General features: G+C 35.2%; 1 protein-coding gene across 1 annotated transcript; it reads right to left on the reverse strand.

Annotated features, from left to right (window-relative positions):
- Positions 1-4,062: 4,062 nt before the first annotated feature.
- On the reverse strand, positions 4,063-164,037 carry Mei4 (meiotic double-stranded break formation protein 4). The gene is made up of 4 exons (XM_047557166.1): positions 163,806-164,037; positions 128,077-128,612; positions 60,095-60,226; positions 4,063-4,329 (listed from the first exon to the last, which is right to left on the reverse strand). Exons 1-4 carry the CDS (start codon positions 164,035-164,037, stop codon positions 4,063-4,065), a joined length of 1,167 nt encoding a protein of 388 aa, XP_047413122.1.
- Between the last annotated feature and the right edge of the window lie 124,321 nt (positions 164,038-288,358).

The raw sequence follows: 288,358 nt of genomic DNA on the forward strand, positions 1-288,358 counted from the left end.
ATGGTTAGTATAATTACCAGTTAATATTGTTGCCCCCGTGGGCTGGCTATGGAATATTTACAAATACTAACTGAAATAGAAGAAAAGTTCACAAATCAATTAAGCAGATAGTACAAATTTATATTATATTATCAGAAGAAAATTTTACAAATTCATTGCATGTACCTATGAATTATAAAATTGAGTTATTTCAATGTCCTAAATGTTAGAATATTTTCTTTTCACAAACTTTGCTTCTTATTAGTAATACATCCTTAAAACTCCTTTTATATAGTAAATGAAAAGTGGGCTGATGCCATTTTCTTTGGCAATTTTCTGTGTCAATCTTACTCTTTAGTATTCAAAATGTTCTTAAAAGACCAGCCTATTCACTACCCAGATAAATTTAGTATTGTGTAATTCTACAAACAACTGAAAAGAATTAATTCAATTTCAATAATAATAAAAATTTTCTACCTTTTCCTTCATTACTAGTTAAACATCATAAATATCTCATTTAGCAAATATGGATGAAGTTTGCTTTGTATACTGACAAACTAAAACAATTTTAGGAATCTGACAGAAGATAAAGCATATCATTTTTAAAAATTTGTGGAAATAATTGGTTTGCACAAAAAAATTGGTGCCTAATATTTGAGGAATAAATGAAACTAGTTATTATAAGCCACAGCCAACAATATTTTCACCCCACAAAGTAGCCTTCATAGAATCTATACATATACATTAAAATTTAGAAATGAGAATGGCTTTTTTTCCTGCCTTTATAGGAATATCCTTTTGCTATACAACACCAACAAATATCACTTAAATTGTAATGGTTTGTGAAATAATTACATCTATTTATAGACTCAAGAAGAAAACAATCATTATTTGTTTTCTTTCCCTGTTTCACTGAGCATTGAGGCTAGGTCCTACACTTACTGATCCCCTTTAGAAAGGGCTTTGTACTTTTTAGAACATTGTTGTTTGGAGACTATCTATTACTTAGCTAGAATCTTGATTAACAAGAAACTGCAACTCAGAAAAAGTCATAAATGTTGTTCCTCCAAATGGTGGGGATAGCTGGTCTATAGGGTTTGAAGATACTAAAATAAGATAATAATAAGCTAGTACTTTCAACTGTTGTGCCATAAGATTCACATTTGAGGGCATATAAAAATTATGAGCATAACTGCAAAGAAATGGCATTTGTGAAAATCTCATGAAGTGCAAGGACTGTTTGCACTAAACCAGCAGTGTAACGTAATAGGATTTTGGACTAGGAAGACGGAATTCCTGAGGATGAAACTTAACTCTCCTATTTCCTGGTTGTGTGGACTTGAGCAAGTTGTTTAACATTCTTTTGTCTGAATTCCTCATATCTTAAATGAAAATAATAATATCTATCTCATATTTTTGTTGGGAGGACCAAATGAGTTAATATATATAAAATGATATGAGAATGCTAACACACAATAATTGGGGGAACAGAAACTCATTGGATTAGACAAAGGGGAATGAATGGAAGGGAGGGGGTATACAAATAGGAGACAGTAGAATGAATCAGGTATAACTTTCCTATGTTCACAATGAATACACAAGCAGTGAAACTCTACATCATGTTCAACCACAAGAATGGGATCCTAATTAGAATAAGTTACACCCAATGTATGTATAATATGTCAAAGAACACTCTATGTATATCTAAAAGGAACAAATAAAATAAAAATAAAATGAAATAAAATGCTTAGCTCAGCACCTGGCTATTATTATTATATATATATATATATATATCATTTATTATTATTCATTTACTTAAATTTTATTCCATTATATATTTCATGTAACTATCTTATAATTTTATTAATAATAAAATTCATTTATCATATATAATAGAAGCCATGAGGGTTAGCAATTATTATCATTTTTTATCATTTCTTCCATTTTTAGTATTATTTTATGGTCCTCTTTATTTCCCATCTATAACCAGTTTTAATCCTGCCTAATTCCTACTGCCTCATTCTTCATACCCCGCAACTCTTAATGATAAAATTAGATATCTAAATTACTATAATATTCTTAACTATTATAATTCTAGATTGACTCTTTTCTTCTCCCTCTCCCTCCTTTCTTTCACTTTTTTCTCTTTTATTGAAACATACAGAAACAAATATCTCATTTTATTTTCTTTTTCAATACAGATTTAGACCTCAGTGCTAAATTTACTACACATTTAACTCTGAAATGGATTGAAGCAGAAGATAATGAAAGGTTAGCTATCATATTTTTGCCTGAAGTTAAATGCTTACCTAAAAAGAAAACAAGATATAAAATATCACTTGATTTTATATTAATAATGATCCCAACATCTTGCATCTTCTATAATAAATAAGATTTGCAGTTTAACTTTCAGACCTTGAAACCTTGAATACTACTAGAATTAAAAATTTTTTCTAGTTACAAAAGCTTCAAAGCTGATCATTATGTTGGCTGGGTGCAGTAGGAAAAGGGCCACTGTGCAGCACAGTTACTTAGGAATCTTGTTAAATAATTATGGAAGAGAGAAGATGGAGATGTCATGGGCAGTGGGTTCTGTGTATTCTTACCAACTGAAGTGACTCATAGAAACCTTAAGAGGTGTCTGTAGAATCCAAACATCGAAAGACCTCCCAATCCGGGATCTAGAATTTTTGTGTTTAACTGGTACTTGTGGTGGAGTAAATTATTGGCCTTGAGTCTCTACCCTGTCCTGTATTCATGACTTTTGTCATACAGCTTTCCTAGTTCTCCCACTCCAAGTGGAGTGTACTTCCCTGCCCTTTTTCTTTGGGCTTGGTTAGTTGATGTACTTTGGTTGTTGTGTGTGGGTGTAAGCGACAATGTGACATTTCTCAGCCCAGCCCTTTTCATCTTGTTCGACTGTCATTGTCATAAGAACGTCACCTAAATGGCTGCTTCTCTGGTAACCTGGATCTGAGAATAAGCACATGTAGAAGAGACCAAAGTTTTACTTGTAGCAAGAAATCTAACACAGTGTGTTAGGGCTTTGTGCATGCTAGACAAGTGCACTACCACTAAGCTACAGCCTCAGTCTAAGACTTCATTTTTTTTTTTAAGGCAGCTACAAATAACCCCCCAAATAACTCTGACAGATGATATAATTTTATATACATTGTAGAAGGAATTAGAAAGCTTTTCTAAGTACCTATGGCATTTAGAAATGATAATTAACAAAAATCACACATAATTAATAAAGCAAATTTATATTTGGTGTACTTAAATTACACAACAGGAAAGTATATAATGTGTGCTCATTAAGCCTGTTGGCTGTAATTTTAATAATTGAAATGAAGTCAATGAAATTGCATAACTGGAAAATTCAACTAACACTTCTAATAAGTATAAAGTATATTTTCTGGGTAGATGTTGGAATTATGACTTAATTATACACAACTTAACTACATTTAAACAATCATACAAATTTTGTAACATATTTAATCAAAAATCAAAGCACCTATTTGTTGAGAAGAAACACTGAACATTTTAAAGAACTAAATAATACTTTAAAAGACTTGATGAGTATGTTGATTTTATAAAATTAAATGCAAATATTAAAAAAATTTTCTCCTGTATAAGTAGCCTCTAAGATGACACACAATGATATAAGTGCAGTTATGTAAGAAAATGTTTTTAAAATTGCATTTGTAACTAATTATTTTAAACACTTTGTATTGATGAAGCCACAAAAATTCTAAGATCTCCTTCATTACCTTTTAGCATCTATTACATGAAAATCTTTCAAAATTTACATGTTTGTTATGAGAAAGACAATGGTCCACTTTAGACAACAGGGCCAGATGATGTTGAGTGACATAGATACAATTACATGGGAATGAGGTGAGCATTCTCAACTGAAGCAGACTGCTTTATATATAGAAAGATGATTCATAATCCTTTTATACACAATTTATGACTAATCTTTAAGTTGAATTAATGATTACATTTAGAGATCAATTTAAAAACACTCATTTAAAATGTTCTTGAATATATTTAAGCACAAGATCTTCTGATATTTGTAAATTGTTAAGGAAGTGAGTTATTTTCAACAGTGTCTATCTTTGCTGAGTTCAAGAGAATGCCCAGTCTCCATAAGTAAAAAGTAAACAGAGGAAATGCATCTGAGAGTTGGAAGATAGTTTCATCATGATTCTGAAGAAATCTCTTGACTTCCTGGTCATCATGCCTTATACCGGCAGTGTGGTCTTTGGTTTCCATCTGAAGAAGCTGCTCTAGAACCCAGAACAAGGAGAAAATATTTTCATAGCGTGTCACATCGTAACTGGCTTGCACCTACAATAAATAACAAAATACATTTAAAAATAGGGATTGATGGGGTGGGAAAAGGGATGATAAAAAAGAGGAAGGGTGGAATGAAATGGACTAAATTATGCTATGCACAATATAAATATACCACAGTGAATTCCACATTGATTTTTATCTATGAATCACTAATAAAAAAATATATATATATAAATAGAAGGAAGACCAGTAGAATAGAAGAAGGGAAACTGGGGAAGGGAGGAGGAGAGATTAAAGGAAAGCACTAGGGACTGATAGCGAATTATATTTCATGCTTGCATGACTATTTCAAAATGTACCCCAATACTATGTATAAATAACTAATGAAAGAAAAAATCACTAATTCGAGTCCAGTTAATAGTCTTATCACCTATGTAATTTTCATAACTGTTATTTTGAAATAGTCTGGCTTAATTAAAGTCATTATTGCCCACAATAAATGTTAGTGTAGATTAGTTCAGAAAAATGCAAAGTAAAAATATTAAATTTGCAGAAAAAGTACAAATATCTGATTTATTTAACATTTTCTGCCTTCTCCCTTTCATTGGTGGAGGAAAATGAAGAAGAAAATTTCCTATTTTTTTCAAAGACTTTACAATCACAATGAATGACTTATTTTGACCATTTGTAAAGTTTCAAGTTTTTTCTCTGAACTGCTATACACATTGAGCATTCCTAAAACCCAAAATACCCAATCCAAAATGTATCAAAATCCAAAATTTTGAGTGTCCACTACTGTACGTAGAAAATTCCACACCTGATCTTCTGTTTCAGGTGCACATAGGTGCACTAAAACACAGGCTCACTAAAAGTACTGTGTAAAATTACTTTTATAATTGCACAGGGTACATATGAATCACAAATGAATTTTGTGTTTAGAATTGGGTTCTATCCTCAACATATCTCACTGAGTATATGCAAATACCTGAAAAATCTGAAAACATCTGAAATAGGAAATACTTCTGATCCCAAGCATTTTGGATAAGAAATACTCAACTTGTAATTCATTACTCAGATGTATCTGAGAATACTTGGCGTAGAGTTTTACATATAACAATTTTGAACGTTGAAATCAGTATTTTACCAAAGATTGCCAACATATGACACTTCTGCCAACGATAATATAAGGATCTTTGGGAGTAGGATTTTAGGGACATGTGTGGATGAAAAACTCAGTCCTAGAGCAGGGGTTATGATTGTTAAGTGACCAGATGTGGTCTCATGCTAAGTCTACACAAGGCCAAGAGCAGCAGCATTATACCACATCAGGTACATGGACATGAAAAGAAACATAGCTGTACCTTATAAAATTTATGTGGCCTAAATATAAGGAAAATAAAAGGAAGGCCTAAAAAGTGGACAATGGTAAGCCTAACACGAAACAATAGCAGTATCAGTGCAAAAGCAGAAGGTGGCTTTATTATTTGCTTACTAATTAAGAAATATGCCAGAAGCCCTATGAGGTAAACAGAATGCTTATCAACATTTTACAGGCAAGAAAACTGGGCTTCTGAGAAGTAGACTAATTAGAACATCGAGTCTACTGATCATAACCAGGGACGTTTTTTCTTATACATTTTGTTTGTTCATTAAAAATCCATTACCATTGGGATAAAAAAGAAAGAAAAGTGTTGGAAACATTTACAAAATAAATTCACCGTCATAATACATAAATGAAGGAATATTCTTTTTAGATTCAGAGGAATTTACACTTCAAAAAGGTGGCCTGATAAACAAACATATCTAGACCATTGAAAATAAATACTTTCTTTAAAGCTTATAACAAGACCTAACTCCTCTCTGCACACACATCTCCCCTCAAGAAGTAGTTACTATTATGCCCCCTTCAGGAACTGAGCCAATCCCCAAAGGGAAGACTACCTGTTATTGCCAATACTCTAGATGTGGTCTCTGTGGCTATAATGCACCCTCCCACATCTTCAACAAACTCCTTGCTATAGCAAGATAGTTTGCACTCTGGGTTCCAGAGTCATGGTCTTTGAATGTGTCTATGCTTTGGACATTAACTCAGATACCATACAGAACTAGGCTCTTCTCTGATCCTGGAGCCACAGTACCTGAGCATGTCTGTGCTCTGATTCTTAGTTTCTAGTTTCACAAGTACCCATGCCTTGCATACTGTTACCAAAACAGCCATGGGTGTACCAAGAACCAGAACCATCACTGTCTCAGATACCAGAGCAACGGTCCCTCAATATGTCCCTATGTTTCAAGGCTCAGGTCCATGGATGTTCTACTCATCAGACTCTCATGCTTTGACCATGAGAAAAGCTCAGCAACTCTCTCCTGGTGGAAGAAAAGAGTTTGGAAGTACCATAGTAGACATCACTATGAAAGATGCATGCCACTCAATAAGGATCTCAGAATACTCATCAAGACTTATCTTGATGGCAAAGCTGCATGACTACAAAGTTGTGCTGTCACTGATGCTGGGACCACTGCCCCACCCAGCAAGTGTCCTCCTACTCCCTGCCACAAGGGGGAAGGCCTTTCCACACCAAGTTGGCCTATAAAGTTGAAAAGAGATGACTGTTCTATCCAATGCACAGATATCAATGTAAGGCAACAAGAAATGCGAAAAAAATCAGGGAGATATATCCCTACAAAAAACATAATAATGTCCAGTAGCTAATCCCAAAGAAGTGAAGATTTATAAAATGCCTGATGAAGAATTCAAAATAATAACTTTAAGGAAGCTCAGAGTTCAAGAAAATTCTGAGAAAAAAATCAATGAAATCAAGAAAACAATGAATGACCAAAATGAAAAATTAAGCAGATAAACTGTAATTTTAAAAAAGTAAAGAAAAATTGTGAAGTTGAAAAATAAAATGAATGAAATGAAAAATGCAGTTGATAGCATCAACAGAAGAACTCATCAGACAAAAGAAAAATTTACTTAAAATATAAAAGAACAATGAAGATGAACAAAGAAACAGTATATGATAGCTTCAACAGAGCAAATTTTCTAATTGAGTCAAAGGAGTTATAAAAGAGAAGAGAATGACAAAGAAACAGAAAGCACATTTAAATAATTAATAGCTAAAAATCTCTCCAAATTTAGTTAAGCATATAAACATCCAGGTACAGGAAGGACACAGTCTGCATTCTCATTCATTCCAAACAAAAGTGCACGAAGATGAACTTTTGATCAATCAAATGGCCAAAAGTAAACACAAAAAGAAGAATTTGAAAGCAGCAAAAGAAGCATATCACATATATGCAGAACCAATATAAGTCAGGAGTATATTCAATGTACTGAAGGAAAAAAACAAATGCAGATTCATGGTATATCTTTTTCCATCCCTTTACCTTTAGCCTGTGGATATCTTTGCGTGTAAGGTAAGTCTCTTGCAAACATCAAATGGTTGGGTCTTGTTTTTTCATCCATTCTGCCAACCTATGTCTTTTGATTGAAGAGTTTAGCCCATTCACATTCATTATTATAGAGAGATGATTACTTGCTGCCATTCTGATATATTTCTAATGCTTAATTCATTTGAAATAATCCAGCACCCATTTATGCTAAAAATGTTGGGGAAACTAGGGATAGAAGTTACTTACCTCAACACTGTAAAGGATGTATAAGAATATAAGCTAGAATAAAACAAGGTAATCCTTGTACATTGTTGGTGGAGAAGCAGATTAGTGCAGCCATTATGGGAAAGTTTCTCAAAAATTTAAATATAGACCCAAAGTATAAACCAGAAATGCCATCATTGGGTATACATCCAAAGGAAATGCAATCAGTATGTTGAAGAGACACCTGTACTTTCATATTCATTGCAGCACTATTTACTATAACCAACTTATGTGTCCCATGATGGATGAGTTGATGAAGAAAATGTGAAATGTATATTAGGGACCACTAGTCAGTCCCAAAACAGAAGGAAATCCTGTCATTTGTGACAACATGAATGAACCTGAGGGATAGCATGTTAACTGATATGTCATGTCATGTACATAAAGACAGTTATTGAAAGTTCTCATTGACATGTATAGTACAAAAAAATACAAAATAAAAAGCTAAACTCAGAAATAGAGTAAAACATTGATTTCCAGAGGTTGGTGGATGGGAAGGTTGGGGATATGTTGGTCTACAGGACACAATTTCAGTTAGATAAAAAGAATAAATTAAAGACATCTATTACACATTGTGGTAACCACAGTTAATAGCTATATATTACATACCTGAAATTTGTTAGAGCCTTAAGTTAGAGCAGAGTTTTGTGAATCAAATTATCACTTTTTTTTCAAAGTTATTTAGGTTATTTCTAGTTGACTGTGATTCTCATGTGTAACACAAATAGTAAAGAACTACCAAATTATACCAATCAAAAAACAAGAACTGATTTCCATTCTGATAAAGCACAGAGTATCCCAGTTCATTTCAGGACAAGGTGTAAAACAGGTAGAGTGTGTCTTAGCACCTTGCCATCTACTTTGAAGATCCATTTGAGCATGTGTAGTTCTACTTGCAGGAGGACTGGGGTTCCAGCTGCAGTGTCCTATTTCTCTTCTCTTTCATACTTTTTTCATTTACCAGAATTAATCTGTATTGGGTTCCAAATATATCTTAAAATACCTATTATCATAAATAAGTTGATTAACTTTTTGGCTTCAAAATATCAACAGCTTACAGAATACTAATTTGAAACTAACTCCATTCCTAACTCCATTCTTTAGGGACAAGACAGGAAGCACTTAACTTACATGTCTTAGCAGTCCTCTCTCTCAACAGGACTGAAATGGTATGTCTGTGGGGGAGATCTTTCCTCTAGTTCCCAAATTTCTTCATGCTGGCAGCTGCCTGTTCTGTTTAATCATATGCTCATACATTTGCTAAACAGTGACAAGCAGAATGAAAACTAGAATAAATGGTTTAAGGAAGATGGCTGACACTCAACTGAATTTTGTTATAACTTACATAATTAAATCTTTAGTGTCAAAATGGAGTTAATCATACGTGTGTCGCAAAATACCCAAAACATGTGGAACACACTTTCCTGTAAAACACCCAGGTGTTCTGCCTGAATGCTCTGCCAGAGAACTGAATGAACCTTGATAAACACACAGGTTGGTTTATCTGACACAATGATGTCTGTACATCTTCCATCTAAGTCTTCATTATGAATGAGTCTTGAGATGAAACTTCTATAGTCTCATGACTATATAGTCTCATTATCTGATCTCATTTTACATAATGGGAATCTTCAGAAGAGGAAATGCTTTTGTGGTAAAAAAAATCACTTGATTTTTTTTGAAGAACATTTTAAAAATCAAAACATTTATTTATTTTGTTGTTGTTGTTCTTCAGCCATGCTTGAGAAAGTCAAAATGCCTGAATATTTTTAAATGGTGTAGAATATTAATTTTTCTTTATATGCTGCTAAGTTACACTTCAAAATGTAAATTCTTAAGTTTAGTTATAGATACTACATGATACTAATTCCTCATTATTATTCTAATTGGAATTCAGTGGAAGTTAACCTGACATTTTTGTGAAGACTTACTCTCCTTGGAGGAGATAGTGCTAATTGCTAAGGCCATATCCAATTTTTCTTCTTTATCAACACAACCCCAGTTTTGTTCAAGATAAGAAGAATAGATCAAGCAAAAATTTTACATTCTCCCATCACCTTTTGGGCTACGGATAAGTCACTGGGTAGGGCTCCTGGAAAACTTAATCAGTGGCAGTTCAAAATGTTGAAATGAACCTTTTGCTCTCTCCATCACTGTTCTTAGTTGGAAATGCAGACGCAATACCTGGAGGTAGAACAGCCATCAGATAAGCCATCTGGGTTACCCATAGACAGATATAAAGGGTCATATTTTGGAGGGCACTATGGAGCTCAACATACCCAAGAGGGATGTCTGCACCTTCCTATATATCAGTGTTCCCCTCTTCCATTTTGTTCTTCTGAAATTGGAACCTTGAGAGTTCATCCAGGCATGAAGAAATGTTTAAGGTTCTTTAGTCCTGAAAAGGTGCTGCCTTAGGCTATCTCTGACATAAAAAAGATAGAGATATCTAAGGGACAAAAAAGAATGTCACATTCTTTGTCAGCAGAAAATGTAACAATAAAGGTACTATATATTTGAGGTTTAGGTTTTAATTTAGATGTTTATATTTCATGCTGTAAGATATGGAAATTTATTAATCCAACAATTTAATAATTTATGCATTTGAGCCAAGGGCATGCAGAGGTTCAGTCTGGCCTGTTCAGAAATAAGCATGCTGCTGTGGAAGGCATAAAAATACAATACGGCATTTTCCTTTTTGTTACAAAAGCAGAAGGCAAAAATTAGAATGTTACAGAGCAGAAAATTAAGTCAAAGAGTATAGCCACATAACCTAAATGTTAAATTAAATGTTCACTGACTATAATATACCATTAGCTCAGTTTCCTATGTGCCAGATTTTTCTGGACAAAAGCATTAAGTAAGATCCCACCAAAATTAGTTGTCTTCTGAAAGAATGAATTTAACACAATTCTTTAAGGAAAAGGTCAGTTGTCACCATAATAATTAAGTGGGAAACTTATTCCTGACTTTTAATAAATTATCCTTTTTTATTTAGTTGAAGGCAAAAAAGGTAGTAGATTTCAGTTCAGGATTCTAAGGGGATGATTCTAGGCGTTTTAACTCTGTCTGAGTCATTCACTAAGCAGCTGGCAGCTTCAGAAGCACAGAAAAAAGCTCAAAAGAACTGACAAGCAGGGGCTCACCAGGGTCTAGCACAATATAGCATCTGACCATGCATGCAACAGTGCTCAAGGACAGTGTAGAGAATCACACACAGATTTCTATACATACAAAATCAATGAGCTTATGTTTATAATAGAGACACACATTGATTTATACTTTGTCTCTACCAAAGGTTGTATTATATCCTTTCTCTCTCCCCACAACCTGGGTGCTGGGCCCATACTGAGGAAGTATAAAGCCCAGGTCAGAGCACAGTGCAGTTAATTAAGGGAGATTTCCTAGTGATGAATTGTGAGCCAGAGTACAAAGGGTGTGAGGGGTATAGATTGGTGAATCATCTTTTGATCAAAGTGTTAGAAAAAAGAAGAATAAGAAGGACTCCATGGACATTAATCTGTTTTGCTTTATATGGATAAAAAGCAAGGTTACCTGCTTAAAAAGTAGGCTCCTAGAAATTAGTTCTAAGGGGCTTTTGTTTAATTTGTGGGGTAACAAATTAAAAAATCTAAACTATTTCAACTAATATTTTGATTCTTATTTTTGTCTTGTTCCTATGGGAAAGTAAGTTCAACAAGTAGGCAAGGCTGTGTACATTAAATTATTCATGAAAGGAATATATATAAGAAAGTTTTACAAAATCTATTTTTCATTAGGAGACTTGTTTAAAAATAATGATCTTATGATTAACCAGTTTTACCTGCTTTTCTTAAATCTGTTTCTTGGGGTTGAGTTTATATGACAAGATGAGAGCAAAATGAGCAGACTGAATGAGGTGGCCTGCAGTCAAGAGGAGTTTCGGCAAGAGTTACAGAAGGGAGAGGATGATCTGCATTTATGGACAAAAATATGGACTAAGACTCTCAATGGGGATATAAGTGGCTGAGATCCTTACTGAATGACATCTTTGAGAAAATAAAATCTTACTAAGCAAGGTTCTTTGTAAAGGAAGATTGTCAATTTAAAAAAAAATTATTTGTTCTTTAGTTATACTGGACAGTAGAATCTATTTTGACATATTTACACAAACATGGAATACATCTTATTCTAATTAGGATCCCAGTGGTGGATATACATGATGTTGAGGTTCACTGTGGTGTATACATGTATGTACATATTCTAGGTTAGAATATTTTCAATTTAACACAAACTTATTGCTTATTAAATCCCAGCTCAGTCACTGACTAGCTATGTCTTCTGGGAAAGTTATTTTAGTTCTCTAAACTTCATTTTCCTACTCTAAAATTTGGAAATAACAACAGCAACTTCTTTGGTGGGTGACTGAGAGGATTAGATTACATGTTTAAAACAGCATAGGAGCACATTCATTCAAATAAACATTATTTATTATCTGCTATTACCATCTTCATTATCATGTTTTAACCTAAAGTTAAAAAAAAAATAGTTCCCACTCTCAAGGTACTCTGCTACCATATTACTGAGGTCAATTATTGAAAATATTTCAAGCTTACTCTCAAAATTATTCATCTAGAGATGTGTAAAAATCAGAGAATATCCAATTATGTACTTTTTCTTATAAAGAAAGCCTTTCATAAACTGAGATAGCAGAGAATTCCTTTTGTATATAGAAGTGTAATGCCAAGGAATCTAAATATGAGATGATTATTTTAAAGCCTTTCTGATATCAGAAGGCCCTGACCTTCCTGTAACTGGATTAAACAACCGTCTTATGGGATATAACAATAGCAAAGTGTCCTTTTAGCCTAGTGCCTATCTCCAATCCTCTTAAAAAAAAGCATGGTATTTTACTTAAATGCTAGCTTGATTTATTAAAAAAAAATTCTCTAGTTTCTGATTAAAGTGAGATGAACAGACTTGTTCAAATCTCTTCTAGAGGTGAGTTGGTAAAAAATGAGCTCTGCATCTTAAGTAATGTGACCTTTTAGTGCCTAACCCAATAACATCATACATTCAATTTCAAGTACTTTAAAATTTTGTATTTGCACATTTCTCTGGAGAAATATCCTCTGGTTTGACTCCAATTTATCACTCTTTTGGTTACTAGATTAAGCAGATTGGTGGATATGATGTTAAGAACTATAACACATCAATTTTAATTCTGATATCTGCATATGAAGAATAGGGAATTTCTAATATAGGAACATTGCATTTCTCTGTTCTCACAGATCTCCTGGGTCAACTTTAAAATAGCTCTACCTTGCATTACCACTGCTTTCTCAGTATCTGTACTTTTAATTATGGGACCACAAACCTGATCCATGAATATGTTTCCCTATTTTATACTATAGTAGTCTAATACTCTAAGACTAGAAATTCCTTTCAGGTATGTTTAAGAAGCAAAAGGATCATTTAAATCTGAACTTGCCTCATGAAAATTCATGACAAACCAAACCAAACCAAAAAAGTTATTAATAAAAGAGACTATTAAATGAAGAATAGGGATCAGGGGTGGGGACTAACTCAGATGTGGGTCCTTAGCGCTTTAAAAGTTATAAATCTGTGTACCTTGTTCTTTTCCCTCTCTCTCTTCTGTCCTTTCACAAACATTCACTGGGTACCCTCATGTGCCTATCTCAATAGCTTCTGGGGATACAATGTAGATGAATAGGATGGAATCCCTGTCTGTCAGTACTTCAAGTACAAGCTGAGTGTCCCTTATATAAAATGCATGGACAAGTTATTTCAGAATTCAGTTTTTCTTCAGATTTTAGAATATTTGCATACACCTAATGAGAGATCTTCAGGACAGGCCCCAAATTTGAATGCAAAATTCATTTAAGTCCCACATATTCGTCATACACAGTCTGAAAGTAATTCAATAACAATATTTTTAATGTGCCTGTGTTTTGAATGTAACCAGTCATATAAAGTCAGGTGTGGAGTTTTCCCTGGTGGTATTAGGTCAATGCTCAAAATATTTTGGATTTGGAGCATTCTGGATTTTGGATTTTCAGATTAAGGATTCTCATATTGAGACAAGGAAGTTATAGGGGTTATAAATGAACTCAGAAGGGTCACATGGTGGGAAATATGCCAAAGGGCAGAAAATGAGGCCAGCCATGAAAGGTGATCCTGCAGGTCTGATTCCTCCTAGAGGAGGCAGGAGAAGTGACTAACACTTTTTGTCAGCGCAGATAAAACCTCTGTTTGACTACTACCATGGAAGGGTCTGTCTGTTTGGCAAGGGAGAGGCAGACAGCTTGAAGAGGGAAAGAGGAGTCATCAATCTCTAAAACAACTCACTTAGCATAAACCTTACGCCTGAATCTTTTCTAGAGCGAGGGAAGTAGATGAGAATAATTTGTGTGTGCAAGAAAAGGATCAACTCAGTTTTATGTGTTAGTGAATTCTTAAAGAGTGTTATCAGGTTCCATGAGAACTACGGCCACTTCAATTTTCAATTCTTATTTATGTGAAGTAAGACACAGACAGACAAGGGGAAGCATGACGGCAGTATTTGTGGGAGAAAATGCACCATTTAAACATATTAAGCCATTTCTACCATGTAAATGAGGCAGAGCATAAGAAAGATAAATCTAAGTGGGTGAAATATCTACTAAAGGTTAGAGACAGGTATCCCCTTAGAGGATTATTAATAGAAAAAAAGGTATAAATAGCCAGTGGGGGTAAAATCCACAAGAAGCATTCTTTTTTTGGACTGTAAATGAAGATTACTTGGCTGGGGATATAGCTCAGTTGGTAGAGTGATTGCCTTACAAGCACAAGGCTCTGGGTTCAATCCCCAGCACTGCAAAAAATAAATAAATAAATAAATAAACAAATAAATAAATAAAAAATGAAGATTACTGAAGACAGTATCAAAACCTGAAGAGCCAGGTATAAGGCAGGCACCAGATTTGTTGGAGTACCATTGATGACGGTCCAACCAAAAAGTCATAGGCTAAAATCCTTTCCTAAACGCTGCTCAGTAAAGCTTTGAAAAATTTGCCAAAGCAGGAAATGTACATTTTTTTTAAGAGCCCTGGATACAAAGCCCATAATTAATGATAAGTGGATAGGCCCATATGTGACTGGATCTTTTCCAAAAATTTTGTTTGGAAACTGCACATAAAATTTAACTGGTTTCAAATAAGGTATTAACTACTTTCTAAAGTCCAACTGAACAAGGCTGAATTCACAGAAATTAAAAGATAACACATTTGTCCATTTTCCTTCCTATTTTCAGTATGTATCACCACAATTTTAATGACATCAGTTTATGGGAACTTGATGTCAAAGGCTAAGTGAAATTGCTTAACACCTGGAAAGGGTGGGAAAAGTGAAGAAGAGACAGTGTGTGTTCTTAGGAACATTTATGCTTTGTTTTTACTCTTCTTTTTTAAATACGATGACCACCATACCCTTCTTTAAAAAAAAAAAAAAATCAGGTTCTTTTTTTCAGTATAATTGAAAAATAGTGAAACACACTTTTAGCAGTTTAATTTTGATAAATTACTTATAAGGACAGGAACATATAATATTAACATAATCTATTCCTATAGAAAATGCATTAACATTTCAATCACTTGATATTAATAACACTTCAAACAATTCTATCTAGATTTTTATTAAAAAATAAATTCATCATTTATTAAGTCTGCTTTCACTACATTCCATGGAATGCTTCTTTACACTTAACTATAATCTGCTTGTCTGAAGATATACTAGAGAATTTTTTAAAGAAGTCCATTTGGAATACAAAAAGCTTAGAAGAAGGAACTGAACTTCAACTTAAGAAATAAATTTTGCTGGTTTAACTATTTTCACTATCTTCGTACTGAGAAACTGTTGGGAAGAGGTTAATGTGAAGTATGGTTCTGGGTAGAAATGACAAAATAATGAACAAGAAGCATATCTTCATATGCTGCAAGTCTCACAGCTGAAGGTAGAATTTCATATGTGAATAATCACAAACTCTGAACTTAACAATCAATGGCTAGATACAAAAGGTTACTATGCTAGCATTACTGCTCACTGAGATAGTCAAAAAACATGAAGAAATGTGCTCACAAAAAAATACAAGGGAGAATTCTAAATGCAACCATTTTGGAAAATTAAACTAGCAAAAGCTTACAAGCAAAACAAAAACATTTTAGGAAATTTAGATATTCAATGTACTGAAAATAAAGCAAATGGGAGAATAATTTAAAATGCACGTATTAATACACAAGTTAAAAAGTGGGTCTCATCTTTTTCAGATATAAATTGCAGAACAGGCACTTCACAAGAGAACAAATATGAATATTCAAAAATACATTAAATGGGATTGGGTTGAATCCACATGTTATCTGGGGCAGAAAGGATATATTAAGAATAATAAATATAACGTATATGAAAAAAAAATTGCAGAACTAAAACCATGTATTCTGAGAAGATGCCCACATCTATGTAACACAGATCAATTAATTTACTTACCAATACTGTATGAATTTGGACATATGCTTTATAAGCAATTATTTTCAGAAAAAAGGAATGATTCAGTAAATTGGTTATTATTAGTACTAAAGAAATATTTAACTACTGACCACATTTTAATTGTATTTGTTTCTTAATTTTAGTCTGAAATTCCAATAAACTTTACCTTTCTCAGAAACTAAATTACTGTACTAACATTAGAAAGTGATGTATTATTGAAATTCAAATCCAAATATATTGCCTGGGTCTAAAATAACAAATTATAAGCTTTAAGTAAGATGATATACTTAATAGTAAAATAAAAACCCTCCAAATATTCCAAGAAAGTGGTCTCAGAAGGAAAAACATGAATATTTTATTCAAAAAATAATCTCATTCATTGTGTTTCATATGTAAGGAATTGTTCTCTTTAAATGTTCCACTTATTGTGAATAAAACTGTTTATTTGGATGTCTAGCTCCCGAAGATTAAGCATCTGGGAATCTGCAGATCCTTAGACAGTGAATTGGCTCTTACAAAACCATTCCTGGCAGACTTCACCTGGGCCTCTGCAGAGAAGGTCACTGGATCCTTACTCAAATCCTCTCAACTCACATAGGAAGCTAATTCTTAGGATAAGAAGGGAAGTGAAGAAAACGTTGTTAGAGGAAATTAACAGAATTGAGAGCAAATGAGAAGGTAGGGGAAAAATAATAAAACTCAGATGTGAGAATTTCTGTGTCTTTTAGAATGGAAAAGGAGCTCCATATGCTTGAGTGTGCCTCTAAGGACAGAATTCTAATACAACACAATATGATGATTCTGGAAAATGAACTTGGACATATGTTTTAAAAGCAATTATTTTCAGAAAAAAAAACTACGTTTCAGTAACTTGGCTATTACTAGTTAACATTAAAGAAAAGTTTCACATAAATACTGACCACGGTTTAAATGTAACTCTTTTTAAATTTTACTTTGAAATTCCAATAAATTCTACTTTCTTAGTAAAGGAGAATAAGTTTAATCATGTGTTCAATGATCCAATCACTCATGTCTACATAATAAAGCCTTAAAAACTCTGGATAACCGAGGTTGGCAGAACTTCCTGGTTGATGACTACATGGATACATGGAGGGCAGATGCAACCTGGTTCCACAGGGAGTAGGCACACGGCATCTTGCTCAGAACCCTTCCAAACCCCACCCTATTATCAGTCCCGTAATTTGGCTTATAACTATTTATATCATTTATAATAAAATAAGTGCAGTACTTTCATTAGTTCTATGTCATTCTAGCAAATTACCGAAATTGGGGGAAATACTGGGAGCTTCCTCCCTTTTGTCCCCTTGGTCAGAAGTACAGGTGCCCTGAAGACTGCTGAACTTTCAAATGGCATCTGAAGCAAGGGCAGTCTTGCTGGGAACTGCCTTTGATATGTGATACCTGTGCTAACTCCAGGTGGTTAGCATTGCAATTTAATAGAACAGGAGTATGCTTTCGTGTCTGAAAGTTCAGGCAAATTAAGTGAAGGTATGCAAATGACCTAAGGAAGTCACAGTACATAAATTTCTGAAGATTTTCCCCTCATATTAAATACATTAATGACCTCATGTAATGTTGCTTAATTGGGTGCCCCTTGATGTTTAAAACCTTTTCACTTCTAGGTCAAAATCTTTCAATTAGAACAAAGGATGGCATAGGCAGTCCGAAAAGTAAATACTTAAAACTAACAAAAGTTTGAGGAATGGAGAAACACGACCAGTAATCAGGACCACTCAAACCAAAATGCATCAGGCAGGGGCTAATATTTCTCCATATGGAAAAATCCAACTTGCTTTGTGACTGAATTCATGGTTTTCTACAAATCTGATCTAGGTGGTCATTAAAAATATTACATAAGTCAGAAGTCATTAGAAAAACTTCAAATTTCTTTTGCGATGGTTTTGCATAAAACATTTTAAAATAATAGTGCATTTGATTGATAATGCTTTTTGCTAAATATTACACCAAGGAGGTTCTTCCAGAAAAAGGGCTATATTGTTGGAGAAGGTGAAAAACAGTGGATATTATAATTTCTATTTGTATTCAGAATTCAAACAGAAACTTTGAGATGCTTGCAGCAAATCAGATGGTTCAACAAAACATTTTGAGCATAGAATTTTTTTAATTTTTTGCTTATTTATGGAGAATTAGTGTTCTCCAGAACACGTTGTTAGAATTATTATGTGATAAAAATGACCAACATAAAAAATGTTACTTTTGAATGTTAAAAACAAGTGTGTGTCATAGTTATCTGTTATCAGTAAACATATTTATTCCAGGAAAATAATAAATTACTACTGTGGCTGCATTTTAATTAAAAGCCATGTAACATCTACCCGATTTGACATATAAGTAGTGTCACCCAGGAGTTCAAGAGTGCTTTGCTGAGTTCTTTGCAGATTCTTTCAGAGTAAGCAGAAAAAGTTACTTTCTGTTCTTTCTGTTAATACTTCTATGCGTAAGTCTTTGGGAAAGCTGGAATATTTTTATTCATTTTCCCCAAAATTTGTAATTAAAAATAACATTCTTTATTCAAAATGGCATAAATATTAAGTTGTATAAGTGATGTTTAAAATACCTACAAGAATATCACCATGAGAGAAAAACACAGTTCTTGCCATCATAGGGCCTATCCTCTAGCAACACAGACATTAAATGAGTAATTGTGTAAATAATATACAATTCCAACTGTGCTAAGTGGTAGAATGGATAAATGCAGAGTTCTTTGAGAGATCTCACTTATTCTCACAGTTATTTCTGACTGCTTTTCAGTAACTTCTGATTTTCATTAATAATAAAATCTATTTCATTCTAAAGCACAGCTGCCCAACCAGAATAGCTTTTTCTGGGATAACATCCTTAAATTTACTAACAGTCTATATTTATTCCATTTGCTATGGGTTTGCTTCAGACATGTGGGGGACCAAGTATGAATTCTGAGGATAGAATGTGAAGCCTCAAGGATTCAGGAAGGGCATTGTTGAAAACAGTACCTGCACAGCCCTGGTTCTTGTGGACACTGACCAGTCTAGTATGGCGTGTTCTCATTGTACAGATACCACCTCAGTCAACCTCTAAAGCAGCAGCAGAAGTCTGTACTGCAGATGGACAAAGAACCTTGATATTAGGGAGGGTTTACCTCTTCAACAAGTAATGGGCCATGCGGTAGGAGAGGGGAGGGATTTCTCAAACTTTACATTGAGAAAAATGTGCTATTTGCTATATCACAGTTGTAAAATTAAAGATGAGTAAGTGTGGTCTAAAAGGTTTTTTTAAATTTATCTTTTAATTTTTTACAGACTGCATTTTGATTCACTGTACACAAATGGGGTACATCATTTTGTTTCTGTGGTTGTACACGATGTAGATTCATACCATTCATATAATCATACATGTACATAGGGTAATGATATGTCTCATTCCACCATTTTTTACACCCCCCTCCCTCTCATTTCCTTCTACATAATCTAAAGTTCCCCCTATCTTCTCTCCCTCCCCACCTCCCACCCCCATTATATATCATTCTCCACTTATCAGGGAAAACATTCGGCCTTTGCTTTTCAGGATTGGCTTATTTCACTTAGCATGATATTCTCCAATTCCATCCATTTATTTGCAAATGTCATATTCTTCTTCTTCTTTATGGTTGAATAATATTCCATTGTGTATATATACCACAGTTTCTTTATCCATTCATCTGCTGAAGGGCATCTAGGTTGGCTCCACGATCTAGCTATTGTGAACTGAGCTGCTATAAACATTGATGTGGTTGTGTTACTGTAGTATGCTGATTTTAAGTCCTTTGGGTATAAACCAAGGAGTGGGATAACTGGGTCAAAAGATAGGTCCATTCCAAGTTTTCTGAGGAATTTCCACACTGCTTTCCAGAGTGGCTGCACCAATTTGCAAGTCCACCAGCAATGAAATAGTGTGCCTTTTTCCCCACATCCACACCAACATCCATTATTGTTTGTGTTCTTGATAATAGCCATTCTAATTGGATTAAGATGAAATCTTACAGTTGTTTTAATTTGCATTTCTCTAATTCCTAGAGATGTTGAACACTTTTTCATACATTTATTAATTGCTTGTATGTCTTCTTCTGTAAAGTGTCCAGTTCCTTGGCCCATTTATTGATTGGCTTCTTTGTATTTTTGGTATAAAGTTTTGTAAGTTCTTTATAAATTTTGGAGATAAGTGTGCTATCTGAAGTGCGTGCGGAAAAGATTTTCTCCCACTCTGTAGGCTCTCTCTTCACATTCTTAATTATATCCTTTGCTGAGAAAAAGCTTTTTAGTTTGAGTCTATCCCATTTATTGATTCTTGCTTTGATTTCTTGTGTAAAATTCAGCCTAAATTCAGCTTTTCGCATGGTCTCATAGAATATCTAAAAGCTGGAGGTGGAGAAGGGAATAAATCACTTTTAATTAATGCCTACCTTTGTTGAATGTAAGTCCTGGGATTTATTGTTTTAAGTTTAGTGGATATGCCTATATATAATACAAGAATTCCAAAGTGTGTGTATGTCATGTCAGCATTTTATAATTCTAAAGGATTCAGTTTTAGAAACTATAAAATAAGAAGTTGATACTCAGATTTTAAAATGTTCATAGCAGTGGATCCTACTTATGTACACCTGTAATCCCAGAGACTTGGGAGGCTAAGGTAGGAGGATCCAGCCTCAGCAACTTACTGAGGTCTTTAGCAACTTAGTGTCAGATCCTGTCTCAAAATAAAAAGTAAAAAGGACTGGGGATGAAGCTCAATGATTAAGTGACCCTGGGTTCAATCCCCAGTACCGAATTAAAAAAAAAAAATGTGGAGACCACATAAAAAATACTGTTGTATTTTGTCTAATGTATTTAACTACTGTAAGGAAATACCATTTATATACTTTTTACTTTAAGTTCAAAGAAAACTAAAATTAATTTTTGTTAATTTGTTTTTCCATGTTACTCAAGCTTTGGGGGATGTTATACCTTTGTCACACCAAAGGAATATTTGGTCTCCTTAACAATTCTATTTTTCAGTTTCACTGAATAGATATGAATTCTGATTTTTTTAAAAACAAACATCAATTTAGTGCATACTGTTAGGTCACTAAGTATGCAATTCTCATGAGATTTTAAAAGCTTTCTTATTTTAGTGACTCTATTTGTTGCTATATCATACACATTTTCACAGAAACCTGGAGAATAAGCTAAATTTAAAGATGTCTAGACCAAGACCTGTATCCTTGTCACATTGTTAAACCATATCATACTTTCTGATTTGACAGTTTTGACTCATTAAAACAAGTTCATATGGTTTAACCTGATACTATATATACCTTTATACCAGTAAATAAAATTCACTCTTTTAATGCCTTGTTTGATTGAAAACAAAATGAAAATGAAACAGAAAAAAAGAATTCTGAATAAATATCTATAAGTCATTTGAAATTAAAATCTCTTGCATAAAGTGGCTAGTTTTGATTTAGGATTTTAACATTCGTCAAACCTAAATTGCTAATAGTCATCTAATAATTCCATGAAATTAACTTTTAAAATGATTGCTACCTAAGTTTTAGTGTATTATAATTTTTGAATTATTATGCTTAGTTTTATAAATACTTATAAACTCACCTTTTAGCTACTGATTGTGTATTTTAGCTTAAAGTTTATTTCAAAATATTTGTAGTACACATCTGGAAAAGTCCCATGATTTATTGTGTAATACTTCACATTTGGAATATTGGCAATCAACGATGTTTAATTTATAGATTAACATTTATTTGCCAGTTTATAGTAGTTAAGTCTTCAAATCACAAGGCTATTTATTTATTTACATTAATTATCTTTTTCTGATCCAAAGGCAAAATGCATTCAGAATCCCAAGGGGATCAACCATTTCCCAGAGACACAATGATGCTACCCCTGATGACCACTCAGTGCCAGTCATTGTAAATTAATTATTTGATGCATTTTGTTAAATTACATTTTTATTATTAAAGACCAAGTACCATTACATATTCTTTTTCCATTTATTTTCCTCAGATTGCACCTATTGTGAGTTGATTGTCTCTATCTCATGGTGAAAAGCAATCATGCAGTTTTCAGAAGACTAATAATACCACAGTTTATCTTTTACAAGGAATATTTTTGTTCTCACTTAAATCTTTTACTTTATTTTATTGTGCCTCAATAAGAAAACATTATTTTTGAGATGAGGGAGACTCATTCTCACATCTTTTTTGGGTGGGGATACTGGGGATTGAAGTCAGGGGCACTCAACCATTGAACCATGTTCCCAGCCCTATGTCTGTATTTTATTTAGAAACAGGGTCTCACTGATTCACTTAGCACATGGTTTTTGTGAGGCTAGCTTTGAATTCATGATCCTCCTGCCTCAGCCTTCTGAGCCACTGGGATTACAGGCTTGTGCCACCGTGACCGGCTCATTTTCACATCTTCCAGGTGTCTTTTCTATAGCTCCTTACCCAGTAAGTTTTCAAAAAATTATGTTTGATGGTTTGATTTCAGGAGCACAACTATTTTCAACCCTTTCAAAACACTACTACAGCTTGTATATTGTGCATTGAGCTGCTATAAACATTGATGTGGCTTCATCACTGCAGCATGCTGAATTTAAGTCCTTTGGGTATAAACCCAGGAGTGGGATGAGTGGGCCGATTGTGGTTCCATTCCAAGCTTTCTAAGGAATTGCCATACTGCTTTTCAGAGTGGTTGCACCAACAACTAGTATAACTCCACATCATGTAACACCACAAGAAGGGGACCTAAATTGGAATGGGTCGCACCCCATGTATGCATAATATGTCAAACTACACCCTACTGTCATGTATATTTAACAACAACAACAATAAAACAAAATCAAAACCAACAAAAACAACCCATCTACTAGGGGGCAGACTGCATTGATGTTTCTTCCATCAGCCATAGCAACTAATCATTTCAAGATACTCATTTTGCAAATGGCCAGAGTTGACACTTCTGAATATTTGTGCTTAAAATGTTATTTAAGTTTGAACAAACAGCCATCTACTTGGATATGTACATTAACTTAAAAAGTTGCCAAATCTCTGTGTGTGAGTAAATCCTTTCTGGTCAACTGGATGACACATAGGTAAAATGGCATAATTTTCCTTACTGCTGAAAGCTGGCAGTTCAACTGTCAAAAGATTATCTTCTGAAGTATTTGGCCATAAAAATATGAGCAATGCCATCTGTCAATGTGCTCATGTCACTACAACTTGCAAGCCTCGTAAGAGATCAAGAAAATATGAAAAAATGCACACACACACACACACACACGCACACACACATTCGTCCTATTTGCAGTTAGTAACACTTAAGAATTGTGACTATATTTATTTATTTCAGATAAAAATAAAGCTTATGTCTATGAAATAGTTCAATTCAAAATGGGCATTTCTAGAATTATTATCAGTGTAGATTTTTTAAACTCCTTTATAAACTTATTGCTCATATTCTAGTCATAGCCTTAAATTAGTGTTTGCTTTACAAAGAGCATCCATTTTACATGAGATTAAGAGATCTGGTGCAACACCATGAACCTGACATTTCAAATTTTCACTCTGCATTTTTTTCTCCTTTCTTTTTCTTCCTTCTTTCTCTCCTATTCCTCCCCCTCTTTCACACCATTTCCCCCTATTTCTCTTCCTAATTTAAGAGGCACTTCTTGAGAAATTTTGCATTGAAATTGTTTTTTTTTAGTATTTTGCCTAATATTTTTAAAATCATGATGGTTTATTATTTCAACAACTTTAACTGATCAGTAAACGTTGTTTTGGCACAACATGGTAGGGTTCCTATTTCTGAACATTACATCGGAGAGGTGATGCTTAAGGAATGGCAGAAAAACACTAATATTTATTGTATGCCAGTTGTGGTTAAGCACTGCGCTAGGTATTTGACATACAAATTCTTATTTAAACCAAAAAGGGTCAGCTAGTATAATCATCACTATGTTACTGAGAAAGAATCAGTGAAGCTGACCTTGGATTTTTACCAAGTTTCTAGAAGAGATTCCAAAGTCTGTGTTTTTTCTTATCCTAAAATCCATTATCTGGTGATAAGATCTTGGAAAAGTCAATTATGTACTGACTTATATCATTCCAGAAAAGGATTTGAAAAAAATGAATCACCTAATCTTTTTTTTTCCAGTACCAGATATTGAACCCAGGAGCACTTCACCACTGAGCCACAACCCCAGTCCAACAAATTACCAACAATTCCATCTTGTTCACATTCCCTTTTCAAGGCTTGTTTCACAATTTTTCAGACTTAAAATCTTTATGGGTTTGACATCTTTTAGTCATGTAAGTCAAATGAAGCAAAAAGCTTAAGCCATTGTTAAACTACACTTTGATCACAAATAATTCCTTCATACTTACCCACAGTCTATTCACACAGCCATATATCCATTAACTTCCTAAAGGCCTACTACATGCTACATAAAATGCAAAACCTCTATGGTAGTAAGTCCAAAAACATGAAGAATGTGTTTTATAGTAGTTTACATCGTAGTGAAAGAGATAGGAAGTAAACAATAAAACATACATACAGAGCAATGAGTATTATTAGAAAATAAATGAAATGTTGAGAAGGCCAAAAGAAGAGAGGGGGATCTCCCTCTGGTGGAGCCATTAGGGGTGCTGAGGGCCTAGGGAGTAGCCACTTTTGTGAAGGGAAGCAGGTAGAGAACTCCAGGCAGACATCCTAACATAGGGTGGGCTATGTAGTTAAATCCATGTGCACATGCAGACAGGCTGAATCCCTGTCAGGACCCATAAGCTTTGAAAGCAAGTACATCAAAACCAGGCAAGGACTTTCACCTGCCTGCCTTCTTCAAACCTTACAAAAGATGAATTTTGCTTTCATATATAGACATTTTTCCAGAAAGCAACTTTCTACAGTACATTGGGACATCTGTATTTAAATCTACAAAATAAAACCAAACTTAAAATGAGTTCATTCTATAGCATGACTATAATTTCTTAAGGGTCTTAAAAAAACATATTCACTTACTTATTTATTTAAGACAGAAAGAAACAGCATGAGAAGTCAAAAGATTCCCATCCTTTCCTAGATTTTCCCTCTGGTCTGCAGTCCTGAAAAAGTTCTGGCTTTCCCTGAGTTCTTACTCATTTTTTAAAGGTGGGATTGACTGTGAAGTACCTCTTGAGAGATCTCCTGATGTAAAATGCTATGATTATCAAAATGAAGGTGATACTCTCCCTGAATGTTAAAGAATTCAACCCATGGCACTATGTATTAAAAAAAAGGAAAAAATGTTAGTGTATCACTGTTACTATAGAAGTCTTCCAAAGACTTAACTCATGAACATTTGCCAAAAATGCAAAATTTACTTATGAAGTCTGCTTCAAACCATACATACATCGGTATTTAAGAGTTGTATTGTAAAAGTTACATTAAAAGGAAGATGTAGTTTCAATAATTTATTATCAGAATGCAATATTATGAGCAGACATTCATTACAAATTCAAGATACAAGCTTCCTTTTGAAACTACATTTCTTTGCTGTAAAAAAAAATTTAAGAGTGCAACTACCTAATGAAAACCAGTATATCATGCCTTCACTCAGAGTATAATTATAGTTTTGCTAGCTCTGTAACATTCGTGTTTGTAAACAGCCTGAATGGCATGTAATTATCTGTTCTCTCCTAATACTGCCCCTAAACCTTTCTATTAAGTGTCTTTAAAAAGTTGTTTCACAAAGAAAGTCAAATGAAAGACTTATTTATTTAAGTTCACAGTTTGGACATATGGCTTTAGAAGTAAAGTGACATTTAGCACGGCTGCCTAACTTAATCAAAGTGAAGTGATGGTTAGTTTGTTCGTTCTCCTTGGCATTCTAAATGTGGACTCAACACATCATTAAATGTTTATATTTGAAGGTCACAAGTTCACCCATGTCCTTTATGTCTTCCTCTTCTACCTGCCCTGTAGGTACACATCGCAGCACTTGCCCCTTTCCTCTCTTAGAGTGGAGGAGAGCCCTTTGAGTCCTCCCAATAAAGCAGTACCCAGTCTGTCAGCCAGAGCTCTGACAAGGAACGTCCAGGAGTGGTGGAAAGTTGACAAGCACTTAGTTTATCCCACATCTCCCAATTCAACAGAAAAGTACTGAGTATCCACTGTGCCCATCCAATCGGCCACTCTTGCATGTATGTTTAGTCCAAGCATACTACAGACTAATTGCTTCAAGACTTCTGTTTGTTGCCATTTCTTCTTGATATTCTCTTCACCAAATATTCAGTCCATTCCTTTGCTTCGTTCAGGCTAGAGTTCAAAGGTCACCTCTGAGGAGAGGCCTATCTTTTTTTGTGTGTGTGTGTGGTGCTGGGGATTGACCCCAGGGCTGTGTGCTTGCCAGGCAAGCACTCTACCAACTGAGCTATCTCCCAGCCCGAGAGGCCTATCTTGACTGCATTAGTTTGCTGGGCTTCTATAAGTAATCCACAGGCTGGGTAGATTCAACAACATATATTTATTTTCTCTTAGTTCTAAAGGCTGCAAGTTCATGATCCAGGTGCCAGTGGCATTACTTTCCTGCGGTCTCTCTTCTTGGCCTGCAGAGGGCTGCCCTCTTGCTGCTTCTTCACATGGACATGCACGTCTTGGTCTCTTCTGTATTCAAATTACAAGGACACCAGTAAGTCTGTATTAATGCCTAACCTAATGGATTCATTTAACTTAGTTACATCTTTAAAGGTCCTGTGTCCAAAAACAGTCACACTCTGTGGTACTGGGAGTTACCGCTTCGACATATGAATTTGGGGGAACACAGTTCAGCCTATAATAGATCATCCCAAATAATGATACAGTCTTTGATATTCTGTCTCCTCACTTATTTTTCTTGGCACTATTCTTTGACATAATTTATAAGATCTGCTTTTTTCTGTGGCTCCCTCTACTGGAATAGAAAGTCCAGGAAATACTCTTTTTTGCTTGCTACAGCATTTCCACCATGTAAATCAATCTCTGCACAGAGTTAATATTCAGTATATAAATACTAAATAAATAACTTTTCTGAGGACCTGCTCTGCATCAGACACCTTTGGGTCAAGTGAGAGATGCATCAAAGAGGAAGACATGTCCCAAAAGCGAGGACACAAATCTCATACAAAGACACGAACAGCAAAAACTCAAGGTAATGTTCTTCTAGATTCCAATCCCTTCTTGCCCACCATAGTGCTCATGTTGTGCTTCATCTAGGTACTGCTAGTTGGAACTTAAGAGATGATAACAGGTCAAGGGTAAATGTGTATGAATACCTACTCCTTATACAGACTACCCAGGCCTAGATTCATTTCTGGAGAGTTTTGCTCAATAGTTTTGTCTTTGGGCTCAAAGACAATAGCATTAGAGGCTTACCTTCCTTTCTTTTTCATAACCCTCAACACATATAATTCTTTCACTTTCAAAATGCAGTGGTTACATGACACATTTGGAGAAAGAAAGATGAATCAAAGGAGAATGTATTACTTAGTGTTCTATGTTCTTTTATATTTAATAGCTTATTTAATTTTACAAAATAAAAATAAAATACCTTTGGTATGTATGTATTTTTTAATGGAAGACTTATTTTATTTACATGTACCTAACTGTTAATATATAATGGCTTAACATAACCAACATTTTCCTTTCATTATTAAGTAGCTGCACTGCTGCTATTCACAGAAGCCCTAGAGTCTAGTTATCAAAAGCACATAACATCAGTGTCTGAACACTGGGGAAGGAAGTCAAACTGATAAACATTGTGTATCCTGAATTTTATTATATAACGTAAGACATTAAAGCTACCATATTTACCTGTATAAATTATCATTGAGTAAAATTATAGTCAGTACAAAGTTTGCAACCAGAAAAATATTACCTTTATATATTAAATGCTTCTTTTCATTAGCATTGGCATTTTACTTTTGTCTATTTTTCCCTATGTATCTACTGAGATTTCTGATACTCACTAGGCACTAAACAGGCCCTAGAGTGATGTTTCCCAAACCATGTTTACTTGTAAAGATGTCTCATCTAGACTTGCATTTTACTCTAGGCCTTTTTGAGGTGTACCATAATAATGATGACATAATATCATATGGTTTAACTATTAAAAGTCATCAGCAATACCACTTCTAGTAAGAGCAGTCACGTAGTATTTTCTATATGGTAAATATTACGCTAAGTACTTTATGTGTACTACATCATTTTATCCTCACAATAAGTCTTATGATAAGTACTCTAATAATGCCCACTTGATAGATAACCAAACTCAGTCTTAGAAGTTAACTATAATTTCACTAAATTACTAAGTTCTTGCATCAGGCTTTGAAATCATGTCTGCTTGACTTCAGATCCCAAACTTGTCTGATTATACATGCAGTTTCTCAGAAAACACACATATATAAGATCTAGAATTAGAAAGCACATATAAGAATAGAAATGAATATTAAAAAGAATAACAATTTTTGTGACACAGAGGTTAAAATATCTGCTAAATGCTTGATTTTTTCAGGAAAATATAATTGACCCAGTTTAACACAAAAGGTAGTTTCAGTCCCAAAACCTAAAATGCCTTTCTTTTTTTTTTTTTTTCTAAAAACAAAACAAAAATCAAACCTTTCACTGAAAGAACTAGACCTAGAGATTTTTATAGTCAAATTTAATCAGGCTTCAGGATGTAGATAATTGCCTTACCATATAAACCTTTACAGTCCATCAAAAGGGCATTGTAGAACAAGACAAGTGGAGATTACCTCAGATAGGGGAAAGGCAGGCAATGAGGTGACATTATCATATACAAAAAATGACTTCAGATACATTCTGTGGGAGTGATGTTGGGAGGAATTCTACACCAAATACCACAAGTCAGGATTATTCTCTCTGAGAAGGTAATATTGTTCCCTGAGCAATGATGTGAGAGAAAGAAATAGGTGGACTTACGATTTGAGGAAACAGCATTTAAGAAATAACCGGATATAAGATTCGAGGAAATAGCATTCAAGGAACAAAGACTAAGGGAAAACACCCTGTGGCAGAAATGTGAGGAACATGCTCAAGAAATATAAGTGGTTTCATATAATGCTCTGAAATGTAATTAAGGAACTATCAGAAGCTCTAAGCTTGGGATGAGAGATGTGCTTTATTAATAATGAAAATACGCTTCTTAATTAAATAAAATCATTTTATAGCATCTCAATCCATCTTTATGATCCCTGTTAACATTTATCTGAGTGTGAACAGATGGTTTTCTAATAAAGTGTACTGACCAGAATGCTTGCTGAATCTTTCTAAACTACATTATGGCTCCATTTTCCATTCGAATCATAAACCAGCTGAGTAACAATCTGAGGTACGCACAGCAGCTGCTATCAATTCTCCCCTCTGACTTTGTTCAAATTTCATTTCAGATTTTTCACAATTGCTTATGGAAAAGCATGTATGATAGTAGAAAAGGGAGTAGAACAGAGTCAGAAAATTCATATTCACATCCTTCTGCTAATTATAAAATGATGCTGAGTCTCAGTTTCTTCATCTGCAAAATAAGAATGCCCAATGTCTGTTCTGCTTATTATAGCATTATGTGAGAAGCAAATTAGTTCAGTGATATGAAAGGAATTTTGGAAATTGTAAGATGTAAGAGTTGGCTAATCTGTAATGATTTATAATTCTTTAAAGTACATGAGTTCAATAACGCTCTAAAATCCAATGGGACAATAGAAAATAGGGTCAGTACTGAATGTTTATAGGATTTGCATTTGGCTTTTGATCAACAGTAGGCTTAGGATACAATGATCAACATGAATCAAAAACACACTATTGATGCCTACGTGAGTTCAAGAGCATCATCTCTAAAATGTGGGTGTGGGGATATAAGTTTTGCAGTTCAAATGGGCCATTAAATACATGAGATCAGTAACTCAACAAAAATCGAGACAAAGCTTTTTTCATGATTTAATTTGTGTGGGTAGCCATAATAAAAACTATTTCCTCACAAAGTTCACTTATTTCTCATTCAGAGGTATTTAAAATTCAAAACACCAGATTAAAGGGAATTACAAGAAACATAAAATTCATCCTTCTTAAACTGAATAGAAATTCAGTGAAATTGACTTGCAATGGAAACATACAGAAAGTTATTAAAAGGAGAAAACTATTCTATAGACCAAATCCTATTAGATGGCCAAAGATGTTACTTTTTTATAAGGTCTAAATACGTTATATATCTAGATATATTTGCCTACAAATATTAATGAGGATTTTCTTCCCTTTATTTAATCATCATATTTCATGATCCTTCCAGATATTTCTTTGAACTTTTACCCACTTACAGTGTTCAAAACATCAGTTGCTTTTTAAAGAAATTTAAGGTGTTCTTTCAATTACTGCAGTTAGGAAGGTATATTAACTAGATATAAGAATCTTTTAAAAAGAATTAAGTATGATGGATTTCACCAGAAAAATGACTCGGGTGATTGGGTTGCAAGATGAACTTTGTTTTATGTTAAACACCATTTTTTTTCTGAAACAATAGCTAACAGACAACTATGAATGAAACAAGATTGTCTTTTCAAAGAAAACCCATTACTGCATTTGCTGCTGATGATAAATTCAATCTTTCAAGCAGAAAAGAGAAGTATAAAAAACCTATATGGACTTGATAGTTTCCTAATACACAAAGAGTTCTCTCAGGAGGTTAATGGTAATATTAACAAATGTATTTCTGTATTATATAATGAAATGTGTCAACAGTTGGAAAGTTTACATAAGTTATTGAACAAATATTTTCCAAATTACCAATGGATGTGTAAAAGATTCATTCAAAATGTCAGTGAATCCGCTAGATTTTAAGATATCAGGGTATGAAAAGTTCATTGTTATGACTTCAGATCATTTGGCCCCAAGAACAAACTTATCTAGTGTTTCTCATCTTTTTGCTCATGTGCTTCCCTAATTCTGTAATTCTCTCCCATTTGCTCTGTGTCTCCATATGCTAATTCTTTCAGGTCTTTCAGATCTATCAAACAGGAGGCACTAAAAATATGTATTGATTATGTTAAAATATAAAATAAATAAGTTATAAGCCAAATCTTTCAAATATCATATTACTCAAGACAAAAACAAATATTTATAGTTGATTTCCCATAAAGTATTGAGGATTCAGAGGTATATGAGATACACCTTCCTACCTGAGGACAGAGATGCTTCCTGCATACTACCCACCGAGAAACTGCCCAGGATAATCTATTCCCCTGTGATGGCTTAAACTGCAGGCAGCACTTACTTGAAGCCAGTCAGTGCTATGCTCCAGTACCATACTTTTCACTTTTAAGGAAAACTGCAAATCACTGAAGTCTGATTGATAGGTGTTTAAGCCTGTTCAGACTTCTACAACAAAATACCTGAGTAGGTTACAAACAACAGAAATATTCTTCTCATAGTACTGGAGGCTGAGAAGTATAAGATAAAGGCACCAGCAGAGTCACTCACTATCTAGTAAGGATACTGTTCTCATACATAGTGCCTTCCACCAGTCTTCACATGGAGAGGGAAAACAAACTTTTTTGAGTCTTCTTTATAAGGAAGTAATCCCATTCCTGAGGAACCCCCCTATATGGCTGAGTCACCTTCCCAAGGGCAGTACCTCTTAATACTATCACATGTAATATGGGATTAGGTTTCAACAAATGAATTTTGGGGAGGCACAAATATTCATACCAGTTAGCAATAGCACAGGGTAGAATTTACATCTCTTCTGTTTATTGTTTAAAATGAACATTTTAAAATTACTTGGTTATTTTACTTTTTATAAAAGTGTTGGCATTTGGCTCCCATCTTGATTAAAAAAGGAATCAAAGCATACAAAATTGTCAGGGCAATATATATGTTATACATTAGATATTGCTTATGAATGAATTGGTTGACTCATTCTATGAGTAATGTTTGCTCTTTCAATATATAAAAAAATGAAAGGAATTTAGATAATTCAAAAGCATCTTCAAAACACACAAATGCTACCTATTAATAATGCAAATAGTTATGAACTTTTTGACCCCATAACCACAATGAGTGGGTCTTTCTCTGCTTTGTGAATGTCAAACACCTAATATAGAATATTGCCTATGGTAGACAATAAAAAAATGCTTGTCAGTTTGGGTTAAAATTTAAGATCTATATATTACAAGACTAAACTGGTCTCTAAATGAACCTATTAATATTAGTTCATTATGAAAAAGCAGAAGTACTTTGATATTTTTTAATCAAACTATCATTAAAGCTTTCTTTTTTGTTTTATAGGATGAATACCTTTTGTAATAGTTTTCATCATTGTTTTTCTTTTTTGTGCATTTTATCAGTTTGTTTTAGTTATACATGAACACTTTAGGTACTATAGCGGTCCTTAGGATAATACATTGTATTGTTGTTATTTTTAACATTTGTCGTGCCCCATGAACTTATGAGGATGAGGTTTTCTGATACAGGGCGGTTGACACTCAGCTTTCTAATAGAGAAAAAATTTATTTCATAGAGCAAAGCTATTATGCTCAAAAGGCATAATTTTTATTTCTATAGAAAGGGGAAAACAGAATAATATTCAACTTAAAGGAGAAAACTTGATTAAAATTCAAATGAAACTTTATTACATATTTGAATCCCTGGAGCATTTACATAGAGACTTTTGATGTTCAATCCATTTTAAAAATGATTTCCTAGACCCATTTTCAAATAAGCCAGTTGGGTTGCACTTGAATTGCACTGCTCGTCTATGCCATTGAAGGACTAACCAGACCTATGACAATGGAAATAAAATTGATATTTTTTTCAAATTCTGCCATTGCCTTTATACTTTCATGGTAGATGTGTTTATCAATATGGTTCAAAATCAATCTGCCACATTAGATGGATTTTCATGGAAACACTGCCTCAAATGTTAACATAATATTGTATAAAGTAGCAATTCCACTAAAAAGTGTCATATTCTCAGGAATAAACTTCCACTGACTAAATCAAAGAGGTTTTCCTGTACAGTTACAGAGGATCACATGAAATGATCACTTTAGTACTTCAAGCACCACTAAATAGCAGGTCTGCTCTACAGCATGCACTACAGCTCTATAATCAACAAGGCTGTGTAAGGCGGTAGACATTCTTCATAAATTTCTTTGAAGTTTGCATTTTTCCCTATTGCATTCGTCGAGCATCTATGCACTTTCAATAAAGTTTAACAAAGAAGAGAGTAATGCCTAAATAGCCATAAAACATAAACTGTAATCTCCAAGGAAAGTACTGGCAAAAATATGGAGTGTGCTTTCCCCAGAGTGAACAGGACCCTTCTCATACACCCAGGCCCTGTGCTGTGGCATCAGTACACTTACCTGACTTGGAGTGCCTTCCTTGAGTACCATCCTTACTCCCATGAGGTTTAAATCCTTTCCTTTCTATGAGATTGCCTGGGGGAATGCCAGGCACCAGAAGACCTTTCTTTTCCCCTAAGTTCTTTAAAACTTGTTCTCTGCATTGAAATACTAACAGTCACTTTACATATAAATCTGAATATATTAAATATTGTACAGTCCCATGTCTTCCATAATTATTTTAGGTGTGTGTTCATTCAGAATAATTACTGATGATCCATATTGGTTTGGATGCTGCAGTATTACTCTTCACAATTAAACAGTAAGTGTCCCACACGTTATTCTAGAACATTTGGTAACATACTTGTTTCACAGTACGTGCTCAATACATGTCATTAATTTCCCTAATACAGTGCCCCATTGTCTCACTGAAGAAACTGTAAAGGGAAAAGAAGCTCTAAGCTAGTGGTTGATTAAGTTGAATGGAGAAATACAATCCATGGTCTAAAATGAAAAACTCTCCTATACTTGCTGAATACTGGGATGGGGGGTTGAGGGACACTGATGCTGTATATACTGAAGATAGAGCAAAGACCTTAAACTGTTTACTCTAAGAACACTAGTTTTATTGCATTCCATAAATTCATCAAAGTACTATGGCCAATGGAACAGGATTCCATGAGAGGGTCAATTGAAAAGCCTTGAACTCAAGTACCACTATCTGTTCTCCAGCAAAGAAGTATAGAGAGGTTTTTACTGGCTTCTAAGTACACAACCACTAGGGCCAGAAATAATCCATGCAGCATCTATAGAAAAACCAGTCAGTTATAATGGTAATTTCTTCATTAGAGTTTAGGTGGAAGGAAGGAAGGAAGGAAGGGAGGGAGGGAGGAAGGGAGGGAAAAGAAAGGAAAGAAAAGAAAGGAAGGAAAGAAGGAAGAAAGGAAGAAGAAAAAGAAAGAAAAGGAAGGAAAACTTGATCCTATGAGAAATGTTGAGTGACACAACAAAAAGAAGAGAAAGAATCTGAAAATCACTTATTAAATAAACTAAAATAAATGGAGAGAAGGTAGTTTGCATATCCATTATAAAAAGTTGATAAAAAGGACAATAATCATCAAATTGTAAAGAGCAGGAGAAATAAAAGTAGAAATGTGGTGAAATGAGAAAGAATTATGAGATCTAAAATTCCATTAGGAAAATTGAAATGCACCTTGAAGATTAAAAAAAAAAAACCTCAATAATTAATATTGTAAAAAATTGAGTCAATGATGAAGGAATGAACTGAAAAGTTCATTTGATATACAATGGGGAAGGACAAAGAAATGAAAATGATGAGAAAAGTTGATAAATATAAATAATAGGAGCTACAAAACATAGACTTTTTATTGCAAATACATAATTTAAAAAATGTTTTCTCAAATGGAAAAAGAAACAATAATGCTGCATTTAACAAAAATTCTTAATTGAAATCTGGGCAGTTTTGCTTCTGAATTTGAAAACAATAATACTCTCAAGACCATTTAGAAATAAAAACAGAAATATCACCTATTAAAAGTTATAAAATAATTAGGTATTAAAATATACAACATAGCTAATGTAACTAAATGAGTGTAGAACTGTTTAAGAACTGATAGAAAGATCGAGGAACAAATACTATATGTGAAAAATAAATATATCACAAATTAAAGGAAAGGAGTTAGTATTATTAAACAAATAATGGAAATTGAATTATCTCCCACTTAAGAATCTCACCTCACACCATACTCCAATACACTTTCCAAACAGATACTAAAAAACAACATGCAGAAAAAGTACAAAACAATATAGATTTCCTGTAATATAAAGAACTTGTTGAACAAATCAATTCCCTGCTAGAGACTACCTAATGTATTAAGTAAATACAGTCTCTCTGTAGACTCCTAAGACACAGACACAAATTATCAAGAAAAAGGGAACTGTATGAGAAAAGATCATCTTTGGGAGTCAGAAATAATATGAGACTAAGTACAAAAGGATGATCTGTCTGGCAGTGTTGAAGTCAGGAGAATCTGTTAATCCCTACTGACCAACATCTTGCATTTTACCTGACCACATGTACAATGTAGAAATCAAAGACTGACTACATAAGATGGAATTAAGCTCAGACACCCACTTAAGGATGAAGTCATCTGAAGACACAATTGATATGTGAACTAAGGTTAAAAAAAGAAGACCTAGGTTGGAATTGCTAAGTGGCAGAGTACTTAGCATACATGAGAACCTGAGTGCAATCACCAGCACAGCTGAAGACAAAAACAAACAAAAAGATCCCAAAACTCAAAAAACAAACATGTGATTTCTTCCGGTTTCCAGTCGATAGGAAAAAATGAAAAAGCCATGAACCAATCCTTAACACAGGCTGGGAATGTAGTTCCAATTAGTTTAGAATTCATAGAGACTGTCTTATTTTCAGAAGGCTAATTAGTCATAGTTCCTAAAGCCATCAGTACTTGATGCTTTCTTCAACAGGTGAGGGGAAGAATGTGAAGATCTGGAATACCACTTTCATTTTCTAATATTATCAGTACGGTACTGGCTTTAACTTCTTTCCTTGACACATGGCAAGGAGGTACATCAGGGGATGGAAGGGGATGCATCAAGGTATTGTCACTGTTATAACAAAAAAATACTCTGATTCATTCACTGTATAATTTAAATTTTAGAATAAATAGTACCAAATTGTTGATTTCTTTGTATTTTTTTAGTGTTTTATATTAATTGCATCATTCAACATGAAAATTTTAATTTGCAACATAAACTGAACTGAAAAATTTGTGAGCTGAAAATTTTACTCATTAAAAAACCTATTCTATACCTTCAAAAGATGTTTAAAATTAACCACAATACATTCATGTACTCCTGGAAAGTTTCTTTTATGTATTCAAGGCTCTGAAAGATATTTTGTGATCCTTCAAAGTAGACAAAAAAGCTTTTGTTTGTAGAAATGACAATAATCCATCAAGAACTCAAAATCTAAATTTCAGAACATCCTTTGAGATCATGAACTCTAAAAAAATATCGACATGATTCCATAAATCATATGTATAGTGATTGTGCTGACAGAAAGAAAAGACAGATCATATGCTATTCAAACAAGCATTAGTAATTTTGCTATTGTACATCAGCATCTATTCTACATAACCCTTGAGATGCCCTCCAAACTAGAAGTGGTAAAACAGTCACAGAAGTGATCATGATGCAATCTGTTTGAGAAGTATCCATAAAATTCACCTTAGACTGGCTGTCATTCTAAGGTTTGAATCAACTACCTGGGAATCAAATTATTTATACATATGTATTAAGCAACTCCATTTGTTTCTAGAACTAGGCTCTGAGGAGTGGATTTTCCAAAGCTACTAACCTCGTTGGCAACAGAACTAGAATTAGAACCCAGAGTTCCCAATTGGCACTCTGTTCTTTCCACATATTTATCAATTCTATTACATCTTTTTCTTCATTCATGGTAAATTAAATTTAAAACCTTGAGTAAATTACTTAAAAATGTAAACATTATTTTATTAAAGGATAACTTTTTTATATTTTAAGTTGCCTTGTCATAGCCTCTTCAAAAATGGCTTCTGAAATTATAAATCAGAGGGTGTTATATCATTATATATGATTTATGGTGACAATCATCCTGGTCTTACTCTGATATACTGATCATACTCTCTAGCATGATCTGGCTGGATGGAGATTCAATGGTTGTTTTGAACCACTTGCTTTAAAAAACAGGTTTTTAAAAAGCATGTTTGCCTACATTTTGATGGCTTTGTGCTCAGTTTTTCTCAACAGGTTAATGGATTTGAACTGAAACAGAAAAATGACAATTAAGTTACCAAGAAATTAATGAGGATATTATGACAACAGAGAAAATTTCAGCAAATAAAGCATCTTTAACTGACTTAAAGAATTTTTACTTTAGGACAAAAATTAGGAAAAAAAATTGGTTATTTATCCCATGTTAACTTCTCAGCAAAATCATCTTAAAAGGAAGCTGTACTCTACAGAAACACTGTGATGGGGTTTTATTTTAAATAGTCACCACCTACATGTTATTCATCTACATAGCATTTTATTAGAAGTAAACAGTGTCCAAACATTCAACAGGTTTCTAAAAGGCTTAGCAATTCTTAAAATTGAATATTCCACTATTTCACAACATATGATAGTCAATTATGTCAAATTTAGATTTGGGAACAGAAAAAATATGTCTACTGTCTACCAAAAATAATCAGTTTGTTTTATTTTTTCCTTGTTACTTCCTTGTTACTAGAAGACTTTCTGCCAAACTGTTCGTTTAGCTTTGAATTCTTTGAATCTAAGATTGATTCAGCATAATTTCAGCTTCTCTGACAAAGAAAAGTTAGTCTAAAAAATATTCAACAATAAATTCAAGTGGAAAACAAGTGCAGGATGTGTCTGGCTCTAAACTATTCCATGAACTATTTTCCTAAATGGAGTCTTTTCCAGGAGTTTCCCAGAGGATGCAGTAATAGTAGAGTTTGGAGATACTTCTGGATTCAAACCACTGTTTCAGTCCTTTAAAATTTTGATACATCAGTGCCATGCCTTAGACTTTTTTATATCAGAGTAATGCTGGTCTCATAAAATGAGTTGCCGTGTGTTCCCTCGTCTAGTGTTTGGAAGAGACTGTTTGGAAGTGTAACATTTCTTTACATCAGATGCTATAAATTTTCCTTATAATTATTGATTTAGGTGCATTTCACATTTTGATGTATTATATTTTAAATCAGCTCTAAATTTTTTCTAATTTCCTGTTAGACTTTATCTTTGACTAGTGGGTTATATAGAAGCATATTGATCTATTTCCAAACAGGGGGTTTTATAGATAACTTTCTGTTATTAATTACTCACTAAATTCTATGACAATTACTGAACATCTAACACAATTTCAAATTTTTCAATCTTGTTAAGGTCTGTATTGTGATTCAGAGTAAGATTTATCTCAGTGCCTATTAAATGTGCACTGGAAAATATTATAGATTCTCTTGTTTCGAGGTGGATGGTTCTAGAAACACTTGGGCCAAACTGGTTATAGCTTTGTTCCATTTTTCTACAATAATTGCTGATTTTTTGATTTAGTTTTGCTATCAACTACTGAGGGGGCCTTAACATTTTCAGGAACAACTGCAGATTTACTCAACCCTCTCTGAAATTTTATCAACTTTGTTTCATGTTTTGAAAGTTCATGCATTTCTTAGTTGTACACATATTTAGGACTACATCTTCCTGGTGAATAACATGCTTGTCATTATGTGATATCCTTGTTTATCCCTACAGATATTCCTTCTTTTGAGATATATTTTTACTAAAAATAACATAGTCAACCCAACTTTCTTTGGATTAGTATTTGCATAATATAAATATACCCTCTTTTGGATTAAATACTTCTTAGCTTCTATTTTAATTTTCTTGTTTAAAGTGTTTTTGGTAGGTCATTCTAGGACTTAAAAATTAAATTTCTAATTTTTCTTAGTGTATTTAGAGTTAATATTTTCCACTTCAACTAGAAGCCTTACAACTTTACAGATCCCTGATATCCTAAGTCCCTTATATTTTAGTTGTTATAACACATTACACACACAAACATCAGATAATGATATAACCTTCGTTTCATCAGTCATATAGATGTAAAAGAATGTAATAAAAGCAACATGTTCTATTATATTTACTCATATAGTAAGCTTTTCTTTTGCTCTTCCTGCATTCCTGAAGTGACAATTTTCTTTGTACATATCAATTTTTCTTAGTATGAAGTACTACATGTAGTATTTCTTTCACAGAAGTTTCACTGATTAGAAATTCTTTTAGTTTTCCTTCATCTGAAGGAGGTAAAAGAGGAGAAAAATGGAGAACATAATCCCTCTGGTGTTGTTTGCTCATATTTTTTTACATTTTAAAGTCCTCAAGTAGTCGATTTTTATTTTGATTGTCTTTCTAAAATTTAAAAATTTTATTCAGTGGAAAAGATAGAATGGAGTGTTTTACATCTCATCCTTAACTTTAATTATATTTGTATTTTGAATTTTAAGAACTTAAAATTTTATTAATTATGCAAAGATAAAAGAATAAATCAAACAAAATGTATTTTCTGTCCTCCCATGGCAAATCTTTGAATTCTTTAAGATGCTCAATGCCATGAACACAAAAAGAAATTCAGACATGAAATTTAAACTAATTTGTTAACTCTGCAATGTTTCTTAAATGTTTGTCCAATACCATAGACTAAACACCTAGAGTAAGAATAAAATCTGGTTACCCAGACCTGTCTTACACGGAAGATGGTTCAGAAACCATGTGTTTTCAAAATAATACCTGAGAACTTTTTCCTGAAGATGATGCTAATATAATTCTCTCTCTTCCCTCCCTTCACCTATCTCTGCTTATTTTTGTGATAGTGGGGATTAAACCTAGGGTCTTATACTTGCTAGACAAGTGTTCTACCACTGAGGAATATCCACAGTCCTCTTTTAGATGTTATTTCTAGACAGGGTCTTGCTAAATTGCTTAGGATAACCTTGAACTTGCAATCCTCCTGCCTCAGCTTCTCTTGTAGCTGGGTTTATAGGCATGTGCCACCACATTCAGCTATCATCATTCATTTTTATACATGTGATTAGTATCAGTACAGTTTTGCCTTTAAAGCTTTATATCTTGTCAAATAGTAATTATAATATCAGTTAATAGCAATTGGGCACTTATGTCAAATTTGCTAACCAGAAATGTTTTAACTTCATGAAACCCACAACATTGTCCTCAATGGATAGAATTTTAGGTCAATCATGTATTTTAAAGCATGTTAAGTCTTGTTCATCCACACTTAAGGGCTGGGGAGATAGCTCAGCTGGTAGAGTGCTTGCCTTGCAAGCACCAGGCCCTGAGTTCGATCCCCAGTACTGCAAAAAAAAAACAACAAAAAAAACAAAACAACAACAAAAAAAACAAACCCATCCACACTTAAGAAGAAAAAAATTAAGGTTTGTACCAATTATTATTTTTATTTAATCCTTTAATACTTAAATATGTATTTCTAAAAGGCAAAAAATAATACATTACTGTAATGATATAATCAGGTATTTTAAAAATAAGATTTCTGTAATATCTTAATATACAGTGGTCAGATTTTCCCAATTGTCATATCATATTTTATTATGCTTTTTGGTTTGTTCAAATCAAGATACAAATAAGATTCATATATAACAAGAATTGACAAATCTCTTATGTAAAGAGCCAGATAGTATTTGATGCTTTGCAAGCCATATGGTCTCTGTTGAGACTCTGTTGTTTTAGTGTAAAAGTAGCTTAGTCAAGGCATAAATGAATAGACACGGCTGAGTTCCAATAAAATTTTATTTACAAAAGCAGGTGGCAGGCTAGATTTAGCTCACGGACCACAGCTGATCCATCCCAGACATATAGTTGTCACTTAATATGTTTCTTTAGTCACTCTAAAAATGTAGACCTATTCTTCTGTTTAGACTCCCTCCCTTCTCTTCTCACTATAATGCAATCTATTTGCTGAAGAAAATGAATTGTTTTCCTGTATAATCTGGGTTTTGTCAATTGCCTCCTTTTGGACAATTTAACATGTTCCTCTGTTTCTGTATTGCCTTTAAATATGCAATTCAATCTAGAGTCTTTAGGCTTAATTTGTTGACCAGACTATTTCAGAGGTTACAATATATTTAGGCATTGGATTCCAAAGCTCATGTTCTTAGCCACATGATTTAGTTTATCCATGGAGACAGCTCTTTAAAAGATTTAGTCTATTAAATGATAAATGAATGCCCTAACTTTCATCTTTATTGACACAGATGAAAGTTTTTCTTAACAGGAGTTTCACAAAGGCATTCAGTAAAGTGGAAATTTTTAGGTCAATTATGTATTTTGAAGAGTTTTAAACCTTGTTTCATCCATACCTAGTGATTAATATTATTAAAAACACCAGTAAGGAAGAAAACTGCATAAATATGATAAACTATAGTTTATTATTAGGAATTTCTCTTAAGTTCTTGTTAAACAAACCAAATTTAAAAATTAAAAAGAAAAAACCCATGACAAGGACCTCTAAAATCTTTTGCTTTCTTGTGCAGTTTGATATAAATTCTAATTTTCCTGATGGATTGGGTGCTGACCTAGCCAAGCTTCCTAGATCTTAAGATATAATTAAAATATGCATAATTTCAGAAAAAGGGATAGTTACTGTTTCTTGCTCAGAACTATGATTATTTTTCTTTTTATCTTATTTAAAATGCTTTTTTGTTGCTAAATTTTGCCCTGACACAGAAAATTAGTTTACTTTAAAATATAATTATGGGTACACTTGTTCCAGATTCAGAATTTTTATCTGTATGTTCTACTTTTATTAATGAATTGCTTAGTTTTTATTTTATTTAAGCAAAGTAGACAACTGAAAGGAAAATGCTTTCTGATAAAAGCAGCAGTGCTTTTGAATTTCTTTCTGCTCTTATTTTTTATTCAATTTTTAAAATCTACATGCATGTAGAAATTTCATCTACTTTGTAAACATTAGGTCTCTGAGATATTTAATGTGAGTATGCATATAATACTCTAAATTCAGATTTCAGCCTATCAATATTCCCAAAGCACTATTCATTTTTAATAGCTTGGATACTATATTCAAAAATATGCTGATGAGATAGATGAACTGCATCTAAGGAGAAAAACATTTCTATGAAAAAGCAATTAAGATTGGAATTTCATTTAAAATCAATATACTTCTAGCACTTTGGAGACTTTTTCAGTAGAAAACTACTTTATACTGCGAAAAGCATAGATCTTAAGTACACACATTATATAAATTCAAATACATTGCTATTTCCTTATCTGTTTCTTCAGATTGTATACTTCTGAAAAAATGTTTAATGTATGGATACACTGGAAGAGTGTCATGTGTGTAATAATTATTTTGTTTACACAATTTCTAAAGGTAATATATTTGAATATTTTTCCTTCTTAGATATTTCATTCTTCCTTTCAACTTAACATGCTTTCAAAATCTATCAATATTAATATATGAAGACCTAATTTATTTACTCTAACTGCTTTACAGTGATTATTTTTCCAGCACTGCATGTAGCCATATTTTATGAGACTTCAAATTTCAAGCTATTAAAAAAAGAGGCCAAAATGACCATTCTTGTACAGTATTCCTTTGTATGGCAGACTTGCTATTTCTTTTTTTGTTTTCAATTATTTTTTTATTTCTTTTTTAATTTTTTACAGACTGCATTTTGATTCATTGTACACAAATGGGATACATCATTTCGTTTCTATGGTTGTACATGATGTAGATTCATACCATTCATGTAATCATACAGGTACATAGGGTAATGATGTCTGTCTCATTCCACCATTTTTCATACCCCCTCCCTCTCATTTCCTTCTACATAATCTACATAATCTAAAGTTCCCCCATTCTTCTCTCACTCCCCACCACCCAACACCCATTATATATCATTCTCCACTTATTAGGGAAAACATTAGGCCTTTGGTTTTTTGGGCTTGGCTTATTTCACTTGCTATTTCTTAAAGGAAGTGCATCTTTAATTTTGTCCAGTGAAGAATTTCATTTTTCCATATCATCTCTAGCATCTCTGATGCCATCAAGTTAATATTTTAAAGATCTATGTCATTATTAGCAGTACGAAACATTTTATTGTTTCTGTAATTGGCATTTTCTAGTACCCCTGAGGCAGACAATGTTCATGTTAGTTTATTTGCCTTTTATGTTTTCTATCAAACTACGTTTTCATATCTTTAAATTCATTTTTGTATTAGACTGTTAATCACTTTTTTATTGGTGTGTAGTTCATAATAATATATATGTACTATTAATCTTTGATATACTCTACTTTTTACAGAATGTTTTGAAGAAAATATCTTACAACTATTTACCATGTAAATAACACAAATAAACCTTTATAAATAACTTTTCTTTGTAAATTGACTCAGTTCCATAAACAATTCTAGCACACTGAGAACACAAGCACTTGACAGCAAATTGAGGGGAAAGAAGATCAATGACCCCACCTACAGCCTTGTTAAGTGGACTTCCTGGTAGTGTGGGTAAGTGCTAGGAGGAAATCTTAACTATTAAAAGAAAGCTCTTGGCTACAAAATTACTTATACTCACAGAACCTATGAGGTGTGGATTCTTGAAAATGGTTCCACAGGCTGCATAATTTCTCTGGATTATAAAACTGAAGATGCATAAAAACTTAAGATACCCTTGTGTGAAAAACCCTACAAAATCTTAATTGGAGACCTTGTCTTATTCCAGGCCAGAAACACATCTCATTTGAAAAACAAATTTGGGGGGCCATATAGGATGCCTGTATCTCTTCCTGTTTAATCTGTGCCTTTGGATTCCTAATATCTTTGAAATTTTAATAAGCTGACACTGAGATTTCCAATTCATTGGATTTGACAATCTGATCATGAACATTTATTCACATGCAACTATTTTGCCAGAGCTAAGCCTGAACCCCCAACTGAACCTCTATATTGTCTATAGTGTCTGCCTTGCTTCTAGATTCTCTCTCTCTCTTTACCTATCTGATTTAACCTGACGTATCATAAAACCACCTGTCTTTCTAATGATTCCAATTTCTTTACAAAAATGCTACTTCTGCCCATTCCTGCTTACCCTTTTCTCAAAGTAATTGGTAAATTATACCTGAGTTTCCTACCAAGTGATTCAGGGAGTCTCCATATAGCCAGAGCCATGAAAAGAAATTAGATTCTACCTAGAAAAAGAGCACATAACTGATGAATGAGGTAGAGTTACATTTTTTTTTTTTTTAATTTATTTATTTATTTTTTTTTACGTTTACATAGAGTAATGTTTATTATATTTTTCCCCTCCCCCCCACCCCTCCCACCCCTCCCATCCCTCCCACCCCTCTTTTCCCTCTACACAGTCCTTCTTTCCTTCATTCTTACTGCTCTCCTTAGCCTAACTCTAAACCTAACCCTAAACCTAATGCTAGCCCGTCCCACCCCCCATTATATGTCCTCATCCGCTTATCAGCGAGATCATTCGTCCTTTAGTTTTTTGAGATTGGCTTATCTCACTTAGCATGATATTCTCCAATTTCGACCATTTGCCTACAAATGCCATAATTTTATCATTCTTCATTGCGGAGTAATATTTTTTGTTTTAATGGGGCCCAGACTGAAGCTAAGAAAAGACTCCTTAACATTTACATAAAATGAAAACTAAACATACACACCTCTTTCCCCATCACATTTCTGGAGTAAATAAAACATTACTTTGATAAAAACTTTAAAACAACATATATTGACAAACTATCTTTTAGCAGTACAAATTCAGTACTAGTCGATGAAGGCTGATTCTTTGAAAATCGCATTCTGTCCAGTTAAGTAGAGACACCTATGTACCTATTAATAAAATTCTTATGGAAAAGGGGAGTTTCTTCCTGTTCAAAGTTTTGGAATAATTTATTAATAAGAAGAATTGCAATTATTTCCTCTTGAAATATTTTTTTAATTGTAATTGTAAAGCTATTAGGTACTAGACTTTTTTGTTTTGTTTTGTTTGGGAGACTTAATTACTGCTTCAATCTCATTATTAGTCTGTTTAGATTTTCTATTTCTTCTTGATTCAATCTTGGTAGACTCGACGTGTCTAGAGATTTATCCTTTTCTTTTTGACTTTATAATTTATTGGTATAGAATTGTTTATAGTAGTTGTTTATGATCTTTGTATTTCTGTGATATCAGTTGTAATGTCTCTTTTTCATCTCTGATTTTACTTACAAAAAGTCTTCTCTTATTTTTTTAGTCTAGCTAAAGGCATGTCAATTTGGTTTATCTTTTAAAAAGTCAACATCTTGCTGCACTGCTATCTTCTGTCTTATTTTAGTTTTGATTTCACTTATTTCTTCTCTGATCTTTATTATTCTTTTTTTTATTTGTTCTTACTAGTTATACATGACAAAAGAGTATATTTTGACATATTTATACAAACATGGAGTACATCTTATTTTAATTAGGATTTCAGTCTCATGGTTGTATATGATGTGGAGATTTACCACAGTGTATTCACATATGTACACAGGACACTTATGCCAGAATCATTCCACTGTCTTTCCTATTCCTGTCCCCTTCTTATCCCTTCAGTCCCTTTTGACTAATTCTATGAACTTTTATTCTTTTCTCCCCTCCCTGCTTATTGTGTGTTAGCTTCCCCATAACAGAGAGAACATTCAGCCTTATGTTTTTTGGGTTTGGCTTATTTCACTTACCATAATAGTCTCCAGCTGTATTCATTTACTGACAAATGCCATAATTTCATTTTTCTTTATGCTAAGTAATATATTATGTACATAAACTATATTTTCTTTCTCTCTTTTTTTTTTTTTTTTTTTTTGAGGTTCTGGGGATTGAACTCAGGGCCTTGTGCATGCAAGGCAATTACTCTACCAACTGAGCTATCTCCCCAGCCCTAAAACTACATTTTCTTTATCCATTCATCTGTTGAAGTGCATCAAGCTTGATTCCATAGTTTAGTTATTGTGAAATGAGCTGCTATAAACATTGACTTGGCTGCATCACTGTAGTATGCTGATTTTAAGTCCTTGGGTATAGATGAGGAGTGGGATAGCTAGGTTAAAGGGTGTTTCCATTCCAAATTTTCTGAGGAATCTCCATACTGCTTTCCGGAATGGTTGCACCAATTTGCGTCCTACCAGCAATGTATGAGTGTACCTTTTCCCCCACATCCTCACCAACAACTTACCTTTGCTTATATTCTTGAAAATTGCCATTCTTACTAGAGTGAGATTAAATCTCAGTGTAGTTTTGCATTTCTTTAATTGCTAGGGATATTGAAAATTTTTTCATGTATTTGTTGACCATTTATATTTTTTCTTCTGTGTAGTGTCTGTATAGTTCCATTGCCCATTTATTGATTGGGTTTTTTTGTGTGTGTGTTAAGTTTTTTGAGTTCTTTATATATCCTGGAGATTAAATGCTCTATTTGAGATACAGGTGGCAAAGATTTTCTCCCATTCTGTAGCCTAAATCTTAAAGCTCTTGATTGTTTTATTTTTTTTCCTGTGAAGAAGCTTTTTAGTTTAATATCAACTCATTTATTGATTCCTGATTTTACTTCTGGTGCTTTAGGAGTCTTGTTGAGGAACTCAGTTCCTAAGCTGACAGAGTGGAGTTTTGGGCCTACATTTTTTTTTCTAGTAGGAGCAGTGTTTCCGTTCTAATTCCTAGGTATTTAATCCACTTTGAGTTGAGTTTGGGAAGTGTGAAAGATAGGGGTTAAATTTCATTCTGCTACATATGGATTTCCAGTTTTCCCAGCACCATTTGTTAAAGAGGCTATCTTTTCTCTAATGTACATTTTTGGCACTTTTGTCTAGTATGAGACAACTGTATTCATGTGGGTTTATCTCTGAGACTTCTGTACTATTGTTCCTCATGTCTGTTTTGGTGCCAATACCACACTGCTTTTGTTACTCAAGCTCTGTAGTAATCTTTAAGGACTGGTATTGTGATGCTTTCTGCTTCACTTTTCTCATTGAGGATTGCTCTGGCTTTTCTGGGCCTCTTATTTTTCCAAAAGAATTTAAAGATTGCTTTTTCTATTTCTATAAAGAATGTCATTGGATTTTTAATTAGAATTGCATTAAATCTGTATGGTGCTTTTGGTATATGGCCATTTTGGTAATATTAATTCTGCTTTTCCAAGAACATGGGAGATCTTTCCATCTTAAGGTCTTCAATTTCTTTCTTTACTGTTATGTAGTTTTCATTGTAGAGGTCCTTCATCTCTTTTGCTAGATTCCCAGGATTTTTTTTTTTTTTTTTTGAGGCTGCTGTTGAGACTACTGTGAATGAGATAGTTTTCCTAATTTCTCTTCCAGCTGATTCGTCAATGGTGTATGTGAACACAATTGTTAGAGGTATAAATATTTATGATCCTTATTTCTTGTTGTTTAATTCCCTTTAGCAGTACGAAATGACCCTCTTTGTCCCTTCTGACTAACTTCGGCTTGAAGTCCACTTTTTCTGATATGAGGATAGAAACCACTGCTTGTTTACAAGATCCATGTGAATGATATGTTTTGTCACATCATTCACATCAGTCTGTGGATGCCTTTGCCTATTATTTTTTTCCTACGAATTTGGGGGTTGGTTTATTCTTTCTCTAAAAGGTCTTGTGGGATATCCTTACATTGTTTATTTGAAGTCTTTTTTCTCCCTTCACAAATCCTTTATTTCTTATACAAACAGGTCCTACTTAAGAGAGACTTCCCATAAAATCATAAACTGCATGTCTTGAAACATGCCAAGCTTATTAAAGCAATTGTTATTAATGGAAGCCACTGACAACTTATTTCTTACTAATTTGAGCTCTCCGAAGTTCCTACACCCTATCACCTTGCTAACCCTGAAGCTGAATCCTAATTTGAAATCTTTTTTGAAGTACGCTTTTATTGCTATAACTGTCCCTCTTGATACTGCTTTTGCTGTATCCCACAGATTTTGATATACTGTGCTTTCATTTTGATTTGTTTCTGAAATTTTAAAAAATTTATTTAGTTACCCATTAATCATTGAGGTGCTTGTTGTTCAATTTCTATGTATTTGTCTATTTTCCAATGTTGTTCTTAATTTATAGTTTTATTCCAGGTAGTCTGGGAGGATAGATGTTATGACTAACTTTTTAAAATTTATTGATACTTGGTTTGTGACCCCACATATCATGCAACCATAAGACAATGGGAGAATGTGTATACTGCATATACTGCTGCTGCTGAATACAATGTTCTCAAAGTGTCCATAAGGTCCATCTGCTTTATAGTATGGTTCAACTCTGATTTGTTGATTTTATATCTGAATGATTTCTCCATTTGAGGAAAGTGGGATGCTCAATTTCCCCATGTTACTATTTTGTAGTCTATCTCTCCTTTTAGATTTAATTATATTTGCTTTATATATGTGCATGGTTCAGTGTGGGTCAAAGTGATCTATGGATTCAATGTAATCCCTATCAAAATACAAATGACATTTTTCACAGAAACAGAAAAAGTTTTAAAATTCATATGGAATGACAGAAGACCCAAAGTAGCAAAGTAGAGGCATCACAATACAAACATACTACAAAGCTTTACATGGCACTCACATAAAAATCAACATTTAGATCAAAGAAACGAAACAAAGAAATCCCAAAATAAATCCATGTATATATATCCATCCATTTTGAGAAAAGTGCCAAGAACATATACTAGAAAAGGGAGAGTTTGTTCAAGAATTGGTCCTGGCAAAACTGGACATACATACTCAAGAGAATTAAATTAGATTTTTTTTTCAACTATAGACAAAAAAATCAGTTCAAAAATGGATCAAAGACCTAAACATAAGACTGGGGAACTATGAACTTACTAAAGGAAAACACAGATGAACCATTTAAGAAATTCGTATAGGTAACAGTTTTTTGGATAGGATCCCAAAAGCACAGGTAATGAAAGTAAAAATAGTCAGAATAGGATTACATTAAGCTGAGACTTTTGTACAGGGAAGAAACAATTAACACAGTTATGAAGCAACCCACATAAAGAATGAAATTATGGCATTTTTGTCAGTAAAATGGATGGAGCTGGAGAGTATCATGCCAAGCAAAATAAGTCAATCTCCTGAAACTAAACACCAAATGTTTTCTCTGATAAGCATATGCTAATTCACAATGGCGCAGCGGGGTGGTGCTAGGGAAGAATAAAGTTACTTTAGATTAGGTAGAGGGGAGTGAGAGAAGGGGAGAGGGTGTGGGGCTAGGAAGGATAGTAGAATGAATCAGACATTATTACCCTATGTACATATATAACCATGCAATTGGTGGTATTCTACATCATGTACAACCAGAAGAATGAGAAATTATCTATATATGATGCATATATAGTTATACTGTCAAGTATAACTAATTAGAACATATAAACAAATTGTTAAAAAAGAAAAGAAGCAAACTACAGAGTTGGAGAAAATATTTGTAAACTATTCTCCTGACAAGGGGTTAACATTAAGAATATGTAAGGAACTCCAAGAATTTAACACCAAAAAAATTAATAAACCAGTTAAAAATTGGTTAAAGATCTGAACAACATTTTTAAAAGGAAGACATTTAAGTGGCCAACAAGTATATGGAAAAATGCTCAGTATCACGAATCAACACAGAAAAGGAACTCAAACCCACAATGAAATATTGTCTCACAAGGATATGGAGAAAGGGGAACTCTGATGTAGTGTTGGTGGGAATGTAAATGAGTACATCCATGTGGAAAATAGTACCAAAAACTAAACACAGAACTACTGTATGATCCACCACTACTGGGTGCACATTCAAAGGAAATGCAATTATTGTATCAGAAGAGGTACCAGAACTCCCATGTTTATTGCAGCAGCACTATACATAACAACCAAGGTATGGAATCAAAGTATCCATCAGTGGACAAATAAGGAAAATGTGGTAAATATACACCATAAAATATTATTTAGCCATAAACACAGTGAAATACTGTCATTTGCAGCAACACAGGTAGAACTGGAGATCATTATGTGAAGTGATATAAGTTAGACATAGAAAGATAAATATTGTATATTCTCAATCATCAGTGGAAACTGAAGAGTCAATCTCATAGAACAGTGGAACAGTGGTCTCTCAAAACCATGAAGGGCAGGAAAGAAATTAGATAAGGAATCCAAAATCACAATTAGATAGAAGGAATCAGTTCTGTTTTCTACAGCATAGTGTAGTAATTAGTGTTTACAACCCTCTAGAACACATTTCAACATAACTAGAAGAGGGTTAAAGTTGAAAGTCTCCAACATATAGAAACGATTAATGTTTGAGTAGGCACAAGTACTTATTATTTTGATTTGATCATTACATATACATGTATAGAATTATCATATACCCCATAAAGATGTATAAATTATCTCAATAAATAAAATAAAACAAAATAAAATAAAATGGGAATATAGAAAAATCACTAAAAATTATGGCTATTGCTTTTTCCAGAAATAATCACCCTGTCTTGTTCTCTATTTGTTTACTGTCCCAGATGTCAACTGCTTGGATGTTATTTGAAAAGAGTGAAAAACCATTCAAAACAGGAGTTACTCACACAATTTTTGAACATAAGGTTCCACTGATATAATGACTGAGATAGTCAAGTTAATATGTTGATTTCATTCTGTTTTGAACTGCCAAACAAGGGGACCCATAGAAAATCAGTATGTCAGTAGTGTTCAGAATCCCTAAGAGATCCTTTTTCAGTTATTTTCAATAGAAAACTAAGGTGATTATTTCCTAAGATGGTAAATATGCTACAATCATGATGAGACTGTGAAAAGAATGATAGATGCAGTTTTTAATTTTGATTAATTGTTAAGAAACCCCTAACAAGGTAAGAAAAAATGTTTGTCAACATATTAGGAAATTCTACCCTTAACCAATATACAAACGATTTTTTCAAGATCCCCTGCAAGACTGCATTCAGCTGAAAACAGTTAAAGAGTTCCCAGGATAACATAAGAAAAACTCACCTTTCAAAAATCTGGTTCATGGTCACAGCAGAATTTATATGAATATATTAAATTTGACACCAATATATTATCTGCTATAATTTTCAACACTATAAAGTAAGATAGTATATGTACCACTTGCAGAAGACAAATGAATATAGAATAGTGTCAGTGAAAGACAACTGAGATGGATAGTCAGTAACATTATAACTGCATAGTTTATCTTCCAGATGTTAGAGCTGGACTTCTGGGTTCAGTGACCTGATGCTGTCCTTACTGGGACTACGGATAGGCTACTTAAAGTCTCTGATCCTAATTGCCTTCTTTAGGAAAAAATAATGATAATAAGTAATAGTGTAGGTGGGAAAATTAAATGACATAAAATGAAATTAATGGCTATTTTAAACAACGAATATCTGTGGAAGACTTGAGATAAGTATTTACGAAATGTTTGGAATAGACTTTGATACATAAGTCTGTTCAATAATATCCATGAGAATAATTATCACTGAATTTCCCATTAATCTTTATTAAATAGGACCTCTCCTTGGTCTGATACAAATATACATTATAGTGTACATATATGTGCAAATATGCATACACTATTATTTTTTTAATTAATAACTGCTTAGGAAACTTTGCATCATTAAAACTAAAACTATTCTTCAGAGAGTTCTTTGTGATATCTTAGCATTCATTAAGAAATAAACTTTTTTTTCATTTTTTTTAATTTGTTCTAGTTATACATGACAGTGTAATGCATTTTGACACATTGAACACAAATGGAATACAACTTCTCCTTACTTGAGCTGTACATGGTGCAGAGACACACCAGTATTGTAATCATACATTGTATATAGGGTAATAACGTCCATCTCATTCCACCATTCACCCCACCTACAACCCTACCCCTCCCCTCACCACCCTCTGCCCAACCCAAAGTTCCTTCATTCTTCCCTACAACTCCAACCTCACATCATGGATCTGTATAGCAAACATTCAAGTTTTGGTTTTTTTTTGGGTGTTGCTTATTTAGCTTAGTATATTTTCCAGTTCCACACATTTACCTGCAAATGCCATAATTTCATTGTTCTTTCAGACTGAGTAATATTCCATGTGTATCTGTACCACATCTTCTTTATCCATTTATCAGCTGAAGGGCATCTAGGTTGGTTCCATAGTTTAGCTATTGTGAATTCATTGAGTATTCTGATTTTAAGTCCCTTGGGTATAAAATGAAGAGTGGGATAGCTGGGTCAAATGGACGTTCCATTTCAAGTCTTCTGAGGCATCTCCATACTGCTTTCCAGAGTGGCTGCACCAATTTGCAGTACCACCAGCAATGTATGAATGTACTCTTTTCCCCACATCCTTGCCAACACTTGCTCTTGCTTGCATTCTTGATAATTGCCATTCTAACTGGAGTGAGAGAGAATCTCAGTGTGGTTTTAATTTGCATTTCTCTAATTGCTAGAGATGTCAAGAATTTTTTCATATAATTTTTCTTTTTTTATTGTAAAAAAATGGGGTACAACTTGTTTCTCTGATTGTACATGAAGTAGAGGAGTACCATTTGTGTAATCATACATTTACATAGGGTAATGTTGTTTGATTCATTCTGTTATTTTTTCCTCCCCCCCACCCCCCACCCCTCTTTTCCCTCTATACAGTCCCTCCTTTCTCCATTCTTGCTTCCCTCCCACACCCCATTATGTATCATCATCCACTTATCAGCAAGATCATTCATCCTTTGATTTTTTGAGATTGGCTTATCTCACTTAGCATGATATTCACCAATTTCATCCATTTGCCTGCAAATGCCATAATTTTATTATTCTTTATGGCTGAGTAATATTCCATTGTATATATATACCACGGTTCCTTTATCCATTCATCAAATGAAGGGCATCTAGGTTGGTTCCACAATCTGGCTATTGTGAATTGAGCAGTTGTGAACATTGATGTGGCTGCATCACTGTAGTATGCTGATTTTAAGTCCTTTGAGTATAGGCCAAGGAGTGGGATAGCTGGGGCAAATGGTGGTTCCATTCCAAATTTTATAAGGAATCTCTACACTGCTTTCGACAGTGGTTGCACTAATTTGCAGCCCCACCAGCAATGTATGAGTGTACCTTTCTCCCCACATCCTCACCAACACCTATTGTTGCTTGTATTCTTGATAATCGCCATTCTAATTGGGGTGAGATGGAATCAGGGTAGTTTTGATTTGCATTTCTCTTATTACTAAAGATGGTGAACATTTTTCATTTATCTGTTGATTGCTTGTACATCTTCTTCTGTGAAGTGTCTGTTCATTTCCTTAGCCCATTTGTTGATTGGGTTATTTGTATTCTTTATGTAGAATTTTTTGAGTTCTTTATATATTCTGGAAATTAGCGCTCTATCTGAAGTATGAGTGGCAAAGATTTTCTCCCACTCTCTTCACATGGATGACAGTTTCCTTTGCTGAAAGAAAGTTTTTTAGTTTGAATCTATTCCAGTTACTGATTCTTGCTTTTATTTCTTGTGCTATGGGAGTCATATTAAGGAAGGCTGATCCTAAGCCGACATGTTGAAGATTTGGACCTACTTTTTCTTCTATAAGATGCAGGGTCTCTGGTGTGATTCCAAGGTCCTTGATCCATTTTGAGTTGATACTTGTGCAGGGTGAGAGATAGGGGTTTAGTTTCATTCTGTTGCATATGGATTTCCAGTTTTCCCAGCACCATTTGTTGAAGAGGCTGTCTTTTCTCCATTGTATGTTTTTGGCCCCTTTGTCTAATATGAGAAAATTGTATTTATTAGGGTTTGTGTCTGTGTCCTCTAATCTGTACCATTGATCTACCTGTCTATTTTGGTGCCAATACCATGTGCCGTTTTTGTTACTATTGCTTTGTAGTACAGTTGAAGTTCTGGAATTGTGATACCCCCTGCTTCACGCTTCCTGCTAAGGATTGCTTTAGCTACTCTGGGTTTCTTATTCTTCCAGATGAATTTCATGATTGCTTGCTCTATTTCTGTGAGGTACGTCATTGGGATTTTAATTGGAATTGCATTTGAATCTGTATAGCACTTTTGGTAGTATGGCCATTTTGACAATATTAATTCTGCCTATCCAAGAACATGGGAGACCTTTCCATCTTCTAAGATTTTCTTTAATTTCTTTCTTTAGTGTTCTGTAGTTCTCATTGTAGAGCTCTTTCACCTGTTTTGTTAGATTGATTCCCAAGTATTTATTTTTTTATATTTCTTCTTCTGTGAACTGTCTGCTCAGTTCCTTAGCTCATTTAATGATTGGGTTGCTTGGTTTTGTTTTTTTTTCCCCTTGGTATTATGTTTTTTGAGTTCTTTTATATCTTGGAGTTTAGTGCTCTATCTGAGGTTTATGTAGTAAAGATTTTCTCCCATTCTGTAGGCTCTCTCTTCATTGTTGACTGTTTCCTTTGCTGAGAAGAAGCTTTTTAGTTTGAATCTGTTTCACATTTTTTTGTTGTTGTTGTTTTTGTTTTGCTGGGGACTGAACCTAGGACGTGTGAATGCAAGGCAAGCACTCTATCAACTGAGCTATATCCCCAGCCCCCATTTATTGAATTTTGATTTTACTTCTTGTGTTTAGAAGTCTTGTTAAGGAAGCCAGGTCCTAAGGCAACATGATGAAGACTTAGGCCTACTTTTTCCTTATTTCAAGGTCTCTGTTCTAGCGCCTAAATCTTTGATCCATTCTCAGTTGCTTTTTGTGCACAGTGAGAGATAGTGGTTTAATTTCATCTTGCTACATATGGAATTCCAGTTTTCCCAGCACCAATTGTTGAAGAGGCTGTCTTTTCTCCACTGTATTTCTGGTTTCTTTGCCTAGAATGAGATAACCATATTTATATGGGTTTGTCTCTGTGTCTTTTATTCTGTACCACTGGTCTGAATGTCTATTTTGGTTCCAATATCATGCCGTTTTTGTTACTATTCCTCTGTAGTATAGTTTAAGGTCTGGTATTATGATGGTTCCTACTTCACTCTTGTTGCTAAGGATTGCTTTGGCTATTCTGGGTCTCTTATTTTTCCAAATGAACTTCACAATTGCTTTTTCTAGTTCTATAAAGAATGTCACTAGAATTTTAGTAAGAATCACATTAAATCTGTATAACACTTTTGGTAGTAAGGCCATTTTGGTAATAATTCTGCCTATCCAAGAATATGGGAGATGTTCCCATTTTCTAAGGTCTTCTTCAATTTCTCTCTTTAGTGTTCCATAGTTTTCACTGTAGAGGTCTTTTACCTCTTTTGTTAGATTGATTCCCAATTATTTTTTTTTTGAGGTTACTATGAATGGAGATTTCCTAATTTCTCTTGCAGTGGATTCATCACTGATGTATAGAAATGCATTTGATTTATGGGTATTGATTTTAGATCCTGCTACTTTGTTGAATTATTTTAGTAGTTTTGGAAGTTTTCTGGTAGAATTTTTGATTTTCTAAATATAGCATCATGTTGTCAGCAAATAGTGGTAGTTTGAGTTCTTCTTTTCTTATTTGTATTCCTTTAATTTTTTTCATCTGTCTGATTGCTCTGGATATAGTTTCAAAGACTATGTTGAATAGAGGTGGTGAAAGAGGGCATCCCTGTCTTGTTCTAGTTTTTAGAGGGAATGTTTTCAATTTTTCTCCATTTAGAGTGATGGTGGCCTTCAGTTTAGCATACATAGCTTTTATGATGTTCAGGTATGTTCCTACCATCCCTAGTTTTTCAAGTGTTTGAACATGAAAAGGTGCTCTATTTTGTCAAATGCTTTTTCTGCATCTATTGAGATGATCATATGATTTTTTACTTTAAGTCTATTGATATGACGAATTATGTTTATTGATTTCTGTATGTTGTTCCCTGGGATGAACCCCACTTGATCATGGTGTACTATCTTAAGTATGTTTTTGTATGTGATTTGCCAGAATATTATTGAGAATTTTTGCATTCATGTTCATCAGGGATATTAGTCTGAAATTTTATTTTCTTGATGTGTCTTTGTTTGGTTTTGGTATCAGGGTGATAATAGCCTCATAGAATGAGTTTGAAAGGGTTCCCTCCTGTTCTATTTCATGGAATACTTTGAGGAGTACTGGTTTAATTCTTCTTTGAAGGTCTTTGTAGAACTCAGCTGAGAATCCATCTGGTTCTGGGCTTTTCCTGGTTGGTAGGCTTTTGATGACTTCTTATATTTCATTCCTTGAGACTGATGTGTTTAAATTGTGTATGTTCTCCTGATTCAGTTTGGATACATCATATGTCTCTAAAAATTTGTCAATGTCTTTGAGTTTTTATATTTTATTGGAGTATAAGTTTTCAAAATAGTTTCTAATTATCTTATTTATTTCAGTAGTGTCCACTGTGATACTTTCTTTTTCATCACATAGTTTAGTAATTTGAGTTTTCTCTCTTTCTCTTTGTTAGCATAGATAAGGGCTTATCAATTTTATTTACTTTTTCAAAGAACCAAGTTTTTGTTTTGTCAATTTTTTGAATTGTTTCTTTTGTTTCAATTTCATTGATTGCAGCTCTGATTTTAATTAAAGACGTAAACGTTTTAAAGTGATGTGAAGAACCAAGTATATGAGCACTTAAAAAAATAATTTTTAGTTTCAAAAATTCATTAGTTTTAAAAATACCTTTTTAATTCAATGACACACAGTGGAATGCCCAGATTTTAAGCACACATTTTGATGAGATCTGACAACTGCATACAGCCATGCAACCAAACACCAACCCCTCATTCTCCCCATTGTCCTCTCTCAGCCAATCACTGTTCTAATGTCTTTCACCATACCTTAGTTTTGCCTGTTTGAGGACTTAATAGAAGTGGAATCACATCACCCATATTCTTTGTGTCTGGCTCATTTTGCTTAATACAGTGGTATTTTTTAGATTAATCTATGATAATTATATCATTGGTTCCATACATTTTATGGTTGAGTAGTATTCCACTGCATATATTTATGAAACCTTGTTCATTGATTCACCCATCAGTGGAAATATGTTTCCACTACATTTTAAGACTGATACTCTTAAAATTAAAGATACTATGAACATTCATGTATGACTCTTCATGTAAACCCATCTACTGAATTGTGTGGCCACATGGTAAGTTTATGATTAACTTATGGAGAAACTGCCAGACTAAAGTTATTTATGAATCCTTTTCATCTTAAAATTGGCTACGGTACATTCTGCTCTCTACTACTAAAAATGCTAATAGTTTCCTTGTTTTTAATCAATACAAATCTCTAAGGGCTGTTAAAAGAATTGATTGGAACAATTCATGTGAAGCATTTAATACATGCAACCTGCCAAAAACTAGTTGTTGTTGTTTTATTACTTTTGCTCTTATTATTATTTTAAATTGACAACAGACACAATGTCTGAGTTTGAAATCCAGCTTTAGTATATATTCTTTCTGTAATCTCAATCAAGTTGCTTAAGTAAGTTTTGGTTTCCTTGCCTATAAACCAGTTAAAAAGTATAAATTTTTCATGCTGCTGTAAAATTAAATGAAAATATGTAAATGAAACTTTCTTACTGGGCACAGCGGCACACACCTGTAATCCCAGCGACTCAAGAGGTTGAGGTGGAAGGATGGTGAGTTCAAAGATGGCCTCAGCAACTTAGTGAGACCCAGTCTTAAAAAAAAAAAAAAAACAAAAAAAAAAAAACGAAGTCTCATGCAGGGATGTTGGGCTGGACCTGGGTCTCTGGGCTGGCCTCCCCAGAGTGGAAGTCTCTCCCAACAGCACTTTGTGGTATATATACACAATGGAATATTACTCAGCCATAAAGAAGAATAAAATTATGGCATTTGCAGGTAAATGGATGCAGCAGGAGAATATGCTACATGAGATAATCCAATCCCAAAAAACCAAAGGCCGAATGATCTCTCTGATAAGCGGATAATGATACGTAACGGGTGGGAGGGATGCAAGAATGGAGGAACGATGGATTGTAGAGGGGTGGGAAGAGGGTGGGGAGAAGGAAAAATAATAGAATGAGACAAACATTATTACCCTATGTACATGTATGATTACACAAAGGGTATGACTCTACATCGTGTACAACCAGAGAAAAAACAGTTGTACCCCACTTGTGTACAATGAATCAAAATAAATAAATAAAATATAAACAAAAAGGAAAACAAAAACAAACAAACATTTAAAAAAAAAGGGGGGGGCTGGGGACGTGGCTCAGTGGATAAGTGCCCCTGGGTTCAACCCCTGTACCAAAAAATAAAACAAAATGAAACAAAACAATACTTTCTTTTCTGTACTTATTGCTATTTTCCAAATAATTCAATTCAATTAAACTTATTTACTACATTACTTCCTGTTGTTAAATAACAAGACCTCCTCTTGTTTCTTCAGAATCCTTGGCACAAGTCTTGCTATATAGCATTTCGATGCCTTCACATTCTCTTATCCTTTGCTTATTTAATTCAAATTCACTTTTCACGTTGCTCCTTTTACATGAAGTCTTTTCAAGGGATTTGCAACCTACCTTGCTCTTGGAACTCCTACAAAGCATCATGCGTTTATTTCAACACTGTGCTCTTTTTCAATTAGTCAGTGTGCCTTATCTATTTCTCTTTGATATCTGTAACTGTGAATTTCCACAAAATATCTATCAGAGCTCTTCAGAGAGTTAAGTAATTAGTAATCTCTTGAACAATTGCTGATTAGATGATATATCATGTTGTACACTGAATTCAATTAGATTATATAATAGTTACAGATAATGTTATTAAATGTAGAGAACTAGATGTAAGTACTTGATTAAAAGCTATTTGAATGTTAAAAGCTATTTAAATGTTCATATATTTTTTTCTTATTAAATTTCTCTTTACCAAAACATTTCTACTTGTTTCTGATTTCTTTTAATTGTGCCTTTTAATTCGACCAGTAAGACTGTAAGGATTAAATGAGCTAAAAAGTGAACACATGTAATAAACCAGTCTCACTATCAAAATTTTAATGACTTATGTTCTTTCTACACATTTGTCAAAGTGACAAATTTTGTACAGGTAAAGGGCCTGGACCACTGGCATTCAAACTAGGCTGCATATTGGCATTAGTTGGAGGGTTTGAATAATTCCAACGACTGCTACCCTACACCACAGACCTCCATTTAGCTGGACTGGTACATGGTCAGGGTATTTAAAGGTTAGTCAAGTAATTCTCTTGGGCAATTGGGGATGCCAATGGTTAGAGGCTATTCTTTACTTAGGACCCTCTCTAGTTCATTTTCCTCTCACTTTTTTTGCTTTGTGAACATGCAGCCTGCCTGGAAAGATTTAAGGACATGCATCTGAACATTCCTTTGTCATCAATGAAACCTGTGCTACATGTATATACAGGTAGGGATGACAAGATGGCTTTATTTTGAAAACTATCTTTCAGTAATTTCCATAGATAGAAATATTAGTCATATACATTAGAAATAGGGTAATAACTAAAATATCAGCCTGGCAAGAAGATAAGAGAGAAAGAGAGCCTGTAGTTACATTAACTATGAATGAGAGATATAGTTCCAAGTTATACATACCTCACTGATGGACCCCAGATCATCAGCAAAGCTGTTTACTTCTGATAGAAGTAGAGATATAATAGATTTTCTCAACAAGCTGCAACTTCCTAGGGTTACCAGACTCTGAGAGACATAATGCTGCACCTGAAACTAAAAATAAGAATGACTAAATTTCTACTTTATATCAAGTCAAGTCAACATGTATTTAAAGGGCATTTTCTAACACTTTCTACTAAGCTAAATGCTATGGATAGTGCAAAAAATGTCAACATAATTCTAGGTAGTCTCAAGCAAAATTGTAAAATAGACAAATTATAACAATCTAGGCACTATGACTTTATATAGCAGTTAAATTTTGAAAGGTGTGACAGGGTACTAAAATGAAAATTTTGCTCAAATACCAAAAGGTAATATAATAGTTTAGATGATAGACCATAAGCAGAATGAATAAAGGTGATAAGACACTTAGACCTTATCTGAGGGATGGCAGATAGATACAAAATGGTGAGAGAAGTTTGAAGATGTCTTCAGGAAGAGCTCTGGGTACTCTTAAGTTCCATTTTCATACTGGAGAGGTACAGAAGGGAGGGACTTCCTTACTTGACACAGGTAAAAAAAAAAAAAAAAAAAAAGCAGGGGGACTTAACAGTGATTAAGGAAAAAATGTGGGTCACTCAATTTTTATATACAGGTTAAAAAAAACTTTATTCACCATTAAATAAATTTAAAAGGGCAGTGGTAAAAATAGACATCACATAATTATTAAGAGTAAGATCATTTGATTATTAATCACAACAAGGTCTATAAAATATACCTGAATGAGGTATGTAAAACATACTGGAATTTAATTTAATCTATCCTTTAACAAACTGATGAGGAAAGGGGTTTCAAGTAGTATCTCAAAAAACAGAAATGGCCATATACTTTGTCACTGCTTTACATGAGCTTAGAATCATATTGAAGATACACTGTTTTCAATGAAAATAAAATCACGCAAAACTTGGAAATGTCACTTTTGTATCCTTTAAGATGAACACTTACATGTAGATATTTTTCAAATTGATATTTTAATAGTAATCATTAATTTTAAAAGTTAACCAATGACAATAACAAAATGAATATAGAGTTCAAGAGAAATATCTATTATAAATCTGGACACGCACAACTAGCTCTTAACAGTATTCTAAATAAACTTAATGCTGAAAACACATTAAGTTATTACCATAGGAAATCATAGATATTTATTTATCATTATTTCCTTAATAATGTTATTGACTAAAATCCACACGCTTCATAACTCTCCAGCACCATTAGATATGAGATTTCAGATTTTCACATTTTCCTGTTTGTAATGAAGAAAAATTTTCTCTTATCTAAACTCTAAAGGACTTATGATGAATATTTCATTGATGCTTTAATTGTATACTTAACTCCTTTCTTAATATTTCATTCTTTAGGCAACAACTTAAGGTGAAAAAAAAGTTCAGAAAAATAAAAGATGCTTTAGAGAATAGTAATTAAATGATGATGGTAGTGAAGGGGGTCGTAGAACCTAGCATTATCTGATTCAAATCCCAGCTTCACTACTCAGGAACTTGTACTAGCAACTTACTTATCAACCTTCTCTGTTTCAGCTTCCACAACTGCAAAATAGCGATTTGGATAGTAACTGTTCAGTGGAATGGTTGTGCACACTAAGCAGTAAAAATCCTTTATGTAGTGCCAGACACCTAGTAAGTGCTCAGTAATGAAACGCAACTGAGGATAATAAAAAAGCACTGAAGTTTATATAATAAAAATTTAATTAATTGACCTTTGTAAAGTTAAATACTACAAGTAAAATCTACTTTTCTAAAGTTGATAAAATCCTGTTAGAGAACATTGCTAAGGAGAAAAGAAAATTTCATTATAAAGAATTCTTCCATAGCTATGAACTACTATGTCTCCCCAACATGACTGAAGTACATGTAGAGCAAAGACTATGTAATCCTTAATGTGGTTTAAAATTCTGTGACTATTATTATAAAGATGGCCTCTATGCTTCCTTGAAGTACAATTGCTTCTTGCCTTTTCTTAAATGCAGTGATTGGAACTTTTTAGGAAGGCTGGTGTGGAGGACAGGACTGAGGACAATATCGTGGAAGGCTAGTGGAAACACTGGAAGGACTTACTCAATGACCATGTCCATCTTTTCCTATCACCTCTTTCTGTTTTTCAGAGACTAGATAACTAGAATTAACTTCTTCCAGAATCCTCTGGAGATAGGATTTTAGATATGAGTTGAGTTTTGCCAATCAGAGGTCCTCATTTGAGTCCGTAATTTAGAAGTGAGTTATAGAGGAAGAGAAGTAGGTATAGGGTGTACATTTTGTTGGTCCAGATTATGGAAGAGGTGACATGGTTCTGATTTATTTAGTGCTAGTTCAGAGGTTACCTAAGTATGAAGGTTCTTAATCACAGCAGAAGCAGCAGCCACCTTCTGGCACTATGGCTTAGGGCATTATTCCTGAAAACTTAACCTTCCCAAAGGTGCTTTGATTTATATGTTCAGCTGGAGGATTACAGAGCTCAGTGCCATACTAAATTCTTGAAATATGCAAGGGTGGAAATTCCTACCACATGCTTGATTAATTTGCTTGTATAAACTGTGCAGAATAGAAGCGTCTTGGAGAATGACTGTGAATTATCAAAAACTAAATCAGGTGGTGTTTCCAATCTTGTACTGCTGTTGTTCCAGATGCAGCTCTCTTCTGGGAAAGATCAACATTATCCCTGATGTTTGATAGGTAAGTTTTGATCTTGGAATTTTTCATTATCCTAATTAAGAGACAAATATACCAGTTTGTATTCACCCAGTAGACAGCAGCATACTTTTTCTGTCCTCTTTAAGGTTATGTCAACTTGCTGCCTCTTTGCCATTATTCACAAGGATTCTAATCATCAATACATTCCACAGGACACCATGCTGGAGTAGTATATTGATACTGTTATGATGATATAGCAGGATCTGTGCATACCAGAAAGTAAAATATAAATTCCAGAATACGGGGGCCTGATACACTTGAAAAGCTTCTGGGTAAGATGCACAATTTAATGCTACTTCCAAGTGAAAAACAAGTAGATTTAGCATATGTTTCTTATCATTAAGACAAAGATATATAATGTGTGAAAGGCCTTTGTGAATATTTAAGGCAGCATACATCCATTTGTTTTACCACTTGGATGCACATATTGAGTAAATCACAAGGCTTTAAACTCTGAAGATGGCCAAGAGTATTATAGGAAAAACTCCAGCTCTTCTAAGTTGAGGAACAAGAAACTTTGACACTTGGATCTCACAAGCAGTCCGATATGCTTGGAGCTAATCAATATATGGAGACTGCAGCCCATCTCTGATAAGAAAATTATAAAGGAGGGACCTTGGGATTGTAATAATGCCATACTTTTAATTACATCTAAATATTATTATTTTATAAGAAAACAAAACAAATCTCTTTGCTTATACTATTTGCCCCTACCAGAGACTTAATGTACACCTGATTACAGAACATCAAATGGTTGTACACCAAGAGTTACTAATTTGAACTGGGTACTATCTAAAATCAGGTATGTACGACAATACAAGTAGTCATCAAGTAGTTGTACTATACACATAAATTTGGATAAAGCAAGAACAAAAAGCAGAAAGAAGTGTTGCTTAATTATCTGATACTTAAAATTCCTACTCCTACTAGGAGACCACTCCCAATAAGGCTGAGTTACTGCTCAACAGCAGGAAATTTATGTTGCAAACCAGAGACCAATATAAAATGCTTTTCCTTCCACTTAAGTTACAGGCTGGTAAACTACACTAAAACATACAGATTATAACTGTGTTGTCGGAGGCGGGGTTGCTCTAAAAGTTAAGAGCACTTAGTCTCATCATATTTTAAATAAATACTCGGAACAAAAACTTGCAACCCAAAATTCAGACTATGCCGTATTAAGAGACAGTACTGCAGTTATCAGCATCAAGATACAAATGAACTTTCTAAGCTATTATAATAAGTAAGCTAAAATCAATGAATATAACATCTAAAGTTATGTCTATTTAGTTTCCTATAGCCTGGTACAGAAAAGAAATAAAATTATAGATATTTAAGATTCTGCTACCTGCTAAGCACCTATTCAGATTTTAGCTAATGACAAGGGATATCCAAAAGAGTCCCAGATCAGTGGCACCTTCATAAAGGTCCTCATATTTCCTAGCAGACGTCTCATGTGGGCTTGGGCATGGGGAAACAGTTATTTCTGTTAGACTTCGTCATTTTAGTAATGACTTTTTCAAACCAGTGTGATTCTGAGTGTCTGGAAAGCTCTAGGGCCCTATCTAGTAAGTTTTACAACAGCCATCTGTCAATATGCAGAGTGGATTGTGCTTATTTATGACCAACTTCTCTAAGACAACAGATTAATAAAATTTCATTTCCTTATCACTGTAAACTATGCAATATTTGAATAGAAGTCAAAAGTAAATAATAATAAAAGCACAGTATTTTATGTGCTCAAAAGGATGGAAGGAGTTATAAAATCATAAACCTTCATCAAAACAGTTTATGTTCTTGAGCCACTGCCATTTTTCTAAAGATGCATATGCATTGCTAATATCAGATACATCAAATCACACATCACTATGAATAACAAGAAAGACCTGAAGGATGGCAAGTTCACAAGTGAATTCAGCAAAGTAAATTTTAAAAATCAGTTTGGGACCAAAGGGTCATATCACCAAATAAATGAACAAAGCAGTAGAGGTTGGTTATATGGAAAACTTGTCTATGTATATGTGTTAGGATGCTGAACCATTCCTTCTATTTCTATGATATCTATTGGTATACTTCTATTAATAAAGGAAACCAGGTTAAACAAACTAAGATTTTTATTGGAGCAACAGGAACTGTGCTGGCTTCTTTCGTTTAAGAATTTAGGCAAAATAGTCAGTATACTCCATCCTAACAACACGATAATGACATCCCCCCTGCCATTGTATGCCTGAGGCATCATATTACAAACTTTTCTGAAGGCATAAAATTTTGAAAGCCCACAGAAAGATCCACAGAAAATGTTGAGCAATTTGCTAGAGACATTGAAGAGAATTTCCACTAATTACCACACTGAAGTAAAAAAACAACTGCTAGACTACACCATCAGTTTCTATAACAGACCAGCACCACAAGCAAGCTGTACAGTAAGGAAAATGGGCATACAGCATAAGGACAGAGGTCATCAACAATAAATGTGCATGACTGATGTACCATGTGAGTTTCCTACTTTCTGAAGCATGAAGATTTCTTTATTTTCCTATTATTTGGTAATAAATGTACATTAATTTTAAAAACAAGAACAATAAAAAAGAACAAATTAAACTTGGCTTAGAACAAGAAAATAAATTAATAAACCAAGCCTGGGAGATGTTGCTTCTTGGAATCTGGGAAAATAAGAAGGTATGAAAAATATTTTCTAACAATTCTCCACGTATGCTTATAAAACATTTGAAATAACCAAACGACTGATCATAATTATTAATAAAAATCTGTGTTGTCACAGTGCAGCTGGGTAACAGGCAAGAAATTAGCAGGCTGAAATATCCAGAGGACTGACCATGAGAACTAACCCAGACTTTTAGCAAACCATCACGAGTGATGATCCCTGTCACTCCACTGGCTCTCTAGGATCATGTCAATCTGTGCTGCAGAACAGAAGTTTTTTTACAAAGAACTTAAAATGTCACTGCAACAAAGTGAAGGTAAATGTTTCAAATTCAGCTGAAAGTAAGTCATAAGAAACAATGATCAAAGGCTCTCAACTCATATAAAAATACATATACTGCAAAAGTAAATATTTTTAGTTTACTAAAAGTCAAAATGTTAATGTACTGTGAAAGTTTCTACTGCAATTAATTACATAAATTAACATTTACATAAGGTATTGTGATTATTCATGACAATGTCATGCTTCTAAAGAACAGGATAAGATAAAATTAAAGCTTAACTTCTATTTCTATGATAACTATCATAGAAAAGAGTTGCATAGTCATTCATTCATGCTTAACAGCAAATATTGACTGAATGGAGTCTATGCCAGTGACTGAGCTAGACCCCATTACCACTTAGAATTCAATGAGGAAGAAAATAATATTACTTGTGCTTCAGTAGTTACTTCTGCTTATGGTGGGCAAGATAACTTTAAAAAGCTATCTAAATATAATCCAGTTTGAGCTTGATCAGAAAGGATACTTTTCAAAAAGTTAAAAACAGCACGAATTTAGAATGAACACATACATGATAAATTTATATCATTATGGAGGATAAAGAACATTAGAGCACTAAATATGGCTTTGACAAAATAATGAACTTAGATTGCTAGTTTAGATATGAGAATGGTTGCTGTCTTAAAAGGTCAACCCCTCTTGTATCCTCAGGACTACACAGAAACCACTTACATCTGTGTCAGAGAGACTCATAGGTTAATATCTAACTTCACAGACTCAGGAGCTTGACAAAGTACATTACCTTAACCATTTAAATAACCACTGGATTGGACTGTTACAAGATGTCCCAGTATATTCTGTGAGAAAAAACTTTGAAAAGGTATCATAACACCAAATAAAAGAATAAACCTGGGCTGGGGAGATAGCTCAGTCGGTAGAGTGCTTGCCTTGCAAGAACAAAGCCCTGGGTTCAATCCCCAGCACTGCAAAAAAAAAAAAAAAAAAAAAAAAAAGAATAAACCTTAATGTATTTGCTGAATTTATAAGAAAGAATACAAGATCTTCAAATGTTAGGGAAAAAAATTAAAAATAAAATAGATGGAATAAGGCAAAAAATTTTTAGAAATTAGGAAGCAGAGGTTGCCTTGATGGAAAACAGTACCATCAACACAAATATTCACCTAAGGCTTTGGCCTTAATAAAGTCAGTGATAGAGCTTGGAATTTTTTTAAACTAAGCCTAAAGGGTCCTAGTATAAGTAAGAAGGGGTCTGGTAAATGAGGAAAACAAAAACTGACAAATGAAGCTAATTCTTCTAACAACTGGAAGATAAAAATACAAAACTACTATTGAGGAAAACAATTTTGATTTTTGGAATTCCCATAAATTCAGACAAACCTAAACTTATATAAGATAACCAGATTTTAAAATAAACTATCTTCTACTAAACATTAAAAAATATAGATTACCAAAAACATCAGACATTAGACTTATCAAATATAGAAGAGAAAAATAACTATAAATAAAAAAAGGATTATCAAAAATAATAAAAAAATAACTAAAAATGAGAAATAAAAACATTAAAGCTTAAAATTCAGTGAAAGAGATAAAAGGCAGATAATCTATAAAAAGAAAGACTATAAATTAGAAAATAGATATAAGGAATCATCCAGACTGAGAAAGAGAAAGAACTAGTAGAACATGAAGAGAGGCTAAGAGACAGAAGAAAGAATAAGAAGGTCTATATTTTAAAAGAGTTAAAAAAAGAAAGAAAATAAAAACAGATTAGAGAAGAAGCAACTAGAAAGGATAGAGGAAGAAAGTTTTCTAGGAATAAGGAATAATAAAAATGCACAGGACTAAACAGTATGATGTTTGTTTTAAAAAATACAATTAAACTGACAATATAATTAATAGCAACAATGAAAGCTATCTCTTCTCTGAAAATACTATAACAAAATATGTATTAACATATAATTGTTACTCAGCAGAACTATTCTTAAAAAACAGAGAAAACCAAGGTATTTTTAATGTGTACAATATGAATCAATTTAACAGAACATTTAGAGGGGCAAATAATCAGGCCCAGGAGTCTCTTTTTATCTCATGTTATAAACAGGCATGTGTCCCTTTTCTTAGGTCTACTTATTTCAAAGAAGTTTTATATGTAATTTTATATTTCAGTTTAGTATACACCAAAGAAATTATATCCTAATATTGACATTTGTTGGATATGTCAGCAAAATTATAGGGTACAGGTAGAAAAAAATAATAAAATGTAGGTTCTCTGAAAGATGATAATTAAAAGTAAACTCAAATTTGTTTAGGACATGAAGAAATAAGTGAAAGAAAATAAAGTAAGAAAACACAAAAGTTGAATATTGTGAAAACTGAAAATTCTTCAAGAAGAAAATAGAACAACTGGACCAGAACCAATCCTCCAAGTTTTAAATAAGGGAATCTTCTCATAAGCAACAAAAGATCAGACAGAAGAAATGGAAGGGCTTCTTCAGGTACCAAACAAAACTGATACACTAAATCCAAGATACATCTAAGAAATAGTTAATTCCCAAATAAGAAAGTTCTTACTACTTCCAAAGGCATTAAATGTTGGGTCTCTCTAAGAATGGAATGGTACTGTCCACGTTCCAGTTGTATAACATCATTGAACTCGAGGATGCTCCTCGACATTCAGACCTACCTTAATATAGGTCTATGTCTTTCAAAACAATCAAGAAACAGTTCTATCAAGTTTCTACTTTCCAAGGGCTTGAACCAAATTCAGAGAAGAGGGAAAATGATTCTCTTATTGCCTATATTCTTTTTGTGCATTTACACCACCAAGGATAACATGTAAGAACAGAAATGGGGAAAAGAGTGAATGCTTGTAGCAATAAAAATGAACACATAACAATAAATACAGGACCCCAGAATCATACAACAATGAATATAAGAAGAATTACAGCTTGCCTAAGTAATATATTGGATCTTGGCATTTATATGGATGTATAAATATACATAGGTACACATATACATATAAATATACATATATACATGCTATATATAGGATAGATACAACACTGAGTAAAGCAAAGCAAGTTACTAGAAAATATTTATGGCACAATTCAATTTACAGAAAGTTTAGAAACAGCTAAACTACATTCTTTTAGAAATACAAATAGAGGTGATGTAACTATTATTAAAAAGAAATTTGTAGTATAAAAGTATAAAAGTATTTAATCTTCAGAGTGAGAGAGAGGTGACATGGGGAGTGGTAGTGGCTGTTTTATTCTTACTGTGGGGGTGATGGTTACATAGATGTCCATTTTCTAACCATTTGTTAAAATATGGATGTGCATGAATTATATTTGCAATTCTAAGATCTAAAAATTAATAATAAAGCCATCACAATCTGGTCAAAATAAGAGGACATAACAAATTGAACCTAGGAATGAATCAGTGTCAAGAGAGCAATCTAACAAGGAGCTTGGTAGAAGATTCAAGTCTTCAACATGTTCAACAATGAGTTTTCCTGTAAGGAGATCCTATTTAAATTAGTGAAATCCTAACAGGAATCCTGTCTATGAATATGATAAAGTAGGACACCATAAGGAAAATTCATGTAAGGAAATAAGAAAAGATTGAAGTTTAGGGAAATATTCTTTTAGATATATCTAATAAATTTTTCCTGTGCTTTGAATACAGAATTTCAGCAGGCACCATGTTATTTCCTTAAGGACTCCATTGAGGCTTCCTTCCCTGCCCTAAAGAGAAAGGTAAAAATTGGGAATATGCTTAGCTCAAAGTCTAGTTACTTTTAAGAATCCATATATCTTTTATTTTTATTTACTTATTTATTTTTTGTGGTCCTGGGAATCGAAACTAGGGTCTTATGCACACCAGCAAGCTCTCTACCACTGAGCATATCTCCAGTCTCCATCAGTCTTTTAATCAGCACTCCCTGCACAGCATCCCTTGAGGAAATAAAAAAATGATAGTAATTGTAGGAAAAGAAAGTAAGACTTGCTCATCTAAAATGTCAATAACTTCTTTTATGTATCAAGGATGCAGCAGTCAGAGTTTGAAGGCAGGGGCCTGCACAATGTGCAATGAGAACTGCAGAAGAGTGGACTGGGGATGCTGTGCCAGGAGGATGGCAGGGGAATGCCTAGAGATTATTTCCTCTGACTCCCAGGGCTCGATTTCATTTTCTTTCACCTCATCTGAGTCTTCACTGTCCTTTGGTCTGTGGGTTGACTTCTATTGAGCCAAGGCAGATTTATTGTCCACCAGAGTCCAAAACTAATTTCTGAGTGTGCCCTCACTATATAAGCACTGGCACAGAGCCCTTTAGGGCATCTCCCTAATACCTCTGATGTCACTTCTGTTGAACACTTGAAGTATGGGGCTAGTATTTTTATGGCCAAGACATTTTTATTAACACAAAAGGTTACTGTTTCTTTTCTTATTGACATTATAGACTAAGCAGTTCTTTCTTTTCTGTAATTGTAAAAGTTTGCTTTGTTTTGTCCTTGATTTCTACATGTTCTAGAGTAATAAGATCACTTATGCTTTTTCATCTTAAAAATGTCTGTTAGCAATGCTGCAGTTGTCATTCCAGTTACTTCATCTTTTTCTTCCTCACCTGTACATAGCAATGTGTGCTGTTATTACCTTTTCTATAGGCACATAACTGTAAATACAAAATAATTTCCAAATAATATAAGCAGCTGAATTAGGCTAAAATACTACCTTTCCTAGATGTATTAATACATTGTCAGTTCAATTTGAGCTTTGTGCTTTCTCCTGTGAATAGATATTTTAAATCATTATTAGTAGTAGATATTTAAACTATTATTGATAAATTCTGAACTTCAACTTTTTCATTTCAGTATTCTTGGACCCATATCCAATCCAAAATTTAATGTGATTCTGCTATCAAGAACACTAAGTCAAACTTTTAGAATGAGAGCCAAAATAGGTATATACTCACTAAATATGCTTTGGGCTGTACACACAATCATTATTAACATCACTGTTTAGAATGACCCATTGTTTAATGTTCAATTTCAACTTATTTTGATGAAATTCCTGCCATCATTTGAATGTGTTTTGTTTTATAGACTATATTTGCTTATTTATTCAGATTATATTTCATATCATTGTCCTTTTTCACAAAAACTGTTACTACTTGGGTGACTCCACCTGTTATTACATGGGTGAGAATATAAATATTACCTTTTATTTTATGTGGATACTCAGGCACCACTATAATTCCATGCACTATTATATCAATACAAAATGAATTTACAGTAATCATGTCTTTGGAATTTTTTTTTGAGAAAGAAAACATGGTTTTATACCTTCAGTTGCATTAGCAAAGACAGAAACACGTATCTTGTAATCAGTAACTTCCAAAATATTAGGGCATTATAGTTACTCATAATAGTGCATGTAAGGAATATAATTTGCTCCATTTCAGTCCCCCGTATTTCCACTTTTCTTCCTCTACTCCCTCCCCGATTCCCCTTCCACTACTCTGTTGGTCTTCCTTCTATTTATTTATTTTTAATTGGTGCTTTGGAATGTTTTAGTTCATTAGCATATAAGCTCTGAAAAAGACAACTGAAGAACTGTGTGGCAGAGGTTGCCTCTCTGCTCAGCATAGCCCCTTCCTTTCCTATAAGCACAGCGCCATACCGTATTTGACAGCTCCCCATGCAGTCAGGGGTAGCCTGTGATCACTGTCCAAGTTCTGGATAATGGACATTCTTGCATTTATAACTGTTGTCTACATCAGGTTTTCTTTAAATCCAGGATGCTAGATGGGGAATGGTGTCCATGCCAGGCACTGACAAATTTACAGCAAGGTGACTTCTGAGCATGACAGATGTGAGTGGCCATCCCTGAACTGTGGACTGCATGATGGGAAGTGAAATAATGGATGTCACTGGGCTCCAGAACTGCATGAAACTCCTTGTGGTGTCTACTCACCCCCACCCAGCTCTTAGTGGGTTCCATGGGGTCAGGAAGAGATCTTCCTCAGGGTTTTTCCCTCTTCCCCCTCAGCAAAGAAACTGAAGTAAAGGACATTAAATGCAGTGCAGTCAGTGTGAGCACTACAATTATTTCCAGGATCAATGGTGGTGGTAAACTATCTCCATGTTTCTAATATTTTTAATAGTAAGTTGATTTTTTTTAATCTCATCACAAAAATGCAATGTCTTTGGGGAAGGGACCCAGCCTCTTGGTCTGCCACTTTACAGGTGTCCTTTATCACTTTGACAGGACTCTTGGGTCTGCAGAAATGCTATGTGTTGGCATGTTTCTAGATTGTATGATTTGGGTTGCTTTGTTTTGTATTTTGTTTATGTTTACATGCATCTTGCATTTCCCTGAAAACTAAATCAAGTTTTTGGCCTTTTTAACTTTTTATTTATTTAAAGAATAAATAAAACCTTATCAATGTTTTAATGGATACTACTTTTTCTCATAAAGTGAGTAGTTGAGCAAAGAAACTAAAACAGACACTAAACCATCAAACGCTTTTAGAATCATATCATGTGGGAGAACAATATACAAGATTTGTAATCAACCACAACTACTCAAAAGTATAAAGAGATATGCTGACCTACTACACTGTCATTAAATAAGTTAACAGTTAAACTAAGTGAGAGGATAAGGGAAAAAGTAATGCAATAGCCAACCAGTGAATGTTGTTAAATTCACTTTATTCTTTTCATACATGTGTAGTTGGGGAGACTCTAAGTATAAATCTTTCCCATTTCCTAAGTAACTAATCCACAAATTTCCCTTAACAACCACTCCATGAAACTATGGTGTTTTAAAATTTATGGACCCCAATTCACTGACATTCCTTCTAATGATTGGGAAAATCTGTAATCATTCTTCTTGAAGCTGGGTAGCATGGTGGGAGTGATGCTACGTAAATCTCAAGAACAGGTCATATGAGGCTTGCTGCTTCTACCTTGCCTACTGGGATACTCACTCTTGAAAATATTAGCTACCTCATAAGCATTTTGACTAATGAAGACGCCACCATGCTAGGAGGAAGCCAAATTAGACCACATGTGATAAGTCTGCTGAGAATCTTTGATTTTCATACTGTTTAAAACATATTAATTGCAGAATCTCCATCCAATACTTTTTATAAAATACCAGTTAGTTTCAAACATAACTTCTCTACTCATTAATGATAACTAAATAGGGTTTCATCTCAAAATGAAAAGAAATTTAAAAAAAAGTATGTTTGAAATGACCAGTGACATATTCCCCTTGGCTCCACCTGAAGGGGTTATGTAAGGATCAAGGTGATGACATCATAACAGTCAACTAATCCAGGCAACTAATATTAAAATAAATTGACGAAGTTTATTTAAAAATAAAGCTAAATTTTCAAATGGTTTAAAAGAGTTAAATCCTAGTCTTCTTTCTAATTTGTACTGATTAACTTTTAGAAGATCTGGATACAATATATCCAAGTTAAATTAATAAAAGAGCAACATTTGTACTGATGACATATTTTGACAAGTGGCTTAAAAAACTAAAATGAAATTATGATATTTTCTGGTAAGTGGATGGAATGGAGAACATTATGCTAAAATGTAATAAATCAGACTCAGAAAGTCAAGGGTTGAATGTTTTCTTTCATAGGCAGAACGTAAAGCAAAATAAGGGGGTTGGGGGAAAGCAACCTCCATGAAAATGGAAGGGAGATCAGGTGAGTGGAGGAAGGCGTTGAGGAACAGAAAAGGGGAGGAAGAGTGGAATGATGTTGATCAAATTATGTCAAGTGCATGTGTGAACATACCATGGTGAATTCCAGCTTTATGTATACCTATAAAGTACCAATTATAGAAACAATATAGAAGAGACTGGGGAAAGGCCAATGAAGCAGAGGAGAAGGAACAGGGAGGAAGGGAAAGGAAGGTGGAGACCTGGGGACTGAAATGGAACAAATTATATTCCATACATGTGTGATTATGTCAAAATGAACCTCACTATTATGTATAGCTATAATACTCTAATTAAAACATATAAAATTAAAGCTATTGGTTAGTTGTGCCGTGAAAAGCAAATTAGGATTAACTATGCTAAATTAAAGTTGTGAATTGACCAGACACTATCTAGAATACAAATAGATTATCATCAATTACTTTAGGAAGAAGACAGCTAATTCAAAAAGCCAGAGGTACATTTTATGGTATTTTTCTCCCAAAGGATTCATAATGATAGATGTTTCTTCTAAATGTTCAACAGGGACTAACTACATAACAGCTTTTTATGGATGCATAGGTGCCTGTTCTGAAAATTTTCTAAGAAAGCAATTTATTTTCTTTTGAGAAAAAAACTAGCTGTGCTTCATAAACACTTATGTTACTTACCATCATCTATGCTGAAAATGTAAGATGATTGGGGGAGGGGTTGGAATTCTGAAGATTCAAGACATTTCTTAATTCCTCGAAGGTGAGTGTCAGTTTTTCTGCTTAGTTGCCAGGTGGTCAAAGTGTGTGAAGTTCAGCTAAAACTACATAATATCAATACCTCAGATATTCACCAGAGGGGTCAGTGTTACCTAAAGTCGCAGATCAACAGTTACTAGTTCTCTTGACATTCCAGTGCATGCCTTTATTTCAGTACTGCTCAGACTTCACTGAGCCAGTTTTCTGCACTGTTAATCCTTCAACACTGATCAGTGTGTCTGGGTCCTTAAGTCCTCATACTTAGCAAGTCAGATACATAGTATGTGGTAAATAGCAAGTGAATGAGAAATTTAACACCTTATCAAAAACTAGGCTGAGCCAATCAATATTTAACAAAACAAGTCAACAAATCATTCTACTGACATGTCTAATTTCAGCTAACTATCACCTTAGATCACTTCTAAGCAATATATCTGACCTATACTAGTCAGTTTTTCTTCAGAAATGTTTTCACTGAGTTATGATTTAATGCTATGCCCTTAACTGACCAGGAACCAATAAAACAGATTAACAGTTGAAGAACATCACTAATGTTCACAAAGCTAGAGACATTATCCTTTTGTAAGATATGGATCTAGAATACTGGTCATAATTTGCCTATGTGTTTTACTTGTAACTTCTGGTTCCTCATAGTGATCAGCAGTGGGACCCTTAGAATATGGAAAATATTCCTATGTGACTGCCTTGGTTGTGGGTGGAGGGTGTAACTTTGCAGACAGTATACCCCACTTTTCGGTCTGTGTTGTTGGGGTTACAGGACATGGTGCAGGTTTGTTACAGAGTTAAAAAAGTAATACCAAGGGGCGAGGCTAGGTCTAAGCAGCAGTCATGGGGGACTTAAAAGGAAGAAATGAATTCATGCTATTTGATACAGTGGGCCCAGGACATAATCCTTATAATATATTAAAACGTAGGCAGGATTCCATTTTGAGAAAGTAAAAATAAACCCAGCTTCCAAACAGACGTGATGTTCCTAAGAGAGTACAAATAATTTTTGAACAGGATAAAGCCAGGTCATAGCATAGCTATAAATATGACTAACAATTCCTTCTTTTGCATGATTGTAGCTTTCTTACCAACTAATATTGAGCCCTGCTTTGTTCCTCCCATCTTTGAGAGGATTACTGAGGAAACTTGTCCCTGCTTCTTCACAGCAACCAAATCTAAAGCAAATACTAACTTCCTAATCTTTGAGTTATGCAATACAAGGTCAAACCCCATATAAAAAACTCCTCCCAACTCCCCTTCCTGAGATGGTCCTATAATTCCTCTGGGTTCATGCACTAAGTATACTAGCTTTGATTGGAGGTCTATTCTGTTGGCTTTTAGTTAGTGGGTTTCTACAACTTAAATTGAAAGTCTTGTGAAAAATCTTCCCATATTTAAAAATATCTAAGAAAGGAGATTTTCTAGTCCTACTTTTTAATCCACTCAAAAATATTATAAAAAATTATCACCTTGATGCACATAAAAAACATAGAAGTAGATACAATAGCATTTTAAAATTAAATAGTCAGGCATGATGGCATATGCCTTTAATCCCATCAACTTGGAAGGCTGAGGCAGAAGGATTACAAGTTCAAGACTAACCTCAGTAACATAGCCATATGCTCAGCAACTTAAGAGACCCTGTCTCAAAATTAATAATATAAAGGATTGAGATGTTATTCAGTGGTAAAGCACCCCTTGGTTCAATACCCAGTACCAAAACAAACAAACAAACAAAACAGACAGCAAATAGAAAAGGGTCTGTAAAAGTTTTTGCCAGAATAATTGTGAAAAAGTCTAATAAACTAATGGTGGTAGTTAAAAAGAAATGACAGAAAGATACTGACATTACTATCTTATATACAGAAAATCGCAGCCTCTACCAAACTGTGAAAACTGATAAAAGTCATTCAATAAAGTTGTAGGATATGAAAACCCTTTATAAAACTCAATAGTTTTCTATATGTTAACAATCCATTTGAAAACAAACTAATAAAATAACCCTAGTCCTAATAGCATAAAAATAAAATATAGGAGTAAATTTAACAAAGAAATGAAAGACCCACATACTAAAAACTATAAAAGACTGATGAAAGATATTGAAAAATGACACAAATAGAAAAATATCCCCAATGCATTGATTGAAATAATTAATTAAAAAATTTTTTTTTAATTGTAGATGGACATAAAGCCTTTATTTTGTTTAGTTATTTATTTCCATGTGGTGCTGAAGACCTAACCCAGTGCCTCACACGTACTAGGCAAGTGCTCTACCACTGAGCCACAACCCCAGCCTGAAATAATTAATATTGTTAAAATATTCATTTAATATGAGTTCAAATAGTCAAACTGGGACTACTGGGATATCCCATATTATTAAAAGTAATTTGCAGATTCAGTGTAATACCTATCAAAATTCCAATGTTTTTCTTTACCAAAATGGAAAAGTCAATCCTAAAATTCTTATGAAACCACAGAAGACCCCAAAGAGCCAAAGAAATTTTAATCAAAAGGAACATAGCAGGAGACATGAAGTCATCTGATTTTAAAATACAGTACAAAGGTATGGTAATCAAAACAACATGGTTCCAGTATTAAAAATGGATACACTGGCAAAAGAACAGTACAGCCAAGAAATAAACCCACATTTATGGCCAATTAATTTTCCACAAAGGTGTTAGAACATACAATGGAAAAAGGACAGTATCTTCAATACATGGTACTGTGAAAACTATATATCCACAGAAAGAAGAATGAACAGACCCTAATCTCATCCCTTACTTTAGAATGAACTCTAAATGGGTTAAAGACTTAAAGATAAGACTTGAAACTATAAATCTACTACAACAAAACTCAGAAGAAAATTCCATTACATTGTTCTGGGTAGAGATTTCTTGAATACAACACCAAGTCAGAGGCAAGAAAAGCAAAAATAGACAAATGTAATGTCAACAAACTGAGAAGTTTCTACACAGCAAAGGAAACAAAAAAATGAAGAGACAATTCACAGATTGAGATAAAATGTCTGTAAATCACACATGAGATAAAATATCTGTAAACTGCACATTCAATAAGGATCTAATAATCAAAACATACAAAGAGCTGGATTCTTCAACAGTAAGAAACAAATCTCTATTAAAATTGGGCAAAAGACTTGAAAAGACATTTCTGAAAAGAAGTCACACAAATGACCAACAGCTAATATGAAAAAAATGTTCAACATTTCCAATTATGAGAGAAACTCAAATTAAAACCACAATTAGAAATCATCTCACACTTGTTAGATTGGCTGTCATTCTTTCAATGTAGTTTTATTGGATCAGTATGATGAAATGATCTGCAATACTCAGAATCAACCATTATGTCTAGTCTTAAAGAAGGACAAAGGTTACCCTGATCACCAAAGCATCTGAGCATTATCATGACATGATGGTAGAAAGATTCAAGATTCAAGGGCCCATATGGTTCTACAGTAGGAGGCATCATAAGAACATATTGATCAAGGTCCTCCCCAGAATTTGGGGAAAGTCAAGAGACAGAAGAAAGGAAAGAGGGAATAAGTAGTCTGTTCCTTTTACTGGGATTGAGTTCACATATATGTTACTCTAAGCTTGCATACTGCAAACCTTCTGGGGTACTGTAGAACTGTCGCCTCTGCCACTGACACCGCTCAAGCAAATTTAAGAGAACTCATTCACAGCTGTAGACTCCAGAACTGAATACAACAACTAAGTAATTCTGCAAAACTGGGACCAGATATAATTTACTGACCCTATGTTAAAAAATACTGGCATGAAGATTTATTTTCTGTTCATATACTCAAGAACTACTAGGACCAGGCATTAAAAAAAAAAAAAAAAACTTAGCTACTTGTTTCAGTATATATTTATGCCTGGAAGATATGGTTAATATCTGACGAAAACAACTTGCTCATCAAAACTTGCTTCAGGGTCCTTCACTGGTTAGGCTCATCAACTTAAAGCTATAATGTTACAAATTCTTCCCATCCCCAACCATGCCTTTGTTTCACAAGACCTACCTTAAAATTATCCAGCTCGGGCTTTAAAATTTGTAAATACTTCTTCCTTATTTTCCAATTTACAGATAGATTCTCATAGTCTTATAACTCTGTCAAGGGTGTGTTCTATAACCTTAGCTTTAACTTGACCAAAAATTTTGTTTTGTTTTGCTCTGGTGATCTTTTGGAGAGTTGAGAATCCACAGCCCACACTACAATCTGCTCTAAACATGAATAGAGGTCACAAAATGGAAATACCATTGGACACAAAGGCTCACTAAATGGGGGCTTAATGAAATGACTGGAGATCTGATCAGTCTGAGCATCCTGATGTTTACCTTACTTTCCAACCCTCCACCTTCAGGGAATCAAACTTTATATCTAGAGCACCTATCTCATGAGAAAGACCATTTCCTTCTCCAACTACAGGTGATATAAAGGATGGAGAACTAGACACAATTCGCTATGAATAATCAATGCATATAGTCTATCCTTTTATTTTCTCTTTCAAAATGTCTACCTTCTTAATCTTTTTTCTTACTCCAAATGAATACACTGATAATATATAAGCAATGTCAGCTAAATAATCAAGATAAATATTTGAAGTTTGATAATTAAATAAAAGAATATGTTTCTTTGTAGAGTCTCCAAGGAATAATTATCAATGAGTTTACAACAGTTGTTAGTATACATTCTAATGTTTAACTTTGCAAGAATCATTCACCGATATTAATCCCACACTGAACAGTAACTGCTCAGGATAAAAACACAAATCTGAAGAAATGCTATAAACCATGTATGTTTTATCTGTAACTTGAGAAAAAATGGTTGTTCATTATCATTCTGTAAGTACCGACTTTTGAACAGGTATAAGAGGTATTTCCACAAAGACCTCATAGGATCACAAAAATTCATGATTTCATATAAGAGTTTTATCATTTACCTGAACAAAGGTCTTAGAAATCAAGTGCACATGTCAAATATTGCTGTTGCAAATGACTAAAATTAGCAAAAAACAGTTCATTGTAGGATGCCATTAACTGCTGGCATATACACACTACTTTGGGAAAACTACAAAATCCTTCTGCCAGATAAAACTTCCTATTATCTATCAAAATGTTAAAATATTTTAAGATTTACTTCTCAGGTAGCTCATTTCAAATGTTCTTTTATGGAGTATTTTGAAATTATCTTATTCTCCAGAGAAGCTATAAACCTTATCATAAAATTTTTTATGAATAATGCCAAAACATACTATATAGAATACATTATGCTAGATGGCATTCTAAGCATTCTTTCTAGATTAACCTTTTTAATTATTACAACTACTTTATGAAGTAGGGATGATTGTCCCTCTTTTATAAGATTAGAGAATTTAAGAGCAGAGAGGTGAAGGACTTTCTCAAGGTCAACAGCAAATAAATGCTGAGGCCACGAGTCAAATCCACACTGCTTGACAATCTGATACTAGAGTCTGTGTTAACTATATGCCAAACTACTAAATACACATGTGCCCTTAAACAAAATTGTTTTCCAATACTGGAGATGCATCTATAAACAATGGAATGATGTACACAGTAACTATTTACATAGTCTTAATCAATTGTTAAAAGAAAATTAGAGTACAACTAAGTTTTAATTAAATACTCTTGAATATCCAATCATGCAATCAATTTTAATAAAAGCACCTCTGATTTTAAATAGATAAGATTTTTTTTTCCTTTTCTTTCAGTTCACAGCAACAGATCTAATCAAGAAGATATATTCAAAGCACTAATTTGGAGACAGGCCATGGATTCTTATAACAGAAAAAGGAATCACAACAACATACGAAATACAAAGATAGATACACTTGCTTATACACATGAAAAAATGTGCTTTATTTTTGGACAATTCCTACTGTATTTTATAATCTATTTATGTAATAATACTTGATTATTAAGAATTCAGGGTGTCCACCACATGTTTTCCCTTTAATCGGAACACTCTAGCCAAATAGTAAAATGTCCCCTAAAATCTGAGTTTTAATTACTGTTTATGTTATGAAAATAATAGCCTATGGCTTTGGTGTAAATTTAAGATTAATATTGATGTTTAAAAAAATGCTTATGAAATCTGTTGACTAAATTGCCTGTAATTTTTATTCTCTGGCAACAGGTAAATGTATTGTTCATCTCTTGTGAGCTCATGAACAGTTTTACTTCTATGAGAATACTCTTAAAAGTGCCTTCTCTGGCTAGCAGTTGGCCTAGAGATCAGTGTCTAATGATGGGAAACTGGGACAAATTGCTCCTATTCCCTTTTTTTCCAGAACATTTGCCATTCTGAAGCCATAGTCAGGTTTCCAGAGTCCCCAACAGGTGGCCTAGAGGAAGATTTGAGATCCACTGAAGTGTTAACTACAAATTTTTGCTGGCTGGCACCAGAAAATGTTGAACCATCTGCCAGGTATAGCTCTACACTCATTAAAACTATCTTGTCATATCTCTTCTCACCTGGGAAGACTAGGTGGACATTAATGAGATTCCACATCTGATACTGGACAATATATACAAGCCAGACTTGCTCAGCAGGCATGATTTAACTCACTTTAACTTACTTTCACCTAGTTATACATAATCATCTACGTAAGTCTTACGTTTGGCAGGTCTTACATTCCCAATTTTGCCACTTCACATGCTATTAGGGGATTCCTTTTTATCTTTCATTTTTTAGATACAATTTTTGTAAAGGAAACTGAAAACCTTATTGGATCATACAGCTAGAACTGCTAAACTCAACAATGTTACTAAATATGGAAAATGTAATTAATTTTACAATTTTTTTAGTATAAACAGGTCTCAAATACTATATTGCACTGGGTAATTCCACATGCAATATTATGACTCCTTGAATTTGACAAATAGTATTTATGCTTTCCATAATATTAGTCAGATAGTAGGTGAGACTTACTATCTCAGCCTTTTGACTTTCTATCAGATCCTGTGACACAGGTATGTATCCTATCCTTTATTATTACTTATAAAATGAAAATAATAATATTCTTCCAGGAGACTATACAGGGTTGAATTAGCTAAATTAACAGAAGTGACGTGATCCTAAAAACTGGATAAGACAACCCTATCTATGGGTTATTAATTAATTATCAGGTTTTTAATAAAGGAATTTATCTTTTCACACAGAAACAAATCACAACCTATATGTTTGAAATAAAACTACTGCATTCACTGCCCAAACTACTCCCATCTGTTTCTATCTAAACCACTGCACTATTATTCTAAAGTTCACAATGACTTCCCAAGTAAACCAGGTATATTCCAAACCTTGTAATCCCCATAACTTAACTGCTCGTTGGTTCACTACACTTATTACAATGTATGATAGATGTCTTACATATTTTTCTACCAGTGCTCAGTTTACTGCCTGGCACAATGTAGATGCTCAACAGTATGTTGAGTTAAGATAGAAAGGTCACTTACCTATTCTTATCTAACTTGTGCTCTGTGGTAGACACCATAATGTACCACCCAGATCTCTATTCAATGGGTCATTTGTCACCTCAGTTGAAAGATGTGCTGCCAGCAGATAGTCTGCAGCTGCCAGCTCCTTCAGATATTGCCTCAGCAAATTTATACCCCTTCCCCAGATGGACCAACTTCCAGCACTGACCCACGTAGGAGTATAATGACCTGAATTTCTGGCACAATCCAGGAAAGCTCTGAAGCACTACTATAGCTCCAATGTTCCCCAGAGGGTCAGGAGTGTTGCTGGATCTATCAGGGTCCACTTCTCCTTTTACAAACCCTCTTTCTATTCCCTCTCTTCCACAGGTGTTGATTCCAAAGTTCTTCTGAATAAGTATCCTTCACATTGCACTTCTTCCCAGGGTATTCAACTGGTGACATCCTTAAAACAGTATTTAATATAGATGAAGTATATTATTTGAAATAACCTCCTCTAAAGTGTCAAACTGATCCAGGATGTCTAGTCTGTTTCTTTTATTTTGCATTCTCTCTTAATTGATCTCAGTCATTTCTATATTCTTACGTTGAGAGGTCCCACACTGATCTCCAGTTCATACTCCTCTTCTTAACTTCACATTCATATAGCCAACACTTCATGTGAATGACATCTCCATTTGGTACCATGATCTGGGATCAGAAATACCCTTGCTGTCCTTCAATTCATTCAAAACAACTATGTTTTCAAACTTTCCAAAGCCACAGAATGGTTGTATAAAGTTTTAATGTCCTAGTGTCCACAGTCTTAGTATTGATTTAGATATTAAAATGATGTAATGATGAAAACTTAGTATCTATGTTTTGTGCATGAAACCCATAAAGATGTCTCATGAAGTCACAGCATTAAACTTGGTGCTTTGCAGCCATTGGTGAATAATGGAATCACTGCTGGGTTATTTTCAAACTGCATCATCACAAAACTTTTCTATAACCACAAAATCAGAATTCTCTGGGGGTAGGCACTTGTATGTGCATTTTGGAAAACCTTCCTGGTGTAACAACCATTATACCTTTCTAAAACAAGCACTGTTCCGTCCACTTCTTAAATTTCAACCAGCAAATTGATTGTATGTCCTTATCTACACAGAGAATTTTAGCAGGCTTAGCAGTATTGATTACCATTAGACTAGTTCCTGGTTTTGCTTTAGAATATTCTACCAACAGTATCCTTTTATAAAAGATAAAACAAGTAAGGTGTGGCAGCACATGCCTATAAACCCAGTAAATTGGGAATTGCAAATTCAAGGCCAGCCACAGCATCTTAGAGAGATTCTGTTCCAAAATAAAAAATAAAAAGGGCTGGGGATGTAGCTCAGTTGTAGAAAAGTTCTACATTCAATCCCCAGTACCATGCAAAATTGAAAAAAAGATAAAAACATATCTGAAAACTATTTATTGTTGAAAATAGCTGTTCAATATCTAGTTTCATATGTATTGTTCATCCCTACTGCCATGCATATTTAAAAATTTCAAAAACTTCCACAAATATAAGCTTTAAAATAAGAGTCACTGGAAAAAAAAAACAAAAAAAAACAAATAAATGATTAAATGAGAAAGTGAAGTCCAGCTAATTCCACTTCTCAAATAACTTAATTTAAAACATCTATTTGCAAAGAACTAGGATAGATCATGAAACTGGTATCCTCTCAGTGCTGCTGAAGATAATTTCCTATATCATAAATCTGATCAGGCCATTTCCCAGGGAAATAAAAACAAATTAAAATTATTATTATGATAGTGGTTGGCAAACTTTATCAAGGGTCAGATAATAAACACAGCAGACTTTGCAGGCAATACTTTCCTTTCAACTGCTTGACTCTACCACTGTTGTGCAAGAGCAGACATAGGCAACTGGTAAGCTAAAGGGTATGGGAGTGTTCCAATAAAACCTAATTGAGACAGAGACAAACCCACATAAATACTGTTATTTCATACTAGACAAAGGTGCCAAAAACATACATTGGAGAAAAGATAGCCTCTTCAACAAGTGGTACTGGGAAAACTGGAATTCCATATGCAACAAAATGAAATTAAACCTCTATCTCTCACCCTGCACAAAAATCAACTCAAAGTGGATCAAAGACTTAGACACTAGAACAGAGAACCTGTGTCCAACAGAAGGAAAAGTAGGCCCAAATATTCATCATGCTGGCTTAGGACCTGACTTCCTTAACAAGACTTCTAAAGTGCAAGACATAAAATCAAGAATCAATGTGATGGATTCAAACTAAAAAGCTTCTTCTCAGCAAAGAAAACAATCAGTAACGTGAAGAGAGAGCCTACAGAATGGGAGAAAATCTTTACTACACGCACTTCAGATAGAGTACTAATCTCCAAGATATACAAAGAACTCAAAAAACTTAACACCAAAGAAACCAAATAACCCAATCAATAAATGGGCTAAGGAACTGAACAGATACTTCAAAGAAGAAGAAATACAACTGATCAACAAACACATGAAAAATGTTCAACATCTCTAGCAATTAGAGAAATACAAATCGAAACTAAGATCTCATCTCACTCCAGTCAGAATGGCAATAATCAAGTATACACGCAAGAATAAGTGTTGGCAAGGATGTGGGGAAAAAAGTACGTTCATACATTGCTTGTGGGACTGCAAATTGGCGCAACCACTCTGGAAAGCAGTATGGAGATACCTCAGAAGACTTGGAATGGAACGACCATTTGACCAAGTATCCCATTCCTCAGTTTATACCCAAGGAATTTAAAATCAGCATACTATAGTGATACAGTCACACCAATGTTTATAGTAGCTCAATTCACAATAGCCAAACTATGGAACCAACCTAGATTCCCTTAAATTGATGAATGGATAAAGAAGATATGGTACATATACATAATGAAATATTACTCAGCCTTAAAGAAGAATGCAATTCTGGCATTTGCAGGAAAATGGATGGAGCTGAAGAATATCATTCTAAGCAAGATAAGCCAAACCAAAAAACCAAAGGTTGAATGTTTTGTCTGATAAGAGGGTGCTGATCCATAATGGGCAGGGGGTAGGGAAGAATGAAGGCACTTTGGATTGGGAACAGGGTAGTGAGGGGGAAGGAGGGGTTTGTGGATGAAAGGATGGTGGAATGAGATAGACATTTTTGCCCTTATATACATGTATGATTACACTACAGGTGTGACTGCACCATGTACAGCCAGAGGAATAAGAAGTTGTGTTCCATTTGTGCATAATGTGTCAAAATGCATTCTACTATCAAGTATAACTGATTAGAACAATTTAAAAAAAAAAAAAAAAAAACCTAATTGGGGGTGATCCAAGATGGTGGACTAGAGGGTGACTGCATCTCCTGTCGCTCCAGAACCCAGGATTCAAGAAGGGGAGGCATTGAGAGACTCGGACTAAAATAGAGCCACGGGGAGAGTCTCCCCCAAGGGTGAAGCTCGGCCTGGGCGACAGGCCTGGATAGGGGCGGCTTCTCAGAGCAGGGAAGGGCAGCGAGAGTCTTCCCCAGGTAACCCTCTCCCTCCGGCTGTGGGCTCCTCCGAAACGGCCAGTTTCTTGGAGCAGGCCCCCCAGAGAGAGCCTTTCCACACAGAGCCAGCTCCAAGCACTGGAACCAGTAGCTGGCTAGGGGCAGCTTTCTTTGGAAGCACTGCATTATCAAGTTCCTCCAAGACTTCAGGCTACTGAAGGCTGGGAGGTGATACACTGGAAATCTACAGGGACACTATAAGCCAATAGAGGAAATCTGCCATATCTCAGAGTCCCACTGATATCTGACCAATACGAGAAAAAAAGGGAAGAAAATGTCCCAAACAAACCTAGATACTATATCAATAAAACCCAATGACAGCACAGCAGAAGAAATGTCAGAAAGGGAGTTCAGAATGCACATAATTAAAACAATCAGAGGAGCAAACGAGGAGATGAAAGAGCAAATGCAGGCATTGAAGGAGGAGATGAAAGAACAAATGCAGGCATTAAATGATCGTACCAATCAAGAGTTAAAAGACCAAATATGGGAAGCAAGAGATCATTTCAATAAAGAGTTAGAGATACTGAAAAAAAAAAAAAAAAACAGAAATCCTTCAAATGAAGGAAACAATAAACCAAGTTAAAAACTCCAAAGAAAGCATAACCAATGGAATAGAACACCTGGAAGACAGAACCTCAGACAATGAAGAAAAAATATTTAATCTTGAAAACAAAGTTGACCAAACAAAGAAGATGGTAAGAAATCATGAACAGAATCTACAAGAATTATGGGATATCATGAAAAGGCCAAATTTAAGAATTATTGGGATTGAGGAAGGATTAGAGAAACAAACCAAAGGAATGTACAATCTATTCAATGAAATGATATCAGAAAATTTCCCAAATGTGAAGAATGAAATGGAAAACCAAGTACAGGAGGCTTATAGGACTCCAAATATACAAAATTACAACAGACCCACACCAAGGCACATTATTATGAAAATACCTAACATACAAAATAAAGACAGAATTTTAAAGGCCGCGAGAGAAAAGAATCAATTTACATTCAGGAGGAAACAAATACGGATATCAGCAGATTTTCAATCCAGACCCTAAAAGCTAGAAGGGCCTGGAACAACATTTACCAAGTCCTGAAAGAAAACGGATGCCAACCAAGAATCTTATACCCAGCAAAACTTACTTTCAGATTTGATGACGAAATAAGATCCTTCCATGATAAGTAAAAGCTAAAGGAATTTACAAAAAGAAAGCCGGCATTACAGAACATTCTCAGCAAAATATTCCATGAGGAAGAGATGAAAAACAACGATGCAAATCACCAACAGGAGCAACTAGCCTAAAGGAATAGCCAAATAAAGGAGAAACCAAATCATGTCAAAAACAAAAATGAGTCAAATGACTGGGAATACAAATCATATCACAATAATAACCCTGAATGTTAATGGCCTGAACTCATCAATCAAAAGACAGAGACTGGCAGATAGGATTAAAAAGAAAAATCCAACAATATGCTGCTTGCAAGAGACTCATCTCATAGAAAGAGATTCCCATAGACTAAAGGTGAAAGGATGGGAAAAAATATACCATGCACATGGATACAGCAAAAAGGCAGGAGTATCCATTCTCATTTCAGATAATGTGAACTTCAAGCCAAAGTTCGTCAGAAGGGATAAAGAAGGACATTACACACTGCTTAAGGAAAGAATAAATCAGCAAGACATAACAATCATAAATATCTATGCCCCAAACACGGGCTCATCCATGTACGTCAAACAAATCCTTCTCAATTCCAGAAATCAAATAGACCACAACACAATAATACTAGGCGATTTTAACACACCTCTCTCACCACTGGACAGATCTTCCAAACAAAAATTGAATAAAGAAACCACAGATCTCAATAACACAATCAACAATTTAGACTTAACCAACATATATAGAATATACCATCCAACAAAGAACGAATACACTTTCTTCTCAGCAGCACATGGATCCTTCTCTAAAACAGACCATATTTTATGCCACAAAGCTACTGTTAGCAAATACAAGAAGATATAGTACCTTGTATTCTATCAGATCATAATGGATTGAAATTAGAAATAAATGACAGAATAAAAAACAAACTTCTCCAATACCTGGAGATTAAATAATACATTATTATATGATGAATGGATAACAGAAGACATCAGGAGGGAAATATAAAAAATTCTTAGAAGTAAACAAGAACAAAGACACATCATATCAAAATCTCTGGAACAGTATGAAAGCAGTACTTAGAGGAAGATCTATTTCATGGGGCGTATTCAACAAAAGAGGTAGAAATCAACAAATAAACGACTTAACACTATAGCTCAAAGCCCTAGAAAAAGAAGAGCAGACCAACACCAAAAGTAGTAGAAGACAGGAAATAGTTAAAATCAGAGCCGAAATCAACGAAATTGAAACAAAAGAAACAATCGGAAAAATTAACAAAATAAATAGTTGGTTCTTTGAAAGAATAAACAAAATTGATAAACCCTTAGCCACAATAACAAAGAGAAAGAGGGAGAAAATTCAAATTACTAAAATTCAGAATGAACAAGGAAATATCACAACAGACACGATTGAAATACAAAACATAATTAGAAGCTATTCTGAAAATCTATACTCCAACAAAAAGGAAACCTTGAAGATATCAACAAGTTTCTAGAGACATATGAATTACCTAAACTGAACCAGGAGGATATACACAACTTACATAAATCAATCTCAAGCAATGAAATAGAAGAGGTCATCAAAAGCCTACCAACAAAGAAAAGTCCAGGACCAGATGGGTTCTCAGCCGAGTTCTACAAAACCTTTAAAGAAGAGCTCATTCCAATACTGCTCAAAGTATTCCATGAAATAGAAGAGGAGGGAACCCTCCCAAACTCATTCTATGAAGCCAATATCACCGTGATACCTAAACCAGACAGAGATACATCGAGGAAAGAAAATTTCAGACCAATATCCTTAATGAACATCGACACAAAAATTCTCAACAAAATTTTATCAAATTGCATACAAAAATATATTAAAAAGATAGTGCACCACAATCAAGTGGGTTTTATCCCAGGGATGCAAGGTTGATTCAACATCCGGAAATCAATAAATGTCATTCACCATATCAACAGACTTAAGTTAAGAATCACATGATTATTTCAATAGATGGAGAAAAGCATTAGATAAAATACAACATTCCTTCATGCTCAAAACACTAGAAAAAATTGGGGTAGTGGGAACATTCCTTAACATTGTAAAAGCCATCTACACTAAGCCCATGGCCAATATCATTCTAAATGGTGAAAAACTGAAAGCATTCCCCCTAAAAACTGGAACAAGGCAGGGATGCCCTCTTTCACCACTTCTATTCAACATCATCCTTGAAACTCTAGCCAGAGCAATTAGACAAACCAAAGAAATTCAAGGGATACGAATTGGAAAAGAAGAACTCAAACTATCCCTGTTCACTGATGACATGGTTATATATTTAGAGGAATTGGGAAATTCAACCAGAAAACTTTTAGAACTCATAAGTGAATTCAGTAAAGCAGCAGGTTATAAGATCAATGCTCATAAATCCAATGCATTTTTATACATAAGTGATGAATCTTCAGAAAGAGAAATTAGGAAAACTACCCCATTCACAATAGCAACAAAATAAATAAAATACTTGGGAATCAATCTCACAAAAGAGGTGAAAGACCTCTACAATGAGAACTACAGAACACTAAAGAAAGAAATTAAAGAAAACCTTAGAAGATGGAAAGATCTCCCATGTTCTTGGATAGGCAGAATTAATATTGTCAAAATGGCCATACTACCTAAAGTGCTATAAGATTCAATGTAATTCCAATTAAAATCCCAATGATGTACCTTACAGAAATAGAGCAAGCAATTATGAAATTCATCTGGAAGAATAAAAAAACCCAGAATAGCTAAAGCAATCCTCAGTAGAAAGAGCGAAGACGCAGCGGGTATCGCAATACCAGATCTTCAACTCTATTACAAAGCAACGGTAAGAAAAACAGCATGGTATTGGTACCAAAATAGACAGGTAGATCAATGATGCAGAATAGAGGACATGGACACAAACCCAAATAAAAACAATTTTCTCATATTAGACAAAGGGGCCAAAAATATGCAATGGAGAAAAGATAGCCTCTTCAACAAATGGTGCTGGCAAAACTGGAAATCCATATGCAACAGAATGAAATTAAACTCATATCTCTCACCCTGCACAAAACTCAACTCAAAATGGATCAAGGACCTCGGAATCAGACCAGAGACCCTGTATCTTACAGAAGAAAATGTAGGTCCAAATCTTCAACTTGTTGGCTTAGGATCAGACTTCCTTAACAGGACTCCCATAGCACAAGAAATAAAAGCAAGAATCAACAACTGGAATAGATTCAAACTAAAAAGCTTTCTCTCAGCATTGGAAACGTTTATCAATAAAGTGAAGAGAGAGCCTACAGAGTGGGAGAATATCTTTGCCACTCATACTTCAGATAGAGTGCTAATTTCCAAAATCTATAAAGAACTCAAAAAACTCTACACCAAGAATACAAATAATCCAATCAACAAATGGGTTAAGGAAATGAACAGACACTTCACAGAAGAAGATGTACAAGCAATCAACAGATATATGAAAAAATATTCAACATCTTAGTAATAAGAGAAATGCAAATCAAAACTACCCTAAGATTCCCTCTCACCCCAAGTAGAATGGTGATTATCAAGAACACAAGTAACAATAGGTGTTGGCGATGATGTGGGGAAAAAGGTACACTCAAACATTGCTGGTGGGGTTGCAAATTAGTGCAGCCACTCTGGAAAGCAGTATGGAGATTCCTCAGAAAGCTTGGAATGGAACCACTGTTTGACCCAGCTATCCCACTCCTTGGCCTATACCCAAAGGACTTAAAATCAGCATAGTACAGAGATACAGCCACATCAATGTTCATTGCTGCTCAATTCACCATACCCAGATTGTGGAACCAACCTAGATGTCCTTCAATTGACGAATGGATAAAGAAACTGTGGCATAGATATACAATGGAATATTACTCCGCCATGAAGAATGATAAAATTATGGTATTTGCAGGCAAATGGATGAAATTGGAGAATATCATGCTAAATGAGAGAAGACAATCTCAAAAAACTAAAGGATGAATGATTTCACTGATAAGCGGATGAGGACATATAATGGGGGGTGGGTGGGGTTAGTGTTAAGGTTAGGGTTAGGTTTAGGGTTAGGGTTAAGGAGGGTGGTAAGAATGGAAGAAGGAAGGACTGTATAGAGGAAAAGATGGGTGGGAGGGTTGGCGGGGAAGGGGGAGAAAAATAACAGAATGAATCAAACAACATTACCCTATGTAAATTTATGATTGCACAAATGGTATGCCTTGACTCCATGTACCAATGGAGAAACAACATGTATCCCATTTGTTCACGATAAAAAAAAAAACCTAATTGACAAAAGTACGTAGGTGACAGGCTGACCTTGACATACTAGCATAGTTTGCCAACTCATGATCTATGTTAACAATCAAATTCTTAAAACAATAATCTAAGGTCCTTAAAAACCAAATCCCTTTAAAATGTCAATCCAAGGTACTTAATGAATATTACCATAAAGCTCTCATACCTGTATTTCTGGTATAACTCCTTGCTCTGGAAGCTATTCCATATTTATTTTTCCATTGCCACAGTCTTGTCATTTGGTTGAGCACCTACTAATACTTCAGTATTCAGAACTAATATACTTTCTAGGTGAATCCTTTCCTGTATTCTGCACTTACCCTGAAACTTGGCAGAGTTAATACAATCATATACTTAGGAAAGCACTTACTGCATACTGCAGATTCTCTAAGTTATATATGACCACTATCTCTGCTCCTGATGACCTGTAATCTATTCCATGGCATTCCAGGTGATCCAAAATACCAGTATATGTAGCATCATGGACACTGAACACTGACTACAGTCTCTCAAATTAGATAGTCTACTTATTCTAGTAAAAGACAACTGAAAAGTATGGATAAATTTGAATCATTTCTTTTTCTTAAAGTCCAAAGCAATAAACATAAAAATAAGTCTTCAGCGAAATTAACGGCACACTTCATATGCACTTTATGTATATGCTTTGTTCTAAAGCAGTTCCTCTGGTCCTCATTTTACTTTCCTGAGCAAGAGTATAGTGAGGTTTTGGCCATACTTTCTTCTCACACACAGTGACCTGAAAAAGGCCAGATGAAAGGGATAGAAAGACGCTGGGTTATTTTCATCCCTCTTCTCTTAGGAAGACATGTTCTTCTCATGCCAAGAAATGGAGAAATGATTCTACTTTTAGGGACTTCAGGAAAATGAGATTTTATAATATCCTATGGCAATCTGTTAAAATATTTTACAAATTTTGCTGTCATAAAAAAAACCTTTGTAAAAGTCCCTATACTAAAGAATAAAATATTTTCCTTTACCTGTTCTCATAAGAGATGTAAACAGCACATTACCTTATAAAATTTGCATATGCTTAAAAATTTTATGAAATTATTCCCAACCTATCTGTCTCTGTCCTTTCAGGATTTTCAATTATCCTAGTTTTCAAACTGCAGGGATTTGAAAGTCAGTCCCAAACATTTATTTTTCTGGTCCAAGTCTCTGGTACTAACGACCTGCTTTTACTGGCTTTCTTCCCCTACTTTTCCTAAAAATATAAAATTCTAATTATTGTTCAAATGAAATTAAACAATAAGATTTAAATATTAAAGTTCTATTCTTTTGTTTAGCCTCTGAGCAATAATGTTCTCCCAACAAAGTTTAATTTTTAACCTGATCTTATGTAGAAGATTCTTCAAACATATATTTTTATATAAACAGTAATATTTAAATGAAAATAAATGAGCACAGCACTTTCTAAAGTGGGAGGCTGGAAATCTCGTGAAATTTTAATGAGTTACCTTGAATAAGAAAAACATATGGTAAGGAATAGTGATAGCTCACAGAATACTATTTCATTCATATTCAAAGCACTATTGCAAAATTTAATCAGAAGTTAGGAAGGGTGACAAGGAGAGAGGAAATTCTTTTTTATAACTAGGTTTTATCATTCTTACTTATTTTTTACCTTTCCCATATAAAGTCATCTTCTCTTCAATGAAATTATCTTATCTTTATCATCCAAGATAAAAATCTCTTATTTTATTGTGTCATTCCAAAAGTTACAGATAACACACTGCTCATATGATCTCTAAATACTATATAGTTAAAATGGCATATGTTTAAAATACAGATAAAACCTGCTGATCAAAATCCAACAACCCATCAAAAAGGTTTGATTCATAATCCTGAAAGACACAATCCCAAATACTATAATCCCAAATGTTGAAAACCCAAAATATCAAAACCCCTTTAATTCAAAATCCCTAAATTCTGAAATCTCTAAAGTCTAAAATCCTAAAAGGTCAAAATCCCAAAAAGATAATTCTGGGAAAAGTAACTATTAGATTTTTAAAAATACATTGGTTTACATTTTAAAAGAGGATTTATTTGAAAAATGTGGAAAAAGTAAAATCAAATAGCTGGGCATGATGGAATGAAACTCATCAGAGTGACTCAGAAGGCTGAGGAAGGAGGATCTCAAGTTTGAGGTCAGCCTCAGCAACCTAACAAGATTTTGTCTCAAAATAAAATATAAAAAGGGCTGGGGATATAGCTCAGTAGTAAAGCATACCTGGGTTCAATCCTCAGTACCAAAAAAAAAAAAAGAAAGAAAGATTAAAAAGAAAAAGATAAAGATAAGGGCAAACAGGCACCCCAAAATAATAGGCTGAGAAGACAGGAGAGACCAGGTTTCAGTCACATCTAACCTCAAAGTAAACTTTGATTCTGTGCAACTTGTTACTTCTATGGCATATATATAAGAACCAAAGTTTTCAATAGGGTGGAACATTCCAAATCTATAGGTAGCCACCAGTATCATCTTGCTCCTATCTCCCTTCCTTTTCAAATAATTTCTTTGTTATTATCGTTTCCCTCTTCTCTTTCTGAAAACTGCTTTATGTATATTCTTCAACTAACCAATCCTTTTCTTACAGGGCAGCTTCCTACCTTGCCTGTAGCAATCTAAATTTTTGACAAACTGATGTGATCCTTCCACACTGTGGTTTTTTGCCTTCAGAGCTCTGAAATCTGTAAAGTCCCAGAGCTCATTTCAGCCTGCATAATGTCTGGTCCTCTGAGTTGCATCTCTGACTGGTGGGAATACATTTTCTTTGTTTTGAGTTGCATCTGTGATTGGTGGGAATACATTTTCTTTGTTTTTTAATTAACTTGTACCTCAGTTTCTCTTAAAGGTCAACAGAAACATATTAAAAATAACAAAAAACTTCACAGGCCACTTTACACAACAAAATAGGCAATAATAACACACTTTTGTAAACATAAAAGGTTCTCAGGTATACTAATGACAGTCACATCGGTTATAACAGGAGCAATCGAAGTATACTCATAATTTAAAAAAAGGTCAAAATGTGAAATGCATGCTGCTATAGTCGATAATCATGTACAGTCAGCTTTATGTCTGCAGTCAACTGAAACACTTTGACAGAAGACCTGTCATCTGATAAGATTGACCAAAAACCACGGTAGTGGCCAAGAAGTCTCACAACAGTCCTGTAAGCTGGAGATCCTGAAAGACTGGTAGCAAGGCTCAGCCCAAGTCTAAAGGCATCAGAATCAGGAAAGATGACAGTGCAACCCTGAGACCTAAGTCAAAAACCTGAGGACCCAGAGGGTCATTGGTGTAAATCCTAGGATCCAAAGGCTCCTGAGATTGAAGTTCCAGTGCCCACAGTAGCAACAGAAAACTCTCTCTGCTCTAAGGTGACTAATTCACCTTCTGTCTTTGCTCTCTCTGGGCCCTGGCTGAATGGTGCCTGAGGGTGATGTTCCCCACTTAGTCCACTGAGACTTACACACGAATTTCTTCTAGAATCACCTTAACAGACAAAAACAAAATAAGGCTTTAAATAGGTTTCTAGCTAGTTGTTCCAATTAACATACTGCAAGGATCTTGTATATAACTGAAAACACTAAAGTCCATAATTTGGCTATTTCTCTTATATAGAACTTTTTTCTTTATTTTAGTACAATTTTGGGGCATTTAAAGTTCTAACAGCTGAAATTTTTATCTTTCAGGAATGTGATTTTGGGGATTTCAGATGTTTTGAGATCTTGATTTGGAGGGATTTCAGCTTGAGATTGTGTTTGAGATCATGTCTTTGAAGGTTATGATCAGCGCTGCCCATAAAATATATTTGATTAGAATACTACACCCAGGGCTGGTAGAGTGCTTGCCTCGCAAGCACAAGGCCCTGAGTTCGATCCCCAGTACCGCATTAAAAAAAAAAAAAAAAAAAAAAGAATACTACACCCAACTCATGACATTTCTAAGCATATATGATTAGAATGCTACACCAAAATCATAAAACTCTATTAAATAAAAATGACAGATGGTTTCTGTTTCAGAAGACTAGATAATATGTATAGATCAGTGCCTCACAAACAAGGGAAGACTTTAGATCACCTGGGAAACTGTGGTATTGATACCTGAACCCTGGTATCAATTAATTTTTCTGGGATGAGTCCTAGACATCATTACATTTAAAGGCTGGCTAAATTATTATAGTAACAGCAAGAGAGGCAAACCACTAATGAAACAAAAAGGAAGAAGTAAGTAGTTTTAATAATCAGTATACGCCAGGACTGGTATATTCTTCCTGCCTTGGCAAGTTCAGGGTGAAGAATGATAAATTCAATTAACTAGCTCAGGTAAAAATGGAATCTTATTGGGGGAAATGGGCAAATGTGTGCAAAGGGAGAAAATGTTCAGAAAGAATAGATAAGATGAGAACTGAAAAGTTGTCAATGGCTAGTTTTACTGTTTCTTCAGCTAGTTTCTCTCTTGAAAACTACAGAATTAATTGGTTCTATTCTTCTGTTCACTCCATTCTTCTCTCTAAAAGTTGAATTCTATCTTTTATCATAAAACATTTTATTCAGCTCTTGAACTTCAATACACAAAAACTCTATGGTCATCAACAGCTGACTCAGGTCAACAGTCAACAGCTTAGTTCTTTGGCTTTTTTGTTTTTTCAACTCATGTTCTCAGTTTCTACACTCCTAATAAATACATAAAAACTAGTAAAAGAGAGCTGAAATGAAACTGGTTTGGCTGTAAGGTTGGTACACAGTTGCATTAGTGGTCAGTAGATGCACTGACATTACAGATAGAAAACATTTCATCATCAAAGGAAGTTCTACTAGACTGTAAGAAACCTGTTCTATTGACCAGGCATGGTATTCTATCGTACTGCAGGTTTCCAAAATGAACATGGGTGGCCTCACTTATTTTCTTCACTTTTAACTTTGGATACTTTACCAGAGCATAGTATAATGGGAAAATGTTTCAAATATCTGATCCAAATATAATAAATACTCAATTTTGGTGAGGATGTCCTGAGAGTTATGCCAATGACTATCCAGTTCATCAGCTATTTCTGACAGAATATGTGAAAAAACTGACAATTCCATAACTTAAAATTTTTTCCTAAAAAAATATAAAGTACCTTCCTGGAATAAAACACCAATATCAACATTGAAAATAATAGAAAGAAAATAAGCAGTTGTTTTATTTAGCAGTTGTTTCAATTTAACAATATATTCTTCCCATATATCACAGGGTAGAACTTGTTCTCTCAAATCCGCAGTAAAAAATCAGACATTTTTGTTTTTATAATTTTCTGAAAATATGACAAAGATGAATGTCCTACTTTCATGTTGTTTGGTAGCTAAATACATAGTCATAATTCTTTATAAATAAAACATGGAATTTTTAACACCTCTATATTTCTTATATCCAGGGTATGTAGAGACTCAGGAGAAAAGTTTGGATGTGTTTAGAAACTTGGCTTCAACTTTATGTCAACTGATGTCATTAAAAACAAGTAAGTAGACTCACTCTCAATAATCAAAGTTGAGATTAAAAATCAAGCTAAGGTACACTTAATTTGTTTTTAATTTGGGTCAGTTAGGGTCTAATGATGCTTTGAAAATGTAGAAGCAAATATTTTCATGGTCTAGCATGTGATATTTTCATGAATTCTCATGTATACTTAAAAATATAGACCACTGCTATTGTTGGCTGGATACTTCTTATAAATTAGGTTGATTTGGTTGATAGTGTTTGATTTTTCTACCTACTTTTTCCAGTTATTCATTGCAAGAGGAATATTAAATTATCTGCTACTACTTTTAATTCTGTCATTCATATGGCTGTTGTTAAATGTATACACATTATAAATGTTATATCTTCCTGATGTATCGATACTTTTATCATTATGAAAAGTCCCTTTCTTACTATCCCTTTCTTAAAGTCTATGTTACCTAGTATTAATATGCTTATTTCAGGACTCTTAGGTTTACTGTTTGCATGTTGTACCTTCTCAACCTTTTACTTTTAAGATTATTTTTGATTTTAAGTGCCTTACTTAAATATGGCATATTGTTGGAACCTGATTTTTTATCCAATCAAAAGATATGACTTTTAATCAGAAATTAATTATTCCTTCACATTTAAAATATTTTAATCATTAATTGGCACTTAGTAATTTTTATTTATTAAATAAACAGCTAATATTTGATAAATATTAAATTAATTATTATTTAACTGACTATTGACATGTTGGAATTTATGTCTGACACTTTGGTCTTTGATTTAAATTTTTCCTCATCTCTTTTTTGTTCCACTATTCCTCTACACTATTGTCTGTGTCAAACAAATGCATGATTTTTATACTTACCTGCTGTCTTTTAGTTATATTTAAGTTAGCTTTTAGTGGTTTTTTGCACCGGTTGTTATAATATGAAACTTGAATGTTTCATAAATTCCTAGAAGTTGGTACTGAATAAACCAACTTATTGTGAAGAAAATAAAGCAAATTTATTCTAATTTAGCTCCATCCTTCCCATTTGGTGCTATTATTTTATATGTACTTTTTATGTTGTAAACCCAATATTAAAGTATTTTTAAATATTTGTGTGATTCTTACTTTACTAAGTAATCTTTTTTTAAAATTAAGACAATAAAAGGAAACATATATATTTCCTCAAACATTTTCTTATTCCAAGACTTCTCCATTGCATCCAAATTACAATCTCTAGCCATTTCATTTCAGTCTGAAGAATTACCTTTCATGTTTCTTCAAGAGTAGGACTGCTAACAAATTTGCTCCCTTTTTCTTATCTGGAAATGACTCTACATTATTATCATTATTAAATGTTTATCTGCTGCATATAGAATTTTGGGTTGTCAGTTTCCTTTTTCTTTCAACACATTCAATGTATCATTCTAGTGCATTCTTATCTCAACTGTTTTTGATGAGAAGTCAGCTGTTCACCTTATCATGCTACTCTTCTTTCCCTTGTTGTGTTAAAGACTTTTCTCTTTGATGTTGCTCTCAGTAATTTTAGTAGCTTGTGTCCACATATGTTTCTACTTCTGTTTAATCTTACTTTGGATTCACTAATTGTCTTGAAGGTAAAAGCTAATGTTTCTTCATCAAATTTAGATTGATTTTTGCACAAAATAGTCATCTGACCTCCTTGAGCTAACAAATTTACTCCCTTTTTCTTATCTGGAAATGACTCTACATTTCCAGATAATGAGCTGCCATTACCAGGAGTAGTTTTGGCTCCCAACTTTTTTACTGATATAATTTATGAACTTACTAATCCAGCTCCTAGAAAACAAAATTTTACCGATGAAAAAATTCTCTACAAGTAGTCAGAGTGATAGCTGCAAAAGGTGTTAATCCATTCAAATGGATCAGCACAGTGGATTAATGCTCTTTATAACCCAATCATTTCAACTCTGAATGTTCTTATATTGTCTCACATATTAGCTTTTGGGGACACTCATATCTAAACCATAAATCCTTGTATTTTTTTCTATGTATTTTAAAGAGAAAATTCCTTTTCTATTCTTCCTCAGACTGGTGTTTGCCAGTAAAGTCCTTCTCCTTTTGGGTCCCTGGATTGATAAAAATGCCTCTAGGATTGTGATTAAATGGAGTTGAAACCAGGTCCCATGGCTATTTCTGGGCCCACAGTAGGTTCCATGGTTGGTCAGCCTATTACCAGGGAATTAACCAGACATGAATACTCTCTGGTCCCCAGAGGTAGACAGGACTGCCTCCTGGATGTTGTGCTGGTAATAAGATTAGGATACACTCCTTGACCTGCAAATGGCAGGTCTGTTACCAGGTACACACAGGTGTCTATCCACAGCTCAGATCAAGGTCTACAACTCTGCTTTTGGCAACACAGACATGCAGACCTTCCTCCATATTTCTGGGTGAGTGGGACTGTTCTCAGTCCCCAGCTGTAAATGTCTGGGGCTAGATGAGAAGTGCTAGAGCAGAGCTACAGGGTTATTTTAGGACCTATAGTGGGGCAAAGGTTGATTAGCCTACCTGCAAGGGTACAGACGCATGTGTCTAAGGATTCTCAGGCAGGCATGTTTGTTCTTAGATCACAACTGAGAGAACTGGAGCTAAGTTACAAGGTCATTTCAGGATCTATTATGGTTGAAGTTGGCAAGCCTGCCCTAGCAGCATAAATGGTCATGTTACTCAAGATGTCCCTGTGCAAGCAGGACTCCTCACATATTATTGTAGCTTTATTTATCAACATAGTATAGTTGTCTATTTAATTCTTTTACATCCTTTGTTAATGTTCTCTATTTTTTCCACAGAGCCCTTAATTAAAATTTCTAGATTTTGTCTCATATGTTGTTTCTTGCTGTTGCCAATGGAATATTTTCCTATCTAGTTTCCTAATTGGTCATTAGTGGTATAAAAAGCCTTGAGTTTTAATACAGAAGACAGTTAAATTCTATTATTTTTAATCATTTGTAGATTCTTTTGGATTTACTATAAATAATCATATCAACTATAAACATGAATATTTTTAACTCTTTTCTTCTAAGTGTTATTTTTCATTTCTTTTTCTTGTCTTATTACTTTACCTAGCACCTTCAATAAAATAATGTATATAAGGATTAAGTCTTGGCATCACTGTACTATTTCTTACTTTAAAATTGTAATGACCGCAATTAATTATACATTACCTCTACTTGTAGCAATATTGAAATTATTAACATAGAAGATCCTCACTGGATTCTTCAAAGAAAGTTATTAATGATTTATCATATACATGTTACTCTGAATATTCTATATTGATGGTTATTATGCTTACAATTACCTCTTACTGAGAATCTATTCATAATTATCATGCATGACCACTCTATGATTCAGTAGTCACCATGACATTCACTCAGAATTTGGTTAATTTTGGTATAAAAAAATTCTTCACAACATTACATGTTTTTTTCTTAGTAAAATTCCCATCACAAGTCAAACAATTAAAAATAAATAAATAAGGAAATAGTTTAAGTAAGTAAATTGCATATCAGAATTTTTATTCTACTTAAAATAGTGTGTATCTGAAGAATATTTAGCCATGTTCAGTTAGACTGTCAGAGGCCTAAAATCATTAAGTATACTGTGCTTCAAATGTTTCTGTGACATTCACTCAAAGCTGAATATGCCACAAATACCATCCAAAATTTAACACTGAGAATCTGATAAGAACTATGTAGGTCATTCTACCATCCAGTGAGTTTTGGGGACTTGAAGCAAAACAACAATCTTGAAGACTATTTAAATACAACTGAAGTAGGGAAAATGGCAGCTCCTTGATTAATTTCCTGTTATCTAACTGCTTCTTTCTCCACTTTTTCTTAATCCATTTCTTCTAAACTATTCTTTCAAGGTGAGTCTTCTCCTGGGGCCAAAGTCTTCCTTATAAAGAAAATTAAATTGAAAGATCTACTTCCCTTACCACCCCTAAATTCAATGCTAGTAATTTCTCCTACTATCTCACAAAAATAAATGCCCAGCGGCACATATATAAGCAAACTCCATCAAATCTTGTTTTTTTTTTTATTTTATTTAACTTCTTAATAGAATCTTATATTAGAGTAAAAGTGACATGAAGGCATGGATAAAATGAGAAATGTCTAGTTGTGTCCTACCACTGCTCTTCTTCAATGCTCTCCTGATTATTATTATTTCTTTATTCCTAAGAGTTTGTAACTGCAAGGTACAAAAAATATGTACCCCTAGATACCAAATCATGTATCTCAGATACATGCTTTGTGAATTGCTTTGGAACAAATCTTCACATGAATTCTAATGATGAATTTGACCTTTATGTATCATTTCTTACTCCCGAGAGAGTTGCACTTAACAATAATAGTATTTGCATAAAAATTCACAGATTTACAAAGTACTTCCACAAACACCATTTTATCTTCCTCTACTGATTTTCAAATAATAAAATGCAGTCTTGGAGAGGTTATGTGACTTTCTAATCAGTGAAAAACTTTCTCATTTCCTAATCCATATCTATAGTGATTTTGCTAACTGTATACTATCTTGGCCCAAATATTTACCTGATAGAGAAATTTTATTACAGTGTGTTACATGTCATAAAAATAAGTGGGATAAGAGTAGTAGATACGAGCAGCTTCTAATAAACCTCAATGCTTGTAAAAGCTATTTACTTTGCAACTGATTTCTTGAGAACTCTGAAAAGTTACTCTTTAGAAAGAAAAAGAAATAGAAAAATTAATAGAAGTTGCCTACAATGGCAAATGAACAGGACCCAGATGGTTGATATATTTTTTCTTCCATTTATCAAGGGGGTATAAAAAGAGAAATTATGCCAATTAATACAGTACTATGAAAAACCAACCTGGGGCAAGTCGATTTAATTTGACATTTACATTTAACAATGCTCAGCATACAATCATTTGCTGTTACTTACCAGACTGCACATTTTGAAAGAGCTTCTTAATAACTCCTGTGATTGAATTGTTTTTCTGCCAGCCTTAATTGACACTCTTGCACCTATGAATGTACAGTATTTCTTCAGTATTTATTCCCTTGGCATTTAATTAATTCATGGAAAATGAAAGCTCATATCCTTTGATTTGAAATGCACCAAGGAGATACATTAGTTTACTTTTACATAACATTTTTACATAAACAGAATGTTTGTCTTGTTGCTGAGTCAGGTTATGTCTAATAGTTCCAAGAGACAGCATGTGATGGTCACTCAGCTTACAGTTTCTCCTCAGTAACAGCCTAAACTAGAGAAAACACAGTATCATATTGAGAGATTTGTGTTCATTTCAACACTTGAAAATTTCTGTAGTGCTCACAACAAACCATCTAAATAAAAAATGAAAATAAAGTTTATCTTTTCAGTTAATTAAGTGGTGTGTGTGTGTGTGTGTGTGTGTGTGTGTGTGTGTTGATTTTAAATATACTGCCTCACCAGCATAGTGGGTTGCAATCAGTATTGAGCATTAGAATTGTCTGTGAAACTTCTGGAAATCTCAGAGGCCCAGAATTCAATGGGTCTGACAGGGATTCATGCAGCATTTAAAACAAACAGGTTAAAAATCACTTCTTATTCCATGTCAGTTAGCAGAAATAATTTCAAGCATTCCTGGTAAGTCTGTCTAACTTGATTTTTCATAATTCAATTATTTTAGATTATTTGCTATGAAAAGAAATTCTGATATTATTCTCTAGGGAACACATCTCCTGGTATGAAATCAAAACTATGCACTAGTAAACATGCATTTGTAAGTAAAGGATTGAAGGTTGCATGTATTTGTGCTCAAATGTTCTGATTTAATTTTATTTGATTTTACCTGGAAATAATTAAAAAATCAAACTGGCAACATTTAATTCCTACTATTAATTCCTGATGTTCTGATGAAAAACTGCTTATAACACACACAAGAAAACAAATAGTCATGAAAATGACTAAATAAAAAACAACTTTCTTTGGATAAAAAATTTATTTCAGAATAACTCACTTTCAAAATACAGAGTAAAACTCTTGATAAAGGAAATTAAAAGTCCTTTCTGAGTCTCTTCTGGCTTCACCAAGAATGGAAATACCTGTTATTGTTCTATTCCTATAGAGACTACCATGCAAAATTAATATAGTCAAGTAGAAAGGCTGGCTTCATTAGAGTTTTCATGGTTTTTATAAAGACTCATGAAAACAAAAATGAACACATCTGTAAAGTAAACCAAGCTATATTTCATGAAACACATTCTTTCAATTATTTTGCAATTAGAAACTTCTATATTCTGATGTTTGAGCCTATCCCAGGAAAACCATATATTACTATCGTAATATAGATATTATATATATTATTATACATATTCACCAATTTTGATTTTTGGGCCAGCTTCCTTCTCTTAGATGAGGCTAAAGTCCTTGGATTTGTGACTGTCAGGAAATAAGGAGGAGGAAAGGCACCATTTTTCAAATAATGATCATTGAGATATGTAGGGAAAAAAAATAATTCTTGTTTCCCAGACAAAAGTCCACCATGATTTCCCTCAAGAGTGCACAGTGTTGACACCGAGGTTGGATGCCATCTCTGAGCGAACCAGCTGCCCACCCCCACACCGAGGTCAGACGCAATCGCCGAGCCTGCCTGCCTGCACCCCTACTGCCTAGGGACACTGCACTTGCCTCTGTGCTGACTCAGCTCACCCTCACTGGGGCTCCCCAGTTTCTTTGGAGGCTGGTGCAGGCATTTTGAATTATGCCTGAGGGCATGGCCATCATCATCAGAAGGGCAGCTCCCTTCCTGAAACACCTACAGGAGACTCGAGACCCTTTGACAGGACTCAGGATTTAAGAAGAGGAGGTATTGAGAGACTCGGGACCAACTAAGAGCTGCCTGGTGAGTCTCTCCCACTGGGCGAGGCTCTCTGGACGGGTCAGTAGTCCCAGAATGCAGGGAACTTCATGGATAGAGTTGCCCAGTGAGACTCCCCCGCTGGAGCCATGAACCCGGACAACCAGAAGTACTGTAGAGGAGGACTGCCCAGCAAGAGGCTTTGGTGCAGAGCGAGGGTCCCAGGCACAGGCAGTAGGTCCAGTCCCCAGGGAATGTCCGAGATGAGGGCCGCTCACAGAGACAGTCCCTCACAGGGTCAGGCTCCTGAGCCCGGGCGGTAGTTCTGGACCCCAGGGAACTTCACAGAGGAGGGCTGCCCAGCCCAGGTGGTAGTTCTGCACCGAAGGAAACTTCTTGGAGGACAGTTGCCCAGCGAGACTTCCCTGCCAGGTGAGGCTTTCCCACCAGGGCTGTAGAACCAGAGACACAGGCCCAGAACAGCCATGCCCCAGCCCGCAGTCTAGGCACCCTTTTGACTGATCATTGGTCAAAAAGTGGAGGCTCCTCTGCCGACTAGCAGGGAATACACCACACCTGAAGGTCACCATACCTAGAGGGACAGCTTCCTTGTGGAGCACTGCATTATCAAGTTCCTCCAAGATTTCAGGCAACTGAAAGCTAGGAAGTCAGTTATTGGAAATCTACATGGACACTAGAAGTCAAAAGAGGAAATCTGCAATATCTCAGAGTTTCACTATACAGGGGTAGATACCTGAGCAATATGAGAAAACAAGGGAAGAAAATGTCCCAAACAAACCTAGATGCTACATCAATAAAATCCAATGACAGCCTGGCAGAAGAAATGTCAGAAAGGAAATTCAGAATGTACATAATTAAAATGATCAGGGAAGCAAACGAGGAGATGAAAGAGCAAATGCAGGCAATGAATGACTGCACCAATCAACAGTTAAAAGAGCAAATATGGGAAGCAAAAGATCATTTCAATAGAGTTAGAGATACTGAAAAAAAAAAAAAAAACAAACAGAATACTTGAAATGAAGGAAACAATAAACCAAATTAAAAACTCCACAGAAAGCATAACCAATAGGATAGAACTGGAAGACAGAACCTCAGGCATTGAAGAAAAAATACTTAATCTTGAAAACAAAGTTGACCAAATAGAGAAGATGGTAAGAAATCATGAACACAATCTACAAGAATTATGGAATAACATGAAAAGGCCAAATTTAAGAATTATTGGGATTGAGGAAGGCTCAGAGAACAAACCAAAGGAATGAACAATCTCTTCAATGAAATAATATCAGAAAATTTCCCAGATCTGAAGAATGAAATGGAAAATCAAGAACAAGAGGCGTATAAAACTCCAAATATACAAAATAACAAAAGACCCACACCAAAGCACATTATTATGAAAATACCTAACATACAAAATAAAGACAGAATTCTAAAGGCTACGAGAGAAAAAAATCACATTACATTCAGGGGGAAAAAAATACGGATATCAGCAGATTTTTCAACCCAGACCCTAAAAGCTACGAGGGCCTGGAACAACATTTTTCAAGCTCTGAAAGAAAACAGATGCCAACCAAGAATCTTATACCCAGCAAAACTTACCTTCAGATTTGATGATGAAATAAAATCCTTCTATGATAAACAAAAGCTAAAAGAATTTACAAAAGGAAAGTTGGCACTACAGAACAATCTCAGCAAAATATTCCATGGAAGAGATGAAAACCAATGATGTAAATCAGCAAAGGGAGGAACTACCTTAAAGGAATAGACAAATAAAGGAGAAACCAAGTCCTGTCAAAAACAAAAATGAGCCAAATGACTGGGAATACAAATCATATCACAATAATAACCCTGAATGTTAATGGCCTGAATTCATCAATCAAAAGACACAGACTGGCCGATTGGATTAAAAAGAAATATCCAAAATGTGCTGCCTCCACGAGACTAATCTCATAGAGATAACCACAAACTAAAGGTGAAAAGATGGGAAAAAACATACCATCCACATGGAATCAGCAAAAAAGCCGGAATATCCATGCTCATATCACATAATGTGGACTTCAAGCCAAAGTTAGAAGCGATAAAGAAGGACATTGCATACTGCTTAAGGGAAGCATAAATCAGCAAGACATAACAATCATAAATATCTATGCCCCAAACAGTGGCTCATCCATGTACATCAAACAAATCCTTCTCGATTCCAGGAATCAAATAGACCACAACACACTAATACTACATGACTTTAACACACCTCTCTCACCACTGGACAGATCTTCCAAACAAAACTTGAACAAAGAAACCACAGATCTTAATAACACAATCACTAATTTAGACTTAATGGGCATTTATAGAATATACCATCCAACGAAGAGTGAATACACTTTCTTCTCAGCAGCACATGGATCCTTCTCTAAAATAGACCATATATTATGCCACAAAGCTACTGTTAGCAAACATAAGAAGACAGAGATACTACCTTGCATTCTATCAGATCATAATGGATTGAAATTAGAAATAAATGACAGAATAAAAAATAGAAACTACTACAAGACCCGGAGATTCAATAATATGCTATTGAATGATGAATGATTAACAGAAGATATCAGAGGAGAAATGAAAAAACTCTTAGAGGTAAATGAGAACAAAGATACATCATATCAAAATCTCTGGGACACTATGAAAGCAGTACTTATTTATTTCATGGAGCGCATTTAATAAAAGAAGTAAAACTCAACAAATAAACAACCTAACACTACAGCTCAAAGCCCTAGAAAAAGAAGAACAGACCAACACCAAAAGTAGTAGAAGACAGTAAATAGTTAAATCATAGCTGAAACCAATGAAATTGAAACAAAGAAACAATACCAAAAATTGACAAAATGAAAGTTGGTTCATTGAAAAAATAAACAAAATTGATAAATCCTTAGCCACACTAACAACGAGAAGGAGAGAGGAAAACTCAAATTACTAAAATTTGGGATGAAAAAGGAAATATCAGACACGATTGAAATACAAAACATAATTAGAAGCTATTTTGAAAATCTGTATTCCAACAAAATAGAAAATCTCGAAGACATCAACAGATTTCCAGAGACATATAAATTACCTAAACTGAACCAGGAGTACATACACAATTTAAATAGATCAATTTCAAGTCATGAATAGAAGAGGTCATCAAAAGCCTACCAACAAAGAAAAGTCCAGGACCAGATGGGTTCTCAGCTGAGTTCTACAAAACCTTTAAAGAAGAGCTCATTCCAATACTTCTCAAAGTATTCCATGAAATAGAAGAAGAGGGAACCCTCCAAAATTCATTCTATGAAGCCAATATCACCTTGATACCTAAACCAGACAAAGATAATCGAGGAAAGAAAATTTCAGACCAATATCCTTAATGAACATTAATGCAAAAATTCTCAACAAAACTTTAGCAAATCGCATACAAAACATATTAAACGAGTGCACTGTGGGTTTTATCCCAGGGATGCAAAGTTGGTTCAACATCCAGAAATCAATAAATGTAATTCACCATATCAACAGACTTAAAGTCAAGAATCACATGATTATTTCAATAGATGCAGAAAAAGCATTTGATAAAATACAGCACCCCTTCATGCTCAAAACACTGGAAAAATAAGTACAGTCGGAACATTCCTTAACATTGTAAAGGCTATCTACGCTAAGCCCATGGCCAATATCAGTCTGAATGGTGAAAAACTGAAAGTATTCCCCCTAAAAACTGGAACAAGGCAGGAATGCCCTCTTTCACCACTTCTATTCAACATCATCCTTGAAACTCTAGCCAGAGCAATTAGACCAAAGAAATTAAAGGGATACAAATATGAAAAGAAGAACTCAAACTATCCCTATTTGCTGATGACATGATTATATATTTAGAGGAACCGGGAAACTTTTAGAACTCATAAGTGAATACAGTAAAGTAGCAGGATATAAAATCAATGCTCATAAATCTAATGAATTTTTATACGTAAGTGATGAATCTTCAGAAAGAGAAGTTAGGAAAACTACCCCATTTACAATAGCCTCAAAAAAAAAAATACTTGGGAATCAATCTAACATAAGAGGTGAAAGACCTCTACAATGATAACTACAGAACACTTACATTACTTAATTTCATTACAGAAAGAAATTAAAGAAAACCTTAGATGGAAAGATCTCCTGTGTTCTTGGATAGGAAGAATTAATATTGTCAAAATGGCCATACTACCTAAAGTGCTATAGAGATTCAATGCAATTCCAATTAAAATCCCAATGACATAACTCACAGAAATAGAACAAGCAATCATGAAATTCATCCGGAAGAATAAGAAACCCAGAATAGCTAAAGCAGTCCTTAGCAGGAAGAGTGAAGCAGGGGGTATTGCAATACCAGATCTTCAACTCTACTATAAAGCAATAGTAACAAAAACGGCATGGTATTGGTACGAAATAGACAGGTAGATCAATGGTACAGAATAGAGGACATGGACACAAATCCAAATAAATACAGTTTTCTCATACTAGACAAAGGGGCCAAAAATCTGCAATGGAGAAAAGATAGCCTCTTCAACAAATGGTGCTGGGAAAACTGGAAATCCATATGCAGCAGAATGAAACTAAACCCCTATCTCTCACCCCGCACAAAATTCAACTCAAAGTGGATCAAGGACCTTGGAAACAGACCAGAGACCCTGCAGATTATAGAAGAAAATGTAGGTCCAAATCTTCAACTTGTTGGCTTCAGATCAGACTTCCTTGACAGGACTCCCATAGCACAAGAAATAAAAGCAAGATTCAATAACAGGGATAGAGCCAAACTGAAAAGCTTTCTCTCAGCAAAGGAAACTATCAGCAATGTGAAGAGAGAGCCCACAAAGTGGAAGAAAATCTTTGCCACTCATACTTCTGATAGAGCACTAATTTCCAGAATATATATAGAACTCAAAGAACTTTACACCAAGAATATAAATAACCCAATCAACAAATGGGCTAAGGAAATGAACAGAAACTTCACAGAAGAAGATCTACAAGCAATCAACGGATATATGAAAAATGTTCAACATCTCTAGTAGTAAGAGAAATGCAAATCAAAACTACCCTAAGACTCCATCTCACCCCAATTAGAATGGCATTTATAAAGAATACAAGCAACAACAGGTGTTGGCAAGGATGTGGGGAAAAAGGTACACTCATACATTGCTGGTGGGGTTGCAAATTAGTGGAGCCACTGTGGAAAGCAGTGTGGAGATTCCTTATAAAACTTGAAATGGAACCACCATTTGACCCAGCTATCCCACTCCTTGGCCTATACCTAAAGGACTTAAACTCAGCATACTACAGTGATGTAGCCACATCAATGTTCATTGCTGCTCAATTCACCATAGCCAGATGCCCTTCATTTGAGGAATGGATAAAGAAACTGTGGTAAATATATACAATGGAATATTACTCAGCCATAAAGAAGAATAAAATTATGGCATTTGCAGGCAAATGGATGACAATTGGAGAATATCATGCTAAGTGAGATAAAGCTATCTCAAAAACCCAAACGACGAATGATCTCACTGATAAGCAGATGATGACACATAATGGGAGGTGGGAAAGGGGCAAGAATGGGTGAAGGAGGGACTGTATAGAAGGAAAAGGAGTGGGACGGGTGGGGGAAGGAAAAAATAACAGAATGAATCAAACACCATTACCCTATGTAAAAGTATGATTACACAAATGGTATGCTCTACTTCATGTACAGAGAGACAAGATGTATCCCATTTGTTATAATAAAATAATTTTAAAAAAATAAATATTGAAAAAGGAAAAAAACAAGTTAATAAGAAATAAAAATTTAAGAGATAAAAAAAAGAGTGCATAGTGTTAAACTAAGTTCAGTTGATTACAAACATGGAGAAATTTACAATGGAATTACAAAGACATATAATGATCTCTTCTGAATTTTAAGTAGAAGCTTTGTGGAAAAGTAGAGTTGATTTAAATGGTAGCCCATTACTATATGTCTCATACTTACTCAGTGATAGACTGCTGTGTATTTGAAATTTGTAAGCCCTTGATTAAAAATCAAGCAATTTACATATGTTCAATAAGTTATTCATTCAAAACTCACAATGTGTTACTTTTATGTACAAGCAATGGTTATGCTTACAGTTCATAGTTACATACAACAATATTTTTATATGTAGGTGACAACAGATTATACTGTAAAGTTAGAGAAATGAACCTAATCCTCTTATTTTGATATCACCTGTATGTCCACTTCTCACTGAAGTAACCTTTGACTTTCCATCTTCCCTTATCCAAAATAGAGAAAGACTGAATATCATTTGGCTAAAATCTTATTTATATTGAGTAAAACTCCCAAATACTTTCATTTTTCTATTTTGTGGTAGAAGAGTGCCTCCTGCAAAAAGCATTTCAGACAAAACTAAACAGATGAAAACTGATGAAAATTATGAATTTTGACATGTGTGATTTATTATGTAACTCAATGAAGTTTAAAATCTCTGAGTAGATGAAGATATTTTTCAGAGACAGAGAGGTCTTTGTCCTTACAACTAAATCACAAGAAGACTTAGATCAACAGGAAGATTCACCTACTTTCCTATTTTAGAGTACCTTTCCTAAAAGGACTCAGTTTCCTTTCCCTTTTCTAACCCTCAATCCTAACAACACTTTGATTTTTATTTCCTACAGGTATTCTAAGTGCAAGAATCCAGTTTGCATTTCATAACATTCCCTCCCTCCTTCCCTCCCTCCCTCCATCCCTCCATTCTGAGTCCCAATGGCCTGTGTCTTTTCACAGCTGTCACACAACACACATGCAATCCATGAATGAACCTACACCAGTAGCTACAGCAAAGATGGAGGCAGAGAGGTGGTGAATATTCTCCCCAAAGACTTCTTGGTTATGTTAGGGGAAGAGAGAATAAATACTGAGCTTAGAGGACAGATATCAGTTGAGATAAAGGTGTCTGGGCTACTTGGGGTTTAAAATAAAGAAACCACAGATTTGGAAAGGCAGCAACCATCTTATTTAAGAAAAGAGCATACTCAGTACTCCTACTTGGTTTAGATCAAAGGTCTGCTTGGCTGCTCTTACGGGATAATTATTTCAAACCCTTTGTACTTCAGTTTTCCCATCTGTAAAACAGGAAATAATAAGCTTTACTGGGTTGTTATAAAGATTACATGAAATGATCCATACAAAGAACTTGGCAAGACCTCAGTAAATGTAGAATCCAGTGATCAAGGAGTTTCAATCAAAACCTATCTTTTAATATAATGTTTTAAAAATTTAATGTTTATATGAATTCCTGGTAATTTTATTATGCAGAACTGAATTCCATAATCTGGGAAGGGGCTCTGAGAGTCTGCATTTCTAAAGAGCTCCCAGGTTGATGTCAGTATGACTGTTTGAGGTTTAATGTGTATTATAGGAGGAGCAGTCATTCAAATACTGTGGAAGAGAAAGGCATATAACATTAGGGAAATCTAACTGCATTGATATGGATGGATCATAGGCATTAGAAAAATAAAGGGAAGAAATGTCCATTTAGCTATATAAAAAAATCCCTAATTATCACATAAAATATCAGAATATACATTAGGTCATTAATTTTAATCATGTTTTCTTTCTTATTAATCATTTAGTATTTTCAAAGCAAATTCTCTTTATAAATATTGATCTTCATCTTTGTGGCTCACTGGAGAATATTTAGTGATCTTGGCATGATGATCATGATACACACTTTGTGTGTATGTGTGTGTGTGTGTGTGTGTGTGTGGTGTGGTGTGGGGAACTAAACCTAGGACCTTTGAACTGTATCCCCAGTCCTTGATGTACACTTTTAACAGAAGGGACACTAGTTATTTGCACATCATTTTAACTACTCAATTCAATAAGGCAATATCAGAATTACAATTATTTAACTCAAGTAGGCTATATGTTAAGGAGTGTGCTTTACTCTTAATTTAGTGGTATGTGGGCAATGAAAGGTCACAATATAGATGAGGAATAAACAGTAGATTTTCAGTTGATTAACACCTAGATCTTGATAAAGGGAAATAAAAGTGGTCAAATAAAGTAGGCTGTCCCCACAGCTGCCTGTGGCCAACCTGCCAATCAGTTTGCATTCACCACTTAATAGCTTGGTTTTCTTAAGATGCTCTGAGGGAGTCTCTATTCTTCCCAACTTTTCTAGAATACCAATTCTTTTCCAGTATACATTCCCATTGGTGACTACTGACAAAAATCCTGACTTCAGACATTTCCAAGAATTTCAAATAGTTTGACATTTCAGACAATCACAGGTGTTTTTTTTTTTTTTTAATCAAATAAAAGTGTTTATTTTAGAGATAGAGTATGAAGAATTCTCCATATGAACGTGAAGGATAATCATTTCACCATGTTCTGCTATTTCCAGAACACTAAATAACAATAAAGCAGAATTACTAAGAGGGGATGAAATAACATTTGACAGAAATAATTGATAGGAACCTAAAACAAGGGAAAATTCTTAACAACAAAAGCTGTGGCAAAAATGCCATAACATATTTCCATATTTCACTAGTAATGGAACAATCAAAAGCTAATGAGTCTTAAGTATAATAAAAATCATATTGAAATTTGATAAGGAAATATTTTTAAATATATAATTTTAATTACTATTTTGATTATTTATAAAAATGTTTTCCCCAGCATTAACTCAGAAAATTAACTTGCTTTTGTGCAAGTAATACTATGTCTACCAACACATTAAGATTTGAGACACTCTTTGGCAAATTTCTGACCATAGTACTAAAATTATCTAGTACCATAGTTATATATTAATGATATGAAAAGCTTGTGACTTGGAACACCTTTCAGTTCCCACCTTATTAAACTTCTGAGTGAATGGAACAAGATTCACTATTTCCTTCTTTTAGAAATAAACTTTTCTGTTGGCTTCTTTGTTGGTAAACTGTGGGTTGCTGGGAGTAAAATACCTGACATAAACAATTTAGGAGAGGAGATATTTAGTTTTGCTTATGATTTCCAGAGGTCTCAGTAGGGGGTCAGTTGGTTCTACTATTGCTCAGTTCATGGTAGCGAGGAAACAGAGTGAGAAAGAAAGGATAAGGGATAAGATGCAGTCCCCAAGGGCATGACCCCAGTGATCTACTTCCTACAAACAAGTCCCACACACTATAGCTCCCAATAAGGCCTTCAAATTATTAATGTACTAATGAGGTCAGAATCTTCATAATCTAATCACTTCCTAGAAGTCCTTCCTCTGCACAATGCTATTTGGGACCAAACCTTCAACACATGAGTCTTCATATCCAAATCATAACATCTTCTAGGACAATACTTTCCTATTTTTTCTCCTACCACTCATTTTCTACTTTGTTAAACTTGCAGGCTCCTTCATCTCTACCTGACCACTTTAATGTTGGGCTCCTCAGGGCTCAGTCTAGGTCTCCTCTCTGTTTGTGATTGTTTTCCCACAGATTTAAAACAAAACCAAAAGCCTCTATATGAGCCGAAAATAGAATTTATCTCCAGGTGTCTTTTAAGAGTACCTTCTGATTTATCTTGAGCTCTTCTTGAAGCTCAAGATTGATAATGCCAGCTGCCTTGCTTTGCTATCTGTCTTACAGTCATCTTATCAGTCATCATAAAATCTCTTCCTTCCCTCAATGCTCCTTCTATCTATAAAAGCCACCTATATTCATTTGGTCTATAATGATCAGATGTAGGAAAGTCTTGAAGTCTACTTCTCCCTCACCCTCATATCAAATCAATAGTCAAATCCTGTAGATTGTCCCTCTAACACACATTTTTTATTTTATTTGTAAAAAGTTGTTCAGACATATAGTGCCTTAAAGTTGTGGAACACTTATTAAAAAAGTATTGATACTTTATAACCATCTCCATCATTATTCCCATTTGAAGCTCTCCTAGATGATTGATTTTTTGACATTTACCTGAATTATTCTAAATAACATACTTTTAAAAATATTTATTTTCCACTGTGGATGCTTACAATTTTATATTCTTAGGTCTGTATTCATCTCCCTTCCTTTCTTCTACCTACACATCCTTAAATTTTCACTAGATCACTGCTCGGTATTACTTATATAAACACCTAAATACTACACAGCCAAGTCTCACAGAATATTTTTTCCTTTTCTGCATAATTTTTGTGTAGTTAAAATTATTTTATGTATTGGCTTAAGTCTGTATGCATTTACTAAAAACCCACAAAAAACACTTTATTTTAATCTGCTCTCAAGAGGTTCATATATGTGTGTGTTTGATAATTTAATTTTCTTAGTTTCTGAAATATGATTTATTGCAATCCAGAATGGTTGCCTTCTAAGCCTAGTTTGCATCAGCTACTGTGAAATCTCTTCCAGCCTCACTCCCTCATAAGTTGCTCCTTCAGTTTCCTGTATCTCATGCTTTTTTCTTAGTTATTAGCTCATTTTATTGAATAGTTCATTTTATTGTTCAGTAGCATCCTAAGAAAGGGTGCAGAGAATTCAAATTGCCCTTAAACTAAACTAATAGTTTGACCAGGGACAAAATTGGGTTGAAAGTAAATTTCTTGAAAAGTATTTTGGAATTTTGTTGTCCTCAATTCTTCTACTATAGCTTCTAAAAAATCTGAATTATTTATAATCCTGACATTTTGCTTGAGAACTGTACTTTTGTGGTTGGTGTTGTTGGTTGGTTGATTGGTTTTTGTTTCCTCTTCTCTCTAAAATCATATGGTATCTTTCATTTGTCCTACTCTTTTGAAATTTCACAGTAATAGCCTTAACATAATTCTACATTCATGTAGGTACTGGGCACTTGGTAAGACTTCAACTGAGAATTCAGGTTTTTCATTTTTAGGAAGTTTCTGAAATGATCTCTTCAATGTTTTTACTCCTGCCTTCTAAGTTCTTTCCTCTGAAATTCTTTTTATTCAAAAGATGTACTCCACTATTGGAACTCTTAATTTCCTCTCTTTACTCATACTTTGAATTTTCCTTTTATTATTCTTTTAGGAGATTTTCCTTAGCCATTCAAACTTTATATGTTTTCTTTACCATATTCTTAATTTTACAGAGGTCATTTTTATTCCCTGAGAATTTTAAATTCCTATTTTTTTCAATACAGTTATAAAACATGCTTTTCCCTTTCTGAGACTTAAAACACACACACACACACACACACACACACAATTTATATATTTTAAATTTAACTTTTACATCTCAGTCTGTTCTTGGTTCCCTCATTTTATTTTCAAGATCTGATTCTCATTATTAGATTCTTTCCTCAGAAATCTGTTGATTTTGGATATATGTTTGTATTTAAGAACAAGGACTAAAAGATTATTAGAAACTCATGATTTGTGACAGGGTCTAATTAACTGTAAGTTTTAGTGTAGGGTGATCTGACAGTTCTGTTTCCTCTAAGGAATCTTTCCTCTTGAGATGGTCAGTTTTTCCAGAAATGCCTTCCTGTTTGAAGTCTGGAAGTTAAAAGTCTTGTTGCCAATATTCTAGAGCCAAATGGGGAAAAACAGTTGGGAAAGTATCAGCAACTATACCTATATTTACTTAATCACCACTTTAAATATATGGTATCTTCAGGACTGGGGATGTAGCTCAGTGGTACAGTGCTTGCTTACCATGCAGAGGGCCCTGAGTTTAATGATTCACAGTACTGAAAAGCAAAATGGTTATCGTCAAGATCATTTCTAGGTTGCCCAATAGTATCCCCCCACATATTCATTTCCATAGGATGAGTGTCCATCCTTTTCTGGTTGTGGGAGTGGGAGTTACATTGGCATAGGAGGTAGGAGAGAGGCTCCAGGGTTCTAAGTACTTTCAAAGCACACTCTGACCTAGCTTCTATTCTTTGATCTATAGGTAGCAAGAAGCTAATTTTTGAGTCTTTGGCAGATATTACTGTGTAAATTAAAGTGGTTAATAGCATTTTGAAAATCTCCTTTATGATTCTGTTTTCATGGTTCTGCTAAGGCATTAACAAATTACCCAAGTCCTTTCTAACTTCTAATATTTTATCACTGTTGTGTAATAACTTGTTTTTCCCATATGTTCATGTGTTTTTTTTAATTACTATTGTTTTAATCAGGACAGGAGGCAAGTCAGATATATATCCTCTATTTACTGACTTCAATGATAAGTCTTTCAGTATTTTAGATATACATCATACTACACTACAAAGCCATGACTACATAGCCTACAAGGTTTGTCTATGTTTTAGTCACTTTTTTTTTTTTTGTAACTGTGATTAAAAGTCCTGACCCCCCACAAAAAAAAAAAAAATCACAGGAGGAAATCTTTATTTTGTGGCTCATGGTTTCAAGGTCTCAGTCCACAGACTGCCAGATCCATTCCTCTGGCTCCAAGATGAGGCAGAACTTCATGGAAGAAGGGTATGATGGAGGAAAACAGCTCAAGATGTGGTACTAGGAATTAGAGAAAGAGAGCTCTGTTCACCAGGGACAAAATACAAACCCCAAAGGCACACCCCCAGAGACCTATCTGCTCCAGCCACCCACTACCTGCCTATAGTTACCACTCATAATTCAATCAAACCAACTGATTAGATTATGGCCCTCATAATCAGATCATTCCACCTCAGACTGTTCTTGTATTGTCTCACACATTTGGGGGTGACACTTCATATCTAAATCAAAACACTTTTCCCTCTCTAATCCTGTATTCTGATGTTATATAAGGTAGGGTTTTGAAGTCTAAAAATCAGTGATTTCCCATCACATACCAAATTAAACCCAAACTCCTTGATATGATGTATCCAGTTAAGATGTGTTGCATATGAAATTGAAGACAACCCAACTCAAACCACCTTAAATAACAAAATGCACTGACTCATATGAGTAGAAATCCAGAAATTGAGTAGGCTTCAGGGTTGACTGCACTTGGTTCTGATTTGGATCTACTCATTCTCTGGGCTTTATCCTCCTTTATATGGTTGTTTATCCCTTAAGATATAGCAAGATGACTATAAGAGTTCCAGTTTCACATCATCACAAGACAGTAGCCAGCGGAGGCAATGCAGAATTATTTCTCAGAATCTCTCAGAGAATGAGAAGAAACTTTCCCAGAAGCCTAGAGGACACCTCTCCTGAGGTCTCTCTGGCCTAAAAGTCACTGTTTTTCTAATCCTGGTAGGGAAATAAGACACAGATTATATAAGGATCAAGGAGTTACGGGGATAGGTATGTGGCTCTATGGAAAAATGGACATTTTAATAAGTCAAAAGGTGAGAATGAAAATAAATACTGGGTAGGGTAAAAGGCAGGAATAAATGGCCTCTGAAAGATATCTACATAAATTCTCTGAAATTTGTGATTTATACTACTTTTTGGGGGGGAATGGATCTTTGCAGAGGTGACTAAATGATCTTTAGAGAAGACATAATCATGAATTACACAGGTGGTCCCTAAATGCCACTGCAAATATTTTTATAAGAGTGAGATATGACCTAGGAGAGAGCACAATGTGAAGAAAAAAGCAGGAGAGATATAACCACAAGCCAAGTCACCAAAAGCTATAAGAGGCAAGGAAAGATCTCATCCTGCCTCTGAAGGCAGGTTGGTCTTGTCCTGCCTTTATTTCAGAATTTTGGCTTCAGAACTTTGAAAGAATACTCTTCAGATGTTTTAAGCCACTGATTTGCAGTAGTTTGTTACAGCAGCCATAGGAAACTATGTAGTGGGTAACCCACCAACCTATTACAGTCCATATTTTTCCAAAATCATTATGCAGCTCTGTGCCTTCTCCTCTTTTTCAACATGAGCACACTGCTGCCTTTCACGTTTCCAAATACATGTTGTCTTGGGAATACATGCCACGGCCACTATCTCAAGAGTTCTCTACTCTCAACTCTTTACCTAACTCCCTCGCATTCTGCTTAACAGTCACTTCCTGCATCAGATCCCTCCAAGTCCCAATAATCCAAACTAGGTCTTCCCTTTTATTTACTCTCATTGCATCCTATGCACTTTTTGAAATGTCATTTTATGTTTATTTGTTCATTTACTCAGTGACTATCTAGATTAATAATGCCTCTCTCATTATCCAATTACAGTATATCCAATCTCTGTGAAAGTACCCAGCATGTAAGAGAAGTCCCATGTTCATGTTAGAGAATGGAAAAGTACCATGGGAAAAACTAAATGGTTAATGGTTGATCACTATATACTTGAAGCAATGTGTTCAGTTTTACAAATAAATAAGAAGCAATTTCATGTTCATAGAAATGTTTGATTTTTCCAAGTCCCACATTTGATAAATATGATTTGTTTCCTCAACATTTACAAATATTATCAGAAGGGGGAGTGTTCTTTAAGCAGATTCTGAACTCTATGGAAAAATTCATCTAAAAATGATAGCTTCAAAATTTCATTGATAAAACTTCAAAAAATTTTAAATGTATTTCACAAAACTTTTTAAAGCAGGGAAGAATAATACACTTTTTAAAACAGGCAGGAGGATATTTTTATGTAGACACAAGCAAAATCACATAATTTATATTCAATTAGAAACTAGGGTTACAAGGCTCTACATGCAATTATAAGGTTTCCAACAGATGGTTATTTATAGCCAATAAAGAAAACAAGGTGATTCTATATTATACCACAGAACAGGTCTTTTTTTTTTCTTTTTGCTATCTATAAACATAAATCTTTGCACACAATAAAATCCAACAACTTACCCAAGCAAACTGTAAATATTATCCTTACAAAATTGAGAGGAAATATTACTAAGGTCTTTGATTGCCAATGAATATTTTTTAACAAATAAACAGAGGTCAGTTTCTTTCTTTTGCTCTAGGAAAAAACCATATATATAATTTTTTAAATTAATGATGTAATATAAATGATTAGAATTTTGAAATGCTATATAGTAGACTAAATAAAGAATGTGTGACCATACATGTAAGTTTGAGATCCAGTCTGCTCATTAATGGTTAATCAAGTACTTCAAATGAATTCTTTAACCTTCCTGGCCTTAATTCTTTTCATATATAAACTGAACACAGTAATAACAATCATTACACAGTTGTCAGAATAGATCATAAATTTCATGAGAAAGTGCTTTACAAATTAAAATGTAAAATATGAAAGAAGACTGCTATTAACATCTTAGGAAGAGGCACAGAAACTTATATTATACTGTGAAAGTAAACTGAACAAAGTTCTGGTCTTGTCTGTTCCTCCTCCCTCTGCACGAGTACTGAAAGTTAAACACTGCTTTGAAAATCTAAGAAATGTTTGATTTATGTACTGAAGTGATGATCAAAAGGATTATTAAGATCTTAGCTTATGACACAAGTGTTTCAAATTATCAAATTAAACTAAAACTACAAGAATATTAGCCCAGATTTTGCTTTTTCAATTTAGCTTTACAGAACAATAAAAAGGGATCTTTGAGCCTTAACCTTAGACTGCACTTATATTTACTCAGGGATATTCTAAAACAAAATGGAGAGTAACTTTAAAAAAATCCTTGCAGCAATCTTAGAGAAACAAATGAACATCTTTTGACAAAAACAAAAAAATATAGAGGGTAAGGCATTTTGGAAAGTTCATAAAGGAATAAATGCTTGTGCTGTTACTAAATGATGTCCTAACTCACAAAAGAGAAACCTATTACAAACTCTGCTATCTGGACAAAATTAAATTAAAAAGTCAATATGTTTTATTGATCAATACAATTATGGCATGAATGAATTTCAAGATTTGATTAAGCGATATCTCACACATTGGTGAAGAGATATCAGATTTCATGAACCATATTTTCAGATTTATTCATAAACTGACTGAAAGTGGTCTAAGCAAAAATCATTTGTGATTCAAGTAAAAATGATAGTCATTTTGACAAAATAAAGAAATCACCGTTTCTCTTTCCTACTCACTTTTCCACTCTCTCTAGTGCACGTCCTTTCTCTTTTCCTCTCATTTTCTCTCTTACCCTGAAGGGAAACACTCTGTTTGCTTAATAAACTCCCTTATTTGAAAAAAAAAAAAAAGAAATCACCAACTATAAAATCCTAGATCAAAGATGCAACCTAACACAGCTGTATGGGAAGTGAAACTGTGATACTCAAATATTTAATTTACTATTTCCATAATTAAAACAGAAAGAAAAAAAAAAAACACGAAGTCCTAATAAGCCTCACTGGTCACTGGGAAGCTGTGGCCGTGGAACTATAGTTAGTGACACCAAGAAATGATATCCTAGTACCTGACAGACACATGAAAGTATGTCAGGAATGCTCTGATGATCTCCGCAGGAGTTCCTGCCAAGGAAGCCAGCTGATGGCACTTAAAAGTGTATGTGTATTGCTGATAGTTTCCTTTGCTGAGAGAAAGCTTTTTAGTTTGAATCTATCCCAGTTATTGATTCTTGCTTTTATTTCTTGTGCTATGGGAGTCCTGTTAAGGAAGTCTGATCCGAAGCCAACATATTGAAGATTTGGACCTACTTTTTCTTCTCTAAGATGAAGGGTCTTTGGCCTGATTCCAAGGTCCTTGATCCATTTTGAGTTGAGTTTTGTGCAGGGTGAAAGATAGGGCTTTAGTTTCATTCTGCTGCATATGGATTTCCGGTTTTCCCAGCACCATTTGTTGAAGAGGCTATCTTTTCTCCATTGCATATTTTTGGCACCTTTGTCTAGTATGAGAAAATTGTATTTATTGGGGTTTGTGTCCATGTCCTCTATTCTGTACCATTTATCTACCTGTCTGTTTTGGTACCAATACCATGCTGTTTTTGTTACTACTGCTTTGTAATATAGTTGAAATTCTGGTATTGTGATACCTCCTGCTTCCTCTTCCTGCTAAGGACTGCTTTAGCTATTCTGGGTTTCTTATTCTTCCAGATGAATTTCATGATTGCTTGCTCTATTTCTGTAAGGTAGTCATTGGGATTTTAATTGGAATTGCATTGAATCTGTATAGCACTCTCAAAAAAACCAAAGGACGAATGATCTCGCTGATAAGCGGATGATGACACATAATGAAGGGTGGGAGGGAGAAAAGAATGGAGGAAGGAGGGACTGTATAGAGGGAAAAGAGGGGGGGGGGGGTGGGGGGAAGAAAAAAATAACAGAATGAATCAAACACCATTACCCTATGTAAATGTATGATTATACAAATGGTATGCCTTTACTTCATGTACAACCAGAGAAACAACACGTATCCCATTTGTTTACAATAAAAAAAAGTGTATGTGTTTATGGGTATGGGAAATAAAACTTGCCGCTTATTTCACTGTCTCATATTTAATTAAAAGACTTCACTGTGCTGCTACTGTGAGGTGAATATTGTGTCGAGCATATTGGAGAAATCAGAACATGGTTACTTTCTGAAGAAAAGCAACAAGAAGAAGTATTTATTAAGTGCTTATATAATGTTAGATACTACACTGAGCACATCATTTTCATTTTCTTAATGAAAATTCCCAAATGCTCAATGAGATTGTCATATTTCTTAATTCCATTTTACAGATGTGGAACTTGAATTTAATTAACTTGTCCAGTATCATATCCAGTATATAAAACTTTTCAAGTTAGAAATCTGTGTTTAAAACACCTGAAAAGATTTTTTTTGAGATTTTTCTTCTATTTAAAATGTAGGCACCTATCTCCATAAACTTACTTTTTTTATTGCTTTTTGCTGCAATCCAAAGGTTTCTGTAAATTCTTTTCATTTGTCTTGAGATACTTTTCAAATTCCATTTTGATTTTCTTTTTGACTCAACAGTTGATAAAGAGTGTGTTGTTTACTTTCCACATACTGTAAAACCATCTCATTTATTGTGATTTAATTCTAGTTTCATTCCATTGAGGTTATAAAAGGCACTTTGAATGATTTCAGTCTTCCAAAATTATTAAGATTTGTTTTGTAACTTAAAACATGATCTATTCTGGAGAATATTCTGTGTTTGCTTTAGAAAAATGTGTACTCTTCAGTTTTTATATGGAAAATTCCATATATGCCAGCTAAAATAATTTGGTCTACACCATTGTTCAAGTTGACCATTTATTGATTTTCTGTCTGGATATTCTACCCATTATTGTGAGGTATTGGAGTCTACCAAAAAGGACAAATTAAGTTCAGTATTAGAAGAAGAATAAAGTAATAAAAATTAGGGCAGAAATAAAGGAATAGAGAACAAAAGAAGCAAAAATCAACAAATATATTGAGTTTATTATTTTTAAAGAAAAAATATTGATAAACCCTTAGCTAGACTAAGAGAGAAGGAATAAATAAAACAAAATTAGAAAAAAAAGATGGCACATTACAATGACAACTCAGATACAAAATGAATCTTAAGAAACTATTTTGAATAATTATATGACAACTAACTGAATACCCTAGAAGAAATGGAAAAAATTCCTAGAAACATAAAACTTCCCCAAACTGAATCACAAATAAACAGAAAGCTTGAATAGACCAATAACAAATAAGGAGATTGAATCTGTAATTTAAAAAATCTCCCAACAAAGAACCTGATGGCTTCACTGTAAATTCTACCAACATTCAAAGACTAATCAATACCAATCCTTCTTAAATTACTTCTAAAAACAAAAGAGGGAACACTTTCAAACACATTCTATAAGGCCAGCATCATCCTGAAAACAGGGAAAAGTATAAGAAAAGAAAAACACAGGACGATATTTGAAGAGCTGAGATGCAAAAATCCTTGATAAAATACAAACAAATAGCTTCAACAACACATTAAAAGGATCAAAAGCCATGATAATGCATAATTTACCTCAAGGATGCCAGAATGTTTCAATTCATAAAAATCAAACATACAAATGACACAATGTGCTAACAAAAGTAAAGAAAAAAAAAAAAACATAATCGCTTGAGTAGGTACAGAAAATTCATTTGAAAAACTTCAATACCTGGTTTATGATTAAAACTCCAAACGAAATAGAACATAGAAGTGTCTTATATGAGAAAGGCCATATGTGAAAATCCCACGATTAACATCACAATCCACAAGGAAAACCTGAAAGCTTTCCCTCCAGATCCTGTAAAAGGAAGACAAGGACACCCACCCCTACTCCCACTTCTTTCAATACAGTTCTAGAAGTCCTAGTTAAGGCAAAATAGAAAGTAATAGAAATGAAATGAGAATAAAAAAGAAAAGAAAAAAGAAATAAAGGACCTTCAAATTAAAGAAAAGGTATAATAATTTGTTTGCGGATGATATTGTCATATACATATAAAACCCAAAGGACTCAATAAGAAAACTGTTAGAAATAATTTAAAAAATGCATTCGGTAAAGTTGTAGGATACAAAAATCAATCATGTTTCTAAACAGAATTACTAGCTAAAAGGAAAGTTAAGAAAACAATCTTATTCACAAATAACAAGAAAAATAATAAAATAGGAATAAACTTAACCAAACATGTGAAAGACTGAAAATTATAACAAGAAAAAAAAAAAAGTAGAAATAAGCTTAACCAAATAGGTGAAATCCTGAAAATTATAAAACATACATGAATTATATTTTAAAAAGATAGAGACAAAAGGAAAGTCATTCCATTTTCACAGTCTGTTAAAATGCCCGTAATATCCAAAGTGATTTACAGAGTCAATGAAATACCAATCAAAAACTCAATAGTATTCTTCACAGAAATAGAAAAATAATCCTAAAATTCACATGAAACTGCAGAAAGCCCCAGTCAAAGCCATCTTGAGCAAGAACCAAGCCAGAGGCATAACACGTCCTGATTTCAAAATATATTATAATGACACAGTATAAAATATAGTATGGTACTGGCACAAAAACAGACATACACATCAATAGCATAAAATGGAAAGCCCAGAAATCAATTCAATTATCTATGGTCAACTCATCTCTGACAAGGGTGCCAAGAACACAAAATAGGGAAAGGACAGACATAAAACCTTAAGGACACAACAAGGAAACTGTAAGAACTAATTTAAAAAATGAATTCAGTAAAGCTGCAGGAGACAAAATCCAGATATCCACATGTGAAAGAATATATTGAACCCCTGGGACACAAAAATCAATACAAATTCTTGATACACAAAAATTAACATAAGACAGATCAAAGACTTACTGAACTCCTGAAAGGAAATACAGAAAATATTGTCCTGATGTTAGTCTGTGAAATGATTTTTTTGGATAAGACACTAAAAGTACAAGCCACAAATGCAAAAATAGATAAACAGGACTATATCAAATTAAAAAGTTTCTACACAACAAAGAAAACTATCAACAAAATGAAAAGGAAATCTATGAAATTGGAAGAATATTTGTAAACCATATATCTGGTAAAAGTTAATGTCCAAAACACATTTTTTGGAAAGTCTAACAACTCAGCAGCAAAGCCTGTGTTCCTTCTGGAGGTTCTTAGGAGATGTGTCCTTACCTTTTCTAGCCTGCATGCTTTGGCTCATGGCCCCGTCTTCAAAACCAGCATGGTAGCATCTTCAAATTTCTCTCTGAATTGGAGATAAACTCTTCTGAATCCTTCTTTCACTTATAAGGATCCTTTTGAGTACATGGGTCCAAAAGTACAAGACAACCTCCGCAACCCAAGTTCAGTTAATCAGCAATGTTAAGCCCCTCCCACCCCTGTAAAGTAACATAACATTTTAATTTAATGTCCACTCAGCAATAAGGTTTTTTAGTTCCACAACTAATACATCCTAGAGTTGTTTTATGGCTTTAGAAATCAGACAAGACAAGGAAATTTTCTAAATAACTCATTATTATATGTCTAGGATTAGACAACACATAATGAACACCTAAAAGCTAAATAATAACTACAGATTTCAATATTTAATTTAATGTAAACATTCCCACCTCTTAAAGACAAATGAAAACTTAAAACAAATATGCTCTTAAAAAATCTAAAAAGAATCATAATCATTCTGGTGTTGAACTTCTAAAACAGTGTCATGGTAGTACCACAGTATCGTATCATGGACCGTGAAACAAAAAATAGGTGGTAGTACAATGCTAGGACTAGCTCATATTGTTTATATCATGGAAACGAACACATTTTGAAGTCTGAAAATATAGGAAAGGTCAGAAACTCATGTGTGTGTATGCACATGTATGTATGAAAGGTGCAAGGTCAGAATGTCAATCAAATAAAGAGTATTAAAGACCTAAAAAGTAAACACTTCTGACTGGATGCAAGTACACAGGCTAGCTATGAAGGTGCCATCCTGGGATCTTGCAAGAAGGAGACAGCACAACCTCAGGTTAAATGAAGACAGTTTCCTAGAACTTCAAGAGGAGGACTTGTGCAGATTCCTCTTAGTTGTATGATTTCAAGATACATGTCTTTAAAATATGGCATTATAGATTAAGTCTTCCAGTCCCAAACTAATGGTTATCCTCAGACTAAAACACAGATATAGGATTGAGATAACAATTTCTAAAATATTTATTGTTTAAGAAATATAGTACTAATGATATTAAGTACTAATATTTTTAAAAAAGGATCTATCTAAAAGTGAGAAAGCACAAATCACATATTTTCTCTGAAGCATATTAATCATTTCAACCAAGCTAATATTATGGAATTATTCAAACCATTCCCAGGACATTTCATTCCAACCCCCTACCCCTTCAACATGCAGCCCCAACAACTGATATTTACAATGACAGTCTCGAATTTTGAAAGGTACCAAATGGTTCTTCATCATTTAAAAATAATAAGTCATGGTCAGAATAATTTTACTACTCAACTTACTGAGAATATGTTTTTGAAGACTTATTATATTTAAAACCTTATATATTAAATATAAATAAATGAAATCCCTGTCAGAATATTCAAGTATTCATAACATCCTTTTCCTATCACATTGCTCAAACATATTTATTTCAATAGAAATCGACAGTATGTTTCAAGTTTTTAAGCAATATAATTTATTTAAACCCTTCTAAAGTATGAAAACAAGGTTTTTACAAGTCCATTGTTTTCTAAACACTGGAGTTTTGTTTCAATCTATCAAATATAATCTCAATTAAAATGCAATAATAGAAGCCATACTATATTTCATCAGAATATATTATTTCTTGAAGATTTGCTTTTGGTTGAGAAAAGCTAAAAAAGACAAAAATATTTATAAAGGGAAGGCATTAGTCAATTTTCCAATAAATAATTAAGATGTCTGAACATCTCTGGATAATAATGATGATGATAATGATGATGGTAGTCATGACAATGACAAATATTTGAATAATTTAGCCTAAGATGCTTTTACCGAGGAAGGAAAAAATGGGGAAAATACTACTAAAATTAATTTATTAATCATCATCCTAATTGTAAATGTAGAGAAAAATTTTACTTTCTCTGAGTGCAATAGTTACCTCTCCCAGAAAGCCATTCATTCCCTTGTTGATATACGCTGACCAGTATTCAGCAGTGGCTGTCTCAATGGCAAATGATATGGAAAACACATACTTCAAAACCATCTGTATCATCACAAGTTTCTTCTGCACATCTTGTTTTAAGTCACATCAAGCTCCAAACCTTTTAGGAAAGGAAGCCTAGACTGAAAAAGCATCATCCAGTGACTCTGACAAGGAATATAAACATATCAGCAATCACACCAAAACCAGTGTAAGGTAGTCTTAAGAAAGCAAAAATACATACTAAAGTAATTAAGGGAGATTAATATACTAAAACAAGGAATATTATTTGATACCTTACTGATGGCTAAAACATTGTATATCTGCTGATTTGAATGTGTTTCTTAAAACTTCATGTGTTAGAAACTTAATTACCAAATTAAATTTCTTAATGGTATTTGGTGGGGCCCTTGGAAGTAATAAGATTAGATAGGGTTGGGGGTGGGGACCCTATGATGGTGTTAGTGGCCTTACAAGAAGAGGAAGAGCTCAGAACTAAGACCTCTTGCTCTACCTTACCACATGATGCCCTCTCCACCAAATTATGATGCAGCAAGTAGGTCCTCACCAGATGACAAGCAGAGGCTGGGGCCATGCTCATGGACCTCTTAGCCTTTAAAACTATGAGCTAAAGTAAACTATTTTTTTATAAATTACCTTCTCTGTGGTATTATGCTACAGCAACAGAAAACAGAATAAGACAATACCTTGATACAACTATAAAAAATATGATATTTAATTCTTGATTGATTATGGTCCAGAAGAAAAAGATTTTAGTTTCCCAGACAGAAAATTCAATATCTTTCACAAATGCCAAAAGCATAATCAAACATTTTTCTAAAATATTGATCAAATCATACTTTAATAGAGAGAACAGATGTGCAACAAATTAGTTTATCAGAGTTCTAAAAATTCAGATAGAGTTCACACTGTACAAAACTTGAGCATTAAATCATGACACTGAGGACAAGCAATAATGATATATCAAAGAAACAAAGTACTATAAGTTTTTTTCCTACAGTGAAATGTGGTGAATAGATTAGATATTCTAGGCTTTGTTTTGATATTTTCAGTAGTCAATTAAAGTGTTAAAATGTGAAGGCATTTGGAATTTTCCAATCAAAGGATCACATAGAAAAAGAAGATAGAAAGTAGTATGAAAAAGAAACTCTCCACTATGTCTCAAGAGTCAAATAACAAAACAATTTCAGACTACCTCAGTGTCTCTTATTGAAAGCATCCCTGAGTCAACCTTTTATGTCAAATAAAGAAAAAAACCTAACTAAAACATAATAAAGGCTTATGTTCTGCATTCCCAGTTAATTTATTCAATTATTCCACATTTACAGAGGGTCCATGAAGCATTATGCCACTTACAATTTTATGGTTTAGTTATGCATATGTTAAAGGCCCATATGTTAAAGGCTTGGTCACCAGACTGTGGCACTACCGGGAGGTGATGGGACATTTAGCAGGTGGGCCTAGTGGAAGGAAGTTATGTTTCTAGAGACATGTCTCCACTGCATGTAGAAATGTAAACTGGTATAGCCACTGTGAAAATCAGTATAATTTCTTCAAAAGATGAGAAATGGAATTACCATATGATCCAGTTATATGACTCCTCAGTATTTATCCAAAAGAATTAAAGTCAGCATACTTTAGAGATACATGCAATCCATGTTTACTGCAGCACAATTACAATACCCAAGTTACAAATCAGCCTATGTGTCCATCAACCAACGAATGTAATAAAAAATTTATACACACACACGACACTATATTTGAGCCATAAAGAAAATGAAATCATGTTATTTTAGGAAATGGATGAAAGTGAAGAAAATCATACTAAATGAAATAAGCCAGACTCAGAAAATCAAGGGTCTTATGTTCCCTCATATGTGGAATGTTAGAGACAAAAAAAAATTTTTTTAAAGGCACCTCATGAAAATGGAAGGGAGAACACTAGGGAAGAGAAAGGGAACCAATGGGAGGGAGGAGGTGAGTGTAAAGGGAGGTATTGGGCAATGAAACTGATTAAATTATATACACACACACACACACACATATATGTATGAATATGCCACAATGATACCAACTACTCTGAATAAATACTATACTTACTATAATTACTATGAGTCAATAAAAATATAGAAAAATAATATATTACTTTAAAATATTTTTCAAAAGTAGAGAAGCTTGAAGCAAAAGCAACTATAAAGAGAACTATACTATAACAATTAGAAGTCAGAGATAGAAACAAGACAACCAAAGAGTGGAAGACAGATGCAGCATACCGAACTTGAGACTCTTTGACCACAAGGTTACAGGACAACAGTGCACATTAGCCAAAGGGAATGTTCACGAAAGTTATTAATATCTTATATCATAAATAGGAGAGATGTATTACTTACCCGGTTTATATGGTTGTTCCCTAAAATAACTTGTAGTAGTGTTTTCTCAAATTCTTCCAACTTCTTATAACACTTTTTAAGAATATGATTAGATAAGTTATAATCACTGGTCAGTTTAGCTAAAGTACCAACAGCTTCCGTCCAAAAGCTTGAAAAAGGAAGTTTGGGATTACGATAAAAAGTGATCAGGCCATCCAGCAACTGACAAACAGAATTGGAGACCGTAGAAGAGTCTTTTTCAAAGTGGGTTAAGTCTGTTTTCAGACCACCTGATTCTGTCAAGTTCTTTAGTTCAAGCAGATGCTGCAAGAACTGCATGTGAGAAAACAAAGGATTTTCTGGAGCTGTACAAGGTCTTTTCATAAGAGGTAGGAGAGGAAAAAGTGGAGGTGTGCTGCTCTCCACGAAATGTGGGGATAGCTCCAGAGATTCAGTTCTCTGCTCACTTGATAAGTCACACCCAGAATCTTCCACTGGAGTTAATGTATTTTCAGAACTCCCAGGTTCCTGAGCCAGCAACTGGGAAGATAAGTTTCCTAAAACAGAAAGGAATAGGAGAGTTATCCCATTATATCTAAAATTTCTTCATATAAAACTAGACACTGATTTTCTAACTTAAAATACTAAATGATACATGTAAAGACATACTGAACATTTAACAAATAGTAGTGTAAAAAAAATAGTAGAGGAACACCTGTAACAGAAATTGCTCAGGCTGATTGCAGGAAAGGTCTCTTCTTCACAACTGAAAAGCAATGGTGATGTGCCCCATGCTCTCCAGGCACTACCTCTCATTTAACTACATGCCATGGAGAAAAAAAAAAAAAGGCTGCAAGAACCAAAGGAGGTCACAGTGTGGTACAGATTCCAACTGGTGATCGATCACAAAGCAATGGGGGTCAGAGACAGAAATTTGCTTAGTATATTAAGAAGTGAGGATCATTAGAAAGTCCTTCCTGGTTAGATCTGTGCATCTTGGAAGAAGTGATGCTAGAACTATGTATAAAGCAGACTATAAATTCAAAATAATAGTAAGAGAAATAGAAAAAGCAAAAGAATTCCATAACCAAAGGGTTAGGTGCAAAAACACAGATTTAACAAAGGAAAACACCATACTGTATATATCAGTACTCCCACATACTAGGATGTTGCTTCCACACAAAGTACAAGACATTAAGATCTAGAAATATGTAGAGGCCAGATAACATAAGATCATTTATGATATATTAAGAACCTTAGAATTTATCACGTAGGGTACAGAATGAATTTCAAACTTGAATAGTGTAAGATTCCTTTGGAAAATTTATACACATACACACATATCCAAATTACAAAAAAAAATACCAATAATATCTATATCTACATAGATCTGCGTGTATATGCAGTTAAAGCTAAGCACAGGAACTCAGATCATTCTTGGAGAGACAAACCATCAGAAACACAAATTAGGTAAAAAGGTACTGGTTACATTTTTAAGTGATTATCAGTAAAATGTGCATACCAAACTGAAACCAACTGAAAATTCTCATTGAACATTCTAAAGCACACACATATACCCAGGAGACTGAGCATGAGAAATAGTTCTGTCAGCATTATAAGGAGGATCAGAAATGAAGTGTGAAAGGTATAAGCTAGGAAAGTGAAATGGCCTAATTTTCATTTGATGGAGCACTCTGCTGGCTATAGGAAGGGTGCATTTGAGGAGAAAATGATGACACCTTGAGAAATTTATTAAACAGCATCTCTGTAGTCCTAATATCAAATAATGAGAGAAATGAGCCTAAAGGCTGTGTGAGAGAAAAAGGAAAATATTGAACAAGGAAATAAACATAAAATATCAAAATAAATCTGGAAGCCATTGACAGTTTCAGACAATAAGTAGAAGTTAAATGTAACCCCTGGTTCTGACATAAAGTACTGGTAGGTGATGGTGCTACCAGCTGACACGGTAAAAACCCAGAAGAGTTGGCCTAAGAGAAACTGGAGGAAGTTCAAATTTGTTATGTAAACTGCAAAGTAGCTACAAAAAATCTAGGCAGAGATGTTCACCTAGAAATTAGACATAAGAGCCTGAAGATGGAGAAAAAGTCTAGACTGAAATATATTTTAGGAGTCCTTGGTATGTAGGTAGTATCTGAAACTACAAAAATGGTTATGATCACTCAGGGAGAGTATGGACAGTTAGGAAAACAGGATCAAAGAAGGATGCTAAAGAGTATCAATATTTGAGGACTCTGAAGAAAGAAGAGTCATTCAGGAGACAGAGAATGAACAGTTAAAAGGTACAAGAGGAGCTGGGGAGAAAGCTCAGTCGGTAGAGTGCTTGCCTTGTAAGCACAAGGCCCTGGGTTAGATCCCCAGCACCCAAAAAAAAAGGTACAAGAATACAAAAGAACATGTCATAAAGTCAATAAAACAGTTTTAAAGGGAATCACAAGTAGAGAAGTCCAACTACAAAGTGTTAAAAAAAATCTGTTGGAATTACCAAGTAGAAAACCACCAATCCACCAATGATCTTATCCATAGCCTTATCTATAGTAAACTTTGGTCAGTCAGTCAGGGTGGCAAACAGAGGATGGAGAGCAGTGAACTGAAGAGAGAAAGTGGAAAGAATGTAGGTCCAGACCAGTCAATTCTTCTGAGGATTTGTATCAGGAGAGTATAAAATAGATAGTAACTGCAAATAAGCATTGCTCAAGTGGGAAGAAACATTAACAACCATAGATGAAAAAGAAAAAAATAATGGAGAATCAGAGGTTGGAGATATGAGGGAAAATAACTATGTCAGGTGGGACATGGGCAGGAGAAGGTAGAAGACAAGTCAAGGGCCCAGTGAATGGGATGGGCTCAGTAATTTGGAAGTACACTTTTTCCTCTAAGGCTGAAGAAGAAGGGTGAGAATGTATGTGGATTGGAAAGCTACCAGTGGCACACAGGAAGTTAAAGGAGATCTTACCTAGCAGCCATAGTTCCTTGAAGTAGGAGACAGGGAGACAATAGTTTAGCAGGGGAGAAGAAGAATAAAATGACCTCACCTAACTTCTATTTAAAATTGTTGTTTTTTGTCCTTCAATAAATTAGCAGGAGATGAGGTAAAAACAGAGTTCATTTACTTAATAGGTACCTACTATAATCACTACAAATGTACAGATATGTGCTTGCTGATCATTACAAGAATATCTGTATTTCAAGCTTAGGGAGATAATACAGAAAGTTCAAACATGATTGATGATATCCAGAACAATGATTTACAGGAATGTTGAAATCCATGTGCATATACCAAAAGAGCCAATCTGATCATTTTAAGTAAACAGGATAAACATTTGAAATGACTTCTCAAGATGTGCATTAAAAATAAAGGGGCAGTGAGGCTATACTAATTATTAAGGTGAATTATACCTCTTTCATGAGAGTCAAACAGCTCTCCAAAGAGAAAGTGAACAATTTCATTAACCTATTCTATTTCCATCAAGATAAGCTGAACTTCAAGGGTGATGATTTCAAGGTAGACTCGTAAAATTAATGCTATCAATTAATAGGCAAGAAGTTGTTTTGTGGTTTCTGCTTTTCACTCCTCACTGGTAGGCCACAACCACTCCATTTCATCTCCTTCATGTAAGACAGATACAAATTTGAAGAGAGAAGTTCAGCTCATGTGTACACTATAGGGAGAGGAATACATCAAACTGATCATTCTTCTTCTTGACTGCTTGACCATTACTACAATCTCAAAAAAAGTATCATGAGGGCATATGGTGGAAATGCCAATGTGGAAAAACACACAGAGAGCAATCTTCTCTCAAGTGCCCTAAACAAATGCATCAATTCAACAAAAGATGATTAAACTAAAGTTTTACATAATACATATTAAAGTCAAATATTAAGTTGAATTAAAGAATCTTATGTTCATTATTTAATTTTAAAAAGCAGTTTCGACGGGGCGTTCCAAGATGGCGGCCTAGAGGGAGACTGCACCCCCGGTCGCTCCAGAACCCAGGAGTTAAGAAGGGGAGGCATTGAGAGACTCGGACTGAAGTGGAGCCACGGGTGAGTCTGCCCACTGGGTAAAGCTCGGCCCGGGTGGCAGGCCCAGATAGAGGTGGCTTATCGGAGCCGGGCAGGGCAGCTAGAGTCATCCACAGGCAGTCCTGCGCACTCCGGCGGTGGGCCCCGCCCACACAGCCAGCTTCTCCAGGTTCTCCGAACGGAACTGGCCCGCTAGTGAGAGCCTGTCTGAACAGAGCAGGCTCCGAGTCCCGGAGCCGATGCAGTGCAGTGTACTCCTGCAAAGAACCAGCGGAGAGCCTCGATCTGCAATCAGCCTCAGGGATAAGGGCACGGCAGCTGGAGACCTCTTCAGGCGGCTCTGCCCACTCCGGCTGCGGCTCTCTTCACGGGGAGATCCAAGATGGCGGCCTAGAGGGAGACTGCACCCCCGGTCGCTCCAGAACCCAGGAGCTAAGAGGGGGAGGCACAGAGAGACTCGGACTGAAATAGAGCCACGGGTGAGTCTGCCCACTGGGTAAAGCTCAGCCCGGGTGGCAGGCCCAGATAGAGGTGGCTTAGCAGAGCCGGGCAGGGCAGCTTGAGTCTTCCCAAGGTAGTCTTCCACACTCCGGCAGTGGGCTCTTCCCACACGGCCAGCTGCACGGTGCAGGCCCACAGTGAGAGCATTTCCGCACAGAGCCAGTTCCAAAACGTGGAACCAGTAGGGGGCTAGGGGCAGTATTCTTCGAATGAGCTGCTTTATCAGATTCCTCCAAGACATCAGGCTACTGAAGGCTGGGAGGTGATACACTGGAAATCTACTGGGACACTATAAGCCAATAGTGGAAAACTGCAATATCTCAGGGTCCCACTGACAACTGACCATTATGAGAAAACAAGGGAAGAAAATGTCCCAAACAAATCTAGATACTATATCAATAAAACCGAATGACAGCACAGCAGAAGAAATGTCAGAAAGGGAGTTCAGAATGTACGTAATTAAAATGATCAGGGAAGCTAATGAGGAGATGAAAGAGCAAATGCAGGCATTGAAGGAGGAGATGAAAGAGCAAATGCAGGCATTAAGTGATCGCACCAATCAACAGTTAAAAGACCAAATACGGGAAGCAAGAGATCATTTCAATAAAGAGTTAGAGATACTGAAAAAAAACCAAACTGAAATCCTTGAAATGAAGGAAACAATAAACCAAGTTAAAAACTCCATAGAAAGCATAACCAATAGGATAGAACACCTGGAAGACAGAACCTCAGACATTGAAGACAAAATATTTAACCTTGAAAACAAAGTTGAACAAACAGAGAAGATGGTAAGAAATCATGAACAGAATCTCCAAGAACTATGGGATATCATGAAAAGGCCAAATTTGAGAATTATTGGGATTGAGGAAGGCTTAGAGAAACAAACCAAAGGAATGAACAATCTATTCAATGAAATAATAACAGAAAATTTCCCAAATCTGAAGAACGAAATGGAAAACCAAGTACAAGAGGCTTATAGAACTCCAAACATACAAAATTACAACAGACCCACACCAAGGCACATTATTATGAAAATACCTAACATACAAAATAAAGACAGAATTTTAAGGCCCGCGAGAGAAAAGAATCAAATTACATTCAGAGGGAAACCAATAAGAATATCAGCAGATTTTTCAATCCAGACCCTAAAAGCTAGAAGGGCCTGGAACAACATATACCAAGCCCTGAAAGAAAATGGATGCCAACCAAGAATCTTATACCCAGCAAAACTTACCTTCAAATTTGACGATATGAAATAAGATCCTTCCTGATAAACAAAAGCTAAAGGAATTTACAAAAAGAAAGCCAGCATTACAGAACATTTCTCAGCAAAATATTCCATGAGGAAGAGATGAAAAACAACGATGCAAATCACCAACAGGAGGCGCTAGCCTAAAGGAATAGCCAAATAAAGGAGAAACCAAATCATGTCAAAAACAAATATGAGTCAATTGACTGGGAATACAAATCATATCACAATAATAACCCTGAATGTTAAGGCCTGAATTCATCAATCAAAAGACACAGACTGGCAGATTGATTAAAAGAAAAATCCAACAATATGCTGCCTGCAAGGAGACTCACCTCATAGAAAGAGACACCCATAGACTAAAGGTGAAAGGATTGGGAAAAACATACCATGCACACGGACACAGCAAAAAAGCTGGAGTATCCATCCTCATCTCAGATAATGTGGACTTCAAAACCAAAACTAGTCAGAAGGTATAAAGAAGGACATTACATGCTGCTTAAGGGAAGCATAAATCAGCAAGGACATAACAATCATAAATATCTATGCCCCGAACATTGGCTCATCCACGTACGTCAAACAATCCTTCTCATTACAGAAATCGAATAGACCACAACACAATAATACTAGGCGTTTTAACACACCTCTCTCACCACTGGATAGATCGTCCAAACAAAAATTGAATAAAGAAAACTATAGATCTCAACACACAATCAGCAATTTAGACTTAACGGACATATATAGAATATACCATCCAACCAAAGAATGAATACACTTTCTTCTCAGCAGCACATGATCCTTCTCTAAAATAGACCATATTTTATGCCACAAGCTACTGTTAGCAAATACAAGAAGATAGAGATACTACCTTGTACTCTATCAGATCATAATGGATTGGAAATTAGAAATAAATGACAGAATAAAAAACAGAAACTTCTTCCAATACCTGGAGACTAAATAATACACTATTATATGAGAATGGATAACAGAAGACATCAGGAGGGAAATAAAAAATTCTTAGAAGTAAACGAGAACAAAGAACATCATATCAAAATCTCTGGGACACTATGAAAGCAAGTACTTAGAGGAAGATTTATTTCATTGGGTGCATTCAAAAAAAGAAGTAGAAATCAACAAATCAACGACTTAACACTACAGCTCAAAGCACTAGAAAAAGAAGAGCAGACCAAACACCAAAAGTAGTAGAAGACAGGAAATAGTTAAAATCAGAGCCGAAATCAACGAAATCGAAACAAAAAGAAACAATCGAAAAAATTAATAAAATAAATAGTTGGTTCTTTGAAAAAATAAATAAAATTGATAAACCCTTAGCCACACTAACAAAGAGAAAGAGGAGAAAACTCAAATTACTAAAATTCGGGAATGAACAAGGAAACATCACAACAGACACGAATGAAATACAAAACATAATTAGAAGCTATTTCGAAAAATCTATACTCCAACAAAACAGAAAACCTGGAAGACATCAACAAATTTCTAGAGACATATGAACTACCTAAACTGAACGAGAGGACATACACAACTTAAAATAAACCATTTCAAGCAATGAATAGAAGAGGTACATCAAAAGCCTACAACAAAGAAAAGTCCAGGACCAGATGGGTTCTCAGCCGAGTTCTACAAAACCTTTAAAGAAGAGCTCATTGCCAATACTCCTCAACTATTCCATGAAATAGAAGAGAGGGGAACCCTACCAAACTCGTTCTACGAAGCCATATCACCCTGATACCTAAACCAGACAGAGACACATCAAGGAAAGAAAATTTCAGACCAATATCCCTTAATGAACATCGATGCCAAAAATTCTCAACAAAATTGTAGCAAATCGCATACAAATATATATTAAAAGATAGTGCACCACGATCAAGTGGGTTTTATCCCAGGGATGCAAGGTTGGTTCAACATTCGGAAATCAATAAATGTCATTCACCATATCAACAGACTTAAAGTTAAGAATCACATGATTATTTCAATAGATGCAGAAAAAGCATTTGATAAAATACAGCATCCCTTCATGCTCAAAACACTAGAAAAAATTGGGGTAATGGGAACATTCCTAAACATTATAAAGGCCATCTACGCTAAACCCATGGCCTAATATCATTCTAAATGGTGAAAAACTGAAAGCGTTCCCCCTAAAAACTGGAACCAAGGCAGGGATGCCCTCTTTCACCGCTTCTATTTCAACATCGTCCTTGAGACTCTAGCCAGAGCAATCAGACAAACCAAAGAAATTAAAGGGATACGAATAGGAAAAGAAGAACTCAAACTATCCCTGTTCGCTGATGACATGATTATATATTTAGAGGAACCTGGAAATTCCACCAGAAAACTTTTAGAACTCATAAGTGAATTCAGTAAAGTAGCAGGTTACAAGATCAATGCTCATAAATCCAATGCATTTTTATACATAAGTGATGAATCTTCAGAAAGGAAATTAGGAAAACTACCCCATTCACAATAGCATCGAAAAAAATAAAATACTTGGGAATCAATCTCACAAAAGAGGTGAAAGACCTCTACAATGAGAACTACAGAACACTAAAGAAAGAAACTTCAAGAAAACCTTAGAAGACTGGAAAGATCTCCCATTGTTCCTGATAGGCAGAATTAATATCGTCAAAATGGCTATACTACCTAAGTTCTATACAGATTCAATGCAATTCCAATTAAAATCCCAATGATGTACCTCGCAGAAATAGAACAAGCAATATGAAATTCATCTGGAAGAATAAAAAACCTAGAATAGCTAAGCAATCCTCAGTAGCAAGAGCGAAGCAGGGGGTATTGCAATACCAGATCTTCAACTCTACTACAAAGCAATAGTAACAAAAACGGCATGGTATTGGTACCAAAATAGACAGGTAGATCAATGGTACAGAATAGAGGACATGGACACAAACCCAAATAAATACAATTTCTCATACTAGACAAAGGTTCCAACAATATGCAATGGAGGAAAAGATAGCCTCTTCAACAAATGGTGCTGGGAAAACTGGAAACTATATGCAATAGAATGAAACTAAACCCCTATCTCTCACCCTACCCAAAACTCAACTCAAAATGGATCAAGGACCTCGGAATCAGACCAGAGACCCTGCATCTTATAGAAGAAAAAAAGTAGGTCCAAATCTTCAACTTGTTGGCTCAGGATCAGATTTCCTTAACAGGACTCCCATATGCACAAGAAATAAAAGCAAGAATAAACAACTGGGATAGATTCAAACTAAAAAGCTTTCTCTCAGCAAAGGAAACTATCAGAATGTGAAGAGAGAGCCTACAGAGTGGGAGAATATCTTTGCCAACCATACCTCAGATAGAGCGCTAATTTCCAGACTCTATAAAGAACTCAAAAACACTCTACACCAAGAATACAAATAATCCAATCAACAAATGGGCTAAGGAAATGAACAGACACTTCACAGAAGAAGATGTACAAGTAATCACCAGATATATGAAAAAATGTTCAACATCCCTAGTAATAAGGGAAATGCAATCAAAACCTACCCTAAGATTTCATCTCACCCCAATTAGAATGGCGATTATCAAGAATACAAGCAACAATAGGTGTTGGCGGGATGTGGTGAAAACGGAACACTCATACATTGCTGGTGGGGTTGCAAATTAGTGCAGCCACTCTGGAAAGCAGTGTGGAGATTCCTCAGAAAGCTCGGAATTGGAACACCCATTTGACCCAGCTATCCCACTCCTTGGGCCTATACCCAAAGGACTTAAAATCAGCATACTACAGAGATACAGCCACATCAATGTTCATTGCTGCTCAATTCACCATAGCCAGATTGTGGAACCAACCTAGATGCCCTTCAGTTGATGAATGGATAAAGAAACTGTGGCATATTTATACAATGGAATATTACTCCGCAATGAAGAATGATAAAATTATGGCATTTGTAGGCAAATGGTCGAAATTGGAGAATATCATGCTAAGTGAGATAAGCCAATCTCAAAAAACTAAAGGACGAATGATCTCGCTGATAAGCGGATGAGGACATATAATGGGGGTGGGGACGGGCTAGCATTAGGTTTAGGGTTAGGTTTAGAGTTAGGCTAAGGAGAGCTAGTAAGAATGAAGGAAGAAGGACTGTGTAGAGGGAAAAGAGGGTGGGAGGGGTGGGAGGGGTGGGAGGGGTGGGGGGGAGGGGAAAAATATAATAAACATCATTACCCTATGTAAACGTAAAAAAAAAAAATAAAAAAAATAAAAAAAAGCAGTTTCATCAAATAGTTCAACTGATGGTCACAACAAAGCTGGAAGATGTTTTTACAATTTCTAACAAACTGAAAAGTAAATGCAGGTTAAGGACCTGAGAAAACCAACACAGTGAGCAAGTGAAACTAATATCTTCAGTTTCTTCATACTCAAGGACAGAAAGAAAATGAAGCCATGTGTTAATCTTTAATTCTTATTTTTTCTAAGAGCAACTCAGGTGAAATGGAAGTCAAATGAGACTTCTCTCTTATTATTGGGCTGAAGTGCTTGAGAGATACAGTACCTTTTTCACTTAATGTATATGACTTACCTGTTTGTCATTAGGTTTAACAGACACACAGACACACACACACACACACACACACACACACACACACATAGATCAAGCATTCTGACACACACTAATTCTAAATAAACATCATCTGTTACTAAATAATTATAGGGACCAGAAATCCATTCTCATAACCCAATCATTTCACCTTTAAACCTTTCTGCATTGTTTCAAACATGAGACTTTGGGGTCACCTAATATCTAAACCACACAGAACCCAACTCTTAATTTGTTGAGTATACTTAAGATCTACTCTGAAATGGTAAATGGGTTTAGTAGAGAGAATTTTTAAAACTGAACGAAAATGAGAGAGTTAAAGATTCGGGAAAATGAAATAGAAAGTCTAGGTATCCAGTATGTGAGAGGGACACAGTTGTAGACAGAATCTGCAAGTTTGTTTGTTACAGCTTTTAAATAACATCTTATTGCCTATATTTATATGAGATTTCATACTTTATGAGAGTCTTAACCAATCAGTGAATTAATCCCCAGACAGGTATTAACTGAGTGGTAACTGAAGGCTGGTAGGATGTGGCTGGAAGAGGTGGGACAACTGGTGCATGCCTTTGGGGATTTTATTTGATATCTGGTGAGTGGATTCTCTCTCTGTCTGTCATTCTCTCTGCTTCATGGGGTCATGCCCAAAGTTGCTTTCCTCTACCACACTCTTCCTCCATGATGTTCTGCCTCACATTAGGCCCCAAGGAATGGAGTAGGCTAAGACCTCTGAAACTATGATTGTACAAATAAACTTTTCTCCCTGGTATTGTTCTTTTCAGGTCTTTAGGTTGCAGTATTGAAAAAGCTGACTAAATAGCACCCTCCTATTACACATCCTACCCTAAAAATGCCACCCTTGGATTAAGAGCAAATATATTTTCTGCTGCCCTCAAAAATAATTGCAGCCTCATCAATTCTTGATGTCGTTTCACACTTACTTCTATAATGCCTCTCTCACCCATAAAACTAACTTATAGAGCTAAGTGTTTAAAGGGAATATTTTTCTGTAGTCCCTGCAAATCCTATTAACTTTATGAAAGTGAGCAAATCATCTTCATGCACCGCACACACAAAAACACAATTCATGTTTGCCCCACATATTGTCTATTCAGCTATTATAACTATCCCTTCTGTCAGTAGGCCCAGGGTGGTGGATCATCTTTGTCTTCTTTGTCCCTTCTATCCTCCACATGCAGTGAAACATCATGTTATGATGATTACACATTCTACACATGTATTAGTCTTTGATTATCTCCCAAAGCAGAAAGGGACACACAGCAATTATATAGGCCTGAGAAAGTCCCAAGATCTGCAGAGGGCCAGATGGAAATCCAGGAATACAGTACTGTAAATCCCAGTCCAAAAACCAGTAGGCTAAGAACAAAGAAGAACCCATATTTCTACTGAGTATCAAGGCAGGACAAGGCCCATGTCTCTCCTCAAGGAAGGAAGGAGCAGTTACCCCATATCTGAGGAAGGCTAGCCTTTTTGCTCTATTCAGTCCTTATAATTGGATGAGATCAACTCACATTAGGGAGGCCAACCCAATACACTCAGTTTGGTCTATCAAACAATCCCATTCAAAAACACACAGCAAGCCAGGTGCGGTGGCACAAGTCTATATCCCAGAGGCCTGAGGAGACGGAGGTAGGGGGATTGTGAATTCAAAGGCAGTCCAGCATAAGTGAGGTGCTAAACAACTCAGCAAGACCCTGTCTGTCTAAATAAAATACAAAAAGGGCTGGGGATTGTGGCTCAGTGGTCGAGTGACCCTGAGTTCAATCCTTGGTACCCTTCCCCTGCAAAAAAAAACCCCACACAGAACACAGAATGATGTCTTACCAATATTTGGACATCCCATGGCCCTGTCAAGTCGACACACAAAATCAATCATCATAATCTGTACTTCCCTAGCCCCTTCCCCACTTTAGTTGCCATCATCATCTCTTAAACTGCTTAATACAGTACCCTTTCTTTTCTTATCTACCTGCCTCTAGTTGTGTCCTACTATAAGCTACATTCTGCTAAAATACTATTTTGATCACAGGACTTATATCCTTAAAATCTCCAGAGGCTTCCCTTACTTTATAGAAAAGGGCCCTCCAAGTAACTCAGTTTGGCTACACAGTTTTTCACTATGTGGCCCCCCCTACTTCTCCAGCCTTACCTCTGTCCTCACCCTTATTTATGTGCAACAATGTTATAGGTCACAAAAATGCTGCATTACTTCACACAACCATGCATTTACCACAATTTCTTCCCCATTGGTGGATACGTAGTCTATAACCCAGACATGTACTGATCTTCAAGTCCTGCCTTAAATCTGTGAAAACTTCCTGCTCTGTCCAAGCAAAGAAAATCACGCTCCATCTAGCTATCTGGTACCTCACTCATACTTCAATTGCTACACCCATTAGCCTGTTCTGGATGTATTAGTGATTTCTCATTGAAAAGGAGAGATTCTTGAAGGCAGAGTTTATTTATGTGGGTGTTTCTATTGCCTAATGTCTGCCTTCCTATATACTTGGTGATCTGAACACATGTTAAAAAAACTACATATATTCTTCAAATGCACTCAAATGTCATCACAGGCAATATATAACTTCTCACTTCCAACTATGAACTCCTAGCTTTAATAATCACTCACATGTACTGACACATTAAACAATTTAAAAGTAATGTTTCCGCCACTGGTGGTCGAACAGGAAATACTATTTTAACTGCATAATTCATCTTTTGATATGACAGTGTTTCACTTGAAAGAAACCGTTTGGCTTCTCCTCTAGAAGGATATATTTCAGAATAATGGAAAGCATGTTTGAAGAATTCTAACAAAGAAAGGCTTCAACATGTTTAATTCCACTCTAGTAATCTACATCATCCCTATAATATCCCAAAAGAGGTGATATAAAATGCATGAAATATAACCTAATGGAATGATTTTTCTTCACTGAATTGTCTTCATTGAATGAAGTTCACAAAGTCATAGGGTATTTGTGGGCCAACTTGGTTCTAGATTACTTGACAACACATAGCTTCTGCCTTCAGAAGTTCAACAGGACTTTCTAGTTCTTTCTTTCTCTCCAAGTCATCTTACAGCCCCAACATAAGCCTTCCTCAATGTTACACCTGTAGCTTTCTTCTCATCCCAGTTTCCTGAATATCCCCATCTTTTTCAGAGTCTTCAAAAATTCCTTTTTGACCAATAACTCAAATCAGTATCTCCAGTCCCAACCTACTCTCAATCTCAAATCACTAGGTTTCTTCTTTACAGGCTTGTATATCAACAAGCTTGATCTCAGCACTTAAAACTTCTTATGTCCAAACAGTTAACTATCTTCACTTAGACTGATACAATTTCCTAAAAAAAAAATGATACTACCCTCTAGTCTCCAAGGTTTCAAACTTGAAAATCATCTTTCTCTTTGCCCTTTACCTTCATATACTGAAAAACCATACTGATCCTGCCTTACCCTTCTGCTCCTTGGAATCACTAAGGTGATTCCCATTTCAGGGCCTTCCTCTGCATGAAACCTTCTCTCTGTTTGCAATGTTCTCTCTACCCTCATTCACAATTTTCTCAAGGCTGGTTCTTCTTGTCATTCAAGCATGTTTTTAAATGTCCCTTCTTTAGAAATGCCTTCTCTGACCACCCCATCTAAAGAAGACACCAGCTTAGTCTTTGACACATCACCTGTTTTAAATAAGTATCACTCATCTCCTACTGGTATACTCTGTCCTTGCTCTCAAGAGTGTGTGCTCCAGGAGACTTGCTGGTTTACTGGCATATTCCAGAGCATGCAATGTTGAGTAAGAGTGTAATGATACTTACCGAACAAATTCAAACCTTTTAATATCATAATCTCATTTATTCAAAACCAAAGTAATTACATGTAAAGACCTGGGATATGACAGTGACGTTACTGTCTGACATTCAATCACTGTTTACATAAGCTTACCTCAGATAATATAAAACAGACTGCCTGGTACATGTATAGTACACACTCAATGAACGTCAAGTGGCCGTTCTATTTTCTATTGAAAATCTCAAAAGATGGTTAACTGTCAACAGAATAAAACTTGTTTACATTGGCTCTCATATCTCTTCTAATAAACTCCACCCTAATTATTCTTATTATTTTCCAGAAAACACTCATTCCCTGTATGCTAGTCAGATCATTTTCAGTATACTTCTGTATCTATGCCTCACACTGTTCCCTCTTGTCTTAAATACCCTCATATCCATTATTCTCTAAATAGTAACCATCCTTCAAGATAAGCAACTTGCTCCAAAAAGACTCTTATAGTCTTGTTTTATAAGGGAAAATAATCAATCTCCTCTCCTCTACACACTATTATCTTTCTCTCAACCATAAAGTCTAATTGTTGTAATTAACAATGTGATTTTGCTAACACTAGATTGTGTGATCCTATGGTGCCCACCCCAATACTGTGAATGCCAAACTACGCAGCACTCTCCAATCTAGCACTCACCTTTTCTGATGAGATTCCACAGATCTCTAATCTGTCCTTGACCAAATTTCTTTCCAACAGAATGTGTCTGACTTTTTTTTCCACCAAACACTGAAGCTACTGCTTTGACCTCAGTTTTGACCATAGGATTCCAATTCCTCATATCTATACTCCTGGAATGTTACCTTTAGGGTGACTTGGTCCCCTGAGCTTCCTGTGTTAGGTAATAAGTTCACACTCCTTCCTACCACATGTGTCCTCTTCATTCTCTTTATCAAAATGATATTCACTGAGATTGTTCACCCAATGCAGTGTTTCCTTTAACTTAGTTAAGAATCCTATGCATGGACTTTCAGTATTTTTAAGGGAGGGTTCCAGGAACTTGCATTTTACACAACATTTCAGGGTATTCTCTTATTTCTCCATATTCTCTACACGGTTTGTACCCCTTACAGATACCAATTAAAAATTAGGTAGATAACTGAGAAAGTCTCAAAAGCACTGGTTGTTTTACTCCAATGTCATGCACTCAGCCTGTTTCATCTGTGTCTTGCTAGACTTGAGAACTCTAAGTTATAAGAACTTATATTGACATGCATTACTTCTCTAATTTTCAAGCTTACTTGCATATTAGAGTGCCTTTAGGTTTTAAAAAATCCAATACAAAGCACATTCTATGCCAAATACATCAGAATTTCTAAGCATGGCAACCAGATGTCAGTGTTTTTAAAGCTCCCAGGTGATTCCAGCATGAGAACACTTGCTTATATTAATTATGTTTACTTTGCAATTCTTTGGACAGCAGAGAAATAGGTTGTGCCCTATTTGGTGTCATCTCAACTCTTGCCTCCGTGACTCTTGGAATGTCCTCCTTCTTCTTCTACATGTGTTCATACTAATTGCTGTTTAATCTTTCAAGGTTAAGCTGCAGCTCACTCCCTTTTCAGGGATAACTTTGCACTTATTTTCTATTTTGCAAGAGAAGAGCCTTATATGTTTTTGCTATCCTATCCCACCTTAGCCTGAGTCATTATCATTTCCTGTTATTACTTAGATATGAGGTGTTACCCAAAAGTTAACATGTGGAAACAATGTAAGAATGTTCAGAGGTGAAATTACATTGATATATGTAACCTATCAGTGGATTGATCCACGGACAGAGATTAACTGGATGGTAACTATAGGGAAGTAGGGTATGGCTGAAGGGAGTAGGTGACTGGGGGTATACCTTTGGGGTTTATATTTTGCCCCTGGTGAGTGGTACACTCTCTCTGCTTCCTGAAGACATGTCCTGAGCTGCTTTCCTCTGACACACCCTTTCACCACAGTGTTCTGTCTCACTTTGGGCCCAGAGCAATGAAGTTGGCACTCTATGGACTGAGATCTGTGAATTCTTGAGTCCCAAATAAACTTTATCTCCTCTAAAATTGTTCTTGACAGGTCTTTTGGTCATAGGGATGAAAAAGCTGACTAAAACACTTCCCTTATAAACCACATCCTCAGAATCCTACAATCCTGTTTCCACTCCCACTAGCAACCCGTTCCACAGAGAATCGGGAGCAAGAAGTTTAAAATTCCTAGTAAATGCTCACCAGAAGGCTCCCATCGCACCAAAAGTTCTACCCACCAGATCAAGCCCTACATAACCTGTGCTCTGGCCTCTTCCCTGGCCTCACTCCTAACCCCACTATTCTTAACTCTTTCTGCTCCACAGCCATGCTGGTCTGTTTCTGTTCACTGAGCTTTCTGACCTATCCCACCAGGAGGACTGTAGACTCACTGACCAAACGGTCTCTTTGTATCCCTGTCCCATTCACAGGTATTCTACCACTTCAACCTGGTTATTGTCGTCACAGCTTTTAACATACTTGGAATATCAGTTTACTCGATATTGTGTATCTCCTTCAGGGAAATATAAATTCTATTACATCTGTCTTATTCACCACTGGACTTTCAGAGTCAAAGAATTCTTGTTGAATAAGGAATCAATTAATCAATTAATGGATAAAAAGGGATAAATATAGCAAGGCGAACTATGCAGCCTGTCTATTTTTATATATGACTATTTTAGGAGCTCTTGTCTTTCTAACCAAGCCATAGCTCCTAATGGACTTAAGCAGATTTGTTGTTTTCCAGTCTTGAAAGTCAAGCACTACTAAACAAATATGATGTACTTAAGTACTTGTTGATTTGGGCTATTTTAGAAGATCCTCAATATTGTACTCAGTATTCATAAATATTGAAAAACGTTTTAATTGCCCTTCAGTTGCCCAAAATCTTTCAATCTATAAACATTCACCTAAATTGTTTATTATATCACAATTGAAAAAGTACAGGAAGTCTCCAGTTTTAATTCACCTTCTAATTCCTTCACCTTTCAATTCCACCCTTTAAATTACATCCATCTTATTAGGTAAAATGTAACTTTTAAATCAAAAATCGTAGTCTTTTGCCTCCATAAGGTCATTGATTCACCTCATGTGAAGCCAAACACATTTTGTCTAAATGATGTCATCTGTTTGTATCAAACAGATGGAGATGTCAGTTAAGAAACTTAGTTAGGATGCCCCAAATATGAACTGATTCCTTAGAAATAAACCCTTACTTGGATCACATTTTTTATAGCCTGCCATACAGGCTTGTGGTTTATGAATTCGGGTTTCAAGATTTTATTTTATTTTTTTTACATCTGACATATTAAAACTATGTCATGAAATGCAGGCCTTCTTTAAAAGCTATCAAAAATTTCACTGTGCAGGACAACAATCAAGTAATTTTTTTTTCTAAAACCATACTGACAATCACAGATATCAATTAAATTGCTTTCTATTAAATAGAGGGAGAAAATCCCACAAAATTTCAGACAAGAGTAATTATCACTACATTTTGCCAATATTGCTTAAAATATGAGCATAATGGATAATACTACATTCCTATGCCCCCTACTTATTTATTTTGGAATCAGTAACTGTCCAGACTGTCCCCAGGTAACTGCTAAGTATACATCTTCAAATAACTTAGGCTTCTCCAAGGAAATAATCTTGCAATCCTAAAACATACCAAACATCCATAAAATCCTCTTAATCTTCCATTCTGGTGACTAATGACAGTGTTTCTCCCAAGTGCTGAAGATTATAATCAAAGCTATAATGCACACCATTAACCCTATAAGTGCCTTTCAGAGTCTTGATATGCTTACCTACTGTTTGCATAGGGTGCTGGGAGTCCCAGTAAGTTCTGTTAACTTGGGTGAGGCTCTGTCCTCACTCCCACTGTTCCTGGAGGGCTCAAAATCACCACTTAGAGATCTTTTTTTATATGAAGATATCACTCACTGCAAGAAAAGTCTGACAATAGATCTTGCAGGTATCAAAAAGAAATTATAAAAATGTTGACTCATTTAATAATATATCCTATTTGTCTCTCAAAATGTGGAATATTTTTAAACCTTTTAAACAATGGACTATTTAAATAGCACACACACACACATATCTATGTATCACTGTTAGATAAAATGTTCTTTCTCTTTAAGCCACCTATTTTCAAAATGTTGTGTTCCCTTTGAGCAGTCCCTTTTCTTATGTCCCTATAGTTAGTCAATAAACTGCATTATTTTTATTTGGTTCAAAATGCACCTCTTTGGAACCAAAATTCCCCTTGATGGCATCTGAGTCCATGTTCTCATTGTGCTCAGAATGCTGGTGCCCTTCTCCTACAGGCTACAGGCTTTCCTGCCTGTAGTATTTTTTCCCTCTCCTAAATCTGTTTCTCCTATATGCTGGATTTATACACACCCCTTGCCCATAATCCTTACTAGAGTAAGAAAGCATAAACTTCATAAAGGTAATCCTATCTTCCATCCTGGACACACCACACCCTAACCTCTGAATATTTTCCCTTTCCTAGGCTGTGACAACCACTGCCTATGGAAGTTCTTGGCTTCCTTCAGGCCTCACTCACCCTTCTTTTCTGAACCACATGTCCACAGTTACATTTCCAGTGATATTTTTATCAAACTAACTTTCTATCTCAGGTATTTGGAGATGGACACACACAAACACACACAAACACACACACACATTTTTTTCTACTTCCCTCAGTAAAGTTGCCAGGGAGTAAGTGATAACCAGTCACTTGAATTAATGTTTCATTTCTACCTTGCTTGACATTTCATGTTTCATCTCATGCATTTCCTCAAACTCAGAACAGTAGTTTATGTAATACTACTTTCCTAGGACTCCCTCCTACTTAATTAGCCTTTTCTCTTTTCCTTTTGCCAGCTTTTATTCTTCCTATCACTCCCCATCCCAGTTGACACCGCTCTTACCCAAGCTATTCACTGCAATGGCTTTCAACTGGGCTATGCACACGCACTCAGGCTCACCTGTGCCAGTCTGTCTCAGGCTGGAGCCCAGTGATCTTCTCAATCTCAAATTTTATTGTATCACCCATCTGTTTAATTGTGGTTTTCCAAGTACAGAGTTTCTCTCAGCATGGGATCTAAGCACCTGTCTTTTCCTTAATCTCTTCAGATAACTAATATGCAGTGAAGTTTGAAAGACATTTCTCTATCCATGTTTGCCTCATGCCTTGTGTTCTTCCTTCTGTCTAGAGCACATTCCCATCCCTTATTCCCATCACTTGCCCTAAGTGTTTAATATTCATCTTTAACTTAAATGTTGCTCTCCCTAAAGGCCTTTTCTGAACTTCTAGATCACATCAGATTCCCATTCAATGTGCTCCCAAAGAACCTGTTATTACATATAACCATTTCTTTTCTGCCTTTGACCATAAAATCCAAAGACAAAGTAGTATATCTGACTTACTAGTGCATTCTAAGCACTGAGTATGATGCCAGGCATAAAGTGGATGCTCAGCAATTTCTGCTAAATGACTATTATGACATTACAAAAACAATGTTTTATGAAAGCTCATAGTTGAAAAGATTATTTAATTGTGGAATCATATAAATTAAATTACTCTTTTCTCTAAAAACTCACAGAACTATTTGGAAATATTGATAAGATCCTTAGACTACCAGACAATTCAGAAATAGAAAACTACTATAATTGGCCAAATTTAAATCCAGGTAATAGATGTCTTTCATTTCACCATGTAAGTCCATACCTACTAGGTGCCATTGCTTTGGGCCTGTGGCAAGGCATAACATGATGACAATGAACACACGGTGGAGCAAAGCTGCTTACTTCAAGTCAACCAGGAGGCAAAATAAAGAAAGGAAGTAATCAGGATCCCAATATCCCATTCAAGGGCATACCCTGCAATGTCCTAATTTCATTCCACTAGGTCCTACCTCTTAAAGCTTCCACCATCTCCCAATAGTGCCACTTTCTGGTAACCAAGCCTTCAACACACAGTCTTTGGGAGACATTTATGATATAAACCATAACACAGGACAGAGGTATATGAACTAACTACAGGCTTGTTCTGAAGACCAGAATCATCCACACACTGCAGTCTGGAGATACACACATTTCCATAGCTAACATTCTTTTGAAGTATAGTCTATCTACCCATAAAGTCACAAATGACAACTCTGTAAGAATATTAGGTTTGAGGCTGCAGTCTTTGTTTAGGGAACAAAATAAAAAGAGTCTTAATTCTGAAAAGGAGGCAAAGCCAAAGAGAGCTCAATAGTCAATAATTACACTGTTAATTATGATTAAAATGTTTTCTTGTGAAGAGTAAAAGTCAGAGCTCAGAGTTGATTTTCTGCAGACACATTATTGCTAACCAAGCAGAATTCATTTTCAGTGATTTTTACTATTGTGATGGTCCCCAAAATTAAGTTAATTCTCAGGGGTTTTGGTTTTCCTAACTTACAAGGATAAGCTTTAAAACTAGTATGGCAAAGTTTTAGTATTATGGTTCAGTCATCTATCACTCATTGTAAAAATCACTGGTCTAGGAAATCAAATAAAGTTGACCAAAAAACAATATACTCTCCTACCATTAACAAATAAAATTAACATATATTTTTCATGGAGAAGATAAAAAAATATTTTTCTGCCTTATCAGAATAGAGGAATTAGTTCAAACTAGGGACAAGCCAGAAATTCAGAATATTATGTGAATGTGAGGGATCACAGAGCTTTCTCAGGGAGGTCTTTCATACCAGGAAGAAGCACAAACAAGGGTACAGGGGCAAAAACACAGATTACGGCTCTGAAAAGGCAGAGCTGGAACAGAAGGAATATAGAGGCTAACAAGAGATTCTGGTCACAGTGAATCCTTGAATGACATCTGCTCTTAGACAATGGAAATCTATTCATTGTTTAATACTTGATCTTAACTGTGTCTTAGGAAAAATTACAGAAGCAAAAAAGGGAGGTACACAACCTAGTACTGAGGGATCCTAAGATAGTAAAGGAGAAATGATGCTTTAGAGACAAGAAAAATCGTAAGATTTATTTCTGAAGGAGAAGAGCACTGAACATCACATGATTGAGAAATCTGAGCAAAATAATAAAATCAGATTAGAACTTTTTATAACAAACAAAAACATAATAGAGAATGAAAATCAAGTGTGATTAATGTAACTCCCAAAATAACTGAGCAGGATAATAGCTGAATTTCTATAAAATTGTCTGACAACTGACTTGTAAGAGAAGCAGATCACCAGGCTGATAACAATATATCTTCCATCTTTGGCTACTAGACTAGAATTTAAGATATGACAATCAATGATGGTTATTTTTCAATTTTACCACTAGAAGAAGAAAACGCATAACATCTTAAATGTTTGTTTTTTGTTGCCTACTGACAGAATCTGCTACATCAGTTAGCTACAAGTCTTTGCAGGATAGAATGAAACAGTAAAATTCTTAATTCCTCAAGTAACTCTTAGGTTCTTCTGATGCTAAGGGATCAATGGCAATTCCCACAAGACTGTCAAAGCTAGGAGGAAACTATTGCTTGTTTTTGCCTACGTGGAAGAAGCATCATGGCAAGCAGTCCCAATCAAACTTCCCCACTCCCTTCATTATCCTCACTGCTAGCATCCTTATTTTACAGAGGAGAAGAGTGAATATCATAAGTAACAAAGTGCCCCAAAGACTTTGGTTAATACTGGTACAGCTGAGTTTCAAACAAAATTTACCTAACTCCAAAACCCATGCTCCTTCCAATTAACACCCCGCCTCCAGAATTTGTCTTCAGTAACCTTTCTTCTCCGATAGTACCTCCTCCTGCTCTTCCTTCACTGGTTTTCTTTGCATTTATTTATGTATATTCATTATAGAATTAATCAAGCACATACTGGGTGCTAAACTTCAATAAAGATCCCTCATTAGCATATTAAAATGTTATTTAACAAGCATGGTGTTCTAGGTATTGCTCTTTTTTTAAAAATCCATACCAGTTGTCAGAATGGATGCTCTAATCATATCACTTCCCTTGACTTCTCAGACACTTTCTAGTAAACACCTAAATCTATGATATTAATGCCATAAAAATGAGGGTCTATTACATCTTCCAGGAACATAAAACTATTTCATTAGTTGGGGAAAAAAGCATGTACTACAAAACTATAATATCCTAATTATTTAAACAAATTAACAGCTGAAAATTCTTAGGAAATTTGTTTATTAAGAATTTGTGAATTAAGACAATGCTATCATAAATTTTTGTGCAATTTTAACTAAAAACTATGTAACTGTGTCTATTTATAGATATAAACTAAGTACTCTCTTAATTGTCCACTCATAAATTGTGTTAAAGAAAGAATATCCGTATCAACTGATATAGGGTCTTTTGGAAAGTTCTAATGTTTTGCCAATAAGAATGATACCTGGCCCCTTTCTGAAGAGGCATTTTAACTCACCATTTGCTGCTGAATATTACTACAAATTGAACAACACAGAAATCATGGCAGAAACATTAAATGTTCCATTTCAAAAGTATAGCACAACTTGTTCAATAAGTTATATAATAAAAGAAACAATGCAGAGGGAAGAGCTGAAATACAACTGTTTTCTAATTTGAAAAAGATTTGTTTTATAAAATGGCTTTTGAAGATGGAGGAAACTATCTACTACTATTTACCTTAATAAAAGATAAAGTGCAATTGAAATGAATGCTAGTTTTCATTTTATGATTGTTCACTATTCACCCTAGGGAGTTTGAAATCCCCACCAAGAGCCCAATTCCAAACCTAGCCATGCTACCAGCTTGTCTAAACACACACACAATTTCAACTGCCAGAGATCCAACCTCCCTGCTCACCAATGTCACTCATGCTTTCAAATCTCACAATTAGAGTTGAATAGTATACAAAAATCTAAAGTCAGCTGAATCCCCCAAAGGGCCATGTTGGTGTCTTTAATTCTTTCAACTCTGTTAGGGTATAATTGGTATGGCTATCACTTCACATATTTAGCATTTTTATGTGGGAAAAACAATTAAGACATGCTCTCTTAGCAGTTTTTACAGATATAATATTATTAGCTATAGTCATTACACTATAGAATAGATCTCAGGACTCATCCTAATAAAACTCGGTGCCCTTTGAGTAGAATTTCCCCATTCTTTCTCCACTCTCAGTCCCTGAAAGACTAATATTGCATGATCTAACTTATGTGTAGTATAGAAAAGCACTGAACTTGTAGAAGCAGAGAGTAGAATGATGGTTCCATTCTTCCTAAAAAAGAACTGCTGAGAACTCCAGTAAAATAAAGGGACTAAAATTAGATGAGATTAATACTGAAAACTGGCAATAAGGGCCTTTGGGTTAAATATAGAATATGGAAGTGTTATGTGGGAGTTCAGGGACACCAAAATGGCAGAAGCAGGTATGTAAAACGCCACTGGAAGACAAGGCAAGGAGATGAGTCATCATGTCCCAGTTTACAATAAGACCCATTACTATGAAAACTCCCACCACCTAGGACTTATGACCCGTAACTCCCATCACAGGTTTGGTATTCTAAAATTACCAATGGAGGTGAAGTGGACAGTATTTTAATTAGATTTTCTAAAGTAACCAATGGGGGAAAATTGGACACTATTCTAATCAGGTATTATTATAAGGTAATCAATGGAAGCCAATGGGGTAAAGTCTTCAGTCTAGGGTATATAGGGAAGAGAACACCTCACAGTTTTGAGCATAAGACACTGATTTCCAGATGTCAGCACCTTCAACCTCTCTTACTTGGCCCACTCCACTCTTCCTTATGAAAGGCTACCTTCACCTTCATCTGCAATAAATCTGTACTCTGCCTGCTACTTCTATGTGTCTTGCTCAATTCTTTGTTCAGGACACCAAGGACCTGGACCCCAACTGGATACCTTAACAATAATAAAAGTTCACCTTAAACCAGTGGTCTCAATCTTGGTTATATTTTAGAATAAACTAAAGACTGAAAAAGCATTGATGACTGGGTCCAAATCTCAGAAATTCTGACATAATTAGTCAGGAGTAGGACTTCACTGTCACGTAACTCTAACATATCATTAGGGTTGAGAATCAATGCCTAGAATAGCCTTAGGTCTACCAAATACTAAAAAGGCAAACACTTTCAGAAAATCTTTTTAAGAAGTAAAAATAAATTTTAAAAATTAAAGTTGCAAATCTTATTATGGCACTTTTTTCATACTTATGGGAACTCCTCGCCACTGACATAGACCTGCAGATACAAAAGGCTTGGACTGATGTGGTATTTACTGTAAAAAGCTAAATGAGCACCTCAGTTTGTCATCACTGTGCTCACCATCACAGCTAACTGTGCACTTCTTTAAAGAGAAGTTTCAGAGGGACTGGAAAAGTACAGATCACAGAGGCACACAGTTCTCTGGGTCCAGCTCCTGCTGTATCTCCTGACATCAGAGAGCTGTGCAGCCACACAAAGCAGCCCACCAGCACGGAGTTGGCCTACTTTAGACTGACTCCTGCTTGGAAATTATAGATATGATGAGATGCCTTGTGGTTCACAGAATATAAGCTAATCAGATGAGGATAAACATGTCATAAAAATACACAGGTAGAAATAACTTCAGAGTTATTAAAAGCATGATCAATTATTCACAAAATTAGGTATTTAAATACGTAAACTGCCATCTAACTTGTATGAACTGGGTCAAAGCATAGGTAATTTTCTTAAAACTATCATTTTACAGAAATAAATGGACATATTATACTAAATTCCAGAGGGAAAGGTATTTATTAGAATAACAATAGATAAGACAAAGATTACTAAATTCTGTATATTCTGTTCTATTGATAAATTAGAACATTCTAAATATTGGAAAAAATGTAGAAGAATCAGAAGCATTTAAGTTTTTGCCAGTTATTTTTCACCAAGTAATATGTGTCAAGTTATTATGTAAAATATCAACATTTTGCACATATTGCAATTTATTTAGAAAAACATACTGTACTTCATGAAAATTATTTCTGATGTTTCATATTTACAGGCTTCATCAGAGATAATAATTAAAATTAATTCCAGAAACATCTCTGAGAAATCATGTACAAGAACTCACTGAATCTAGCACCACAGGAAGACACAAAACAACTTAGTCTTTATTCTTCATGTGACTTATTAATTTAAAAAAGTAATGAGGAATTTTTAGGGCTATACTTTTGAAAACGTAAAAATCAGCTCTCTCTGGATGCAATCTTTCTCTTGTGAATTTTAAAGCACAAAATTGGCCGACACACTCTGAATGTATTAAAGATACATAGGCAATATTTCTCTCCAACTCTGAGAAAAATTGAAGAGACTGAAAACATGAAAAACTATAACATATTTACTACAAAATAATTAATATGAAACAATGGATCTGTTTGGGGCTGGGAACAGCTCACAAAATCTCCAAGTCTCTTTCACTCACATAGAACCCAAAGCAGAGGCATTCTCCAATGTAGTTAATTATCATACTAATGCTAGGAAACGTTCAGAAGCAATTTACATTTGAAAATTCATATAAACAATGTTTCTCAAAACTGGAAATTCAAGGGAAAAGATCATTTACCTGCAGTATCAGAAAAATTTAATAACTTCCCTCTTTGTGACTACCACATAAAGCATAAGAGTTGACATAAATCACATGCACACTGGCCCCACCTTACTTCAACAGAGATTAAGCAATATTCTTTTTTTTTTTTTTGGTAGTACTGGGGATCAAACTCAGCCTCATGCATGCTAGGAAAGCATCCTCTGTTTGCATATTCTATTTAGGAATTCACTCAAATTCATTTTATTTCCAGGTTAGCTATTTTACCTCTCAGTATGACCCAGAACCTAATGCAGATACATGTGCTCACAGCTGCACATGTGTGACAAGTTACTTAACTCTGCTTTCCTCATTTCTTTGTCTATGATCAAGATAACTGATAGACAAGAATTGGAGCTGCAGAGAAAGAAATGCCAAGAATGAAAATCCAAAGGCAGTTGAAAAAAGAAACAATAGGATGAGGAGATAGATTATAAATAAGAACCACTAGAGGAATAACAGAGGAAGAAAGTGGACCTTAAAGGATAACCCCTGTAGAGCTGCCAGAAAAGAACTCAGCAAAACTGCAAATAGACACCTACTCCTACCCTCACAAGTCTCAGAAAAAGAGATATGTGCCCCTTTCTGAGGTGCAGACTATCCCCTTATCCTCTGTATTTCTTTTAGGTTTAAGGCCCTAGGCCACCTATGATTCCTTTGTTATCCTCTTCTTTATAGTCCCCTTTCTCTCTTTTCCAATTTTTTCTCATCAACCTACCAGGATGCTATCCCTCTACTTACACCCTCTTACACAAACCTATCTTTTTTTCTTCATTCCTTTCACAGTCAAGCCTCTTAAAAAGAAAAAAACAATAGCCCTCACTAGTCAGAAGTAGTGGTCAGACCAACAGTACTGACATCACCTGGAAGCTTATCAAATATGGAACCTCTGGCCCATCCCATTTTCACTCTTTCTCCTTTCCTTCTTGCTTTGATACGGGATTAATATTATGCTATACATTTTTCCAACCTGATGTCCAGAACTATCTATCTGAACTTTACTCAATAAACATTAAATTTATTCTAACAAAATAAAATTCAGGGTATCTGCGACCCAAATAATAAATCCAAAATTTTCATAGTATATTTAGCTTTCTAACACCATCTTAAAATTTAAAAAAAAAAAAAAAACTACAGATAAACAGCAGGATATTTTTAAAAGAGATGAAACATGCCAAACATTAAATACAATCCTAAATATAAGAAGAATATTAACTTTTGCTACAGGGCTTGGGATATGATATAACTCAGAGGTAGAGCATGCACTAAGCATGGATGAGTCCTGATTTTAATCCCAAGCACCAAAAAACCCAAAAACACAAAAATCAAAATTTTTGTTACAGATTAAACTATCAATAACAACAACAAAACGACACCAATAAGAAAAGCCACAAGAAAAATCGCATTGAGCAAATGCTTAGGAATCCAACTTATTTGAATGGTTTTAAGCTTTTATTTCACAGATACGAAGTTAACATTGTCATTCTTCACTTGTTCTGTTCTGATTAAATTATTGTGTGTGTACATGGTCCCGGCAAAGGTAGATCCCCTCAGGCTCACCCTACTTACTTAGTGGGTCTCCTTCTCTGAGATGCCAGATCTTACTCTTTGTATCCTAATTCCATTGCTGCAGAGGCTTGGCAAATCTCATAACTGGAAATAGCAAATATTCTTGCTAAGAATATTTTGTTCCAAGCATTAACACTCATACCACCTCTACTTTTACTTATTCAACAAACATTCAAAACCACCCCCTCCACGAAAGGCACTGTGCTAACCACAGGAATACAGTGATGAAAACAGACATGATTCCTACAAGCATGGAATTTAGGTCCCACAGGGATGACAGAATGCTTAAACAATTATAATTTAGCTCACGTATGCTGTGAAAAGTACAGAATATTATGCATGCCCACAGCAGGAGAATATAATCTAGGCTACTGAAGTAGTCAGAGAAGGCAGAGGGATATTAAAACTACATCAGAAAAATGAAGAGTACACAGCCAGACAAAACAGAGGAGAAGAATATATCCCACGGAGAGAAACAATATGTGTACAGAATTGAGTATAAGACAGTAGCGTGAGTGAAAGAAATTCAGTATGTTGTAGTGCAGATCATGAAGGGACATGTGGGGAAGAGACTGGGCTACAGAGGTAAGCAAGCACAAAATTCTGAAAATATTTGTATTCCAGATAAAGATTTTTGGCTTTTATCCTCAAGTAAATTAGAGGATTTGAGAATGGCCTGCAATCTAGATTGAAAATGGCAAGGCTACAACTAATGACATACAGTTTAGTAAAGATTAATTACACAGAAGAGCTTGGAAAATGAAAACATAAGCATGTGTGTGTGTATGACCTATTAGATGTAATATATATATGTATATTAGTCTAACTGGGATAAAGTAGGCAAAATTATTCCCATCAGGAATGGAGTGAAGTAAGGATTCCAGATATACACAGAAAGTAGAGTCCGCAAATCTTGGGGATTTCCTGGACATCCAACAAGCCTTCCTAGACCCAGCTTTAGCAGAGATGGTGGCTCTATCATGTGCACAGATTTAGAATCCTGTACCAGGAAGAGACTTGGAATGAATGACTTCTATTTGAAAAACTCCGTATTGTGGAATTCCTGTACATAAGCTCAACATCTGAACCTCAATTGCTTCTTTTAGATACTGTTCTTGTCCTAGTACCTGTTGGTTTGGACCTTCTAATTCCTTATCTCTTTATACCATTCCTACCAGAGACAGATCATGTTATAATAATTAAGATTTTACATTTCTAAATCATTGCCTTAACATAATTATAACCATTTGGTATTATGAGCCTTTTGAACCATAATTTTAATTTCTTTATATGCTGATGTCTCTTAATATCAGAAAATTAATCCAATTTTTATGTAATGATTAAACATGTCTAATATATAACTATAAATTTAAACCATTGTAGAGTCTTTCATTAGAATCTCTATTAAATTAAGGATACAGTTTCTGATGTTTATGTATATTATCCATGTGTGTTTTAAAGCAGCCACAATTTTAGGCAAATTTCCATCATTATTATATTTGATGATTTCTATTATGAGAGCTTATGTGAAAACTGAGAAGGAAATGCTTATGGTTTCATTTTCCAAGCTCTTTTGGCATCTATAAAACAGCAAATATCCCAATTTATAAATGCTGAGCTCCACAGTTGTGTCTATTAGGCAGTTATTTGCAATGTTATTTGCAATAAATCTCAGTATGTGGTCTGGCAAAGAGTGAAAAGGAGAAAAAGAGATGGGACTGAAGCTGAGTGGGCTGTGACCAGGAAAATGGCAGTCAGGAGACTAAGGCAAGCTGCACCCTGGTCTGGTCAGGTACATATGGGCTGTGATGATATCCAGCTCCTATTCTGTCTCTGGTTGCTACCAGTTAAGAACCTTTTCCTAATCTCAGACTTACACAAATTCAGAAAAAGGAATGGGGAGGCAATGGAACTCTTGAGGATTTAATCCTCAGGGAATAAGCAAGTGAAAGGGTATGAGGAGACAAACTTAAGAAATGTCAGCTAGAAGGACTGGGAAACTCCCAAAGCCATCTGGCTGGGAAACAACTGAGTTTCCCAAGACCCAAAACCTAGAAGACCTAAGTTCAACCATAACTAATTGTACTACCTGGCAATCTATACCCCACAATCACAACCCCAAGTTCTCTATACAAGTGCCCTGTACTCAATAACAATTACTAAATAAATGTGTAAATTAACAAATTGATTTGGTTTGGTTTTCTCTTACCTTCTTTTCACTCTAGCCAATTGCTTGTTCATCCAATAGTCTAGCTATCATTTATGAGATATCAAGATATTAATAATGCTGGGGAGTGATACTGGCAAAATTATATTGTTATACTGTAGGCATGTATGATATTCAACAACAAACCCCATCATTATGTACAACTACAATGCACTAATAACAAACGTGGGAAAATAAATAAAATTTTTTAAAAACTTAAAATTGTAGGAGAAAACATCTGATACTTCATCTATCTACTTCCTCCCCATGAATGCCAAATACTGTGTAAGTACAATAGCAACTTTCCAGCTTGCTCCCTGGCCCCAGCATCCACACACACAAGTGCATTCACATTTTAATCCTAACTCTGCTCACTGAAGCAGTTTTTCCAACTAATGAAGCCATGCTCCTGTCATCCCAGCCCTTTCAATTCTTAGTTTACATTTAGGGTGAGGACAGCCAGTGATTCCTTCCTGGCTAGTCTGTGTTTGGAGTCTCCCTCATCTACCTGCTCAGTCCTAAACTAAATCCTTGCCCACACCATGAAGTCATCTTAAACAGACAGCTGTTCTAGATTGAAGAATATGTTTTTCTCTCATTTTCTCCCTGAAGATCAGGAATACTAACTGGGAGAGAAAAACAGCACTCCCATTCATTCATTCTTTCTTTTTTAAATTCATTTTTATTGTAAACAAATGGGATACATCTTGTTCCTCAGTTTGTACATGAAGTAGAGGCATACCGTTTTTGTAATCATACATTTACTTAGGGTAATAGTTTTTGATTCATTCTGTTATTTTTTTCCTCCCCCCCACCCCTCCCACCCCTCTTATCCCTCTATACAGTCCCTCCTTCCTCCATTCTCGACTCCCTCCCACCCCCCATTATGTGTCAGCATCCGCTTATCAGCGAGATCATTCGTCCTTTAGTTTTCTGAGATAGGCTTATCTCACTTAGCATGATATTCTCAAATTTCATCCATTTGCCTGCAAATGCCATAATTTTATTATTCTTTATGGCTGAGTAATATTCCATTGTATATATATACACCACGGTTTCTTTATCCATTCATCAATTGAAGGACATCTAGGTTGGTTCCACAATCTGGCTATTGTGAATTGAACTGCTATGAACATGGTTGTGGCTGTATCTCTGTAGTATGCTGATTTTAAGTCCTTTGAGCACAGGCCACAGAGTGGGATAGCTGGGTCAAATGGTGGTTCCATTCCAAGTTTTCTAAGGAATCTCCACACTGCTTTCCAGAGTGGCTGCACTAATTTGCAGCCCCACCAGCAATTTTTGAGTGTACCTTTTTCCCCACATCCTCTCCAACACCTACTGTTGCTTGTATTCTTGATAATCACCATTCTAATTGGGGTGAGATGGAATCTTAGGGTAGTTTTGATTTGCATTTCTTTTATTACTAAAGATGTTGAACAGTTTTTCATGTATCTGTTGATTGCTTGTAGATCTTCTGTGAAGTGTCTGTTCATTTCCTTAGCCCATTGGTTGACTGGGTTATTGTATTCTTGGTGCAGTTTTTTTTGAGTTCTTTATAGATTCTGGAAATTAGTACTCTCATTCTTGATCCTCCCTGCTTCCCTACTAGTTTGTTAGATGTGCTCAGATACTAGGGACAAAATAACAGTAACAAAGTTTTTAAACCACTGCCTACCTTTCTAAAAAGTCTTAACAAGATAATTCTAGAGCTTCTGTGTCTACTAAATTATGTCATCAACAAGCACTGACCCTTCTCATTCTCTTGGTGCATCATTCTTAGCATATCAGCATTAATTTTTTTAATATGGTCATATTACAGTTGCAAATGCTATCAGAGTTCTGGTATCATTTCTTCATGTAGCAGTGTTCCTAATAGGAAATAAGAAGCTAAGGTAAAAAATTTTTAGAACTGCTCTCCTTCTTGGCCTTTATTTCTTCTAAATGGGCAAATGTTGATCAAAAGCTCAGATTACTTTTTATCCTTCATTGGCCAGAATCAGGCCAAATTTAGATCAAAACTGGCAAAACAAGTTAAGTATTAATTTAATGGGCATAAGCACAGTTATGCACAAGTAAAATTGGAGTGCATTAGAAACAAAGAAGGGAGTTGCCTCATTCAGTAGATAATCATATCTGCCACCCATCATCAAAATGGTTTTCTGAAAACCTGGGATTCTTGTCCTTCCTTCCTTCCTTCCTCCTTCTCTCCCTATCTCCTTTGTCTTCTGTCCTTCCTTCCTTCCTTTTCTTCCTCCTTTCTTTCTTTGAAAGTGCCAGTAAGTATTTAAGTAAAATGAAAACGTGGCATAATTCCAAAATCAAGTTCTATTTAGCTTTTCTCTGTACAGTCTAGTCCCTTAATAAATAAAGAAGTATGTTTCTCATTGAAAAGCTATAGAAAAATAATTTAGAATAGAGAAGTAGCTGAATGCCAGAAATGCTATATAAATCATATCATAGTTCCTTATTTGTTTATTTTGCCATTTCAGCTCTGCTTTATTTAATTCTGCATTGCTCAGTTGCTTCAGTGGATACTTGATGCTGTAAATTAAGTTCCCCAGCCTCTCAATCTGTCAAGAAGTATTCAATTCAACAAGTATTGAGAGCCTTCTGTCTTCTTAAACACTCAAGAACATTTGCACATGTAAAGTAACCCCAAAAATTTCAAAAAGAAATTTTAATAACTACACATATAAAATAGTTTTGATTTTCAGGAATGGAATGTTCTTAGAACAACCTTTTGAATTATACATCTTTAAATAACTACTATGTTCTTTATTTTCCTATTGATAATAACCCCTCTTCTATAATTTTATCTCCCCTTTACCAGTTACTTCATTTATCTGAATCTATGTGCTTAGTTCTTACTTTTGAAGTCTAAGCTAACAGATGGAGAGACAGATTACCTCTAAACATCTGCACTAAAACACTTAACCTGAAACTCCTGCTGCGAGTAAAAGGGATTTTACTTATATGATTTTTGAAAATTTCTCTCACAAGTACTATAAGTGAAAAGTGTTTAGTGTAAAAACAGGTTATTACGCAGGCTCCTATTGTTTTGTGAGACATACTCACCTTGCAAACAAGTAAAATGCACTATATCAGTGTTATAAATAGAACTTTGATGGAAAACAACCTCGTGATGTCATCAATGTTTATGACAATCATACTTTAGGGCTACTGGAAATTTCTGTGTTTGTTCCATCATATTAACTCTACAACAGCACGGAAAAAATGAGGAAAAATTGATGATGTTTGCCACTCATTCACTAAATATACTAAAAAAATTATTAATAAGAAGGACTCTTAGGAAGACTAAAATGTGCCTATAAATCATATAAAATTATTTTGGCTTAGACAATAATGAGATTTTAGTAACACATGAGTATTAGAACCTTAGTTTTTCTGATTTATTCCCCAAAGTAAGGTTAGCGAGTCCCCATTTTCCCAGAGCGTGTAGGTGTGTAAACTACACTTGCATACTCATTCTGAGATACTGCCTCCTCCTTCTGTGTTCACCCCTGGAGTTAGAATCTGCAAGCCTCTGCCGTCTCCCTCATAGCTCAACTCTTGAGTCTCATCTACAGTTGTAACGTCAACTGTTACATAAGTGCTAAAATATCCTAAATTTGTTTCTATAGTTCCAGCCTGCTCATCCCCCTTCTGAGTTTTCAAATCATACTTCTGCCTTCCTTCTAGGTAACCACTTTAAATTCCACACATTCCGACAAGTCTGGACTCAGTCTTTTATCATATGAGCTTATTTCTGTGTTCACCATCTACAGTTGAAGTATTAAGGCATTTAATAGTCCAAGATGGAAACCTCAGTTATCCTCTATACCTGTATCTCCTTAACTGCTCTCTGAATCCATTCACAAATGTCTGAAGTGTCTACCCTAAAACTATTCATTAAGTCTGCCCTTTGAGTCCTATCATAGATCTAGTTCAACTCATCATTTTTCACAAAGGCTTTGCTCATTTTCTGCTGCCCTAATCCAATACCACAGACTATGTAATTTACAAAGAATAAAGATTTATTCAGCTTACTGTTCTTAGAGGCCCAAAGTCAAGGGGCCAAATCTGGTGAGGGCCTTCTGGCTAGTAGGGGTACTCTACAGAGATCAGAGTCACAGAGCACCATGTGGCAAGAGGGTACGTACTTCAGATACAAAATGGCTTTTATAATGGATCCACTCTCAAGATAACCCACTAACCATTCATTGATTAATCCATTCTAATAATCTCTTAAAGGTCCCACCAGGTCCCACCTGTCACTACCTCGCAATAAGGACTAAATTTTAACGTAAGGTCTGGTGGAAACATTCAAACCATAGCATGGGCTTTGGTAAAAATCTTTGAAAACTGATCCCCTGTTCTCTAATCACTGTTACAGTCAAAACACCCTCTGTGACCTACATCCATTCAATAACTATTTATCGAGCACATTCTTATGCATCAGGCTTTAGGCTGGGCATTTAGTAAAAAGTGCAAGGAAAATCAGAGAACTCTCCTCATGAATTTATACTACAGTTCAGAAGATATACTGTAACCAGGGAAGACCTCAATGAGGTAGTGTAATTTAGAATAAAACCTGCAGAAAAAGAAGACACCTCCCACAAAAAAGTCAAAGAGGATAACTGAGTCGATGGTGAGAAAGAGGCTTCAAGGGCTGGAGGTTAAGGCCACAGTGGTTGAACCCCCATTTACAATGAGGAGAATATGTTCCAAGAGGTGGAAAAGGTAAATACAGGTGACATCATCTACAGCTGTATGGTCCACTCTTATTAAAAGTCTGAATCTTCCATGAAGCAAAATTAGAAGCTAGGAAAGATTTTTATGCAAGGAAGTAATATCATCTGATTTATATTTTTTAAAAATTCCAGAATTATGTTTCCCAATCACAAAGCGATCGTCGATCCTCTGCTTCAAAAATGTTTCTTGGTGAATGAGATGACACATTTTAGTTTACTCAAGTGAGTCCTGGTTTTCCCCTGTTGTCCAGCATAATTATTAATATAGCCCCCTTTCACTCTCACAAGGGTCATAGTGGAGACCATAATTATATGGTCAACTTACTGATATATAATGCAGTGAAATAAGGTTGATACTAAAGGGCCTTCTAAACTTGTTCTCAATTCACTTCTTCCTTTCTTCCCCATCACATTTCTCTTACAGTTGTTCTGGTCACTCTGAAATGTAATGCTGACAATTTCTGAATGGGATATGTATTTCCCACTCCTATGTCTTTGCTTATTATGTTTCTGCCTCTTTTAGAAAATCCTCCAACTATTTCACTGACACAATCCTGGGGAAGAGTCCTCAGAAACCTTCCCAGAAACCAGTCAGAATGGATGACTTCCTCTTCAGCATTGTGTCAATCTCTCCATTATAACATTTAATACAAACAGGTTTATTATTTGTAGGTCTCTCTCCTGCTAGAACATCGGTACCTAATGGTAAGAAAAGCACCTCCTCTTACATGGTTTTGGGTCTTCATTAACCACTAAATGTCTCCATTAGAGCTGGTACTTGATATATGATTTCTAAGTGAATGATTTCATATAAAAGCAAAATAAAATACATTGTAAGATAATAAAGTTGAGCCAGGTGCTGTAATCTCAGCAGCTCAGGAGACTGGGGCAGGAGAAACACAAGTTCAAAGTCAGGTCTCAGCAACATAGGGAGGCCTTAAGCAAGTTAGCTAGACCCTGTCTCTAAATTTAAAAAAAAAGTATTTTAAAAGGGCTTGAGTACCCTTGGGCTTAATCCTCAATACCAAAGAAATAAAGATAGTTGAACAATCAGATTTTAAAAGAAATTTATCCAGTAAGCTTCAAACATTATTACTGTTGTATCTAGGTTACTTTCTTTCTCTTCACCTTATTTCAAGTCTAATGTAAACCCATTCATTAAAAAGTGGTAATAAACTTTAAATGAATAACTGGAAGTAAAAATATATTTGTAAGACAAGAAGAAGATGTCTAATTTTCAAGGAAACTCAGCTATTTCATGTTTGGGTAGTAAATTTCTAAACAATTCAACAGCTGAAATAAAATAGGTTAACACATTTTGATTTCATATATGATGAAATATGATTTCATACACTCACCACTCTTAATTGATCCTGAACAAATCCTACTCAGAAGAAGTTTTTGACGTAACTGCAGAACTTCAGCTTCCAAGGCCTCAACTTTTGATCTCCATTTCGATTCCTGCTTAGACACCAGCGCTGCTAGGTGCTCTGTGTATTCTCTGCTGCTTTTGTCTGCTGGTTTTGATCGAATAATTGCCAAGGCCAGAGCCAGTTTTGAAGTTCTCAAATACCATGCTTGAATATCCATCCTGGCTTTTGTCCCTACCATTTAATAAGAAAAAAATGTTACAGAAATTCATTTCAACATTTTCGGTATATTTCATTTGCTCAAAATTGATTTTGTACAGTAACACTAATTAATAAGTTTATAATAAACTTGGTATCAGTAACAAAAAAAATTTCAGGAACTGAAAACAGTATGAGAAAGATACACAGAAGAGAAATGCAGACACATCCATATTAAGTATATTAAGATTCAAAATTGTAGTTTTAGACAACTTGACAACTTCTTGGGGTGAAAAAAACACATTAATTCAGGTGTGTTTCGAACCAGGTAAACACATTAGAATCACTAAGGAAGCTTTTTAAATATATGAGTGCTGGTCCCATTTGCCCAAAATTCCAATTCAGCAAATCTGGGATAGCACCAAGATTTTTATATTTTGAAGAGAGTTCACTGGATAATCAGAAACACTAAATTAAATCTTTCACTTAAATTTAAGCCCTTCCTCTTTTCCTCAATGGTTCTTTCCCTGCCCCTCCAATCTGTATGAAGAACAATCTTTTAATCTTTTTGCTTCATATAAAATTGTGACTGTACTCTGATTTTGCACTTCCAGAGATTTCCAACTGCCATCCTGAGTATACTTTTCCAAACAAAAACATGTTACAGTCTTGTGATATGAATGTACTTAAAGGGACATTATTTATCACTGAATTCATTGGCTTACTTGTAATTATCTCTACTGAAGTAGAAGCCATTGGGACCTCTACCACACTTTGTGTAATAACCATGGGGATTTTGCACATAAAATGTACTAAACAAAAAATATTAATAAATATTATAACATTTAACATAAACAGGTTAATTATTTGTAGGCCTCCCACTTGTTAGAATCTAAGCACTTAATGGTGAGAAGAACACCTTCCTCTTACATGTTTTAGGGTCTTCATCACCCACTAAATGCCTGCATCAGAGCTGGTACTTTAGATATAATTGCTAAGTAAATGATTTCATATAAATGCAAAATAAGATAAATGGGTTTATATTTGACTTGAAATAAAGTTAAGAGAAAAGAAACAGGCCTAAATACAAGGGCAATAATGTTTGAAACTCACTGGAGAAATTCATTTTAAATTTTGACTGTTCAACTTTATTTATTTATTTATTTACTTATTTATTTATTTATTTATACCAAGGATTAAACTCAGGGGTGCTCAACCGTTGAACCATATTCCCAGCCTTTTTAAGATATTATTTTAAAACTTAGGGATGGTCTCTCAAAGTACATGTGCATATGTACTTCAACCAACTTCACATCAAACCATTTGAAGAAAAAAATGCATCGGTACTAAACAAGTAGAGACTTTTTCCTTATCATTATTTCCTAAACAACACGGTGCAGCAACTATTTACCACAGCATTTACATTGTATTAGGTATTTATAAGTAATCTAGAGATGATTTAAAGTACATGGAAGAATGTGCATAGATCATATGAAAATACTACACCATTTTACACAAATGACTTCAGTATCCACAGATTATCATATCCATAGGGGTCCTGGAATCAATTCTCCCAGGACACAGAGAGACAAATGTGCAATGTTCCAGAAAATTCAGGCCTTTGGGTTTGGAGGGCAAGAAGAAGAAGAAGATGTCTAATTTTCAAGGAAACAGAAAATTTATATTTGGGTAATATCTATTATATCTATTCTATTAACACAATTTCAAATTCACTCTACATTTCATATTTATTTCCTTCAATTTCTCAAGCCTGTCCTTCCACTACAGTTGGATTCCATGTATTTTTCAAACAACAACTCAAATAATACTATATGCTTTTTCAGATTTTTTCCCACCTACCACCATATGGACCTATCTGATATCCTCTCATTTAGCACTGAAAATACACCATCTAACAGGTAACTGAATATTATTTTATTATAACCATGATTAAACAGAAAGTTCGGGGTTTACCATAGAATGTTTTTTATAATATTGAAAACTGAGACTGATAAATAGTTAGTAAATGTAAAAATGATAATCATTAAAATTACATTTTCAGAGATGTTTTATTAGAATTGGAAAGTTATAGTGATATGCTGAGTATATGAACAATAGGATCCCAAATATAAGAATATAGGAAATATAAAATAATTGATAAAGGATTTATCTCCAACTATAGAATTATTGGTGATTTTATCTTCATTTTCTTCATGTCTCTATATTTTCTAATTCTGCAATGAACATGTGTCAGAGTAAAAAAATTTTGAAAGAAAATGGATTTCCACAATTAAAGTACACCTGCCATTTTGTTTTTAACCTTCCACAACTGTTAAATACGCCAAGGACGATATACTGTTAAGACATATATACTAATTGGAGTTATAGCTCCACTTATTTTAGCTTTTGCTGCAACAACTTCATAGGCTGGTTTAGCCTCCATCTGTCATATCAGGGACAGGAGCAATACTCTAACACACCTTACTTTCAGAGAAGCACCCTGTGGGCAGGGCACAGACACTCGGATGACTGTCCCTCAAGAAGCAAGCCTGCTAGTGTATGTAACAGTATAACCTCCTGCCAAAACTGTTAACCTACTTAAACATGTTTCCATTAGAAAAGAATCTCACATTCAATTAGGAATAGTGGGACTCTAGGCTAAAAAGGAAAACTAGAAAAACAGCTTATTAGCACAAGAGGACAGAGTTCACTGGGTAATAAAAACAGCAAACTCCCTGTCATCTTGCAGAGATATTTAATTAACTGATTTAAGCATGTTGATTAAATATTCTGATTTTTAAGTCATTACCTGCAATTTGCTAATAATCTTAAAACCATGCTGAATATCAGTCATCAGAAAAGAAAGATCAAATTATATAGTCCTTCTGGATTGTAACTATCTCAGGGTCACTCATCTGAATTAATTAGAATTGTATCATAAATGAACAGAAACAATTGCTAATGAAAATGTTTGGCATAGGACTGTTGGGTATAAATCACATTGAAAACACATACAGCTACAACCTAAACCAAATAGAACTGGGCTTTTAAAACTGTTTCCTGACATGTGTATGTGTGTGTGTGTGTGTTTATAAATATTTACTTTTAAATTTTAGGACAGGGTTTCTATCCACCAAGTGCCATTTGCAAGATGAAGTAATTCTATTTCCCCAAAAACATCATGGAAGAAAATATGGGCATCCATGGCATAATAAGAAATATATATTTGGCCTTTGTCCCCAGTTTCTGACACAAAATTCCTAAATTCCTTGGAATTTCTCGAGTTGTGGGAGATGCATTTGTTATAATGGGGTAAATCCTGTTAGCCTCCAACACATCTTGAGGATGGGGGTTGGTTTCCAGAAATACCAAACCATAATTGTTAGAAGCCTGGAACTTTTATCATCACCTACCCTCTCCATCCCCAACCTCTCAGGATGCAAGAGAAACTAGAGATTGAGTTAATAATGGATCATGCCTACATGATGAAACCTCTATAAAAGACCCTTAAACAATGGAGTTCTGAGACCTTCCAGGTTGGTAAATACAAGATGCTAGGAGGGTTGTACACCCCGAGAGGGTCAGGAAGCTCTGTGCTGGCTTTCCCCCAGGGGTGGCCCATAAAGTCTTCCACCTAGCTATTGCTGAGTTACATCCTTTATGGTGAACTGGTATCAAGCAGAGTTCTTTTCTGAGTTTCATAAGTTTTCCTAGCAAAACTCATGAAACCTGACTACTGAGAGGTTGTGGATCTCTGACTTTGCAGTCAATTAGAACTAAGTGTAGTAACCTGAGGACCCTGTATTTGCCATAGGCATCTGAACTGAGAGTAGTCTTATGGAACTGATTCCTTATACTTGTGGAATCTGATACTAATTTCAGGTAGTTAGTGTCAGAATTAAATTGAATTATTAGACACTCAGTTTGTGTCTAGAGAATTAAGAGAATTTTTGTTGCTGGAAAATACTCCAGCTTCCTAAACATATTCTCTGTTTAAGTTGAAGAGAGATCAGTAGTAACTTTCAGAAAGCCTTTAAAACTTCAATTTATGCTCAAATAATTTCAATAAATAATTAAAATGAACATTTAATGTTCCCCAAGAAGGCATTTAGTGTCTCTAAAAATTCTTAGTAGTTTAAAAGATGAAATTTTTACAGTCTTTTAAAAACAGAGCATTAGTTCAAATTGGGTCTTCTTTGTCTTTGGATTTGGAAACAGTCCTTGCCATAGCAAAGTCCTCCAAAAGGCTGTGGAAAAAAAATCTAATCAGATTCCCTATGACCCCTGATTTTCCTTCAGGCAATGCATGCTGCTCTACAAATATTATTTCTGCAATTTTTATATGCCCTATTTCTTTTACCCTCACTTTACCCAAGAGAACTTTAATTTGAGACCAACTAAGCAATCCTGTGTACTACCAAAACTGTTGGGAATTATAATCCTAGATTCTAATTTTGGTTCAACTCTAAGATCAATGTTGAAAATTCTCCAATAAAAAAAGCCCAAGATCACTCTTATGATAGACTAGTGAGAGTTTAAATTAGAACCACACAGGGAATTAAGTTCTAAGATTTTATCTTAAAGAAATGATGAGAACCACATCTAAAATGTTACTCCCACAAATGATCCATAAAACTGTTCGATTACCCAAATCACAAAAACAAAAAAACAAACTACTGTGACCAGACAGAACATATAATAGTAGAGATTAAATTGTACCATATCACACAATTAAATTGAAAATGTTTTTGAGAATATTTAAATTATGGGAAAAGAACCACATGAAACTAAATATACAGTGAAATAGAGCTGTTAAATAGTAAACTTGAAAAATTCATATGAACAGATAACATATATTGAGATTTAGAGATAAAAGGGGGAAGGAAGGAGACAGAAAGGGAAAAGGAAAAGAAGGAAGGAGGAGGGGGGAATAAAATAATACCATGGATTCTGAGTTGAGGAAGTCTGAATGATAGTATTTTCTTGTTTTTACATTTCTTTAGTTTCTACATGTCCACCATACACATCATAAAATGCATATGTCAGGAAAATGTCTTAGTACTAATCCTACAGAAATATTCCCTGTTCTACAATTTTTGAAGTAGAAATTATAGGGCATGCAGAAGAATGAAACTGGACTCTTATCTTACCAAATATACAAAAATCAACTCAAAATGTATTAAAGGTTTAAATATAAAACCTGAGACTGTAAAGCTACTAGAAGAAAACATAAGGAATAAGGTGTTTGATATTACTCTCGTAAGATTTTTTCAACATGATCCTAGAACATGCACAGGCAATGACAACAATGACAAAGACAAAAGGGATTGCATCACACCAAAAAACTTCACAGTCACAGAAACAAGGAACACAGTAAAGAGTGTATGAGTTGGGAGAAAATAGTCACAAACCCAAATTAGATAATGGGTTAAAAACCCTAAATATATAAAGAATTCAATTCAACAGCAAGAAAACAAATAACTAAAAATGGTGGAGTCTGAATACATATTCATCAAAAGAAGACATGCAAATAGACAAGAGGTATGTGAAAAAATTATCTTCATTACTAATCATCAGTAAGTGCGGATTAAAACCACAATGCAATATCACTTCACACTTAGTAGAATGACTATTACCAAAAAGACAAAAGATAACAGGTGTTGGTGAGGATGTGAAGGAAAGAGGACACTTACTGTTGGTGGAAAAAAAGAAATTAATACAGCCATTATGGAAAACAGTATAGAGGTTCTTTAATATATTAAAAATAGAACTACCTTATAATCCAGCAGTCCTATTTCTGAGTGTGGATTCAGAGAAAATGAACCAGTGTGTCAAAGGGATATCTGCACTACAATGTTCACTGCAGCATCATTCTCAAAAGACAATACATGGACTCAACCTAAGTGCTAGATGCTCAGTGACAGATGCATAGATAACACTGGGAAAGATGTGGTATGGAACACTATTAAGTTTTAAATTTAAGAAAGAAATTCTGTCATTTGAGACAAATGGATGAACCTGGAAGATATGCTAAGTGAAATAAATTGGGACAGAAAGATAAAATAGTGATGACCCCACTTATATGTAGGATCTTTAAAGTCAAACACATAGGAGAGAGTAGAATAGGGAGGATGGGGAGATGTTAGTTAAAAGGAACCAAATTTTGCTGTAATCCTATAATCCCTGGGGCTAAGGAGGCTGAGGCAGGAGGATGGAGAGTTCAAAGACAGCCTCAGCAAAAGTGAGGCACTAAGCAACTCAGTGAGACCCTGTCTCTAACTAAAATACAAAATAGGGCTAGGGATGTGGTTCAGAGGTTGAGTGCCCCTGAGTTCAATCCCTGGTACCCACCCCCCCAAAAAAGGAACTAAGTTTCACTGAGGATAAGTAAGTTCTAGACACCTATGGTACATCATGGTGATTACAGTTAATAACTATGTACTATATATTTGAAAATTGCTAAGACAGTAAATCTTAAATGTTCTCACCACACACACAAAAATACTTCTGTGAGGTGAAGTCTATGTTATGTTAACTGGCTTGATATTATAACTTCACTCTATAAATAAAAAATATAAATATGTATATCTATAAAAATACCATGCTCTATACTACAAATAAATACAATTTTTACTTTTTCAATTATATTTTAGTAAGATTTTTATATATTTAGATGCTGATCCATTATCAGATGTAGGAAAAATAGGTAAGCAAATAGAAATGAGTTTTAGCTGAAAAATAAAAAAGAAAAATGAAAATGGGCTTGAATGAAGCCTACAGCACTACACAATAATTTTCATATTGTGATAAGAGACCAGCCAGCAGAACGTACTTCCTCAATTCTGAGACCTCTTCAACTGTAAAATATACCATTAATTCAGCACCTTTGGAGGGAAGGAGGAGAATACAACAAGAGAGAGCACACTAAACATACTCATATATTCTAAACTGCCAAATGCTTTCCGAATTGAGGAAACAGAATCAATGGAATGAGAATTCAACCTCCTAGTTTTGTTAATCTACCTTCCTTTCCCCAAATTCCATAAAATCCAGAGACTTCAGACAGTTCCACAGTCAACAAATGGGTATGCCCCTTAACCTGGGTGTGTTTAGTGTCCCTTCCACTAATTCAAAACACACAGTGGATTTTGGAGGTGTGACAGAAAAACTTTTCAGTATGACTAAGTTGTAGACCAGTATTCACTGTAGCCTCAATGACATAAACAATGACTGGTTCATAGTGGGCACTCTAATAAATCTTTGCATGAGTAAATGAGTAAAGGAATACATGAATGTTTCAGTATAGGTCATACAGTCACAGGACTGCTTAGAAAGCTCTTAACCTTTGCACTAATAAGCCTGTGTGAATTACATACCAGACAAAATGGGTTGGAGGTGGGATTTAATTAATTAACCTATATGACCCATCTGTCTCTTTTCACTCAGTGATACATCCTATCTGGATTACTCACAATGAGTGTATTTCCCCAAAACTTATGTATTTCTATGATGAACCCTTAAACATGTACCAAAATAATTCCTGAACAAAGAAAATAAGAGATAACATCCAGCTCATACATAGTTTTAGGTCAAAGGTAAAGCTATAAAGGAGAAAGATATCATATTGTGGGAACCCCACAACAAATACTTGCCTTGTCAGGAAAGCAATGAACTGAAGGACATTGGCTGAGCTCTCCTTAAGTCACTGAGATGAGTATGATTAGATGAAGTGGGTGTAGGAGGAAGCACCCGTGTACAAGGATAGTGAAATACACATTTATCCAAAATCAGTCTGGAGGGCAGCAGAGTACTGGCAATGCTAGAACAGTAAGTTATTACAAGATTTTTGAGATAATTAGTTTTAGTAAAGTTTGGACATGGTCTAACATGTAATTTTTGGATTAGATCCAGCTGACAAATTTTCTAATTATTGTTATAGTTTTAGCATATATCGTACTGTGAAGTACTCAGTAGATTGACATCATGTGAAATTTTACATAAAAGAATCAAGAGTTACTCAAGATTTCAAAATTCTCTACTTTAATTATTAAGGGGGTTTTAAAAGCCTTTCCAGCAAAGCGAGTTTGTGCATGACAGGAGCTTGTAAAGATGAAAGGTTTTTCTTTCGTTCTGTTCCATTCCCATTAGAACAGACCATCTATCATTTTCTTCCTGTTAAAAAAGAGTTAACTAATAATAGATTTTAAGTACCTAGTTTCTTACCAGTTTTTTAAGCCCCCAGCCCTAACTTTTGATTCCTTCTTTGTTCTGTCATAGGAAATATTTTCTCAGGATTCTGGCAGAATTTCACATGGGAAAAGTGCATCACACACATGCTATAGGTTAGCAAAAAGTACACCAATTGGGATGAAAAGTCATGTGTATAGAGCAAAATCATCAATCATCTTACACCATGCATCTTTAAAAGGGACAGGGAGCACATAGTTACTATTAACATGATTAAAAATATTTTCAAAGAACTATAAATGTTCCCTTGTTAACACAGGTATTCCACATACTGATCTGGACAAATCCTTATCACAAAAACAACAAACATTACTTACCAGGCATATACAAATGTGTGATGAACTACGTAACTCAAAACCATAAACTTCGTGATTTTGTACTCTTTAAGAGGCTACATTCTAGACACAGAGAAAGTTATGTGTCATAAGATGAAGAGGACTATGGGATGAAACCACAAACCAAAGAAACAACCAGAAGAAACAACTGAGAGAGTCTCCACCAACAGCAGAGGACACAGGCAGCTGGCTCTGAAGACCAGCTAGGCCAGGGCCTGAGCTTTAAAGGAAATGAGAATAAAGAGGGGAGATCAGGAGGCAGAGTCTCCTAGGAAAAACAAATAGCCCTATCCAAAGAAGTTCCATTTTGCAAATAACACAACAGGAAAAATATTTTTTTTTCTAACTACAATTATGTAACACTACTTAAGACTCACTTCACTTCTGCATATACTTAAAGATAGGAACTCAAGGAAGCATAAGCCACCTCACAGAAAAATTTTCTTTAAGGCTCATTTTTAGTTCTGAAAAATGCGATGTATTTCTCCTCTGTCTCACTCATTTAGATCTCACCAAGGAGACTACAAATTGCAAAGAGCAACTGACAACGCTTCCTGGCTTCTTCCAGGGCTTCATTTTACAAGTAAATGGAATATTTCTTTTATCTTCTACTTGGGTCTGCATATTAAAAAACAAATAGAGTTCTACTTTCATTCACCTAAAATACCCTACTAAGAAAGAAGGATTATTTCCAAAAAATCAAGCATCTCTTGTCTACGAGCATTCTCACATGTGAGTTCCTTCACATATTTGGCCCTTTAAACACAGCATCACTACTTGCTCAAGACAATAAACACACAGAAACAATATAGCTCTTTTGTGAGTTAACCATCACTCAGAACTGGTCCTCATACTTCCCTCTGCAACTGTCAGCTCCTGCCTGCTCTTGAACATACTCTTGGACTGGGTCTGTAATTGCTGTCTTCTCTTAAATCAGATAACGACAATCTCAACCTACTTTCCCACTGCAGAAGTTTCTCTTCTCCAAAAAGAATCCATCAATTTACAAGATCCATGCTACCTACCCACTTTGCCCCACTGATTACCATTCAAACCCCTAATTAGTTAAGGAATACCAAATAAAGCTGCAGGTCACTCCAAAAACATGGCAACCTCCAGGGCAACAAAGGGTATCATAAGGTTCATGGGTACCAGAAGATGGCATCTAGAGCAGGAAGTGTCCTAGCTCTTCTCTCCCAAATGGAACAAGTACCTATCTTCCCATTGTACTAGGGGTTATTGAACATAAAAAGAATCAGCAATGCTACAGCCTAAGAACTGTTTTTTCTCTTTCTAGCAAGTGTATGGAACTTTGCAAGGTCTATGTTTCACTACTCATCGTATTTTGCTTTCTTTCCTAAAATTTCGATCTGCCCAACCTGAGATTAACAACTCAAATAAATTCATGGCAGTCAAGAAGTGGTCTCATAGTGACACTGTAACCAGGTCTAAGCCCTGATTCTCATGAAAGGTATAGGCAGAACAGAAATGGCATAGGCATCTTATTTTGGTAATGCCATTTGTATTATGGATTCTTAGAGGTTGTTAATTGATAACAGTATCAATCTATTGCATATAATAAGAATACTCAAATGACAGGAACTAGCCTTAACTACAGTGATTCCATTCAACTTGAACAGAGTAAATTAAAGTCATTTGTTTAAGACCAAAGGAATTTCTCAAAGTAGCTCATGTTGTAGAAGAAATTCAGATCTTCAAGTCAGCATGGTTTCTATATCTAAAATCTATTAGTCAATTTAATTAATACAAAAAAGTTGTACAAGGTGGGTTTCATCCTATTACAAATCTTACTAAAACAGAGGAAATAAAGGGGAGTTATTAATTTATAAATGTAAGTGGCAAATTATCAATAGAAACCTTTTCCCAGATGTTCTACTTGAATTATTTGATTTGTATCCATAGGGCTAAAATGCAAACATGTAGACTAAGGTGATTAAATCTGGACAAAGATGAGTGAAAAATAACTGAAAATATAAGTAGTAAACATAAATCAGGAATGACTATATTAATATTATGCATATAGAAAACCCTTTTATAACAAGGAACATTTCATAATGATAAAAAAAATCAAATCATCAGTAAGATAAACAATCCTAAATATGTATGTACATTATAGTAATAACAGCATAAACACGTGAAGCAAAAAGTGAAAAAAAAAAAAAAAAAGTAAGAGAGAGATAGAGACAAACCCAAACTCATGCGGCTGTTTTCATATATACTTTCAGTAATTGATAGATGAAGTAGACCTCAAATGATGATGATGAGGACGATGATCATGATGATACAGAAGATTTTAAAAACACAGCCAACCACCTTTCTTTGATTGGCATTTCTAAAACACTACAGCTTACAAATACAGAATGCATGCATACATATTTTTTTAAAGTTTTCATGGGAAATTCAAAATGACAAATCATATGCTGAGACATAATAATTCTCAATCAATTTCAGAACACTGAAATGTTACACACTGTATTCTTTAACACAGTGTATTCTTATTCTTTAATGAATAAGATCAGTTATACCTGTGAAATTCCTGAAGTATTTAAAGTAACCAACCCATTTTGAAATATAATAGGTAATAAAAAATCAGAAGTATTATAAGAAGATATTTCAAAAAGAAAACACTAGTTTGTCAGAAAGGGCGATGGTGAGAGGGCTGCAAACAGCACATGGAGGTGCCAAAAAGAGAAGACTCGGAAGTCTTAGCATTTGCAAGACTGCCAGGTAAAAGATGGAAGAAAACTGTTCAGTATTTCTCCAGAAAGTAGAAATAGAATCAATGCATGAAAATTACAGGGAGAAAAATGTCCAATAAACAGAAAAATAAAATATCTTGTGAAAGAAGCTACCCAATAATGGAATATGCTATCTTATAAAGTTATAAAATTCCATTTACTACTGCTACTCAAGCAGAAGCTGAGTGATCATCTGTCTGAGATCATTAATAGGGACATGAGTAGCTACCCCAATGTCAAATGGGGTCAAATAAAATGGTGCTTAGGAAAGGGGTGTACAATGTATCCCCTAGCAGATGCCTCAGGTCTTTCAAGTTCCCTCTCCTTGCTCTGTGTTTTAATGTTCTTCCACCTCAGCATAGCTTCCCTCTGCTGCTGCTTTGCTAAAAAGTTACTGGCTAATTGAGGACTTTTCTGACCACCAAAAAAACTGGGAACAATTCTTTTCCTTCTATGTTCATGTTACTTGAATTTGTTTTCTCAACTGTGTTTATCCCAATCTGAAATGTAGACATTTTTCTTATTTACTTTGGATTAAAACAATTTGAGTGCAATAATTCTTCTCATCACTGCTATGTTCTCAGGACACAGCAATTGATTAATAAATACTTGTTAATTAAATGAGCAAATTACTATCATATTTACGTTATAACATGGTCTGGTCACCAAAAAGTACGAGATGCTTCCCATTTTTTTGACAGAAAAAAAATGTGCAGCTGGCAAATTTACAAATTGCTCTTTTAATATTTCAATTTCATATATTTACTGGTCAGTTCACTTCCTTCAGTTTCAAGAGTTTTCTGACAAAATAATCATTTGCATTTGACTCCCTGGAGTAAAACAGTATTATTCTAAATTATATAAAGTTAAGATGAAAAATTGAAGTTTATCATTGATTCATTTTCTAATGACTCAAGGTTACAGTTTGGTGAGTATTTAAAAAAATTTTAAAATAACAAGAAATCATTGAATTTCCTGTTTATGGTCTCATTGTGGCCCTTAATCATCTTGATTAACAGTGTTACCTCAGAGTTCTACCTTTATCTGAGTTCGTAGTCCTAGATGATTGGTTGTTTTCATGTTAATATGTTTTTTAGTGCTGTTAGACAAAGGGGAATGAACAGTGCAGAGGAGGCAGATTTTATGTATTTAGGATTTAGCAGTAGGAAGATGGGTAGGACCAGAAGAGTGCTAGAATCTCCACTTGTCTCTCAGAATAAGCTTGGTCCAAGAAATCTGCTATCTGCCTAGGTAGAATTCTCAGGAAAACCTCATTCATCTACCTAAAGGGGAATGTGAGATTATGATTACTAGGGGTGTAGGTTGTGTGGAATTACCAGACTGATAACCATTTTGTGGTTTAGTGAAATGCACATTGATACAGCTAGCTGCCTGGTCTTAATAGAAGGAAACAAGTGAAGTCAGCAGAACATCTGATTGTAACAGGTGATCCGTCTACTGGCAGGCTGAACAGGAAAGAATTTCCTCACAGCAAAGTGTCGTGAGATAAAGAAAAATGAAAAGATACACTTTCTTACCCAGGAGAGTTGACTCTAGACCTATGAATTATTGACACATGCTTTTTTGTTGTTTAATATTTGCATGTCTACCCAGATCCAATAATGCTGTTAGCAGTTAATGCTGTGTCAAACTGTTCTGAATTTAAATCTGCAGAATCATGTTTGGTCAGGATGCCTAAAAAATCCCACAGCTGCTTATTTAAACTTATTTTTAATTTGCTCTAAAATGTATTTTAATCACAAGGGGACTTTCAGCAAAGTGCTACAAATCCAACATTGCTAAATATCAAAGCATTGCAAATAGACTTAGCATGCTAGAAAATGACCAATTAAATGCTTCTTTACATTCTGGGAAGAGAGGACACATGTTTTAAAATAATCTGTATTTACGGTGGTTAAATAAATTTATTTTAGAAAATATAGTTTATGAAATATATTGGAATTAAAACTATTTCACCAAGAGTATCAGGGGTATAAAATCAGTACAAATTTCATCAGTAATATCAAACATGAAAACAAAAGCTGTTGTTTAGTAAACAAATACCATTGTTCAGAAAATTAATATTCAGGTACAGACTTGACCAACTGTTTTTCTAGTTACACAAGAACTGCATTTGGGAGTTAAGCTTACTGATTGGTGTAAAAAAAGACATTGGTAAATATAAAGGTTAAATGAGGAATTATATGGTCCAATGAAGTTCCAAGACTCATTTCTTTCCTCCAAATAAAAGGTAATGTAATGGCATAGCTCTATTAGTGTAATACTACTAGTACTAGTAGTGATACTGATAATTCCTAAGCACTCTGTGCCAAGTAGTATCATAAGTACTTTTCAACCATGATTCACTTCAGTCTTTAAAGATAATCTTATAAGATTTTTACCAGCATATTTTTTATTTTATGCACAAAGTGAGATGCAGAGATCGCTTTGAGTCATTCACCTGCTCAAGGGCAGAGCTGGATTCAGCTTGCAGCACATCTTCCTTGAATTCTGTGGCTTAGCCCCTTCCCCAATCCAGTTGAGAATATATCTATTTTTTCAGATCCTCTTGGGAATGTTCGTGAAGGAATGAAGAAAGATGAGATAATCTTTACTACCAAGCAACTTAATTCTACTGGAAAGAAAAGATAAAAAGGTGTCGACAATCAATTAAGAGCCCAAACCAGTGATGAGTACCAAAACAGAGTTGAGAGAAGGGAAAATCACTGTGGGTTAAATGACTAGGGAAGGTTAGGGGTAGTTACTGATGCCCTTATTAAAGAAAAGGGTCTGAGGTTCAGCTATGTTGCCACCTACCTGATGTCACACAGTAGACAGTAATGATGAGATCTTAACCTAAGTGTTATGGCTCATTCCAGAATCTTCCTGCTGCCTCTCCTGCCTCAATGCATACTCAATTAAATATACTGCAGCTTGTCAGAATCAAGCAAGTAAATTAGACTGTCAGAAAGGGTAATGGTAATGGTGAGACGGCTGCAAACTGCATGTGGAGATGCCTAAAAGAGAAGACTTAGAGGTCTGAACATTTGCAAGGATGCCAGATAAAAGATGAAAAAAAGTTGTTCGATATTTCTTCAGAAAGTAGAACTAGAACCAATATGTGGAAATTACAGGGAGACAAATGCTCAATAAACAAATAAATAAGATATCTTGTGATAGGAGCTGTCCAACAATGGAATGTACTCTTATAAAGTTATGAAATTCCAATTACTACGGCTACTCAAGCAGAAGTCGAATGGCCATCTGTCTGAGATGATGACAGATTTCAATACTGATGTGAAAGCTACACAGATAGACCAATGTCTTCTGCAATTCTGAACCAGTGATTACACAAGTACCCAGGCAGTGCTGTGTTGCAATTAAAAGTTATAGCTGTAAAGTCAGAGAGTTTGGTTAAAATCCAAACTCCATCACTCACACATTTCATTTATTTAGCTTCTGTAAGACTGTTTGCTTATCTGAAAAATGAGGCAAATAACAGAAGCTACCTCGTACGGTTATGGTGAGGAGTAAATGAGATAATCCATAGAGAGGATTTAACATAGTGTCTGGCACAGAGTTAAGAGCCTGCAAAGATTGTGAACACAAGATCACTGTAGCACTGAATAAAGTGCATACATGTAGTGCTAATTCATTCCCCTCCCCTGTCTCTGTTTTACTTTTACTCAGCAGCAGGAAGAATTCAATGTCCAAAGTTGAGCTTTGGATACATGCAATTAACACCTAGTTAATTACAACATGAGGATTTAAACAATAACAGTAACAACAAACACCTGAACAGTCAGCTTTTTAGCCTAATCATTTCTTCATTACCAGGAATACCCAAAACCAAATATCATTTGTTAAATGTTTGAGGCATCATTTTAAAATTTATTAAAGAAAAATCAACTCTTTCTTAATCGAAACAACTATTAAAAATTCAGGATATTTCATTATGAGAAAGAATACCTAACAGTCTGCACCCATGTGTCTTCAGTGTGTGTGTGTGTGTGTGTGTGTGTGTGTGTGTACACAAGGTCTCAAGTGCCTGTGCATATGGATACATACAGATGCACAAACTGTCTTTCAAAATAAGGGCAGCTAAACTAGAAAGCCAGTGGCTACTTTTAAATTCATTCTTATTAAGTAATATGATTCAACATATTTCTTTTCTGGGGAAAGTATTTTCTGCATGTGTTTTTATTAACATAAAATGAAGGATAAATAAATATAGAAAGAAACTGTACCTGTATGTTGCATGTTAGAGAATGGTCAAGAATTTCAGATTAACTTACCATCACTCTTATCATTCTGAATAAACTGACACTTATTCATAGAGAAAACACTTATAAATGGATTAAATAAGTTTAAAAACTTGTTCTTCGGAAGAAAAAACAGACAATACCACTGCGTGTATTCAATGTTTTTAAAAAGTTATGATAGATTAAAGAAAAAAAATCAGAGCTGAGGGTATAACTCAGTGTTAGAGTGCTTACTTAGCATGTGTGAGGCTCTGTGTTCTGTGTTCAATACCTAGCATCACACACACATACATACACAGAAAAAAAACCTTTCAAAAGACAGTTTTTGCATGATACAACAGTTTATGTATGGATTTATGTTATGGTTTGAATCCAGAATGTCACCCAAAATCTCATGGGTACCGAGGTTGAACTTTGGGGAAGTGAATGGATCATGAGGGTTCTTACCTCATCAGTGGATTTGTCCACTGAGGGATGAATGGATTACTGGAGACCTGGTTGGAGGAAGCAGGTCAGAGGGGCAGGAGATTGCCTGGACAGGTTGATCTTCTCTCTGATTCCTTTCTCTTTCTGCTTCCCAGCTGCCATGGGCTGGGCTGCTTTCTTCCACCATGCCCTTCCACTATGATATTCTCCCTCACCTCAGGTCCAAAGAACCATCTGACTATGAACTCAGGGTCAAATAAACTTTTCCTCTTCTATAATGTTCTTATTAGTTATTTTAGTCACAGCAACATAAAGCCAACTAACATAATTCATATTCATCAACATACATGATTGTCCCAGTAACCCTCTGATATAACTATTATTATCTATCTTGTTCTATTGATATGAAAATAAGAAGTAACTTGCCCCAAGTCATACAGTAGGAAATGAAGCTATAACTCCAAAGTCTCTAATTTTTCTATATTGTCTATCAAATGAACACAGTAAATTAGTACTTTAGGACACAGATAAGCTATGTGAATATATTTCAAGTATAATAAAATTCATTTAACACTAAAACTATGTTGGATACACGTTATAGATTTCTAAGAGTTTGACATCAGAAGAAATGATCCATTCTGTCACACAAAGACATAACCAGAAGTCCAGCCCAGGCTGCACAGACTTGAACAATATTAAAAATTTGATTACCTAATAGTCAACTCTTAGAAATTCCCTGTAGACACTGTCTAACTTCCCAAATCTATTAATCCCAATTCTAACTTTGAAAGCAAAACAATATAAAGTTTATTTTCCCAAATCATTCTCCAAGGATTTGAAGTAAGCAATCAAGCTTTCCCTCTTCAAAACCCATATCCATTTTAGAAATATGGTAATATGAAGACACCTTTTCATTGTGTCAGCCTCCTCTGGTGAATATCTAATTTGGTTAAAATCATCTCCAGTGATCACCAGCATCAAGCCTCTAATTAAGTGAAGGCCTGGCTAGGTCATGTGAGCATCAGAACGACATCTGCGGGCATGAGAAAAGTTGTGAGTCTCCCTGGAGTAGTAAGCATGGTGAGCACTAAGGGAGCATTTATTGGACATCTCTGAACATAAGACACATTATTTCATTGGATATTCATTCTTTCATTTAATAATTCTGTGATGTAAAAAGCACTACAAGCATTTATTGGACATCTCTGAACATAAGACTCATTATTTCATTGGATATTCATTCCTTCATTTAATAATTCTGTGATGTAAAATTCAGTATCCCTGTTTAGAGCTAAGGAAAATGAAGTTCAGCAAGAAGTACTTTCCTAGAAATATACCTTTAACAAGTGGTAGTACTGTGTTTTTAATATTCATCTTTTGCATATATTCTTCCCACATTATAGTTCCCAGGCTTGAAAACAGAAAATGAGTGTAGCCTGAATAGGACTGGGCCTCCCTTAAGTACCCTGTGATTATCTTGCACCTGCCTTGATGAACTTCTCAGTCTTCTATTACAAAATACATGCATGCACAGAAGTGCACACACGCACACATACATGCATGCAGACATCAAGGCATGTTAACTCCAAAAGCACTTACAAAGGATGTTTCCCCTCTTAAAACTCTCCAAAGAGACAGAAGAGAATAGTATTGCAATATGAACTGACCCTAAAAATCCCATCAAAAATCATTATGTATTAAAAAGGCAAGATGAGCCTAAGGACTAAGGGAATAGTTCAGGATCCAGGCTTCCTAGCTTTGCCCCTCATTGTTTATGTGATACTGGACAGATATTATTTAACCTCTGTGTTTCAGTTTGCTCATCTATAAATGGAAATCAAAATAATTCCTCATTTATAAAGTTGCGGAGGAGACAAAATTAGCTGACATGCGATACCTGTGAACTCTAAGAAGCACACAGTAATCACTCATTGCAATGCTGGATTCACCTGGGACTAGGACATGGTCATAATTCAGTCCTAGGCCTAAGGTCTCCAAAGTCTCTGCTTGCACACTGGCCTGACTACACATCTATTTGGAAAAAAGACCAATGTGGATTGGTGCAAATAAGGAAGAACTTCTGGAGTGGACACGAAGTTCCAAAAGAAGAGAACTCAGAGATATAGAGAGGACAAAAACAGAACTTCAAACCAGATTGATAAGAGTCAACAGTGGGATAGAACCATACATATTTACAGGAATATAAATGATCTCATCGACCAAAGAAAATGGTATTTTAGAGAATCAAGGGAATAGACTAGGAACGTTGAGGTCTTAAATGTCAGTCAGAGAGAGAAGTTTGAACTTCCTGCAGTAATCAGCTGGAAGTCAGTGTGACCTTCAGAGTGGATGAGTGAAATAATACAAATGGCTGCAGGTCTTGCCTATAATCCTAGCTACTTTGGAAGCTAAGGAAGCAAGATGACAAGTATGAGATCAGATTGGATAGATTAACAAGACTTATCTCAAAAGATAAAAAGGACTGCTAGGGACATAAGTCAGTGGTAGAGTGCCTTTGGCTTCAATCCCCAGTTTCCATCCCTCCCACCCAAAAAAGAAGTATTATGCTGAGTAGGAAGGAGTTAGGGGACTATTGACATCAGATAGTAAAGAAGGACTGGAAGAAGAACCAAACATTAAAAGCATGCACAAATAATACAGGAAGATATAAATACTGTCTGTAAAGTGACAGGGCTTATAGTCAGATAGAGCAAGAGACAGAGCAAGTAAGGGAAGGCTCAAACATGATTGTAATATAAGGTCAATGAAGTAATGGACCCCTGTCAGAAACACATACTAAAATTACTGGAAAGTACAAACTAATGCTTGATAAAATATTTACTCAGACCACTTGAACCATTCTTTGAAGTTGTTTCCTTAATTCTTTACTGAACCCTAGCTTTATATCAATGAATGATAAAATGAAGTTAGGCACATTAATAATTAAAGAATTTGGCTCCTAATCAAGTAGCTTAAATCAGTACCATGCTTAGTGATTTTACACAGTAGCCATCTTTTTGGAAAAAGTTAAGGAACTGGAAAGTTGTTAATGATTTACCACTAAAGATATTTATGGCAGAAATCTAGTTTTATACTACTCCCACAGTCTTTGAGCTAAAACAGATGCTTCATTTGCTATTTACAATTGTGCTGTAGTTAGTTGTATTTATAAAGCATTTTTGAAAAAAAATATTGTGGTTTTAAGAAACTGGTTTTGATGAAGATAGTTTACTGGAAATATATGTAACTTAAATCTGTTTATTACATAATTAAAATAATGCTTAGTTGTCATCAAATAAACAGATGGACTAAGAATAGATGGCAATTTTTTAAAAAGTTAAATTTTTAAGACAAAAACTCTCTTTATAATAGTGGATTATTTAGGAAGAATAAATAAGATTTTAGGAAGTGGAAACCTCCTAAGAACTAGGTATAGGTATTTTTTTTGCACTGTTATAAAAAGGCAGAAGAAACATTCTCTTAGTAAATGTTTAGTACCACTGATTGGTTATACCAGGCACTAGAGATAAGGATGCTTCTTGGGGGAGAATGGAAAAGAAAACAAGTAAAATATAAACTAATGCTTGAATAATAAAACAGTGACACTTTAAATAAGTATGCAAAAAATTCAGAGGAGAAAAAAAGTTAAAAAAAAAAAGGAAGGGATCATAACCAGTCAGCTATTAGAAAGCCCATTTGGGGGAATTTTTAAAGAATTTTAAGTATGTTTTGTTTTACTTTGTTTTTTACTCTTACAAGAGACAGATATTCACAAAAATGGAAGATACAGGAAAAAAAGCAATCTATAAGCAGTCTCTGAAATGCATTTTCTAACAATAAGATTAAATATTTAAAAAGACACATCTCTCTCTCTCCAACAATCAAAATTAATGGGCTATTTTTATTCTTCTATTCATTCAGATTAAACTAAAGCACACATTAAATACAAGAGGATTTATTTTCCAGAGTTCTGCCCTGGCAAAAGTAATCTAATCAAAATAACATGGGGGAATGAGCTCACTGATTAAATCAAAAGGAAGAATTAAAGAACCTGACAGATATTTGGGAGTCGTGTTAAAAAATAAATTGGACATGTTAAAAGATAAATTGAACTTTCATTATAAAAATTGACTTAAATGAATGGTATACTTAAGAGTCTACTTCCCAGAACATTTCCTTAAAGACAATTTGATTATCAACCGAAAAAAAAAAAAAACCAATCTGCATTTCAATATATTTTGTTATAATCTGGAATAATGTCAAGAAAAAATAAAAACATACCAAGATACTAAAATTCTAGGAATTTCTCTGTCTTTTATTTATATTTGAAACCTAAATAAAGTTCAGCAAAATATTTTAAGTAGTGTTCCCTATAGTAATAAAAGGATGATTAGTGTACTATTGATATTTTGAGGAAAAACAAAAATGAGACTGTAGTCTTATCTCTTTAAAGAGGATTTGCAATTTGTAAGCTATTTCACCCCCTTGATAGAAAGTCTTTAAATATAGGTAAATCCAGTAAAAGAAAGAAAAATCATGTGGTCATCAAAGGCAACTCTTCCCATATATGATGCTTAAACACCCAGATGTGTGAATAGAAAAGGACCAGGACCACATTCTCCTTACATTTGGGAAGGAGGAAAGACATGGTTTCTTCTCATGTTCATCCTTCCAGATAGAATTACCATGCCCAAGCTCAATCCAGCATAATCAGAAAAGACATGGAATGAGACTGTGCTCTAGGCATCCCACTTTTAAACAGACAGAGATGGTAAGGAAACTAAAAGGCTTGCTGCCTGAAGAATAGATGAAACAGAAATTAAACTTGTCCCATGACACCCCAACGGACAGGACAAAAACTGTGGATAGAAATAGTGTATATATTATGCTGTTATCAGTCAGATGTGTCTAAAGATGTGAGATAGATCTTTATCAGTAATGAGTTCCCTATTATAGAAGGTGTTCAAGTATAGTGGGTTGTGATAAGGATGAGGCAGAATGTCCTCAATTTCTGATTACGAAGTTAAATGACTCACCTTCCAGGACCACTTTCACCCTGAGATCCTATGATTGAAAAAAAAAGAAGCCACAGACCCTGACTGATGAAATTAAAAGTTACTTGGTGATACACAATAGACATCTTTGAAAAAGTATTAAGAATACTATGACCATCAGGGTCCAATCAAAAAGCTGATGGTACCCCAATTTGAGTGAGTTTATTGAAGAGACTATTTTTAAAAGTGTGGGCAATCTAAGGGGGTAACAAAATGATGCAGAATCTTTTAATAGCAGCAATGGGGATGGGGCATCCTTTACTTCTCTTAAGCCTAAAGACAGGAAAAGAGGGATCAGTTATCAGATGCAGGAGAGAGAATACAGTGAGGGGAGGTCACCAACAGGAGTTGTGAATATTATCCTAAGAATTGTAGAAGGGAAGAGGGAAATTCAGGATGGACAGGACTCGGGAGAATATATAGAGGGACAAGAGGAAAATGTATAGCACAAATGCTAACAAAGCTCACAAAACTGAGGGCAAACAATGAAAGCTGCAAACTGAGAGACTGAGATTAATTCTCTCTCAGTAACCTTCCAAGTGATGCAATATGAATTTTTATTGGTGGGGAATCACAGATCTATTGCTTCTCACTATCATTTCAGAGTATCAACTCTTCTACATTCTTTAGGCATAGTGCCTGGATGTGTTCTTTGAACTAGTTCTCAAATGCAGTATCTGCTCTAACCACAGAGTACATGTCACAGAATCTAAATTCAAATACAGAACCATCTACCCCGAGATAATTTTCCCATATATCCTTGCTACTCTTTCCTTTATTCAACAGAGGTGCTCAGTTAACTTCTGTCAGGCACTGTGTTAGAAGATATAAAAGTCAACAAGGTAAGTCCAACTCTGCTTTCCTACAGCTTTTAGCTATCAATCATTCCAATCTGTAAACACTTCCTGTTCACTAAGGTGCTATAAATCAGAAGTTGGCAAGTTATGGCCCACAGGTCAATTCTGGGTGCCCTGCTTCTATTAACTATGCTTTATTGAAATAGCCATGCCCATTCATTTATGTATCACGGTTTCTGATTGTTGAATAGCTGCAACAGAAGAGTATGACCTGCAAAGCCTGAAATATTTACTCTCTGGCACTGTATGGGAAAAAAATTGCCAACCCTTGCTCTAAATAAAATCTAGTTCTTTAAGGATGATGTTTTAAAAGACAGAACATCCCTGGGTGCCCTAGTTACAAACCATATCATGAGGAGAGTTGGCTTCCTGCATGGTTCTATCTCTAGTGTTATTTTGTTTTAGTATTTTCTTTTATTGTTAAAGTAGGTAACAAAAAAATCTCACATGGCTAATATCTTCTATTAACAGCATATATTCTTCTGATATCGTTTTGTCTTATATCTAGTCCTGATTAATCAGAGTTCTTCTGTATCACAGAAGACCCATTTTTAAGAAAAGATCCTTTTCTCTGAAACAAAGCAAACAAATTTTGACAGAGGTGAAATGCTACCTTTTAAACTGAACAATAAAATTGATTGTAAAGCACTTAGCCAATACTCAAGTGCTATATAAATGCAAAATCACAGCAACAATAGAACCTTTCCTTCCCTGCAAATACATGAGTGGATACTTATTCCCCAAACACTTGACCCAGAGAGCATTAAAATTTAAACTGAAAGAAAAAAGAAAGACCAGCTTTCATTAGGTGGTACCAAAAATTCCTAATAAGAAGTGACAGGTCTTTTGCTTGTTGTGATTCCTCCAAAAGATATTAAGAGCCTAAGTCTGAGGTGGCTGTGGCTGACCATCGATTTGCCATTCCCAAAACCCTTTTCTTCCCCTAAAAGGAATCAACGTAGCATGAATAAAAATTAAATGGCCACTTAGTTCACATTTAGTCACCTTACTGCAGCAATAAGACTTGAGAAAGATCCTGAAAAACGTTGGTTCCTGACAGTTTTCCCACACTACCCCACAATCCACTGGCAAAATACATTCCAAATGCTCGGATGAGAGACTTAATCCAACACTGAATAGAGAATCAGGAATGAGATGATGATATCAAAGGAGATGGTGGCATGAGGGAGATACAGCTGACTTGGTAACAAGAGAAAACTCTTTTGGATATCAGCTATGTACATGCTACCCTTGCAAACACTACCCTGTATACACTCAGGTAATGTCAGTTCCTTCTGATACAGGTTCCCTTAGCATTCCATATTCTCTCATATCAGTTAACACAAAAAAAGCTGGATAATTCCTTATTTAAGTAGTTGTTTAATAGTTACATCACTCAGTGGTAAATGAACTTCACTGACCCCATTACACCTGTTTCAAGCAGAAATCCCTATGGTCAGCACATGATGAGAACTGAAAAAGTGTTGGGTGATTGTCATAAAAAAATCCATGGACAGACGAGAAGGCTAGATCCTTCACACTCTGCTGGCACATAAGAAAGCTACTAGTTATTTTGAGATATGCCCAAAAATAATAGCCAACGTCTTCCTGTTCTTATATACCGTTTAAGTACTATTCTAATATGAACTAACTGCAAACCAAACCCTTGCATCTTCTCTATCAATGATCTCCCTCTGTTCTTTCAACTTCCTCTTCTGTACTGACTTCTACCTTTCAACAGATAATCATGCTTCATGATGTTCCCAGTTTCAAGAAAGAAAAAAGAAAACTCTCCATGCCCCCACCTGACCTAGCTGTTCTTACCAAGGTCACAAGTGACTTCACAACTGCCAAGACCCCATTCTTCTCTCTGCAGCATCTCACCTGACAACTACTCCTTATTCTTAAAACACTTTACTCTGACTTTAGTGCCATTATTCCTGATTATCTCTCTACATCTAAAAATGTATCCATGTTTTCCTCAAACCATTTGCACCTCTAGTTCTTATGATTATTCACCCTTCTAACTGATCTCTCAGCTCCCTTCAGTCCATTCTCCACAATACAGTCATCAATAATGCTTCAAAGTGACCTGACTTAATTTATCTAACTCTGTTAAATAGTGACTCTGACCTTCAGCTTTAGGCACCTTTATACAGAATTTAATATATATGTAATGTACATATGGCCTATTAAAGAGATAAAATATTCCCTCTGATTTTACCACAATATAAATTGGACTGCTAACTTCCTATACATACTAAAACATGCATAAGGTAATTCTAAGTTATTTTGTTTTATTGCTGGAGACAGAACATAAGGGTGTTTTACCACTAAGCCAAACACTCAGCCCTTTTCATTTTTTTTCACTACATGGTTTGCTAAGTTGCACAGGATGGCCTCAAATTTAAAATCCTTTTGGCTCAGCTCCCAAGTCACTGGATTACATGTGTGCACCACCATGTCCAGCTAATTTTCTAAGTTTTAACAAGACCTCTGAAATACTGTTTTTGAAAAGCTGACTCCAAATATTGGTATTCTGACTGTCATTCATGAAAAAAGAAGAAAAAACAGAATCATCAATTTGTGCTTCTCACCTTCATTCCCAAATTGTACATCTGAATTATGTCATATGTAGTCCATTGGCCCACACTGAATGTTATCTAGATGAAAGTCATCCAAATTACACATGGTTTAAATTGTGTTTGATCTAAAACTCTTTTGAGGTAATAATTTTCTCAAATAAAAATAAGTAGAAGAGTGGCTAACAACTCACAAATCTGTCAACTCTCCCTGTATACATTATAAATCTCCTGATTTTAAGTGGGAAAAAGTAATCAAACAAGGTCAAGAAAGTGATCAACAAATGTTTAATTACCTTGATAAAAATGCTGGTACTGAAAAATATATCCTGTGCACAATGAGTCCACATTACTATTTTTATTTTTTTTCCCTACCTCAAGCATTTTTTTTAAAAAAAATTTTTTCTATTGTTTCTAGTGGAATTCAAGTGCAAAATATGCCTCTGCAATTCCAGACTATGAAGTTACTATTCAAAGCCTTGACTAACTGAGCCCAAGCTACTACTTCTCAGACACTTCCTGATACTTTGGACAACTCTAGACACACTAAAAATTAATACATGGCTTTACTCTATTTACCCCTTAGTTTGTAATTACCCTACTTCTGCCCCCATTTCTCAAGTACTGGTACTTATCCTTCCTTAAAGTACCATCGCCTCCAGGAACTGCCTCTGTGCCCCTCCGCGTCCCATACCATTTTATCTGATCCTTCTTATGATATTTCACCCTTTCTTTACCTTGAAAGTTTCTTGCGTATCTAGCTATATACATATTCATCGACACACTCCTGTAAGGTCCTGATGGAAGAGACCCTGTGGGCCCCACCTTTGGCATGCACAGGGCTTGGCAGAGTTCCTCCAGTTCTCCAGAAGAGCTGATCAATAAACGATTTGCCAGCCCCAGCAATGGCCTCTCCTTCCCGGGGAAGCCTCAGGAACCATTTTGGTGGTCAAGTGAGGCCTGCACATGTTCAGAGGATGGTACTTACCTAAGAAAACCACACACCTGTGGGCTGATGATTCCGGGGATCCAGCGCAGATGCAAGCGCCTTAATTCAGTCAATACAAGTGCCTAACCACGTGCAGGGCTTCACCCCTGCGAAGGTCCCGCCCCCGGGCACGGCACGTGAGAGGCAGGCTCCGCCCAGAGGACAGGAACGAGCGGGGCAGGCGCCCTGTCTCAGGGTCCTCCCGCCCGCCCTCCTACTTTGGGCTCCCAGGGGCAGGTCGCCCTCTGGCGACAAGGAACTGTTGGAGCAGACCCTCAGTGCCAGTGCCCTGGGGCGGGCTGGCAGGCGGGCGGGAATCAGTGCTGCCCACAGGTGGGCGCAAGAACTGTGTAGTGACAACCGCGGGCCAGCGCCCACCACTCGCTCTGGGAGAGGGGCACGGGAGACCCTGAGACCACAAGTCCCAGAAGCCTCTGCGGCGATTAGCCATGGCGGGGCGACTGCATCCCAATACTAGCCAGGGAGCCCGGAGAGGGAGCCTCCAAGTCCCGGCACCTGACACTCCAAACGAAGTGGTGCGCCCCCATGAGCTTGCTGTCTTGGAGGTGAGATTGAGCCCTGGAAATGAAAGCACCTCACAGAAAGACTCCCCTTGGCGTCTAGATTCTAGAAAGAGGTGGGGCAGAAGAGGAGGCACTTGGGAGACTGATGAGAACAATTGTAAAACAATTTTTTTTTCCAAAAGTGAAATTAAGTTTTTGATTCTTGGAAGAAAGTGATTATTACAAGGTGATGTTTCTCATAATTTTACCTTTTATGTTATAATTTAATCTATATTCTTAGTCAATTTTTGCCTTACATCATTCCAAAATTTCTTTATATATTAGAATCCCAACTAGATTCTAAACATCCTGAAAACGGTCTTTGAAGTCTTTATTACAGTGCTTAGTTACTATTGTAGAGAAGTCTTAACACATACTTACAAAATAAAACACTGTGTATTTCTAAATAGAGATCTGTTCAGCTTATTTTCCTAAATGGATAAATCTTTATTAGACATCCACTTATATCCAACTGGTCATTGTAAATTTCTTGAAAATATTAAGTATCATTGCTCTAACCATCTGACTATTATAAAAAGTCAATTTTTAAGTCTATTGTAATTCATTTAATGTAGCATTCTTCATTAATCCTGCAGAAGTAAATTTCAGGTTATTCGATTATCTTGAATTCCAAATTAATGGACATTAAATTAATGGTTTACCATATTTGATGTTCTCATTTGAGAAATGTAAAGTCCAATCATCATAATTCATCTCTTACAGAGATAATCAAGAGTCAAGTAGTGGAAATGTTGCAGTTACCTTGTGTTGCTGCGTATGTGAAATTCCATATTAACTCCTATTCGTTAATAAAATGAATTGAAATCCTGTTCTGTGGCAGGCACTGGGTGAGGCATGATGTTGCCTGTACAAATACACAGTCTGGCAATTAAAACAAAGGAGTGAAAAAAACATTGAAATACAGTGCAATCATTGACATCCATTGTGAAAACTGCAGGCTCAGTTTTAACAAAATCTTATTCTTTCTCATCAAGACTTAGGTATCTTTTAAGTTAAGTAACAATAACAGTTTTGTTTGAACTTCTAAAAATGAAGTGAATGGGAAATGTTCCCCAAAGGCTCACATGTTGAAGGATTGGTCCCAGTTTGTGATGCTGTGGGAGTTAGTGGAAATTTTAGGAGATAGGGCCTAATGGTAATAGGTGGGTCATTGGGGGCATAATTTTGAAGATACATTTTGTTGGTGGCCTCTCAATATGGCTATCTTTCTTTTTGTCTCCAGTCATCCTCCATGGTAATGTTCTGCCTCAACCAAGGTCCAAAGCAATGAGACCAAGTAGCCATGGAGTAAATCTTCTGAAACCGTGAACCAAATAAGCCTTTAAGTTGATTTTCTCAGATAGATTGTCATAGTGACCAAAGGCTGATTAACACAAGTGGTTATGGATTTTACAAAATATATATTAGAAAATAACTCAAGAAAATTTTTAGTTTTTGTCTCACTCATTCCTAGTAAAATACATAATAAGTAATCAATATGTTTGTTGAATAAAATATAGATACCAGATACCTTAAAATATTTAAAAATTACTTTTCTAAAAAATATTATAATTCTCCTGTATGAGCTGTGGCACAAACCACTTTTCTAAAGGAGTTTATTAAGAACAGGAAGGTGAAAATGTACAGATATACCTAACAACTTTTCCACTTCTTGTTGTTCATCACATTTCAATGCAGAGAATTTGAATGGGGCTTGTATAAGTACACAGAATTCAATTCTTAGAATATCATGTTTCAACAGTTTCAGAAAAACAGACTCATTAAGTGGCAGTTTGTAATAATTAGAGAAAATTTAATGATACTACGTATGAATTTTCAGGGTTCATATAAAAAGAGGAAAATAATTTAACTCTGTGCAAAATCTAAAACCTTAGAAAAGAGAACACTAATTTATTATTAGCCAGCTTAATATAAACCAAAATTAAGTGAATTGATAAAATGAGTTAAAAACATAACCAAGAAAAAATATCAATTCTAAAATGGCTAATTTAAACATGAAGACCAGAATAACTGGTAAAATGTCAAATAGAGGTATGAATTTTTTAATGTTTAAAAATAACATGTTAAAAACCCAATTTGTATTATTTTATAATACAGAATCTTGAAAATAATAGCAAGATATTCTGTAAAAAACCAAGATATGTCATCAGTAATACCTAGGCACACAAAGGAGAAAATTACTGACTCTATGTTTAATTCAGCAACTCACAAAATATTTATTATGTTAGGTACTACACATAAATGATAAAGCCTCTGACCTCAGTAATCTAACAACTTAGGAAGAAAGCCAAATTTCACCACCAAATGTCATAATAAATAAAAACTAGAAGTAACCAAATGCACTTACTATGTCAGGTAATCATGGACTGTTTAATCCTCACAAAATACTTAAGGGGCAAGTATTATGTTAATCTTTATTTGACACTGAGAAACTGAGTCAAGTCTATTCATCCAATAACACAAAACCTGTTAATGGTTGAGCTAGGACTTCCACCCTACACTGCCTTTCTCAGTGTACCCAAACTTAATTCCTAGCACATCCAGGAAGCCAGCTGTTTCTTTAGCTATTGGCCTTTAATTCAGTGTCACAAGCTCTCTACTTAGGGCGCTCTATTCACTAATGTCTGAACATCCTTGATATCTGAGATACCTAGCTCTACAACTCTTCTACCTGATAACTTTTGCATCTGCTTTTGTTTCATATTCACATTAGCCATCACTATTTTATTGGCCATATTTTCTTCAAATTGCTCTAATTAACATAATTTTCAACAATTTAAAAATTCATAACCATTAGAATTCACATTATTCTACAGAAAACTGAATATCATCAATAATTCAATTGCTATTAACACAAAAAATTTGATTTATACTGTCATTTATATGATTGTTAGCATAGTCTGTGTAATACTTCTGCAACCTTTTTTCAATGTTGTCAATAATACTAGTATCTTTGCTTTAAAAAGAGAAAAATCCATAAAAGTTTACAAGTGTTTAAGTCTATTAAACTGTATAAAATGTATGAAAAAAACCATGAAGTGTATGTTTTTTTTTTCCATTTTTAGCTTTTTTTTTTTATTGTAAACAAATGGGATACATGTTGTTTCTCTGTTTGTACATAGAGTAAAGGCATACCATTTGTGCAATCATAAATTTACATAGGGTGATGTTGGTTGATTCATTCTGTTATTTTTTCCCTTCCCCCCACCCTCCCATCCCTCTTTTCCCTCTATACAGTCCTTCCTTCCCCCATTCTTGCCCCCCTCCCTAACCCTCACTCTAACCCTAAAACTAACCCCTCCCACGCCCCATTATGTATCATCATCCACTTGTCAGCGAGATCATTCTTCCTTTGGTTTTTTGAGATTGGCTTATCTCACTTAGCATGATATTCTCCAATTATGGCCTGCAAATGCCATAATTTTATCATTCTTTATGGCTGAGTAATATTCCATTGTATATATATGCCACAGTTTCTTTATTCATTCATCAACTGAAGGGCATCTAGGTTGGTTCCACAATCTGGCTATGGTGAATTGTGCAGCAATGAACATTGATGTGGCTGTATCTCTGTAGTATGCTGATTTTAAGTCCTTTGGGTATAGGCCAAGGAGTGGGATAGCTGGGTCAAATGGTAGTTCCATTCCAAGTTTTCTAAGGAATCTCCATACTGCCTTCCAGAGTGGCTGCACTAATTTGCAACCCCACCAGCAATGTATGAGTGTACCTTTTTCCCCACATCCTCGCCAACACCTGTTGTTGCTTGTACTCTTGATAATCGCCATTCTGATTGGGGTGAGATGGAATCTTAGGGTGGTTTTGATTTGCATTTCTCTTATTACTAGAGATGTTGAACATTTTTCCATATGTTTGTTGATTGTTTGTACGTCTTCTTCTGTGAAGTGTCTGTTCATTTCCTTAGACCATTTGTCGATTGGGTTATTTGTAGTCTTGGTGTTGAGTTTTTTGAGTTCTTTATAGATTCTGGAGATTAGTGCTCTATCTGAAGTATGATTGGCAAAGATTTTCTCCCACTCTGTAGGCTCTTTCTTCACATTGCTGATAGTTTCCTTTGCTGAGAGAAAGCTTTTTAGTTTGAATCTATCCCAGTTGTTGATTCTTGCTTTTATTTCTTGTGCTATGGGAGTCCTGTTGAGAAAGTCTGGTCCTAAGCCAACATGTTGAAGATCTGGACCTACTTTTTCTTCTATAAGATGCAGAGTCTCTGGTCTGATTCCGAGGTCCTTAATCCATTTTGAGTTTAGTTTTGTGCACGGTGAGAGATATGGGTTTAGTTTCATTTTGTTGCATATGGATTTCCAATTCTCCCAGCACCATTTGTTGAAGAGGCTATCTTTTCTCCATTGCATATTTTTGGCCCCTTTGTCTAGTATGAGGAAATTATATTTATTTGGGTTTGTGTCCGTGTCCTCTATTCTGTACCATTGATCTACCTGTCGAAGTGTATGTTTTTAAAGTTCTTAATTTTTAAACTTAATATTTAGAATTGTAGAGTAGTGGAAAGATACAATGACATGTGCGTGTAGTTCCAGCCTCTTGGGAGACTAAGGATTTTGCATTTGTAGTCATCCTGGGTACTTAGCAAGATCCTGTCTCAACAAACAAACAAAAACACCAAGAAAAACAACCAAAACAAAACAAAACCCAATATGATCAACAAAGAATTCAAGAATTACTCACTTTATGAATAAACTTTTGGTTTCCGTGGTATCTATCTTATAAAAATTATAATTATCTGTACATTTAAAATATAAGATTAATAAAATACTTTTAAAAATTCTTCACAAATATAAGTATTCAGGTAAACTAATGTTGAATTTGGGGATTATTTCTTTCACAAAGAAAGGTAGGGCAAAGTATTGTGAAAAAATGTACTTGTCGACCATATAATTTAAGTGAAAGAAACATGAGAACTGGACAGAAATAAAAAGAAATATTCAGAACCCAATGCTGGTAAGATCAATATTAAGAGAAATGCAAACAAAGTTGATTTAACGATAAAAAATATTGAAGTGCCAATGTTTTCTGTACTATTTAATGATGTAGGTATTAATCAGTATAAAACATCCAGTGTGAAATATTATGATAAAAAAGGAGCATTATGATAATTTAGGTAAAAATAAAAATTCAACAATCATTTTCAGAGGAGAAAAAAAGCAAAGTATTGGAAAATCTATTAGTGGAAAAATATGGTCCTAACTGGGTAGGTGCAACAGTCTAGTGATGATTAGGATATGTAAACTGTCTAAAATGGTTACAAAAGTTGCTACTAAAACTACTGATGAGTAGAGAAAAACTAAGCTCTTATTTCATCTAACAATATATCTGTTTAATCTTCAGTTGAGATGAATTTGTCTATTTTTAACATTAATAGGCGTTTGTCATATAACTATGAGTATGGGTTCTGACTAGACTCCCAGTTTTGAATCATACTAGCAAGAGAACCAAGATAAATTGCTTGGCTTTTATAAATTCAATTTTCTAATGTGTAAAAAGGGGCTGTAATGTTTGTACTTGTATTAAATGATATAATTTGTACATAATTCCTCATTGTCTGATAAATACTATTTTAAAAAAATATTAGCAATTATTATTGTTTGAGTTCCTATCTCCCTTGAATAGTAGTGTTTTTTAAGCAACCCCAAATATAAAGGTAAAGAGATTATTATAGTACATGTTGCTATGATTTCTCTGTTCATAGCAAATAAGCTTGATCAACTATTTTCCATAACAAACCCTCAATTCCATTTATCTTCAGTAATGTTATGAGTGAATGTGGATTTTGGGAAGGAACACAACTTCTCCTATAAACCTTTCCTGATGCTTTTCTCATGCATTGCATTCCAGAAATCACATTGAAAACCTGCCTTTGAACACAACTGTTTCCAAGTACAATTTATTTTAGAAAGATACAGTATAGACAGAAAAGATATCATATGCATCCAAAATAACCATTTTACTCCATTGAATCCTCAAAATATAAATTTTAAAGAGCAGTTTAAGATTATCTAAAATATAATTTTTAATCAAAGAGAAGTTTGAGAAGTTTGGGTAACTAATAATATATATATTATCAGTTTTTGATAGAGAATCTAGAGGAAAGAAAAAGAATTCACAGTTGTGATGTGTTGAAATGAGTTCTACACATTTTTTCTGCTTCATCTTTTTTTGTTATTATTTAGGAACAAACATCAGTCAAAATACTATTTAAATTATAAGCCTGGTAGGTGAAGACAAAAACAAGTAACAATATCTATTGTTATTGATGCCTTATTTTTTGCTAAGGATTTTACAATTCTCATCTCCTATAAACCTCACAACTTTATGAAGTAAACATTCCTTGCCTAGCATATATGATACCCTGTGTTCAATCTTCAGCAATACAAAATATTTAAAAAGCATTATTATTTTATTTTCCCTCCATTAACAAATCATGCCCAAAGTCACTCAGCTATTTAAAGTAGCAAAGTTGAGCTTTTACTACATTTCTGACACCCTTATATCCTGATTAGTCACTTTCTGGTCTCAATTTTATTTCTTCCAGTTGAAGCAAAATCCCTCCACCCCTATTACCACAAGCACTGAAATTACAGGATTATGTTCTGGGTGAGAAGACCTAAAATCAGGCCCAACTTTCTGATGATCCTCTTCTTCAGAGCCAATTGAAACACAGTTGTGTATCATGGCAAAATTAACTACACCCTAAAACTATATGCCAATGTACTCTAGTTAACCAACTTTCAGTTATATATGAAGAATTATCTGATCCCAGTGGAAAAAATTTGCACAAATGGCAACAGTTTGTTCTGCATTTACATTATATGAAGCAATAAATATACTTTGCTCTTCATGCTAATTTAGAACTAGAAACATGTCATTTTTACTTTCACTTTAAAGAGGCTGTGATAGTCTGGAAAAGATAATGAATTTAGAGTTAGAGTACCTGGGGTTTAATCTGTATTCTGCCATTTATTGCACTGTAACCCTGAGAAAAATCACTTTACTTCTCTGTAAAATAAAAAAAAGAAAGTTTTGGGCAAATTAACCTTGAAAATTCCTCACATTTCTGAAATTCTAATTATACCCCAGACTATATCACTAATTTTTGACTGTATCCAATTACTAGCATCATATCTGGATCCTTCTCTGTAATCTGCGCGTTTCCTGCTATATTTTTTTTGTCTTAAAGCATGACATATATGGCCATTCTAAGAAAAAAAATCGATAATTATATAAGGCAGATTATGTGTGGGATTTAAATGCATCCAATTTTTTTTTATTAATCTTTAAGAATATTGGTTTGTCAAAAATGAGGCTGCCTTAGTTGCTTTAGTATTACATCAAAATGTTGTGCCATAAGGAACATGGAGAAAACTGAAAACCCTCTATTCATTTCTTGGTAGCCCATACTGGAATACTTGTTGACCACCTATAAGGTGCCATTCAAAACACTAAGCAAACAATGAAGAAATTGCTCATACAGAACTCAAGAGTTTCGTTGGGAACACAGATGAGTTAACAACTATTAAACTGTAGCTTGTGTTCTAATGAGGGCCAATACTGGGTGCCATAGAATACATGGGAGAGGATACCAGACTCAGTTATGAAGAAGTATTTAGGAGTGTTTGTTTTATTGTTTTGTTTTGTTTTGTTTTGTTTTTAAGAAGAAATGCTAATGCTGGATTCTGACAAGACAGGTCAAAAGAGGTGTTTGGAGAAGTGTCCAGCCTCAAATCCCAGGTCTAAAAGATCCTGGTATGCCTGGATTTGCATCAAAGTGTATCTAGTGGTAAATTTAAATTGCTCTTTCTTTAGAACAGAAATGTTTTCTAATTCCTATCCCTCTGGTGTATTATCAAAATAAAGTGATCTGTGCTAGTAGATCAATGATATCTGAATCTTCATTTTCTTACCTGCTGGACATATTATCTCCAATTATTTATTGTGAAAGGATTTGGGGGCCTTGTATGCTTGTATCAGAAATTATAATATTCTTATATTTTAATTCTCATGCATCCTTTCTCTTTACTCTCCTTAGGTTGAAAATCAGTAGCTTTTGTTTATGAATAATAATTCATTTTAAGAGTTAAAACTGTCTGATACTGTATCTTGAGATAACTAAAGCTCTATGACCTCAATGATTTTAGTATTTGATTATCTTTTAGAACTGTTACTCTGTTGAGGACTGCTTTATACACTATCTAAAGCCTCCTCCAGATAAACAAATTTTAAAGTCCCAGCTGGAGGTGAATGTTTGCTTTCATGGTAGCTCATCAGAATCTATTGTCTTCATCTTTTTTCTTGCTTTTGCTTGCAAATTTGTCCTTAAGCAAATCCCTTCCTTTTGTTTGTTGGTTTGATAGGGCATGTTAATGTAACAGGTGCAGCAACAGTCTGAAAATGTATTTGGACAAACCAAAACTTCATTAATACATTTTTTTCTGACCTAAAACTTCATAGAGTTGCCATGTCTCCAAGTATCATTAAATGAAGTCTCTGAGATCCATGGCCATCTTCACCAGTTTTTCATGGGCTCTGTTCCCTGTCACACAGCTTTGCTTCAGCATCTCTGTAGGTGAGAGGAATGAAAAACAGGAAAATGTTAATTGAATTGTTTAAGAATGTATCTTATAATTAAGAAGGAGTAAGAATATTTAGGAAACCAAGTTTTTAATCAAATCATGGAAATATTAGTACATGAATGTGTTGCTCCAAATAGGCATTCTTTTTAAAAATAATTACCATTTGAAAATTTTGTTGAAACAAATGAAATTATTCCTCCTATAAGGTTAAGAAAATCACTCACAGTTTCTATGAAAAAATAAGAAGTAGCAGTGGAGGTTGAAGAAGCTAGTATAAAAAAGTTGTGATATTAAGAACTCATTTATTCTTTTATTAATTATATTAATTCTTGTCCCAATACCTTTAGAACATGAGTGACAAGACAGAAATGCTCTGTGGGAACAGCAAACCTTTCTTAAAATTCAATCTTATTTGAAGCTTGAGGCACACATATATTCTATCCAATTAACTATTCATTCCTCTACATGAGAAATTTAAGAGTTACAAAGGTCCTGCAGCCTTATACTAAATAGCTCAGCCCTGTGGTTAAAACTGAAAATTCTAGAATCAGATGACTTCCATTTGAATGCAAGATTTGCCCCTCACTGACTGTGTCACCTTGGAAAAGTGACTTAACCTCTGCATGTCTCAGTTTTCATGTCTATAAAATGAAGATTAGAATAGGGTTTTTGCAAAAATTAAATGAGAAAATTCCCCTAAAGCACCAGCATGTTTAGCACATGATTAGCACATGGAAAATATCAAATATGTTAATTATTATTAAAGGATAAATAAAAAACATTCATTTCCCTACTATGCTCAAGACTTCCAGCCAAATGACTATGCTGCTTATACATTCAAGCCATCAGCAATGTCTGAGGGTGAGTGTGTTTGTGTGTGTTAGAGGAGAAAGATGACAGACTCATTTTTACTTGCAGACCATCTATGGTTCTATATTCAACTTTTTTTTTTCTGAGAAATACATTTGGTTATATTTTTTGTTTATTATGTTCACAAGCAAAAGTCTATGTTAGAATTTCAACTTGATTATTTCTAAATTTAGAATAGAACAACAGAAAAGAAAATTAGGTATAAATGTTCCATACTTCAAAATTTATTGCCAGAAGCATATTACAACTGAACATAAAAATTGTTATATTAAAAATTCATAACACATTAAAGTTTTATATTGCCTAACTAATTAATTTACTGAATCAATCTAAAAATATAAAAATTATGAAATATGAGCAGTCATACTTATTATTGAATTTGATGTTATAATTCTCTCATTTGTTTTGAGCTATACATTAAGACAAAACGTAGTCAAAGAAAAATGTTTCCATTAAGATATTTTTAAAAAACATAATAAGCCTAAGTCTTAGAGTTGTGCCTTTCATATTTTAGGTAGTTTGCAAGTATCTACTACATAGAACTGAAATATATAAAATAAGTTTCCCCTTAAATAGAGTTGACTGAAGGACAAAGCAAAAAATAAAGATACAGTGTTCATTTAGAGATGAGAGACTGGGAACTTTAAAACTGAACCTATATTAATACCTTCCTTATGAACAGCTTTGAATTTTTAATTAAATTTCTAATGTTGCTGCATGCAGCATGCCTAGTTGAGCTTTTAAACTGTCAGGCGTGGTACTTTCTCCTGGTTCCACATTGCCTCATCCATAAAAGATGATAATAATAACTGTCCTGCACTGTCGGAAACCCCCTGAATACTTGATGGGGCTTATCAAAAAAGCACATACCAGGTCCCATTTTTGGCTTCCTGAATAAAAATTTCAGAGTCTGTATCTAGGATGCTACATTTAAAGAAGGCCCTATATAGTTCTTATGCTACTAACCATTGAAAACCACGGGTCCCCAGAATCCCCATTAATGACAGACTGAAGGAAGTGAGTTGCAGGGTTAGCATCTATCAATGTGAGTGGAGGTAAGATATTCTTTCCTCTGGAAACAGAATTTTGAGATCAAATTATTTTCTAAAAATTAAAAAATAAAGTAAGTTTTAAAACCTAGTTATATAAAAATAAAAGTTAAAATATGGCATAATAAATTGTTTAGTATCTCCAGAATCGAGTAAAAAGGAATGAAAAATTTTATTTTCACCTATAATTAATATACCACAGACTCAAATATCTATAGTTATCTCTTAGAATTAAGGCCTCTCATTACCACACATCCATAACTAGATACTATGTGTATTTTTATTTTTTCAAAACCATGCAAAACACAAACTATGTGATCAAGTATTGTTAGAAGTACTGTACACATTCTAATAAGTCTAATAATCGTGCAGATAAGCTACTTGTTTACTATTCTATGAGTTTCCCTTCCTGGCACGAGTTCATAGTGGCTTATCAAAAGAAGTGATAAGAAATGTACTTTCTTCACACAGCATACCCTCTTCGAAATTGGAATGTGAGAAAAAGAGTGCAATTCTGTTTGAATTGATTCTATTTGGCTATTTGTCTGCCTTTTAGAGTAAAATTGAAAGGCTCATACAAAATTTATCCATTATATGTAGAAAAGGAAGCCAAGAACATAAGGGAAAAATAATTCAGAAAGTATTCATTTCAGAAAGCAGTTTCTAACAGAAAATTTTTAAAAAAGAAGCTAAGACAATTTAATGTTCCTGAATTTTTGATAATAGATGATTTGAATAATGACTCTATCCAGATGTTTTTGAAATCTCTCTCTTTGCTGAATACATTATTAGCATGAGCATAGTTCCAAGAAAGGTAAGGAAACATCATCTCCGATCCACACAGCAAAGGCCTTGAACAGTCATCAAAAGCGCTGCACAATTTGCAGAGTCTGAGTACCGTTGAGCAAAGCATGTAAAGAAAACCTTGAGAGTGAAAAAATTACATTAAAGTTTTGAACCAGGTCACATGATTTTGTCATTGGTGGGTGTTTCCTGACTCCTCATAATATGTGACTTTTCAGAACTTCAGTGCATGTGTCTAGTTTTCAGACATGGTAGGTAATAACAGCTCATAATGTTAGGGTACCTGTGGCATTAAATTGAAGTCTGAAAAACAGCTCCTTTTTTGTTGTTTTTTGACAGTTCTACTGCCTCATAAGTAAATTGGCCCTTTTGATCCTCACTTTATAATTAATATACTTTGTTCATTGATTCAACAATTGGTTTTAGGCTTAATATATGACACAATGTAGACATTGTAGTTGAAAGAAGAAGAAAAAGAGGAGGAGGAAGAAGAAGAAGAAAAGACACAGAGCTGAATCCTCAATACCTCAAACTTCCCAGACTTTGTTTTATCTAAAGGAAAGTCCCAATCAAGTTCAAGACAGATGTGTCAAATTATAGTCCCTGTTGCTTTTATTCCTAGCACCCAGTGTGATATATAACTGTGTCCTGTATTTTCATATCTCATATCCATGTGCAATTAAATTTATTGCTTTTATTCAATGATCCTTATTTGGGGGGAGGAGGAATGTCAATCAAAAGCATTCAATACTTACTTGCAGTCTCTGAAAACTAGCAAAGTGACTACATCCTGATGATAGTTCTTGGGAGTTTTTTATATGTAATTAATATAATCAAATGTTTTTAGCTATTTGTGGCACATAACTATGAACACTTATTATTTATGTTATAAGTCTGTTGCTTAAGCTGATTTTTCATCAATAAAATATACTATTTTTCAATTAAGAATTAAAGATTAATTACAGCAATTTGAACTTTTGACCATTTGGAGACCACTATGGTTGAAAGATGAAGGAAAGGTTTCCTTTTCCTGACTTCAGCAGTTTATGACCAACATAAAATATCAAATGCTCAGACGCAAGTCTGAGAGCAAGTCCTCAGGTTCAGGGTAAAGTTCAGAAGCTTGACAGGTCAATTGCCAAAAGTAGGAGTAAGTCACAACAAGGAGGCATAGCAGAGATTGGCAACCAGAAGAAGCTACAGAAGAAAAAAAACAAAACCAAACCAAACAGAGTGGCTCAGAATGAAAGTTGGGCTAGGATCCATAATCATCATCCAGGTCTTTTCTTTCTTTTTCTTTTCTTTTTCTTTTTTTTTTTTTTAGTACTAGGGATTAAACCCAGAGAAGCTTACCACTGAACCACATCCCAAGCACCACCACCCCTTTTTATTATTTGAGATAGGGTCTGACTAAGTTGCTTAGGGCCTTGTTAAATTGCTGAGGCTGGCTTTGTATTTGTTATCCTCCTGCCTCAGCCTCCCAAACTGCTGGGATTACAGACATGCCCTATCGCACCTAGCGTAGGTCCTTCCTTGATTGAACATTAGATGGGAATATTGTCTGAAAGGTAAGGCACCAAGATAAACAATTTGGAATCATAACTTTATGACAAGAGAGTAAATACAGGTCCTGTTACTAAAGGCCATGATATCACAGTAACAACTTGGTATCAATAATAAAGGTAGAGGTGACACATGCCTGTAATCCCAGTGACTCAGGTAGTTGAGGCAGAAGGATTGCAAGTTCAAGGACAGCCTCAGAAATTTAGCAAGACCCTGTCCCTAAATAAATAAATAAATGAATGGGTAAAAAGGGAGGTACTGAAGATGTAGTTCAGTGGTACAGTACCCCTAGGTTCAATCCCTAGTACAGCCAAATAATAATAACAACAACAACATGAGAATACTCTTGTAAAATCTACATAATTGTTTGCTTTCAACTTCACAAGGATAAAAAATCATCCATTTTTAAGTGGTAAAAAAAAAATAACCAGTTTTCTAGGCATTTTTCAGGATAATCAACCCTTTTTATCCATGCCGCCAATATTCATTAAATTCAAAACACATTCTTCAAATCAAAAAGGTTTTAAAATTTACCAGGCTCCAAAGGACACAAACCTTCAAGCCAGCAGATGATGATAGAAGTATGACTTTTCCATCTATGTTCTCTGAATGCTATATTACTTAACTGACATTGTAAAGGCCTACATATTTTTTCACTGCTGAGAATTGAGTATGGAGTTTGCACGTGCTAGGTACCACTGAGCTGAATCCCCAGTCCAAGGTCTACAGATTTTAAGCAGTGCATATTTAAAATTTTTTTATTTTGTTAATTAAAAAATTGCCAAAATTCTGTTCAAGAATTAGCTTCCCATTCCCTAGCATAAAGACTAATATGCACTTATTTTAAAACTAAGAAACATTTATTCTTTGAAGGTGGTGTTTCTTTTCTCTATGAGTCGATAAAACCTTAAATGCAGAGCTTCATGCTCTAAAGTTATAACAATGATTCACTCTTGCCATATGTATCCCAAATCTATTCTGTCTATTCATAATTCTAGAGAGAAAGTTTTCTCATTTGTAAGAACAAGGAGAAACCATTCCCCCAGACACTTCCCCAGTTTCAGCAACAGCTTTCAGAACCATAGAGTGTATTAGGTTTAAACTTGAGAAGCTGAAGTTCTCTGAGGAAATCTATAATCAAAGTTCCTGCACACTGTTAGAACTTGGTTGACTAGAACAACATGAGTTTAAAGAGAGGAAATGTTGCTGGTATGGAATAAAAATTATCTTGGGCTATCTTAGTGTCTTTACTAACCATTCACTTTCAACCTCTGAATCTGACTTATCATCTGCATGACTATTATGTAAAACTTCAACTAGATCACTAACATTTGCAGACCACTAGCCTCCCACCGACCCTAAAGCTAGCAATACTTACCACATAACATCTGAAACCTACAGATCAGATTTCCTTGCTTCTCTATAGCCTGCTTACCTAATGCCCTCACTGATGTTTCTGGTGCACGTATTGATTCATGACCTTATTTATTCTGTTGCTATAAAAGTTCATGTAACCTCTTCAATGGTGGAGCATGTCATTCAGGGTAACTTGAATCCAAATTCCTGGGTCATGGTCACTCATATTTGGCTCACGTTCAACTATTTTCTTTCTTTCTTGTTATTTTTACATGAACAGACTATGTTTAGTAAAATAATATAATCTTATCTTACAGCTTTCCTGATTTTTTTTTCTAAGCATTTCACTGTATCCCAAAGACTTACAGAGCCCACACCCAGGAAGCCAGGGTGGCTGTACCGGCTTTTTGGGGTTCCCAGATGTGACAGTAGTACAACATAAAAGAAGTTCATATTTGACTTGAACTTCCTTTGACGGTGTATCTTCAGTCCATGGCACTTCTACTCCATGCAAATTCTATACCTCACCAAATTCTCTTAGTCAAGGTGTGTGCATTTGAATCAACGGAAACCTCAACTCAAAGCGAGAAAATATGTACATTTACATAATACAATATTCTCAACTAGACAGGATTTCTGGATTGATTCAGCAATTGAACATGTCTTCAGAGAACCAGGTTCTTCCCATCTTTCCATCTCCTTTCCCAGTGCTGGATTCAACCAGAGTTTGTGGTGAGAGGACAGCTATTAGAAGTAAGGGTTGTATACTTTGTTGTTAAAGGTCCAGCATGATTGAGGAAGTAGTTGAATCCTACTTAAGAATAGGAAAGAACTTCCCTCAGCATCTTCAGAAAACTTCTTTCACCTGTGATTCTCACTCTAAATGAATTCATTCATTTAATTTTCACAACAATCTTATTAAATAAGTAATAGTCTTAATCTCCATTTTGCAAATGAGGATACAGATGGGTAGGCAGGGTTAACTACCTTATTGAAAAGTCACTCAGCCAGTATTGGGACAGGAGATAACCAAAAACATGACAAGTGGAGCTGGCTTCTTTCATCAGATTGAAACTAAAGAAAGTGCTTTCTCTAAAGAATAATACTATATAATTCGATTCGATAGTAATGTTACTACCATTACTTAGCAGTATTACACATTTAAAAAAATGACTTTTAGGTTCATATTTGGGAACCTAAACATTCTTTCTGAAATCATTTCTTTGGAGAAGTATATTCTGTGTTAAAAAATGTGGTAAAGTAGTTTAATTAAAAAATTTAAGATGCAACTCAGTAAATGATCAAAAGAATCTAATTTGCTTAAAGACTACTAAGATACTTGGACTTTAAAAAGTTATCTGGTGCACTGTTGGTCATATTTAAATGAATTATTATCTATAATTATTCATTGGGAAAAATTTATTCATCTTCTTGAATTTATAATGCACTTCAATAGAAATAAGCAAACATGAAGAGAGTAAATGGGATACACATGACTAAAATGAACTAGGAAAAAATGTCATTCGGGAGTACACTTTAAAAGAATTTAAGAATGAAAAAATGCAATACTTATGTAATTTTATGGACTGACTAAGGGGATGAATTAAATGATTAATGAGAAAAAAAAATGCATGTTCTGATATTTGGTCTCCACTAAAGTTTGATAGGACATGTAACATGAAGGAGACATTTGCGAGAAACAAAATGGCAATATTAAATTATGTGTGCAGTTTCCCAGCAATAATGTCATAGAGAAAGGGATAAATTTCAGAAGTTTCCTGAAGGGAAAAATAAATTCAGTCAAGTGAGATGAAAAGAAAATGATCAAAGATTATTCCTGATTTGCTTGCTTGAAGACAGTAACAATGGTTCCTCCGTTCCCTTTCTTGACTTTCCCCCTCTCAAAGATGAGAAGTGGAAGTGAGGATCCATTTTTTTCCATTTTTTTTTCTTTTTTCATTTGTGGACAGTCAGAAAAGATACGGTAGTGGAGGGAAGAACAGGTCAAATCTTTAAGGATGGACTTAATGTGGGCCATGTGCAATTATGATTAAAGTCAATCAAATAATAGAAAATTATGAGCTTTGGATTAAAAGATTTAGTTTTTAAAACTTCAATTTAAAAGACCCACTGTCAGAAATATGCATCCAGATTAGAGAATGTCAGAGAATTGGAGAAGAGTAGAGGTGACAAAAATTACAAATGTTTTTAAAGAAAGAAAAAGAAAGATCAAGATACTAAGAAAGAGCATTAAAATTGTGTCACAATTTAAGTCGATAATTTAAATCAGAATAGTTGGGTTACTATTTATTAAATTTATCTCTAAACACAGTTTTTAATAAGGAAACCAAAACAGAGTAGAAGACTTAAAATAATTACCATTTAAAACACTTCTTTGTCATTCAGTAGAATTTTTCTTTGAAGAAATAAAAGACATTTTCCTTGCTTGCTAGTGTATAGACTGTCTTGTAGTCATATCTCATTGATTTGCATCATTTATCAAAATTTCTATGGAAGACATTTTTTAACTTATGGATTTTAGTTTGTATTAAATCTTGTCATCTTAAATAAAAATTTCAAAGATCAGATAAATATTTTATCATTTCACATTGGAAGCAAACTACTAAAATTGTTTTAAAAGTATTTTTATAGAGGACTGCAGTGTAAGTTCTATGATATTTCATGAATTTATTCTTTTATGGTCAACTTTATTAGATTGATGGAGGAAAACACTCTGACAATCCCTCTGGCAGCGATTATGGATTTGATATGCTATATTTGTCAAATATTCCAATATTCCACACAAGTTATTAACAGTCACTCAGAATGTAATATCCCTGCAGTACCGCTTCAGTGACTTTTTTCACATAAAGATTTTATGAACTTCAAAGTAAAACTGATATATTATTGGCACTTTCTCCACATTAATGTAAGAACTTTGAGGAAAAGATCATAAAGCAATTTAGAATGTCATATTACAGTAGATAGAATTTGCAAGAACTGACAACCCTAAATATTAAAATTATTATTATCAGTGTTTGTTTACAAGAATAGTAATTAAAACTTCTAAAATGTCTCTATACTTTCACATTTTCATCCCCCCATCATTATTCTACTTGTTTTATATCTAGGAAACTAAAATGCTGAGTGATTTGCCCAAGGTCTTTCACTCTTGTTCAAATTGAATAACTGATGTAGTTTACAAAGCAAATCGCTCAAGGAAAGTAATTAAAAATACACCTTGGTGAACACACAAGTCCATGGTTGAAATATATATACCTATCAATACTTCCTCTTGCACAAACGATTTAACCATCTCATCAGAGGGGCTTACTCTGGCAAAAAGAAAAGTGAGAGCTGATCTCAGTTATAATTTTAATGTCATTCTCCTGAGAAATTCTATTTGTAATGGCCTTTCCTAAAGTAATGGAAAGTCATAGTATCTCAACAATTGTACATGTGGATTTTAGGATTTCCCACCTTGCCATTCTAGGTGGGTGTAAGAGAGTCTTAGTTCCTTGTACAAAAAATTTAATTAGAGCTAATGGTCAACATCAATTCTTATAAAACTTTAGAATACCTGCATTTACTTTGTTAATCAAATGCTAATTAATCATTCTTTTTTAAATTTACTTTTTATTGGTACCTATTAATTATATGGAATAGTTGATTTCATTGTGGGATATTCATACATGCATATAACATAATTTGATCAGTATCACTCCTCCTCTTACCTTCCCTTCTCCCCTCTCCATCCCTTTCTTCTATACTATCTCTCTTTCACATTTAAGACATTCTTATTATTTTTCTTCCCTCTAGTTTCCACGTGAGAAAAAGCATATGATACTTATCTTTTTGAGTCTGGCTTATTTCACTTAACATAATGTTCTTCAGTTCTATCTGTTTCCCTGCAAATGACATAATTTTGTTCTTTTTTCTGACTGAATAACACTCCATTTTGTGTGTGTGTGTGTGTGTTTATACATATATACATACATATACATATATATATATATAATATGATATTTTCTTTATCCATCCATCTGTTGACAGACACCTAGGTATTCCATAACTTGGTTATTGTAAATTGTACTGTGTTGAACATTGGGATGCATGTATTCCTAAAGTGTGCTGACTTTAATTTTTTTGGATTTTTGCTTTTCATTTTCAAGGTCAAAACACTTGTCTTTCAACTATAATAATTATTATTATCAATGTAATAATTCCACATCAAAGTAATAATCAAATATATGGACACTGAAATATCTACAAATGCTCATCACAGCATTTAAAATAATACCAAAAAAAAAAAAAAAAGTGGCTATGGTGGCATATGCCTGTAATCTCAGCAACTTGAAAAGCTGAGGCAGGATGATTATAAATTCAGGGCCAGCCCTAGAAGCTTAGTGAGGCCCTAAACAACTTAGCAAGACCCTGTTTCAAGAAAAAAAATAGAAAGTGCTGGTGATACAGTTCAGTGCTAAAGCATCCTCAGTACAAAAGAAAAACACTAAACTGTTAAAATATAGATTGGTTAAATAAATTATGAAAGCCCTAATCCATACCATTTTATTGTACAATTAAAAATGATTTAGAAATCTTTATATTACATGGAAAAATTCTTAGACTGCCGTATTATAGGTGAAAAACAGGGCCTCAAACTGAATATACAACCTGACTTAAACCATGTTAAAATTTATGTGTATAGGTTCAATTCTAGGAACACATTCCAATGTTAATAGTTGTCTACTTTGAGTGGTAGAAATTGTGACCAATCATCATTTTCTTCTCTGCACTTGTCTAGTTGTCCAAATTGCATATAATGGACTTGCATTTCATTTACAATCAGAAACACTACTACTTTTTGAAAATGACTATTGCCCTTGGTGTAAACTTATAAAAAGTAAGTCTGACTTTTTTTGTTAGTATTCATATTCAGAATCATTTCTGTGACTATACATAATTTCAGTTCCTCCTGAATGTGGAAATTGAGAGAAGATATCAAAGAAAGTCATAATTATTGTTATTTTCTACAAATTGTTTCATACTTTATTGCTTCTTGGGCACTTTCAAAAAGCATGGGTCTTCATAAAGTCTATGAACCATGGCATGAATAATGTGCAAAAGGAAAATAAAATGTGTTCAGTACCTAGAAAATGCACAAAGAATTCATGCTCTCATTCCTCGGAGTTACTTACATAGTTTACTTTGAAATATGAGTCTTGTTTCAAGGACACCAGGCAGGAATTTCTACTTCAAAATTCATACAAAATGTAAGAGATTTTGAAGTCTTTGGGAACAAAGTCAATGACTAGACAACATAGGATCCTGGTTGTGCACAAGAATCTGAGTAAAGCCTTAAATTCTTCCCCGCAAAGAGAGAGAGAGATTTTATATTAATGTGTTCCACTGAAAATGTCAACTTGAGAATCTTTTAATTATACATCAAGATTCCTCCACCCCTGTATTAGTTTCCTAATGCTGACATAACAAATTACCACAAACTTTCTGGCTTAAGAGAACCAAAATGCCTTCTCTCATAGTTCTAGAAGCTGGAGGTTGGAATGCAGCCGTCAGCAAAGTCGAGCCCCTTCTGAAAACTCTGGGGAAGAATTCTGCCTTGTCTCTACCTAGTTTCTGATGGTCACTAAGTTTCTGAAGTTTCTGGGCTTATCCCTTCATCACACGAATTTTTCTTCCTTCCCCACGTGGCTGTCTTTCCTCTGTGTCTGTCTGTCCCAACCATCCTCTATTATAAAGGTCTCTTCTTAATACGGATATTGTTGGATTAGGACCTGCTCTACCAGGGACTTCAACATGTCTTTTTGGGAGACAGATCAAACCAGCACCCTCACTCTTTCCCTTCTGTGCTTTCGCCCTTTTTTCCCTCTTTGCTTCCTTCAACAACAACAAAAGCAAACAGATGAAACACTTCCTTCTCTTTTGCTTGAAGATACTCATTGGCCACTTCTTCTGTCTCCTTCCTGCAACCTCTACTTCTATTCTGTCCTTAAAACTTACTGGGTTCAGGCTTGATTCTGGGCCTCTTCAACTTTAGAATCTTTACATATTTCCTAGGTGAACCTATCCTTTGGCAGGCTCTACACATCAATACACAACCTTGTGTTCTGGAAAATCTCAGGCCATCTTACTGTGCATTACTGTGCACTGTGCATCTATTTACTCTGTACTGATGTATGGGTTATACCATCAACTTCAGACTTTCAACACTATACCAAACAAAATTTTTACATAAGGTATCTCTGATCTGTATTTTGAATTCCCATCTTTTTCCATATACCTAGTAATCCTGTCTACTTGGTGTCTCACTAGCATTTCAAAATGACCATGCACAATGTTCTCTGTAAAACATTCTTCCTCCTACTTCTGAAAGGATTCTCCCTTCAATATTTTGCACCTCAGGAGACCCTAACCTCCAGTCTGTTGCTGGTGCTAGGAATTGGTCTCTGTTAATTCTTACTTTAACTCTCATCTCCCCTAGTTTCCTTCTAAGTGTTAGTAGAGAAAAAAAAAAAAAAATGAAAACAGGATTATAGTTTAGATGTGAGATATCCCCCAAAAGTTCATGTGTGGGACAATTCAAGAGAGCTTAGAGGTGAAATAATTGGGTCATGAGAGCCTTAACCAATCAGTGCATTAATCCCCAACAGGGATTAACTGAGTGGTAACTGTAGGCTGGTAGGGTGTGATGGAGGAAGTGGGTTATTGAGGGCATGCCTTTGGGGTGTATGTTTGGTGAGCTGAGCTTGTTCTCTGTCTGCTTCCTGGTAATGTCCTGAGTCACTCTCCTCTCCCCCACACTATTCTGCCATGATGTTTAGTCTCACCTTGAACCCTGAAAATGTACTCGGCCTCCTGTGGACTAAGACCTCTGAAACCATGAGCCCCAAAATAAACTTTTCCACCTCTAAAATTGTTTTAGTTGGGTCTTTTGGTCACAGAAATGAAAAAGTTGACTGAAACAGGGATCTACAGGATAGGAAATTGGAGAGTCTCGGGATCAAAGGGAAGAGAGTCTTAGGACCAGATTTGTCATTTGTTTTAAATGATGAAGCATTCTTTACTGTGAAAAATAGGGAGTTTTTATTAAGTGGGACAGAACGAAAGTTGGTGATGACTTTAGAAAGTGGGGCTTTAGCAGAAATAAGATGGAAGGGGTGGAGGGATAGCAAGTGGAATGGAATGGCACCAGGTCGACTCTTTGCAGCTTAATTGTGAAAGTAAAAAGATAGGGTGGTCATTTAGTAGGGGATGTGGGAGTAGAGATAAGTTTTATTTGTCTATTTATCACTGTTGTATTTAATTTAAGATAGAGCATATTTGAATGTTAATAAGAAAAGTCCAATAGAACTATCAGAGGTTGATACAATGGAGACAGTTTATTTGATAGAAAAAAAATTGACAATGTAGATTGGGAATGAGTCCAAGAACATATGATATTTGACCCCTGGTATAAGACTTGTACCTCTGAGATTGAAATAGAAGCTCTGTGTCCCTGAAATACTGGCAGGTTCAGATAAATTTTTGGATTAATTGATGCGGGAGTGCATTTCCGATGCTTTCCAATTTTTCTGGGAAATATGAGGGAAGGTCATTTCCTGAAAGTTATTGGTGGACATGGGACACGTTTTTTGGTAAAGAGTGAAGCAGTAAGAAATACTTTCCTTGGAGCGTGGGAACTGCTGAGAGAAACATGGAAGATGATCTATCAATTACTATTGGTAATTACAAATTCAGAATAACATCAATTTACCTATTTAAGATTTTGTTCTTACACAGACTAATATACTATTAAAAAGTTGGAGACATGGTTGTCACCTAGGAAAGCTATCTAGAAGTTGCCAAGGACATTACAAAGTGACATTGGTCTTGGCGAATTCATCGCAAATTTGGGGCCGGATCACAGCTATGCAGTATCAGAAAATTGATCTGCCAGCCTCTGAAAGGTCATACATTTGTAAGGGCAGACCTAAGTTACTCAGAAGGTGTGTGTAAGACAGAATTGCAATTTATTAATTTTCAATTATCACTAGAATTGAAACCTTCATATGGTATGACTCTCACTTTTACCTTGATGCTTGGAATACTGGATTACAATCAAATGGTGACTGGATGAAGATGAAATCAGAGCAAAGGGGATGAGATAAATGAATCATTCACTTGATGACATGGAATATATAATAGCCTTGGTGATAGGTATGTGTTGACCACATAAAGATGCCAGGGACTAAATACCCTCAGGTGGGCAGGGGTGGGCTATGTTCAGTCAAGGCTGGCTTTCCACCTCACCTCCTTTTCAGATTTCCTGGCTTGCTCACTTAACTTCCTAATGATTTATTTTTCCTTTAGAGTTATTTTGTCCAGGGACCTATTATGCATTACCAAGTGACTTCTAAAATCTCTGCTTTATTCCACTATGAGCATATTCACAATTTAATTCCCACATAGCAATCTTAATTTTTCTCTTTCTCATGTTCTTGTAATATAGGTTGCCAAATCATAGTAATCTTATCTATGCTGTAATAAAATGAATGTTGTATACAGTTCATTCCATACTTAAATTATAAATACCATAATTTCTTAGTTTTCCCCTGATTTTATAGTAATTCATTAATTTAATTTGTAACCAATTATTGAGAAGAAAGGTAATAAAGTTAATCTTAAAATTTACAATTGATATATGAAGATTAAGAAAAATATTTTTCCTTAACATGTATAAGTAAGTTCTAGAGAAAAAGTTGCAAATCACTTACTATTAAATAGTGTAGCTTATACAAAGTAAACACACGGTACTTTTAACTATAGAACAAATCATGTCCTGTTAATTAGCCTGCTTTACACAAAGTGAGCACACATTACTTTTAACCACTGCTGTAATTGTTTAAAAATGGAGTGTGACTGTTTATACAACATTTCATCCTTTAAGTTTCTCAGAGTGCAGGGCTAAAATACTGAATAAAGAGAAACTGAATCTTCTCCCAGTTCCTCAAAGTAGTTCTACCAAAAAGATTTTCAGAAATGTATTTTAAGAAATGTGGTAATCATAGGAACATATTTTTTAAAAATGACTAACTTTACCAGAATACATAGATTTCTGAAAGTATTTTGTAAGGACCTAAAGGAATTCTCTACTTTCTTCACTCTTAATCTTGCTCTGATCCTTAAATCTGTCCAGACTTTCTTATGTGCTGTTATGTTTTGGATATGATATGTCCCCTAAAAAAGCTCCGTGTTACTGCAGGAATATCAGATTAAGAGAGCTCTGAACTAGTCAGACTCTTCTAGTCTGAATGGACTACAAGGGTGGTAATTGTGGGCAGGCAGGTCGTGGGTGGAGGAGCTGGGTCACTGGTGCCTTGGAAGGGTTCATCTTCCCTGGGGCCCCTTCCCCCTTCCTTCTCTGCTTCCTGGCTGCCATGAATGGAGCAGCACTCCTCCACCACCCTCTTCCACTGTGAGGTGGTGCCACCCTTGGGCTCAGAACAACGGAGTCGGCCCACCATGAACTAAATCTCTGATACTATGAATTCAAAATAAACTTTTCATCCTCTAAGTTGCTTTTGTTTAGTGATTTGGTCACAGCAACAAAAAGCTAACACATGGTGCCAACTATTTCTTTCCTGATACATACTAAAACATCACTGAACAGAAATAATCTAATTAAATATTACCAAAAGCTAACTGAGAGGCCTAAATTCTGATCTTCTATAAGACCATTGCTACTAACCAGTTCAGAATTCTGGGGCCAGTGACCTCATTATTAAGTACCAATACTGGACTAGCTTATGGAAATACAACAATTATAACAGTGCTGATAATGGCACAAGGCTCTCTCTCTTTTAATCGAGTCTCTGTTCAACTGCAGAACTGCAAAAGCCCCAGTGTACTGTTCACTAATTCCAAAGAAAGAACTTGAAGGATGCAGCAGAGAGGGACTGGACACTTTATTACTCACACACTCCTTGGCAGCAGCAGGCTGGGACAACATGGAGGGCCTCCTCTCACCTACAATCAGGGGGAATATGTAGGATAGGTTGTCTGCCCACTGCTCAGATGAAGCTCTTCACATATTTTATGAGTACACTGTTTTTCTTTGTAGCCAATGTCACTCTGCTTTGATCCCCACCTAAAGATTGGAGATAGGGGAAGTAGCCATTTTCCCTTCTCCATTTCCTTCATTCCTTGGAGTCCTTCTTATCTCACCAGCAAGTAAAACAAAACAGGCCTTCCTAGGCACTGACGTGTTTGACCCAACAGCCCATTTATCAGTAACTTTCCTTTTCCATTTCATTTAATTCTGTTTAATCCTCAGAACAAAGCCAGTACAATTGCAGGACAGGCTTTATGCTGGTCAAAAGGCATGACCCTCAGAGAACTCTGGATAAATTTCCATTATTCTGGTTCCACATCTAGGAGTTCCTAAATCTCTTTGGACAAGGCTGTATTAGTTTGGGGAGAGTAGTAATAAATGATGATTCTTTCACTCATTTCTGATGATATACTAGGCATTAAATAATTACAGAATTAATGACAGTAAAAAGGGTTAGCTTAAAAGCTTGCCAGCATCAGCATGTTTTCAGGCCGGGTTATTTGTAGGATGACCCTAACTTTTTATGTGTAAAGCTGCATCTATAAGGGAACAGTTAGGCCTCCTAAAGTTCTGATGTCACTTACTGTCTGACCAACAGTATTAAATAGTGCCCTCCTACCAGTTCTACTCTCACCAACTTGTCCCCTTCTCTACCTTCAGGGTAGCAACTCTCTCTACCCTGGATGATAGTATTTATCTGTTGCTATGTTTTATATATGGTTTGAGTGTCCTTCAAAGATTTATGTGTAGGAGGCCTGGTTCCTAGGGTGGTAGTGTTGGGAGATGGTGTGTATTTTTGGAAGGTGGGGCCAAGCGAGAGGTTCTTAGGTCACTGAAAGTACTATCCTCAGAAGGGAATAAGATAGTTTTCACAGGATTCTTTGATAGTTATCTTGAGAGGGTTGTTATAAAAGTGTGAGTCTGGCCTATCCAATTTCTCTCTGGCTTTCAGTTTCTAGATGTGACCTACCTCCTTCTCAGACATGTGCTCCACCTATAATAAGACATAGCCAAGAGGTCCCCCAGCAGAGCTGAATCAATGTGAACTCCATGCCCTAGAACCTTCCAAACTGGGAGCTAAATAAACCTCTTTTCTTCATAAAGTTAGCAGATCTCAGGTATTTTGTGATATTAATGCAAAATGGATTAATACATCTACCAGGTATTCTCATCATATTAACTTTATTATGGATCCTTTAGATAAGAAAATACTATTTGATTTTTGCTAGTGTTTTCTCTGTCTTCCCATTAGTTTGTGCCTACTTTTAGCATGAGTATCTAGAAAGAATACATGGCATTATTCTCTCTTTGTGTTAACAACAACAACAACAAAAATACAACTGGGTTTGATATGTCTGAATAGTTATAGTGGCATTTAAAATGCAAACACAGGTCTGTGTGGTTTGTGCTGTCTACTCTATATTTCATTAACACTTCCTTGGAAATCCACTTTCTTTATTGAGGGATCACTCTAAGTCACACATCACATCATAAACTAAAATCCATAGTCCTATAGCAGTAGTTCTCAACCAGGGATAATTTTACCCTCAGGGCACACTTGGCAATAGGATATTTGATTGTTGTGACTGGGTAAAAGTAATTAGCTATAGAAAACCAGTAGATTGAGGCCAGTGATGTTTCTAAACATCCTACAATGCACAGGATAGCCCTTGAAGGCCAAAAAACAAAAAGTTAACTCAAAATATCAGTATTGTCAATCTTGAGAGACCTAAAGCTTTTGGATATTCTCTGAAATAAAAAAAACACTTTGATTATTTATGAGACAGATGTGTTATGCTGTTCTTGAATATTGATCTTTCTGGAATAGTAGGCTAATGCTCACTTAAAAGTATTCATATTCATGTAGTGGAGGCATAATACATAATAATCATGTGAACATGTTTTCCAAAATCTTAAGACTATAAGGGGAATTCTGATTAAACTTATTTTTTCAATTTATAATCTAAAGTTCTTCCTCTTGTCCCAAACATGTAACCATAACTATCATGTGTAATATATAAAAGAGATCATTAAATGCATTTATCTGTATTACATAAGATAAATGCATTCGGAGATCAGAAATAAGAAGAAACATATGTGAGGGTTGCTCTCAGATGTGGGCTTCTCTTTATGAGGACTGAGATAAGCAAAGGGGAAGAAGAACCCTACTTACCCAGACAAATGAGGATTAGAAAGTCTCTATTAAGAACAGGGATGGCAAAAACAAAAAATCTGATGAAAAAACAGGCAAAGGACCTAAACAAGCATTTCTCTGAGATATGCAAATGGATGATAAACATATGAAAAGATGCTCAAAAATCACTAATAATTAGGAAAATTCAAATCAAAATGTGATAAGATACCTCCTCACACCCATTAGGATGATATTTTTAAAAAATAAAGAAACAACTAAACAAACAGAAAAAAATTTTTTTTTAGCAAAGATGTGGGGAAATCAGAATCCCTGTGCATTGTTGGTGAAAAAGTAAGATGGTGCAGCCACTGTATAAAACTCTACAGTGGTTCCTCAAAAAATTAAACATAGAATTCTCATATCACATCTTCTGAGAATTAAAAAAAAAGAACCTCAGATAATTATACAGTCATGTTAACAGCAACATTATCCATCAAAACCAAAAGGTGGATAAAAACCAGGTATCCGTGAACAGATGCATGGATGAACAAAACGTGGTTTATACATACAGTAGAATATTATTTAGCCTTTAAACAGAAAAAATGTTCTGACACATGCTGCATTCACAAAAGGGCAAATACTGCCTGCTTCTACTTCACCGAGGTATCTAGGATAAACATACATAGGGACAAAGTGGAATGGCAGTTGTGGGGCCCAAGGGAAGGAGGGAATGGGGGGTTCTTTCATGGCTATGTAGTGTCAGTTTGAGAAGATGGCAAAGTTTTAGAGATAGAAGGTGACTATGATTTTGCTACAATGTGAACATATTTAATGTCATTGAACTATGCATTTAAAAATGGTTAAAGTGTATTTTGGGTTATTTATATTTTACAGCAAAAACTCCCCCAAAACAGGAAGCAATCAAAATACTTATCAGCACTCAAATGAATAAATAAATTATAGTATATACATACACTGGGATATCACACATTTGGTGTGCAACAACCTAAATAGATTTTACAGGCACCATGTTGAGTTAAGGAAGCCAAAGAGTTCATATTGTAGAATTCTATTTATATAAAAGGCATTAGGGAAACTACTCTGTGATAATTAAAATCAGAAAAAAGGCTACTTTTGTGGGGGCCATTGATTGCAAAGAAGCACCTTGGAGCCTCCTAGAAGCCAGAAATGAGTTATATCTCAACCCCAGTCATGCTTATGAGCTGTCTACCTGTGCAAAAACTCATTGAGAAGTAGTCTTAATATTTGTGTTCCTTATTGTGGGTGTTACACCTACATTTAAATAGGAAAAAAAAAATCCCTGTGCAAGGTCAAGTACCTAAGCCAGACAATTTCTGAGAAAGAGTTGTGCCATATTCTTGTATTCATGAAAAGAGGTCAGTAAAAATCCTGTAACTGATTTTGTCCGCTGCTGTAGTTTAAATTAAGTTGCTGGCTTATTCGAAGAAACTAATGAAGGTAGAACAAAAAGATGAAGGTGGAGTAGACACTATCTGAGGGTACCGTTGTGCCAAGCTCTTCCACCAGCTCTGTGATAGATTAGCAGCATCCCTAACATGATTGCAGGGTGGCTGCTGTGGCCACCAACATGAGTGTTATCATTAAAAACATAGTTGCTTTTTGCCTTTCTGGTAGAGAAACTGACCTTCACTACTCCACACTAGGAAAACCCTTCAGCAGAATTTGGAGGAGCAGTGAGGGTGGGAGGGGATTGGAATTGGATGGAGGATTACCATGAGAAAGGGCTAATTGTTTCTACAACTCAGAGTGGTTTTATATAGCAGAACAGTAGCCTTGTAAACCAGGTTATTATCTAGAGAAAGGGTAATCTGAATTATTTGGTTGTCTCATATCCACGGCTCCAACTTTAAGTTTGAAACATGAGAGGAGAGGAGGAAGAATGTTTATTACTTAAGGTGAGAAAATATTGTGGTTTGAATCTGGAATGTCCCGCAAAAGCTCATTTGTTGAAGTCTTGGTCCCTAGTTGGTTTTGTGTTCAGAGGTGGGGCGTGGGGAAATAATTGGACCATGAGGGCTGTGTTCTCATCAACAAATTAACCTATTAATGAATTTCAGAGTTTAGATGAATTATTGGAACTTTAGAAGGTAAGACTCACTGGGGGTGTGCACTGTTAGGGAAATTTTTGTCCTCAGCTCCTTCCTCCAAGTCCCTCTCTGTTTCGTGACTGCGATGAGGTGGACAGCTTTTTTTCTACCACATCCTTCTGCACTGATATTGTGCCTTACCTCAGGACCAAAGCAAGGGAGCAGACTGACCATGGACTGAAATCTCTGAAAGCATGAGCCAAAATAAATCTTCTAAGTTGTTTCTTCTTCTAAGTTGTTTTTCTTAGGTACTTTGGTCACAGTGGTGAAAAGCTGACTAACATAGGGGAGAATTTGGACAACTCTATAAAGTATATGCCAAAGGAACAGCATCAACGCAATGTTAACCTTTCTCCCTAACAGATCCAGAACACTTATGCCACATACTTGTCACCTCTTTCCATTTAACCTCATACTGTTTTGAGTGTCAATTGCTACAAAATAAACCATACTAGTAAGTCCAATGCAATTATTTATTTTTCTGGAGAACTCTGGATATAGGTAATTCTCACGTGGAGTCTCTCATGAAGTTAGTCAAAGATGGCTACAGTCATCTTGAAGGCCTCTTGAAGGCCTGTGAAAGGTCTCTTCCTCTAACACCCCTCAGATGACTGGATTTGTTTCATGGCAGCTCAAAGTTCATATCACAAGTGTCCTGAGATAAACTGTATGGCCTTTGCCAGTCCAGCCTCAGAAGTCATTTGCTTATATCTGAATCGTGTTGTTCAGTAATTTGTCTAGATTAAATAGCTGAGCTGGGTTAAACTGGAAAGGACATAGACTCCACCTGTTGATGATGGAAAGGTGCTGAGGAGTACAAAAATATTTTAAATCTACCACATTATGTGGGAAGAAGGAGAAGGCTGTCTAAAAACAAAACAACACACACAACAGGAATTTTATCCAACAGACTGAACATTGATTGCCCAAAGAGACTCTTCACAATGTATGCTCAAAACAAACTACAACTGGATTTGACATTCAGTCTTTTCCCATCCTTATTCCCAACTAGCCTATATAGGTGGGAGGTAAGAATAGAGGGAGAATGGAAGTGAATTACTTATTTGTACACTAAACTTTTTAAAAATTACAACTCATCTAGAGTTTACCATGTACACAGTAAGGTAACAAGAACTAAATGCCTTTCCTAAAAGCAGTGACTCTTCACCTAGGCCTGAAGATGACCTATAGGTAACCAAAACCAGAATGAGGCTTGGCATCTCTACCTTCATTTTGTGGCTGTTTCCTTTATTATCTTAAACTCTGTGACCTGTGCAGTTCTGCACATAGGCATGTCGGTCACTTAAGGAGTACTTAAGGAGTGTCCATCTAATAACTGGAAATACATGCTTTATTAGCCTTTAAATTACATAACCTATTTGTCCCCCTTCAAGACTGAGGCGAGATTTGCAGCATCCTGTTCCAGACTCCTGGAATGGCACCTAGGAGTCTTCAATGGTTGTCCTACACCAGGAGGCTACAGGGTGATCATCTCTTGGTTACTGAAATGCCCCCTTGTAGGATCACAGATCTGGTGGGTAATAAATACATATCCTGAGCAACAAAAGGAAATTGGCCTCTCAGTGACAGACTTGTCCAGAGTCACTTCACAGAACCAGAACTGAGAGAATGATCAACCAGATCACAGCTTATGCAATTCTGCTTAATTATGCAGACCACTTGCCCTCCGCCCCACTTCTTCCTCTATTTAAATCTAAAGCTCCTCTCAGCACTCCAAAGGCAGGACTAAGGTCCTGAATCTCACTTTGCCTTCCCCAAACTGCCTTACCGATTAAAGTTATTTTTCTACTTCTCATCATTACATCTTGTGTTTGAATTTTGGGTGACTGGAATGAGTTTGTAGGAACCATGAGAGTCAGACCTCTGGTCTAGGACTCCAGAAACAGAAAGATAATATCCTATCAAATCTAGTTTGGAATATAGCATTAAATATGAAGATGGTAGCTGCTCCCTCCGGAGAGAAATGACCACTTCTGATAAAATGTTTGATAGACTGTCATGATTTTAAAAGCCCCTCTGGGAATGTCACCCAGATGACTCTCAACCTGTAAAGTTCTTTTTTTCAGTCTAGCTACGAGTACTATAATCCTTAAACTGACATTCTGTTTCTTTTTTGATCCAGTCTAACAATGATTATTTTACTACATTTCTTTCCACATAAAATCTTTTCCCAGAGAAAAATCACCACTTGGCCTTGCTTAGGGCATTCTTTCCTGCAACAAGTTTGAAATTAAACATCGCCATTTGTTTATGGTTAGTTTATCTGAGACACTTAAAAATCAAATGATAACCAGGGAATCTTAACAAATCTTAAACAATCCACTTTATGAAAAGTATATTATCAAGCCAAATTGTAATTATGTAACCCAAACTATTACATAAAAACAAAATGCAACAGTGAAAAATTCTTACTTACAAATAACTAAGATATTACAAAAAAAAGTAGATTAATGAGAACACTAAAAATAAAATTACGACTATTTTGACTAGAATGACAGGAAAAGTTGTGATATGAACAGAAATTGGTATTTAGAATAAAAGCTTAGTCTTAAGAACATTTTCTTAAAAATGTGTTGAAAGTCTAAAAATAATAAACTTGTACTATCAACTTAAGAGAGTTTGAAAAGATTAGCAGAGTAACCTTTAAAAATGAGGGAATGCGCTACCTAAAAAGTAATGAGGAAAGTTTTCCCTTTTCTCTCCATCCTTACTGACACCTATTATCTTTTGTCTTTTTTTATACTAGTGATTCCAACTAGAGTGAGGTGATATCTCATTACGGTTTGATTTGCATTTCCCTGATGATTAGTGATATCGAACATTTTTTCCCGAGATGACTGGCCATTTGTTTGTCTTTTTAAAAAAATACCTATTTGGGTTTTTTTCCTCTTTTACTCTGATTATTTTTTATCTATTGAGTTGTTTGGATATGGACCCTTTATAAAATGGAGAATTTACAAATATTTTCTCTTATTTTGTAGGTTGTTTGTTGGCACTGTTGATTGGTGTGGTTGGGAACATAAGTAAGTACAAACCTTATGAAAAACAGTACAGAGGTTCCCCCTGAAATTAGAAGTAAGACCAGCATATGACTTGGCAATCTCATTATTGAGTATATTCTCAAAGGAAATGAAATCTATATATCAAAGGGATATGTATGTATTGCAGCACCATACACAATATCCAAGGTATGGAATCAACCTACATGTCTGTCAATGGATAAATGGATTAGGAAGACGTGGTATATATTGTCAACCTAAATAGCAATCATGGTGAGATTCCCTGAAGGAAGCTGATATTTGCTTAGGAAGAGCAGAGCATTGCAGTGGTGACACATATGGCGTAAAGAAATGTGTGCACATATGAGGGGGTTACACTAAGAGGAAGTTTTGTTTTGTTTTGCCTTGTTTTCACAGAAGGGAGTGTCATAATCAGCTCTTTGTCTGTAACAAAATACCTGAGAAAAATAAAGGAAGAAATTTTATTTTGGCTCGCATTTTCAGAGGTTTCAGTACATTGTCACTTGGATCCATTCTTTCTGGGCCTGCATGGAGGCAGAACATCATGGCAGGAGGATGTGGCAGAGAAAGACTGCTTACCTAAGGTAGATAGGAAGAAAAGATTGGGGAGGAGATCAGGGGTAAGATGTAATACCCAAGGCCGCGCTCCCAGGGTCCCACTCTCTTCAACTAGGTCCCACCTCCTACATTTTTCACTACTTCCCAATAATGTTATCAAATTATGAATCCATCAGTGGATTAATCCATTGGTAAGAGTTGAAGCCTCACCTCATGATCCAATCAGTTTCCTATATCGCCACCTCTGAACACTGGTGCACTGGGGACCAAGCCTTCAACACATGAGCCTCTAGGGTCCTTCCAGATTCAGGCCATGAGAGCGAAGTTATTTAATCATTATTATGACATTTAATCATTATGGTGACTTTTGCTGGAATTCTTCATTTGCTGGATCCCTGTTTCCCTTCATAAGTAGTAAGTTGTCTGTGGGGAGAAACTTGAAGACTATAGTAACATGCTGTTCTCCAACAAACATTCACTCAATTCTTTTATTATTTATTTATTTATTTTTATTCTAAACAAATGGGGTACAACTTGTTTCTCTGGTTGTACATGAAGTAGAGGCATACCATTTGTGTAATCATACATTTACATAGGGCAATGACGTTTGACTCATTCTGTTAATTTTTCTTCCCCCCACCCCTCACTCCCCCTCTTTTCCCTCTATACAGTCCCTTCTACCTCCATTCTTGCCCCCCTCCCACCTCCCATTATATATCATCATCTGCTTATCAGAGAGATCATTCGTCCTTTGGTTTTTTGGGATTGGCCTATCTCACTTAGCATGATATTCTCCAATTTCATCCATTTGCCTGCAAATGCCATAACTTTATTCTTCTTTGTGGCTGAGTAATATTCCATTGTATATACAGTTTCTTTATCCATTCATCAATTGAAGGGCATCTAGGTTGGTTCCACAATCTGGCTATTGTGAATTAAGCAGCTGTGAACATCAGTGTGGCTGCATCACTGTAGTATGCTGATTTTAAGTCCTTTGGGTATAGGCCAAGGAGTGGGATAGTTGGGTCAAATGGTGGTTCCATTCCAAGTTTTCTAAGGAATCTCCACACCGCTTTCCACAGTGGCTGCACTAATTTGCAACCCCACTAGCAATGTATGAGTGTACCTTTTCCCCCACATCCTCGCCAACACCTATTGTTGCTTGTATTCCTGATAATTGCCATTCTAAATGGGGTGAGATGGAATCTTAGGGTAGTTTTGATTTGCATTTCTCTTATTACTAGACATGTTGAACATTTTTTCATATATCTGTTGATTGCTTTTAGATCTTCTGTGAAGTGTCTGTTCATTTCCTTAGCCCATTTGTTGATTGGGTTATTGGTATTCTTGGTGTAAAGTTTTTTGAGTTCTTTATATAGTCTGGAAATTAGTGCTCTATCTGAAGTATGGCAAAGATTTTCTCCCACTCTTTAGGCTCTTTCTTCACATTGCTGATAGTTTCCTTTGCTGAGAGAAAGCTTTTCAGTTTGAATCTACCCCAGTTATTGATTCTTGCTTTGATTTCTTGTGCTATGGGAGTCACGTTAAGGAAGTTTGATCCTAAGCGGACATGTTGAAGATTTGGACATATTTTTTCTTCTATAAGATGCAGGGTCTTCACTCAAAAATTCTAATAAAAATTGATCAGTTTTTCCTGAATCAGTAATTAAAATAATTATAGCAAAATGGTAATTATCCAACTCTATTGTTCCCTCTCCATTTTAAAATAAATAAAAACTATTTTTTTTATCCTCTACCCATTTACTTGTTTGTTTTAGATGTACTGCATTTAAAACCTAACCAGTGTTTAAAACTGGAAGACACTGATTATCTTACAGAGGATACAGAACAAGGGAAACATTGGCAAAATTAAAATTGCAGAATTCTGTAACACTAGTAAACAAAAAGATAGCATAAACAAAGTTTTTAAAAAGCCACAGATTGGGTGAAGATATGTGTATATCATAATCAATGAAAGATCATCATCCAAATACTCCTACATTTGTTAGAAGAGAGACAACTTAATGGAAATATACACAATTCATAGGATAGTATATCTGATTGATAATAAAAAACAAGAAAAACTGTTCAAATTCATGAATAATGAGGGAAATGCTAATTAAGCACATACCCATCCATTTATCAACATTAACATTTAATAAAAGCAAGTGTTAGAAATTTTGAGGAGGCCTCTATCAAGGTAGAACTATTTTAGGAAGAATTTTACAGTCACACATGAAAGTTTTGCATGGTCTACACCCAGAAATTCTGCTCCTACTTGTAAGGAATCCAGTCTCCCAACCAACCGTCAATCTGCGTTATGCCTGCCTCTCCCGTTAGAGGAATTTCCGGCTTACGTTGCCGTAGTCTTCCTGCCTCCCACATTACGTTCTAATATGTCATTGGTCCATCAGTCAGTCTGTAATAATTCTCCTCCGCGATTGGTTCCTCCCAGCCTGCGAAATTCCGATATCTGAGGAGAAACCCTGCGCCATCTTCTTCTTTTCCTTCTTCCCTTTCCCCTGAGCGGACGCGAATCGTCTGCATAAAATAAAGTTCCTCGTGTGGGACCTGTGTCTGCGGAGCGTTTTTCTGGGAGTTATCGTCAAACCAAAACTGCCCCTAACATCTGGCTAACACTACTTATGTGCCTTAAAGCAGAATTTAAATGTAATATTCATACAAATTACCTATTGATCTTATACAAATACAGATTTAGATTCAACAGGTCTAGAATAAGACTCAAAATTGCTTAACTAGCTCTCAGGTGATGCAAATGCTGCTAGTTATATTGTAAGTAACAAGACCCTAAAAACCTGTGTACATGTGTATGAAGACACACATAAAAGGAAGTTTATAGTTGCATTAAAATAACAGTAAAAAAGCTGGGAGCAATGTAAAAGTGAAATGATAGTAGCATGTTAAAATAAATTGTGGTATATTCACATAATGAAATATCCAGTAATTAAAATTAAAAATCTACTTGTATCAACATAAATAAATAGAAAATAATGTAAACCAAAGCTTAAATTCCAGAGTAGCGACCTGTACTAATTTTCATGTTCTCATGAAGTTTAAAAACATTTCAAGCAACATTTTTTGAAGAATGCATGCACATTTGTTAAAAATATAAAAATTGGGCAGGGGGCCAGAAGTAAATAAAATAGGTATACTATAGAAAGGGAATTTTAATTCCATTAATAATTATTTATTTACAATGACAATATAATGGTTTTGAAACACACACACACACACACCCACACACACACGTACCCTATAGCCAAAATTTACAAACATGATGGTTAACTATAATAAGTCAACTCAAACAAACCACAGTACCCTGCTTTTGGTTAGACATTACTCTGGATGTTGAATATTCCTGGGAGGTTGTACTTAGATGAGATTTACATTGAAATTTGTAAACTTTGAATAAAGCAGTTTGTCTTCCACAATGTGGGTGGGTCTTATTCAATCAGTTGAAGGCTTGACTGGAACAGTCTGACCTCCCCTGAGGTTGAACTGATTTTTACTTAATATTCTATCAGCCTCCTGTTCTATTTTGGTACAAAGCATAAAGAGTACATAGATATGTTTTATAATTAAATTTTAACAATATTGAAAATGGTTTTATTTCATACATACATATTTAATGAGAAGTAATTCCTTTGATTACATATTCATAGTTGATACTAATTTCATAAAAACAAGAATAAAATTGCTGATATAATTCATTGTTCATGCAGAATTGAAGTATAATTTCACTATGGGCTAGCTGCAGGACCTTGGATCACTTCAACTTCAGGGACCTCCTTTCCCCATGAGAGAATTGGATCATATAATTTCTATGGATCTCTGAAGTGCTAAAATTCTAATAACTTAAAAATAATAATATCTCTTATAATCTTATTCTGCCTCCAGACAGAATTGGATTTAAATAATTCTGACAGATAAAGATCTCATATTTAAAAACAAAAACAAAACAAAGTAACTGTGTAAAATAAGAAAAGTTTCTCCTAAGTTTCTGTTCATTTCTGCCATCTAGCAGTTGTTTTCAAGTGTTAAATTTGTTTTCCAATTATCGCTGTCATTTGAAGTTTAGTTTTTCAGTACTGGGGCCTTGTGCATACTAGGAAAAGGCCATACCACCGAGCTTAACCCCAGCACCTAAGGATTTTCATTGTCACATTGGTATGAAAATGATCAGAATGCTCCCATAACCTTTGTAAGTTTATTTCAAACCATAAAACTCAGAAGATTAGGGATGTCAAGTCACATAAATTTCAAGAGGTTACTCTCATCACCCCTTTGTTTGTTATAAGCAATATCATTTATTATTTTGTGCTTTTTGTGGAAACCTTCCTACCTGTTCCCTCTGCCTCCAATATCCCCTCTTCCTTTTCCTTCTCTACATTGTTGTCAGATTCATCTTCTGTTTCCCCCTTTGTATGCCACGTCCTACTTGGAACCCTTCCTTACTGCCCTCCGTATTGAGTCCAAGCCGTCAGAGGATCCAGTCTCCTAAGCATCCTCTCCTCGCTCTCACCTTCCTGTCCTGCCCAGGCCTGACGCCTTCCCTCTCTATCCACCCCGACGCCCCATCGTTCATCTAGTCCACTCAGATTTCTCCCTTCTTTGAACAACTAAGTAAGTACATGTTTGTTTTTTCTCCTTAGGAACTTGATTAAATATTATCTTAGGACAACTCATTTGATGCAACAATACATTTCTCATTAACATTTAGATTGTAATAAGTGGCGTCTCCTTACTGTGTATAAACACTAAGCTCCTTGGAAGGATGGATATAGATTTTATCTCCCAAGGTTACAACTGTGTTAGTTGTAGATTTTAGGATACCTGATTAAATGATTAAACCAAAACAATGTATTTAAAATTTTAAAATTACCGTATTATTCAAAGAGAAAACTAAAAATACACGAATAAAATGTTTAATATATTTAAAATCTATATTATTCGAAGAAAGACAAAAATCCCCACATAAAATATTTAATATATTTTTTCTCAAGGTAACTTATCCATCCATTCAGTAAATATTTGTGGGGTATTTACTCTATTTAAGTTTTGAGGTATACAGAAATATACATGTTGGAGAAAATTTCCACACTCATGAAATTTAATATCTCCATTTAAGTGAATGTGACTTAGAACAGATGAGGCTGGCGCCTGAGGGATTTTCAGGAAGCAGGTTCATTGGCTGCAAGGTCCAGAGGGGCTCAAGTCTGAAATCTCCTCCTCTGGACCATGAGTCTAGACATTTTTTTAACTTTATACCCAGCGGGATTGGGGGTTTACATTCTTGCAGGAGACTACATAAATGTAATTTTTTTCTTTGAATTATCAGAAATTGATTTTTGTCTCATTTTTTAGAACAGTCAGAGCTTTTACACATTTTACCACAAAAGTAGGAGTAACATCATCGAGTCCGCAGTTAAACATCTTTTTTTTTCTTTCTTTCTTTTTTTTTTTTGCGGTGCTGGGGATCCAACCCAGGAGGCAAGCACTCTACGAACTGAGCTATTTCCCCAGCCCTAAACTTAGCTTTTGCAAGACAGAGCAAAAGGAAATAGGAAGTTCTAACCACACTGAGCTGTTTTGCAGAAATTTTTGCTAGTATTCTTTCAACAAGAACAATTACTGTGCTGCATATTTGGTGTCTGATGAGGGCCCAACATCTGGGTCATAAATGGTGACTTTTTGCTGGGTGCTCACATGGTAGAAAGGAGAAGCTCGGTCTCTGGAGTCTCTTTTACACAGGCACAAACCACCTCTTCCAATCCCCACCTCCAAACGTAACACTGAGAATGAAGTTGTGTGGGGTCTTTGTGTCGAAAATTCAAGGAGTGAGATTCATGGACAGCAGAGGGTGAAAGCAAAGTATAAAAATTCATTAAAGCAAAACTCCATAGTTGGGAGGGAACCTGAGATGGTTGCGAGTGGATGGCTATTGCCTCAAGGTTTATGTGGATCTATAAGTTTGAGAAAGTCAGCTCAGTTCATTTCTGGGTAAGGCATTCAGTGTTTATGAGGTATTGATGTAGACTTTAGTCCAATCAAAATATTGATCAGCCATTTTTTTCTTCTTTGGAGAGGCCAGGGACTCCAGGTCATGTGTGTCCCAGTTTAAAAATAACCTTTGACCAAGGGGGCAAACCCAGTGAAGTGGTTGGTAGTCATCCCAGTAATGAAGAATAAGATTTTAGCAATCAGGAACAAGATAAAAATCAGGATACATTTGAGGTGGGGTAAAGTTAATCAAGTCTCCCTGAAGCCAAAGATCAGACAGGGTAAGAGATAGGGGTGAATTTTCATAGGGTGATACTATGTAGATTGTCTGCAGGTAGTTTAAGAAGAGACCATACCAGCAGAGAGCTTTTAGGTCATGACCCTCAAATATTGCTTTCAATGATTCCATTGCTTGGGAAGTAAGCAAAAGCATGCACAGAAGAGAAAGGTTATGAGGAATATTCTTAATAGCGACACTATCTATACCAGAGAATGACTGAGGGCTTGCTTGTCTACAGTAATTGACGAGCTATGTCTGTCTCACCCTGTTGTCTCTCATTCCTTCTTTTGAAAGAGAAGTTTTAAAGCCTCAGGCTCACAACAGCACTGGCCAGTATTTTCTGTCCCTGCACATCAAGGGAATCAGTGCCTGCAGGATCTCAGGTTGCATTTGAGGATTTGATCTGAGAATGCTCTATTCATGAGTCTGTTCCTGAGACCTTGATTGCCGTAGGGGTCACTAGAATCACTGTGTGGGGTCCATCCCAGGTAGGCTCTAAAGATGGGGAGAAAAAGGGGAGAGACTTGATCTGTACTAAGGTCTCCTGGACTGAACAACTCAGTGACCAAGTTTCTGTTTCAGGCCCCTGAAAATTGTAAGGTCTTTTGGAATTTGGCCAAAGCTGTAATGTCTTGAATTTGTGCTGAAGTTTCTTTGTCAAGGAAGAAATCATTAGTAAGAAATGGTCACCCATATAATATTTTTATATGGGCTCAACCCTAGGGCTCAAGGGGTGTTTTTAATGTGAAATAATGCCACAGGAGGTAAAATAGGCCATAGGAGGTGAATGTTCTGAGTTAATTTCCTTGTATTTCTTTTGAGGGTTTTATTGATCTTTTCTACTTTTCTCAGGGAATGGACCCTCCAGGTACAATGCAAGTGATATTGTATTCCTAATGCCTTGGAGACTTCTTGTGTGACAGTTACCTTGAAAGAAGAACCATTATCACTTTGTAGGAAGTCACACCTGGGAATGATTTCTGTAACTAGGACTCTTATCACTTCCAAGGTTTTCTTCTGTCCTGTAAGAGAAGGCTTCTACCCAGTTGATGAAGATGTCCACCCACACCAAGAGGTAATTTATGCTTTGTGTGTGTGTGTGTGTGTGTGTGTTTTTTTTTTTTTTTTTAATACCAGAGATTTCACTCAGGGGCACTTAACCACTGAGCCATCTTTTTTTATTTTTATTTTTTGAGACAGGATCTCACTAATTTGCTAAGGGCTCCACTAAGTTGCTGAGACTGGCTTTGAACTTTCAATCCTCCTGCCTCAGACTCCTGAGCCACTGGGATTATAGGCATGCACCACCATACCTGGCCAATTTTTATACCTTTTGATCTTGGCATGTGTGTAAAGTCAATTTGCCAATTTCTCCCAGATATATGCCTTCATGTTGTGGACCTTGGAAAGCCATTTTCTTATTAAGGGGAATTATTATTCTGACAGATTTCACATGCCTTTGTAACTTAGTGAACTGTGATCAGGGAGTTTTTGTCCACAGACTATCTGTGTACCATCTGACAAGTCTTATTTATTTATTTATTTATTTATTTTGCTGTCTGCAACTGTCTATCCTGGTGGGAGTAGAGTGTATCCCCATGAGAGGGCCCACTCCTTGTCCATCTGAGAGTACTGAGGTTGCATTTTTTTAAAAGGGAATCCTCCAATGTGGAGGAGTTTTCGTAGCCAAATAAAGCAGGGGCCCTTCTATAGCAACAGTCTTAGTGATCAGATTGCCAACCTATTTCTCTCTGCCACTTCATCAATGGGTGTCTTTTATAGTGCATCACGGCAACTTCAGAAGGCAGAAAAACTGCCAATAAAAGCCTATTGATCTCTTTATGATATTTAATAGGAGATTCGTTAACTGTTAGAAAAAAATCTTTCTTTATAGATGACCACGTGGGCATAAAGCAATAAAAGGCACACTTGGAATACATATACTTTTGCCTTTGCTGATTTTTAAAGCTCTAGTGAGAGCTATGAGTTCTGCCAGTTGGCCACTAGTGCCAGGTGTAAGGGCACTTAAGGAAGTCTCCATGACTGTCTCTTGCTCCATGAGGGAACTTCTGGTTGTGAAAAGGCCTAGATCAGGGACTTCTAGAGGTTTGTCTCTTAAATCTTCATTAGTGGTATTATTTTGGAGGATTACTTGTACACAATCATGTGTAATGTCTTCATCCTCCTCTTTGGGAAAAAGGTGGAGGGTTTAGAGTTGGGTTGGTTTTAATAGGACAATTGGCCCCTTGAGCAACAATACCTGATATTAAGGAAACAGTTATCTGAAAGATAGAGACTCCTCTTGGCTTCTGGGAGTAAGTATTGTGAGGGTTCTTCCCAGAGTTAATTTAGTAGCCTCAGAAACTAGGCCACTGCAGCCACTGGTCTTAGAAAGCCTGTGCATCCCTTCATGACTAAGTCCAGCACTTTGCTAAGATACCTCACAGGTTTCTTAGGTTGCTCCTTGATCCTGTGTTAAGACTCCTAGTGCCATTCCCCATCTCTCACAGACACAGGAGAATGAAATTTGCCCTGGGGCAGGCTCAAAGGAGGGGCCTGGAGAAGTGCCTCTTTTAGCTGATAAAAGGCCAGTCTTTGCTCAAGTTCCTATTCTGAAAGATTGGTGTCGACCTTCTGAGTATCCTTTATCAACTGGTAAAAAGGGTAGACTATTTCCTTATATTCTGTGAGCCATAGTCTGCAAAATCCTGTTATGCCCCCCAAATTCTCTTCAACTTCTTCAGAGTCCTAGCTAGTGGAAAGGAAGAAATAGGTGCAATCTTTTATTCTCCCAACATTTGGGTTCCCCTGATTAATATTAATCCCAGATATTTGACAGAGGTCTCACACAACTGGGCTTTAGATTTAGAGACCTCGTATTGTTTTTCTCCTAAAAAGTTGGGCACTGTTTTAGTTCTTGTGAGGCTTTTTCTATTGGGGAACAAAGAGGAAGGTCATCCATATATTGAAATATTTTTGTTTCTAGATGACTAAATTGTGATAGACCTTGGGCTAGGGCCTGTCCAAACAGATGTGGGCTATCTCTGAACCCTTTTGGTAGGACAGTCCAAGTACCCTGGGTGGACTAATCTAAGAATCCTCAAATATGAACCATAATTGTGAGTCTGAATGTAAGGGAATAAAGAAGGCAGCACACCTCACAAACACAAGGCCCTGGGTTCAATCCCCAACACCAAAAAAAAAAAAAAAAAAAAAAAGAAGGCCAGCATACTTTATGTCTAGAACTGTAAACCATTCAGAGTCCTCTGGAATCTGGGACCACATGATATAGGGACTGGGGACCACTTGGTGTAGGGGAATGAGTACATCATTAATCAATTGGAAGTGCTGGACTATTCTCCATCCCCCATTGGGTTTCTGCACACCTAGGATAGGAGTGTTTCAAGGACTATTCTAAGTCTCAAGAGACCTGGTGATTTTAAATTATTTATTATAGCTTGTAGTCTTCTCCTTGTTTAAGGTTTTAAAGGATTTTGTTTTCGTAAGGTAAGGAAATGGGGTCCTTAAGATAAATTCTATCAGGAGTAGCTCCAAGCGTCCTTCCTATCTTGCCTTGAGTTGCCCAAGGCAATCAACTTATCGATTGATTTCTGTTTTCATAAGCAGCAGAGTATTTGCCCTGAGGCAATGAGGGGAGTTATCTCCATGTGGGCCAAAATATCCCATCCCAATAAAGAGTCAGGATTTCAGGTAAGGAATGAACAAAAAAGGTACTGTCCCATTTACAACTGAGGGGGCTTTGAGAAACTTTTGACCAGAGTCTTTTCAGATATTCCTTTTACAGTTATTTGATAAGCATAGAGCAGACCAGGATTTAAATGGAGGACAAAGACACTGACTCCCGTGTCCAAGAGGAAACTGATCTCTTTCTTTCTTTCTTTTTTTTTTTTTCCTATACTAAGGTCACCTGAGGTTCCCTTTTGAAGATGAAGGTCTGAGATGCAGGAGCTACAGTAGGATGCCTGGGTCTCCTCAGTCCTGATTTTGGACCAACAAGGAAGTACCTGATCTCAGGGAACTTGGTCTCTGAGGACAGTCTGCTTTCTGGTGATTCCCTTTGCATATAGGACAAGGTCCAGGAGGCCCCTTCGGTTTCCATGGGCAATCCTTTTTGAAATGGCCTTCCTGCCCACAAATGTAGTAGGTGAAAGTGGATCTTCCATTTATTGGGGAGTTTTGCCTTGAGTTACCCTCTTTTAGTGCAGTCACAAGGATCATCACTTTTTCTCTCTTTTGTTCTTATTTTTTCTTTGTTTCCTCCTGGTCTTGGTTATAGAAAACCTTTTGACTATTTTTAGAAGGTTGTCTGGGGTCTTTTCAGGTCAGGGGGAAATTTCAAAGATTTTTTTCCTAATATCTGAAGTAAACTGGGTTATAAAGTGCTCTCTCCAAATCAGATGTCCTTCTACTGACTCTGAGGCTATACTGATATGTTTGGTTAAGGCCTCTCTAACAAATAGTAGGGACATCCTCAGTGCTCTGTGTAACGTATGAGAGCTTTGAGTAATTCAGGGGTTTTGTATGGGTCCTCCTAAGCCCTTATAAGATACAAACTTGAAAATGTTTACTGTTCCATTCACCCAGGAAACAGTTAGAGTCCCAATGGAGGCCTTCTAGGGGAACTGTCTGTCTTTCTGGAAGGGTAGTTTTCGTTCCCTTGTTCTGTTAGTAAATCCCCTCTAGAGTCAGTGTACAATTTATGGCCTTAATTTTCGTAATGTCATTGACCTTTCAGTTGGGGTCAGTCTGGTTTAAAAGTAGCATGATATCCTTCCAGGTTAGGTCAATAGGGATCAGGGGGATTATTTCCTATCTTCTCTTTGGATCAAGTAGACACTACAGACAAGGGTCCTGGGGGAGGTCCCTAGAATCCTCTGACTGACCCTGACAGGGCCAGTCAGACTCAGAACGTGAGATCTTCAAGTAGCACTGGGAAGTTGCCCTGGCCTTCTGCCTTCAGTTGCCTCAAGCCTTCCTCTTCTAGGCAATAGTTTTCTCCCACAGAAAGAAAACCGAGGCAAATCAGGACCAATGTTCACAAAGCTTAGGTGAAAGGGAATTGGTTCCATTTGCTCAGCAAGGCTATCATCTGAGTCATATAGTCCAGAAGCCAGACTGTTTGCTCTTAATTGGCTGATGGAAGCCCGGTTTTTGGTTGAGAGAGAGAGAACTAAACATTTGAATGTAGCTCAGGATTCCCATAAAAGGCAGTGGGTCACTGGTCTGTTTTACTCATTCTTTTGCAGATCCCAAACAAGCCCTCCAAAATGTGACATGGCGTGTGGACTGGGGTCAGTTCTTTGCCTTGCACATTCAGAGAGTGAGATTCACCGGCAGCAGAGGGTGAAAGCAAAGTATAAGATTTTATTAAAGCAAAGTAAATCTCCCATGGATGAGAGGGGACCTGAGAGGGTTGCCAGTTGATGGCTATTGTCTAAGGGTTTATATAGATCTATAGGTTTAAGGAAGTTAGCCCCCATCCAATCCTGGGTAAGGCACTCAGTGTCCATGAGGTTTTTATGTAGTCTTAAGTCCAATCAAAATATTGATCATGATGAGGCATTTTTCTTTCTTTGAAGGAGTCATGGACTCCAGGTCATAAATGTACTGACTTAAAAATAACCTTTTTGCAAGTTTTTCGGTAAAATCCTGCAGCTGCTATTTGTGTTCTGCTGCTCAGGACATCACCTGGGAACCCATTCCCTATCTGACTGGCCTTATCTATTCCTCCTGATGTCAAAAATACTAAGTAACTCACTGCTTATTAAAATTTCAATATACAAAGGGGAAATAACTAGGGAATTATATTGGCCCAATTATATTGTTATATTGTGTCCATGTATGTATGAGTATGTAAAAACAAATCCCACCATTATGTATAATTATAATGCACCAATAAAGAATATGAAAAAAAATATTGCCCTAGGATGGAATGAAAAAGCAAAAAAAATGGAACATATGAATTTGGGGGAGAGGCATGACATTCAGCTTTATGGAGGTTGAAATAACATTTCAAAACAGAGGGATGCTTACTGATGATTTTACTTTCCTCTTGTATCTTGTGCTTTCATATATCCCTAAAATTTTCTTCTATCACTGTAGCAAATATCCAAGATGTTTCATTAACTGTTTTATAGTAGCCATGCAGTTTCGATGGGATTGCCCCTACCCCTGATTTTCAGAGTGTGTCTCGATTGGTTTGTCAATGATTCTCAATGTAGATGCTATCAGTATTCTAAACAGCACAACCCAACCTTGTGTAGGATGTTCAGAACTTCCAGGATGTTTATCATTCTTGATTAATTAAATGTCAATTGCACCTCCAATCATTTTGATAATCAAAAAACTCTTATATGTAAATAAAATCTGACAGATTATTATGATGAAAGAGTTTGTTTCTGTATACAGATTTACTATAATGTTAGAGTTGGTTTCTATAATTTGTTAATCTATTATTTTGTTCATCATGAAATTATTGAAAGCCTATCATATCTCAGTCGTTGCAATCAGTGCTGAAGGTACAAAGATGCTTAGGATGCATTCCCTCGGGGAACTTGCAATTATTGGGGAAGACTCACAGAAACCACTAATAATAATGTAATGACTAACATAATGTTAAGGACTGAGCTCTGAAGCTATGCTATAATTGTAGTGGTAGAAAGGAGAGTCTGATCAATTTCTGTAAATATCTTAGGAAAATATTTGCTAAGAAATATTTGTGTAGAGTTTTCATTCATGAATACTATGTTTCAGAGTTGGGAACAGGATATGTAAATAAAAAAGTGAACAGAAGGCCTGAAACTGCTATCCTTATAAAGGTCTGCTTGCAGTTTGGTTCTTGGCTGGTGTTTGGTAGTTTAGATTTTAGGAGGATTACCACAGTTTCCTGATAAGAATGGCTCATTCTCCCTAAACTGTTTATGCAAACAATATAGCTTTTTCTGATCATCTGATTTCCTTCTGGCAGTCTGGAATTTTGGTGCGTGCTTGTGATTTGAATATGGTATGAATGTGTTCCCCTAGGTTTCATGTCAGGGTCTTGGTCCCAGTGTAGTGGTACGGGGAGCTGCTGGGAATTTTAAGAGGCAGAACCAACTAGAAGGTTGCAACACTGGCTCCTCCTCCTCCTCCTCCTCCTCTGAGCTTCCCTTGTGATCTCTGCCTCTCACTGTACTCCTGCCATTGCCTTGCCATCCACCATGAGCCACTGCAGCCCGGGAAGCCCTCTTCAGAAGCAGCACTCTGCTCTTTGGACTTTCCATCTCCAAAGCTGTGAGCTAATAAACTCCTTTTATTTATAAGGCTCAGACACCCTTTTAGTGAAAAATGGACTAGTACTCGAGTGTTAGGCATAAGAGGTGCATGTGACTAGCCCCCAGAAAAGATCCTGGGCACTAAGTCTCTAATGAGCTCCCCTTGTAGTTCTTTCATGGGTTTTGATACAATATGTAGTTGAGGGGATTATGTGAGTCCTGTGTTACTCTACCTGGAAAGGACTTTTGAAAACTGGAGGAAAATAAGTTTTCTGGTTCCCTCAGTGAAAAGTAGAATCTGCCCATAGTGTAATTTTTCAAAATATCTCTTATAAAAATGACAACATTCTATTTCTACTAGATTTAAATAAGCTCACTGAGAGAATAATGTTACTTATTTTTAAAAAATCCAATGCAGTATCTAGCACAATACTTCACCAATTAAAGACATTTAATAAACATTAGTTTTTAATCCTTCATGATATTATGAACTTCTCATGAGATATGATCCTGTTTTATTCATTTCTATTTAACTGAAATGTAGCACAATATTGGTGTACATATCCATTCTTACTTTTCCAGGACATTTATTGAACAACTATCATGCAGAACACATATTTCTAGGTACTTTAAGAGTAAATAGGTTGTCAGGGCTAGCTGTCACCTGGGTGCTGACTGAATGGCAGTTTTACTTATCTGCTTTTAAGTCAGTTAGAAATCTCTTCTCCAGGATCAGCAGTGTGGAGAGCTATACTTCTTTGTATCCTGTACTTTCCTTTCTATATTCTCTTCTCCTTGCATTGCAGATCTTATTTCAAAACTAGAATAACCACTGCTGCTCTTGTCATTCAGAGAGTATTTTTAGAAATTTCATAAACCCTTATCTAAATCAATTTTAACCAAGGACAGTATTTTATTGACCAAGATGGAATATGATGATTATAAATTATAATGTATAACTTAGATTGTATGGTTTGGGCTGGGGGTATAGCTCAGTGGTAGAGTACCTGTCTAGTATGCAGGATTTGATCCCCAATACTGTAAAAATAAATAAATTAATAAATAAATAAAACTTTAAGAAATCACAACATACATTGTGTGCTTCCATGAGGGAAGGAATTTATTATGTTTTGTTCACATCTATAGTCTCAGAATTTAGACTCATCCTTAGCATCGAGAAGTTACCCAATAAAAATTCATAGATCAAATTTGTATAATAAAGAAGAATATGGCTTCAGCAGCAAACAAAAGTTTTATTAGTTAAATATTATATATGGAATTTTTTTGAAAAATGAACAAAAACAGAGATTTACCTTGGGGTGTGAAATAGGGAGACAAGTGACTTAAACCGTAAACAATCTTTTCAGATTGATTTTTTTCCCTCATCAAGAGACAGTGTCATTGATGTCTGATTTTCTTCAAGATTCATGACATGAAATCTTCATCTAAGAAATATTTGTTAAAAATGAACCAATGGAATTTATTTACTGTGTGTTTTATCATAGTATGCTTATAATATAGCAGCAGGCATATTGTTACATCTTCCATAATTACTTACCTGACTGTAAATTTTTAATGACCTGATTCTGTAAATATATTTTAACAGTATATAAAATTGACTCAAATTCAAAATCATGTATTCTCCTTGAAATATTAAAATTTTAGAAGGTTACCCAAATACAAAATTATCAAAAATAATATACGCATTGTGTTTGTCAGCCTTTTATTACTGTGACCAAAATACCAAACAGGAACAACTTAAGAGGATGAAAAGTATATTTTGTTTCACTGTTTTAGTTCACAGTCAAGCTGCTCCATTGCTCTGGGCCCAAGGTGAGGCCAAACATCATGGCAGAAGAATGTGGTGGTGGAGTTCTGCTCATGTCACAGCAGCCAGGAAACAAAGAGATAGAGGAAGGGACTGCAGGAAGAAGAACCCTTGCAGGGCACCCCCAGTGACCCACCCTTCTAGTCATGGCCCCCTGCCTGTAGTTAATACCCACCTAGTCTATTCAAACTTGGATCAGCTGATTAGGCTACAGTTCTCACAATCTAATTGTTACCTCTCTGATATTTCTACATTAATGTAGTAAACTTCTGTTGTGGGGCACCTCATACCCATAACCATAACAAACATTTATGTTTGAATTTTTGGTAGAAACTTTTAAAAAACAAATGTTTTTCATGCATTATACTATGGGCTAGTGTAGGGAATAGGAAATTCTTCTAAATCTCCTTTTAAAGAACTATATGAAAAGTTTATGATCACAAAAGCAAAAACTCTCAAAAACTTCATCCAACTTATTGTTCAAGAAAAACCTATGATTTGTAAGTCACATAACTATAGTGTAACTTATTGGACAATGCAACTTTTTTAAAAATTTCAAGTTCAGTGTATCCTTTAGGAATCAAGTTCTATTTAATTTTTCAAGCATCCTATCTGAACCTAGTCATCTTTGTCTAAATGCCTGAGTTTGATGTGACTTTGAAATGCTTGTCATTGCCTATTGATTTCTTTAAACATCTTCCTTTTTAAAAAAATTTTTTAGTTTTCAATGGACCTTTGTTTAATTTATTTATATACGGTACTGAGGATGGAACCCAGGGCCTCACACATGCCAGGCAAGTGCTCAACCCCAACCCCATCTTTCCCCATCTTCCTTATTTTTGACTCATGTCTTTTTCAGGGAATTATAGTAAAATCGTGTCCTTTGGATTTCTATTTCATATTCCTTCCATTCAACTGCTTCAATTATAGTCCTTTTGCTATAAAATTATCAATATTCTCTTTTTTCTTTTATGGACTTCTTCCCAGAATACATCCACTCCTACACCTTTAACCTTAACTTCCAATATATATATCATCAATCTCTTTCAGTTATTAATTCCACCAGTAGCTACATATTGAGCATTTTCTTACCTGTTAAGCACTGTGCTGAGTGCTGAGAATGGAACAGTGAGAACTTTCCTCTCCCAAACTTTCTTTCTTCTGTTTAGTTTTTGGACTGCTACTTTGTGTCAGAGAAAGTACTACACACTAAAGAGTTTTAAAAAATTGCAGAGTCTATTTTGAAGGTATAAACAGGTAATTTTGCCTTCTTTAAGTAAGTACAATTATAGAATGGTTTTAACAGGAGACGGTGGAAAATGGATGGACGTGAAGATTCAAAAGGTTATACTTCATTTATGTATGATTTATCAAAACATATTAATGCATTCCATTGTCATGTGCAACTAATTAGAACAAATTTTTAAAAAATTAATGAAATAGGAAAAAAAGTGAAATTGATCAAATTTTATGCATGTACCAATATGCCACAATTAAACCCACAATTCTGCATAATTAGTATGTACCAATAAAAATTTCAAAGAGGCAAGAAAAAAAAAAAAAAAGAGAAAGTGTTCCGCATTATTTATGTACTTGCCTAGAATATCAAACCCAAATAGACTGCCTTGGTTTATGTTTCCTAAAAGTTGTCCATGGATTCAAGCACGAGTTGTTTATTTGATAAGCTAATAGATATCCAGAATTTCCCTGGACATCTCCAGGTTTCCTTTTTGCTTCTTTTTACTATAGAAAGAGATCTTTACTTTGGTGTCTTTTCCTTGGTTGAATCTTCACAGGACTGGTCCTCACACTCCTTTCTACCCCATTACTTCAACATAATATAGTGTATATGAGTATGGAAGATAATGTTTTATGACTGATTTGCTCACTTTTAAAGCCAGTTCATAGGACATTTTCTTGGCTATCAGAGCAAAACACTTATACACATTAATAAACATACTAAGACCTTGGATGTAACAAGCTTCATCATTTTCAAAAACTGAGAAACACTTTCAAAGAGAAATGAGTTGTTGTTAGTTATTTAATGTACACTAAAGGTGGTGACAAGAGGGAGTGGTCCTGAACTCTGAGTATAATTATGTGTTTGAAGAATTCAACACAATGGAGGTAAACATGTAATTTTATAGATGAAATCTAGTTCAACTTCTCCTACTAGGGAACAAATGAGAAAAATGAGAAACAGCTGCCAAGTTACCTAGTTTTACTCAGTGCATTGAAGCACTGGTGTGCTCAGGTCTCAGGTCTCCTGAATTCCCAAGGTAGCCTGTGTTTTGCTCAGTATCCCCACTTCTAAGGTGGGTGCCTCCATTTACGTAGGGTTTTTTCACCAAAATCTACAAAGTAATGAATTCTTTTTGGAAGACATATCCTATGAAAGGTACTGGATAGAAATAAGGGGATGAGAGATTTGGAAAGTTAAGCCAAAGAGGCATATTTTACTGAAAAATGAAAGACTTTGTTAAGTATAACAATTGGTGACTGAGAATTCTAATATCTATGCTCTGGTTAACCTAATCAACAGAATCTGTAAAATATCAATCCATTTACTGCTTATCCTAGGAGGTACTTTTGGAGAAATGCTAGGCTTTCATATTAATTGGAACAAATTGCACATAATGGATTTCTGTAAATGGTCTGGTGCCTCACACTGTCAAATCTTCACAGTCCAGATCTTGAGAATCTCTCTCCTGGGTATAAAGATGCAAACAACTTCATCATCCCAAAGTTGTCCACCTGAGGTGAAAGTGTATTGCTGCATGAATCACAAGTAATAGGAATTTGCTACTCCTTCTCCCATTATTGTTAAGCAGAAAATAAACTGCAAAGCTAAACACTTGCCCCAGGCTTACTTACATCTTCATTTTCTTACCTCTGAGAATTCAGGTGCATTTCCAACCAGTTTACAGCCTCATAAGACATTAATATGGCCCTTTGGTTGTAATAATGTTCTGCCAAGTGCAGTGCTCTCCGAATGGCACCAGTGTACTGCTAATGGCACATTAAATCTCTCTCAAGTCCTGCCAGCCACTACGATCAAGGCTGTTTCAGGGGAGCTGTTTGAAGAGGTTGCTGATTTCTCAGTATCGATAACAAGAAGCTAAGAGTGGAGGCTGCATTCAGTGTTTAACAATATTAAAACTGTCTTGTTTTGCAGCAGAAATCTGTAACATTTTTCTTTGAACCCTGATGTTTATAATCAGAATAGGATCTTCAACACAGAGAATGTAAGTGCTCCAATTAGGTAACAATAAATGCACCACACAAACTTCAGCAATCCAAGATGAAAAGCCAGTTGGATGAGTGTTGTGCTAGCTTGTCCTAATTTTTCTGCTCTTGTTCCACACCTAGTTTGGGAAAAAGTGCTCAGGTTGTTGTAGCATCAGCATCTTTTATGAAATACCAAGAGTTTTCCTGCATATAAAAGAATACATAGAGGGGCTCAGTACCATTGTGTGTGTGTGTGTGTGTGTGTGTGTGTGTGTGTGTGTGGTGGGAACATTTTGAGTCTAGTTTCTTTACTAATTTCAAATACATAATTCATTATTATTAACTATTGTCATCATGTTGTCGCTTTGGTCTCCAGTAATTATTCATCTTATATATTGAAGGTTTGTACCCTTTAATCGAGCTTTCCCCTTTCTCCTCCACCCCATTGGCCCTTGGTAACAACTTTTCTACTCTATTGATAGGAATTGGAAAATGGTAACTATATGAGAGGATAGATATATTAATTAGCCTGATCATGGTGATCATTTCAAAAATTATCACAACATCATGAACACAACAGTGTCATCCACCAAGGACAAGAAGGTGCTTGAATGTTTATCAACAACAAAATTGATAATATTTTGTAACTCACTATACACCTAACCTGCACCTAATTAATCGAGACAGTTAATGTAAAAAAGATAACATGGAATAAAAAAGGTAAGTTATGAAACAATTCTTTCACTTTGATTTTACTTGTAGTCATGTGTTGCTTTATGTGACTATATGCTCTGAGAAATACACCATTATACAACTTTATTGTTATGCAAACATCATAGAGTACATTTAACACAAACCTAGAGGGTATAGCCTATAATACAACAATACACCTTGCCTATATCATTTTCTCTCTCTCTCTCTCTCTCTCCCTTTCTCCACACACACATATTATAGCCTATTACTTCTAAGACCACGACCAAAAAAAAAAAAACAAGATTAAATTAAGTACAAAAAAATGCATATAGAATATGTATGAGGCTGCTGTTGCTGTAACATGGCATACTGTTATATAGTGAGTTTTTTTAAAAAATAAGTAGAAGGAATATACACTAAGGATGAATTTATAGTAAATCCATAAACCAGTAACAGTTTGTTTATTACCATTATCAAGTGTTCTGTACTTCACACAATTGCATGTGCTATATGTTTTATACAACTGACAGAATAATAGGTTTATTTATACCAGCATCACCAAAACATGTGAGTAATGAGTTAATCTACAATGTTTTTTTTTTTTTTGACAGTGCTGGGGATCAAACCCAGGGCCTTATGCTTGCAAGACAAGCACTCTACCTACTGAGCTATCTCCCCAGCCCTACTCTACAATGTTTAAATGGCTCCAGTGTCACTAGGCATTTTTTAGTTTCATTATAATCTTATGGAACCACCACTATACATGTGGTCTGTCATTAACTGAAACATTGTTATGCCATCCATGACAATATAAAGTTCAAAGGAACAGGTCAAACTTTGTAAAACTATCTGCATGATTGAAGAATAACTGACACTAATGGACTGAATATATTTTAGGCGTACAGGTTTTGACATGTATATTTGTGAAATCATCACCACAGTCAAAATAACGAGCATTTCCATCACTCCAAAACACTTCCTTCTGATTCTTTCTAGGTTTGGTTATTACAAAGAAAGCTTCTTTAACATTCCTGTACAAGTCTTTCTATGGACATGTATTTCTTTTTCTCTTCAAGAGGAATGGTTGAATCTATCTTGGATGTATACTTAACTACTTAAGAAACTCACAAATTGTTTTACAAAGAGATTGTGCCACTTTACATTTCCTGTCATAGAAAGTATGATCATTCTAATTTCTCCATATCCTTGCCAACACCTGGTATGGTTGGTCCTTTTTAGTTTTGGCATTCTTAAAGGTATTTTTAATTGTGGTTTTAATTTCCATGTCCCTAGAGGTTGACAGTATTGAGCATCTTTTTATATATTTATTTGACATCCTTATGCCTTCCATGGCAAAATATCTGTTCAGATTTCTTGTCCATTATATAAAGTGGGCTGTTTCCTTACTGTTGAGTGTTAAACATTCTTTACATATTCTGAATATAGATCCTTTATCAGATACAAATTTTATAAATACCTAATCCAAGTCTTTTCATTCTCTTATCAGTGTCAGGGAGCAAAAGTTAATTTTGATAAACTACAACTTATCAGTTTGTTCTTTAATGGATTATTCCCTTAGTATCACATATAAAAAAAAATTTGCCTAACCCAACTGAAAGTCTTATAGGTTAGGTTTATATTTAGGACTTTTATCCATTTTGAATTATTTTTCATATGGTATAAAATACGGATTGAAGTTTGTGTTTCTTTTTGCAACTGAATCTCCAATTGTTCCTTTCATTTGTTGAAAAGATTGCCCTTTCTCTTTTAAAGTACTTTTGCACTGCTGTCAAAAAATCAATTGTCCCTACTTTGAGGATTCATGTCAGGATTCTCTATCTTGCAATGATACATTTAAAGCAATACATAGATAAGTGTCCCAACTATAAAGACATGCAAGAGAATTATTAACACAAATTTCAAGGTCATGATTACTTTCAGGTGAGTGGCTAAGATAGCAAAGCATGAAGTCAAGGAGGGGCTACTAAGACACAAAATGCTCTAATCCTTAAATTGGATGCTGGGTATAAGACTGTATGGTTTTATCATCAGTCTAAACTCTATTTAGACATTATGAAAACTCTATTTTTTATAAACTGTGTATTTCACAGTAGAAAAAGTAACCCTAGACTGCCTTCCTCATCAATCCATTAGTGAAACTCGGTTAACTGGCTATATTCATTGACAATGAAGTACTGAGTTTCTATCTGTTGCAAGATGCCCAAAGCCAATGTGCTGATTATTAAGGCATTTCCTTTTAGTCTCAAACATGCTCTTCGGTAGTCTGCTTTGTGAGACTGGGTAGGAACTATGTAAGCATTTCTACCTTTCCAGCTCCATCCTTCTCTGATAGGTACTAATACAAGAAAAACCAAAAAAGCAGGAAGAGAGGGAAGGGGGATAGAGCTTCCTGTTACCCATCCTCCTGCCAGCATTTCCAGGCAATTGATTCTCTCCCCAGACAATTGGTTCAGTTTTCAGGTGGTTTTCTGCAGTTCTATACTAGCCTCAGAGTTACCAGCACTGGAACGTGCCTTGTCACGGAAATCTGAGTCCACCTCTGTTCTCAGCTTTTAGATTCTGATAACTGAAACTCTCCCCTTTGTTGCCCCCAGACCGGGGGGGTGGAGACAGCTTCCTGCATTTTCCATCATTGTTACATCAGTATTCTCCTCTTGCCTTGCAGGCTTCCAATACCTTCTAATGAAACATTTCTCCTTTCCCAATTCACTCTCTAGAAATGGTGTAGGGGTATAGGTTCACTGTTTTGATCCTTACTTTGTGACATTCCCATTAGTTGCTCCCTCATTACATTCCCCAGAAGATATAGCTTCAGTAAGAAAGAGATGCATGAGGAATACCATACATCATTTAATGCTAAAATAAAATGAAACAAAACTGGTGGTTTGTTACAGTAACAGCTAGACTTAGACCAAATGCTACTACTTATTTTAAAATCTATTAGGTAGTGGCAACAAAACTATTCTTGCAAACAATTCTGTAACTCAGTGAAGTCCCAATTCCTGTCCTTTTAAGTTCTTGACAAAAACACTTTTAAGACAGATTCCATGGAGGCAGTTCCAACATATTGGAGTGGCAATGTTCAGCTACCTCTGGTTGGCTCAGATAAGGGGATCATCCCTCAAATATTTTAGTAGGTTTTAAACCTAGATTAGGACTAACTAACTCAGTTCTAAGTATTCTAGTCTACTAGGCTCAGTAAATTCCTATACCCTTTCCATGAAATGAGGAAAAGGCCAGGCCACCACTGTGGATTAAGAAAAATGGCACTTTGGCATGTTTGTACCTGAATAGTTTCAGTTTTAACTCTCCACCCCTGGATTAGGGTATTTTGAATACCCTAACTAACAACCCCTATGAAAATATGGAAAGAATAGAACACCAAGCATGATTGGTTCATCCCTAGAGGCTGAAAGAAGAGATGACTTCTCCTGAGCAAGTTTCCTCCCCTTACCTAAATAATACCAGGGTTTTATTATCAAGACTAACAATATCTGCCTCCAACCTAGATATGTTAACTAGACTTAAATATTCACATCAGACGGGTAAAATTTAACTTCATTGAATGACATGAGGAAGCCTGACATTTTGTGGCTCCAGTGTTTGAGCAAAGGTTTCCCCATCCGCCAGCAGAGCTCTTATTTATTTCTGTTGTCCTAGTGCGCTGCTGAGAGCAACCTCTTCACTCTCAGGGTTCGGGTTTGGACAACACAGCAGTATACAATTCTAGCAAGTAAGGTAATAAAATGAATCATGATGTCTATGTCCATTGTGAACGTGCTAATTAGTTGGGGGGACACTTAAAGCACTCTATACTTTCAAAATGTTTTCTATTAAGAAAGAAAGGTAGGTTATTATCAAATATTTGTTTCAGAACTGCATTAGGTTTTTACCCCCTTTCTTATCTAACCTTCTCTATCCATGTTTGAGTTACATGAGTTTAATGTATTTTTTTCTCTGTATATTAGGAGAGTGTGTTACGTACATAATTAAAGTGAAAAAAATTTGATGAGATAAATTGTTTTCTGTTTTCTAATAAATGAAAGGTCAACATGTTCTTTGGTTATATAAGAATTTTCAACTAGGAAATATAAATTGATTAACAGGGAAAGTTTAGCACTTGCCAAGTTTGCCCAAGACCTTTGTCTAACTCCTAGCAACACACACACACACACACACACACACACACACACACGAAGAAATGAAAGTTTAACTCACTGCATCTGACTAATCACAAAATATAAGGAATTTCTTTTACTTAGAATTCATAAATCTGCTATCATGTTAGCAAGAGAATTAATAGTTAAAACCTCTGGATTTTAATTGAACTGATCAAAACCATTTAAAGGAATACAAAAATATAAAGAGAAAATAAGAAAAAAAGGATAAAAATATAAAGAACCAGAGAAACACTTAAAAGTTTAAACAGTAGGGAAGATGTTTGTGAGAAACAGGAATCTTAAAATTACAATAATTAGACGACAGGTGAGAAAGAAAAACAACAACAACAAAACAAGATTGAACCTAAGAGACGAAATGACTGCATGTAATTTACATGAAGCATATTGCTGTCTTTTGGATTTGGAATGTCCCCCAATGGCTCATGTATTGAAGGCTTGATCCCTAGCTGGTGGCACTATTGGGAGGTGGGGGAAAGGTCAGGAGGTGCCCAGGGGGCAGGTTTTTGATGGTGCGCCCTTGCAGGGTATTTCTTGTCCCTGGCTCCCTCCTCTCACAGGCTCCTGGCTTTGCAGTCACGAAGGTGAGAAGTTTTACTCTACCCACTCTGCTATGATGCGACCTCACTACAAGCCCACAATGAGGGGCCAGCCACCACATACTGAAACCTCTGAAACCATAAACCAAAAATCAGTCTTTTCTCCTTAGATTTATTTTCTCAGATATTTTGTCACAGATGGAAACTAACAAAGATACTCATCAAGAGACTTTAGAAGGACTTTTTTTTTCTATTTTTGCATAAATGAGAAAATAAAAATTTTTATGGTGTTTTGTTAGCTTAGAAAGCTCTTGAGTTTCTCAAAAGTGCTTAAATGAAAACGTTTTGAAGATAAACTGAAGAGGATTTAAAAATACCCTTAAAGACAAATTTTTATGTTTCTGGAATCTAACTGAATAAAATGCCTCCTAAATCAGACTTTTTAAATTAATGGGTCTGAGAACATTAAGTCTAATGCAATTTTCAATTCTCTTTCTGCTCTTTCCTACATAGGAGAGTGTAAGAATATCTATAGTCCCTTTCACTGTGTTTATAAAGGTAACAGGCCATCATGCTCACCTCTCCTGATCAGGCCAGCTGTGGGGACGTCAGGCTTTTGTCTCATTTTCAGCTCTGGGTCAGCTCTTCTTCTAAAGGCCATCGATGACAGAAGATTTTGATTTTCTTTATTCACTGTGAATGTATTTACTGTAAAATAACCCCTATAATTGAAGCTTAAAGAGATTTAGTTTGTCTAGCCTTAAGAAGATAGAACTTAGAGAAGTGATATAATTTCATTCCAAAATCTATTCTATGACACTGGCTTTCAGTTTTATTAAAGGTCAGGGCTAAAGGTATAGAGCTAAAGAACAAGGAACAAGTAAGATAAATATACGGTACATTATAAACTTTTAAATTTTGATTTGGCATTAATTAAAACTCATTTGTCAGATATTTGTACCTCTGAAAATATTAAGAAAAGGTAAATAAATATCATTTTCCAGGGAAGGTTGGAAAGCTATCTTTGCTGGACCAGAGTAAGAACTAGTTACATAGAAATGTTCCTCCTTTGACTTGAACATGTTTAGTATCTATTTATCATCACTTATAGTACTTTATACTTATAATTAATTTAATACATTTAATTAATCAAGCTTTCATATCAATTTAAAAAATGGACTCTTTTGAGGAATCCAAATTCCTCAAATGACACACTTGAAACTGAGTTAATGGGTGGATTGGTGTATTTTGAAAGCACAGCTATGTTAAATAAGTTGATTTAATCATTTCACTATATAATATCAAAATATACTGTATATTATAAACATGATTTTATCTGTCAATTATACCTTAACAAATTAAAAAGTGTTAATTTTGAAAAAGTGTTAAAAAAAGTGTTAAAAGTGTTAAAAAGTGTTAATTTTGAAAAGTATAGGAATTTACATAGAACAAATCTTTTAAATTTTACTAACACACTACAAAATTTTCTGCCTTGTGATGTATTGTTTCTATTCCTTTTATGGACATGTAAGTATTCATCCTTCCAGGGAAGGTGTGTATGTTTGTCTCTTGCATTAAAACTAAAATCATAACATGTAAATAGTTTTGTTTCCTAATTAACTACTTTTTAATAAAATTATATTTATGATTAAAAATACAGAAACCATTGCATTTAGCAAAACCTGTTTGATGTAGCAAAGTGTTTATGAAAACTAACAGCAAAAAGTTCTCAGTTGCGTTAGTGAAGAAACTTGGGGAGGATCAGAGGGCTAAGGAAAATATTGTTTCAAACTTGAACCATTAACCTATCTATTTATTTAGTGAATCAGTGTCAGACAGTAATCAAGAATAGGTAAACAACTTGTTCCTCAAAAAGTTTAAATCTCTATTGTTTGACAGAAACTAATAAAAGATCTTATGCCATTAGGAGATGGTTAATGTGGCCATTAAAAAAGCTTCAGCTCCCTTAGTGCCTGACTCTGGAAGATAATCTCTCCAAGTAGGCAAATTTATTTAGGTTTTCCTGAGGAGTCCCATATCTAACTTTTAATTTCACTGCTGACATTTTATCTCCAGTTATAAGCACAAAAACATTTCAAACTCTGCCTTATCAAATTCAGTTCAATTATTCTATTAAAACACAGCAATATACTAGCTACTATAGCCATGTAGTTGTTCAAAGATATTTGCCGGTTGATAATTCTTTATCAGAAAAAGGATTTTTGTTTTGTTTTGTTTGCCTGGTTTCAAATAGACTTAGTAGCGCCTTGCTTCAGAGTAGTCAATGAAAGATGACAATAAGGAGCAAATTCTAAACTTAATGCCATATTTTTATAAACATGGAAAATATCTTAATAACATTGTTGCTTTTGTATGTCATCCAATGTTCTTTGAAAGCTGTAGGTATCTTCTTAACTGTTATTCCATGACTATGCAATATTCAGAGATGGAATACATTGAAGCAAAAGCCTTTATCTAAGTCCCTAGTTTCTTCTGATATTGTTCCATTGTGTGAAGTTATTTAGCAATTTTATTTAAAATAGCTTAAACATTCATCATTGTATTTTATGTACATATGCATATGTTTGTAAAACATATTCCAAATGTTTTATAAATGAACAGGTTATACTATGTTATACTTGTCTGCTTAAAAATATTACGGAAAAAATAAGCAAAATGGAGAAACACTGAATATTCAGAATGACAAAAATTTCACATAACCTCTCCTTTTGAGCTAATTAATCAAAAAAGTTAGTTGTAGATATTGGGACTGTCCAGTAACTGTAATCTCAGATTATGTTAGTGACTAACTTATCATAGGCACCTATTCATTTTGTACAGGGGTTGCAATATCAGCAGCACACTTTTAGTAACTAGCTGCAGCCCATAGTGAGTGTTTCTTCTCACATGATGTGGGATCTTACTTTCAATGATGCTTTAGGTAAATTTAAATTGTTCTAACTTAAATATGTTTACAGAATTACTTCAGATCTGTGGAATCTCAGAGCTCCTATAAAATATGGTTATAAACTGGTTTGGGTGAAATTCACAGGCTCATAAGTACTAGACTTGTAAATATCTACATCTATGCCTATTGATAAATTACCATTCTGTATATTTTTCAAATGAAATTTTAACCCATTGATTGGTCATGTGTGAGGCAATGCAAGAAAGTTCAGAGGAGAAACGATTTATGAGAGCATGAATCTAATCAGTACATTAGTCCCCTGATAGGGATTAACTGGCTTGTAACTGTACACAGGTAGGGTGTGGCTAGAGAAGGTGAGCCATTGAGGGTATGCCTTTGGGGGTATATATTTTGTCCCTGATGAGCTGAGCTTAGTCTCTCTCTGCTTCCTGATTGTCATGTTCTGAACTGTTTTTCTCTGTCACTCCTTTCTGTCCTGATGTTCTACCTCAGCTTGAGCCCAGAGCAATGCTTATGAACTGAGACCTCTGAAACTATGAGCCCCAAACAAACTTTTCCTCCTCTAAGTGTTCTTTTCAGGTCTTTTGGTCACAGTGGTGAAATTCTGACTAAAATACCCATTAAGTCCCAAGTTTTCAATTCTAGGAACATAACAGCACTTTCAAAGTAACCATGAGTCATATACTGATTGCTCAATTTTAGTATTTATGGGTGTTCCACACCTGGTGCAACAGGACAAATGTTTTAATTTATGCACTGTCAACATATAGGAAATCAGTCTGTTAGCAGGAAGCATATTCTGATTTTGACAAAGATTATATTATAAGCAAGAATCATTCCAAAGTTTGTGTAGCTTTAAATACTTCTATGAAGACTAATGTCTGTCTTCCTAAAACAAATCGCATGCCCTGTAGTTATAAGATACAAGATCTCTGAATGTGGTAGGAAACCTCTTATCATATTTTCACATTGAGACACAAACAGTAGAAAAAGAACAATAATCTTTTTCCCCCCAAGAGTAGGCAAAGTCTGATGATTATATAGTGAATTAAATTATTAGCAATTGTTTGTATGACTTGGTTTGCAAGATCAGTATAATATTAAAAAGTTGATATATTGATATATAAAGGTTGACATATTGATATATACTAGTGATTGTACTTGCCCTGAAAACCAAGAAAATAAAACAACAGCAGCAACAAAAATCTCTGCTATAAATGAAGATGGTATTCCAAGGTTTTATTAGTTTTAGATTTATGCATGTAGTTCAAACGTATGGAAATTTCTACCTTTTGGTTTTCATTGTAAGCTTCTGTTTGTCAGATGCACGATCAATCTGTGCTTTTATATAAAGTATTGTCATTTCTAATGTTCTATTATTTAAACTGTGATCATCTAACCTGATCAATGGTACTTATATAAAAAAAGGAAAAAAACCTCTCCCTTGCCAAATGAAAGACAGAGAGGTTGAATTTAGACTATGAAAGCAAAATGGAAAAGGTAACAGTAAAAATAGTGTTGATGGATTTAGTCTTTTAAACTGAATTACTGTTTGAAATAAAGATCGGGAAAAAATAGTATTTTCTCTGCCTTAAATCTCTTTCTAGGTACTCCTGGCTGGCAAAACCCAAACAAAATGTAAAGTGCAGATTAAAAATAAGCTCCTCTATGAATTTCCCTGACATCTACTAGGTAAAGTTAGGCACCTTTCCATCTTGCTGTTTTAGGAATTCAAATGAGACTAAATCGGAGACATATCTTACATATATGATAGTGATGGTTATGTGGACTTAAAAGCTTAAGCATTTTAGATGATATTAGTTTCCTAGATCTACCTTAGCAAAGTACTACAAGCTGGTTGGCTTAGAACAGCAGAAATTTATTCCTTCAGAGTTCTGGAGGCTAGAAATTCAAATCAAGGTGTCAACAGAGTCAAACTCCCCCTGAGACTCTAGGTGGGTTCCTTCCTTGCCTAGCTTCTGTTGGCAGCCAACAAGTCTTGGCATTCCTTACTTGCGGCCTCATCATTTCTATCTTTGCCTTTATCTTTTATCACATGCTTCTCCCTGTGTGTCTCTGCCTCTTCAAACAGTGAGCTCTTCCTTATCATCTCTTATCATCTTCTTACAAGTGTCATTAGATGAGTACGTCCCCAGAAGGGTAAAGGGACCCCAACTCAACTCCGGCAGGTTCTTGACTTATGCCACAGAAAGGAACTTAGAATGTGTCAAAAGAGGCACAGGCAAAGATTTATTTAGAAAAATGGGGAGATTTATTTAGGAAAACAAGCAATAGAGAGGATATACACTCAGAGAGGAAGTGCAGGTGCTCAAGAGGGACACACATGTTTGGGGTCTCCTGCTTTTGCTCTAAAAGGAAATTGGTAAATGGGGAACATGAGAAATATGAGTGGTGGCATCAGCCTAGTAAGCTCAGGACAGAGTATTAGAATAGAAAGAGCTGAAAAACTCTGGAAAGCTATAGACAGTCCCAGTGAGTATTCAGCTGAATACTCAGTCAGCTTGTGAATCTGAGCAAAATATCCCTGAAATCATTACAGATGACAGTGCACTACAAGAAATACTAAAGTTCAGCCTTTAGGCAGAAGGAAAATGAAAACACCTGGAAATATGGATCTTCACAGAGGCATCAAGAGTTCCAGAAATGACCATTACATTAGTAAATGCCTAAGACTTTTGAATTACTGTTTGAATCTTGTTAAATAGTAATAGACTGCTCACACAAACACATTAACAATGTGTGATATTATCTGCTAAAGAATGCATTCAACGAGACTCCTTTACTTTTAAAGGGGCAGTCCCAAGAACATAAGTATAATAAAAATAACTCTTAACCTAAGAGGTGTCAGTGAAAGATCAAGCTATGAATTCTGGTAGCAGATTGCCATTATACCAAGGGTCAGAAAGTCTACTTCAAGGTTGCCCCTAAGCCCTGTTAAAGACTTCTGATTCTTTTTTCAACACTGAAAATGCCCTTAGTGCACTTAGGGTAGCTTTGGAAAATTGAGAATACTTTACTAATATGAACTGCTTTTATGATGCTCTCAGAAGGGATCTGGTGAAAAAACATGTGGGAAAAATATGTTCTAGGTATTCTAGAGATTAATGAACTCAACGATAAGACTTATGAATTGTTATCCAAGTAAATACATATTAGACGGGTAGATAGGTAGGTATGTGATAGATAGAAAAAACAATCTTACAAAAGAATATACAAAAAGTCAGGAAAATTGAATCCTAATTTTACTTAAAATTTGATAACTGAAAAATCAAGATGCCAAATATTTCATCTAAACAAATATTTGTTTTATGAAATCAGTAACTAAGAGACCTAGAATAGCTAAAGCAATCCTTAGCAGGAAGAGTGAAGCAGGGGGTATCGCAATACCAGAACTTCAACTATACTACAGAGCAATAGTAACAAAAACGACATGGTATTGGCACCAAAATAGACAGGTAGATCAATGGTACAGAATAGAGGACACAGAGACAAATCCAAATAAATACAGTTTTTTCATACTAGACAAAGGTACCAAAAACATGCAATGGAGAAAAGAGCCTGTTCAACAGATGGTGATGGGAAAACTGGAAATCCATATGCAACAGAATGAAACTAAACCCCTATCTCTCACCCTGACAAAACTCAACTCATAATGGATCAAGGACCTTGAAATCAGATCAGAGACCTGCACCTTATAGAAGAAAATGAAGGTCCAAATCTTCAGCTTAGGACAAGACTTCCTTAACATAACTCCCTAAGCACAAGGAATAAAAGCAAGAATCAATAACAGGGATAGATTCAAACTAAAAAGCTTTTTCTCAGCAAAGGAAACTATCAGCAATGTAAACAGAGAGTCTACAGAGGGGGAAAATCTTTGCCACACATACTTCAGATAGAGTACTAATCTCCAGAATCTATAAAGAACTCAAATAACTTTACACCAAGAATACAAATAACCCAGTCAACAAATGGGCTGAGGAAATGAGCAGACACTTCACTGAAGATCTTACAAGTAATCAACAGATGTATGAAAAAATGTTCAACATCTTTAGTAATAAGAAAAATGCATATCAAAACTACCCTAAGTTTCCATCTCACCCCAATTAGAATGGTGATTATCAAGAATACAAACAACAATAAGTGTTGGCGAGGATGTGGGGAGAAAGGTACACTCATACATTGCTGGTGGGGTTGCAAATTAGTGCAGCCACTCTGGAAAGCAGTGTGGAGATTCCTTAGAAAACTTGGAATGGAACCACCATTTGACCCAGCTATCCCACTCCTTGGCCTATACCCAAAGGACTTAAAATCAGCATACTTTAGATATACAGCCACATCAATGTTCACAGGTGCTCAATTCACAATAGCCAGATTGTGGAACCAACCTATATGCCCTTCAAATAGATGAATGGATAAAGAAACTGTGGTATATATATACACAATGAAATATTACTCAACCATAAAGAAGAATAAAGTTATGGCATTTGCAGGCAAATGGATGAAATTGGAGAATATCAGGCTAAGTGAGATAAGCCAATCATAAAAAAACAAAGGACGAATGATCTCTCTGATAAGTGGATGATGATGCATAATGGGGGGTGGGAGGGAGGCAAGAATGGAGGAAGGATGCATTATATAGAGGAAAAAGAGGGGTGGGAAGAGTGGGGAGAAGAAAAAAATAACAGAATGGATCAAACACCATTAGCCTATGTAAATGTATACTAACCAAATGGTATGCCTCTACCTCATGTACAACCAGAGAAACAAGTTGTACCCCATTTGTTTACAATGAATCAAAATAAATTTTAAAAAATCTTAACAAAAGGAGGAAGAGGAGAGAAAGAAAGGGAAAGGAAAAGGAGGATTGGAAGGAAAAAAAAAAAAAAAAAGGAATAGGAGAAGGAGAAATTCAAATAAAAATTTTAAAAAGTGAGATTTCCGAGAGTTTTGCTCTCACCTCAGCCAGCGCAGGGAGGGAATAAGTAAACCGTGTGGAGGAGTGGGCCCACTGGAAATGAAAGGCTGAAGAGTTGTATTAAGAAATAAAGACAAAGGACGCAGTTAAGCGGGGGCTTTATGGGTAGAAAAGACCTGATGGGTCTGATCTTAAAGAGAGAAGGCCTGCCAACCTTTATTTTATAGGGGGGCAGATCAACGGAATTCATTGTTAGGAAGCGTTCTTAAACAAGAATGGAAAAGCTGTGGGCAATTGGCCTGGTCAGGGCCTTATTACTTGCGCAGTAATTCTTCCTCCTCCGGGAAGCTGGCACCTCATGACGGTTTAGGCACTCTGGTATCTCTGTCACGCAAGGCTAGCAGGTATCTAAATTCAAAGCTATCGATCTCATGAATTCCATGCCAGGCATGGAATCGGCCACATTAATAGCGGCTGCCTGCAAATGGGCGTGTCTTTCTACACCTTCGCATGAAAAGATTCTCAGATGCTGCAATCAAGCTGTCCCAGACTATGGAGTTTAAAGCAATAACTTATTTGCTGCCCCTGACATTCTGCTGAAGAAGCCTTCATTGTATTGCTAAGAGAATTTTCATAACAGAATTCTCTGTCCTATATTGCTTTAGTCACACATTCCATTTATGCTGTTGACTTTCCATTAGAAGCTCTTCTCTGTGGGGAATTAACTATTTCCGATTCCTTCCTTATTTCCTGATTCTGCTTGGCAGCATAAATGACAATTCCACAGCGGTTCTCTGCTAAGAAAAATCAGTCAGATTTAGAAATAGCAATATTTGTTTCCAAGGTTAATTCTGGAGTTTATCTGTTTCAAGGCTTACAGTAGTCCACATGTACTGTGCTGGGGAGGATACACTGCACTGGGTGTGGATGAGCCTGTGCAGATGAGCAGGGGTCAGAGCACAAGGGATTTGAATCCTGGGTTCAGTTGGTTCACGTTTCACTCTTTGGCATGGGCATCAATGTACCAAGTGGGCTGGAAAGGAAAGAACAAACATATTGCAATTTTCTAGTGCATACGTTTTATTGAACATCTGGTAGGATAACGTTGTTAAGGGTAAAATTTTAAAAAGTTTAATATTAACTAATCTGGTTATATTAAGGACTGTGATAGTTATGGTAAAACAGGAGAGTTTAAGTTGTTGGAACCTGGCTGTGCATTGAAAAGATCTGCTGGGGTAACCCTTTGCTCTTTGCCTTCTACAGTTCTTTTGAGACAGTTTGAAGTTGTAATTAACAGGATCTGGATTTAGGAGAAGGGGTCCAAATGTTGTTCTTCATTGAGAATAATACTCCCAAGATTCCTAGGGCATTGTTGGCTTGAGAGAATAATATCAGTAGCAACCCCTTATAAACTGTAGAAGAACTTTTGAAATGTGAAGAAGAAAAGACCAAGGAGAAAATCAGCCGCAGTGACAGAATCGAAGGAATATTTTCAAGGACGATGAATAGTCCTTAGATTCAGAGAAAAGCTCAAGTTCTTTCCTGTTAGGTTTCTCCATTATTGCAGTGTACTCAGCAAGATGCTTCCCTTACTCTATGCTTTGAGGTGCGAGAATACTGCTGGGTGTTCCTGGCTACTTTTCATTGTGTTAATTGCCTCTTGAATGTTTCTTTCTCCTAATTCTTAGAACTTCCTCCTTCAAATTCTTTTCTTGTCCAAAGTGGGGGAAAATTATTCTCTTTAAATCACTTCTGAAAACATGCCCCAAATACAGACAGGCCAAATTTTTGCCTCTGTGATGGTCTACATACTGAACTTGGTCTGTGTTTATTCAGTTGTTTCCAAGTCAGACTAACTTTCACTCTTGCCAGTCATACTTGCAAATTTATAAAAGCAGTAAATGTTCTATAAAGATCTCTCCATAGAATATGTCATGATTTTGGGAGTGCAAATTAAAGTCAGAGACTGTAAAATGACTTTTAGGCTAAAAAATTTCTAAAGTTTTCTTGTGGCTTTATCATTCAATCCTTTTTTTTGGGGGGGGAGGGAGTATTACTAAGAATTTAAACCATGGGTACTTAATACTGAGCCACATCCCCAGTCATTACTATTCTTCTTCTTATTATTATTACTTTGAGACAGGATCTCACTAAATTGCTCATTCAACCAATTCTTAACTCACCTTGCAAGACATTATATAAAGTGAAACTTGTTAATTGTGCACAAGATCTATCAGACCTTAAGCCTGTCCACCCTTAGAAATTCTTCTCTTAGTTCTGTGCTATTCTCTTTAAAGTTATGTTTCCCAAACAGATAGAGATCTCCCATAGCTTCTTGCTTGTGTATGGTAATTTTCTTCTTCAAGTTACAATATTGGAACGTTCCTACTCAACCTTCAGCTCAAGTACTATTCCTTCTATGAAACTTTTCCTATCTCACTCATTCTCTTGGACATAGCAATGTGGACCTTCTTTTTGTTATTTGATATATTCATTAAGATATCATACTCTCTTACTCTTAGAACTATTTTATTATTGAGATATAATTTATATACAATAAAACACAGAGATCCTATACACTGAATTTAATGAGTGTTGATGACAAATATATACAACTGCTTAACTAATGCTTGTTCCATGAGCTAGATTATGGGTGTTATCTTCAAAATTTCCATTATGCTCTCTTTCCTGATAATCCTTCCCTCCATATACCTGGAGAGAAATAGTGTTCTGATTTCTTGCACCATATCATGGTTTTGCATGTTCTAAAACTGCATATAAATGAAACAATAGAATACATACTCCTTCATACCTGCTTTGATTGACAAAATATTTTAGAAAGTCTTTCTTGTTGTGTTCATTCACTTTTTATTGCATAGAACTATTCATTGAATAGTTGCACACAATTTATTTGGCATTCATATCTTGTGGATATAGAAGTTGCTTTTACATTTTTGGATAGAAGGTATGAATATTTCTGTGCAGGACTTTCTGTGGATTCATGCTTTTACGAGTATTAGTCATTAACTAGAAATAGAATTGCTGAGTCAAAGGGCAGTTTTATGTCTAATTTTATTAAAAAAAAAAAAAAAAAAGGCCCAAGGGTTTTCCAAACCATTTTACACTTCCACCAGAAATGTATGGTATGAGAAATCTGCTTCCTCTGTGTTCATCAATGCTTACAATTGTTGTTTTTCCATGTATTTTAAAATTGCCTATATTTAAAGTATAAAATTAGAGAAGGTTTTTACATAGTTATATAACTATGAAATCCACCACAGTCGAAACAATGAGCGTATCCCACACTTCCAAAAATTTTCTTGTGTCCTTTTACAACTCTACTTCGTCCCTCACCATCTCCTCCCAAACCCTCTGTAGGCACTGATCTGCTTTCTTTCACTGCATGTTAATTTGTTTTTTATGTAAGTTTGTGTAAATGGAATTATAGAGTGTAAACCCCTCAGAGAAGCTGAGGCACAATTTGATTCCGAAACAGTTTCTTTAAGCTGATCAGAGTTGCAACATGGGAAACACAAACTTTAGGCAGGTTGAAATGTGCCCCAGGATCTCATAGATTTCAAACAAGTTTTAAGGGTGAAAATTTTAAGTGGAGAGGCAGGGTTACACCAGTTGTTTGTCAAGAATTTGGATTGATGCAGATAAGGTAGCAAGTTGTCTTATAAGAAAGGGTTTGGGGAATTAAAGACTGTGTATAAACCAGTTTTCAGAAAGATGGGGGGAAGGAATAATGACAGAGGTTCTTGAGGAAAGAAGGTAATTTGGGGCAAGATGGCCCTGGTGTCTATCTGTAGGATTGAATGTTCTGCTCTAATGAAAACTCTAGCTCTCATCAAGTAAACTATTAGATATAGTAAGTTGCACAGGACCAAAAGTTGATTATGAGGTAGACATGACTGAAGAAGCATGTCCTCTTGACCTGGTATTTTGGAGTATCTCATTCTGCTTTCATTAGATTTTAATTAGTACACAACATTATATACTTTTCCGCCTGATTTCTTTCACACAGTATAATGATCCTGATAATTTCTATGTTGTTGCTTATATAAATATTTTTCTTCCTTTTTCTTGATGAGAAGTATTCCATTGTATAACATCTTTGTACATCCATTCACCTGTTGTTACACATTTTGGTTGTTTACAGTTATTGACTCTTTAATTAAGCTAGAATGAGCATTCATGTGCAATTCTTTCTCTGGATGCATTCTCTATTTTCCTTTGGGTGCATGAGAAAATAGGTGCATGCTCTATTTTCAACTGCAACATATGCACAATCTCCCACTCCCACTATCAACATCTCAAGTAAGAATGGTACATTTGTTGCAATTGTTACATTGACACTTTATAATCACCTCCAGTCCCTAATTTACATTACTGTTGACTCTTGGTGTTGTATGTTCTGTAAGTATTGACAAATTTACAGCATACAAAATAGTATCACTGTCCTAAGAGTCTTTTATGCTCCATCTATTTATTCTTCTCCACCCCCACCCTTGACAACACTGATCATTTTTAATGTCTCCATAGCTTTGCCTTTTCTACAATGTCATATGGTTGAAATCATACAGTATTTAGTGTTTTCAGATTGGTTTCTTACAATTAGCATTATGCATTTAAGGTCCTTTGCTGCTTTATTCTTGACTTGATAGCTCATTTCCTTTTAGCACTGAGAAATATTTTGTTGTCTGGCTATGTCACAGTTTATTTTTCCATTTGCCTACTGAAGGACATCTTAGTTGCTTCCAAGTTATGGTAGTTATGCTGCTATAAACATCTGTATGAAGTTTCTGTATGGACACATATTTTCAGCTCCATCAGGTAAATACTAAGAAATGTGGCTGCTGTATGTTGTGGAAGTTTGTTTAGTTTGGTAAGAAACTGCCAAACTCTCTTCAAGGTGCTCATAAAATTTTGCATTCCCATCCATCAGTAATGAATGATTGTTCCTCTTGTTCCATATACTTGCCAGCATTTGTTGTCAGTGTTCCAGATAGGTGTGTAGTACTATCTCATGTTGGTTTTCTGTCTTCTGACTTCATATTTTTCAACCAAAAAATTTTCAGGCATTTTTTGTGACCATTCATTTATTTTTTTATTTTTATTGCTCTTCTTTTTGTTAATCAGTGGTTCTAAGCAATGTGATTATGATGTACCTTACCTTTGTTTTATTTATGTCCTTGCCTTGGTGCTTCCTTAAGCCTCTTGGATTTGGAAATTTATAACTTTTATCAAATATGGCGGGGCTGGAGTTGTGGCTCAGGGGTAGAGCGCTTGCCTAGCACGTGTGAGGCACTGTGTTTGATTCTCAGCACCACATACAAGTGAATGAATAAAATAAAGGTCAATCAACATCTAAAAAAAAGTTTAAAAAAAATATGGCAACACATTGCAGCTGTGTGTGTGTGTGTGTGTGTGTGTGTGTGTGTGCGCGTGTGTGTATGTGTTGCTGGGGACAGAACCCAGGTCCTCATGCTAGCTATGTTGGATATCCCCAAAGGCTCAAGTGTTAAAGGCTTTGTCTCTAGTGCATAATGTTCAGAGAGGTTTTGGCATTGGATCCTGAGGGCTCTGCTCTCATCATGGATTAACCCTTCAATAGCTGAATACATTATTGGGATGTGGTGAAAACTCTATGAGTTAGAGTCTAGTTGAAGGAATTTTGCCTCAAAAGGGTATATCTTGTCCCTGGTCACTTTCTTCTTTCTCTTTTTCCTTCCTGGAATCCATGAGGTGAGCAGTTTTCCTCTGTGACACTGCTCTATCATAACATTCTGCCTCATCTCAGGCCTAAAGCAATGGGACCAACAAATCATGGTCTGAAACCTCTGAAATTATCAACCAAAATAAATCTTTTCTTCTTTGAAGTAGTTTATGTCAGGTATTTAGTCATAGCCACAAAAACTGGACTGATATACCATTAGGTCACATTTTCTCTTTACTTTTTTAAAAAGCTGATTTTTGTTGGTATACTAGAAATTGTGGATGATGTAGTATAAAGCCTACGAAATTATTCCATTTTCTCTGATAGGTATTATATTGGTGACCTCATTTTTGGCTCTGTTTAGGTGGATTTGTTTCAGCTTCAAATTTAGGCCTATGGCAAACTTTTTCATTCTGAAAAGATGTCTTACTCTTAAGCCATGCTTTTCTGGAGTTTCAATAAAAAGTATTAGTTGTTTATTTTGCCCCTCTAATATATTGAAATTTGACTTCCAGAATTTGTACCCTTGACTATGGACAGCAAGTGCCGAGAGATGTCTGCTAAACAATTTCAGTCTGCCAGCCCACAATGTCTTCCTAGTCTTCTATTGTTTCCTTCTCACATTCACAGTTCAATAATCATTCAAGAACTGAAGAAAGTATAAATGCAGGTTTCAGACTTTCTTCTCTGAACAGCCTCCTTCCTGAATTTTTTGTTCTTCAGTTTCCAGTTGGTCAAGCAGTTCAAAAGCTTTGATTTTTGTCTCTTCAGGTCAACAACACCTTGTGAGCATTCCTAAGTTTATCCACCTCATATTGTACAGACTGATGAAAATTCCTGCAGATGAATCATATAAATCTGGCTTGAACACACAGCATAGTTCCTTTCTTTCAAGTGTGGACTCTCTTCAGTTTTCCCTGTCCTTGGGTCACCAGTAGTTTTCTTTCTATTTTATCAAACTTAACATTTGGTATCAGTGGAAGTATTCATCCCTTGTGTGCTACCCCACCATTACTGGACTCAAAAGCATGGTTTTTTTTTCTTCTTCTTCTTTTCTCTGAACTTTGAGCACCTTGAGAGATAGGGTCTTTATTTATATTTGTTCTTGGAACACAATCTGACATAAAATTGGTGCTCAGTGAATTTATTTCTGATGAATGGCTATGACATTTTTTTATCAGATACCATGAAACGGGATTCTGAAGGCCAAAATAATCTAAGAAGCCTTATGAGAGGGAGATATTTCCAATAAACTGAAAGGTGTACTTTTACTTTGATATTTGTTATATTGTGTTTGAGATAAAACACCTGGGTGTACATCCATGCTGACTATGAATTTAATGTGTTGAGAAAAGAAATTCACATCTTTAGCAGTACACTTCTATTTTGTCTCTCAGAATAATTTGCAATCTTTTTACAGGAAATCAATTTCCCCAACAGCTAATAGTAAACAAAATTAGAAGAACTATGGCAATAAAAATACAGTAATAACTGTATTTTCATGTAGGGAATACTCCTGTTCCTACTTAAATGCAAAAGCAATAGATTGTAAACGTATTTAATTTAAATGATCTTTCTTAGTCCTTTCTCTGTGAATGATGGTTATATTCTGTTCTCTTCACCACAAATTTCCCAAACTGAAATGCAGCAGCCTTCATGACCTGGTCCATAGCATCTGGTCTTTAACCTATTTTTGTTTTACTCTAATTCTTTTTTTCCTTTTCTTTTTTTCTTTCATGTAGTAGTAGGGATGTAATATAAGGTAGGTTTACATATATGCAGAAAAAGATTAATTTTGCGAAAGAAGAATTCAAGGGCTTTTGTGGCTCTAATCAATCACTCTTGTCTCCTGCTCAGGCCTAAGCCCAAAAAAGAAACGGGATAATATATAGGACACCAGGCAAGACACAATTTCTGTGTCTCTCTCAGGACACTGAACTATAAAACAAGTGATACTGGGGCAGTTCAGTGCAGTTCCATGTTTTATTTGTAAAGAACAGAACTCAAAGTTACATATATATATAAAGCATCTTCTAGAATACATTCCTACATTGGTCAGAGAAAATATTCCTTTTGAATATATTGCTCTAATCAGTTGCCAACCAAGATCTAATATAGAATGCAGTCACAAACACAAATACAGCCTGATAGATGATTGATTATGCCTTCCAATACAGAGTTTTCACAGAAGGTCACTTTTTGACCTCTCTAGAAAATGACAGATAAGAGATAAAGGTCACACTCTCCTTTTGAAGGAATATCTGCTCTCTTGTTACAGATGGAAGGGATTATTAAATAAATTTATCTCTCAAGGAATTATGAGAACCCATAAATATTAAAAAAATACTTTCATTCAAATATTTAAACAGAGCAGGGAAGAGAAAATGAAACTAACTGAAGTATTTCTTTTTATTTTTTTTTTACCATTGAGCTCTTGTAAGATCTGAGTATTCTTTTTGAAAAATTTTTATTTTTATAGAGTACATTTTGATTCATTGTACACAAATGGAGTACAACTTTTCATTTCTATGGTTGTACACAATGTAGATTCACACTATTCGTGTAATCATACATATACGTAGGGTAATACTATCTATCTCAGTCTACTATCTTTCCTTCCCTCACCCTCTCCTGCCCCATTTTCCTCTATACCATCCAAAGTTCCTTCATTCTTCTTCCCTGCACCCAGCCACCCCCTCCTCTGTTATATATCATCATCCACTTATCAGAGAAAACATTCAGTCTTTAGTTTTTTGGGCTTGGCCTATTTCACTTAGCATGATATTCTCCAACTCCATTCATTTACCAGCAAATGCCATAATTTTATTCTTTTTTGTAGCTGAGTAATATTCCATTGTGTATATATACCACAGTTTCTTTATCCATTCATTAATTGAAGAGCATCTCGGTTGGTTCCACAATCTAGTTATTGTAAATTGAACAGCTGTGAACATTGATGTGGCTGCATCACTGTAGAATGCTGATTTTAAGTCTTTTGGGTATAAATCGAGGAGTGGGATAACTGGGTCAAATGGTGGGTTCATTCAAAGTTTTTTGAGGAATCTCCATACTGCTTTCCAGAGTGGCTGAACCAATTTGCAACTCCACCAGCAACATATGAGTGTGCCTTGGTATTTCTTATCAACCATCTAGCTCTTTAGTTCAATGTATTTCAGTTAATTTTTTAAAGTATTGGGCTAGCCACCTCAGTGGCCATAAAGATAAATAACATAGTTTCTTACCTCAAGTTACATACCATGTCAGCTAGAATACAGATTAGTTTTTAGTGTTATAGCAAACATATTTACAAAATGCTATGTATATTCTAAGGAGGAAGAGCTCAAATCCTGTTAGAAAATAAGAAGAAACTTCAACAAGAATGTAATATTTGGGATGAAATTTGAAGAAGTATTAGTTTTAATTCATGGGAGGAGAAGAGGAAAATCTAAGGGACAAAAGCAAGAAACTCATTGGTACTGTTTAAAACAAAATTTTATTCAGTGATACTTGCTAAAGCACAGAGGTGTGGAAGAACCACTGTGATAGGTGAAAGGAGCATTGCAGTTCAGAATGGAGATTCCGATTATAACATGGACAAATGAAAATTTATAGCCAGACACAGTCTGGAATCAGTGATTGGAAAATTACTAAGAAGAAATACTAAGCTTCATGGAGATTCTAGCTAAACTGACTTAACAGGATTCTTGCTGAAGATAGGTCAGGGTGATCAGACATCACTTGAGAAATGGTGAAGGCTGAAGAAACCAGTCAGATATTGAGTGTCATCAGATATTGAAGGTGAGAAGTTCTCATTAAACTGACGTACCAGCATTTTTGCTAAAACTGAATTTCACAAGAATCCTTGAAGGTTCAGAAACCTGGCTAAATTTTGGAAACACATGAGTGAATTCAGAGAACAGCATGTCAATTGGTCTTGCAAATAACCAAGAGAGTATCCTTCATGAAGCTTTCACTGAGGCCATAGTTCTTACTGTAGTCTAAGAACTTCTCTTAGCACAATGTCCCACCCCCTAAGTAGATCCTCATCCTCAATGCATCAACTAGAACTAGGAAATTAAGTGAAAATTTTAACAAAGAAGGAGAAAGGGAAGGAAAGTCACATCACACAAATCACAGAATTAATCAAATGAGTCAATTGATAATTTTGGGTTTCTCACCATAGTTCATTTCTACCAGGTGCCACCATCTCTTTTACTTACTGCACCACCCCATTCCACCCCTCTGGATAGTTTTCTGCTAGCCAGACAGTCCCTACATCATGCTAGACCTTTTATGACTTGTTTTGCTGTTTTAATTTCCTGTGGCTTAGCTAAACCTTCAATCCTCACATACTCAGACTGGCAATGACCATCACAGACATGGAGAGAGAAGAGAGCACAGTGACTTCACCTAATGGAGCTAGGGTGAATCAGTCTCATTTATTTTATGAGGTGATTTGCTTATGTGAATGACTTGCCCCACGAAGACTGATCAAATTTTTCTGCTCTGCTAATCCTAAAATGTTGACTTGAGGGCATGTGATACTTTAAGATTTGTATGTATCCCTGAAATATGTTTTCAAATTTGTCTAATGATTCATTACATCAATTATAAATTAAAATTAAATAAATTCTATTGTGCAATGGTTTTATGAAAACAACAGGATATCTTATATCTTACATCAGGAGATTAATTTGTTTAACAACTTAAGAATTATAGGAATTCTGAGGGCCATTAATATCATGCCATTGACCTCAGACATCATCAACAAAGGTCGTGATGCAAGGAACTAACATGTCTTTAGAATATTTATCCATTACTAAGTATCCCTTTCTTTTTGTCCACAATTTGTTCCAAACTACAGTATAAAATGTCACATTATTGATGTGGCATTATCAAGTTCCATCATGATTGACCTGATGTCACACTGTTTTGTAACACAACTGGTTTCTGTCAATCAAAGTAACTTACAGAAACCTGTTATAAACACAGAGAACAACTTGTGCCGGCAAAGAACCAACTGGCACACTCTGCCTTAAAGACGAGACTTGTGGTTATTTAAAAATCATTGACGTTTAAATGTGAATTTTTGCTCTATTAAAGCCATTGCTTGCTTCTCAAAATTTTCAACAGTTCAATAGTTAGTTCTCCAAGGAGGGTAAGAAAGTTTATCATCTTTATGAAAGAGTTTGAATTGATGTTGGAGAAAAGTCTGTGATATAGCTATGACTCATCTCTGAGAAAGGAAAATCATTTCTTGGTGAGGACGAGACAGAAAAGGGGTAGGGAAGATGAAGAAAGAATAGGAAATGGGAAGATTCTTTGACTAACCTACTGAAAATGGGATAAGAACAGAAAAAGTAAAGGGAGTGCTTTCTGATTTTCTGAAGAGCCAAGATGAGCTTTCCAGAGGGCCCAGTAATAATATAAGCCCTTAAATATGGCTCTGTTCCAGTCGTGCTGGCTTCTGCCTGATGTGTCATGGAGCGTGTCCCTGAATTCTCCTCTCTAGGGTAATACACGCTACTATTTCCTCCTGCTGCCATTATGTTTTAAAGTGACTGTTATGTGTCTAATCTTTGTAGTCAGTTTCCCATTTTGAAGAGATGGCAAGGGACCTGTGAAAAAGAGTTTAGGGTGAGTGTGTGGAAGATGGATCAGTCTCCCGTAGCCTACTCAATCTTTCTCTACTAAATAAGAGATCATCTATGATGTCAAGAGGGTTGGGCAGCAGGATAATCTCTATTTCCACAAAAATACCACAGATAACTTTCTTTTTGGTCTCTGTGCTGCTTTTCCTTCTCTTAGCCATTCCCACCTTAAAGTCCTTCTGCTTCCATAAAGAGCTCATGACTTTTCACCTGACTATACCTCCCTGCCCCCTAAAGATATGTATCTCCAGGACCAGTCTTGTGTTGTTTTATCTCTCTTTCTCCTTTGAAATATCATCTACTTCATGATATTACAGTTATTCATGAGTTTAGTAATTACTCCTTGGCCACATGCTCCTGTTTTTTCTTTTCTTTCTCCTTTTTTTTTTTTTAGTGGTACTGGGAATTGAACTCGGGGCCTCAGGTATACTAGGCAAACACTCCATCACGGAGATACATCCCCAGTCCATCAAAAAGCGTTTGCTTGAGCCTTGAACATACTCTCATATGCAGAAATGAATGTTAACGATTTCTAAATGTCCAGATTTCATTATGTGGGATACACTGGAAAAAAAAGCAGCATAGTAATAATTATATAATGACCAGTAGAAATAATAAATCACAATTTTAAGTGCTTGGCCACAGCTAGTGTAGAATCTTTTTTTCCCCTCTTTTCAGATTACTACTCTTCTGGACAGATAGAATTTTATTACTTAAATAAATCTCTTTCAAATTGAGCACAATGGCCTCAATGCTAAAAGAGGAAAACATTCAAATATTACATGTTCTGTGGCCATTGGCAGAGTTGTTTCATTCATTTTAGGACTTACTAAACCATTTTAAAAGTATATTAAGAAAACGTGACCCTTTTACTTAACTTTCTAGGATTTTTTTGTTTATGTACAAAGCTTTAGTAAATGCTTTGCAATGTCTTGCTCAATGTTTCATCAACATTTGTGTGACAAATCTGATATAAAAATTATATTCTATATTTTTGTATAACATAGGACAAATAACTTTGGGAAATATCTTGCCCAAGTCCCTCCATTTTATAGAGACACAAACCACATAAAACAATATCTGGAACCCACAAAGATGAATTGGTTTGTTCAAGTTCACATGGCCAATAATTATGGCTATAGGGCATGAATTCCAGGAATCTGAGTCCCAAATGCTTGCTTGCTCAAGTAATTCCTTTGAGTATTTTCCCAAAAATGGTCCTAGAATATGTGGTTCTCCTGTGTGAGAATAAAATAGTCTTTCCCCAAGAATTCTTTGAAGCACAAAAGTTTGGCTAGGGAAAAAAGAGAGAAGCACAAGATTTACACAAAGGTCAAGAGCTCTGAAGGACCTGCTTTACTGGAGCACCATCTCCGATACCTTTTTTCCCATCAACGTGGCTGTATGTGAGCCCATTTTATTACCATTAGAAAAATGTTTCTTGATATTTGAAAATATTTGCATAAATCTTTTCTCTATAATTACGACCTGACTTTACTTATATTTGCTTGATTTATCACATTTTAACTTTGAAAACTACTTTTATTCTCTTTGCTTCAGCAAGTGATCAAGGTCATTTTGCAAGTAATCCATTTCACACATTTAGATATGTGCTGCGTCTTTTCCACATGCTTGCACACTTAAATACATTTTTCTTTAAGTTGCTGTTTTTTTACTTCCAAGTACTGTATTGCTTTGAAATCATTTCAGACATTTTCCTTATTAAAACTTTGTATTTTATCCCTTCCTACTTTAGTCATCATTAATTACACATTCCTTTTTATATATTAACTGGCCTACTTTCATTTGAGGTACCTCATTTAAAAGATCCTGACACAATTCCATGCATACATCTTATATCAAAATTGGCCTCACAGTTATTAATAAAAAAGGTATCATTCCTCCTTCCTCTACACTTCAAACACTTGTTTTGAGGTTTTCTTTTGTTTTATTTATATATGGCAGATGTCTTTTTCCACATTTACTCAGTAGAAAAGTCAGGCCTAAAACCGGTCCCCAGGGCTGGGGCTGTAGCTTGGTGGTAGAGTACTTGCTGGCATGTGTGAGGCACTGGGTGTGATCCTTAGCACCACATAAAAATAAACAAATAAAGGCATTCTGTTCATCTGCAACTACAAAAAGATTTTTTTTCAAAAAAGAACAGTTTTAAAAAACAAACAAACAAAACAGTCCCAAAAGTTCCTCTAGTTCAGCCTTTTGCTTATAATAGTACTTCTCCTTATACTGTGGACTTCATATAAGTCACATCTTGCCAGACAGTTGACCTATAGCAAGACCAATTCTTTCAGTTGCTATGTGCACCTGTAGCCTAGTGTAGTCCTTCTCTGTGACACCAGCCATGATTCTCACCCCTTATCCACTGGTACCTGGAAGGGCTCCCAGAAGTCAAAGGTTTGATTTAATTCTCATAATGGGCGGTAGTGACTATTGTGTATGTGGGAAGACCACCTTTTGGGGGATCATGAGAAAAAGGCAGAGGAGGAGGGAATTTACATCATTCTTCACTCTGGAACTTTACAGTTGAGGCAGAAGCAGCAGTACTTGGTTTTGCTCCCTCCTACCCTTAGGAGATAGCATCTTTATCGTTCCCCTCACCTTGACATCATTGCAGATATGATTCTTAATGTAGGTGGTGCTTGTTTCTTTTCTTTTAGGCTGTAAAGGACACTTCATTGGATTGATGAATGACTGTGGTGTTCTTTCCCTGGAATGGTGTAGCAGGACCTTGTTCTCCTGTATGCTCCTCATGCTTTTCTACCTGCTAGGATATTGAGGAAATCTGAGGTCAGCTTGTGTATATACTAATAATTTACTATTATTTTAAAAGCCTGAGGGAATTCATTATGGCTAATTTCCAATTACATATTCAAATCTTCCCATTGCATTTCCCTTGTCACTATTGTTCAAAGCACTTTCCTTAATTTTTAAATTATGCTGAAAGTTCTTAATACCTGGGATTGCTGGAGACCGGGTTAATGTCTTGTAATTTACTTTAGGATGAACATCTTCAAAATTACCACTTAGTTCTTCTATTCCTCCACAGTTCCACTTTATAACTCCTCACAGACCAGATATGACCTAGCTTGACCACAAAGATATTCTCAGTGCTGCAGCTTTTGATGCAATCATTTAAAAGTGTGCAAAAATTTTGTGTTCAAAAAATATTCTGCAATGTTGTTAGAGATGCATTCACCGAAGGCAGTTTGTATTGGAATCCATTGTCACTGATGGCAAGTTGATGGATAAGTAATCTTCTGGTTATAAAAAATAGACCAACAGTTACCATTTGATAAGGAGAGTGGAGCAAAAAGAACTTACAGAGAAAGAATCTTCCTTATTTGGGAAAAATGTATCCAAGGCAGGATGATGGACTACAAGGGAATTATTTTTTAGTGCTAATGTTCAAGTAGACAACATTTTATTTCTTCATTGCTTACGTTCTTTTTCTCTGCTGAAGGGAGATGAAATGAGTCTTTAAGGAGAGCAAGCAAAAAGAAACTCAGGTCAGTCAGTCAACACATTTATTGAAGCCCTACTGTGTTCTAGGCAACACAGTTTGTTCCTGGAACTACCTGGGGGACAGCAAAATATGATGGAAGCTCTTAATGCCAAGTGCAACAGAAGATAAAGCAAATGGTAGGGAATAGATTTTGAAATAAATTTACCAGTAGATTAAGTAATAAAGGAAAATTCGAATCAGGATATGTGTGTCAGATTTTATTTTTCAGAGTGGATAATTAAAGGTTATGCTAGTTAAGAAAAAGTCAAAATTTATTAAATCATTTTTTAACTGTAAACTTGCTTAAAAAGAATACTTGAAAGCTGAAATTATGATAAAGTATAGGATTATTGAAATTTTTGCACACTTAAATTTCTTGTCTTTCTGGTTAAATGGAAAGCAATTGGACAGTCAGTAACAACTTCCCTGCTTGCCTATTTTAAATAGACAAAATTCTCACCATTACCACAATTTGTGTTGTGTTGGTTTCTGCCTGTTTATTGTTATGTAGATGAGTGCTTCCCAGTCTTTCCCTAGCCATGATTTCCATGGAATAATACCACTTGTATGGTATGGTATGGTATGGTACAGCATGAGAATGTTATGAGTCCAAGACAAAAGCACCAGTCTTTAGGCTTTTGTGACAGCCTTAGACACTCCAAGGGCCTCAGGACCAATGTATTTTCACTCATGTAAACTTCTCTAGCACATGACTATCAGAAAATACTGTCTAGATGCCACACACTCAGCAAAGCTAGATTTACTTTGATGGGTATTTCCTCCATTTTTTTTTCTGCCAAAAATCAGGACTATGTAACCTGAATAATAATTACAGAGCACATTTTCTTGATGCTAAATCATGACAAAGTTTTTAATAGGCAAATTGCTCCCCTGGACAGCTGAAAAGTGGCATGATTAGCCAACTGCTCTCAGGGGCACCTTAATCCTGTTCTGAGGAGCTACTTGGTAAAATACTTTTAATGACTTAATATTTGGCCTGAAGCACCATAATAGAGCTCACAAAGAATCTAAATTTGATGCTTTATTTTGATGAGTACAAGTATTACAAGGGAAATTTGACTTCAGTGTTCCCTAGGAAAAATTACTCTTAGATCATTTTTATTAGACACTGACTTCCAAAAATGTAGCGCAAATAGCAGAGAGGAGAGAACACACACCATAAGCAAATTTTTTGGGGAGAAACAGATGGCGTCTCTCGGGGTGGCCTAGTACTAATGTGAGGGGAAAATATTTTCATATTCATACTTCAAATGGGAAGCAATGACTGCCAAAGGTAACATGATAGCCTGGTACATATTAATGCTAATGACTCAAATTGTTCTCTGAGAGAGGCTTGGGAAGTGTGCATTGTGTGGGCAAATCCAAGCAAGAAATAATGGACGGTGTATATATATATATGCCTTTGTCTTATTAGCACAAATGACACAAATCCTGGGGCCTCAACAGTTTCTTCTTTGAATCCAGTGTTTTTACTTGAGTCTTAGCATATGGTAAAATAAAGTCATGGGAGGGAGAAAAATAAGAATGGAAAGCTTAGCATTCTAAGTTGTCCTTAATTTTGACCTGATCAATAATTCCAATACAGTATACCAGTACAAACTATGGCAGATTGGAATCAGATGTGCTGTGTACTTAAAAAGAAAAAAATAAGCTTTGATGGTATAGGAGTTCTGCTCAGCTAATGGAGGTAATAATTCAATCAACAAATAAATAAAAGGCAGGTCATTTTATATTCAGCAATCCTTATATATAAATAAACAAAGAGAATATAAATCGTTTTGTCCATGTTTAACAAGAATATTGGTGATTGGTTCCATTATTTACATTGAAAAGCAAAGCTAGCAAATAAGCTTTCCTCCCTCCAGGGAGTTTTAAGGGCATCAAATGAGTTCATACTTGATCTGAGTTTACATAAGGGGCAGCTGCCCTTGGGATTTAGAAATGTTCTTATCACATAACTAAAGGTAAGCACATGAAAGTTAACCAATGCAGTGAGAATAAGAGGACTAAATTATTGTCTGGTTAGCAATATATGCTTATCATTAATGTTAAGCATTATCTCACATGGTGCAGTGGGAGAAAAGCATTTGTGTGAGATAACTTTGTCCCTTCTTGACTTTGCTTCAATCAGCCTGGGGTAACTGAGCATATAGTCTCATGTCCCACTGACGTCCATAGTTTAAAATTAGAAAGATATTACAATATCTGTAAGTATACTGGAAATCAAAAGGCACAGGGACTTCTTTTAAAAAAATATTTTTAGCTGTGGAAGGACACAATATATTTATTTAATTTTTTTTTAATGTGGTGCGAGAATCGAACCCAGTGCCTCATACAAGCTAGGCTCTACCACTGAGCCACAACCCTGGCCTGGTACACGAACTTTTTGATGAAAAAAATGAGACTCATAGATGAAAAAGCAAGTTAAAAATTACTCTCCTCAAAACACACATTTGATGCTGGAAGGAGTTTATCTTGGAGTTTATACCAGACTCAGGTAACAGAAGAAACTAGTGGGAGGAAGACAAGGGCAAATATTGAGATGTTCAATGCAAAACTGAAACCAGATTTGACTCTTGTATACAGTATCTTCTTTCTCTCTTGCCAAGCAGCAGACAACAGAAACGTTCTGGTTGTGCTGAATCCAAGAAGGTAAAAGGTGGAACTTGAAATGCAGAACAGCGTCCAAGGCAATTTACAATTTTCAGGAGGCAAGCAGAACCCACAAAACAAGAGAACAGTTGATTGTCTATCTCTCCTTGCACACATCCCACTTCACTGCTGCTATCAAAGAAGACCTGACATTCCTAATTTATATCCACAGACGTGCAAACAGGGATTATGAGATATAGAGGTGAGAAGAAAACGATCCAGATTTTCAAGAAAAACTGGCATGCAAGAGACAGGCAACAAACAGCAACAAAACTAACTCAGCAATAAATCTACAACCTAGGGAAATGTAGTAAAGCATGAGAAGACAGAGCTTTAAAATAAGTGTGAGTAATATGTTTAGAAAAATTAGGAAACATGTAACATAAACACTGATCTTCAAAATATGAAAATTCAAGAGATGAATGGGGAAAAAATGGGCTTAGATGAAGAGTGGTTACATTAGCCTGGAAGAACAGGTGTGTATGGGGGAGTCTCCTTAAATCAAAATAAGGGGAATGTGATTTAAAAATACATGGTCAGTGTATTAAGATATTTCTGAAACATCTAAGGGGCATTCTACAAGTAAATAACATATGGAGTGTATGTGTGCATGTGTTTTGTGGTGGTGGAGTACTGAAAACAAAAGAAAAATTGAAGACAATCTCTCATGGTTCATGTTATCCTAAAACCTGGGACTGAAAGGACTCAAAAGGATAAATAAATTTCCTAAGGCTCCCAACACATGGAAATGATGAATGTTTGAGAAAATGGTGATGCAAATTACCCTGACTTGTTACAGGTTGTATACACATATTATTATACTTCACATATGTACCCCATACATATGTAGAAACATTATATGTCAATTTAAGACAAGGAAGAAATGGAAAACTGTAAAATGCAAGCAATTAAAGAACCACTAAAGTCTAATTCTTGATACCATAAAAGAGGAAAAACTAACATACATAAATTTATCACGTTAGATGTTTCACATTTCAGAGCACTATGAATATAAAATAGACAAAGCTAAGAAGGGAAAAAGTTTAACTGAAAAGGAAATAGAACAACAATGCTATTTTAACAACATTATATGACAGAAGACATTTATCTTCAATATTCTGATGGAAATAAATTTTAATGTAGAATCCTCAAATAATGTTTATTTTAACTTAACAGAAAATGTATGACACTTTTTCAAAGGACTTATAAAAATAAATGCTCTGGTCCAATAAGGAAAAAGAATTACAGAAAGAATGTATAGATATCAATTGGTTTTAGCTAGTCATAGAAAATGATAGCTCAAGTATGTATTTTAAACATGACTCATCACCAGAATGAGAATATATATATAAATCCTTTATATAAATATTCATATAGTTTATATTTTACATATTACTAAAGGTAAAATAACCTAGCAAATAAGATGTGATTAGTCTAATAGTATCAAGAATGAAGACAAGAAAGAATGGGAAATAAAAAACATAAGAAGATAGAAGAAATAAGATAAACAATAAGTAGCAAAACTATATATGTATCTATTTAATCTGCTAAATGTCACAGATCTCAGTTGTTAGACTGAAAAATCCAACTAAACGCTTGAAATATATGGATTCGAACTTTAAGAAATAATTTGATAAATCCTCAAAATTTTAGTATACTTAGTATAATTACAATATCTGAAGTTTATCTAGATAATAAATATGTATAAACTTATTTTTAACACATGGAAAGTAGACATTATTTTAAAAAGTTCTTGAAATAGTCACCAACATCAATCATAAATTGTTACAAAGATGAATTTCAATTTCCTCAAAAATCAATTCTCTAATCAAAATACAGTGTACTTCTATGTAATCCATGGGTAAAAGAAATCAGAATGAAAATTTATGAACAATATTTGAAATAAGGTAAACAGTATCAAAACTTGTGACACAAAGGTAATTTATTGACTAGAAAGAAACTTATAGCCTCCAACTCAGATGCTAGAGGGAGAAAAAGTCTGTAAAATAAGCCATGTTGAAAGAGGAAAAAGTAATAGCCAATTAAATTCAACAAATATAATAGGAAGAGAACAATAAAGATAAAAAGCAATGTGACTGAACTAGGAAATAAACTATCACAGCCTGATCAAGATAAATGAGAAATGGTACATATTACCAAGATCAAAATACAAAGGAATACAGAATATAGACTAGTCAAAGAATGAAAGGAGAATGCTATGAAACTTTTATGGCCACAAATTTGAAAATTTAGATAGAAAAGAACCTGCAACAGTGTGAAATATCTTACAAACCAGATGCAATGAGAAATAGCAAGTAAGCCCCTGTGGTGGTGCACATCCATGGCCCCAGCTCCTCCAGAGCTTGAGGCAGGAGGATCCCTGAGTCTAGGAGTTCTGGACCCACCTGGGCAACATACTGAGATCCTGTGTCTTAGAAAAGTATTAAAATTAATAGAATAAATTCAAAATACTACATGCAGAAACTAAGTACTTCAGAAAGTGTGTAAAATAAAAGATACAGATTAAAAGTTTACAAGGACTTCTAAGATATGGTTTCTGTTTACCTCCTGTTCCATCCTTTCACAACGTTAACTCTTCTACGTTTTTGAATTTCTTCCAGTTTCTCAAATATTCTCTTTAATATCCAAACCCTTTTCCTTGTTTTCTTTCCCCACTCCCTATATTCTTAACTCCTGCTCATCTATTCCAACTATTTATCAATGGCCTTTGGTTAATTTTCCTGGCATTCAAAAATGAAAAAGATTCTTCTTGCCAATTATTTTCAAACAACATGTCTTAATGGTTTTCTTGCTTTCATCTCATGCTATAATTTGGTCCTATTTTGTTCTTGCAAGGAACTTTATGTCTTTAGTAGTCTTAATTTTTCTGTGTATTTTCTATTTCCTTACTTTTTAAATATCATGTGCACTTTAGTTAACTATTCATAAAGTTGGATACTCATCAAGTGCTATTCTTTATATAGTGCCCCAGGTTATTTTTAGTTAGGTTCCTACATCCTGCAAAACCTTTCCTAATTTAGTAATTTTTTTTTTTTAAATTTGAGGAAGGTCTCTGTTCAAAATTGCCTCAGAAAATAGGCTAATAATTTTACAAATAATTTTTAATAGATAATTACATGTTTGTGTTGGGGGTGACTTTATTTGCAATTGTACAATAAGGATCTCACAGTAACTATTTTGGGTTTGTTTTCCAAATTTTATGCTTATAGTTTCTGCAGAATGGTACCTCATGACTTAGTTCTGTGACTTGTGTTTCTGTGGTCTTCATTTTCTCTGTAATTCAGTTTTTTTCATCTTTAGAATAAAGGGTTTGGATTTCATAAATTTTTAAATGTCTTGTATAGATAAAATTGTAGAATCTTTGAATATAACAGAAAATATATATTCCATGATGGGGATGTTGAACATAATTGAGAATACAAATTATATATGCACATATATTGGATTTCACCACATGAGTTATGTTTTTGCCTAAGGAATTTATTAGTTCATTAGTTTTGATATATGGTGAAAAAGCTCTCATAAATATGTATAAGTTATGTATAAGAAATACAGGAATTTCCCAATAATAGCAGGTAGATGTCAAAAAAATCAAAGCCATCTCTGATATATGCCATGGTCAATCTCTTTTAAAGGTGTTTCATCAGGACACATATAAAGTTTTCTTCTCAACAATGAATCAGATAAAATAAAGATATGGTGGAAACCAAGTACTTGTGGCAGTTAAAGCAGGTTAAATCTCTAATGGAGTGAAAATTTAAATATTGTTTTAATTGCATAATTTCCTCATGGTTATTTAATGCAAATACAATTATTTCTAAAGTTTTATCTAGGATGATGTTTAATATATTAACCATGCAATTAATAATAAAATATGCAATTGACAAAAATGATGTTGATTAGGTAGTGTCACAAAATTATATTATGAAAAATATTTTTGTGAAAAAAATGACTAGAAATTAACCTATAAGGCAGAGTAAGAATTGTGATTTAATCATACAGGATTTCAAATATTTAGCTATTATAAGCCATCTCAAGAAGTAAACCGAGGCCCATATAATGACTTCATTCTGCAACAAGAATTGTCTAGATTTTAGATTTGCCTCTACTGAGCATTGTTATCTCTGTTCACCTCCTGATATGTGACTTCAGGCTGCAATTCAGTGTGATAGTGTTGTTCACTGGGGCTTCTCGACTGCAGAGAGGCCAGACACATCACTGAGAGGAACACATGGCATTCTGGCCCTCTCAGATAAGATTCAACCAGCGGGCCCAGATTCTGCATCACATTAGAGCTGTTTCACAAAAATTTCTCTGAAATTCTAAACCATCTATGGAATCATCATTGTTGCTTTGGTATCAATATGAACCTGAACACCCTGGGTACCCTCAGTGGCCTCACAGTGGCTGAATGCTGCTGTCACCTGGTTGCATTTGCTAGTCTCCTTGAAAAAGGCCCCAATCAGCAGAGGGTGTGTTTGCTCCTACTGCTCCCAGCTTTCTTGTATGGAGATGGAAAGGGACATACACAATTGGCCTTGTGAACTGATATATGTTAGCTGTCAGCACATAGTCACTTTTAGATATTTCTCTGTTTTGTTTTCTGGTTTTCGTTTTCAGCTAACACTTCACATTCTCCTCCTTCCTATCAAAACCATTAATCCTTCTTATTTTTAAGGTATAGGTCAGTTCTTTCTGTTTATAGTTCTCTGGCTGCTGCTGTTCCTCCTCGTTGAGCTTCTTTTTTTCCCCTCCTTCTTCCTGTTTCTTCTTACCCTCAACTCATTTAAAAAAATATATATTGGGGTCAGAATAAATTTAAGTGGCACCATCTATTATCTCACTCGAGAGTGTATAGCTGCACAGATAACTATTTAAAAAACATGATGTATGACTTTAAGTGCCCCAAGGGGATCTACTGCCCATCCTGATTACACCAGCACAAGTGAACTAGCAAGGAATACATGGATTAGAACACAGAATCCTGGGCTCCCACTGTGCTTAGGTAGGTGGCACTTTACCCATCCATGGTAATTACAGAGATGGAGAGGGTAAGGGCTGGAATCAATTACTATATGTGCACAATTAACAAGTGCCTCAGAAAGCACCAGTACCATCATACAATTCGATGCTTACACAGGAGATAAGAAATTCAAAGATTGTTATACTGAAAGTTAGAAAGAAATCAGTACTATAAGGCAGAGGTAAGAGATCCTATGACATTCAGATTGAGTATGGGAAGAATCATATTCAAATCTAATAGCAATGATAACCCACATTATAAAAACCCATGGTAGGATTTGGGGGTGTGGGGTGTAGCTCAGAGGCAGAGTGTTTGCCCAGAATGTGGGGGCCTCTAGGTTCAAACCACAGTGCTGAAATTAAAGACTAACTCTAGTCACTCAGAGAAGCCAAGGGTAGTGGTAGCATTCCAGTTGAACCTTGAAAATCAGGAGGGCTTGGGCTTATGGAAATAATGGGTGAGTCAGGAGAAGGAGGCTACCTAGAACAAAGGAATAGGACAGGGAAAATGTATAGTACATGCAGACAATAGGCAACAGTGGTTTGATAAAAGTCTTACACCTTCCTCCATCCCCACAGAATCAAGGATATAGAGGTCATCTGAATTCACTTTCTATAGTTCTTTCTTTACTTTTGCTTTGAATGTTATGCATTTGTTTACATGTGTCTATGTTGTAAGTTAACTTATTTCATTACCACAAGTACACACTAGAACAATAAAATGGCATGTCATCATCATTACAACTGTAGAATACTCTTATAATCTGAATATTTTTAGCTTCACTTTTACTTTCCTAAGTAAAAGCTACTTTAAGAATATCCATGTGATTGTTCCTTAAATAGAACATTGTGGTGACTACATAGGGAATATTTTATTCACTGAAAATATGCTAAGAATGTGTGATGGGACAAATCAGAAAACTGTTTAGTTTATAATATTAATTTATTTTAATTATCAGCATATTCTAATATTGTTGACACATTTTAGAAATCAGTAATTGTACATGTGGAATAAACCATAAATATCACGCAGGTCTGAGTTTCCCACATTGGGTTCTAAGAGACCCTAGTAAGAGCCAATTACATGGGGTTCTAGCTCCCTTACTATCCCTGTGTGCCTTCCCCCAACCCTGCACGCATAAATTAGAGTGTTCATGAACACACACAAACACTCACATACACACATTCACAATTGCAGGCACACTTCTACAAAAAGATTTCCTTTCACTAGTATCTATTTAACTGGGTTTCAACACAGGATTTTATTTCTTTTTTCTTCTTTTTCCATATGTTTTATTGGTACATTATAGTTGTGGGATTCATTGCTACATATTTGTGCTTGCATACAATATGACAATAGAATCTGGCCAATGTTATTCCCCGGTATGTCCCTTTTCCCTCCCTTCTTCCCTGCCTCTGGCCCCTTTCCTCTGCTCTACTGATCTCCCTTCAATTTTCATGTGATCCCCGGACTTTTCTTTTCTTTTCTTATTTTTCTTTTCCTCCAGCTTCCACATATGAAAAAAAATCTAACCCTCGATTTTCTGAATTTGGCTATTTCACTTAACATAAAATTATCGAGTTCCAACAGGATTTTATCTCAACGAAATATTTTCTGCCTTAAAAAACCATGAAAATTGCTAATCTATTTTAAACTTTATAGGTTATAATAATGAGGCTTCAAAAGGATAAGCAATATGCTCAAAATCAAAATAATTGGGATACTGTTAGACACATGATTCTCAAATTTTTCCTTCTTGGACTGATTAACTTCTATGTGTAACATAAAAATGTACCTGTATTGTAGCCTGCTGTCTACATGAGACAGAATGTGGGTTTTATATAGCTTCCATTTTACTAACTGTAACTCTACATGTTCTACTTCCATTCAGGAAAACAGTCACTCATCCGTTCATTTATCCATTCGCTCCTTCACAGACTGTACACCCTGCATTCTCCAGAGGAGACACTGAGCAAGTCATCTCACTAATCAGTATGATTGCAAACTGAAGGAAAAGAAAACAATCCACAAGGAAGTATAATCAAGTAAACTTGTCTTAAAGAGGTATAAATCTTCCCTGAGGAAATGATGCATGAATTGAGTTCTTAAGGGTGAGGAGTGATACTGCCATTCTCTCTGAGGCCTCAAGCTGTCTTTGCTGTTGTGCTTTGGTAAGGTAGACAGTTGGAGCAAACACTGGGCTCACCTTGGGAATCTGATTAGTCTCCAGAGTAAAAGTCCTGTTCTAATCCATTAAACAATGCCTGAACATAGCTTCTTCATTTATTTTCACCAGTTTTCTTATTGTTTAGGATGGGAAAGGCAAGTTCAGTGTTCATTGCGGCATCATGTCCAGAAACAGAAACTCTAGCTATTGCATTTTGCAATCTGAAGGACACTGTTGCCATTGAGAGCTCCATGGTTGGCTTCCTGCATGTAGATGGAATTTGGAATAGGTTACCATGACTATGTATCAAGTCTAATCGCTTTCCCCAGAAGTTGACTGTGAGAGGCAAAATAAAAAGAAAGGTAATGGCTGGAAGTGATTTGGAGTCAAGGGAAAGTTCTTCTTAAAATAGAAGACTATGGTCATGTTTGTATATTAATGGTAAAGATTCAGTTGAGAGAAAATGAATGAATGAACACATGGTGTAACATTTCTGCAAAGGCACCAGCAGAGGGAATACAAAGACCAGTAGAGGAGTGAGACCCAACTGTGAGACCTAACTTGGCAGGAGAGGAAAGATATATTTGCAGGCAGTTTTATAGGATTTCTGCAGAAAACAGAGAGAGTGCTTCTTTAATGAATGGCTTCTTTTTCACTGGAAAAAAGATGCTTAAGGAAAAAGAGGAGGAACAGGCTAGGAGGAGATTTGAAGAGAATGGAAAGGTTTGGTATAGTTAGTTGTGGGGAAAGGGAAAATTAGTTGACCAGACAAATAACAGAAATTCTAGAGTGTGAGGACCCAGTTGAGGCAACTGATTGTGATTAATTGATACTGATATATTTTATTCTTCAGGTATGAAGATTGAGGGTCAAGGCAATAGAATTCATCCTGTGTACATTATATATACAGAACATTATGTGTACAGAACACATAAGCATGTAAATGAGCTACAGTGATGAAAGAGTAAATTAAATCTAGTCTAATTTATGTAAAAAGTCTATCACACCAAATTTTGGTATCTTTATTATGACTATTAGCAAGTCAAGATGGCAAAATTAACCACTGATAGCTAATTTTTCTTAATATCAAATTATTGGTATACAATGCACTACTCACCTCCCCTACTTCTTCAGTAGTTGTTTTTTTTTTTATTATTTTTTTCCTCCTGCTGCACGGGTTTGAACCCAGGGCCTCCCACAAGGAGGGCCAGCACTGGACCACTGAGCTACACCTCGAGAGTGGGTTTTTATAACATGGGTTAGTTAGTGTTATATTGATTATTCATATCTGAGTCTTCCCTCACTCAGTCCTATGTTTGCCCTATTATGCCATGGCATCTTGCTTTTGGATTCTTTTGATTAACTTATTTAAATATATTTAGAACTGTGTTCTGTCTTTCCTTTATTATTGCAACCAATATAGCTATTGACTGTCAAATTCTCCAAGTGTAATTAGTGCTTCATTTTTTGCTGTTGTCTATATAAATAGCTAGGAAGACAAAAGAGATAAAGCTGTGAAATATTGACTTTCACAGACATCACCAAAAAATGTATAAAAAGTTCCTTTACCTTTTAAATTCTCCAGACTAATGCTACAGTTATGAGAAGATCACTGTAACTCTGCACTACCATTAAAGGCAAAGGAGACCCTCTCCTTGATTCTTCATCTATCATCACACTAGGGCAAGATCAAAGGCCTATGAGTTAGTTTTAAAGTCATGTTAAGGGAACAGGGATAATTCTATGTAAATCACAATGACTTTCAAAATGTCCTCAATCCTAAATCTTAGGATTTAAGGAGAAGAGCTGCAGTACAGGAAGAGTGAGTGACCCAAAAAGCCAGTGAGGCATTTAAAGTACTAGTGAACGTTGCTTTAAAGTGATGATGAGCAATTAGAGTGAATTCTCTGACAGCCCACACATTAGGCCCTCTAAATTTCGTAGACAGTAGCTATATGGGTATGTGTGTATCAGTCAGTGGGAGAGAATTACCTCTTGTCTCTTTTCTCCAGAACAGCACATCTCACAATGCTGGATGTCAGACTGGAAGACAGAGACTCACTGGGCAGGAGGGATACTGCATGACGGGGGAAGCCTCCACCCAGGATCCAACAGCACACACTGACATGGCAGAATCATGGCTTCTCTTCCTGTTCTGCCTTTTTCCTTTCTTAGTTGGAGTGAATGAGCACCTTCCCTGGAGTGATCAGAAGGTCAGATTCTAAGCATTATAGTTACAACTGTATGTATTGGCAGGCCAGTGGCTCCCAATCCTGATCCACCACCTTAACACTAACCAAGGTGAACTGACTTCAGCACTTGGCTATAGCATGTTCCCAGGCTGCTCTACCGGGGGACAACTCCCTCCCTTGGTGGTAAAACAGCAGAGAATAAATCTTGATCATATTGACTCTTACCTCTATCCCAGACTATATAGATCCCAAGAGCGTAAGAAAAAATAAAACTACTTTTCCCATTTGAGTCTCTGAAAAAAATCATACTAGCAGCCTGTATATTTAATTAAACCAACTTATTTCAAAATAGCAGACTGAATGTTGTCTTTGCTGGACATTATTACCATTGACAGGCAATATTAGAACCTTTGATGATTATAGGAGTGAAGGAAGAAACAGCTAAAAGACTAAAAGTATAAATGTCATGGGAATGAGACTGAAATTGAGGCAGGAAGATAGGTGTGAGGGGATAAGAGTGATGAAGTTTCTTCTTCCTTTTAGTGGTATTTGCTTTAACCCCACCTCCAAAACACCCAAAATTGCTATGTGCATAAATTTCTTTGAAATGAATATTAAATCTCAAAAATTATATTAAAAAACACATTTTGATACACATAGAAAAGAAAAAGTAGTTTTAATGGAGGCACTCAAAATATGGTCCAGGAGAGGAGCTAAAATGATTACAAGACTAGGACCCTGTATTTATAAATGAGCAATGATACTTTAGCATTGTTTATTATTTTGTTTGTAAATATTTGTTTCTTCCCAAATGTCTTCTTTGGGATATTAGACATTGCACAGGTTTGCTTTTGGTTCCATTGACCTCAACTTTATTAATAAATTTCACCTGTAAGGAAAACTGCCAACTCAATACATATAAACTTTCACATCTTCTCTGACTTTGCAGAAATCAGCATGAAACACCAGGTGAGACTCCCTTCACCCTGCCAGCTTCCCAAGGTCATTTCCCCTGGTCAAAGGCTGCCCATGGTAATGTACTGAGAAAAATAATTTACTTTCATAGATTTGTCTTTTGGCTGCAAAAAGGATTCATTCCTCTGGAGTTGAAAACCTGTTGGGCTGCTATTATCCAAGCTGTATAGACCACAGATTTGAGCAATCATACAAGAGTGTGACCTCAATCCTGTCATGGGTCATTACCTGGATACAATGATAATGGCCAGTTTCTAGGACTGAACATGTGTGACTGTCTGTTACCATCTCATTTTTTAAAGAAAAAAACAATTTTTTGACATGAATAGTGAACTTGTGACCAGAATCGTGATTCTTGGTTCTTTTACTTCTCACAAATATCCAGTAAAGCACGTATTATCTTTATTTTTTTAATGTAGACACTTAGGCACAGAAAAGCATCTCAGCACTGGAGATAAGTTCAATCTCCCTTCAACTTTTTTCAGCCTAGTCACTTCAATCAAATTCCTTTGAGTTCTTTGGGTCACAGCTTTGAAATAGGGGCAGACTTAATTTTTGTGTCAGATAGCATACTTCTAAACCTCATAATATGAAAGTAAGAACTACTGGGGGGAAAGCTAGGTTTTGCTTATTCCATTTCATTCAGTATTTTCCATTCTAGTTGTCCCAGTTGACTTTCAAGGTTGATGGCATCTTATAGCCATGACAACAACCTATATCCTTGGAATAAATATCAGGTGTTAGAATTTTAAGGTCAAAACACTCTGAAATCAGAATTTTTGTTAGGCGTCTTCACATTCAAAATTTTAGTTCTAAATAAACCATGCCTAGTGGTAGTCTCAAAGAAAAATAAGAAAGCAGAAATATAAAATAGAACTTTAAGTGAGATAGAAAATATATGTTAATCTTTTTTGCCTACATGCTTCAATACTAGTGGTAACTCCATGGGCATCATGGGAGGATTGAGGCCCTCACTATACCTTCCTTCTATCTGGAATAGTGACTAATGTGCTCTCCAGAATTTAATAGCCTACCCAGCAAGTCAAATTTTCTACAAGAAATGTAAAGCAATATCGCATGTTTAAAAATTTCCAGTTCATTCTCAGTTATGCTTATGTTTTCCTGACAAAGCTCAGCATGAGATACTGTGAGTGCCTACTATTTGCCAGTCACTATGTTGGGCGTTGGGAAGACAGTGATGAGAAGGGTTAATATGACCCTCCCTTCGTATGTATGCTTTACCTATTCTGCTAATTTAAAAATGTTTGAATTCCTGTTCCTTGAGGAGCCATATCCTCATTTAGAACAGTGTTGGCTATTACTGTGGTCTCAAGAACAACATTCTTCCCAGAACCAGTTGATTTAAACTATATTAGGATTCATGCTAATGAAGGAGAAGGGGTCCTGGGTAAATGGAATGTGTAATCACATTATAGAGTCATTAGTTTCAATCTCCTTGATTACTAAATCTTTTCAAGTTCCAATAAAAGCAATAAAATCAGTTGATGAGTTACACCTTCTTTCCAGCAATCACCAGTCAATATGCACTGGAGAAGCAGAGAATTAACATATTCTTGTATTAAAATTTTACTGTTTGTCTGCTATCTGTGGGCAGCCACTGTCCTGGGTACTGAGAATATAAAGATACCTGAATTATGCTCCTTACTCTCAAGGAGTTCATTAGGAGACAGACAGAGTAAATGAAGTGTCTAAGTAACAAATTCTTGAGAAAATAGAATTTCTCTACCATTCTCTGTGGACTGTCTTATTTATGCTATTTATAACTAAGGCTTAATCAGAAGTTGTCTTGGTAGTAACATCAGTCCAAGGAACTATATCTGGAGAAGTTCTTACCTTTTGAGCTATTTCTATCTTGTAGTTGCAAAAGAGACACTTCACCCCCAACAGTTTATGCAAATTTTCATTAGTGAATTTCTTATTAAAAATAGCCCTGGTTTATAATAGACAAACATATAAATATCTCTGAAAGATATTTCTTCATCTACTAAAATTTTAAAAAAATTTGTGCTATTTATTACAAGTCTGCTGTGAATTTTACTTCTACTGCTCCTTGGGATACAGTGCTTTTCAGTCTGCTCTCTTCCAGAAGGATCTAGACAAGACACATTGTTGCTTCTTCCCTGTATGTTGAGGGAATGCCATTTCTCAGTTTTCACTGTCTCATTTCACTTGGGTAAGAACAACTTCATTCTTTGCATCTTTCATATTCATGTGATTCTAAGAATACTCATCTTCACTTCCCCCTTTTTGATCAGGTCCTTGCAAATAACATGAACAATAGTTTGGTGTTTTAGGGGCATAGTAAATCTAATTGGCATGGGTTTGAGTTAAAATGTTTTCTCTTCTCTTTCAGAATCATGTACCCTTTGGCAGTCACTAAAAATCTGGGGAGGAAAACATGCTGGGCAGCCCTGCAGCTGACTAGTACTTTGAATGTCTAGGAAGGAAAAGTGACAGTTCACTGCTCTTTACTGTCTCAAGCAGCTGGATCACTAGAGATGCCAGGTCCCCTCTGAGAAAAAGTGAAGCCCTTCTCAGTCATCATTCACACTCTTTTTCTGCGCCGGTATCAAGAATGCTTATAGGGTTCACAATGAATGTGGAATATATATGACTATCTGTCTATCTATCTATCTATCTATCTAGCAATTTTCTATCCATCTATCGTCACTAGTAATCCCTAAGAACAATCATTTATAATCCCTAATGTACAAAATAACGTACATTTCTCTGAAATTTATCATGTTTTTCTTGCTCTCCCTCTTTTTCACTCTCCCAAATATTTTTAGAATTTTAATTTAGTCTGGGATTCTAACAATATAAACATAAACTTACCCCTAAATTAAATAAAAACAATATATGTTATATGCATTTAAAATTTTTAAAATATTTTATCAAGGATTGTCCTAATGTAAATACTGTCAATATATTTGCTAGCAAGGAAATTAAATTTTCACGTTTTCAACTGCCGTCTGAGTTCTTCTATGTCTCCTATGTGATTTTAGGTCTTGTTTCTGGTCATTCTCTTCCGTTTGCATTCTTTGGAACCACAAAAGTATGACTTAAGTCCCAAAGAGCCTGATTAAAAGGATGAAGTCACCCCTGAGGTTTATCAGTACAACGCATCACATAGAAAAGTGATTTTGGTATTGCTGAAGTGAACAGTGCCACTTCAACCATTCCATTCCTGTGTTTTCAAGGTCATTAGTGTCAGCTTACTGACTACTAAATTTCTAGCCCACAGTCACTCACAAAGGCAGGATCACTACTGCCTTTGAAGATCAGCTCCAGTGATGAAGCTTAAATTTGATTATTTTTACAAGTTTCTGCTTTAGTACTTGCCTGGCCATCTGGTTCCTTCTATTTACCTACTTTGGATTTCTGGACTATCAATTGTGGCTAGTTTCACCTTATATATTGCAAGCCTGAGCTCTGAGCAGTCACCCTCAGTCGGCATCCTTTGCATCCACATACACTAAAACATCCTCACATTCATAGTAATAAAGAGCGACCCAGTTCCTTTCCTTCCCCTGCTGCTTGCTTTCGCCCTACTTCTTCCTACTCAGTTTCTACCAGCAAAGCCCAGGCAATTTTCCTTGTTAGAGTTGAGCCTCAGATCAGCTATCAAAGATTCAAGGAGGCAAAAGTGACAACTGTATGCCTTTGGAGGCCTAGGTTCAGAACCCTACCTGCTCTAAGTTCAAAACTTCTGTCCTCAATCAGAACTTTGGCTTTTATTGCATTCTTTTGCTCAAAGAAAGACACAAGTCCAGCTCATGTTCCAGAATTGGGAATATTGAATTCAACCTTTGGTGGGAGCAGTGGGAAAGTCACATTGCAAAGGTGCCTCTATCCAGTGATGTGAAGTGCAATATGTGTCTTACCATCTTCCCTACAGCCACAATTACATTTACCTTTATCACATGCAAGCCACATTTTCCACTCTTATGAGGTAATCAGTTCCAAAGTCTAGGGATTTGAAAACTGAATCAGGTCTGGATGTAGATATTCAGGAGCTCAGTTGAGATAGAGAGCCAAGTTGTCAGCTGCTGGAATAGTCAAAGCACTTGGCAAAAATGAAAGTACCAATAAAGCAAGAGCCTAAACTGAAGAAAATTCCTCCTGTTCCCTTGTCCTCACAGAGTGCTGTACTGGATGAGGGTGGATAGATCAGCACAAATGTGGGGGTCTTCTCCACATCAAAAGAATCCTAGATCAAAAGGATCCTGCAGTTTTATGAACCCAGAGGTCAGGGGAAGAGAAAGGGGAGTAGAAAGGCTGGAATTGGAAAAGAGCTAAGTGTTGAGTTGGACTTGGGAAAACTGTATCCAAGGTATTCAGTCCTTTTCACAAAGCAGAAGTTTCTTTAGATGCCTCTGCAGAAGTGTCTGGCCAAAGGTCCCAGATAGAGGCCTAGGAATGAAGATGTATGTGTCAGGAATAAAAAAAAAAAAAAAAAAAAAACATAAAAAAGAGCATGACTGGCCAGAGGGGCTGAGTCCTCGACTGTGACTCTTCTTAGAGTTGCTCATGCACTGACTGTGCACCAAGGCTGGTGTGGGGTGGACAACTTTTCTTCATGAGGCCAGTGCAGAAACCTTTGAAAGTGCCTGATCATCAGGCCTGAAAAATTACACGAAGGGTTGGAGGAAAAGCCAGACTCCTCATGGATGAAGCTGAAACTTCTCCTGTGTGATTTCTTTTAACCCAGAGCCAAGGGAACTAAAAAGTCAAGTTATACTGTCTCCCTTTCCTCACCTACAACATTCTATAAAAAAGGCCATGCAGGAAAAATAGGATAACTATAATAGGCACTCCTGTGGAAAAGAGAAAGTAAATAATGGAAGACTCACAGCTGTCACCTGCCTCCTTCGATTGTGCAATCTGGCTGAACAAAGACTGTTCTTAATTAGGAACCATTTCAGCTCCAGGGACGCTTCAGTTCTCTATGCCTCGGCCTCTTCACTCTTGGATCTGCTTTTTAAGGCACCTTTTCCAATATGGCATGACATGTGTAAATAGCTGAGTGGCATTCTCACAGAAAAACCAGTCATGAAGTTCATTTGGAAAAATAAGAGGTCCGGAATAGACAAAGCAATCCTTAGCGAGAAAAGTGAAGCAGGAGGTATCACAATACCAGACTTTAAATTATACTATGGAGCTATAGTAACAAAAATAGCATGGTACTGGCACCAGACAGACATGAAGACCAAGGGAACAGAATAGAAGACATAGATACAAACCCATGTAAATACAGTTTTCTCATACTAGACAAAGGTGCCATAAACATACATTGGAGAAAAGATATCCTCTTCAACAGTGGTTCTGGGAAAACTGGAAATCCATATATAGCAACATGAAATAAACCCCTTTCTCTCACCCTGCACAAAACTCAACTCAAACTGGATCAAGAACCCAGGCATTATACCAGAGACTCTGTGCCTGCTAGAAGGAAAAGTAGGCCCAAATCTCCATCATGTCAACTTAGGAACTGACTTCCTCAACAAGACTCCTAAAATGTAAGAAGTAAAATCAAGAATCAATATATGGGATGGTATCAAACTCAAAAGCTTCTTAGCAGCAAAGGAAACCATCAAGAGTGTGAAGAGAGAGCCTAGAGAATGGGAGAAAATCTTTACCACCTGTACCTCAGATAAAGTGTTAATTTCCAGGATATACAAAAAAACTCAAAAAGCTTAACATCAAAAAAACAAAACAATAACAACAAAAGAACCCTAATACAAAAACAAATATTCAGCTGGGCATGTGGGGCACACCTGTAATCCCAGCAGCTCATGAGGCTGAGGCAGGAGGATTTTGAGTTCAAAAGTCAGCTTTAGCAACCTAGGGAGGCACTAAGCAACTCAGTGGGATCCTAAATAAAAAATGACTAGAGATGTGGCTCAGTGGTTAAGTGCCCTTGGGTTCAATCCCCAGTACCAAAAACAAAAAAACAAAACAAAACAAAAAACCCAAATATTCCAGTCAATTAATGGGCAAAGGAACTGAACAGATACTTCTCAAAAGAACAAATATGAATGGTCAACAAATATATAGAAAAATGTTCAACCTCTCTAGTAATTAGAGAAATGCAAATTAAAACTACACTGAGATTTCACCTCACTCCAACCACAATGATAAT

Source organism: Sciurus carolinensis, chromosome 7 (genome assembly GCF_902686445.1).
Source record: "Sciurus carolinensis chromosome 7, mSciCar1.2, whole genome shotgun sequence".
In the NCBI taxonomy this organism is placed as follows: Eukaryota; Metazoa; Chordata; class Mammalia; order Rodentia; family Sciuridae; genus Sciurus; species Sciurus carolinensis.

What these genes read in the sequence shown, in the direction of transcription:
- Mei4 (XM_047557166.1), bottom strand. Translation starts at nt 164,037, where the DNA reads ATGGATATTCAAGCATGGTATTTGAGAACTTCAAAACTGGCTCTGGCC. An exon ending in TTCAGGATCAATTAAGAGTG is followed by an intron (nt 128,613 to 163,805) that starts GTGAGTGTATGA and finishes TTTCTGTTTTAG; the next exon opens with GAAACTTATCTTCCCAGTTG. An exon ending in GGAACAACCATATAAACCGG is followed by an intron (nt 60,227 to 128,076) that starts GTAAGTAATACA and finishes TCTTATTTTTAG; the next exon opens with TTTCAGGTGCAGCATTATGT.